This window comes from Desarmillaria tabescens (genome assembly GCF_030435595.1).
Source record: "Desarmillaria tabescens strain CCBAS 213 chromosome Unknown EV420scaffold_30, whole genome shotgun sequence".
NCBI lineage: Eukaryota > Fungi > Basidiomycota > Agaricomycetes > Agaricales > Physalacriaceae > Desarmillaria > Desarmillaria tabescens.
Genome location: NW_026848329.1, coordinates 179,121 through 453,364, shown reverse-complemented (window position 1 = coordinate 453,364; position 274,244 = coordinate 179,121). Strand labels below are relative to the sequence as shown.

Here is a 274,244-nt window from a genome sequence, read left to right as displayed (position 1 = left end):
CCGAATATCGAATTAGCGTGATCTTGCTGACGGGTAGTGGGTCCTCGCGCTCTCGCTTATTTCAGGTAAAAGGCAGTGATTTTCTAGATGAATTCAACGCAGCACCAGCATATTGTCCTCGGTCAACGAGTCTGTCCCCCGTTTCGCCGACCTCAAACCTTTGTAGAATCCGCTCTCGCGCCGCGAAAGTATGGTACTGTATCCGTCCCCCCATCTTAGTCTCAGTCACAACCATCTTACGCTACATTCTGTGATTTTAGGGTACCCTTTACTTTATTCTTTCTGATTGAGGTCAACGAAACCTGAGGTATCAATGAAATGACCCCCGAATTTCCAGTTGCAGGCTGCAGTGCCTCTAGTCATACCCTTCAGACATGCGGAACTCCGTGTACAAATGTTAGGTATTAGCATGGATGATCATCAATTAATATACTTATTCAATCTTGATATCTGACTTTACAGAGAAACGCGAATCTCCCCTTGTCACGTCGTATACCAACCAGCACTTGATCGAAGACCTTATTCAGCACCACGAACAACTGATCAACCTTCCGATTGCTATGGTACTCGAGTCTGCGTCTATTGGGTCAATGGTGATCCGAAAGAAAGAAGCATTTTGTGTTCATTAACAGATACACATTTCGTTGTCATGGAGAATCTACGCGAGGCCCTGGGGTTCCCCTCATTCATCATCATTACACAGCACAGCACCCACATGCTGTCTAACCTTTCGAAACACTCGCGGATCTACGGTCATGAGGTGATGGCAACGCAATACAAAAGTGAACCACTTACGGCAAGGTCATAATTCCTCCATTGTCGCGTCTGATGATAACCATTTGCGTACCCTGTAGCATCTCAGCTGGAAGTACGCTCTTAGAGGATGAAATACTTACATCTGCCATACGGGTAGTGGATTCGACGACGCCTCTAACGAGCTGGCCAGTAGAGTCGTAAAAGAAGACGCGTGAGCCAGCCTGTATGGATAGAGTATGTCGGTGCCAAGCTCAAAGGAGTGTAGGAGACGCACCGGAAACATATTCATAGACAAAATAGTTTGTGGGATAGGGTAGGCTGCAAGACACGTCGATATAAGTACTTTCAGTCTTATTCCCTCGCAGGCCGGAAAATAACACACGCATTGGATTGGCCCCGAAATGATGGAAACTGTACCAGAACCTTGATATCGGGCAGGGTCATTGATAGTACGGATTGAATGCTCCCATGATGCGATATCCATTGCGGTACATAGACCGCTCATCAACAACAGAGATTTCGCTTCAACTATTTGTTAGAGACGCGCGAAAGAGACCCTAAGTGTAGCATTATCGTCATGAATTGCCTTTTCAGGAACCGGTCGGGCTGCGGAAATGGGAGTCGACCATTCGACCAGAATCCTACCAATGCCACCGTCGGAACTAGGATATGTGGTGCGGAGGCTAGTTTGAAAAACATCGTACAGCCAAATACGACCGCCTCGCGACTGTTACTGCCGAGATAGTTCGAGATCAGAAGTATCCTCATTGGACGTCCTACTTCTCGGTGCGCGTTGACACGGTCTATGAAACCACTTCGCGAACGGAAACTAGAAGTTATTATTATGAGTCAGCTAATGTATCCCAGAGCTCGGCCGACATTGTTCAACACCATGTGTAGGCATAAGGGTCATCTAGCTTTCCCAGCAATAATCATATGTGCACAGTGAATGCTGCATGGAATGTCCGAGGGGCGGTACAGAAATGAGGGAAATATTCGTGCGACGAGGCGCTTTGCTCGAGAAAGCCTCCGATTATTAGTCGAAGAGTGACGGTTCGCCATGCCCTGGTAAAAGGAAGATGCATGCCTGGAGAACGATGCGAGTGGGACCTGGATGGGCGAGACTGCACAGAACAGATGCCGTGCGTCGTGGGCGGTTCCGAGTGATAGCGTCGACTGCTGACACCTTCCCTTTGAATTGCAATATGAGTACCGTTAGAAAGTCGTTTTCCCATAAGAGAATAGCAGCAAGCTATACACTAAATGCATCATGTGACAGCTCGCTCGCGATATAGATAGCTCCGTAGAGACTCGAGCGTCTGCAATGTGTACAGCCTCCGCTGCTCTCCGGAAGAAGTGTATGTTGCCGACTTGGGAAAGATAATCAATATGGAGATATTTGCAGAACAGAATAATAGCTCTTACCTTCCACGCGCTTCGCGCTTTTTTTAATGTGAGAGCACATGACGGGGATCAGGGAATGCAGGGGGGCACGGTAACTTCTTTTATTCTCGATGGTGAGGGCGATAGTCTAGGTGCGAGTCATAGTGGGAATCTGGCATATGGATTGCGTCCGAGATACCACTGTCATGCGTGTTCGCCGTGGGGAAGCGTCAAGGTGCGGTGGCTCTTTTGTTAACATGACTGTAGTGAACTGGGACCTTCGATGGCGAATAAGGTTCTAATCGTGCAGACATGACGTTCCAGATGACCGTGTGATGAACGTCTAGATTGCCCCATGCGATGTGGGTACATGCCATCAAATCGACAAGCCAGCAAGTGCACCGTAGACCCTCCTCCAATTGACTTGAGAAACCTTCTTCAATGAGCGCTCGGAAATAGCTTCGCCGACGAGAAAAACAGTCCAGATGTAGATATCCGACCGAGGAGGAGGGTAACTAAGCGTCTAAGGTTGCGGACCATGATGGAGGTATGGTTGTTAGAATCAGGACGAATTGGTACCCCAATATGTTGGAAGGTAAAGTTAATCATCGTCACTCCGTCGGATTTAAGGGGAGGCAGCCAAACGTACGAAAAACCTTTGCATCGACGAGAAAGAGGCCAGCTGCGAGGGTATCTGCAACGCCATCTTTTGGCTGGGATAACAATATAGCATGAACAAGGTTAGTTTAGGAGGATAACAGTTACTCACCTGAACATTTAGCACCACAGCCAGAGCCTTCGATAATAACACGACAGATTCTTCAGTGGCTGGTGCTTCCTATGTTGCTAATTGTTCATTCTGCTATGGGACGCCGCCGACCGGTACTTGTCGAGTTCCACTGGTCACCAAGACAAGTGGGGTGCATACATAATACTTCTAGGGGACATGAACGGGAGAGACTGAGGCCGGAAGCATTGGAAAGCTAGTAAGACCGCATCTTGACAGTCACTACGACGTAATAAAACCGTACCAGCACGCATCAGCTTTTAGAGAATTATTGTTCCCGGCCTAGCTCCCTAGCGTAATTGAGACCGGACAACAAAGGAGAAAGACAAAGGAGAAAACGAGATCCGTACACGCTATCTCCATGGCAATCAATGTATAAAGCAGGGCTGGAAAACTTACTTTCTAAAAGAGTTGAGTCGTAATTTCGATGGGCGGTAAGAGAGGTTGACTGATTATACGATAATATAGTTGCATCAGATGCAAGCAAAACAGCAGATGAAGAAAAGTTCAACAAGCCGCGGAGTTTGAGCGGAAGAGAATATTCGTGGGTGAACCCGGCCCGAGGTTATGCCGCGCCGACTCGGCATCACGGGGTAAGGTTCGGAATTTCCGAACAGCCTACGACAAGCGTACGATGGATAGCTGGTGCTCAGTTGGCGATACCCATGACTGGGCCTTCATAGTTCTCTCGCTAAAAATATCTTTCGGTGCTATATTTTACTTACTTCCTTCGGTCTATGCCGCAGGTATGGGATGAGTTCTAGTATACCAAGTCCTTGGGTCCCGACTCCCAAGGTGCAAAATCCTCGTTCATGCGATGCTTATGTCCAGATAATGAGTGCGAAAACTTAGTGCGTGCTCAGAATGCTTATTTTTTTCTATTCCTGGTGTTCATCTGCTTTCAGAAAAGTCCCATCATTCTCCGATGTCGCCTTCGTCATTCACACCGTATCAGCCATGAGTGTCATTGAGCACAAAGTCTGCTCTGAGATGTATTTTATTCGGAGCCCTTATTGTGTAACCGAATCGTGGGACCACTAAGCCTACCTGGTGACGAGACGTTCGACCGGACAAGCGCCGGCCCGTCCAGGTATGCAAAAGAAGTGTTAGAATTTATACGGGCGTCGACTTCCCAGTTTTAGAGCGAATGTGTACTGACGGCGTCCTCGCTTCCAATCAGGGGATCGGTTGTAGAAGTTTAGCATTGCGGTGGTCTGCGCATCTAGAAATCCAAGTCAAAATACGTTACATCTTATTTGACTCCAGAGGATGTTTCGAAATAACAAAAACTGACCAGGTATCTACAGTATAATCCTTCTGACTTCGCGTTCATGTTTCCTATTGAACTTAACGTGTTAGGTGCCCTTCTCATTGTTATACATAGAGAGTAGCTCTACGTAAATCCTGATTAAGCATCAAATCTGTGTATTATGTGAGTGGAACTCATCAACATCTCTCTCCACATTATTCCTGATTTAACTCGCCGCGAGTGGTTTCTGAAAAAAGCGGAAACAGTCATTTAAAGAGACATCCGACGATACGGTTTCACCGGGTATAAACGACTCGAGAAAAGCACCGTCAACCCAGTTCAGCGCACCTCATGTCGCAGAAGACAGTCAAGACCATATAGCGAAATTTACGTGAGGTATGATCCCCATTGAGGTAGAGACTTCCAAAGCAGCCAGACTCAATAAGGCATTATAAATAATCAAAGGGAAGAATTCTTTCTTTTGACGAGTAACATAGGACTGTAGCATCACGGTAAGGTCCATGCCGAGCGACAATAAGAATGTCAGAGAGGACGCTTGGGAGGAGAGAAATTCGCCGGTGCATTACGGCGGGATATTCGTTGCGTCGGAAATAATTATTACAACGATACAGATGACATATGAGTTGATCACGAGCAAGAAAGGCGGACCTATAGTATTCGAATATCTCTCGATTAAGCCGTTGAACCATTGATATCGTTTGCCCGCAGATCCAACAGGAAAGTCTACACGTCTGAGATCCGGAGTAGGAGCCAACAGTAGGAGCACAATCTTGCACTGGAAGGATACCTCCGATGGAAGCAAGAGAGAATATGGGGAATTGAGTCATAGATTGGTCGTAGACTCGTGGACAATGTAGGCACAAGTAGTTTGGGTATAGCATGGGAGCGTTTATGGATGCATGTAAATTGCCTCCATTAATTGATGATACATTGAAAGAACAGGAGATACGCCTTATATTTCAAGGCTGAGAGATGCATCTTCAACCTTACTGACCAGTCGAATCTTGATGCTAAGTAAAAAGCAAAGCAAAAGGCGATGAAGCGGTGGGCCATCGCAGGGCGTAGCAGATCCGAGTCCTGAAGATAGGGTGCCAGGCTGCCCTGCGTGGGCGGCACAAGATGCATTGAATGGTACCACGGAATAGGGATACTGAGCTTGTACCGACCAACTGAGAAAATTTACGACGATTGTGACAAGGCCAAGAAGATTCCAGGGCGCAAACGAAAAGAGAAAGAGCAGGATCCCCCTGCTCTTCGGAAAAGCTCACAAGTTAACGGATGTCACAGCGGTACATTTGGATTCGAATTGATGGAATAATGGTCTAATGATATATGGTAAAAGACTACTGATCTTTGAATACAGCACCTCAAGTCTGGGCAATGAAGGGTGACGACGTCCAAGGACACCACAACAAATCTATTGATGATGGCGAAGGTGAGAAGTTGAATGGCCTTCGCAATGCCGATTCGTACCCAAGTAACAGGTGGAGCCACAGCGTGCAGTGGAGAAAGCTGCTCCGAGCAGAGACAATATCTGGGATTCAATTCAGTCAGCAGACTGAACTGAGTGAGGGGGCCACATACCCAATTTTCGTTATGGCCTCAAATGGCCAGTCCTCCCAAAAAGGTCCGGCCAGCATACCACATTCACCATCGCCAACTAACCCATCTCAGCCGTTATCCTAACGCTTCCGCAGGGCATCCTTTGTTGGACATCAGGAGGGATACTGATCGAGTTGACAGCACCAGTCCCGGTGACGGTCCGTGCGGGAAAAGTGGCCGAGATTGTCGGTCTTCTAAGACTCTACCTGCGGTTGTGGAATCGCGGTCGAGGTCGAGGTCGAGGAACGAGAAATGGCTGTGAAGCATACAGAGAGATAAGACCGTTTGGACAAATGCCTCCCCAGTAATCAGAGATACGGCGGCTAAAGCAAATGTTAATTCCGTCATAAATGTATTAATCTCAAGTACATACCGAAACGTTGGCGATTTGAATCATGTTCAACGTCGAGGCGAGAAAACAAAAGAAAGCGAAGAAGAACGGAGTCCGAGGTGACGCGAAGAGTATTACTAAGCAGGGAACACGGCATGAGCGGCACGGTCAATTATCGGACTATCACCATCATGCACCGCCACCGAGGTTCGTCGTAAAAGCGGATTCCAAGGGTAGGGAGCTTTTTCGTAGGCCTCGGCGCGTGCGCCGAGTTGGTTTCTGGCTCTGCCACCTTCATCAGAAGCACCGCTTCTTGCCATGGGAGAAGATTTTCGTGCCGAATTTCGGCGGATGCTGAAGCGCTGATTCATGAGAGACATCGGTACGGTGGTCTCACTCTCATCTTCTTCTCCACCCAGTATCCTAAGGTGAGGCGAGCTACGCTCTCTCACTCTTGTCCCAATGTCGGAGATTTGGTATGAGCCTTTTAAGGCAAGTCCCATTAAAAGTCCGCTTTTTTGATTATTTACTTTCCGGTGAGTTTTTAATCGGCAGTGATGTTTCTCAGTGACCTCAGCCAGGTAACCGATAGACCAAACACATACTCTCCAGTCTTAATTCCTACTATAGGACTGTTGTAGACAGACTTAAAACACACCCAAGACTTTCTTTTGTATAGAGTGCGAATGAGGAACCCCTTTTGATATTATTTAAAGGTCAATTAAAAGGCCGACTAAAAACCCGGACTCTTTTCTTTTATGACTCCGCGGCCGATTTCGGCATTATGACCGTTTTAAAAGCCATAAAAGGCTAATGCAGAATGTCCGACACATCCTAATTTACATCCCCAGGCTTCGAGGCGTCGCCTCTCTATTGTATTATCATTGTAATTCTTCTTCCGTGCCTGGTGAGGCTCCGCCTCTTCTTCACTTCTCGGTCGCTTACTCTAGAATAGATTCTGGCTTCGTGGCATCGCCACTTCTGATTTATTAACTATTCAGAACTATTCTGCAGGTAAGCAATGAGCTCATGCCTTCGTGTCATCACTGACAGTTCATATGTTACTGCTGTACATTACTTGTATTATAGCCATTCGCGCACCATAATCAATTGGGGGCTCGGTTTTGAGTTCCCCTTTACGGCTACTGGTTTGTCAGAGTGAGTAGCAGAGGCCTCAGGTTGAATCCTGTATACACAGGACTCGGAATAAAACGGCAGAGATCGGCCCGACGTTATGTAACTCGAAAGTGACAAATTCCCGGACTTTGCCGGTATGTAACTCCTACCTCAACTTGCAACAAATGCAAGTTCCTTTGTTTTTTTGGCGTCTGGTTATCCTCTGCTCCGATCCTCATAGATCTTCTTAATTGCTCTCTGAAGTGATTTCTCAGTGGCATCCTCACTTGCTTGGCTCATCAAACATCGCCGGGAGAGGTTTCTTCCAAGACTCTGCTTATTCTGATATTTGCAGTGCTACCTTGTTCCATACTTACTTACAATCCAGAGAAAGTTATGATAACGCCCTGCCGAGCGTCTGGTCCATACTGTGCATGTCTTTATCTTTGGCTCTATGCTGCAAGATGCTCGTCTGACAGTGTCAAGTGCTTGATACCTCAAGCGGTTCATGTGCAAGACGGATTTTATGCGAAAGACTCAATTCTTCTCGGAATTCGGAGTGATGCTTTGCATGGATTTTTATCTCCCATTCAAGCAGTTGAAATCACAATTCTAGGCAAATCCTTGCGTCATATCCTGTGTGCAACTAGACCTTGGCGCAATGGTTATCTCTCCTCGTTCATTTCATTCTGCATTTGCCGCGGTTTATAGCGCTCTTGCTGACACAACGAGAGATAATTGATATCATCCATGCAGCTGACGTAAAGGTAATACAGCTTTCTCTGAACGAAACATAAAAATCACAATTATCGCTCAGAAGACCTCGACGTTTTCGAGACAAACCCGCAGGCTAGACTTGGCGAAGTCAAAACCAAAGGCGCCAAGTCAATTTCGCACAAGATAGGAGTGTGCTCGCAGCTTGATCAAGACCATGTAATTGCCGAATTAGAATATACACCCTAGTAAGGACCGCATGTTACTAGTTGAACGGTGAACCTTTTACTGATGCTGTCCTACCCCCAGTGAAACCCTCACATTGCGCAAAGTTGACATCTGCTCGCAATTGATGCAACGCGGTATTCAATCCCCTATCGTGGGATGATCTCTTGTCTGTGAATGGAAACACGCCACATGTACCGCGATTCTTCAACTCGTGCCTATACGCGTTGCTACTCTGCACATATCTTTTGTGAGGATAATCCTCTTATGGCACGCAATCTATCGTGATACTTGGATGTGTTTAAAAGCTTCAGTTTTGAGTGGAGAGAAAGACGAGCCTTTCTACGCAATCTGAAATCCTCTTTCGACAATGCTTTCCTTCTTTACGACTACTCTTTCCCTCGTAGCTGCTCTCGCCCCCACGGTATTGGGTGCTCCTCATATCGCGCTTCGTGATGTCCAGACATTTGCTGGGAAGGTCAAGCCGAAAGGATACATTGTCACTCTGAAAGAAGGCGCATCGAAAGATGAACTCCTCGAGGATCTCGGGTCCTCTGTTACTGCTGTGTTCAATCGTACATCCAACTGTTTTGCTGGTAAAATCTCCCGTTCCGCTTAAGTATCCTAGCTGTATTTCGTTAGGTATCCTGGACGACGATGCTCTGAACAGCATCCGGGCTCATCCGGGCAAGTTTTATTCCGTCTTCTATCTCAAATCTATGCTAACCATATTATCATTAGATGTCGGTATGTTCCTCAACGCTAGTACTTGTTCAATGAATCGTGATACTCACTAGTTACGGTCAGAGTCTATCGCCCAGGATGGCATCGTTCCATCACAACCACCCAGTATGCTGTCTTACTGCGATCTTTTTCTCTGGCCCAGTGCTTTACTTTTTGACAGATCCAATGCACCCTGGGGTCTGGCTAGGATCTCCCAAACAAGCTCTCTTGGGAGCTCCGACACCTCGTAAGAACTTCGCTTTCTCATGATTTATTTACCGGCTAATCCCTTCTTTACAAGTGACCTGACCTACAAGTATAACTATGACTCTTCTGGCGGTGCTGGAGTCGATGTCTACGTCGTCGATACCGGTAAGTATCAAGCTCGTATCGAACGAGCAGCCTTCTTATGGGCGTAATAGCGTGCAAAAAATGCGATGAATGCAAGTTATATTTTTTCCAGTCGCAAGTTACTTTTAAGTGCGCAAGTTCATGTCCCCTCCTGCAAGTTAAGTGTTTTCCTATACTGATATACACATCATCAGTTGTTGCCATAGATCCCTGAATAAGATCTGGGGGCGGGTTCTGAGCAAACCGAGATGGCTAGACCGGCCGACATTATTTCGGCGATTAGATATCAAGATTTTTCCTTTGTTGCCGTGATGGGCCAAAATCCTTGGGCATTAAGTTTTGATTTCTTCTACCTTAGCTATTTATTTGACGCCATTTGATGTGATGGAGTCAGATTTTTATTTGTCTTCGATATTTTGATCTCTAAGTTTGATCCTCAGTAGCAAAGCACCTTCAACGATTCGAATTTCGAGTTCAAGGTATGTATGAATGTCTTCTGTGCGATAATTGATTTCTGAACTGGAATGCCTTTCAACCTTGTCCAGACAGTTAACTCTGGATTCAATTGCTCTGCGAGCCAATGATAAACCGAGGTACGATAACCAAATTTCACGGAGTTCCAGGGCTCACAATATGGCCCGCTGAACAGCGTAGGTACCGCATTCGTTCCCAAAAAGTTGACATACGTACGGTGCATCGTCTATAATCAGTTGTCTGGACCACAGCGGGACAACAAATCACAGACTCCTTACAATAGCAAACTTGCTTCAAATGTCCCTTAACTTGGGGGAAAGATTCGAGCGAACTTGCGCACTAATAACCAACTTACGGCCGGAAAAACCTCACTTGCGCGGGCGTGAATTTTTGCACGCTATTACGCCCATACCTTCTTACTCTATAGGTATCTACACTGCACATGTAAGAATAATGCAAGAATTTTCTTAGACATTGCTCACCAAGTTTCAGTCAACCTTTGGCGGTCGTGCGTCGTGGGGGAAAACATTTGGCGGCTATGCGTCTGTCCCTTTTCGCTACCGTTTTACTGTTCATTGAAGATGTATTACTAAAGTAATACTGACGGAAACGGACATGGCACTCATGTTGCGTAGGTTCATTTTTATCTGTATTTATCAAGAGAAACTAAACTCTGACACAAGGGGAACTGTCGGTGGAAGTCAATATGGCGTCGCGAAGGTTTGCTTGTCATAAGGTTTCGCCGCGGCCAACTCAGAATCGTGCATTTCAGGCTGTCAACCTCATTGCCGTCAAAGTTCTCTCTGACTCTGGTTCAGGCTATATTTCCGATATACTATCTGGCTTCGATTGGGTCATTGACGCTGTTGGTTCGTAAACCCTTTATTCCTCCCACAATCTTGGTAATGCATTAATACATTGACACAGAATCCTCTGGTAAACCGTCCATCGTCTCTCTGTCGCTTGGCGGCTCCGTGTCCACTACATTCGATAACGGCGTGGTTACTGTGCATAATTCAACTGTTTCTTTCCTACTATTATTGACATCTTTTACTTTTTTACAGCTCATCAATGCTGGTATCCACGTCGTCGTTGCTGCTGGGAACGGTAAATACTTCCGTGTTGTTCGAATTATTCTTTACTCATTCTTGATTTAAGATGGAACAAACGCATCTGGTACAAGCCCTGCTCCCGTTGCAGCTGCTATCACCGTAGGAGCTACAACTATCGCTGATGCACGTGCATCCTTTTCCAATTACGGGTGAAAAGCATCTCGCTTCCTTCCGCACATGCTCTCTCTGATATTACCACCCAACCCAGCTCTGTTATAGACATATTCGCGCCTGGCCAATATATCACGAGCTCTTGGATCGGGAGAACTACTGCTACGAACAACATCAGCGGAACCAGCATGGTGAGTCAGAAATCAGCCCAAACCACCTTGTCCGGAAATATAATGTCTTATCAATAGGCTACCCCTCACGTCTCTGGTCTCGTCGCATACCTCATTGGGCTCAACGGTAATCAAAGCCCCGCTGCAATGAGTACTCTCATCAAGTCTTTGGGCATATCTGGCGCTTTGACTAGTATTCGTGAGTGTATTTTGGTGTCGATACTTGAATGTATCATCCTGAACCATGATTTAGCTTCTGGCACCTCGAATCTGTTGGTAAACAACGGGTATTAAAGCATATGCAGTACAAATAGTCAAGAATGTCTTACGATTCTCAATGTCATTGTATCCATCGGTAGAAAGGATACCTGTCTTGTCGTTCACCTCTCAACGCCGGCTCTGGCATAACTCTCGTCCACCGTTTCCTTGGGTTTTGACTTTTGTTCGCTATAATTTTGCTTAGTCTTTCCATGGACTCTATCGTTTGTATGTTCGATCTGAATGCACCATTGGCCCTGTAATACTCCCAACCTGACAACGGACTCCTATCGTCTTTTTGGGTATCTGTTCTCTGCAGCCTGTCGTCAAAAGCGGTTCGTATTTTATATCGTTGCAAATCTACAGGCTACCAGGTACCTCGGTACATCATACTGAAGGTAGCCGCCCTCGACTGCATGTTTTCCAACTATTTCACCTTCTTCATTCCAAGAGTCAAGGAATTATGAAACATTTCGACCACAATGCCATCGCAGTGCCAGCGATATTTACTCGGGCAACTTTTTAACTATCGTTGCTTGAATACCTCGGTGCGTTTCCTGAATCGAGAAGCCCTTTCGTCGTCCGGGTCTCGGCCATGAATATTAATGCTGTATATTTAGGGATACTCGTCGCAGAGCCAGAGCCTTCGACGTCTGACAGATGATCGCATTCATCATGGCAAAGAATCGATGAACCCTCTCGCTTGATGTGATACTAGTATCTGCATTGACTATGTTTCGTGATGCAAAAGGAACATCGGATTTTGTTCGCTGCTAGCTGTACTCCGTCAACACAGGAACCCAAACGATGATGCTAGCATATCTTCTCGTCATCACATTCTGAAGCTATTCCTTGAACACACTTGCAGATCTAAGGGCGTTAACGTCAGCAACAGCACTGGTGACTGAAGGAATGGTTTACTTACGGTAAGGTTAAGGTCGCTCCATTGTCGCACTTGATAGTGATCATTTGGGTACCCTGTAGTGCTTCAGTGCCCGAATAATTCATGGAGCCCAACATACTCACATTCGCCGCATGAGTCGTAGATTCTACGACTCCTTTCATGAGGTTACCAGTAGAACTGTAGAAGAAGACACGTGAACCGGACTAGACGAATAGTATATCGCAGTCAAGCTCGAGGCACTGGAAGGTATGCAGAGAGGACCCACTGGAAATTTATTCATAGCAGAGAGTTAGTGGGGTAGCTGTAAAACGGATTTATCGATATAAGTATCCGCCCCACCCTTACGGTCGAGATACTTGAGTACGAAATGAATGAGTCATTTGTGTATTAATCTGGGACGAATCTGGGAAGACAAGCAACTTCGGAATCAGACAGGAACTTGGCATGGATACTCCCATAAACATGCAGCGCATTTATACTTAGACCGTCTTTTTTTCTAGCGGACCGACGTCTTTCATATAATATCAACGGCGAGCGAGAATTTAAGCAAGTGATCGTTGTCTGATGATGCTGCGGGTTCAGGAACAGACTTGTACCCGATCTGTGCCCGGGACTATGGTGCTTTTGTACCAAATTATTGACATTCTGGAAGTAAATGCTTGTTCTAAGGGCGGGGAACATTTCTACGGGCCTGCTATAACCGTCGTCTTGGCCCAGGTGACCTCAACTATCGTTCATTTTGTTTAAAGTTTCAAGTCAGGTGCTTCAATGGGTTGAATCCTCTGGGAGCTATCTTCACCCCGCCTTCCACCAGTGTCAGCGTATCTCCCCATTTGTATCATTTACCCTTTATCTCCCGGGACATCGTTTTTCCTCACTGTGTGCATTGTTATATCCTGTCGTGGGGTTGTTCACGGGCCTGGTCGCTGCAGCCTGCATATCATGTCACCTGTGTATGATTTCTAAATCAATTTGAATACAGTAGGCACGAAAATTTTCACGTTTTTCATGCCGCTTCCTTGGCAATTCACTGTTTTGGCGCTTTCCTGTTTCGATGGGCCTACTGATATCTTCATCCTCCTACTATCGTAAAGCTCTTGCGTGTGACAGAGTCTCTTACAAACTTAGAGGTACAGTACGGCACACAACGCTTCTCGGGCTGTGCGGATTTGGGGTGACGGCGTTTATTTGCCAGCAGTATTAGCCTTCACAATATTGATATACTTTACTAGGTAAACTACGTCTTTACTTGATATAATAGTGTTAGATGCTTTCTCGTTATTTCGTGCCCATGAAGGCTCGCGCTGAAGCCCGTTGAACCCACCTTTGCTTTCAGGACGCTCAGCTGAGAACAGGTTACGCGTAGTGAACGCCGCGACAGAAAGCTGACGGCAATGTGAAATGAAGCCCGCAGGGGCGGTGATGCGTGACCAAATTCCGAGATGCTTATTAGAAGTACACGAGAGCTAGGCCTTTACAGAGGAAAGATGTTAGTTGGTGGAGACAATGCTAGTGATACCCGGATGCAAATATACATTATCACAAGCGGCAAATGGAAAGCGAGTGCGTTATGCTTAACGTACTCCGTGAGTACACATTTCCTCGTTTACAGCGAGCGTTGAAAATGGATTCAGGAGCCCCGAATAAATTTACCCGGCCTTGACTTTTCTCTAGACGGGACTCCGTCTAATCGAATGAGAAGAATTGCGACCAAAGCGATGTATAATAGATACCCTCTTATCGTGCGAATACTACCTCAACGTTTTCCTTTTCTCCCGTCTGAAATTGTGGCGCTTCACCTCAAGCAGCTTATCAACTGTGACGGGGATCAGGAGATTCAAAGAGCGCGGCGTTTCCTTGAATTCTCGATGATCTGATACCGGGAGACACTCGCACGTGTAGAGAAGCGGCGTTTTGGGACAAGCACGTACAAGGTCGATTCCCGGAGATACCGGATCACCTCTGGAAGACTGAGCCATTTCCGTGAACTGAGATTTTCCGTGACAAGATAGGCTCTAGCCTCGTACCTATCGGATGAACCTCGGTGAGTTCAAGGATCCTTAATTCATGGACGTTCTATTTGCAACCGAGATACGTTCTCAAAGTAAGAAACTAGCAGTCATACAGAGAAAGATATTATTACCTGTGCAGCCGATCCGTTACAGCCTCAGCGGTGACCACTGGGTACCCAATATCCAACTTCTACAACATCCTTAGAGTAAGGAGACAGCCTAGGGGAAGACACGGGTGAAGGAAGCATCCAAGGTCGGGTCTACTCTGACGTGTACAATCTACAGGATCCGTACGAATCGCCCCCCAACACCCCGGACGGCCAAGTCGACCCCCCGTCCCCCAGAGATACGAGATAATCCTGCAAGAACAAAAATAAGCTGGAAGGATGGCCGCAGCACATTCGATATTTCAAATCTGTTTAAGGGCTGCGGATAACGGCATGAAGCTTGAATATGCACAGCTTGAAGATCAAGGTACTTTCCTCGGCTCTTCAGTTCCGTGCTAACGAGATTTCTGATTCGTGTTCAAGATAGGGGATGTAGTAAACTTATACTGGTTGCCGAGGAAAGAAGAGCGTACACATAATTTCTGTAAGGGACACGAACCAGAGAGTCGTAGATTGGAAGCCCCCGGGTGACTAGACTGTCGGCAGTTACTACAATACCGCATTGCCCCAGAAACTACCGTGATATATAATTGAATCTTAAGAGGGCAGCCGGAATCGATGTAGGACCCTACTTTTAATGACCAACGAAAACAAATTTGATAGGGTGCTGGCGAGAGCTGTAGAGATGTCGTTGACTCTGATGTGGAACACCGAACACTACCTATCTCACGTTCTCGTTCTCGTCTTCTGGAGCGTGGCAGAGAAGAAATCATGGTGGGAGCAAGAGGATAACGAAGGGAATTATAGACCGGGGAGCCATAGGCTCTGTAACGGTGTCCAATTCATCGAGGAGTAGAGTCACCGCTGGTTAGAGGAAATCTGATAGCATCGGCCAAGCTGGATTGAACTTGGAGAAGTAGAACAGAGTGTTTGAAACTTTCGCGAGACTCTGACGGAGGTGAGCGCAGCCATGAAGGCACGAGAGGTGACGACTACATAGAAGATGAGACATTATTTCCCTTATACCTATTATAGCTGTTAGGCGAAATCTTAGATAACAGGGGATCACATACGAATGTCTCTTTACCATCACTCTTCAAGAAAATATTTGCAGACCTCGTTGAACATGCCTGTCAGCGTTCTGATTGATTCTAAGCTATGCAAGACGTCCTGGCTGATATAATCCTCTAAGGGTTCTAGGATTGTCTGTGCAGATAGCTGATCAGCACTAAGAAGCAACGGGGAAATTTTGATCAGGCAACATCCGAGGGGAAATGATGTACTTACGATCATGAGATTCCTTTATAGCAACGAGAACAGCTGACGGGGTAATGGATGCCACTGTATTCCCTTGCATGAGGAAGAATAACGTCGACTGTGGCTATCATAGCAGGTTTAGGGCAAGAAAATGCGTCATAACTGGTACATCGGCCAATGAATTCATTATCAAACCGTACTCGGTTCCGAGTCCTGTGTATACAGGATTCGGTCTATGCTAACCTGAGCATCTCGGTGGCGGTGCGTGATGGTGGTGGTGGTGGTGTTACCGGCGCCAGGTCCCAATAAGGAACGGCCGGGTCCACAGCCCTGACATGGCGAATCATGCACTGTGGCTGCGAAGGCTCATACCGTTGTAACCACACTGTTGAGTGCGTCTCGCGGAGTAGAGACTCTTCGCAGGGTACACAATTGAATGAAAACAGTTAGCATTGACGTGTACCTCGAAAATCCGGTGCAGTGTATGACTCCTTTGGGAATCACTGCCGTCCAAAGGGAGGAGTATAATGAAACGACTCATGAGACATGTGCGTCAGTAATGACAATGAAAGAACATGTGAACAAATGAGAGAAATACGTAACGGGAAAGTGAGACATGGTACACGGACTATGGGGTGTATGGAAAGTTACAGGTCAGTAGCAATGAGGAGATATCGAGCACAATGGGAGCGTACGAATCATCCACCAAGAAACAAAGAATCACAGACTGCAGGAACGAAACGCAAGCATCAGGTGAGCACAACAAACGAGGTCTGCTATTTCGCAGAACAGCATGCCTGCAGCGATGCTCGAGCCTTAGCCCATGAAAACGATGAAACGGGAACGAAGAACAACGAAACAGGCAAGCTCCTTGGAAAAAGAGACCACCAGCGGACATAACAACCGAAAACATGAACGAGGTCACAAATCCACAAGGCCATGGTGCTGCCGTTTGAGTCTGATGGCGAGGATTGCGCGATTGTAGTAGTGAGGGGGACAGTAGCAGGTAATACGTTGTGTTGGGATATTCTCGGTAAAAGGTACAAATAGGCACCTTGGTGAAAAACGAATGATGGTGGAAGACATGATAGACCGACAATTTGCCGTGCCGTGCATGCCGTGGTCGCCCACGTTAATGTCACATGTCACACTTGTTACGCTCTTCCTCAGGCATCTCTTTTTACCAAACGAGGCTATGTCCTTACCCTCATATCTCGTAGTCCTGACGCCTCTCTCATGAAATCAATACTGCTGGTAGGAGCGCTGCCTTAGCCTTATTCCCCAATCCTCATCTTGTCACGGTTCATAGGCATCAACGTCACTTCCACTCAAATTCAAGTCCGCTGCTGTCTGCTACCAAGGCCTACAATACGAGACACGGTTTCTGGATACCGTTCTTCGATATCACACCCACGGGCATCTGTATCGTAATGTAAACGAAAACTGAAGGCGTTTGCACTCTCGAAAATGATGGGAACTCCAGGCAAATCAAGTCGACGAGAAGGAGAAGAGAGGGCGGTTGATCTCCATGGGAGCTATGGTGTGCGCAAGAGGGAATATCACCACCAATGTTAATGCACTCCTCAGCTGGGAAGCACACTTTGAGGGTGCTGTCAGTCCGTGAAAAGGTTTGGCTAACAGCGTATACTTGTGGGGTAGACCATCGTCAATGGCGGCATCTCGGCCGACTTTTAGTATTACGTCGGACATCGTCTTAACGACATGAGTGGGAACAGAACGAACGTCTTAGGTTGTCTCCGGCAAGTATAGTAGAAGTACCTCAGGTACGTTCTTCTTATCACTGGCGTTGTGGATGGTCCTGACCTGCCTTCGTAGTGTTCCTTCACCTTGTCAAGTAGCCTCGTTCGACTCAGCATCACTCAATGCCCTGTTCAACCTACCACTGACTGCGAAGGTGTGCTCTTTCCTTCTGTATGTTTTGTTTGTGGTTTATGACCTGTTTGTTGTTTTAGGATCCGGAGATGAATTTAGTCTCTGGGGGAGACGGCATACAATCACTACTGTTCTGTTATTTAACTTTATCGTGTTGTCGTTGTGTCGAATATGAACCTTGTGCCACGCCCACGCAGAGCAGCCCACCCCAATTTCAGGGCTCGGATATGCCGCGCCCTGCGATGGCTCACCGCTTATTCATACGCTTTCAAAACGCTGGCTTATATTCGGATAGTACCAAGTGAAAATGCACACCATTGGATCCAGCTTTATCAGAACGAGCAACGCACGAAAGAGAGAAGTTCTTCGATACTGTCAAGCAGAGTTGGCGCTGTTATCAAGGAATCGAAGGTGCCAGTGATGAGTCATGCTTCCGTTTTAAGATACAATGACGTATGTCCGAGATACCTCCCACACAACATTGACCTTTTGCAGCGGCTTGCAAGCTTTCTTTCATCTTTTCCAAGCCTCGAGTCGATATCTACTATCCATTGCAGACTATGTGCACAACGCAAGAAGAATAGATTCTGGACAACATCTATAGTTTTCCGGCTTACTACTTGGCGAAAGCTGCTGCATAATCTCTCGGTACTTATATCAGGAAATCATTGCAGCGTCGCAATAGCGTCGTGCGGTCATTATCCATTTCCGTTTTCTCCTTTAACGCTATTCCCATAATAACATTTTCTATGAATTGGTACAAAGATTTCTTGATTGGCGCCAGTTCTATTCAGGGACGATGATGCCGCTTTGAATGAAATCCCATGCGTGTTTTTTATCACTTCGTCATGGTTAATCATAAAATTAAGAAGGTCTAGAAACCCCCAATTCTGGATCAACATCAAGTTGCTACTCTTCGAATTCCTCATGGAGAATACCGATCTCCATGCAGGTAAAGGCGATCGGTACGACCTGATTCGACCTTTCCCAAGTCTACGTAAGAATTTCTTCTAAAAATTCCTCTTTTCAGCATAGATATACTGCGAACTTTCTGGGAAAAGCTAATGTACCGACTTGTAACTATCATCTGGGCTGGTGCGATACTTGAGGATATTCATACTGAGTGTTCAGGCTGAAAAAGGTACTCGTCTGTTAAGCCGAGGTGATGGCTAGAGGGACTGATGCACATACCCTGTCAATCGACGCTACTTCTGCCTGAGGCGACGTAGTTTTCTGTTGAGAACCACTGTTCTCTGCTGATGCAGATGTCTGAGAGTAAACGAAATAAATTCATAATTCAACCGAGAGCTTACGAACGTTCATTTCCAGTCTGTTGAGGACCATTCTCTGCCTCTATTTCTTGGCCGCGGCGCGTCTCGCCCAAAGTGACAATGGGCAACTCTGACACCGTGTCCGCCGTTGAATCTTCTTTCCTGTCTTGCACCCCTGGAAGATATGGTATCAGCAAATGTGAGCATAAGTAAGTTAAATATGTAAGACCTTCTGGCGCCGGTGTATTAGGACTGGGCTGTGACGACCATAAAACACTCAACTCCGCGCTTCCGGCTACAGCAGGAATGTACTCCGAGTCAAAGTCTAGAAGGTCGAACCTCTCCAATCCCGACATGGGCCTAGGACGTGGCATGGCGAGGTTACAAAGTAGCACAAGGCTAGCTTTGTTATATTTACACCAAGCGTATAAGCCTCTGCTTCGAGGGTCTGTCTTCCCACGAAAAAGGAATGGTCACAATACTCGAGCGCCAGGCAAGACGAGTGACAATATCCACAATTTCGGATCTTGATCCGCATCCTTCTGAAACATTGCCAAACATCTTAAAAGGTACAGGCGCCATGAGATACTCATTTCGTGAGGTCTTGCGGCGATAGAATTGGGCTGGTGGGATGGTGCTTGTTGACGGCGATATCAAGAATGTTCCTGAATAAACACAATATACTCCATGGTGAATGTTTTAAGTAGGTGGAGGCAAGTGACATGTTCCATATCCTCGGAATAAACGAGGACAATGATTGATCGATGGAGACTGTATTTGTGTTTCCTGCCGCCGCGATGGAAATTGCCCTCGAAGCGGTGTAAAAACTGACAGGAAACATTTTATGCCAGGAGCTTCGTACACGATTTTTTCGAAGTACATCCATGTTTTAGAAGATCGATAGCCATAGTTGGATTGTTATTATTTTTTCGCCTCCCTAAGGAACGTCCATTGGATGGCCCTCAGACTTGTAATCGGTACGGAGGTGAAGAATGTTAAGGCGGTGTACATTTACGGCAGAACTCGCATTCATCCTTGCTAGCACGCGGTAACATAGCTTGATACCGGACCACCCGTGATCCTGTTAAGTGAAACCACTTCTATTTGACGCCCTCACTAGGCCACCAGATATCGGCAAAGACTATCTGGGAGACTGGCGAGTTCCAGAAACAGTATCTTCAAAGGACTACCCAGGAAAGGAGAGGCTCGAACATAAAATTTCAGAGGTTCCGCTCATCAGCTTCGTGAAGAACCGTTACAACACATCATCTATTTTTTTCGGGGATCCCATACACAGCTATCCAGCGTGGGGCAACGAGTCTCAACAGGCGGTGCTGCAAAGTAATAGAATATTCCAGAATAAGGGAATCTAATTCCTACCATACATCATGAAGGAGGACCAGATCAGACGGAAACGATCTACCGATAATCCAAGCCTGAATAGATGTCGCAAAGCATTCCATAATGATCCTGGATCGCAGATGCTGTAGACGCAAGCTGTAGACATCAGCTGCTGTGAAATTATGTGTCCGTGACAGGTGGAATCCCTCGTGCTATCGACCTTGATTGTTCACACAGTGCGAAACTTCCTTTTTATTTTTAAGAAATACAACCGCAGCCGAAGAACATCTAACAGTCTCTGGGATCTATCAGTGTCTGAACAGTGGACATCGGACGGTGTGCCATAATGAGATGATCAACTAAATGAAAACGAAGCCATACCAAAGGTCCTAACGTCCGACGAGCAGATCGGACGAATGTTTAGCAACGAACATCAGTCAAATACTCTCCAATGAAGCGGTCGGGGTCTTTTGGACAACTGTATAGCAGCGCTAAGCGCCTGGCTGAAATTCCTGAGAGCGCTTCTGTATAATGTGATGATGAAAACTGACACATGTAGAATAATGAACTTCGCACCTGAAAAGTTTTTTTTCAAGGGGTGGAAACATCCACAGCGTCTAAGGCGGCCCCATAAGGGTTTCTGGAAGATTCAATCAGACCTCGAACAGCAGCGTGCAGAGAGTAGATTAAATCACTGCTCATACTTAAACCGGGTTTACGCTGATTCAGTACATACGACGAAGGAGCGGGAGGAAGGCTGGCAGAGCCTCTGATGAAAGGGTGTCTGCGATCCGACGGTAATGACCGAGCTGTGAGGGGGTCAGTCTTGGCGGGACCAGGTGTAAGTGTCAGAACTCTCGCCAGTAATGAGCGAATACAACGTAATGTAACAGGAATTATAAAATCAGATCCGAATGGACGGAAGAGCCCATGGAACGGAGTGAAAATGCTCTTCTATCTTGTACGGACTGCGATGACGACGGAGGGAGGGGAATGACTGAATTCGGTGTTATTGCTCCTTTTAGTATAACCGTAGCTGTAGCCAATGGTAGAAGAGCAGAATGCGGTTCATTAACAATGGTCCCAATTATTCCCAAGAATGCTGTACAGGTCACGTCAACGATTTCTTACACTGGTTGGACGCTGGAGGGGAAGAGATGCGACGATCAATGAAGTGTCGCACAGCTTAGCGGCGGAGAGCTGTGGGACTGGGGTTACACTATAGATGGAATTTCAATAAAGAAGAAAACACACAGCGTTGTAGTAATAACGAAGGCCGTGCTGCACGTAGAAACTGCTGTTTCATGCCTGGGTGTTGGGGAATCTGAGACTCGAGACGGCAAGCATAAGCGGGTCAACTGGAGGAGCTAGATACGCGACATAACACGTGACGCAACCAGAAGACAGGCCGAAACGTGGACAGGGGAGTCAAGGCTTGTAGCAGATTTTTCAATGAAAAGAGGGCTATCCATGTGACATGCACGTGACGATTGAACAGGAACGCGACCTAACGCGCCTCTAAATCTCGTGCAGGATGTGTGCCAGTTCGTTACAGGTTCATAAGAGGCACACTATTGCACTACCTTGGATTTTTTGAAGACAACAGGCATCGATAGGAAAAATAAAGTTAGTTGCTACTAACACAAAATTTCAATAGTAATAATAGCATATAACGCTTTGATGATCTGATCCATATAATCTCCAAACAAATCACGACTTCATTTATCGCCATAATTTTCACGATCTGGAGCGAAGTCAAACCCAACGCACCTTAGACATGACCTTAGTACATCTGTCTGTCAGTTCCGAAATGCGACATTTCGTGAACATGTTTGCGTCCTTGTGCGGGAATAGTATAAAGCTGCGCAATATTCAACAAGAAACAGGCACGCATCTCACGACCGGTTTCTAGGAAGCCACGATAATCGTGCTATTGGACAGGGATCAGGCCGTGCCGGAGCCTGAAGAAGCACGAGGGAGCCCTGATCATCAAGAGAAAGCTGATGGGTCTAAGAAGCGGCAGAATGAGCATCATATACCTGGGGAAGCCCGAAATTATTCTCCTCGCGCAAGTATGGCATTATAAGGCCATCGTCTTCTGCATGATCGGTAGCCGTTTGAGCTCTAGGGTTGAACGGGATATCCTTGATCTTCCAAAAGCCAAACGTGAAGAAAACGAGAAGACATGAGACAGTTTAAAAAGTGTTTATATTGGAAGGAACCCAGGATTCCTCGGTGAAAGTGCGCTATAGCAAAGAATCGACGGGCAAATATATTGATACGAAAGCTGAAGAGTGTATTTTTCGTCTTGGAATGTCCCTGCATGAATATGTGTTTAAAAGAAAGACCGCTCGAGGTCTTTATCTGTCATTTGGTGGTTATGAGAGGGGTTGACATTTATACTCCTTTGAACGAGGATTGTGGATACAGGCGGTTTCGTATTGCATCTATTTCTTCACGGGATAGCTGCGATGAACCGAGCATTTAGTAAACTGCCCAAGGACGTGGCGTGGAAGCGAACACAAAGCGTCAGGTGCGGTGTCGGACCTAGGTAGAACGTTGATCATAAAAGGGTGGTTGGCATCTTTATAGCGTCGTCAAGGCGATGAAGTATTGAGTTACGATACTAATATCATACCGTATCTCATGCTTCCATTAGCGGGTGCTAGGTCAGGACCGTCCCATCTTCCCAGACAGCAGCGATATCACAACGCGCAAACCTGATAGATTCTAATCAATCGATCAATCAATACATGTACTAGCGCAAGAATGGAACGAATACAAACGGCGTAGCCGGACTAAAGCCATCGAAGGCTAGCGAGTGGATGGTCGCATCGAGTAAACCCGGCAATATCGGCCATGATCTTGAGTTGCCTATGCAACAATATTTTGAATCATGCGGGGCTAAAGACGAAACAAAGTGAAACGTCAGGATTCTTACCCACGAGCAACGACGGCGTCACCTTGGTTGGAACGTAGGGGAGAAGATCTCTAATACGTCTTTTAGGACTAGTATCTCATTGGCTAAAGTGAGTAACACATACTTTCCCCCAAACTTTTCACAAAAGGCGAGGCGACGAGACGAAATGGATTGGTAGCAATCGACATGGTTGCTTGATTATCACTGGTCAAGAACTAGCCAGTGCCACCTCGAAAGACCGATTTAAATGCGATCTAAATTTTCTCCGAATTGAGTGTAACACGTGACCATGGAAATAAATCAAATCGGCCCGTTGAATTCAGCATTCATCGACTAATTTTGCAAATTTCATTATGCGAGTCTATTTCATCCATCTCTGATGTACGATGTACGAAAGGGTGGTTTTAATTGACGTACGTATATCTCTTATTGAATTGGTGGCTGAACAGAATTGCATGCACATGGATGAAGCTTCTCAGAAGCAACCATCTAGCTATCTCAGATTACCACCTGCGCGACCAGGTTTTTCTCCGCGTCTCGTAGCACGCCAAACGATTCCATCTAGATATACTCTACTTATTGCGTAGACAGAGCCTACGACTTTTCTGTTTGTTCCCTTCTTGGGACCGACGAGCTGCTTCCCATCCCGATTTTCTCGTTCACCAAAGCTCCCTCGAACAAGTTTGCAAGGTCATTGTCAAACATCAACCAACTTTAACCTCGTTCTCAAATTCATGAAGGCCGAACTAGATCATTATGTGTTCGTACCGCAGTAATAACTGGGGACTGAGTCAGCTAACCCGCGTATAGTCCACCAGTCCTTCTCGGCTACGAAGTCTGTTTGATTCATCGCCTAGAGCTCTCAGAACTCAGAACTCTCCACATTGGTCACAGGACCTATACATAGATTGCTACTATCCAGGAATGATTATCTCCGTCTACGATATGATTCCAGCATCCTAATGCTTGCTGACTGTTGCTCTAATTCAGTGATAGGCTACTCTTCTCGGAATTCACCCTTATTCTCCACCCATCTCCCTTGCTTGCGGAACCGAAATTAATTATCCAGGGCTTCCGCCTCTCTCCGCCCGGGATCACACGGCTGACCCCCCGCATCGGTCATTGATCCACCTTATCAAAGTAGCTACTACACACATGGTCCCGTGTTGAAGTATTTGTCCGTGAGGATCTAAGATCGCGTTGATGGCGCCACCGTCGGCTTCCACAGTCGATCATCGTTCGATGTTCGAAGTTGCCGGAAGTAGTAGTTGACCATACCGTTCTTCTACTAGAGAATGAAAGACGGTTTTTGATGATTCCGGGCCGGGCGCGGTAAGGCTACAGCAACGCAGGAAAGGAGGCGAAGCGTGACCGGTGACCACTGCTGACCTGGTAGTCCACGATAAGTATAGAAAAATATAGTAATAGTGACAAGAAAGGTAAACATATTATGCATACATAAAATTATAATCGATATAAATAATGCAATGTATATTGGGACCCAGAGGTGCGTGCACCTATGTTTACCCAATAAGTTCTGTATCTTTCTAACATTTGTTCAGGATTGTCGCAACCCATCCCCCTTTCGCTAACGCGCCGAGTCCCATCTCGTTAACGCAGTGTGCCCGTAGGTACGCCCTTTCTCGTATCCCCTCATCCACCACTACTTATGCCGACGGTTCAGATGGCGGGATAAGCATCGATAAGCCCCGATGTCGAGATGCGAGCACGGAGTAGACATGAGACGGAGGTTGGGACACAGTATTGATGGTGCGTATCATTTTACTTTCATGACCTGATCCACCTTTCTCACCCTCCGTCAGGATCATTCCGACGCTTCCCGCTCTCCAATGCACAGATTCACCCTAGGTTCAAGCCGTGCCGATGGTACGTCGTTTATCTCATCCCCCCGTTTCTTTACTGACGCTATCGATAAGGTCGATCAAGGCTTGTTAAGTCGGATTTCGAAGTGCGAGCTGTAAGGTGGGCTTCGATCTCTTTTTTGCTTTGACTTGGTATGTTGACGAGTACTCGCCAGGCTCACGGTCGACTAGAGTGATCGCCGATCGGCAGGTGAGTGATCGACGCGATCGCCATCACGACCCACATGCAGGCACGGGGGAGGAAGAAAAGCACGTACCTGGTCCTCGTATTGTGGTCCTCGACTCATGACATTTCCGTCAGCATGCTCGAATGTTCAATTTTCAATACCGATGCTTGGATGAGAGTAACTAGGTTATCGGTGCGTGCACTAATCTTTGACCGATTTTTCTTTTCTGAACTTTGCTTAGGTTCAAACATTCACCGTTGATGCATCGATGGCTCGGTCACCGAATGCGCGCGCAGTCTCCCCCTCGAACATGTTCCATCAACGATGCGTGATCTTCCCATTCATCATTTCCTCGCTGACGCCATCTGTCCAGAGCGTAGATTGCTGAATCTCATACGCCATCGATGACGACGACCAGCGCCAAATACGCCCAGACTTTACGTGTGTACCCTGGTAATAGTAGTACTTACCTTCGAGCCGTAGTCATCGACAACAGCGATGAGTGTCGAGGAGACGAGTGCGGAGGGCACAGGAGCGAAGTGCGGATACGGATGCGGATGCGCGCACAAATGGGAGCGAGTGCGGTGAGTGTGCCCGGGAGGAGGATGAAGTGTGGAGGGGGGTGCGGACGGTAGAGGGGAGACTCGTTCAGAAGTCGGGGAGGGAGGTGGGCACTTCAACGGGATGGGCTATAATTAGCTTGGGAAGGGATGTGATGGGACTACCCTCGTCGACAAGGGGGATATTCTTAGACAAGAACGGGGTAGGCGTGCTCGTCATGTCGGGCGGAAGTGCATTCCGTGAGTCAGTTTTGTCTCACAGGCCCTTATGAGCTGCAGAATAATTTTATGCTTTATTTGTGAGAGAGGATGAATAAATCTTCCCTCCGTGCTTTGGACTCGAGCTTTGAGCATGTGAACTGCAGGAGTCATCTGATTGCTTTCTATCACCTGACCGTGAAGATTACAAATCTTATTTCAATTTTAAAGTCCACTTTGACTCCACTTATCGCTTCTCGTCGCGAAGACATCTGTAGCTTCGCCTTCCGTGCAGACCATCATTACCAAAGTCTGGAATATTAACCTGGACTTCCTCTAGTATGTTTTCCTTCCAGTGCTCCAGAGCTCAACAGCTAATGCTTGCCGTGTGCAGGTCCCTTCGGTCTTCTCTCGGTTATTCCGCAGAAATTGTTGAACTGTTGTTTCGAGGTCCGGTCTTTTCCTCCCATTCTCTAGCGCCTTTAGATTTCATCCTCTACCTTAGGAAATTGGAAGAACCCAAGTGCACCTTATCATGCCTGCAGGGCGGCTTTATTGCACGTCTTGTACGACTCCGTACAATCTTACCAATATCACCTCAAAATATGGGTCTAGCAAATTCTCCGAGCTGCCTGCTGGCCTTACCCGTCTTCTCCAGACCAATGAACCGCCGCCCTATCAAGACCTTCTCTCTCATCGAACATCCCTAAAACTCGTTCATGACGTACTCTCTGATATCGATGTCGATATCGAACAAATATCCGCGCCCTTAAGGACTTGAAGGCATGGCGTGAGCGTATCGTGCTGAGAGAACAGCAGTATCAGTCGCTCTTATCCCCAGCCCGACGTTTGCCAAACGAAATTCTGCGAGAAATTTTCCTGTGCACCAAAGAGATCGCAGGGGAATATGATCTCTTCGATACATCGGTAGGTCCATGGGTCCTAGGGGCGGTATGCCAGTCATGGAGATATGTTTCAACGACAAAGTGCCCTGAGATTTGGACCGGTTTCGGGATTACCGTGTGGGGGCTTCATAAGAGAGAACCCAGGGCCCCTGTCTCTCTCCTTAAGACTGCCATTGGGCGTACAGGCAATAAGGACATTGACTTTTCATTCGATTGCATTTTGGTAGAGACATGCAATAGCAATGTCTCCAGACTATTCTTCGAAGTCCTACAAGAATCACCACGTTGGGCAGTCGTGAGACTCTTTCTGCACAAGAAGCTCTTATCGCCCCTCCGACAGGTTGTAGAGCCATTTTCCCGCCTATCAGCGCTCGCCTTTGGAATTAAAAATCTGGCCCCCATCGATAACGTGAATCTTGATGTATTCGAGGACTGTCCTAATCTCAGCGTTGTTCATCTTCTCAGCTCTCCCTGCCCTACCCGTCTTTCGATCCCATACTCCCAGCTTACGTCTTTTAGCGATATCGTGACAAAGGGCACTGAGACTCTCCACGCGCATTATCTTGACATCATTCGTCAATCGCCTCATCTCCGAACGATATCGCTGCCGTATAGCATCCCCCCCACGCATCCGTTTGCAACCCCTGCCGAAGACACCCGTATCATTCACAATTCCATTCAAGAGCTTTCCATTGCAGAGAATCTTCTGTTCGTTGCCTTGCAGCTCCCCCAGCTCACAATATTACACGTAGGCACGAGCACTTTTTTTAACCGAGACGGAGGTACGACCCTCACCAATATAGCTGGAATGCTGGAGGCGTCAAAATGCTCACTTACGGAGCTATCCCTGACGAACATACCAATAACGCATAATATTCTTGCCATTCTGCAACTCTCACCTCTCCTCTCCACGTTGAAGTTCTTGTTCACTGATTGGTGTCAGTCATCGGTAGCGGCCCGCCTGAAGTTGGACGATCTTTTGATTAAGCTAGCTCTGTACACGCATGGGAGCGGGTACAATTTTGTTCCGCAGTTGGAGACTTTTGACGTTTCCATTTGCGAAGAGCATGATTTACATGTTGGTTTCATCTCGCCGAAGCTCGTGGACATGGTCTTGTCCAGATGCTTAAAGCATGATGCATCGCCACTAAAGGGGGTGAACGTTAATATCAGTGTGCCAAAGCTCGATGAGGAGTTATGGTACATGAATACAGATCGGATGCAGGAGCTGAGAGAATGCGGAGAAAGGGGGGTTACCATCGACCTTGCGGTCCAGGATAACGAAAAGCAGGTATGGAAATATGTCTGAGTACCTAGTATACAGAGCGGGTCTTATTCGTCCTATATTCATGCCAGTCTTACGGCCTTATGCCTCTATCAATCACACAGTTCTAGCTTTGCGGTCATTGACCTGCTCTATGAGTGTCTGAGGATAATTTGAGCTAATACACGAGTTAATGAATACTTGAGTAAAACTCATGAGCGAGGATGTCCGAAAGCCGAGTTCCAACCATCAAGAAGGATCCGTAAGGGTGCTAATAAGTGCTAGGCGTAGTTAACGAGGGCGTCAGCAAGCGCTAGGCGTAACTGACTGTGTTTCCGAAAAGTGCTAGGCGTAGTCGGGAAGCAATTGATTGGCAAGCGCTTGGCGTAACCGATCAGAGCTCACAATTAAGTGGACTTCGAAGAGGAGTAAAATTAGCTTGAGATTCCAATACAAGGACAAGTACAATATTTATATACCACTAATAAGGGATTGAGTCATGATTATTCTAGTATTCGCAAGAAGAGAGAAAGTAAGAGAAAGCCGAGGTCAAGACCGAGAAGGCCGAGAGTAGGCATGTGTTGACTCATGTACAGACCGGAAAAGACACGAGATCCATAACAGTGTCCTACGCTTTCTCCTTCCTCGTTCTCGGGCCAGCGTGACCCGTCTTTCGAACTTAGCTTTCAGGCTCGGAAAAATGTTCACTATGCATTCAGTACCTCGATTCGTTCAAGAACGATATAGTACTATTGAAACTTGATACACATGAGAAGAAAGTCGCCTTGTGAAAGATAGCCGGACGAATAGTTCTACGAGAAAGAAGGTTTCTATCACTACGAATATTCAAATGAGCTCATCGCATATCGGCAGCATGCCACTCAAAACTGCATACACTCTGCATTGCATTCAAAATAAACGAGTTTAATCTGAATGAACAAGAAATCAGGAACTTTGTATAGGGAATCAAAGGAAGAAATATGCGTTCGAATATAAATAGTGACAATTCACGCTGTCAGGACCCAATCATGAAGCGGCGCATAGAATTCAAAAGTATTAACGTCGGCCAGTGGTAGATTTCACTTCGAAGGGCCATCAGATGGTACTTGGCTTTCTTCGACATCTCCAGTTGCATCTCGAGCTGTATCAAGAGCATCTGAATCCAAAAAATTATCAGAAATGTCCCGCAAATCATAAACTAGGACATTACCAACCGTCGTCACTCTCCACGGCTTTTAGTTTTTTATTCGGCTTCTCTCTCTCATCGTCAGCCTCATATCCACGGCTACGCTTCCCGCCAAAAGGCGACGACGTTGGTAAGTCGCTAGCATGAGAAGCAGGCGCACGCCTAAGACCAGTCTCGCATGCTACCAACGCTCTAGAGGTGCACCACACTGGCATTCTCTTGGCTAAACAACGACAACGCCTTGAACCACCGCTATAGCAGGAATAACAAAACACGTACTGAGAACCTTTTTCTTCTTTCCGACAGGTGGGGATGGTGAAGGAGGTTCCTGGTCAGGAAATCCTCGCTTCACGTCGCGTTTGCAACGGAGGTCGCGCTGGCCGGTACTTGGGAGGCGTAGGAGTTTACGGTCGCCCGGAGTCTTGGGGACCTGCGATAGTGGCGCTACGACGTCCTACGGTGTCGAGGTTCAGTACCAGTGGCTACTCATGATCGGGGGACAAGAGCAACGTACTTGTTCTTCTCTAGTGATGCTTTCACCATCTAGAGCAGTGCCCTAACAGACATTAGAGTGGCAGGAAAGATTTGATTCGAAAAAGGTGTACCTCTTCCTCGACGTCGGTGGCTACCTGATATTACGCCGGTTAGCACACGATCAACTCTAAGGGGCAGAGCCAGTACTAACTTCGGTAGAGACCTCACTCTCTGCATCTGAGTCATCCTTGGGTTGTAGTGCTGAGGGCGATTGACGTTTCTCTCTCAACAGAGGACCGAGCACGAACAACGATGGGTCGGGAGACGCCTCGACAGCAGGTTCTGGCGGAAAGAATACCCGAGGACGGTTGGTAAACATCGTGCTGAATAGTGATATTCGGAGTGGCTTGGTGGCAATTATATACAGTTGAACAAAAAGTCAGGTCTTCCATTTATGAGCTTGAGTTGTCACATGATCCTGATATTTTGAGTGCAGAGGAAGGTATTGTTCAATGTAATTGGTAATAGGGTATAATAACTGCCGCTGCCAGGTGTGGATGCGAAACAGATCATCTAGGCCGGTCTATCAGTAGAGATAACAGATACTTTGGAACCGAAACGTACAGTGGTACCAAGATCCCCGTCCACGCGTCCTTCGTCAGTACTGGAACTTGATGTACCTTGTCGCAGTTGATTTCCCACACCTTTTTCGCTATCATCTCTCCACATATAAAGCCTCATAGGAGTGCCACAGCGAACGCAGTATGTGAAATAGGCTGCTATACGTTTTTTTTCCAAGTGTCACCCAAATGCGGGGAACAACTATACGTGGATGGCTAACATCGAGGATCAGCCGGAGATTTGTACAGGCGAATCAGTAATCGCTAGTGATGTGCCACGAAAGAACCAGCAGACCGCATATATATAACCATGCTTCGTCAAAGTCTCACTCTACCAGTTATGCCTCACGGACATCGGTTGCTGAATATTCTTGTTCCGAAGGACTTGTTACTGGCCATCATGGAAGTTATAGTATCAATGTCTATCAAAAGAAAAATACAGAGGGAAGGATCTCACCATCCGCTCACATATATCCATTCTTTGCTGAAACGTCTGTTCCTGGTATATTGCCCGAGGACAGCGGGGAGGCGCATGCTGAGTAGATTTCAAAATTATTTGGAAGCCTATAAGCTCTTCTTTCCCTTCTTGTTGCCGTTGGTCCGTCACCGTCTCTACTCGCCTAGGAATTTATGACATTTTATTTCCGCCAAGGGAACAAGAAATTCCCCGTGTAATGTAATGTACCCAGACACGTGGATAATTACACCTCCCTTACACGCCGCAGATACATCGCTGGATTTGCTTTTTTTTTGGGGGGGGGAACAGATAACGAAGTCCTAAGAAGAGACCGACGACTTCCTACGCGAGAAGCTCAATAGGACATTGGTTGATAAAATGTATCCAGCCTACTGTTCGTTATAATCTACATGCGTCGAGTCGAAGTTTCGTGTCCAAAGGTCGCAGCTATATATATCCCAAAGACGTGTATATCGGATACAAGTTGATTCGTAGTCATGCCAAAGTCATGCTGAGATGGGAAGCAATGGACCGTGACTGGACATAGCGTTATCGTCGCCTATGAGGGAAGAAAAAAAAACGGAAACAGAGACTGCAACAAGATGACAAAAGAGTTACAGCGTCATGTTCATGAGGAATAGAAGTTGAACATAAGGTTGAATGCCGAATCCAACGGAAGAGCTTGACGTGCCGCGGCAATATCCGCGGCGCTCAATATTGGGGTTCTGCGTGTCAAATCTTGCTCCGTCTAGGCTGCAATGGCTATTCTCTCGTTTTCCTGCGTCGCCGACTTCCCGCGTAAGGTCCCATTCTCTCTTAATACAGCGCATGTATACTACTTCTGGTCTTTCCTTTCCTGCTTCAGGCTCCTTCCTGAGTCCCCATTCAAGTTTCAACTTTCGAGAAGGCTTACCGTGAGTTGTTTCTCTTCAATGTTACTGAATTATTCGTTGGATACTCATCCTACTCTTTTTATTACAGTATCCATAGCATTGCACCCCTTTTCTACTTCTCAAACGTGCATCAGACTGCATCTTTCCCTCCGTCGCCTCAATAAAGGCTGTTCGCTGTCTGCTCACGTAATTTGTACAAGAGTTCCCTTTCTACGAAAAGTGACAGCGTGTAATATTTCCGCTTTTTTCGCTCCTCGGAAGAGTGTCAGCTTGAATATCAATCAACATTCGGCGCTTGTCTCAGGTTCAGCACTTACAGGGAGTACTGATGATGATTAGAAACCAACTGATTTTTTCATCATAGTAGGAGTTTCCGACTGCAGTACTTCAATAATCAACTTCTGCAACAGGGGGCGAAGCCAAGACAGAATATTCAATTTGGTTCATTCGTTTCATTCTTTGGTCGCAAACTTCGCTGATTTATTTTCAGTGTCACAGTATCTGTCTACATGCTACTCAGTACCTCTGTCACTCTGTATCTCCGACCATCATATTATCAAGCATCTTGAGTCACATCGCTCGCGCGCGCAGCATATCAATACCAGGCTATGCTATTTCCCCTTGGACGTGATCGGAACGTCGTCCCCTTCTTCGACTGACTCTTCATAAACTCGTACTAGGACGCAACTGAGTCCTGTGTCCTTGAAATGACTTGCTATACAGAATGTTTTTCTTGATTGAATCCGAATTAATGCCCTGCTTCAAGTGGGCGTTCCGTCCTAATCGACAACATTTTCCCAGAACCGTTAATGCAATGATTTACTCTCAATGTAGTCTATATAAAAGCTGTATTTGCTCACGAGCTTCCTCAGCAACTTCTACGACATGTCCGACGACAACCTCGATCTCATGAAAACCTATACCATCAGTCTCTTCCTGGAGAGCATATTCTTTGGGGTCTACCTCGTCTCCTTCGTACTCTGTATGCGCTACCTCATTTGGGAACGATGTCCAGAATTCAAGCTGAACAAAACGCCCAACTGGAAATTCATCATCATTACTGTTTTATTACAGGTTCTTACGGCTATACACGTCTCGTGTGCCCTCGCAAGAATTCTTCGAGCTCCAGACTCCGAAAGGAACTGGGTAAACATTATCGCGGTGAGTTTTTCTTCACGTTTCCCATCATTTCTGGTGGCTGATGGGCCTACAGTCTACGGGGATCGGTTTAGCTGTAGTTACTATCGATGCAATCCTGGTATCTCCTTACAAGTACTCCTGTCTTTCAAAACTCATTATTATACAGATATACCGTTGCTGGATCATTTACATGAAACAATGGATCATCATAGTCATGCCTGTTCTCTTATGGACTGGTAGTGTAGCGATAACGATCTATTCAATAGTAGAGCAAGTGAGGTATCACCCTCAGGGTCCACCTTCTCGTGATACCACACAGCGACCGGGCTCACACGCTCGACATTGGGTCATTTTTCTTGCCCTGACGATCGTCCAAAATATTCTCACAACTGGTCAGTTAGCCTGGGGTTAAATATGCAGGAGCTGAACGTCTTGTCTAGCTCTCATTGCATGGCGAATCACCATTATCGACCGTGAATCATCGCAGTACCGAATTCTAAGCAGAGTATCCCGATATCAACGTTCTGTCAGGCTAATCATTGAATCGGGTGCTCTATGCACTCTAGCTGCTTGTCTAGCGTTCATCACATTTCTTGCCGGCGGAAAGTTTGGACTCATCGCTGCTGATCTCGTAAGTGCGCTTCTTTGTTTATCTGCCCTCCTTTTATTCATTGTGATTCTGATAGGAAATCCAGCTCGTGTCCATCGCTTTTAACCTCATTATAATCAGATCCGCTAACCGACCTGACGAGTACTGTCTATCCCCAGCTTCTACCGGATCTGTCAGGCTACATGAATTATTCAAGCGATCTCAGCAATCAATACTAGCGACGAGCAGTGCGGCCGAATCAAATATACTGCCAAAACCTGTAGAGGTTTGCATCATAAACGAGGTACTCGAATCACGAGACGGTCAACGTGAAACTATTAAAGCATAGATATAATGATTCTCCTTTACCGCATGTGTTACGAACATTTCAAGGAACACATATAGTTACGCTAATGATTCATGTTCGGAGGCTTCGGCGCACTACATCTAAAGAATAGTTCTAATCATTTATGTCCGTTATCATTAAATATCGATACGAGCTGCGTGTAGTATCGCTAGGTGAGATATCACAACATGCGTAAGTGGAACGTACCATAACAAAGATAGCTAGGATCTTGCTATCTGCCACACGGACACCGCGCTGTAATACAAATATATATCGAATTCCGTGTCAGAAACAAACGAATCTCACACTCATAACATGCGTATTGCGGTACTCTATCCGTTTCACCTTACCGTGCATCCATACCGGAGATCTACGACCGTATCTAGCAACCGTTGTCTCCTCGCCTTGATCATCATATATTAGTCGATGTATACAAGGAAACCTTTTATTAATACACACGGGAAGTAGGAAGTAGGTGGTCTACACATCTGCGACTCGCGAGATCGGAGTTAAGGCCGATGTTGGGCCGATGGCGAAAGAAATTAGGCGCTTGGGACACCAGCGATAGTGGACATGGTCATTCCAATTACCTCAGACACCGGGAACTGTAGGCCGTCTGTCGTCAGTGGCTATATCAGTGGAAGAAGTGACAAATCATTCACTCACGACCATATAATCGTTGCCCTTAGTGATCTAGAGTACTTCGACCGCAATGCTTCCCGAGTGAATGTCAAGTTCTTCCGCCATACACCAAAACGACAGTACGGTAGATCAAGGATAAAACGCGATTTCTATTATGATAAGAATGCAACTGTACCCATCAATTGGCTGCCGCTATTTTTGAGTCTGATGTTGCTAGCGTTACGGTGGGTATTCAGGTCTACGTGTTGGATGTCTCCCAAGACCGTTTGGATTGTCTTGACATCCAGATCATACCCGTTCCCACAGTGACGATAAATAGGTCAAAATGCCAGAGAAAGCCCAAGGCACCATGGACGCAGACGCAGAAAAGACAGTAGTGCGGAGAGAAATAAGAGATGGAGGGCTTTGTTTTGTGTGTTGTGCAGGTAGTGGCAATGTGGTGAGAGATTTTAAAGGTTATATATAGCTATCTGGACGGAAACCTTACGCAGAGGCGGTAGTTACTCTCCTGAAAGCAAGGAGGAGTTGAATAAGCGCCTAGTCAAAAGCCACTACCACTTCAGAGCCTAATAAAAAAAAGTGACGAGTGCACTCTTCTCTTCAAACCGTTCGCACTTTGCAGAGAATGGAATCTCGCTAGAGCTGATCCAAGATGCCCAGAAAGACGGCGAGTCACAGTCATCGGAGTTACACATTTCTTGGGTAGATAACAACGACAGAGGATTGTCAGAAAGATAAGGAGAGATGTCACGGGTGTTGAATGGGGAACAAAACCAAGGCATTTGTCACACTAACAAGTAAAGGTCTCTGGAGAACTTCGGGTAATACGCAAAATAATAATCGTACCCAAAGTCGTGGCGTTGGATAAGGCTCTCCGACGAAAAAGCTTGTAGATTGTATAAGTGGAAGCGGAAAAGGCCTTGATGAAATCACATAGGTATCGTTCGTACAGGATCAAAGGACTTTGTTCAGGATAGAGTGTAGAGCGTAGGAATCCTGAATGTTGACCAGACAAGCAAGGAAAGCTTAAGGCTGCCGAACTTGCCGAAGCAAGCGCAACTGAAACGCCAGACGGGCCGACGGAATACCCGCTCCGGATCTTCCCGGAAGCGCTTCATCTGTTACGACAAAGACGACTTCCCATCTGTAAAAGAAACACTCGAAGCATCCCGAGAGGCGAACATATACGAGCCAAGATACTGTGCCGTTCGTAAACTGGCTTCTCAGGACTTCCCATTGCCGCTATATTGGAATCGCGAGGCTTAGGACAGCGAAATGAGCGAGAGAAAAGTGAGTATATATCCGGTGCAAACGAGATGGTGTATACTATGTGAGTACAGTCTTTTTATATGACAATTCTAACTAAAAGTCGCGGGTATAAGCAACGAATACGTACAACTAATGAGAGAATAATAGCAAGACGTTAACAAGCGGCGACTGGAAAGACGAGCACTTCGGCAGTTAAATGATCAGCGCCGTTACTTGGTGACAATGTGAGCTCGAATATCAAACAGTTATTGTTTTCCTTCAGAAGTTTCAGTCATAAGATACTAAAATGATGACAGGAAAACGCTCGTTGATTCTCTTCTGCAAATACGAACAGGTTCTTGCAACATGGTAGACTGGCATCTTTCGGTGTCTGTTTTCTGGCGGAACGATTCGACTTGACGACGAACGTTCGTATGCCAGTTTGGTATCCGTAGATGCGTACCTTCCGTCAATTCCAAAGCATGCAGGTGGTGATTCTACTTTCCTCTATCATCAACGATGTCCTTTCATCTAACCGCCCTACAGAGACATTTGAGACCTCGATATACTACTCCGGGACTCGCATCTCCATGGGCATAATGTACGCTAATAAGCTGCTCTCGGTGTCTATGTTCTGCTCATGACTCCACCTCTAAGGATCCTGTGATGACGGAGCTCACGGCCTAAGTTACGAGTGCCTTGATTCAACTCAGCCTACACCTTACAGAGATACTAATCTGTGCTGTGTTCATCTACTAAATCTTCGAATCCTGCCACATGTCTGTCTGAGAAAGATAGATATCTGCCTTCTGCAATTCAGGTTGATTCATATCGAATAGTTCGAATCGCTACCGAAGCATTCCAGCGCCAATTGCAGTCCTAATATCATGGTGTGTTCATCCATCGATTCTTTTCCCAAGAGGATTTCAAACATTATCTATCATTCATGATGATGATCCTTCCATGGCCGGTTTCGGATCCAAACAGAGGCATAGATCTATGTGGCACCACTCATACGGAGCGTCTGCTGAAACTTTTCGCTCTTTCATTCCTATTCTGGTCGGAAAATTCCATCCATTGCTACAGGAAGTTGGGTTATGTTCACACTGCTACTTTTGAGACTGAATATCCGAGCAGCGAAAGGCCTTTGCATCACGTTGTAATTTTGTCTCTCTTTATCTGTGTGTTTCATGTTGTGATTTCCCAAGGTACAATTCATTTGCGACGTTGACGTGATAGCATGCTCATATTTATTTCTTCCCGACCTTTGGTCTCCATTGGTCGCAATAGCTGAAGGGACGGCAGGCGCTTAGTATAATTTTAAGCTCCGCGGATTACCATTTGCCGTCTAATTATTTAGATCCTCAGAGGCGCCCGGTAACAGACGGCACCCAAGGCGCTTAACACTTTCCCTGCTCTAATAAAGCCATCAGATATACGACAATCGGGTAAGAATATTCTCCCTATAGACCTCATCGTGCGATGTGGCGCTTATTGTACGGATGTCACGAGGATGTGGTCGGAACTCATCCCGCATGTTACTTAAGGGTCTCGAGTTTAAGCGCCTTCCACTGCCTCGCCTTTCTTACCTTTCACCAAACTTGGGTTTGACCCCACCAGTCTGACGAGGAGCGTGTTCTATTGCAGTTGCTATTATCCTTTAGGTATAAGTATTATCTTTACACATTGCAAAAGACCTCTGTTTCTTAGCGCCTTGATTTGCTAGCGACGACACATATAGGGTTAACACCATAGTCCTTTCTCCGTCGATCTGTTATCCAGCCTGACATTTGTCTCAGCCAACTGTAAGTTCTTTGGTCCCTGCATTGTTTATCTAACACTCAATTCAATTGAACTTAGATAAACCGGTGATACGAACAAAGGTTCTCTCATAATGACTGCAAGCACTCCCGCCTCACGTACCATCATACAAAACATCATTGACAACTTTCGATTTGACTGCATCACCCTCAAATCTTGTTCCCTCGTCTCGCATGCTTTCTCCATATGCACCCGTCCCCATCTATTTCACGTCATACGCGGAATTTCAGTCAAAATCGACTCATGCCCTCTAGACGCCTTGATCTCGATATCCCCGCATGTACGGTCGGTTCGGTTATCAAACGACGACTTGTTTAACGCCACCATGCCCTTTATCATTTCATCGTTTGATCGTCTGGAACACATCTCCATTCTGGGCTACGTGGAATGGTCAATGCTCCCGGAAGTTATGATTAGCGCCTTGACGTACCAACGATCGTTGGTTGCATCTCTGGAAATGAATGCGGTCAGGTTCACGGATGTTCGTATGTTGAATCAGTTTCTCAGACCCTTCCTGGGACTCCGAAGGCTGTGTCTGTCAAAACTCCGGTTTGATGCGAACACGTACTCCGCCGTCAAGATGGACTCATCGGCTGCGAAACCTCGACCCAAGGAGCTATCACTGCATGGAGGGTCTTTGCTCCGCGCCTTCGTCAATCCTGTTTCTCCGATCTCCTTGGATCGATTGAGAAAATTGAACATCACTGTGCTCTTTGTAGAGGATTTCATGAGCTTGGCGTTGGTCATAGATTTGGCACCTAATCTTCGGATATTGCATCTAGGTGGCATGCAGAAAGGTAAGTCATGTATTTTATTGTTAGCGCTTTCGTGGCTAACTTCCAGAAGATTCTCGGTGGTGCAGGCCGAGACCTCTTGATCTCTCGGGTATCGAGGTCGTCTCGTTCAATCTGCACGATGCCGATGAGACATTGGATCAATATCTCTCTCCAAGTCTGATCCTTTCATGGTGGATCGAAAGTTTCAAAAGCGGAGTTGCATTACGATCGATTACTGTGACCATGCAAGTTCATAGTACCACCAACACACTATTTAACGCACACCTGTGGGAGTGGTTTGACGTTACTTTGGGGATGCTGAAGACTATCAAGGAGGTGCGCACAATAATTCGAGGAGAGAAGGGGCACGGGTTGAAAACGGTGATTGCGAATAAATGTAAGCACTTGAACGCGAGAGGGTTGATGGAGATTAGTGTGAATGCACCGCAGAGAAAGAGAAGGACAATTGAGTAGGTGGTACTATACTGATTTTCTCTAACAATGGCTCCAACTTTTGATAAATATGTTCTCGGGCTTCTGGATGAGAGGCTCCGTATGTTGGCTCTATAAGTTCCGCCTACGCGTTCCTACTTTAGGATACAGATCAGAAGTCTAAATTTGACGTCCCCTCTAGTTCAAGTGATTTCTGATACATAATGCCCCTGGTGAGCAAGGCTAGCAAGGAGTTATCCGTACTCCTGGTAGGCGCTAAAGAACGAGATAGATAGCGGAAACCGGGCCGTGTCTGATCATTGTGCAATGGGCTCTGGTATTATATCCCGCTTCATCAACTGAGTTCGGAAACGCCTTGCTGTGATTGTGCCTGCGAAGGTCACATTTTGACCCTGATCTCATTAATGATAGCGAGCGCTTAATTAATGCTCCCACGGGTGAAGATGGATGAAGAATGGCAACGACCTAAAATATAGTAAACATCTTTGGTGAGGCGTTTCCCTTTCGCATCGCAGCACATGTAGTACCATATAAGATCATAACCTTGAGGAAAGAGTTCCCCTGGCCCACGAACAAGGCTCGTTCGGAGTGTAAAAGTCAGAAAGACCGTGGGGTCGTCTTCTCGCCGCACGTGCAGAATGGTGGTGAGACCATTCACCCTGTAAGAATTCCATGTCCTAGCGCTCGATGTCGCAGAGAAGCGCCATATTCATGTGACAACTGACCTTGTGGGGACTAATAGCTGCTGAAAATACCCCTTCTATAGGCGCCCAAACGTGAGGTGCTTCACCAAGGGATTACGATAAAGTCAACATCCTGAGGTCATGTCTAGAATCTGATATAGACGACTGTACCATTCTTGACCCCTAAAAATCGACGCTTACTGGTGGTTCCATATAGTTCTCCGCCGGAGTGTTACTGATAACCCACTTGTTCAGGTCAAGGCCCTTGATCCTTATTCCTTAAGAGAATAACAACCGAACTTGTCATGGAGATAAGTAAAAGTCGGCAACTATGATGTCTTTAAACCACTCACATGGCTCTCCTTGGTTGATAGCGGCGGGGATACCAATTGCGCTAGGTAATGTGACTGTTATGGATATTGGGTATCCGTTGATTCGGTGCATGAGTCAACATATGCCCGTACTCGGCCTTCTCGGTCTTAATACTGACTCACTCGTACTTTCTGTTACTTTCTCTATTCTTCGTATTGATACTAGAATATTATGGAACATTGTAGAATAATAATGACTCGAACCTTTCCTTAGTATATAATCTCGTAGGTAACATTGTATTAGAAAGCTTTGACCAATCTACCACTTTCAGGACACCTTCACTGCGTGAACCATCAGCTATGCTTAGCGCTTGCTGAACAACTCGTTGGATACGCCTAGCGCTTTCTGACACCAACCCGAAGGTTACGCCTAGCGCTTGCCTTCACCCACGGCCCGTAATAGCTTCGCGCTTACAGGCTTTCTATATCGGTAATTGCTCCGTGCTTACCGGCTCTTTCCCTCAGTAATTGCTTCGCGCTTACTGATTTCCTTTATTTCGCAAACCGGACCACTCAGGTCTCCTCACGAACCCTCGCCGGAATCCATTATATTCCCTAACGACGTACATCATTTCTAATTACTCTCACCTCACTTCGATCACCACTCCTCGCCTCGTGCTCGCATCTCCAGATCCATAACAGTGACAGCATATTATGTGAACCTTGTCCCACCGGAATCTCATGGTGGCGACGGAGTTTTCTACAGGGCGGGCTCGAACTCTAATCGGTGTTCAATGTGTTGATATTGGACCTGACCGGCTTCACGAAGTGGCGAGGAACTACAAGTAAGTAGTGCCGCGGTGTACGCCGTACTAGAACAAGCGAGGTATACTTTAGCCTTCTTCTGTAGCGCTGTAGAAGAAGGCTGGAAGCCGGAATAGACGCCTGCAGCTGAGCTCCATCATTTCCATTTTCGAGATGAAAAGATGCCAATGTTGCCAGAACAAATGGCCGTAGAGGGAGCACATGCTGCACTTCGGGAGCACTCGAAATAGTATGCTGAAACAATTTCAAACAAGCAGTAATGACTAAACAGTCGGATGCTGAGAGCGAGGATATTTTTGTGAACACCGCGTCTTACCTTGTCCCGTAATCAAATGTCAGTGCGGAGGCCTATGTCGCAAGTCCAACTCTTGACATCGTGGCCAAGAAGCCCGCAAATTTCTTGAAAGACGCCGGATGACCGGGCCGAAGATCGGCAGTGGCAAACAACGGCTACTTTGTTCTCGCCCTCGACGTTCACTCAGTCACAAAACCAGCATCGTTGCTTATACTGTATGTGAGTGTACAGAGGAAACGGTAACGCATAACGCCGAGGGTGTTTCGTTGCTTAATTTGCCCTGTGTAACGCGTAACGATGGCCTGGTTTCCTAATTTTTTCCGTTACATTAAATAAAAATAAATAATAAATTGACTTAAATTCTCTAAAAAGTTCTACTAGGTCCTATGAGTGTCTTCTAAGTGTCCTACTTGTACAAGGGAAGAAAATAAGACAAGGGAAGTGCACTTCACAACCCATCTTGAAAAATTGTGTTGCCTGTTTAGGCAACGGTAATGCGTAACCCCAGCATCGTTTCCAAGTTTCTTTGGAAACCAAGTGTAATGCTCAAATCAGCGTTTCCTCTGTACACTCACATACAGTAGGCTGAAACTTCTCCGTGCACATTTGTACGCGATTCTTGTGCCTCGGCACCTCCCCTTGAGCTTTATTCCACCAACCGAGCGCCACTCGAGGTCAACCATCAAATTTCCCCGAGTCGCTCCTTGTCTAGAATCAATGTCTTCGCTTAAAGTAAGAGAGGTTCCTATTTCTTTCTGACGTATCCTCATCAAGCGATTGCCAGGTATCCCACATCGCTTTATGCACACAGTGCAGTTATTCTGTCTTGTCCTCTTTCAACGACAACTTTAGCCTGCTGCACAAGGCGCTCGACGAGATGACCCCTACATTGTCCATGCTCCTAGGGACGAATGATTGTCCTAGTTCGCATCAGTATGGAGCTCTGCTCACCTCAAAAGGCAAGGTTGAGGATGCCTTGCACGAAATCGATATGATCATGACACATCTCGAACACGGACGCCGTCAACTTCAGGACATTCATCAAAGTCATCGCAGCGTCATGTCCCCTATTCGCCGCCTTCCTGTTGAGATTCTTGCAAGAATCTTCGCGTTATCCACCTGCTCATTCTACGATGTATTTGATCCTCACCTCAAGGATGGGCCATGGACCTTATCCAAAGTTTGTTCCGGATGGCGTGTGGTGGCAACGAGATGCTGTCCGAAGATGTGGAAGAACATGAACATCGCATGCAAGGTCGCTCCAAGAGATCCCGAAGCATTGCTGCGCTTGGTGTTCTCGCAATGTCGAGATGATCCTCTCCACATCCGAATTGGCGAGATAGGCGAAGCCCTTATCGCTCTTCTTCCTATTATCATGGAAGAATCGCGTCGCTGGAGGACCTTCGAAGTTTCCTATCCAAACCCTAAGCTGGTGGATGTACTTCAGACCGTACAAGGGAAACTAGACATCCTCGAATCTCTGAGACTCCATATGCCTAATGACGCTGGTCAAACGCTCACTAGGACGTTTGAAGTTGCCCCCAAACTGACGAGGGTCGAGTTGATGAATCGGAAGGGGGAAATGCAGATTTCGTTGCCTTTCTCGCAGCTCCTGACCTACATCGATGACAGTTATCCTCGAGTAGCGGGAATGAGTTCCGCTGAGTACTTCCTGAACATTCTTAAAAAGTCTCCTCGTCTCTTCAAATTCCATGCCGGGCGTTATTTATGGTTCCTTGGACAACATACTATCGTCCACCCAGCTGTTGTTCCTCCCATTGTTCACGAATCGCTAGAAGAACTGTCGTCGTATGATCCTGCATTACTTCGGAGTGTTTTGCTACCCAAACTGAAGGTATTGAAGATGGAGACTCCAGACGGGAAATATTCGTTAAGGACACCGCTACTTGCACTATGCGAGCTCATTATCAATTCCAACTGCTCTCTAACCAGTCTGACACTGAGAAATGTTGCACTTGGGGGTTGGAAGGATGTTCTGGTGTTAACTCCATGTCTGACGACGCTGGAAGTGGTTATGCGGCATGCCTTTGGTGCATATACTGCAGGCTTTTTGTCTGGTTTGGTCGGAGGGTTGGCCGAGAGGGGAAAGGACCCAGAAGATTCTTCGCAATATGTTATCGTCCCGCTTCTCAACAACCTGACGATCGAGGTTGCCGATACATCCGGTGACTCGATAATCTACTATGGCTTTTTCAATCGCGACTTTGTGGACATGGTCGCATCGAGGTATCATTCAGCGGCCTTGCAGCACATCCGGGTTGTCGCACAAAGCAATGGTCCTAACGAAGGCATCGACTTTTGGAGGTTTGGATCTGACGAGTTCAGGTGGATGGAGAAGCTACGGAGTGATGGACTCAAGATATCTGTCTTCGAAGAAATTGGGCAGGGTAGGGAGCCGATAAAGCATTTGGTAACCGAAGAATGAAGTGTAGGGAGAGATTGGTGATAAGATGTGGGATCATATTCAGTGTACTTAGCAAGAGTAAAACCCATCAAACTTAATTTGTTCCACTGGAATGGAACCCATCCCCTGCAACGCGAAATTGACAGCTGACTACACGTAATTAACTCGCCGTTTTCAGTCGGGGAGAGTCATGATGACGTCACGCGTCGACGAGTTCATGACGTAGCTTTCCCATCAATAAGGCGCGCCGACGTGTCGATTCCGCCATTTGCGCACGAACCACCCGACGCGTATAAAAGGGCGTCATTCTCTGATCATCCCCCGAAACGCCTCTTTCATTTCTTCCCCCATCATCACTTTCTCTCTCATGCGATCCCATCTACGCGCCCATCAAGTGTCGGAGCAGCCATCCTGACTGAGCTAAGGCTGTACAGTGGGTGCCTTGCATAGAGAACTTCTTGGTCCTATTAGTGCCGACGTGCCTGCCCACCATCATTTACGCTGATGAGGGCCCGGACCACTTGACGCATATAAGAGCGCGACATTCTGTGACCGACTTCCAAAACTTTCTTTCCTTCCACTCCCACCCTTCCCCAGACTTGGTTTCCTCTCGCGTCATCATTTTCTCTCACGCGACTCGATAATCTTCCTCTCCGCCTGCCAGCACGTCCTAACTTATGCGGACATGAACTTGTTTACTAAGCCGGTGCACTAATGCAATTGACTGTGGATGCGCCCGTCACATTACCGTGCCAATACCAGATCGTATACTTGCCGACGATTACTCTAAAATGATGGAAGAATGAATCTTCGTCTATATCACAGCGGTGATTTTCAGCCTCGCCAGTATCCCGTTGGCACAAAGGGCATTCCTACGACCTTTGCCTGCCTTCTTTTGCCTCTCACCTCGACCTCGACCTCGGCGCCCTTCTTATGTTTCCCGCCTTCAACACTAACATACCCCATCGCGATATTCTTACCCAGCGTGGGCGACGGAATCCCAGAAGTAACCTCCCCAAGAAGGGTGTCCGAACCAGGAGCATATATCTTCGCGCCTTGTCTCGCGGGTGCACCCTCTACCACCAACCCGACGCGTCGACGCGTCGGCGTCTTCAGAGCACCCTCAAAACCGATGAACCCTCCAGCAGCTTTCCGCTCCTTCCCAACGACCCATCCCAGACCAGCTTCCAATGGTGTAGTCTCCTCATCCAAATCCTGGCCGTACAGACACATACCGGCTTCCAACCTCAGCGAGTCTCGGGCGCCTAGTCCTGTCAGTTGGACAGGGTCGCGAGTGAGTAAGTCTCTGACGACTTCCTCTGTGCTTTGAGGTGGGATGGAGATTTCGAATCCGTCTTCGCCAGTGTATCCGCCGCGGGCAATGTGCAGGGTGTACCCTCCGTCGATGGGAATCCATGCCGATTTGCCGAATGTCAGGGTACGGAGGTCGAAGGAAGTGAGAGATTGGAGGTATGCGGCCGCGAGAGGACCTATGACAGGTATGAGCTAGAATAGCGGAAAGAAGCAGAAAAACATACCCTGCAAAGCTACCATTCCCCATCCATCCAATATCTCCATCTCCACCGGCCCATCCTTCTTCGCTCTCTCCCCATTGTTCCATTCATCTATCTTTTCCGAAAACCAGCCCAAATCGCGTTCTCTCCTCCCGGCATTGGTGACCACATAGAAAGCGTCCTCCGCGTGTTTGGTTATTATCGTGTCGTCGATGATTCCTCCGTTCTGGTTGAGCAGAACAGAGAGTGTTGAGGAGTATGGCGATAGTGCGCTTAGTGCTGAAGGTGTCAGCCATTCGAGGAATGGCTGAGCAGTGGGACCGCGGAAGTTGGATTGGACCATGTGGCCGACGTCAAACAGGCCGACGCTTTTACGGACATGGTTATGGCTGGCGACTACCGGAACAGGCGGGTTAGATTGACTAACGTTTCCAGTTGACATGGTAAACTCACCCTGCCCTACATCTCCATACGAAAGCGGCATCGAGTATCCCGCGAATGGGACCATTTTCCCGCCATTTTGGACGTGAAAGTCGTACAAAGGCGTTTTTCGTAGCTGGGTAGGGATGAACTGGGTGAGCTTTGATAGTGATAATTTTAACGCACTGGCTCGGTGGCAGACGTCGCGAATCGACGAACGAGCGAGCGGAGAAACATGGAGGAAAAGGAAAAGGGGAATTTGCAAATTGAATGCCAAAGTGGGAAGTTTTATTGTGGCTGTGCGTTATCTGCGCTTATAACATTCCGGATTCCGAACCCACACCCACAGCAGCCTCTTAAGACTTGCACGTCACTGAAATAACTGTAGGATTGTTTTATCATTTTTTCTTCAGTCAGAACTTGATGATTCCAGATTGGCCATCATCAACTACGCCACTCTGTGAATCTAAGATGACTTTTCTCCACCAAACGCTATTGTACACAACATATTATTAAACCATCACATCCAAAACTCATGGTCGTCTGCAGCCTAATCTTCCTTCAACATACTTTTCTGAACTCTGTCAGTTTTCTCCGGTCGAACGGCCCGATTGCCGCAGTGGCTATACGCCTTATTTGCAGCTGCTATTATCGACGATCAGTGTTCCCCTTTGGTCACTCACCTCCTTCGCAACACAACCACCATCATGTCCCGATTCGTCCGAGCCTCAAAATACCGGTGCGCTATCTTTCATATAATCGAATATTGGTAACATCTTTGCAGCCACGTCTTTGAACAATCAGGAAAAAAGGACCAAGGCTTCGAAAATGTCAAAGTGACCGGTAGCGCCTGGGATACCAACGTTATCTCTGCATCTGCGGAGTACATCTCAATCAACTGGAATGCCTCTGGAGGAGGAGCATTTGCTATCCTCCCTCTTCCATCCCCTTTCGTTGCCCACCCTTCTATCCCGTACAAACTCCCCGACTCGCTCCCCCTCGCCCGCTCCCACACGGCCCCCGTCCTAGACACCGAATGGTCCCCCCACGACGACTCCCTCGTGGCCTCTGCAGGCGAAGACGGAAAAGTCATGATATGGAAAGTCTCCCCCGACGTGTTCGAAGGCTGGGGCGCCGAGGGATGGGTACCGAAAGACTTTGATCCCGTATGGAGGATCGATGCCAGTCCCCGCAAAGTAGGCCAGGTCCTCTTCCATCCCACTGCGGAGAACGTGCTCGCGAGCGCGTCGGGTGAGCACCTCGTCAAGCTGTGGGACCTCGCGAGGACAGAGGATCCGCAGCTCGTTCTGTCCGGGCACACGGATACCATCCAGAGCATCGCGTTCAGCCCCACGGGAACCCTACTGGCGACGACGTGCAGGGACCGAAAGCTGAGATTGTTCGACTCTCGGGCGGGCGGTGACGCGATCCACGTCGTAGACGGCCACGGCGGCATCAAGTGCGCCAGAGTTACGTGGATGGGAGATCTAGGCAAGGTGGCTACGACCGGGTTCAGCAAAATGAGTGAGAGGCAGGTCGGTATATGGGATGTTGGCCAGGGTCTTGCGAACGAGACAACGACGGCTCTAGACCAAAGCGCCGGTATCGTTATGCCATTTTGGTCTGATAACAATATCCTGTTCCTTGGTGAGCAACTCTCTCTATTTATTTCCATTCCTCTTCTCATGTCTCCGCAGCTGGTAAAGGAGACGGTAACATCCGTTACTACGAATACGAATCCTCCTCCCTATACGCCCTATCCGAATACAAAACTTCCAACCCCCAGCGAGGCATGTGTTTCCTCCCCCGACGAGCCCTCAACATCAGCGAATGTGAAATCGCACGAGCTTACAAAGTCCACGGATCCTCGATCGAGCCCATCGCGTTCATCGTCCCCCGCAAAGCTGACTCCTTCCAATCCGATATCTACCCCCCAGCCCCAGCCAAAGAACCATCATTGACTGCGGGCGAATACTTTTCCGGGCGAGGGGAGGTGAAAAGGAAGTTAGTCAGCCTGGATTCGGGCAAGACGGTGACGAGTTCGGGAGGCGCGGGTTCGATCCCGACGAAGACGACTTCTGCGCCCATCCCTGCACCGGCATCGATTGCCTCGTCCTTTTCTCAGCCTGCTTCCGCGTCTACTCCGACAGCCCCACCGATGTCGGTGTCGAAGTCGTATTCTCAACCGGAGTCGACCCCAGTGAGGAAAGAGACGACACCGCCTCCTTTAGTAAGGAAAGATTCTGCATCGCCTGCTGCCAAATCTGCATCGCCTGTAGAGGACGTGAGTCATTCTATTGCTCGTCTTTTGTTCCGCAACTGATCTTCTCCACACACAGCCCGAAAATTCCCAGCTCAAAGCTGAGCTCCGTGAGGCGAGGGAGAAGATTCGCAATCTAGAGTTGCAGTTGGAAGCTACGAAAGCGAACGCGAAGAAGGCAGCGGAGGCGTTGTTGAATGTGTAATGGCTTTCGAGTACTTGTAGACACGGTGGATTTTGATATTTATTCTGGTTGACTAATTGAAAAGGTTTAATGATGTAGGAGCAAGGTTTCAGGGATGTACGTTGGAATCGCGGATGGGTATGTAATAGTGATAGGGGGGCTTGCATCTCTCGAATTCCAGCCTACATTTTCCGAGGTTTGATGATGAGAATCAGAACAAGAGGAAGCCTTTACCGCACTACAGGAAACATACTTAGGATTTGGTCCAACTCAGTTTCGAAACGGTTACATTGTTACTAGTATACTAAGCTGCTGGGGAAGGGACGAGTGCAAAACCGTAAGTTACTCCCTCTAAGAGTCTAACACTTGCTGCATAGGGTTGCGCACAAAACTCGGGGTGTCGGACCGCTAAATTACCAGTAGTTACTGGTAACTTACCTCCACTTGCCTCCCGGGTTGGCAATAAACTGTAACTTATCCCCTGTAGGTTTCGTGCGCAACCCTATCTGCCATACGCAACCCTAAGTTATTGGGGAAGAAAAAAATAGCTATAATCCAACGAGTGGCCAACGTGGGGATCGAACCCAAGACCTTCGCGTTAATACTTAAGGCCCAGCTTGTATTAGCACGACGCTCTAACCAACTGAGCTAGTCGGCCAACAGATAGCATAGGTCTACACATAATGCCATGACATACTGTACTATTTCATTCAATTCGTCAGTCACAGGTCACACAGCCAAAAAAACTCCTCACCAAAAATCACCATAAATCGAAATAAAATTTTTGAGCCTCCCGAGTTCAAAAAATGTGACGAATTGAATGGAATAGTACAGTAATGCATTCAAGATCAAGTACAATTCATATTCATCTAAGCGCGGACAACTTGACAGAGTCATGTCCAAGATAACACATATCATCTGGACCATCTTGCCCATTACTACGGAAGCAGGTACGAAACACCACTAAAGCCAAGACTCAAGATGTTCATAGCTCACAAGTCGCTCACCGTCAGCCTGCGCCTTGTTGGGAGGATTTCAGTGAAGTCCCCTTCCTGTCAGCTCACACCATTCTTACTTCCAACCCCATATTTTGTCTTCGATGCCGTCCATCACACTCTATGCCAACTCTCAGTCACGAGGTGCTTTACTGAGGAAAAAATGGTTATCAATCAGTCCGCGCCCTCATCGTCTATACGATTATCTGTTAATATATTACTCATATCGAAACTTAATACACTACTAAAGAATAAACTAACACTCCGTCCTCGGACTAAAATCGAATTTCATCTTCCCCTTAGAATTGTAGATCCCATACCCAGGTTCTTGGTTGTCCGAATAGATGTGAGCAAACCAGCCTACGCCGCCCCCAGCTACGGTCTTGAAGAACTCGCATTTGGAGTCGAGTAGCACATAGTAATCCTACACATGAGGTTAGAAATGGTACGAGAGATAGGTACGGCAGAAGTACGTGTTCATTGGGTATGTCAGATACTGCATAGGGGCTGTTGGGCTGCACGCCTTCGGAAGTGACAGATGGCCATCCGTTCTTTGGCGACGCGTCAATGAAATTTGGACGATTATGGATGGGATAGACAAACCTCGCTCAGGTATATCTTCTTTCCTTCACCATTGTCAATGAACCTAGGAAGGGAGATGAATATAAATCGACGAGGGCAAAGAAGAATGCCTTTACCAGTCCAAGTCAGTGAGAACGATAGGCCACGAGTTGTTGGCTAGTCACCACAATTAGTCAAGCATTTTAGAAATACTGAATAACGAACCTGTCGAAGCCTGCTGTGAGAAGAACGGAAGCATATGTGCGTCGATGAGGTCTATGGCGTCCAAAACAGACTGCGCGCCCCCGCGTTCCTAGACGAAATGTTGTCATTCAACGAACAAAACAGCCATTAAACTATTTCTTACCTGGTACCCATACGCCATATCCGAAACCGTTACTGGAATTCCTAGACTCGACAGATTGGCTTTGGCTTCCCAGACCTGCTCTGCCAGAGCGTCTGGATCAGCGTCCAGTACTCCGTCGTAGAGAGGCTCAGATCCGAATTGGACAACGCGAGTGATAAAGGGCGCTTTGGGGTTGGCATGTAGGGCAGCGAAAAGCGTGTCGCGTCGAGAGATCCAGATATCGGAACCATCGAATCCGAACTGGGAAGAACGTATGAGAGAGGGACTCGGAGGATGAGAACATGGGATACCCAAACAAGAGCGTGAACGCCAAGGTTGGCTTCCCATGCTGCTGTGATAATGTCGTCGCTATGTGTGATCTTAAGTACAAGAGATAAAGAAAGACGCGTGGAAGTGCATACTAGAAGCCCTCTCGATCGCACGCTCCGTACATGCGAACGTACCGACTATTGAATCGCTCGCGTATGTCCTTAAATTCACGTCGGAGTTGCTGAAGACTCTGACCTAGATGAACGATGAGAAGAGGGCGCGAGGGTCGAGGATAAAATCATACATGCGGTGACCTCGTAGCTGAACCCTACGAACGCGTACTCTGATTCGTACGGGCACCACCAGTCATCTGTCGAATCAGGCGTGTCATCTGGCATCTCAAATCCGAGAGCAGGAAAACACGACTGTCCGCGTCCACTCGGTGAATGAACAGGGCTGGCAAGCACTGCAGCGACGAGAGATAGCACAAGAGCGAGTAGTGGAACCATTGCTGGTCGTCCTTTTCTCCCTCGGCATTTTTATAGCGTTTCTGGATCATTTCAGGAGCACTGAAATCAGAACGAAGGAAGTAAGGATCGGGAGACGCGCAAGTAATAGACGCCATAGAGATTCCTTATGGGTGGCTGCGATACCGTGGTGTGCACGTATGGTTAAGGAAAGCCTGTAAACAGACTTGCACGTGAAGAACTGTTGCATGAGGGACATGTCATATGACATGACTTTGAAAGAGACAGCAGTTGGCAAGGCAGAGAACGACTGACAGCTGACTTTGCCCTAAGTAGACAGACCTCAAGAAAGCCAGCAGAGAGAAAGTGCTTGGCACTCGAGTACTGGGCATTTTGACGATAATAGACGGCGTAAAGGTAATGCAGCGATGATCAGGGTTGATCCCGATGTCGCATCGTGCACATGATCAGTCATCGGTGAGATGAAGATGCTGATTTGTTCAATTAAAGTCAAAAATAAACGTCAGAATGGGGAAGATACGGTTTTAAGGAGATATCATATCCGCTCGCCTCAACTCGCTCGGAGAAAAATAGAAGGTTGAGACCTGGAGAGGGGTAGTAAACTAGCTGAAGGAAACTAGAGACGATGTCTGTGGCATGCAGTAGACAATCAAATGGCTTCGAGCAGACGAGTGCAGAGGCAGCGGTCTTAATTTAGCAGGAGAGAACCAGTAAAGCGCCAAGTGAACGCGCTATTCAGTCGAATGAGGCTGTCTGAGGCGAGGTCTCCTGCATTCTTCGCACCAATGTGCAATTGCCAAGTGTCAGGCTTATGAAGGAAATAGCCCTCCAAGAGTCGTCTCTTTGACGTCGGAAGAAGGATAATCACTTGGAATGAGGAGTATCGGCATGTGGGGATCACAAAATTCGTGTAGGACTTGACGGCATAATCCACATGGTGATATCGCGGAAAATAGATTTCTGATAAGGCCGTCAATTCAGTCATGAGAATGTGTTTAGAAGTTATTACGATGTGATGGCGAGCGCTCGGAAATTTGTGATTCCGTCACTCTTCGAGGATCAGTGAGTCGAGGTCACGGTTAAATTTACGTTGAACTGACAACGGCCTTGACAATAGCTACGCGTTCTGCGCAGATCGTATCAACTGAGAGTTCCGTAAGTTTCTGGCTCTCTGTGAGTACCAGTGAGGCGGATACACTCACCGTAACTCACATTATCAACACTACATCCCTGTACGATAGCACCGTCCTGCGCTAGTAGAGCGGCGCCCACAGGGAAGTGAGAATAACGACTATATGCTTTGTCCTTTGCTGAAAATCACTACTTAGAAATGGAGAGCATCAGAAGCGGTTGCAGATACCTTCGAACGCTGCTCGTATCAAATTGTCTCGCTCGGCTGAAGAGAGCGACATTGTAAGGAAGGAGCAAGGTTGCCACGTAGCACCAGTCATCGAAGACAAAATCAAAACTGCGAAGATGACCATCAAAACGTAACAAGGGCTGTTAACAGCTTGGTGGCCTTTAATTATACAATCCCCTCGCCTTTTACTAGGGGATTCCGTGTGGGCCACCATGAAGAGCTGGTAAATAATCTTTGGGCTTCTGTTCTCTTCTGAGAATTCAATTATTATTTTTTTCTGACCCGCTTATATGTTTCTTTCGGGCATCGGTTTTCGTAATATAGCAAAGTAAAAGATAAATGCGAATGGAGATAAACTGAAGTGATAGAAGATTCAGTCAGATAGAAGGACTAGGACCGGATTTCAGAAGTCCGAAACTTACTCCCTTCCTTCCACAAACATTAATATCACGAAGCACCAAACTGAAAGCCACAAGCCGCAAAAATTCCATCTGTTGCCCCCTTCGGACATCATGGTACATTTACTACTTTTCTCAGAAGAAAAGAGGTGTCGTTGTGTTGAGTAGGTCCTTTTGAGTTCTTTATGTGTTTCGTATAAGCCTCAGAGTCAACCTGCATGTAGAACCTTTTCATGGTAATAATTCATGGCCAACATGTCCCATCATAGATGGTACGGGCCTCGTTCCTGTAATCAGGATTCGAGGGGAAGAAGATTTTGGAACACCAGACCAAATATCAAGCACTGAGTAGTAGAATAATTCTGGTAGGGCCTGCTCCAGGGCAACGCCTGCTACTTCAGGTGGAAAACAAGTCTTGAATTGAATCGCTCGCATGTATTCAGAATATCTAAATAATGTGATGACTACCAGTGCAAGTAATAAGATGACTATTACTACTACTGTGTGAACAATATCATACATACGTCATACCGACTGATTTTGGACTTGGTATATTTCATGGTGGTCGCTCTCGCACATGCGATTAATTGAGAATAACAAGCGTCCAGATAGTGCGAATGAAAGTATGACTATACAAGTAGAAGTGTACTCAGTCAGGAATATAATATACTGTTTGGCGTTGTGGATGGGCATGTGAGGGAGATGCCATGATTGCGCACTCACTGAATCCAGCTACGCGCTGTTCCAATGGATGAACCTAGGAAATCGGCACTCAGAAGTGTATACAGGAGTACTATGGACGAAGAACTTGCGCGGTCAGGGTAAGAATGAGCCAGCTTGGCGTGCGGATGTACTTAAGAGTGTTAAGAGTTTTTGAACAGGAAAATGGTGCAGAGCCGGAATCGTCTGTCGTTGCATTGCAAGGTGCATGGTTTTCATGATCGATGGAGGCCATTAATGGGGAGTTTGTAGCCAAAGCATCGGACGTTGGAATGCGAATGCAAGGCTCCATTGTAACCTCTGCAAACGACGAGGCTCAACAACTTCGAAATGGGGAAGTGGACATCGAGCGATGGCTGAACCTCATTTCTGGAGATGACAGGGAGGCCATTTTTCCACACGGGGAAAATTGATCGTGAAGGCAAGCTATTTATGGTCATAGAAAGGTTGCAGGTGATGAACCATCGGTGGATGGAGGGGGCACAGGAGACTTGATGATGTTGTTATCTGAGGACGTCGTGTCAGCATTATTCCGGTGATATGCCTGGTATCAGGCTACCCGTAGATTTTGTGATTTTACATCCGTTTATGCAATCTACAAGTGGTACAGAGAGCTACAGTGGAGGCTTCGTGCTGGTAGCTAAATACTACATAAAGAATGAAAGCACGGCAGTACAGAACGGACTTAGAAACGACGTCTCGAAGAGTCAATTCTACCAGCCGTCAACACGCCAAGCTAAGCCCCACCTAAACAAGACTATTACAGTCAAATCTCAGGGACTCGTCTGTATGGAGTATAAAAACCAAGAAGTTGAAGAATGGAATGAACTAGATGCCTCGTCACCTCGACGAGTAGAAAGAACCTGTCAAGAAAAATTGCTAAGTCGAGAAACAGATCAGCTTTCGAGATCAACTCAGGCTAGGAAAGGCATAACCTTGGAAGAATGAATAGCCACATTGGGTACCGAGATGACCGACCTTGATCACGCAGTGATCAACAGAATATAATCTCGGACCTGCAGTCGATCGCGATCGGTGGTTACATCCTCGAGATCCTGCACACACCGCAGTATTCCATACATACGGCGCATGGCAAGCCTTGCAGATGGAAGAAGGAGCACCCACGGACTAGTAGGGCACTCCTCGGCGACAGAATAACCTGGCGCAGTCGCATCGAACTGAATAGAAACTACAGAATCGCACGATACTTGTAGGATAGTGACTCACCGTTTGTATTAATTCCAAAGCTCGTACCATAATGACTGTAGATACGGGCTCCTATACCTAGAACACAAATCGTATAAATTAGCAGCGACTAGACGCATAACAGCAGGAAAGCATTCCCCCCACGTTTGTGCTAGTAGCCTGTATAGCTACCTAATCAATCACTGGTTTTATTGCATATCCTCGACTGAAGTAAATTAAGTTACCAAAGTCAACCCATAAGGGCGACTACAGTAATCTAGAAGAGTTAAGTAGGAAGTAGAGCCGTCCCCACGTTTGCGCCTTGCTAGTTAATTGAACTGCTCCATGGACAAAGGCCTCGTGTTCTCTCTCTCCGAGATTAGCGATCTAGACATGCTGAGTCGACTTTAAGTCAAAAGACCTCATCTAGTTGAAGTAAAATAAGCCCTAGAATGCTTTAAGTTCGAACAATCGTCGAGTTCAAGGAACTCCAGAGTCTGTGTACTCTTTGCAAGTCTTGTACTTGAAGTCAGAACCTGAGTGTTCTTTGTAGAGTGATTTTGCACTCTTTGTAGACCTCGGAGTCTTTGGTTGTTTGATTATTTGAAGTGTCCGCTAGAAGCTCTTCTAGACAACGTCGAAACGAGCATAACTTGCTCGACTATACCTTACAAAACAAGTTCATATAACCCCGCTATCGCGGACTAGTGTACTTTGTGTAAAACACATCGAAAGAAGAATTGAAGTTGTTTTCAGACAAAACCCCACTAGATTATCTAAATCTAAGTACATCGCGAGTGCTTCTATCGTACTCACCCTCAAACTTATATACATTGGTGATTGTGTGTGTGTGTGTGTGATTTAGTATCTAGATTGATGATCTAGACGCTTGTTTCATTTGCGTGCTGCCTGTTACCAAGCACATCACTGGGACCAAGAATGGCCATCACTGAGGCAGGCCATATATGTCCCTAGAGAAAGCGGCGGTGGTGATATCCACGAAAACCGGGTGCGCCGAGTGGTAACGGAACGTGAACAAGAGCAAATGGTTTCACGACGGAAGGCAGTTTACGTCGGTCATCTTGAAGAGCCTTGCCAAGCCTTGCGAGAGTATCAGGAGGATAGGGAATTGGTTTGGATTGAAGGGGAAGTAGGTGTCTCGAGGGATGGTAGCAGAGTACATGTAGGACCCTACGGAATGGATGAAGAGGTCGAATTGGATGGGGGCATCTATTGCAATGGTTAGTCTTCTCAACTGTTCACTGTACTGTCAATGAACCGCTGGGAGCAGAATACGACCCATCAGCAGTCTTGTATCTTAAAGTTGACAGTGTTGATGGTTGCGATGTTGAACTACTTTGAAGGAGGAAGTGAGCGCAGCTAAAAAATGTGTATAACAATCTTTGCAATCATATTGTTTTCTTGGGATTCTCATGGATACATAAATAAGTCTAATCTGGGCAGAATATGAGTACATATATGAAAATATTCAGAGAAAAGCTCACCTCAATCAAGCCCCTCCATCATTGTCATATCACGTTGGAGTGCAAGTAGCCAACAGTTCGTGGAACATCCTTGATGTCAAGTTCCACCGCGGTGTGATTGTCAATGGATCCATGGTCCTCCCGATACGGGAGCGAACGCAGAACAGATATCTGCCCCCAGATGACATAAAGCCTCTGGTCATGGCATTTTTGAAGAAGTTACAGTCGGCTGGGATGGACGTTCAAGGGGTATGCCGCGATTATTGAGGTTGGACTGTGCATGACATCTGAATATGCTGCCGAGTTGGCAGTGTAATTTGGAATATTGACGTTGTCATTCGAGACAGGGAGAAGAGTCCTGGTTTGCATACAAAGGAGGTATGTGCTAGTAACTGTGAGTGAATGAGAAGAGCCTAGCATCCCCAGCACATCAGCCGTCATCCACCATGACCTCGCTCCTGGCTTAGGGAGTAGAATCTGTAGACATTTGGTACCTTTTGAACCATGCTCGTGGTGTAACATGAGTTGAGGATGAAGTGGCGAAGTGTTCCAGGATCATGTGCAGTAAGAGTGAGTGGTCAGCGATGGGCTATTGATCTAATTTCAGGAGGTGAGTAGTGATCTATCCTCAGCAGAATACCTCATAAGCACTCACAGCTCCTGTTGGCTTGCGAGAGGGGCTGGCTAACAAACGTCGAGGGCAGATGACGAAGAGTCAGAAAGAGTGAAAAAACAGGTTGGTTGGACATTTTACCGCACACGTCATATGCTCGGCTCATGGTGTCCGATAGCTGATGTCGGCTTTTTCAGGATGAGGCACTGCTCATTTGGAATGCTATAGATATCACGCTCAACATCGGCACATTGCTAGGCCAATATATGAATTGTCCCATGTTATAATTGAACCCATAAAACAAACTTATGATTAAATAGAACTAGTAGAACAAAAGTGTTCGAAAGACAATTTGAGATCCTTGCTAAATTTCTCCACCAAGGCGACAATCTCCTTGGTACATTCCTCCCGCTGAGACAGACGATTCTGTTTCCATATATGATATAAAGCCACATCCAATTCACTGACATCATGACCTGAGGCAACGAGAAGCTGCTTCAAGTCTCAACGGTCTGAAGTCAGAGGCAAAGAATCATGATCTTCCTGTATACCGGATGGAGTGGCAAGGCTGTCGTAGGAATGCAACATGGAATCAAGCGTCTCCTGGCGCAATCTGGAATGAGGGGGTTGATCAATCTCTATAGCAGCAACTGGTAAAGAGCGTTTTCGTTTACGCCTTGGAATCGAACTAGTTGACACAGGGGAGGGTAAAATGCATCTCTTTGCTTGTATGTAACATTCCTGGCATTTACTCGTGTCGAGACTGTTAGGCAATTGACATGGCCACTTTCCCCGGCAAGTCTTGCACTTGTTCAATCAGTTTACGATGTCACTCGTGGATGAAGTCATTGGGGACGTACGGAGATACCAGTCTCTTGTGGTAATAAATCCCAATCAGAGACATCAACCTTCCCAACCTTGGTTTTCACAAGTGTTCGAGCATCGGTTTTTCGAATGTTGAGGTATATCAGTTGACACCAACGATTGTCCCCGAGTTCGTGTCTAATGTGAGGCAACGATTTGTCATCCATACGAATCACGATGTCACGAAGTTCGATTAGCCAAGGGAGAGGATCATCACCCATAGATGGTCTCTTGCTCGGATCCCGAAGCACATTGTAAAACTGAAAAGACCGTCTAACGTATGTTCAGGTCAACAACACGATATGCACTTGATTCCACAAAGCATTCTCGTCACCAATCTGACCAACATGAGCTTTGTGAGCACAAATAAGTGATTTATGGCACGTACTGGAGAGTCCGAGACACGTCTTCCTCCACAATCAGAGACGGCCACTAGCAGCATGGCAGCAGTCGGGGCACAGGATGCTTCAAGCTCACGTAGCAGGTAAGAAGTCAATGACTGGGCGGATGTGAACAAAGCTCACCTCAACTTTCAAATGGAGAATCTACACTCCTCTTTGTGAGCGCACACACTTGTTTGTTCTGTGTTAAGAGTAAACAGATGACAGGGGCAAGCGTATGCACGTATACCTGCATTGCACAGAATTAACAGATGGGATATGGAAGGAGGAAACAATGTCGACATTACAGTGATAACGTTGTGATCAAGATTCCAGATGGGAGTTTTAAGAATGAGTCTAATGCTGAGAGCGAGGGGCAGTGGGTGTAGTGATCATGCGTTCAAGGAACCCCACATGTGGTACAGCTGTTATCAAGACCCAAGTATTATGCCCCTAACAATGATAAGAGAACACATTGAGTCACAAATAGTTGCCGCACCGTGGCTACACTCATCATGAATCACTGCTTTTATTGTGAATCACAATGGTAGGACACCAATAGGCAAACCAATGTCACAGTCACTCAGTTGCCATCAAAGAAGCAAACCCTTCCTTCCACAAGATATCAATTCTAACAATAGCGCAAGTACACCAGTAAACTCAACCATGCCAATTCGAATTCTTGATCAATCTTTAACGTCCAACATAAGGTTATTAGTATCATTGTTAAGGCACAACGCTCTCACCTTAGGAGAATGTCATCCACCAGATCTACATCACCGGGTGACATATCACTGACGTCCACCGATGAACAACCATGTTTTATGACCAAAATGTCTCCATTGAATCTTGTCGTCATCATCAACTGATTCAACAGAACATTTGGACACCAATACCATTGAGCTTTCCTCGCAATGAAGAAAAACATCAACGAATGTGCGTTGAGCTTTGATCGTAAATGAGGTTCTATCAATACTGTCTTTCTGCCAATGTTACAGTTGATAACGGGGCCGTAATGGTAAGGAGCACTGATCCAGTATCTTGAGTTCAGGTCGTTGATTGAGCAGGGACATCCGTCACTGACAGTGTCGAGAAATGGGATGAGCACAAGTTCCCTCTGGATGCACTTGCAGCTGTAAAACACTGCCATGCGACCAGGCCGCTTCAAAATATATCAGCGAGTGGGATTTGGTATGAAAAGACAAGAAGGGTACGTTTTCGACAAGTTTTTTCCTTCTATTGAAGCTGATGTTAGTGGTTGTTAAAACCATATGAAGGCAAGCGGCTATGTAATCTCAAGCCACCCTTAGGTTCATATTTCAGGCAATCCTCCTACCTAATAATGATGTTGCAGAGCCGATGGCGTGGTGACAGTCAGAACCAGCTATGAAAAGTGAGGAACAGGACCAATAATCGTAATCGAACTTCCATGGCTCAATCCCCCACTTATTTCTTCAATGTGGAAGAGGTCATCCTCGAGTTTATGGAACATTGCGATATTGCATCCCTCGTAAAATGGGCCCACATCAGCTCCAAATTTCATCGGATCGCACAAGGAATCATTCATTCTAGACTACGCAATATTATCGAGCCTTTTATTCCCGACACACTCTATCTTCAGTTTTTCACTCTTCTACACAAAACCAACAGTCTCATTGCTGGGTCAGCCGCGTTAGCCATCATGACGCCCAAGCTGACCTGGAAGCCCTTCGATCTTAATATCATGATCCCTCGAGGACGTGCTATTCAGTGGCAGAATTTTTTCGAACACCATGGTTTCCAAGGTGGTATTGTGAACAACCACACGAATCACCCTCGATACAGACATAGGCAGAAGATTTCCACCCGAGCTCTTTACATCTATCGTTCACATACGAAGGGGGTAAGTAAACCATGCATTCATTCTATGCCAATTACTCACCTTTTAATTCTCAGGAAGTCGTTCTAATCGAAAGCCGTGACTCACCCTTTTGGCCAATAGTCACCTCGCAAGTTATGTCGCAGATGAATGCGATCTCCAGCAGTCATATCTATTGTTTATACCCTGAACTTACAGTGGGAGCACAAGCGTTCCAAGGCTACCAGGGCGATCCCAACGAAGACCTGATCTTTCCTAGTCCTTTGACTGCTGAGCGGTTTTCCTGTTTATGGACGCAGGGCTTGACTTTGTATGAGGATGGTGGCGATTTCGATTGACTGTGTCATCCATTCACTTGTCCAGAAGTCGAGCGAGCTCTTTCGGGATACCGGGGGATTGGAGTGTTTCAATGGGGAGGATTCCAAAATTCACAACGAGGTCAGGACGAATTATTACCGGATAAATTTTGTCAACTAGTATGGAAATTAGGAGAATGCTGTCTAAACTTACATTGTCATTTTTACGCTAACTTCTATTTGACTTAGATATGCTTGTACATTTTATTTTGTTATGAATATTCTTTTCTTTTTCTTTTCTTTTCCTTTTTCTTTCCTTTTCTTACGTGTTTATGCTTATGCTATACTGCGGTTTCGATCGGACATTCTCACAGTCCTATTTTTAGTGTACACAACGTGTATTTAAGTAGAGCCTTAGCTGGCCTAAACCCCAGCTTCGGCTAAGGTTTAATTCTACCTAACATCGAACTCCGTCTTCGTGACTATTTGTCCCATCGACTTTCATCACCTTTGACTTACTAGAGTGTCGTCTACCGAAGTGCGAGTAGCGACCCTAGTACGATCTAAGTCGATAGAGTTAGTGGCTAACATTTAGCTGAAGCTCGTCCTACGTTGCCCAGCACCCCGTCAGAGAACGAACGCTGCCCAACGATTTTGAAACCTTACCTCTCTTCACCATTCAGCCGATACACTTCGTCGTCGCAGTAGTCCTCTGGGTAATCCCCTTCAACGTACTACTCCGACTCGCAGTACTCGTCTGGATCGTCCACTTCCTACTCAACGACCCCATCCTCGCAGTCTTCACGACTGTGTTCCTCACGTGCATTCTTGTCGGGCTTGGAATATCGACCATAGTACTAGCAGGCCTGCTAGCCGCGTTGTATGGATTATACCCCCGACTCTTCTAAAAACGAATCCTTTTATCCTTACCCTCCAGCTCGCCTCGTTATTAACAACCTTGTTAATAATAATAACGAGCACCGCCGAAAATTGCGAAATCTTGTTGATGAACGGTTCCAACTATGAGACCGACCTCAGCCTGATTATCGCGATCCTCGTCGTCCTCACCATACTTGCTGTCTATCAGCTTGCATGGTCAATCGTCGACTTGCACCAAGGATAGATCCACGAACGGATGCCCTTGCCCGCAAACATTCCAGTCATCTTCGCCACTTTTTCACTCTTTTTATTCGCCATCTTCTTGTACTATACGATCCGCTGTTGCCGACGTCAAGAAAGAGTTCGACCACAACTTCCTGTCCACTACGTGCCCAGCCAGCCCGCATATCCCCCGCAGGTGATCGACATCCCCGCGGCATCCCAACAAACCCTGCCAGAACCCCCTCAGCTAGAGTTAGCATCCCTATATGGAGAGTCCCTCTACGGATCGTCACGACCCAGCTCACGATCCTCAGAGTTGAGCACCGACTCCTACAGAAGCGCTACCGACGAGTCAACCAACTCCATCGACATCGCCGATACCCGGAGCGTATTCCTCCACCGAGGAGACTCGCCCCTACCAGGTCTCTTCGACGTCGATCCAATCGAAGGTGAGCCAAGTCCCCACAGAACAGGAGGACAAGACACCAGGCATCTGGAGCCGTGCGAAGAAAGCCCTGACACTGAGTTTGAAGGGGACGAGCTCACCGAGTGGGAAAGAACCCGGCTCGACAACCTCTACCCGAATACGGAGGAGGATGCAAATTATACCAGAGACAATTGGAGTGGAAGGTCTTCCACAAAGTGGGTTGCCGCAAACTGGGGAGACCCAGACCTTGGAGCAGAGCGAAGGAGGTTTATTCAGAGGCAAAAGGATGACTACGACAGCGATGCCGGAGAGCTTGGCCTCGGAGCCTCCGCAGCTACCACCAGTACAGATGGGCCACACCTTGTTTCAGGGTCCTGGCCAACCGATCGGGGAGAACCGGTCGGCTGGCATCCTAGGACAAGCTGGGTCTACGCCGACCAAAGGGAAGAAACTCCTATGGCCCGAGACGTGACCAGAGGAGAGCCCGACTCGCTCCCTGCGAGGACCGAGACCCCTACGCTCGTCCCCGCCGTCGCCCCGCACGAGCCGACGAGTGGGGAGCTTTGGAGCGAGTTCCCAGACTTCGGCGCCGAGGACCTTAGCACAGTTACTGCCTCTGAGCGACGTGCTGGAGTCACCAACTGGGAGCCGTCAGTTGCGGGAAGAGCATTCGCTGACCCCGTCCCTGAAACCCAGCGTCCTTGGACGCTCCTCTACCACACGCTCGTCGAGTCGCTCGAGCGACCTCGAAATGCCAGGCAGTCCGCAGATTTCGAGGCCAGAATGGACAGAGCAAGAGCGGTGGACCTACGCACTCGCCGCGCCGAGATCGCCGCCCTTCTCGGGCCCAACGCGTTCTACGACCTCCCCCTCGAGCCCGACGCCACACATGTTGAGATCGAGAACCGGCAGCGAACAGCTGCCCTTCGATACGCCAGCCTGGCAGAGCAAGCTGGAACTGACCTCGAGGCCCGAAGAAGAGCCTGGGAGGCCTATGAGTCAGAGATCGACGACCCCGATTCCGACATCGCTAGGCAGAGAAGGAACAGGGAGATCGACCGCATCGCCAGAGAGAGGAAGGAGGCAAAGGATGCCGAATCGGCCACCCAACAGTGCCCTCGAGACGGAGGTGATGACGGCGGTTTGGACCCTCCTGGTCCACCCCCATCAGCCTCGCCCAACGATCTTTAATATTTTACCGTGGCAGGGGTTGTACGAGATTATGATGGAGGACATGGAGAAAGACTCCCAGTGGCTCCTGACGGAGGCGGGAGAAGATTATCGTGACACGAAGCGGTCAGGGGACCTGTACCTGACGAAGAACATCCTGGAGGTAGAAACGTGGCATCGAGCCGCCCTGGTTTGGAACCTGGCAAACCCCGATCATCCCCAGCCAGGGTGTGCGGCATATCGGCGACCGCAGCCAATGCCCAACCCGCTCGAAACTGAAGCATTCTGGGCAGGGGCAGGACCGGACGACGACGAGATGGACGACCCGGGCGTGGGACCTTCAAACAAGGGCAAACAGCCCAAGTTCCCGTCTCAGCCGCCGCCCAGTCAACCGCCCCAGCAACCTGCGTATCCCGGCGGATATCCTCTGCTGGGTGACAACTATCGCCTCAGGTCACTCCCGAGGCCGCCGAACCCGCCAGTACCCCCCACGGTTCCGTCGCCCCCGGATCCCATCCTGCCATGGACGCTCGCCGGGGGGAAGGACAACAACCCCTGGAGCAACGTTAAACCTAAACTCATTACGCAGCCCGAATACTTCACTGGGGAGGCGACCGATATTAATCGGTTCCTTCACCACTGTGAAATGTACTTCCAGGTTTTTCCGCTACACTTCACTATGAACGCCCAGGGGCAGAACCCCTATCGTATTACCTTCGCTCAAGGGTACCTACGGGACAAGGCTAAGGAGTGGTGGGGCGACCAGTACTATCGTTATCGGGACAAAAACGGGCACTGGAGATTCCCCACGTGGGCCGAGTTCTCCGACGATATCACGAGAGAATTCCGGGAGGTCGCGGAGCTGGCAATCTGGAAAGCCGAATGGAAGAAGGTCCGGCAGTCAGACTTCAAATCCGCAGTCGAGTTCTTCGCGAAGTTCGAGCGGCTGGCCCACAAGTGCGGGGAATTCCATGATGAAAAGCAGATGTTCGAAGCGGTAGAAGCAGCAATTCGACAGACGGTGCGAAAGACGGTTATGCATGGGGACAATGAGCGCCCCACAACCTACGCACAATGGAAGGCGCGAGTCCTAAGGATCGACGCCAACTACCGGTACGACTTGGCCCAAGGCCTCGCCAATAAGACCTCCCCGAACCAAGGTGGTTCGGGTCGAGGCAATCAATCAAAGGGACAGGGTTCCAGTGGCGACAAGAAGGACGCCACGGGAACCACATACGGGGGTGCCAGGCAGCCGATGGAGATCGACAAGTTACGATCCGACAAGCGGTGCTTCAAGTGTGGGAACACCGGGTGGACCCCGAAGCATAAATGCCCCGACGATAAGTCAAAGTGGCTCCCGGTTAAACTTCCCCCCCGCAAGAAAAAGCCCAACGCCGCGCGCCTCTGTCAACTACTCACTGAAGCTGAGAAGGAGGAACTCGCGGACACTATGAAGGTCGAAGAAGTGAAGAAGGAGGAGAAGTTGTCAAAAGACGAGCCGGCGTCGAAGTAAGCGATTCGACGGCATCGGCAAAGGACTTAGTTTCATCTGGTGCGCCCCCCTGTACTACTAGTCGGACTTATACTACGTATGTAGGTACTCCGTTCGAACAATATATCAATTTTTTCGCCGCGTTGCCAATAGAAGAAGCTAAGAATGAAGAATCGCAAAACGCCCACGGCGTAGGAGGGGATTCCTGCCACTCCGCGCAGCCTGCGCTCAGTACTGAACCCCTAGGGGCCATCCGAGCTCAGGAACCCCCAGCTCACCGCACAGGGAAAGCCCCTCGAGGGCAGAGCCCCCTAGGTCGAGTCCCGACTGCACCCCAGACGTGGGGAGGTCACCCCGGAGAGGGAGAAAGGTCGACAATCCAGCCCCCTGGGCCTGCGTCCTCGTCTGTGAGGCTGTCTGTTCCAGAGGGAAGCGTCGGAAAAGCAGCTGAGGCTGTGAGCTCAAACGACCACCCTCACCCAGTAGCCCTTACATTGGCAAACAGTGAGGACCGTTTGAAGGAGCCAATATGTGTGCCCCCGCGAAGGGTTACCCGAAGTACCACCGGGTCCAGGAAGAGCTGTAAGGGAACATCCACCGTGGAGGTTACAACACCGCGCACAAGTGCCCGTGGCCAGGGCCGAACAAAGGGCAGCGAGCCCTCCTCCACCACCTCGATTACCAAGGGCGCCCAAGTGCCGCCTCGGGACCTTTCTCGTCCCGGTGACCAAATGCCACTTCGAGGGAAGACTCCCCCGGTTTCAGTAGAAGAAGTAGAAGACGAAGAAGCCTATCTCCGGTCCGACATTCCGGTCCACACGCCACGAAGGGGGTCGTCACCGGCTCCATCTCTTTCCGCCACCCCTAACGATAAAAAGATCATCACGGAGATGTACTATGAACCGCATGGCATTTTATGGACTCGCTGAGCCCTGCGGATCGCACCAGGAGAGGCGGCGGCATGAGCCGTCCTCAACAGGTGGATCCACCCCAGACGGTTGGGAGAAGTTACCGATAAGTTGTGCCACCAACTGGAAGAACAGACAGAGACGGCCGCTCAAGCTAGGGAGAAATGGCAGTGGATGGAGGACCTACAAAAGCCTCCCATGTATATACGAGGATGAAAGGGACGGAATGTATCAATAAAAGTGCAGTTGGAGACCTTGGACACAAGGGAGACCCACGTCGTGAGCGCCCTAGTGGACAGCGGCGCCACGGGGAGTTCGATAGATCGTGCCTGGGCCCAGGACCACGGGCTCAACCTCAAAGCGGCAGCTCGGCCCGTTCCAGTTTATAATGCCGATGGCACCAGGAACAAAGGAGGCGACATCACGGAGTACGCTGAAGTAAGGTTGCGAATTGGGGACCACGTGGAACGAATCGAACTAGCCGTAGTCGATTTAGGGTCTACCCCCCTCTTCTTGGGGCACGACTGGTTACAACGTCATAACCCCTTAATAGACTGGAACACCAGCTCCATTACCTTGGCTCGCTGCACGTGTCGAAAGATCCCGTTCTCCTTACCAGACACAGACCCCTCGGCTCGCTGGGATGAGTACGAAGAAGGGGACACGATTCTTGTAGTGGACTTCGAGGAAGCCTTCCAGGTATGGGCCATGGGCACTAAAGCCAATGAGCTAGCCGCCTGGGCCAATGCCAAAAAGTCTGTCAAAACTTTTGAAGAAATCGTCCCCGAAGAGTATCGCGAGTTCAAGGACGTATTCGACAAAGAGAACTTTGATGAGCTACCGCCACGAAAACCCTGGGACCACGCTATCGAGCTCGTCCCCAACGCCAATGCCAACCTGGACTGCAAAGTCTACCCCCTGAATCCCGCCGAACAGGAGGAGCTAGATAAGTTCTTGGATGAGAACTTATCTACCGGACGTATCCAGGCCTCCAAGTCCCCAATGGCATCGCCGTTTTTCTTTGTTAAAAAGAAGGACGGAAAGCTGCGTCCAGTACAAGACTATCGCAAGCTTAACGAGATGACCATTAAGAATCGCTATCCCTTACCACTGATTGGGGAATTAATGGACCGGCTGAAGAAGGCCAAGTACTTCACCAAATTGGATGTGCGGTGGGGCTATAACAATGTGAGGATCAAAAAGGGAGATGAATGGAAAGTGGCATTTCGAACGAACCGAGGCCTTTACGAGCCGTTGGTCATGTTTTTCGGACTGACCAACTCACCCGCTACGTTCCAATGGATGATGAATGACATATTCAAGGACCTCGTAGCCGCAGGAGAAGTGTCCGTATACCTGGACGACATACTCATTGCTTCGTGCACCAAGGCAGAGCATAAGAGGATAGTTCGAAAGGTGCTTCAGATATTGCGCAAGAACCACCTCTTCCTCAAAGCCGAGAAATGCGAGTTCGAGGTGGAGGAGACCGAATACCTCGGGGTTATCATCAGTGAGGGGAAGATCCGTATGGATCCAGTCAAAATTGCCGGGCTACTCGATTGGCCCGTCCTGCGACGGAAGCAGGAGCTACAATCTTTTCTCAGCTTCTGCAACTTCTACCGACGCTTTATTCGAGACTATAGCAAGCATGTTAAGCCTCTGACCTCGCTCACTGGGAAACAGGAGTGGAAGTGGGGAGAGGCTCAACAGGCTGCGTTCGACCGACTCAAGCAACTATTCCACGAAGACGTAGTGCTAGCCATCCCGCTCGACAAAGGATGCTTTCGGGTGGAGGCAGACTCCAGCGAAGGAGCTGTGGGGGCCGTACTCTCCCAGTGGCAAGACGAGAAATGGCGACCGGTAGCCTTTCTGTCCAAGGCACTCTCCACCACTGAGCGCAACTACGAGATCTACGACAAGGAACTCTTAGCCATCATGATCGCTCTCGAAGAATGGCGCCAGTACCTTATGGGGGCGAGAGAAGACTTTGAGATTTGGACGGACCACTCCAATCTCCAGTATTTCCGTAAACCCCAGAAACTCAACCGACGGCAGGCACGGTGGGTAACAGAGCTGGCAGAATATCAATTTACGTTGCATCACAAGCCCGGAGCCCAGAATCGCAAAGCAGATCTCTTGTCACGGAGAGCGGACCACGATCAAGGAAAGGAGGACAATCGGGATGTTACAGTACTCAAGGCGGAACACTTTAGGGCTCTAATCATGCCCACCGCCGAAGAGCTACACGAACGCATCAAGGTGGTGACCCACAACCCTAATCACTGGGACAGAGGGATCTCGGATTCTCTGAACCATGAGAAAGGGGTTTCCCGCGATCAAGACATGCTGTGGTATGATGGGCGGATCTATGTACCCATAGACCGCGACCTTCGAGGGAGGATCATAGCCCTCAAGCACGACCACGCTACCGCCGGCCACCCGGGCGTTGAGAAGACCAAGGAACTGATACTTCGCGACTACTGGTGGCCGAGAATGAGGCGAGATGTGGAAGCATATGTAAAAGGGTGTGAGGTCTGCCAGCGAACCAAAGCAGATCGACGCCCAAAGAAGGCTCCCTTACACCCCCACGACGTTCCCCTTCGTCCCTGGACTCATATCTCGGTGGATATGATCACTAAATTACCCAATTCGAAAGGGTTTGACTCCATTCTGGTCATCGTTGATCGGTTTTCCAAAACCATCATTCCTATCGCTTGCACTGAAGAGCTCACCTCACTAGGATTCGCCAAGATCCTGAGGGACCACGTCTACGTGCCCTACGGAGTCATGCCTGAGAAAGTCATTTCGGACCGCGGTTCGGTCTTTGTCTCAAAGTTCATGAAAGAGTTTTATACTCTTATCCACGTCGAGGGGAATCCCTCCACCGCGTATCACCCCCAGACGGACGGGCAAACAGAAAGGGTAAACCAGGAGATCGAAAAATACCTGAGGATGTTTGTCAATGATCGACAGGACGACTGGAGTGAATGGCTACCTTTAGCGGCCTTCACCCATAATAATCGTCAGCATTCATCCACGGGATACTCCCCGTACAAGGTGGTCTTTGGAAGGGACGGACAGGTGATTACCATGTCTCGGAGTCTGATGATAGTTCCGGCAGCAATGAAGTTGGTAACGGAGATCGAAAAGGCACAGAAAGAAGTGAAGGCATCCTTAGAAAAGGCCGCCGAGTCAATGAAGAAGGCTTACGACAAGCGCAAGGATCAAGCAACGGAGTACCAGCCGGGGGACAAGGTGTGGCTAGATACAACCAACCTAAACCTTCCTCGCCCTACCAAGAAGCTTGGAGATCGTCACGTCGGCCCCTTCACTATCACCGCGAAGAAAGGAGCCTCGGCCTACGAACTAGCACTCCCTGTTAAATGGAGAATTCACAATCGCTTTAACGAATCGCTCCTAACACCCTATGTAGCTTCCGTTTTCGCGAATCAACCCCGTCCGGAACGACCTCCGCCAGAACTCATCGATGATGAAGAAGAATACGAGATTGAGGAGATCATGGAACAGCGAGATAAAGTTATAGGTCGTGGCCGAACACGTCGTACCATAACCGAATACCTGGTAAAGTGGAAAGGGTACCCGAGGGAGGAGAATTCCTGGGTAAAACGCTCTGACATGGCAAATGCGGAGGAACTGGTGACAGAATACGAAGCCCGCCTCCAGCGGATCCATTGGGAAGTCGACAAGCATGGAAAGACGGTCGGGAGAGACGATAAAATACCCCTAGGCGCAGGGATGATCTACCACGACCCCGATACTCCATGTATCATGGACATCGAAACAGTCTACTCTTCCGAGTGTACGAACCCAAAACACTCGGACTCACAGTCTTATATGGATATTCAAGAAGTCACTGCGGAAGAGGCAGAGGGGACACCCATTATAGAAACCACCTCAGACAATGAAGATTCCGAACTCGACCTCGAAAGCCTACAGCGAGTCACCGAAAATTGGGACAAGAACGAAGATGATGACAACAATGATCGAGATGACCCATTATCGTTGTACACTGAATCCAAAAACTCATCTTCAGGCGATGAGGACGATGATTGGGAATCAGGTGGTTCATCAGGAGTGAGCGAAATATAGAAAATATCAACGGTGTAGAAGGGGATTTCCACCGCTCAATTACAAGCATTGAACCCTTAGGGATCATGGATCCCGACAGACAGCAAGAGGCCTAACCGGCGCAAGGTGGTCCTGGATGCCCACGGACATCAGGATCCAGGTGGCGAGAGAGTCTGAGGCCGAACGCAACGAAGTGACTCTTAATGGCGTAGCGGAGGCTCAATCAAAACCGTTTTAAAGCAGAAGGGAGCCCCTCTTGCTCGACTTGCGGAAGGAAGGGGAAACATTCTCATTCGGGATGAATGAGTCTTAAGGAGGGGGTAATGTTACGAATATTCTTTTCTTTTTCTTTTCTTTTCCTTTTTCTTTCCTTTTCTTACGTGTTTATGCTTATGCTATACTGCGGTTTCGATCGGACATTCTCACAGTCCTATTTTTAGTGTACGCAACGTGTATTTAAGTAGAGCCTTAGCTGGCCTAAACCCCAGCTTCGGCTAAGGTTTAATTCTACCTAACATCAAACTCCGTCTTCGTGACTATTTGTCCCATCGACTTTCATCACCTTTGACTTACTAGAGTGTCGTCTACCGAAGTGCGAGTAGCGACCCTAGTACGATCTAAGTCGATAGAGTTAGTGGCTAACATATTTCCACCCAAGACCATAATCATTATGACTCTGGGTGGGTGCACATCCGTGACATAGATTAAGGAGTATTCGAACAAACTTGAACAATAAGAAAAGGAATAAGGTTGCTGTCACTGGTTAGATATCATGTAATGCTCGAAGTCTATGTTTTCCTCCCAAAATCCTCCTGGAACAATTGCCTTCCCCAGTTTTATTAACGAGCTTCTGAAAAAAATAGGAAGATTAGAAGAGAATTATAACCTTAATAAAACCATAACCACGCACCGAACAGGCACTGTTTTGAACAACATGGACCGCATCACACCTTTCTTCCAACCACAGAAACAAAAGTCGATATCTAAAGCGGCTGAATTCATGATGAAACACTGAAACAAAGACTGCATCATTAGGGTCCCGAGATGGTCTCCAAGTATGTGTGAACACCGGATCCTCCGACAGCAATCTGGGAGGAGGAGAGCAATGGCGTAGAGGAACCACCCACGAAAATTTGTCTCCCACGTGACAGTTTTTTCTAAACTCTCTCCGTTGTAGGCTATCAAGTGGTGGGGAGAGGGTCCAGCCTCACGCAGTGACTTTAGCATAATCAGATAGACCGTGTTCTTCGTTGGTAACGCTGGAAGTAGGAAATGCCACCTGGTCAATAAAAGTAGCTCAGTGGATAAAGTGAAATGGCGTGCACATAACTGATAGCATTTAGCATGCAAGCTAGAACAAACACTCAGTCTTTAAAACAAGGTCAGACTCGGAAGGCATACTCAACAGGAGACCAAGAACCACTCTAAAAGGGTTGAAGGCTGTTGTCTTCAAAACGACAGTTTGACCACCGTTCTTCCGATATGAGAAAACACCAACGACTCCAGGATTTTCATTCTGAAAATCGAGAGTCATATTAGGGTTCGTGCTCCGGAAACAGTGTTCATAATGTCGACAGACTGCGTCGAAAGACAGCCTGTCGACAGTTATGAAGGTATACCCAGCAGTTAGCAAGAATTGGTGAATGTCGAAACCAAAATCGCAGTGAACAACAATGTCAAGTGCCACGTTAAGGTCGGAAGTTCGGTCCAGAAAATGAAGAGCGATATATCTGGTGATCAACATGTCCGTTGAAGCTTGTAGCTCTCTGAAAGACAAATACTGCGCAGCGGTGAAGAATGGAGACAAGAACAGTTCAATCTGATACGCCCGCCGACCAAAATCAGAAACCATACGATAGCCCACTGACCCAGTGGAGGCTATAACGGAAATGTCAGAATGGGAAAGGTCTTGCAGGATGGGATCATCTAAAGGGCTTAGGCTAGAAGTCGGCATCAGTAAGATACAAAGCAGATACATTATTATTTAGCTCACAGAGGCAAAAGGACCATATCCAAACCCATGTTCATTAACCAGTTTGAGAGATTGAGTGAATGTGCGCCATTGTTGCAGACATGTGACCTTATATAATTGGTTCGGACGCGACTGCCTGTTGACACACCATGACTGTCGGCCTGTCTAGAGTCAAGTGGTACTCGTGCAAAATAAAGTATGCATCCAAACCCCAGCCTACCTGCTTACAGGCATTCACCTCAGAATCATGTTGTCTCCATTACCAGCTCACAATAGAATGGAGAAAAAGCCCAAGGTAGGATGGGTCCAAGCAAGTACCCGCACAGTGGCTGCACATCGGCAAGCATTATTGCCTTCAAGTTTCTGTGGTGTTCTTAGAGATGGTGAGTCTGACTAATATCACCGGTGACCGCGATAATGACCGAGTGAGCATGCAGTCAACATGCGCGCGTATCTACAGCATTTCGTATTGTCTAATACACGCGATACCTACAGCTGTTTCCCATATTCATGTGCCTACAGTCATAGTGAGCAAAGAAGAACAGCTTAGACTTATCAAATGGTTACAGTAATTTCAGAAGCCAAAATGGGACGTAGCTCTGTTCTTGCAATTGGAACTGACCTTGGGGACATTCATATTATCTGTGGATCTAACATGTCAACCCCCGACAAGACTTCAGGTATTCGTCAACTATCTTTATACAAAATCGATCTTAATATCTTTATAGTTGAAGTCAAGTCTAGATATTTATCTAACATTGGTCGTGTCCTTGACGTGCGATGGAACAGCATGGATGAACTGCTAGCCATGGGAGGTTATGACAAGACCGTTCGCATCTCAAGTCCATCAAGGGAGCAATGCATACGCGTATTGCGAGGTCACAGTGAAGGCGTCAGAGCAGTTGCCTGGGATCCGATTCAACCAGAATTACTTGCCTCTGGAGGTCGCGATGGTGCCGTTAGAATTTGGGATCTGAGAGTCAGTAACCCACAAAGATCAGTATTGAATATCCAAGGGTCTCAAGAACTATGGCGAGTTGATGCAGACGGGGGACTACACAGTCCTCCCAACAGTGCGAAAAAATCGGTTACGAACCTGTTTTTCAACAACCACGAACTGTGGCACCTGATTACTTCTGGCTCATTTGACGGGTGAGTGCTTTCTCCAGTAATCTACTAGCCACTACTGACCATACCAAGAATTCTACGCTCTTGGGATACTCGGTTTCTAGCATGCCTTGAGTATTTCGACGAGATGAGGACCCTTCCTATACTTGTCATGCAGATAGACTCCACACGAGGTCCAGGCACATGCTGATCTTGGGGAATAATCAGCATTGCCTCAGGCATGCACTCCACAGCAGGCATAATTTTTGTTCTGACTACCGATGGAGTCATACGAACATACTCTCTGAAATCACTCAATCCGATGCGAGACACTTACTCACATCCAGCTTTACGCACACACAATTTCCATGCGGGGATATCTTTATCACCCGACGGAAATTGGTTAGCGTCAGGGAGTGACACATGGGCATCGAATGTCTTCTTGTTCGATGTTCATGGCACAGAACAATGTTCAACGGTTGTTGATATGGAAGCCGTTCAGCTTGCAGGACCACGAACGAATATGGGGAAACTCGATTGGTCAGCATTTGGATTGGCAACGTGCAAGCATGTCTGTGTCAGAATCTGGGAGTCAGACGTAGAAACACATTGCAAGTGTGTTGAAAATCCGGCTCATTATGGCTCAACATGGCATTGGTATCACAGGGGCTTAGACTACGGCCATGGCATTGACAAGTGTATGTATGGAATCTAGCTACTACTGTTTCAGTGCTACCATAGACACGAGTAATAGGTATTACACAGTTAGGTTTTAGCACATAAAGAGCAACACCTGTGTTTGGTAAAGCAATAACTGAGCTAATAATAAGTGCAGTCCGACATGAAATATTAGATTTACTCACCGAAGTGCGACAAGGTCCGCAAGCATGTCTTCGTCCTCTGCCATGTCCTCCACAAGCCCTTCAGGCGAACTCTTCACTATCAGCAGATTCCCGTGCCACAGCACCGCTCCTGACGACAAGACCTCGAGGGCTTTATTCACCCGGACTCGTGCACTGGGGTTCAGCAGAGGCACAAAGAAAATCACGAAAGATGCCTTGGAGATTGAAGCTAACATAGAAGAAGCATCAAAAGTCATTTGGCACTGTTGTGATTGTCGTAGACCGTTGGGTAGACGAAACTCAGGGAACCAACATTTGACGTTTAAATCATTGATCAATCGTACGAGGCCATCGTTTACGGAGGAGAATAGGGGGATTCTAACTCGACATTTCTCTGTGCAAGCAGTACCGTATAAATATCCGTAACGGCATACCTGATGAAGTAGATTCATGCGTAAGGAAACAAAACCAGCAGGTCCACGACACGCACCCTAGCTGCAAAAGTGCGGTTTCTAGTTGATATGATCCAATCATTGGTGGGCTGAGAGAGGCGTCTGGGTAGGGACATGGCCATCGAAAGAATCGCAAGGAGATAAATTGGATAGGATATTGCATAAGGACAAGAACCAATATTTAAATTCTACGGAATGCATGACTTATCTAAGTTAATAAGATTCGATTTGACTCACGTTGCCTGGCTGGGAAAATATAGTACGAGTGGCTGCAGAACCGGGACGTCATTGAATCTCCAACTATTGTGACAATGCTGGTTATGGCATTCGTCGCCCAATCTCCACAAAAACGAGGATGTCGTGACATCAACACTTTCCTGAGGTTGGGATAAAATGTTGTTCATGTTTTCGTAGAAAGTCAGCTTCGCAAACCCGCGTAAATACTTGAATTTGCGGTCAATAGTCAGACAGATATATTGACATGGCTTGTTGAAGCCACCAGTGTTGAGCAGGATTTGCACATTCTTGTCCTCCATATCTAGGACATAGCCTGGATGAACGCCTTCCGGATTTTTGGCTAAAGCTTTATACTGCATGGTCAACACTGGGTAGGGGCAAAATATCAAGGTAGCTGTGACCATGTTCAAATCAGCCGAAGACCTGTAGTCCCAAGCCCGACCCAAAACCGAAGAGTAGTCGCCCTCTGAAATGTGAATTTGTCTCTATACGATAATTTAACCAAAGAACAATCAAGATGAATAAACATACATATCCAGCACCCAAAGTCCAGATCTCTTCTACGAGGGACGTTCCTCTATTAATGGTAGACGGTGTCCATTTCTTCACCTTGGTCTTCTTTTCTGGGCAAGCGGCAAAAAACCGAGACCAACATAAACTGATGAAAAAAGTGAGAGAAAAGTTGACAAGGGCGAAAATCAAACTTACTGCATCGTGGACGGCACAAATAAGTTCAAGTTCATGGGGTTCCAACCTTTCTCCCACATTAACAAGCAGGTCGCAAAAGAGCCTCCAATTGAAGACTGAGTGTAATCCAAGAGTGTGAGGAAAGGTTGGATGTGTTCGGGGGGGAGGAACAAGGAGAGCAACTCCCGCATTCTTCTTCGCATCATCCCTTGCATGCAATCACAACTGTAACGCGACACCTCATGTAGAACTGTGAGGCTGCACAGGTCTGCTCTGTATAAGATCTGCTCCAATAGTTCAGGGCAGAAGAAGACTTGGTATGCACTTGGGCACTCCGAAGTCTTCAGCATGAGTATGTAGCGGTTCACCCTGGGAGCAAGCAGAGGTACATGTTCGACTTGTAGCTTGTCAAATTTACTGAGAAAGTCGTCGAAGTTTCCGGAGTTGAATGAATTGAATAGGTCGGGGGACACAGACAGAATGGGCATGTCGAGCCGACTCTCACCTTCAAACTTGTGATTAGCCCTATTTGAAATCAATAAATACAGAATACTCGGAGGGTATGGACAGAACGTACTTGAGCATGATCTCGGTCACGCTGTCGACCAGGTCAGCTGGGATTGACAACGGTTCACTAGTCAATGCTGAGTGCATGACCATTAAGATGTTGCCCATGCAATATTGTCTAGGGTGGAGTTTGGATATGAGATGATTGTGAGTAGACCCTTCTTTGAAATAGAGCGTGAATGACAGACCGTCATTGGACGAAATGGTTCTACGGTTTATATGGCGATCGGCGACTACAGATTTCTTGCGTCTGACCCAGCTGCTGACATCCAAATGTTTGATGGTGTAAAGGACGCTGTAGTTTCTCAAGAAAACTGGGACCCGATAAGCCTCGTTACATCGAACGCCCCAGAATATGCCGATGACCGATTTCAAGCCGCTGGCGGGATCCTAGAGGAAATTTAAGTCATGTCAGCAAACATGCGATGCAGGACCATACCGATTCCAACATCATGAGTCTCTCGCATTGGTGCAAAACCTCAATGTCGTGGCGGGGTATGATTTGCATAATGATAGGAAAGGCTCGCCATAATTGAGAAGAGTATGCGAATATAAAAGAGCGGTTTGTAGCTAGGGGTCGGTCAGAAAACTACAAGATAACCAATCAGCACCGCCGACAGGCACCGACAAACACAAGTCAACTCTGATCATGTTGTTCGCCAGGAAAATGGCTCCCCCTCACTCCAAGGCTGTCCAGACTCATCCACTTGTCCAACTAGGTTCATATCTGCCAGAAATAAAGTTTTATTTATCCATCTTTATGTTATGTGGAGACAGTCCCTTCAAATCCATATCGCGAGCAATATCATCGAGATTGGATTCCACCCAAGGGCACCAAAATAAGAGGTAAGCGGTGGACTTGAATAAAAATTTAGCGTTGATAAAGAAAAAAAACTGAGACTCTGGAATAATGATTAGACACCAAACCAGCCTGTCACTCAGTTTAGTGGTACTGCCAGGCCGACTCATTCAGACTGGTTCCAATCCAGTTAATGGCAAAGAAATTCATAATGACGGTAGTCGAACGCTGAAGGCCAGTTCATTCCCAAATCTACCCCCACTTCACTCTCCTCATCTGTGCAACCAAAACTTTTTAGCCAGACACTTCTTAACACGATGGACAAATTCTCCATGGATTTATACAGATCTTCATGTCAATGCTTCCTCAGCAAAGTCATCCCAAGCCAACACGTTAATTTCAAGAGGAACGGTACCTTTACTTTCAAAGGAGACGATGTTCTTTCGGAGGAACACGAGTGCATCATTTTTAGGAAATTGGAACCGGGCATGTCGGTAGTAATGCATTTATTGGTGAGTTTCTTCTGATGATGCAGCCACGGATGCTGATGAACATTTAAGCGTCCTGAGTATCACCAAAAAGGATGGTTCAAGGTCACTAACAAGGCTGCGGAAGGCATCGCATCCATCTTATTCGACACCCAAGTACGTGTGTTGCAGGATATCATCCAGCAAGAAAAGGACATTGTATGTGGATATACCCTGGCCATGTGTGCTGCATGGTTGACACCGAAAAACAGAATAGTCGTCATGTACGCTGGTTAACCGGAGAGAAGGACAATGACATCTTGGTATACGTCGACTTTGATACAATTGTGAACCTCTCACTTCGAATAACGATTCATTTTAACTGACGGCACCTGCAGGAGCTGTACTCATGCATAGGAAAGGAAATGGCTCAGTTGTACCATGGAGATTTCAACACCCCAGAGCTCTTGATGCAGCAGATTGCCAATCAGGTCGTTGTCCTTACTCTTGGCTTAGTGCGCTTGTCCAACATTGTGCCCAAAATTGAAGTGAGCGCATTTTCGCTTGTGTCGTAGTCTACTAAGTAATTGACTCACAGGGATTCATTGCGCATGTGATTTGCATAGAGATACATGAAGTTGAATTATGAGCGTTGAGGGTTGTTCTTAGTACTAATTCGTACAGGCAGTACAATCCTCTCAGTAGACATAGTTTTCCAAGTCAATGGTAATATATATAGATGCATGGTGTCTCGATGTTAAACAAACTTAAATACTCGAAGACTAATCATCTACATCCGAACTCGAGAAGAAACAACGGTGGAATACCTGGCTCACATATCTTGAGAAGTAAAGTGAATCTATGTAGTAACTCTTATGAATATACATGAGCGAGGTATTCGGTCAATAGTCAAGAGGGGAACATATGAATTTCTATATCCAAAAGCCACAGGAATCATGTAGCGGGGGCTTGGATCAAATAATCGGAGTCTACGAGACATTCCTCCCATGGACCACCTTCGATGATCTGCCGCATAACACAGAGGATATGTTCATCAGACCTGTATAAATTCTCATAAGGGTGAAGCACTCAAAATTTGCAGAACATACCATATCTGACCCTCGTTGTCCTTGGCTTTACAGTCATCGATCAACGCCTTTGCATAATTTCCTGAGAAGCAGTAACCCTCCTTCGAACCGGGATGCTGAAGGATAGAGCATTCGAGGAGGTACCGTGAGGGGGGGCCGTGAGATAGCCTCCAACTGTTTGCAAACACCATGTCGAGTCGTGGATCCTGGGGAGGTGGTTGCTCGCATCTAAGCGGTATAATCCAAGAAAAATGATCCCCGACTCTTCAGTCTGTGAAATCGGGCCGATTCAATGCAGCATATTGAGGAAGCATCTTCCAGCCTTTTGTCGTTAATTTGGATCGAGTCAAAACATCGGCCTCGCAGTAAGTGGAACTTCAGAAGGCCACGTGTTCGATGAATGTTGTGTGGGGATACAAAGATACTGCATGGGCATATGTTATGATGTTCATAATGCATGCTAACAGAACATTAATATATAAATATTACGATAAAATTCAACTCACTAGCAGGAAAGTTCAAAACGGCCTGGAGAGCACAAAACATCATTGTCCTGACTTCGATCCATGCTCCGTCTGCATTTTGGTAGGGGAAGACGCCTACAATGCCAGGATCTGAGAAACTGGGCGGTCTCCTAGAAGGGAACTCATCCCAAACACTTCGAACCATGTCGGCTAGCATACAATTGACGTCGGCAAAGCCATTGCCCCATCGTGGAGTCAAGACGTATCCGATTTTGGTGAGAAAGTCGTGCACTTGAACCGCAAAACCATGGTGGACATATAATTCGAGCACACAGCCACTAGGTATTTCTCTATCGAAAAATTGAAGGGCAACATCGCCTGAAATTAAGAGTCCAGTATCAGCTTGCAACGCACAAAATTCACTATAATGAGAGGCCATGAAATAAGGCAAAATGTGAACATCTATACGATACGCTCGCTTGCGAAAACTGTCAACTATTGCCAAACCGAGTGAACCAGTCAGGGATAAAGATCGTTCCTCCAGAGGAGATAGATCCCTTAAGAGTGGGTCTTCCATAGTGCGCAAACTGAAATGAGAGCAAGGTAAGCTAAGCTAGCAGGACACAAATCCAGATGCTCACAGGTACATAGCGGTTCGGAAATGTAACGATGAAGATGGGCAGACAGAGCAACTTTGATTAATCCATTTACGTCGGCTGGTTCAGTATTCATCGGTTGTTGGCAGAAACTTAGTCATTTTTACAATGCTAACTCAGTTCGGCACAATTTCCAATGAATGAGTCAGTGAATGCACTGATATCAGCTATTCATTTCAGTGTCTCAGATCTAACAAGAGCAACCTGATAAGTGGACTAGATAGCAGTACAGGAACACATACACTCATCAGAGGGGTGCTTTAGATCAGTAACAAAGGAGATAAGCAATTTGTCCAAAAACTATGTAACCGAAAATGTTACAGAAGCCAGCCCCGATGAATCGCACTGGATTGAAAGGGTCATAAGAAGTAGGGAAATGAAAACAAGCAATGTACACCCGAATGAGGTGATCTGCATCTTCTCTGTCGTTGACGTCTATGTCATCTATAGATTGAGGACCGGCGAGTTTCATGATGAGGATGTCACCCCGGTAGGAAATCGATGGGTCCCAAGCCTTCAAAATAGTATTCTCAGTCCAGATGCAGCTATCTGACTTGAGGACGTAAAAGATGTAGTAGCAGTAGACACGTCTGTTCGCCTGCATGACGGGTGAGAGATCCACGAGTCTTCGGCCTTTGGAACAATCCAAGATGCTGCCTTGGTAAGAAGAAAGGGAGATCCAATGAGTGTGGTTGACATCATCGATAGATCAAGTACAATTGTTATGAACACTGTCCAACAATGGAACAGGCACTAGGACTCTCCTACTGCTTCGGGCTCCGTAGAAGAAGCCCATGCAGAAGAAGACCTGTAGCGCCGGTATCACCAATAGTTGGTTAAATAGTAGAGTGGCCTCACCTTTTCATGAAGTACACTTTTTTGTTCAACTTTTTCATTGGTCGTTCCTAAGAACATGGTGTGCGTATGGAGAGTTGTGGTGCAGAACAAGTGACAAAAAGCCAGACTGGATATGGCACATCAGAGCTGATTATGATCACATGATGTTCAATCAAACACCCCAAAGGCTAAAGCCAGACCGCGACCATTCACCATGATGCACACCTCCCATCATTATGACAATCTGGGCAAACTACTTCCTTTCTAAAGTACCAGCAGCCAAATGGTTTTATCAGGCAGAAGAATTGATTTTGCAAACACTTTGCCATTGTGACATCATACACCTTGTTCGCTGGTCTCATGTTAGTGAAAAGACGTGTAGAATCGCCAAGGGCATCATCCATTCCCGCCTCAAGCATATTGTTGGCCACTTTATCCTGGAAGCCCATTTATTCCAATTTTTTGCGCTTCTTGATAAAACAGATAGCCTCATCATTGGGTCATCAGCTCTAGCTGTTCTTACACCCCATTGCAGTTGGGAACCGGCCAATTTGAACATCTCAATTCCGAGATCTTCATTTCAAGCATGGAGGACTTTTATGACATTTCATGGTTATACCTCATGAAGAGTTGGCGACCTCGGCTATGTTCATCCTCTGTTCCCTGCAAGACAAAACAGTACGATGTGTACCATATACATATACATGCAGAAAGAAACCAAGGTGAAGCCCCGCGATTCCTTTGATTGTTAAGGTTGATAATAATTGTTATCTTTAAGGCAGAGATTATCATAGCCACCAGCATCAATGAATCACTGTTTGTACCACTGTTGGGCAGCCAAGTCACTAGCCAGATGAACGTGTTGTCCAGCAGCCACCTTTACTGCTTCTACCCATCACTGACTTGCCGACGTATGACGTTCAAGGGGTACCAAGGGACACCCACAAGAGGCTCAATGCAAATACCTTCACCTATTACACAGCACAGACGAGCCATACTTCTCAATCAGGAGCTGTCCTTCTTCAATGACGGAAAAGACTACGACCAACCCTGTGGCATCGCCTGTCCTCTCATAGATCGAACATTGTCTATGTACAGAGACATTGGCATATTCCATTGGGACGGATATCTGGGTATGAAAATGTATGATAACGAACTCATCTCAGACGAACATTGTCAATTAGAATGGAGACTAGGTGAATGTTGCAGCAACACATTGTGTCCCAATCACCTCCATAGCCGCCTATGAAGATCCACTTGCTGGTAAGTCATCTCTTATCATCCATTTCTTGGTACTCCATGCTGACATATCGATTAGCTTAACCTCCGTGTGAAGGGGCCAAGAATCATGAGTCAGTATTACTGTGTAATATGTAGTAAGTTGTACACAACATAATCATATTACGCAATATACGGTTCCGTTGAATGCAGATTTATGGTATATCGAAGCTTTGAGCATGGCCCGTATTCAGTCCTCGCTATGTTGACACCATCACAAACACCTGGTTATCATGTAGCGCACTCCATTCGATCTATGAACAAAATATTGGCTCAATGCGATATCCAACAAATAGCTGCTTTGGCTCGAGTCAGTAGACACTTTCGTTACCTGTGTCGTGTTCTTATTCAAGCACGCATCCAAACTTCAATCTGCCCTTTCATTCTTGATTGGCATTTTCTCCAGTTCTTTTCAGTACTTGATAAATCGGACAGTGCAATCATCGGCTCAGCAGCTTTTTTTGCTTTGAATTCATCGCCTCCGTGGTCCTCTCAGGATTTAAACATTGCTGTTCCTCATGGCGGTCTTAAACAGTGGAAATCATTGATGACTAGTAACAGGTACGAGGGAGGAGACATCTCCGATAGGGACGTCATCGCAGACCATCATTACCCTTCCATCCAATCATCTATTGCGAATAGCCTGTGTCTCTACCGTCACCCAGAATTATCACCAGTATGCACCGTCTCCACATCAGAACTCGCCACGCACTGATCTTATTTTCCAGGGTACCATCATCCTCATAGAGAGTAGAACCGAATCATGCATGCTTCCAGTCATCAGTGCTCAAGTGACAAGTCAGATGAACATGATCACAAGCAGCCATGTTTACTGTCTGTACCCTGATGCCACTTCATGTGGGTTAACTTTCAAAGCCTTTCAAGGAGATCCCTTTGACAATGTTGCCCTTAGTCCTACTCCATTGTTGCCAGAACGCCTGCAAAGGCTAAAGGATCAAGCTCTAACCTTGATTGTTGAGGGTAATGGACTCGATCGGCCCTGTGGGCTATCTTGTGGTCAGATCCAGAGAACCCTCACTGGTTGGAGGGGTGTTGGCATTCTTCAATGGGGAGGTTATTTTTTTATGAAAGAGAGTTGTCGACACTTGCTACCATTAGACAGCATGCACTTCACGTGGACTCTCAGTGATTGGTGCAGTAACATATATTGTGAATATCCTCTGACCATGTATTAGAGTACTTAGGAATCGACAAATTTAAACATCCAACATCATGCTCATTCTGTACATTAACTGAGGGATAGCAAGAAAAGTTTCGACTTACATAGTGCTCATGCGAGGGGTCCCCATATATGTTTGAACTCATCTGAAAATTGCAAGCAACGAATACAATAAACTTCTACTGTACTACATTGATTGTTGAGAAACATCTCAGAGAATTATTCCACGTCTAGACAGGCGAGTCAGACACAAATAACATCTCATTTTTAAGTACGTACCTTCTTCGCTATCACTCGTGACAATGATGAAAGGGGGTCCTGCGTGGAGCTGAGCTTTTCCAGGCAGGATTCTAACTTTTCCGCTGGCCAATGCGTTATTGAATACTTGAAGAGCTTGATGCTGAAATTTTCGCATGACCATAGACGCATTCTTGACACCACTGGTAACATCCGTAGCAGAAGCACTACCAAAATCCATTAACGACATGCCAGAAAAGCACGGATAACATGGAACTAACGCATCAAGGAATACACCAACTCTAATGCCATGGGTAACAGCATACCAGCGTTGACTTGCTGCATTGCTTATTGCACTGAGAGGTCCTGGTACATAAGGATACTCTGTACCAATGAACCATGCGGTGCCCCGAGGTGGTTCGGCTGATACACCTACACACGAAGCTGATAAGATTGAGTCTAGCAGTTTAGGTTTGTTAGGTGGCACACATACATTCGACATGAGAATCAGCCAGGATCGAACTTGACACAGGAGCCACTGCTTCGATATCCATTTCAGAAGCTGTATCCTTTCTGAGTTTGCAAGAGGAGAAGAGGTAGATGGAATACATACAGCTGGTGGGTCCACCGAGCAGCGTGGGTGATGGGAGAGCCAAACCGACAGCCGAATCTGGTGGAGAGACATCATGAATGGCGGTGATGTCAGAAGTAATGGTCGCAACCCCAGTGATACTCACCTCTTCAGGAGCTGTTCCAGCAGAAGGAACGTCAATACTTTGATTTAGAGTGCTGCCTGAAATCACTATATCTGTCGATACCATTGGAAGGTCGAGAGTGTTGTTTCGTGCAGTTGCAGACATGCTTAAATGTGCGAGGGACCATTGGTGACTCCTAGTCTTTTAAAGAAAAAAACCGTCGACTCATTATCAGATCGATGATACTGCTTCGGAAGCATGTCAACGTTGAAATGACTGAGAGCAATTTAACACAAGGCTGTGCAGCTACATTTTATCTCCCAAGCTCCAGCTTTCTACTGTCTAACTTTTACTAGCCAATCACATGAGTCATAAATTTAACCCGTAATGATGTAGTCTACAGCACTAATATTATCCCACCAGGATCCATATGGGATCGCAATGGCCATGGCATTAAGAATATGTTCATCAGACCTTGAATGCAATAGATCAGGTTTGTGACTTTCTCAATCATCATTAAATGCTTACCATGTCTCATCAGATGTGTCCTCTTCTTGGAGATACGCATTAAGTATTCGACAGACATACCAATCTCCAGAAAAGCCAATGTCGGTTACGCTTCCACTACGGTTTAACAAGCGCCATTCAAACATACAAGGAGAATCTGGTCTTGAATTATATCTCCACCCATGAGTGAAGACCATATCCAAAGACAGCGCAATGGGAGGAAAGTCTTCATGCCTGAGAGGGAGCACCCAGGAATATTGATCTCCCACACGACGCTCTCTTTGGAACTCTGGGCAGAGGAGAGCTCTCATTTGAGAAATAGAATTCCATCCTCTTTCATTATATTTGATACATTCAGACGTGACAGCGATGTCATAAGATTCTGTTTGACAAGTGACCCGATCCACAAATGTCGCTTTGGGATAGAGAGAGATGGCGTGCACATACGAAATGACATTCATTGTACATACTAACGCCAACCTTGATTCAGAGACACATTTATACAATGAATATCAGGACTTACTATTCAGTAAACCCACAATTGCTTGAAAGGGACTGAACAATGTCATTGTCACATCGATCTTCATACCATCCACGTTGTTGTAACAGAAAACTGTGAGAATCGCAGGGTCACAACAAGGTTGGCGTCGGTAAATTTGTTGGAAACGTGCCCTAATATCTGCCGCAAGAGCGTCTATCTTGAAGTTGTGTTTATGGAAAGCGTTACCATCAGAGGAGAGAAAATTGTATCCGATTTTCACCAGAAATGCATGAACCTGGACATTGAATTGCTGATTTACATATAAATTCAAGTTGGTGCCTGGATATCGAACACGGTCAAGGAATTGAAGGGCCGCAGATCCGGAAATAAGTAGCCCTGTCAATGCTTGAAGAACACGGAAAGTTTTGTATTGTGACATAGTCATGAAAGGACAAAGAAACAATTCAATCTGATACGCATGTCCCTTGAAATCCTGAACTACTTGTCTGCCAATGGATCCAGTGACAGACAAAGCTGAAATCTCTTTGATAGGTAAGTCATGTAGCAAACAGTCGTCCATTGGTCCTAACCTGGTGCAAAGATAAGACGATTAATCCACAGTGAACTACAACATGTACAAGAACCTGTTCATCGCCAGGGTGTAGGTGTTCAAATTGTGAAGAACGTATAAGAGGACCAAATCACCTTTTTCTTGATTAGCCTTTAAATAACGAAAAGATGACTCATACAATGAAAGTGACTCCAAGCCTCCATGATACGGCAAACTTTCACTGGATCTAACAAGAAATTTCTGAATGAAAAATTCATTCTCAATCATAGTACCACAATGAAAATCTATAAAATCGAGCTCTATGTAATAAAGAAATCTATCTATAAGAAAATATATGAAACTGAGTGCTAGGTGATAAAAAGGGAAAGTTTATAAAAAGCCATCAGCTGAGTCGTTGTCACTCTCCGATGGTTTGAAATCTGGCTGTTCAGCCTCCGGTTGATAAGGGACAATGTTTTCCATGCCAAGGGTTGACTCGTCGAGCAGAGACAGATGCCACCCAACAGCAGGAGGATGAGACCAGTCAGTGCCGTGATGCTTGGCGAGAAGGACCGCACTTTGAATATTCAGTCCCATGCGGTAGGAGCCGGACGCCATCTGATACTTCGTGGCAGTGAATATAACCAAGGCAGTCAAGAATTCGGAGAGCTCCCCTGAATTGACAGGGTTCAAATCCCAGTATTCCTTTAATTTGAAACCTTGTTGACCATCAAATGTCGGCACTAAAACTCGTTAGAGTCAATTAAAATGATAACACCAAACGATGTCGTACCCTTTGTTTTCCAAGACAAAACATCAGGCCCATGACTGGAATGCCCAGGTTTCTTCTTAGACACAGGGTGTTAGCGACCAATACAACAAACAAGATCAAACAACTAAGTGTGACTCGCACTTCGGTCAGGCGCTTTGTGTTGTCCACAGGTTTGCGTTAAGGGAGCTATCGCTTAGTTGAGCGAGAGTGAGTTCAGACTAAGTTATCGGGTGAATAAACTTTAGTTCGAGACTGAGGTTTAAGACCTGCAGTCGAGCTACTTAAATACAGTTTGGGTCGTGCTAAATATACTACAAGTGTCTGCAACGGTGCGTTAGACGCACTAGACCCGCATGGGGAATGCGATCAAGTCCGGAAAACTAGCATAGCAGGATTACGATGAAGACGATAAGATAAGATAAGGCATGAAATCGTAATATTACCCCCCTGTTAAGGCAGTCATCCCGACTGCAACATAACTTGGTTTCGGAAGATAGGCTCCTACGAGAGAGGGTGTATTTGGCTTTATCAGGTATTCTTTGATTGCCTGTACCAATGGGTGGTCGGTTTCTGACTCGGTTACCGATTCATGTTCAGACCAAGAATCGGATTCGTCTTCGCTTTCCCACCACTCTGCGGGAGGTCGAGTGATAAATGAGACTTGCTCGAAGTCTTCTATCGCGTCTCTGGCGTTGTCTAGGTCTTGTTCGTCGACCCAGGAGTTTTCCTCTCGGGGATATCCTTTCCACTTGACGAGATATTCAATTCCCGTGCCTCGTCTTCTTCCTCTTCCTCGTGCTCTTTCCCTGTGGTCTACAATTTCTTCCACTTCATACTGTTCTTGTCCGTCTACGAGATCTGGTGGTGGAGGTAATGGCTGTATTTGGATTGGGAACTCCGGTGGGCAGTATGGAGTGAGGAGGTTTTCGTTGAAACGATCATGAATTTTCCACGTGGCGGGAAGTCGTAATTTATATGCCGACGCACCGTGTTTGGAGAGTACTTCAAATGGTCCAACGCGCTTGTCTCCCAACTTCTTCATTGGTCGTGGAAGGGATAGGTTTGTAGAGTCCAACCATACTTGGTCTCCTGGTTGGTACTCTATTGCCGCTCGTTGGTGTTTGTCATACTGTCGTTTCATGGTTTCCGCCGCCCTTTCCAGCGCCTTTGCCGTTTGTTCATGTATTTTCTGTATGTCTGCCACAAATTCCCTGGCGGCCGGATTGGTTCCTTCCTTGATTGTGAGCGGAACGAGATGAGGCTTTTGTCCATGATTGACCTCAAAGGGGGAGTATCCGGTCGCGGAATGCTTTCGGTTGTTATGCTGGAAGGCTGCGAGGGGTAACCACTCACTCCAATCATTTTGTCGGTGGTTGATGAAGATGCGGAGATATTTTTCAATCTCTTGGTTTGCTCGTTCGGTTTGCCCATCGGTTTGGGGATGATACGCCGTGGATGGGTTTCCTTGGATGTGTAGCATCTCGTATAGCTCTTTCATAAATTTGGACACAAATTGCGGTCCTCGATCAGAGATCACCTTCTGGGGCATTCCGTGCTTGGCCCATACGTGATCTCGAAGAATCTTGGCCCACCCTTTGGAGGTTAACTCCGTGGAACAGGGTACCGGGATGACTTCCTTTGAGAAACGGTCCACTATCATTAGGATGGCGTTGTACCCGTTTGAATCGGGCAGTTCGCCTATCATATCTACCGTAATGTGTTCCCATGGTCTGGAAGGTACGGCGTGGGGATGTAGAGGTGCCCTTTGACGTTGAGTGCTTGTCTTGGTTCGTTGACAGGCTTCGCAGCCTTTCACGTACCGTTCTACGTCGTTTTTGAGCTTGGGCCACCAGTACTCTCGCTGTACAAGTTCCTTGGTTTTTTCGATCCCAGGATGCCCGGCTGTGATATGATCATGATGGATTGCGATTAGCTCTCCTCGCAGCTTGGCGTCCCGAGGTACGTATAGCCGTCCGTCGTAGTACATTAGCCCCTCTTTCTGTGTTATTCCTCTGGGATGGTGAAGGGAGGCTTCAATTCCTTTGTCCCACCGGGTACTGTCCCGTAGCGCCGTTCGGAGGCGCTTATGGATTTCTTCTTCTCCCGGCATGATTAATGCCCTGAACGCTTCTGGCTTGAGTACCACTACTTCTTTGTTGTCTTCTCCTCCTTGGTCATGATCCGCTCTCCTGGATAAGAGGTCTGCTTTTCTATTGGCTGTTCCCGGTTTGTGGTGTAGCATGAAATGGTATTCCGCTAACTCGGTTACCCATCGTGCTTGCCTTCGATTGAGTTTCTGGGGTTTGCGGAAGTACTGTAGGTTTTGATGATCTGTCCAGATCTCAAATTCCTGATGGGCGCCCATTAGGTAGTGCCTCCAGTCTTCGAGGGCTAACATGATTGCCAAGAGCTCCTTGTCGTAGATTTCGTAGTTTCGCTCTGTGACCGTTAAGGCTTTGGATAGGAATGCTACTGGTCTCCACTTTCCTTCTTGCTCTTGGGATAGTACTGCCCCTATTGCTCCTTCACTAGCGTCTGCCTCTACGCGGTATTTCCCTGTTCGTGTGGGTATTGCTAACACCACTTCTTCCATCAGCTTCTTCTTGATTTTGTTGAATGCGCGGTCTTGAGTCGCTCCCCATGTCCATTCTGCCTTTCCCGTGAGCTGGGTTAATGGTCGTACGTGTTTGCTATAATCCCGTATGAACCTTCTGTAAAAGTTCGTGAAGCCCAAAAACGATTGTAACTCTCGTTTCTTGGTGGGTTGGGGCCATTCGGCAATGCCCTTGACTTTTACGGGATCCATGTGTATCGACCCTTGACTGATTATTACCCCGAGGTATTCGGTTTCTAGTACCTCGAATTCGCACTTTTCCGCTTTTAGGAATAGGTTGTTGGCGCGTAGAATTGTCAGGACTTCTTGTACCACCGCCCGGTGTTGGTCCCGATCCTTGGTGCAGATCAGGATGTCGTCCAGGTATACTGTGACGTCTCCTCGCGCGATTTGTTCTTTGAACAGGTCATTCATCATCCATTGGAATGTTGCTGGTGAATTGGTGAGTCCGAAGAACATCACCATGGGTTCGAACAGCCCTCTATTGGTTCGGAATGCTGCCTTCCACTCATCTCCTCCTTTGATCCGCACATTGTTGTATCCCCATCGTACGTCCAGCTTTGTGAAATATTTGGCGTCTTTTAGTTGATCCATCAGTTCTCCGATGAGCAGGAGAGGATACCGATTTTTGATGGTCATTTCATTTAGCTTTCGGTAATCTTGTACAGGTCGAAGCTTTCTGTCCTTCTTTTTGACAAAGAAGAATGGGGATGCCATAGGGGATTTGGAGGGTCGGATTCTTCCTGATTCTAGATTTTCGTCCAGGAATTTGTCCAACTCCTCCTGTTCAGTGGGGTTTAAGGGATACACCTTGCAGTCCAAACTTGCATTGGCGTTCAGGATTAGTTCAATGGCATGGTCCCATGGTTTTCATGGTGGTAGCTCGTCAAAGTTTTCCTTTGCAAATACGTCGTGGAATTCCCGGTACGGTTCCGGTACCATTTCTTCGAACGTTTTTGCTTTCTTTGCTTGATTGGCTTTGGTGGCTAATTCATTGGCCTTGCTTCCCATGGCCCGAACGTGAAAGGCTTCTTCGAAGTCTATCACGAGGATGGTATCTCCTTCTTCTATCTCCGTTCCCCATTGCTGTTCGGGGTCTTCATCTGGGAGTAGAAAGGGTATTTTGCGGCAGGAACATCTGGCTAGGGTTACCGTCCCGGTTTTCCAGTCGATGATTGGGTTGTGGCGCTTGAGCCAGTCGTGTCCTAGGAACATGGACACGTTTCCCAGGTCTACGACGGCTAAGTCGATTTTTTCACTGTGGTCTCCAATTGTCATGCGTAGTTCCACTATTTCCGTGATGTCTCCTCCTTTGTTCCTGCTTCCATCGGCGTTGTACACAGCCTGTGCTTTTGGTAGTTGGACTGTGTTCATTTGTTGTTCTTGTACGAACGCTCGATTTATGCAGCTTCCGGTGCATCCACTGTCTACCAGGGCGTCGACTGCTCGTATTTGAGTGGTGTCTAAGGTTTCGAGTTGTACTCGGATGTTGACGCTCCTCCCTTTTCCTCCTCGAATGTATTGCGGGGGTGCACATAGGTCTTCCATGTTTTGTAAACACTGTTCCCGTTGGCGATAGGTCTCCTTAGAGGACCCGAGGAGGTCTACGACAAGACCTTCGTCTACCTCTATCAGATGTCTGGGGTGTACCCACATTTGCAGGGTGGCAAGTTTTCCGTCCATGGTCTTTTCTTGCCTCATTTTTCGCCTTACCCACTCTGCGCTGTGGGGCTTGAGCCACCCTTTGTCCCACTTGTCGTTGTAGTATTCCTCTTCCAGCTCCGTTACTTCGTAGTCCTCTGGGTACTCCTCAGTGTGGATCACTGGGTCTTCCCCTCGTGGTTTGAGGCTTTGTTGATAACTGAAATCGTCTTCCTCATCGGGCACTTCTTCAATAGAAACGTTCTTCTTTTTATTACAAATAGGGAATACACATAATGGTCCCACCGACCCGCCCACCGGGGAACACGAGCCCCCGGTGCCATTATGTGTTAGTGACGAAGGAGGGAGATGCACCGTGATTGGAGGGGGATAAATAATGTCCCCAGTCGTCTTGACTGTTGTTTGTGGGGCGACGGCTTTCTTGATGGGGATTCGCGTTCCCTCTTGCGGCTCCGTCGGGTCGGGGTAGTTGGCCGCATAGGGCAGGTGCGTACGTTCCGCCTTCGGGCAGGGCCCTGCATCGTTCCGCTCCCGCCTGGAGGCATCCCCGCCCACTCCTGGCTCGGCCGCTCTTCCTCCGTTTTCTGCGCCGGTACCTACCCTCCACGGAGCAATGTTGACCTTGATCCCGTAAGTCCTGCCGCCTTGCGCAGCATGCGCTGCTTGTGCTTTTGCACCGGTGGCCAAGGAGCTTGAGTGGGGTTCTTCTTCGAGCACGGTGGTAATCCTCTGTACACCGTTCTTTTTATGCGACTGAGTAATTTCATTTTGTGACTGCGTGAAAGTTGTTCCATTGCCTCGAGATACTACATGCGGTAGATTAGTCCGACCTGCGGGGTTCTGTGATGCACCACTAAATGAAATTGTGTCCTTTGCCGATGCGCATTTGTCGCTTACGCCGCCGGCTCGTCTTTTACCTCCTCGACTTTCGACGTTGAGGCCTCCCCTTCTTCATCCTTTAATACTTGTTGATACATGGCACGAATTTGGGTGCGCGAGAACTTGGGCTGGTGTTTGACGAGCCACGTACTTTCGTCCTTGGGGCATTTGTTGTCTTGCTTCCGATGTCCCTTGTGACCACATTGGAAACATCGACCTTCCTTGCAGAGACGGTCTATCTCCGTCGGTTGGCCTTGGCCCCCGTATGTGGTGCCAGTGCCCGTCTTCCTATCACCCTGGGAATTCCCGGAGCTTCTGGCTTTTCCCGTTCCCTTGTTCTGTTGTCCCTGCACCCCCTGGTTTCTTCCTGCATCTTCGGCTAGTCCCACTTGGTAATTATAGTCCATCTGTTCAACTTGGAACTTCCATTCTGCGTATGTGCGTGGGAGTGCAGTTCCGGTGGCGTGGATTGCGGTTTTTACGTTTTTCCGAATGGCCGGTTTGAGGATTTCGATCATGTATTCCTCATTGTGTCGCTTGCCGGATTCTTTTGCCAGTCGTTCGAAGTCATGGAAAAACTCTTTGGCCGATTTGTACGTATTCTGCCGGAGGCGTTTGAACTCTTGTAATTTGAGTTCTACCTCCGCGTCGGTACGGAATTGGTCTTCGATTACTTGTTTGAATACATGCCATGCGGGGTATCGCAGGTAGCCGCATGTTTCGTCGTAGTATTTGTCCCTTGCGTGATTCCACCAGTGTAGGGCTTTATCCGCAAGTCGGAACGTGCAGAATACTACCCGGTTTGGGCTTTGTCCATGCATGTTCATGGTGAACTGTTGAGGGAATACGTTGAAGTAGTCCTCGCACTGGTTAAGAAATCGGTCCACGTCGCTGGATTCCCCTTTGAATTTCTCGGGTGGATCCACGAGTTGCGGCTTTACTTGCCCCCACGGATTTGTGTTAGCTACTCCGACGATGAATGGTGGTGGTGTGTTTGGGGGTTGTACCGGGTCGGCGGGGATAGGTATCGCTGCCGGGCGTGGTAACGATCGTAAAGCGGGGTTGTGATGTGGGGATATGGGTCCTTGCGGCGCAGGGGATGGGACCGCAGGGACAGCTGCTGCGGCTGCGGTTGCATCCGGGTTTCCTGGGGTTCCTGCCCCTGCAAAGAGTCGGCTAGGGTTAATGTACCCGGTTCTTTGAAGGATAGCCAGGTGTTCTAGATTCACCGTGCTTCCGTTTGACGTTTCCGATGGTACTGGCACCTGATACCTTTCTCCGGGGTCTGTATAATCTTCCGGGTGTACTTGGTTCCATAAAACGTTTGTGTGAAAAACGGTTTCTCGGTAAATCACCTGGGCCCCGATCTGCGATGTTTTCTCTTTTTGGAAGTACCGTCCTTGCGGCGAACTGTTCCATGACAGTTCTCGTGGCAACTTCTTTTCAGTCCATCGCAACATTTCCAGATAAGTCATATTTTCTAGCTCGGCCTCAGTAGGCTCCCGAGCTAGATCCTTCCACGAACTCGGGGATAATATCTTCCTCTCCGTATTCTCCCACCCTATGCTGCTGCTGTAAGTTGAAGTCCGCCCTATTCCAGGGTTCTCGTAGATTTCGCCTTCTTCTAAGTCCGATAGGTCGGACTCGTTCGAAAGGCTCCGTGCTTCCTGTGACGATACGGTTCCAGTTTCGGACGATTCTTGCCCACTCATTGACCCGGAGTATGACTTGATCGAAGTCTGGTCTTCGGGGTCTATCCCATACCCAGGGTGCAACGAAGGGGATGGGGGCTGCGTGGGGGTGTTCTGGTGCAAGGGGATAGATGGCGTAGGGGGCGACGGAGGCAGGGGCCTCGATTCCTTCGTACATGAGCCACGCGTCGGCGTAGTCCTGTATCTGTCTGCATACATTGCAGCTGGCGTCGGCGTCGTAAGTGGGTCCGCAGTTGTCGAGCTCGGTGGTGGCTTCTCCAGCCCGATCATTGACGATGTTTGGGGTGTTCGGGCGGGTGACGAGGTGGAGGTAACTGCCTTCGTCGTCTGAGGAGTCGCTTCGGGCGTAGTAGTTGCCCCACGTTTCTCCTCTGGAGTCCAGCCTTGGCGGGGACCAGTTGTTGCGCGGCCCTGGGAGCTCGTCGCTGTCGTAGTCCTCCTCTGCATCGCTGCATTTGAACTGCTTCCAGTTCCATCTTCAGCCTCTCTTCTTTCTCCCAGATGATATCTAAGCCCTCTTTGATAGAGGCGCTGTCCGTATGAATCATATCCAGGGTTGGCGGCTGAGTTTTCAGTTGAGGTGGGGGAAGGGGCGTCCCATGGGTCACTTCCTTCATCTTCCCCTTCGTTTTCTTCCTCGGTAATGGGAGAGAGAACACGCTGGTCCATCCCTTGTTCGTAGACTCCTCGCTCTTCTTCTTCTTCAACGACTGGGCCTCTTTGTGCGGGCCATCCTTCCATCTCGGTGTCGGACTCACTGGACTCGTTTGTGTCGGAGTCTTCTGTGATCCACTCGTCATCTGTGATGAAAATGAAGTGGATGATGGGGTCAGGTCGGTCGTTGACATAGTCGGGAGGGGGTGTGTGCGCTCGTCTAGCCTCCGGGTTGGGGGCTTCGACGGGGATAGTTTCTTCGGAGACTGGCTCCTGGTTTCATCGGTATTCGTATCCATATAGGAATGCGAGGTAGGCTACGGCAATAAAGCCTTGTAGTCCAAAAAGGTCGGTGAGATATTGTTCGATGGGGTTCATTCGTTACTGTTCGTCAACGTGGTTGTTGATGAAGAGTAGGAAAGTCTCGAACTAATTGTTAGCGACCGATACAACAAACAAGATCAAACAACTAAGTGTGACTCGCACTTCGGTCAGGCGCTTTGTGTTGTCCACAGGTTTGCGTTAAGGGAGCTATCGCTTAGTTGAGCGAGAGTGAGTTCAGACTAAGTTATCGGGTGAATAAACTTTAGTTCGAGACTGAGGTTTAAGACCTGCAGTCGAGCTACTTAAATACAGTTTGGGTCGTGCTAAATATACTACAAGTGTCTGCAACGGTGCGTTAGATGCACTAGACCCGCATGGGGAATGCGATCAAGTCCGGAAAACTAGCATAGCAGGATTACGATGAAGACGATAAGATAAGATAAGGCGTGAAATCGTAATACAGGGAAGTCACTACTCCCTGTGAAAGAATCAGCTGAAAAATACTCAAGGAGGAATAAAGATGCAGACCTTCCCCTGGTTTACGGTATGTAGAAAACAAAAGGCCATTATCCTTGACAGGCAAAATGATGTCCTCGAGCTTTGTAACCGCACCAATGAAGGCAAGGCTGTGCTCCACCGTTTGCTTGAGCGGTTGTACGACCAAAGATTTAGCAGAATCTTCCATGGTCGATGCGCTGTCCATTACCATGCCCACAAAGAAGAACGATGCCATAGGTAAATTGGCTTCCTGCACCACAATTCGACCACCTTTACTTTCTTTCAGAGATCCCTTTGGGAGTTTGACCGTAAAGTTGGCCGGATCGGAAAGAAAAATGTTGTGGAGGTGACTGGTTCCCTTAACAAACATGTAACCAAGCAGTCGCCTGTAACAATGCGTTTAAAGGATGTCTTATGAATGGGTAAAAGGTCATGTACTTCAATTTCGATAGGTTACCTGGACAATGCGTGCGCAAGGTCATACTCGGTATAGGCACCATAACCTTTGAACGGAGGTCGTATCCCTGGTATCTGACACCTTGAAGTGTCGCTACCCAGGCTGGCAGCACAATGCCAGTGACTTCGAGGCCCTCTGCAGCAACAGTCTTCTTCTCCTTGACATTGGATGAGGATCTGGTTGCAATTAGTGAACCGTGAACGTATATTGCACTGTGGATTAGAATGCTTACGGTACATTTTTGGCTTTGAGCTCTGTCGCATTGACTGTCACGAGTTCTGCTCCGATCCTGTAATCGGAATAGTAATCAGTCTACACTGGCGATTGTTAGGGTACACACCGGTCATTTGTCGATGGTGCCATAACATCCGGTAGGGGTTTCGAGGTCTCCGATCCAGGAGACGTGGTCACCATGCTAGATAAATGGACTTTATCAGCGATATCATAAAAAAAGTACCACATGACCAGCTAACCTGGCATCTGTCTCAGCATCATTCGCTGGGTCCCTGAAATTTCCGTAAACATATGACAAGAGACGGCAATTTTTTGAACAAACATTTTCATCTTCTTGGGGGGTATGACACCGGTGACGTTTGTCGGGGGGGATCTAGAATGCTTCTCAGGATTTTTGCGGGGAGGCATGAATGGAACGTCGGAAATGAGGCCTTGATTAACACTGGTTGTTGATAGAGTTTGCTTCTTTTTTTAAAGACGTGAGCCGATAGCGGGTGGAGGGAGCATGACTCACCGCAAGCTCATCAGTATGACTCGACGACAGACGGCTGTGATGACTCTATGTACTGGTGTGAGTCGTCCGACCAACCAACAAGTCAGAATAGACACGCGTACATATGGGCAATAATTGGAAAAAACCTGACTCCACCCCGTGGTACCATGAGCCTCAAGTTTGAAACTGCTAATTGGGAACACATCCAAAGCGTCTTGAATAGTCAGAGTGGTGAGTATGAAACCATGATTGTCGTTAAACTCCCCGTTGACCGAAGATGCAGAAGCCACTCGAAAAATGTACTTCGCTGTGTCAGTCATGATGAATCCACTTGTAGCAGTTCAGTTATCTCGGTTCAGCGATCCTGCTGGAAGTAGAGAAATATTTTATTGTTGATTCTCTTGGTTCACCAGAAAGGAAGTTTCTGTTGTGGAAGGATAGTCAAGAAGAGGTTATCTTGCATTACCAAGGCACTGTGACGCAGGTGTGCATCACACTGTTCAACAATTCCCATGGTCGAACATAAGTAGCCCTGCCTGTACACGATCAAGAACTCACCATTGCCTATTACATAGTCCTCGCCCAGGTTCCATTCGACAATACATTCAAGTAGTGTCGCAAGACCATGACCAAATCTTTGATCAAGCGAGAGCGGGCCTGCATCAAATCCACGATTACATGGCAGACTTCACGTCAAAGCCTCACAGACTTTCTCTCCACGACAGCAACTTCGGAGGCACCAAAGCCATATATGCCGACAGCAAGTTGTTGATGGGAGCTATGGCCACAGGAATTGATGCGATACCGATACCACACCAAGTTGATCCCCAAGGTGTTCTGACAAAGCTGTGCCAACGCACGAACCATAAATACATGGAGGATACTCAGGTTTTCTTTTATGAGTGGGTGCACACAAAGGAGGACACCATAAGGTATGTGGCTGTTGCTCTCCTCTATTCTGTTACACTCATACTATTGTCGGTCTAAGCTTGGAGGCACATGATAGCGGCCGATCCCTAAGACCGGGCCATCTTGTCGATGTCAGTGTCGCCTTCCATCTTGCTCACTCCCGGAAAAATGAGACGCATTTTATAACAAAGCTAGACTCAGTTACCATCGTTGACAGGACTGGTGCACAGGTGAGGGTTCATGTACATGAATAAAGCATCTGACAACTCGTTTATGGTAGATTCTTGAGGAATACGAATGACAGCCGATGGTTCCTATTACCCAGTTGATCCGACCTAAGAGGCAATGCGTAGTACCATGCACAGTCGTTCCAGATATGATATGTAGTTCAGGTTGACGTAACACATGAGTACTTGTTTTCACTACCAAGACCAAATAGAGGCTTTTTAGTGAAATTTTTAAGTCAGGCATCGGCAGTTACACCGCCTCTTCAGTCAGCGAATGTCTACTTGAAGAGTCCAAGGTTTCTGAAGCTGGCGTGGTACACTTTCATCAACGTCCCTCCCTCTCACCCAAGTTTTACTACTTGCTGACATCAAGATATCCGCCAATCAAAGCCTCGGGGCTTAAGATCTCAAATTAAGGGCAGATAAACAGGAATGCATCAATCATATCGCAGCTTAAACACAACCAGTAATGTAATGTAACAAGCCTACTTGATATCATACGCATCTGCTCTAATAGCCTTCTCCCAATGACCCCCCTTTGCCACCAGTTTCATGACACTCAAGAAATAATGATCACTCCTATATACAAACAGTTAGACCAGACAACAGAAAACCACAGCGAGAATGTAACTGACCACACATTGGAAATTGTACCAATCAAGTACTTGCATAACAAGGGACATTCTTCATAGGAACCGAAGCAGTATGCCTCTTGTCTACGAGTGCGGAAGACCAAATGAAAGTTGAACAAATAATCGCAAGGAGGATGAATGCCCAGCTTCCAGCTGTTAGCGAATATCATGTCTAGTTGAGGATCTCTGGGTGACTTCTTTCTGGTACGCAAAGGGATGACCCATGTATGACGGTCCCCAACACGCCGTACAACCCGAAACTCCGGACGACTGAGAACCTGAGTGCAGTCTATCATCGTCCACCCTCAGGCTTTGTACTTGGATATCGCGTTCATGTCCCGCATCCGACCAGATTCGATGTGACACGCTACATGATCGACGAATGTTGCACGGGGGTAGAGAGAAATAGCATGAGCATATGAAATAACGTTCATGACACAAGCTATTGTTCCAGGTTATTCCTTGGTTGATTTCAAAATTGAAGTCGCTTACTACTATGGAATGATAAGATCGCCTGAAGCGGTGTAAAGCGAGTTAATATCACGTCGACTTTCATGTTCGAAGGATTGCGGTATTTGAGGACACATATGATTCCAGGCCCTCCATATTGTTTAGGGAGAGGTGTGGGCATTGGCGCATTCAGTTCGGCCAAGGTGGTTTGCAAGTCCAAAAAAGACCTATCCAGACTAGGCAACTGGAAGATGTACCCGTTCCGACCAGCCATTGGTGCACCTGAATGTTCATGAGACCAGAACGCACAACAAAAAAACAAAAAGCATACACGTCTTGCAAATACGTGGTTCACATAAAGATCTAGATCTGATCCCTTGTAATACGTATGGTCTAGAAATTGAAGTGCAGTAGACCTGGAGATCAGCAGACCTGTGATAGCTTGCAGGCCCCAGAATGAATAATACTGAACTTCTGTGAAGAACGGAGACAAGAAAGCCGCTATGTTGTACGCTCTCTTCTGAAAATCCGTAATGACCCGGTTCGTGATAGAATTAGCTTGAGAGAATGTGATCAAGGGTTCGGGAAGTATGTCCCGGAGAATAAGGTCATCTGCAGGTGATATTCTGTGACAAGTAAGTAAACAGAACATTAATGAATGTAGTCAATGTGAAGTACGTACAGAAGGTCTGATTTTTCCATTTAGATTGGAGGAAGGCCAGGGAGCAAGAGATGTAGTGCTGGTTGCCACTCCCTTTAAGCTGTGCGGGTAAACATACTGATGCAAGGTCGTCATTGTGTTTAATTGAGTCAAGTCAAGTCATGATGTGCTCCCAAGTGTATCAGCCAACAACCCCAAACTACAACTGAAAATTACTCACCATACGTGTGCCTTGCACGTCATGCAGTGCAGGCGCAGAGTGTGAGCTCCGCAATGCTAACAACAGACCAAGAACAAAGACACAAATGGGATAGTGAAAGAACGAAATCAACATTAATGATGTCACGTTACCTTGCACCATTTGGCGGAGTCCGGTATCTTTGTTGCTGGAACCCTCTGACACTTCTTGCATGCTCCACCATGCTTGAAGGTTCGACCCCATTGTTGAGCCTGCTTTTGCAGGAAGTCCAGTCTGCATGGGCTGACATTGAGTGGTCCTGTCTCTCGTTTGTGAGCCTCTGTGAATTCTTCAGCACTTGTATCTTCACAAAGAGTTCATAGTGCGGCCTCAGCCTCGTCCACCTCAGCCGGAGAACCATGTACTGTCTTTGTAACATTCACCAAGACTTCAAGTCAGTCGATTTTCTAGCCGAATCTCTTGGGATGGACGTACATTAATTTTTTCATTGCCAAACCAGTGAGCAATCAGAAGTCCATCCAATGATTTCACTCTGGAGACCATCACATAAGGAGCCTCTAGTCCCAGAACAAGACTCCAAATCTATGATTGCTCGTGTTAATGTTTGTCCCTGGGATTTATGAGCTGTCATCGCGAACCCAGGAGCAATAGGAAGCTGTGTCCGTTTAATCATACATTTCTTCCCAGTAAACTGATTTTTGAAACTCATGTTGACAGTGTCTCATAACGCAACAGCCTGACAAGAATCAAGCCCTGGGAGTGGAGCTGAAGTCATGTCCGTAACCTTCACAACACAGGATACGGCGTGACGTAGTCCTTCTTTGTCTTTGTAAAAGTGAATCTTCTCAAGAGTTCCCAGTACATCCGTTGACAATGCCCCTGCCCACATCGTAGTTCTGAGCAAACATGACAGGCATTCCAATCACCAACGGAATTCTACCTAACCTATGCTGGGTCTGTCCAGAATTCATGGACCACAAATGATTTTGAAGGTTCACAGTCCTCGATAGTATCACCCCTGTGTCTATCCACTGAATAATACCAATGCAGAGGTCAACCTGTATGTCGAGAGAAGGAACGTGCACTATCTTCATTCACAGCGTCCTTGATTGCATTTTCATACACAATCACAGGTGCAGTGTTCCAGTCCAAAGTATTCCAGTCCGGTCTTACTGATTCCACTGTACGGCTCAGAAGAAGTTCATAGTCCTCATTCAGTGCATCTCCCGACTCGGAGACGTGCCAACAAAGAGATGAACTCCTCATTGGCCGATCCTGCTTGCCACATCACCTCATGGAGCTGAACAACAGTATCTACAGAGTACCACAACACTTTTCCAATCATATTCATTTGATGAAGCTGGCCAGTAGAGCGCGTGTTCAAATGTGCATATAACCGAACTTGGCCAACAGGAGGAAGTTGTGCAAAGTCTCCCATGAAAATAATATTGATGCCTCCAAAAGGTTTGTCATTTTCCTTGGCAATCTGAAGGGCCTCACATACATCATACAGTAGCTTGCATCCGATCATAGACACCTCATCAATGAACAAATATTCAACACCTTGCCACATCCCAACGAGATCCGTTGATGTTTTCTTATGCTGATCTTTCCTGGTTCTTTGTCCCAACATGAGCAGTGAATGGAGTGTCACACCAGATATATTTTTGGCCGCCACCCCAGTGAATGAAGCTAGCCGGAAATGACGAGTCTGTCGTCGAGCCGAGAAGAAGAATCTTAAGACATGTATAATGCACGATTTTCCCGTTCCTCCTGCACCGGCAAGAAACATCCTAAGCTGCTCTGGGCAGGACTGCATACTATGCTTGGCAATAATTCGAAACACACGGGCTTGCTCGTGGTTCAACGTGAACTGATTAATTACCTCTTGAACACTAACGTCGACGTCTGGGTCTACAGCCTCAATGTCTTGACGACAATCAGCTTCCATGCTCATATCAATATCGTCTCTGTCTATTGTGTCACGGAAACGATTACTGTCATCAATTTCAACTTCCATGGACTCCGTGGGGGTATCATTTTGTTCTTTTTCTTCCATATACAATTGATTCATCTTGCGCCATGCAGTCCTACGCTCTTCGTACACCTTTTCCCAGAGTGCTTCGTCCACTAAGTCAGAATCTGATTTAATTTCTGAATATGCGTCCTCCTTGCATGCCTCCACATGATTTGAATCAGATTCAGAAACAGTGAACATGCCACTTGCCTTGAGTGACTGGAGTACTGCAGCAACACCTTTCACTCGGCGGCTTGTCTGCTGGGATTTTTGATCTTGTATCAACTCCAAGTGATCCAAAATGTCTTGTGGTACGTCCGTATCACCATTGAAATCATCGTTGACCTCCTTAGACCCTGCACCAAATGTACTAACGTCAGGACCGAGTCTCCATCTCCTATGTTCAAAATGGTTGTCTCTGCTATCTCGGCATTCATGCAAAATTTGCATGTTGTCTAAATGTTGTTGCCACCGAGGATTATTGTTGAAAAATATCTTAAAGGCAGCTGACCATGTTTCTCCTTTTGTTCTCAAATCCGTGGCCGAGTACCAAGGTTTGAAAAAAATCAGCATTAGCCGACAATACCTTTCGTACAAGTGACTTCTGTCACGACGAGGAATTGATGGACCAAGGGGAACCGGAATCACCCTACCCTCCTCTGTACGGATCCGCTGGAAGTGAGTATGGTACTCTGGATGATGACTATCAAAAGCCACATGAGATTCAATAAGGAAAAAACTACTGTCTGCCTGTTTGACCATCATCACCATCCTCAAATTCATCTGATCTAAGATGTTTTTTAGACCCCCGTCTACCAACCATAGTCTTAGGAACTTTTATGACGCCACTGACATACTCCCAAACTGAATGGTTTGCGAATTGGGGTCCACGGTACATGTAATCTTCTACTAAATTTCCTCTTGGACATACCTGTCCTGATTCATTTGATGTTAAATAGACTTCCTCTTGTTCTGCATGAAGTGCATCTGGGACAGGTTCCATAGGCTCCTCCGGTTCATCTACCGAGTCAGTGGGTTGTTGAGCAGATGCTGTTTCAACAGAAGAACCAGTTATCTCAGTCTTGGCAGCCAGGCCTTCAGTCACATTGCACTTGGGAGACAGGATCCATGACATCGATGACATGTTCCAAACTCGTCCAAAACATGGGACGGAAAGCATGACTAGTAAAATGGTCTTTCGTATTCCTGCAAGTACGTAGCCACCTCCTGCCCTGACAGTTCTTGCTTGGTCATCATGGCATATGAACATTTCTGTAGTAACCGCTTCGCACGAACGGTAATATCGTCTTCTTGTGGATCGTATTCTCCTAATTTCCTCACAGATAACTCTAACGCTGCGTACACGACATTCGCTTTCAATCTAGACTTGGTGATGTAATCGGTAATATAATAAAGGACTGCTTTTGCCGAAGCCCCTGAACCGATGAATTGGATGTCCATATTGCATCGCACCACCCTGATTATGGTTTCATTGAAATGATTGACCATTCCATCGAGGCATTGTAAGCATAACTCCCCTGTATCTGGATCGAAGGACGACTTTTCCCTGGAAATTCTTTTCGTCGAGGTCAAACCGACAGGTCCTAGGTTCAGGTGACTTCCAGTATTTGTAACATGTTCCCGAATGTTTATGAATTTGTGATTTAGATATCAAGTTTTGAAGGTCTGCTTCTATCGCTTGCTGATTGGGAATGTCTTTCGTGTATAGATCCTGTATACTGCAAACTGACGATGGATGGGAACGAGAAGAAGGGACTTCTGGCTGTATCTCGGAGGGTTTTGGTACGCAGGTCGAGATGGTGTCATCCAGAAACGCTAATAATCTATCGCAGAATTCCTGGTCACCTTTCTGAAGAATTTGATCCTTGATCTCATTAGGATTCAAACCGCCTTCGAGCCATACAAGCATATGACAATGAAGCATCCCTCTGCCTTGGGCCTCAACACAGCCATAATATGCTTTTACCTTGCCAAGCGCCCCCACCTTCTTGCTCGATATCTACATCTCCACTATCGACCCCAAGCACAACGGAAATAAAAGCCTTCATATATATGTTAAAAAATCTGGCTGCCAAAAATGGATTCTTTGCGACAAGGTATTTCTGCCGAATATAGCCAAAGATATCATCAGGCAGTAAGTGATCTATATCAATGTCATCACCCACAAGAAACCTGATCAAAGGGTTGAAGGTATCCGCAGGATTGATTGTGATATAAAAGCTGGGCAATCCTTGATCTATCATCAGACCCCTGATTTCATTGCGCATGACTGTTTTTGAAGACGCGGAACCTGTGACATGTGAAGATACAGCTCTCACTTCAGACATTAGCTTGAGAACCTGGTGCTCCTCAGCAGAATTGGCAGTTTGGTAATCCCCTCGTGAGACGCGTTCACTGACTACATGCACAGCCTCTGGGGAAACTTTTGCAAATCGGGTGGCAACAGAGGCAAACGACTGTCTCTTAACCTTCAAACCTGTACGAAGAAGTAGCTCTCGACACTGGAGCATATTGAATGCCGAGAAGAGAAATGAGTAATGCTCTTCGAAACGACAGTCTTGGAGGCAGAAAAAATGTCTGATGTTTCATTTAAATGCTAACGGGGATGAACGTTCTGGATCTTCGGGCCCACCGATACCATAGGGGAAAAGGGTTGGATACATCATGGGCAATAGGGCTGGATTGTTAAATTCGTTCGAAGGTGACACATCATGAGGAACACCAATGTAACCTCCTCCGTTCTTCTTGATGTGATTCCATGCAGCAGCTTTGAGATCTGCATATGAGGCATCACCTTCGACATCTGTAATGACAACGTTCTGAAAGGGAACTTCATCATCGACACCCACCGTGAATTCTTTGTCCGGGTCATCATATCGAGCGGTAGCTGAGTCTGTCGCACCAGAAGGAACAACGTGCTGTATATGGAAAGGTAAAACTGGATCGACATCTAAAGCATCGAGCATGTCCTCGTTGATTTCAATATCTCAATATAAAGGATTGTTCTTCTTAAGCCATTGAAGGGCACGTCTGACCTTGATCCCATGGACCTGCTAAAGGTTTAGCTTTTTTTCTCAACCATTCCTCAGTGGGCAGAGTCAAACCAATAAAAATTACACAGAGTGGTGATGTAATTTCTTCTATTGAGGGTGGTAACTTATGTGCAACAGCTCCTGGTCACTGTGGATATACAATGACGTGGCCTATCATTCCCCTCTGGTATATACCAGAACCTTTCTCGTCTGTCAGCTGGAGAACCCAACATTTCGAATGGCAGAGAGCAATCATCGCCTCTTCTACAACAGTGAGTTCTTTCAGCTCCGACGGAACAGAACCTAAGTAGTTGTTGTTGGCTAGAGAAAGTGGTGGGACAACTCCCCTAACAAGAGCAGAGTGACAAGACCTACAAAGTTGTAGCTTGGGATTACCGCTCTCCACTTCAAACATACCATCGACATCGAGGAGCATGCGTCCCACACAATGAGGTCCAGGAGCCGGAATAGCTTCATACCGCAAGTCAGTTGGTGTGAGCAATGTACTATCAACGTCAGCCAAAGCCATCACCTTTCTTTCACGACATAAACTTCTTTCCGAGCATGCTGCACATGTAAATTCCTCAAGAGCACGAGATCCAGTATGATCATGAAAAAGTTTGACAATCTTATCCTTGAGACTCTGAGATGGCACACGTGGCCATTGTTCACAAGTTCTCCTGACATTCTCATCAATTTCTTGACGTGGGGGTTCGAATGTTGGGAGGACACCTACAGAACTTCGTGTGTTGGACCGAACCCATGCACGAATCGATGTTTTATCCTTTTTTGAGTTGTTTAATGTAATCTTTCAAAATTTGACGAAGGCAGGGAAACAGAATCAGATGTCTCGAAAGTCAATGAGAACGACGTAAGTATATGCTGTAAGAGTTTACAAGGTGCTCTTTTCTCTAAAGACTCTAACAGTCTGACCTTGTAACATACATCGGTCTCAGTGACATATTGTTCATCAAATACCTGTTGTAATCTGTGAGTACAATTACCAGACACAAGATGCTCTATCGTCTGCTGTCTTAGATCTTCTACCTGCATGGTGGCTGACACTCTCAGTTGATGGCTTTCACAAAATGCAAGCAATGCTGGCTTAGATGTCTGTTCGCATTCCAACATGAACCTCAACATACCTTCTGATAATGCTGACTGTCGCCACTGCAAAAAACATCTCAGGACAACCTCATAGTGCGGAAGATCTTCCATGAAGACAACATCAAAACCTACACTCTCGAGGAGGAAGACCAACTGTTTCTCTGGAAAGACAGATAACTGAACAGCTTCACTGAGCACAAGATCTATGAAATCGATGACATATGCCTCCAGCTTAGTATACACGCCTGTTACAACCCTACAAGCCATATAATTTTTCTCCTTGATGACCGTACATTGAGGCGAAGACACACATGCACCAGTCATTAAATGTGCAGCATAAATTTGTCAACACAGAGACTCATCGTATCCCGCACTATCGATACCATGTAAGGCAAGCACACCCTGCAACTTAGAGCGCAAAGACATGAAAAGACTAGATCTGATTACTTCATGTGAGTATGTGAACAAAACATCTTGTGCAACACTCAGAGCTTCTGTGAATGGTCAACATGAACTTAAGTTCTGGGAAAATTCATATGCATAGCAAGTAGTGACATCCGCTGGTAAATCTGGATGATCCTCAAGGGAGAACTTTTTTGAAGGCACTACTGACTGACTTGGGTTGCTATGTGAAGTGTACACGTGCCTGGAGACATAAGTCCCCAAGGGATGATAAACGTGCCCAGAGGCGTCTGTTCCCGAGGGATGATAAACATGCCCAGAGGCGTCTGTCCCTGAGGGATGATAAACACACCTGAAGGCATGTGTCTCCAGCCTAGACTGGGAGCCGGGACTTTGAGAACTGGCATATGTTGAATGTGGAGGTGCTGCAAAAATTACATTTATATATTCTCAAAATTCCAGTCAAACAAGTACCTGAAGTCGTAGATGTTGGCTGAAAAAGTTGCAAAAATGATGACAACTCTGGTAGTATATTAGATTGGGACTGCAAAATACGGGGAGAAACACCTACCTGGTGTCAAGGCTCCACCCGGGTTCAGAACATGGAAGAATGACAACCAATTGTATCTGAGTGCAATTTCGGTTTGCATTGACCCCACCACGTTAAATTCCACCATTGAAGAGCCGTAATTGATGTCAGCATCATAAACAGTGACCAAATGAAGGATTTTGCGGCCAGGAGGATAACCTCCAGCAAATGGAGACGATGAAGACAGGAGCGAACAAGATTGTAAGGTAGGAGAGATAGAATTCACAGGTATTCCATTCAGAGTGATCAACATTTCTGCAGGAGTTACGGTTGCAACGATGTTGATGTGTTATGCTGGGACGATGTGATGGCGTACAAGAGGGGCTGGCTAACAAACGTCGAGGGCGGATGATGAAGAGTCAGAAAGATTCCTGCTACTGGGTCCAACGCAACGGATGCATGGCAAACTCGGACCGTACTACTGAATTGCCGGCTATGGCATGCCCTCATGCCGCTAATGCCGATCTTCTGAAGGGGGGGTAAGCCCCTGATCTAGTGTTGCCAACGACTCGGCTTCGAGTCACCGAGTCGCCGAGCCGAGTCGGAAATGCTATGAGCCGAGTCACCGGCAATGACTCAGGCCTAGGATGGCTCGGCTCAGCTATGACTCAGCTTTTCGCGGCTTGAGCAGACCCAAGTCGCTGACTCGTTCCACTTTTGGACTTCACTCTCACTGATCTTCTCCATCATCGAAAATGTGGTGGCCTCTCACTCTATTCATCTTGCCAACATTCTGAAGGACTAAGAACTTGATAGATGGGGTAACTTATGTTATTTCTCCTGAATTATGGCTGCATTTCTGTCAGTAGGCTGTTCACTCACGGCTTGCAGCTATCTGATTCCATCTGATAAGCTGTATGTTGTTAATGGACTGTTCAGGAGTTCGCATGTGTGGAATGTGCAGATATTAAATTGAAGGTAGGTGACTCTTTTGTATATGCTGGTCATATCTGAGTTCAAGCCTTAGAACATCCAGCTGTCATGGCTTCAAGCAGGTCTCCATTGATGTCGCACCATCATGAAACCATTCTTCTTGATCCTGGCATTCCTTCGTGGTGTTCTTGTGGCCAACGCCTTCTCCGAGTGATATAGTGGGACCCGATGATGGTGTAGGATGCATACGCAGTCATGCATGTAATTGCAGAGGTACGTTTATTGGTCTTACTACTATTATCCATCCTTATCGAATAATAGACAGCTCTTATGTATCAACTTTCACTAGATGTTATGTTTTACGCACAGTATAATGTTATAACCTCTTCAAGATACCGCATTGAAGGTTTCCGAGGCACTATGTCATCTGAGGACATGTCACCAGGTGGCAGTCATACATGTGCATGCAATTTTTTCCGTTTCTGTCTCAATTGCTCATTCTTCTCTGGTGGCGGTAGGACATGGCTGATTATATTCTAGGGTACCTGTGGCCTTGTTGTCCGCTTAGTATGCTCCGCTGTTAATGATGGTTGGGATTTATTACATGATACTGGCTGTTGGCTTAATCGCTGACATGTATGTGCTTCCTGACTGCCTGCATTCCCCATCCTAACATTTGTTTGTCCAGCCTTTCCGTGCATTGCTTGGAACGAGAAGGTACTACGTCATCGTTTTTCACGTATATAAACCATTCAAAGTAGTAAGTACATTATTCATTGCACATCCATGGCTCCTGCTGGCAGAAAGCGAGGCGGACGAAAAGCTGATGGCAGCAGTATGGCTAATGCTGATCATACAGACTCCCATGTCGAGCCCGTACCAGATACCACTGTGCCACCAACTACTCATTCTCGTTCTCGTGCCAGTGCTCCCATGCGTTCCAGGTCCAATGCAGGTTCCAGTCTGGCATCTAATGGGCCAACACAAGTGTTGCCTCCTACAGAGGCCATTCCAGTTCCCGGTGTTCAAACAATGTTCCGCATTCATGGCAAGTACTTATATATTGAGTCTTATCTATAGTTCTGATATTTGTCATTAGGCTATAACCACCGTCAACCTACTCCATCAGAGACAATGGCTGTCCCCTTTTCAGATCCATCGATGCAGGTGGCACAGGCTTCCGGCAGTATGGTGCCATCACAACCCATTATCTCTCCATCCCCCACTCATCAGCCCAGGGAGACGGTGCCAGGTGCAGTGCCGGTGCCGGTACCACGCTCCTGACGTGCGCATTTTGTTGACGATCCAGAGAGTTCAGATGGAGAGTTCCTTGAGCTGTCTCCTCTATCATCTCTGTCCGACGATTCCGCTGTTCATAGCGAAACACCTTGGCGACCATCAGATTCTGATCATACAGCTCAAGCTCCACATACTCCTCATCGTAACCCATTCCCTATACCCCACCGATTGTCCAGAACACCAGGAACACCTCGACGACTTTCCCATGCTGCTGCTGGTCATACTGTCAAAAAAGGCCGTAATACTGCCTGTGATGTCTGGTCATTCTTTATAAAGTCCGAGAACTGCCATCATTGCGCTTTCTGCACGTGCGTCTTCAAAGTTGTCTATCTAAGTCTCTGAATTCTGATCTTTATTTTAATCACCATGCGAAGGATTTCGAGAAGGATAATGAGCTTCCTGGAGCATCAGACTTTGGCTCAAAAACAAGTACCGATATCTTACAGCACCACTTGCTTGATTACCACACCACTTCATGGCTGACGAAGTGTGACAATCAGGGTATACAGGTGCGCTCTACTCAAAAGCGATATCAAGATGCGATCCACAAATTTCACCTTGACCAAGGGAAGCAATCTTCCATATTTAACAGTACTGGACATCGTGCATTCTCGCATGAAGCGTTCATTGATTCGCTAGTTGCATGGGTTGTTGCTGATGACCAGGCTTGTACTATTCATATTTGATCCAAATTTGCATGTGTTAATGAAATTTCAGTCAATCAATGCCATTGAGAGTCCGCATCTATGGTCTATATTCTTGATGCTTAGAGAAAGCTTGAAAGACTCTGACATACCCCATCGATCATCATTACATGCTCATATCCTTGAGATGTGGGACAAATACATGGATGACCTCACTTCAGAATTAAAGGTTAGCGCTATTTATTATATAAGAGTTCTCATGAACGTAGCAATCTAGGCTTCTATGGGACGCATTTCATTCACTGAGGATCTCTGGACAGACCTGAATATGCATCCCTTCATAGCTGTTACCTGTCATTGGATCAAGAACCGGATTGTTGATGGTCATGCAACACTGCATCTGCATTCAGATCTCATTGGCTTCCATTGCGTTCCTGGACATCATACAGAGGAGCACTTAGTGGAAGTGTTCATCTACATCCTTGACCGCTTGCAAATTACGGGAAAAGTGCGTATGTCTTTTGTTTGGGGGTAACATATTACCAATGTTTCTATGCTAGGTGGGATGGATTACTTGTGACAATGCGACAAATAATGACATGATGATGGAACATCTCGAAAGGTTATTAAGACTGCGATATCCAGACATGTGTTTTGATCGGGTAGACAACCGAATTCGGTGCATGAGTCTGACCTCTCCTGTAGTTCCTTATTCATTAAATGCGTAGATGCTTTCCTCATATTGTAAATCTTGCATGCCATGAGGCTGAGAAGGCAATTGGTGAGATATAATACAATGGTGTGGGTAATGAAGGAGCCTTAGCCTATATTACTCGGGATCCCATTTCCACACTACGTTCTCTTGTTAGATCGGTAAGTGGATAGCCTTTTTGTGGGTTCCCAAGTTGCTTATGGCATCTGTAGATAAGATCATCATCGCTTCGCCGTCAGGCATTTTCTGAGAAAGTTGCTCAAGCTGGATTGGGTTCTCTACAGCTACTCCATAATGTAGATGTCCGGTGGTCCTCAACAGATATTATGATTGAGAGGGCAATTGTTTTACGCCAGGTATGTTGTTCTCTTCTATAATAATTTGCTTTGCCTTCTCTTTGTTAACAAAATCTGGACACAGCCAATCCAGACATTCCTTCAGTGCTGAGAGCAGCGCAAACTTCAAAAACATCAATTAAGTGATGACAAATGGACTGTTCTCCAACTTTTTCATGAAATCCTAAGTGTGAGTACCAAGCTTATACAAGCAACTCATTCTAATGGCTATCATTAATATTAGATTCCACATGCTTTTCAACAACGACTTTCAGCAGAGAAGACTCCCACACTTTGTGATGCTCTTCCATCTTTCTCAGCATTGATTATTCGGTGGCGTTTACTGAAGGAGAAAATGCCGGAAATGCGAGACGTAATAACAGCCGGCCTCGAGAAGCTGGAAGACTACTATGGCCGTGTTATGTATATCCTGGCATATATATTTTCTATGAGTTTCGTTTCATTTCATTTCCTCCATATAATTCATTTCTAAAACCTATTTCAGTCTTAAATCCTACCATGAAGCTGAAATGGTATGAGCAGCATGACCCGACAAAGATTGGGTGGGTCAAGAATATATTTATGCAGGAGGTAATCTCATAACTATAACTGATTTTATTATATTGCATGACTCATAATACTTCACAGCTCCAAAGCTATTCTACGATGACTTTAGTGTCAAATCCCGCACCTCTGCATACTCGCAACTGGGCGGATGAAGTACTCGGTCTTGATATGCCTGCCATCAGCTCAACAGTACGACAGACCCTTGCTGAAGAGTTTGATGCATATCTTCTTGATCGTCAATCCTTATCTAGTAGTTTGTTATTCTGGCAGGTATGTGGTTTTCTAAGATATCCCCTTCTCTCTGACACATTTTCATAGGAAAATCGTACACGCTATCCAACTCTATTTTTAATGGCTATGGATATCCTTCTGATCCAAGGGTCATCTGTACCTTGTGAATGAGTCTTCTCATCTGGCAAGCAGACAATCACAGATCGCCGTTCCCGGATTACACCCGAGCTGATGGAAGCGCTGCAGATACTGAAGTTTCACTTGAAGAAGGGTGCTACGTTAAATTTTACACAGCACTATGACAAGGCCACACATACAGCTTCACTTGAGGGTCTAATGGATGAGGAATCAGAAGTCCCTTCTGGAATGGATGATTTTCTGCGCTTTTTAGACACTTTCGAGGCAGTAATTGATGTAGAGTAGGCTATATGAATTACATTGCCTAATTTAGAGTGAAGCCGATGACTCGGCTGGAAATCAGTGGCTTTGAGCCAAGCCGAGTCAAAGCCAATGACACAATTTGACTTTGGAGTCAGTCCGAAGCCGAGTCGGTGATAAGTCGAGCCAAGCTAAGTGCAGCTGAGCCGTGGCAACACTACCCTGATCGAAGGGGGTCTTTGCGCTAGACCTTATAAGGAGCGCTTTTCGCCTTATAAAGAAGGACCCTTTACGCTATTAGGAAGGTGTACCGTTGTTTCGTGCAGATCGACATCGGGCTGCCAAAAATCAAAAATCAAAGGTCACACCATAAAACCTACTACTAAAGTAGCAGGAATTTTAAATTTATCTTGTTCACTTCCCAACCAAACATTAGTTTTACAAGTTTTCGCAGAAATTCCTCTTCCACATGCTAAACTGCCACCGGATCCAGTCGTTTCTCCTGCCCCCCTACAGTTATCTATCCTGCCTGTCTGCAGGGTAAACATATCACAAGCAAAACGGAGAACCGAAGCTATAATCGGAATCTTTTCCAACACGCTTTGAAGACGAGCTTCGTTCGCTTCCCAGATTTATACCGTCAGGTGAGAATTAGTATCTTATCATGTACGGACTCTTACAACTGTTCTGCCTGTACTTGGTAGCAATCTCCCTCTCCCAAGGCCTCAAACGAACATGGGTTCAGAAGGAACTCCGTGATTCTCCTGAGTCTGAACCCAGCGAAAATAATGCACGTTTTATTGAGGTGCGACGTCACCTGTGGTCTTATCGCGCCTCTCTAACAACAATATTATGCCCAGGTTCCACTCGACCACTTTGGGAGCGACAACTCGTCGACATTTCTGAACCGCTACTGGGTTAATGCTTCTTACTACGTTCCCGGAGGGCCGGTTCTCTGTACGCTGATCCGATACATGAGAGTCCTTATCAATACTGACTCAATAACTCAATACAGTATTCGATTCTGGAGAACAAAACGCTGCTCCTCTTCTTCCATATTACCTTCAAGTACTCGATTATTATAATCTGGCAACCTGGTTTCGAACTAATCGTGAAAATTTCAACCACAGGAATATCATGGTCTCTCAGCTACAATGCGCCTCGCCAAGCGATATGGTGGACTAGCAATACTATGGGAGCATCGATATTATGGCGACTCGCAGCCGTTTCCTGTTAATGTATGTCGGTACGATGTAATATCTACCTGTCGCATCTCTAACAAACGGAACAGGAAAATACAACTGCATCAGAATGGAAATTCCTCACTACTGAGCAGGCTCTCGAAGATGTCGTGTTCTTCGCGAATTCTTTCAGCTCTTCTGGCGTCAATGCAACGCTGGATGATCCTCTGTCTCTCCCATTACATCCTAGCGTCGCACCATGGGTGTTTCTGGGCGGTTCATACCCCGGCGTACGAGGCGCTCTCCTCCGAATTCGAAATCCAGAGACCATATTTGCTACGTGGGCGTCGTCTGCTCCTGTTCATGCTCAAGTCGATATGGCTAGCTACTATAAGGCGGCAGAGCGTAGCCTCACCAGAAATTGCTCCGCTGATTGGGTCGCTGTTACTCGGTACTCTTTTTCCTTGTTCCTGTTGAATGTATGCTGAGCAAGATTCAGATATGTTGACGACGTCCTCAAGGGAGACAACATAGGACTGAAAGAAGACGTCAAATTCCGTCTCGTGAAAGCTCGCCTCAGTGGTCCGGGAGGTAACACTACAGGCGCGGTTGGTCTTACCAAGGCGCAAGCCAATGCGCGATCAGACGTATCTGTCGCGTCAATCCTCATGGACCCTTTGGATTTCTACCAGGTCAGTTCCCGCTTCTTCCTCCTTTCTGGGCCTAACAACATCCACAGTATTACGGTTTCGCAGCATCCCTCCTGCCCTTCTGCAACCTTCTTGAGACCAGGAATTTTACTCAAGCACCGGAAGAAGGCGGGATTTTTTCGGTCGATGGTATCTCTTCGGCGTTCGATGCCTATCTTGTAGCATTGAGCGAACTTGATTACGATGAGATTCCTGGGAGTCCTGACGACCCAGCCACAGATCTGGCGTGGATGAGGCAGTATTGCTCTGAGTACGGTACGTCTGTTGCTTTTCATATAACTACTCTATAACTTCAGCGTCAGGGTTTTACCAACGAGGCGACGCATCGAACCCTCTGTCCATAGAGACGTCGCTCTTGTCGCTTGACCTGTTCCAGCGGCAATGTGACGAGACCTTCCCGGATAGTCTGCCAAGCTGGCCGGAGGTCGGTAATATCAACAAGTACGGAGGGTGGGATATGAAGCCATCAAATGTTATGTTCACGAACGGGGAATGTAGGCATCTTTGCACTTCTTTTCTCTTCCGCTCTGGTTCACGTCATTGTCAGTTGATCCCTGGCGAACCATGGGTCTAGCGTCAATTGAAGATAATGCTCCTATGCGCACTCCATCGCCTATTGTACCCGCTTGAGTGTCAATATGATTGAACCTTTCGTTTCGTCTAACACCTTATCAGGTGCAATACACCTGCCGAAGGAAACTCATTTTTCGGACTCACCTACGCGAACATGGTTCACGTTTCCGACATGCGAGTGCTTCTTGTACCGGACAGCAACCATTCAGATTTCAAAACTATCGGATTTTACAGCCCAATTTCCCAAGAGCAGTTTTTCACTGGATTGGGATTATTTCAGCTGGCTTTGGATGAATGGTTGCCTTGTTTTAACGGAAGCAGGTGAAAGAAATGCTTGCGGTCCGAGTGTGTATTCTTGAGTGCCATTTAAAATCAATGCTTAACCACTTTCTTGCCGGATGTAAATCCTATACGAAGATATCATCTACCTATTACCTCGTCGCAACACATCTACAGAACCTAATGCCTATCAAGCAACTAGTTGTGTATGAAGTGTATTAACTAAATGCGTGGATATTGCGACCGAACTACTAGTAAACACTTCATATACTCATCAGGCCATAGTATGATACAACTTGCATACTGACTAGTAGTGTACTAAATAAATAAAAAGAAAGCATATTCTAAGCCTACACCGGAATAACAGTCTCTTGCATTTCAATTTTCATCTTCAAACCTCAGAATCTGCGCATCCTCATCAACAGGAATATTCCTATAGCCTCTCCGCGTACGGAGGCTAGCACCCGCCGACTCGACATGCGAGACGATCCACTCCCATGCGATCCCCGCAACACCAATGACGAACCAGGGAACAGACGCGAGGGTTTCCATAACGCCCCCGTTGCTCCCACCGTAATACGGTCCGCCATCTCCAGGAAGTCGGATGTGTCTACAAAACCCCCAGAGTAAGCAATCAGACAATAGAAGAGGAAAGGATGAACACACCCTCTCGCCATCCCGCTTCGTCGGTAGTACCAGTATCCAACAAGTGCGGTGAACATGAACGGAATCAGGATGACGAACCACCAGAAGAGAGGTCCATGTGCTCTGAACCCAGGACATGAATGCCTCGTTCCGCGATCCGGTCTGATCCCATTCTCACAGCTCGAGTAAGGAATCTTCCGGTACGCAGTCCTTTCATACCAAAACTCCTCGTCATTTTTGCACGAGTCATCGTCAGGGAGAGGCGTCGTTCCGGGCACCAATACACATTCATCGTTGACATTCTTGGCGTAGTTGAATTCACTACGCAGGGCATGAGAAAAGCATAGAGAGATGGGAATATATAACTGACCACTCGAAATCAGCCTGCGTGCACGGACAGTTGTTGACCACCCGAACGGCGGCCTTGGGCTGATCACCCACTACACAGTTTGTCTCGCGTACTCTGCGGTGGTACAGTGTCTGACAGAATCGTCATCAGCAGTTCTAAAAGCAAGAGCAAGATTCTTTCCTACCTGACGACCGAACAAGCACCTCTCTGACCTTTCTTGGCTTGGGCTCCAGAGCTCAAAGTCATCGTGCCCTGGATCCTCGACGCTCAGTTCACCTAAAAGTCACGTTAGTCACTACCATATTAATAAGTAGAAAAACTTACAAGGCTTCCTCGTCAACGCACTGAAGTCAAGATGCACTGCAACCGAATTCAACGAGCGCGGATACTGCGCCAAGAGAATGAACCTTCGACTCGTATCGGCAGGAACAGTAACAATCGACGTCACTCTCATCTTATCCTGCGTGAACCGGTACTCCCTCCAGTTCTTGCCCTCGTCAGTACTGAACAACACATGATCCGTAGGCTCCTCGTCATTTGCCATAATCAGAATAGACCCAGAATCGCCAAACTCCCAGAGATGCGCATCCTTGTGAACCTCCTCCCAACTGAATCCGGCATCCCGACTGAGGAAGGTGTCACTCTGGGTATATGGTGCGAGCAATTCTCCAACGTTGCCAACCGCCATGATTAGTCCTACAATGGAAGGGCTGCTGTACGTCGCCCGTGGATCTCTGCGTTCCGTATACCCGTGCACATGAAGAGCGCAATTCTAGATCAGTGTATGAGCGACAATAAAAACACCGAACAAGAGAAACAAATATACGGTCGTGTCACATCCGTATTTATTTCCTTGCGAATCCAACGGCGGAGGAGGCAGTGGTTTCCAGGTGCTCCCTACAACGAGCACCGTGAGCGATTACACCGTCATGTTGCCACCATCACGTACCATCGTTATGAGTGATCCTCGACTGTAGCTCCTTCCTGCCATGGACAGTCGCATCCCCTGGGTTGGACACCACATTGACGAGGGCAATCCCATCGAGACCAATCATCTTTTCGAAATCGACGAATCCACGATCATCGCGGTTCACATTTTCCAGAGCGATTCCAAAGTATGTTCCATTAGAGTTGGATTTCAGGATAGTACCCCAGTACGGACTAGGGGGCTCGGACATCGTCATGTGCAGGAAGAGAGATCCGGTCGAGGATTCCAGGACAGTGTAAGCCTAGATCAAAGGTTAGCAATAAGAAAAATGGTACTCGCTAATGTGCACGTACATGCGCCTCCGGGTGCATACTCGGTGGGAACAGCCCGGTGGCAAAGTTGACACCATCAAGAGATACTTGAAGATCCAAGGAATGCCGAGCAGGTAACAACTACAGGATGATCAGTCTAAATCATCGCAAAACATCGCTTCGAAGGGCTTACCTCAGCTACGACCAAGAACTCTGAAAACTTAGCAAACCCTACGACCTCGTTAAACAGTTTCTTCTTCTTCTTGAAGTACTGCTGCCCCTCAACCAACTCTAGAGGGTTATCATTCTGGAAAAACCTCTGCGATCCTCCCTTCTTCTGGTAGGACTCGCAGAGAATCTCCGTCGGGTCAGCATTAAGCTTCGTATCAATCGCCCAGGCGCAGTTGACAACATAGTTCTCCACGAAATACCAGTTACGTCCGTTATCACGAGTATATTGTGCTTCGGCATGACAGTCGTCGAAGATGTTGTCGCAGTTCTTGTTCCCAATCCAGATGAGTTTGTCTGAATCAGGGTGGAAACGGAGGACCTGGGCACGGAAGGTATTGGGTGGTGTCGGTGCAGAGAGAGGGTTCCAAGTCCGTCCTGTATCGGTAGTAGTGTAGTATTTAGTACCGCTTGTGATAAGATAAGCGCGATCTGAGCTGTATGGGTGGTGGTAGAACGCCAAGAATGACTCCTCAGGAAACAAATGATTCCATGTGTAGCCCTCGTTGCTTGACTGCCAGATTGAGTTATCTTCCAGCCTTACGAGGATCGTCTGCGGAAGCAAATGAGTAGCTGCATGGAAAATAGCTGGAGCCTACATACCGTAGAGTCTTTGAAGTACGAGTGTTGGACGATGGCTGCAGGGAATTCAAACTGAACATTCATGAGTAAAGATCAGACCCGCGATGCAAAAGGAGACGTACTGTCTGATGGATGACTTCACCCTCCTGGGGTTGAGCTATATCATATTGCACTCAGCGACGTCCAGAGAAATAGTAGAGGATTGCATACCAGAAGAACATGGTTTATCAATCGGGGCATCCTTCGTACCGCCTGTACACGTATTTCCGGGGATCTTCCTCCAACCAGACGAACCCTTGTACGTCATGTTTGGTCTAGGACAAGTACCGGCAGAAATAGGTTCAGGACCCGTCGGCACGCATTGGTCGCCATTGCGCACAAAATTGAAGTCGCTGAACCAGATATGAGTTGGGCCTAGCTAACGATAGCAAGTAAGAAACCGCGTACCACTCGTAATCGGCATCCACACAAGCGCAGTCCTCCTCATGTTCGACGGGATCCGTGAACTTCTCCCCGACATAACAGTCCGCATCCATCTTTCTCCGCTTGTACCATTGCTATGACCAGACATCAATCGACGAGGGCTTTGAAAGCGATACGAGATAATCATACCTTGTGTCCCATCAGGCACTCGCTTTGTGCAGGCCTAGCATACCACTCTTCGAAGTCACCCGCCTCGCACTTTCTCAAACGTGTATTTGCAAAGTCAAGGAAGACAACCACGAATCGACCGATACTCTGACTCTGGTCCTTCCTCGCAACTTGACCGACAAGAAGGAACTTTTGTGAGGTCGAATCCGGAACAGTCGTCAGCGCGCGCGCCCGAAGTCGAACACCAAAGTTGTACTCCTTCCTGCATGGTGATATGATCACAGTGCAACAACAAACGACGGGCCGCTTACCAAGTCTGTCCGAAATCAGTAGAATAAGAAACTGAATCTATCCCATCTTCGTCGTTTACGGCAACTATTACGCTTCCGGAATCACCGAACTCGTATTTTTGGGCGTCGTGACGAACCATCTTCCAGTTCACACCGGCATCTGTGCTGATGAAGGTGTCACAGTCCTCATAGTCCTTCAGCGTCTCTCCAATGCTTCCAACACCCATCATGAGTCCTGGCGCAGGAGATGAGAAGATGCGACCAAAGTTGTGAGGGGTAGTGACGGAGTGCAGGTGAAGCGAGCATCTACCGGTATCACCCGTATTGCAACTAACACTTTGACCATCGACATTGGTCGATGGAGCTCGAACGGGGGCCCACGAACGGCCGTCGTCAAATGTGATAAGCGTCTTGAGCAACTTCTTCGCACCGCTGCCCTCCACGACGTCTGCATTGGAGACAATGTTGGCAAGACCAACACCTTCAACACCGTACAGCCGCTCATAATCGACGAATCCCGCCTCGTTCCGGTTCGTGTCCTTCAAGCTCTCTACAAAGAATGTTCCGTTTGAGTTGCTCACGAAGAGCGTCCCGATTCTTCCTTGATCCTGCAATACAACATCAATCGCCAGAGAATGTGTCGTAGACTCAACGATCGTGTATGCGTTTTCCCTCAGTTGTGCTGATGACGCATGCGGGAACTGCGCTTTTGCCCACGTCTTGGTATCCACGGTGACGTACAGCAGCATGTCCCCGTTGCTTCCAGAAGAAAGGTCTTTAAGAGCCACAACCGCGAACTTGGACACGATGGCAAACGCAATGACACCCTTGGCATTCTTGCCGATGCCCATCTCCTCTACGCGTATGTCGTCCTTGAAAAAGTCGGTACTTGAGAAGAGTCTACTGGAGGAGAGTGTATGGGAGCCACTGAGAGATGAAGAATCGAACGCTACGCAGTAGATGAGGTCGGGGGGGGCTTCGTGCTTGAAATCGGCGGTGCTGTGGGCAAACTGGCATCGGGAAGTCTCGATAAGTAAGAGCTTTGGCTCATCACTGAAGGCCTCTTTTGTATAATAAGTCTGTATAGCAGTTAATAAACCATCAAAACAAAGCAAAAATTGCATACCTCGTCATGACAAACGTTCCCCCACCCTATCCTTTCGCAGGAAGTTCCTTGGTACAAAATATATCCGTATTTCTTGGGATCAGAATGGAAGGAAAGCGGCTTATAGACAAGCGCTGGCGGAATGGGCATATCAAAGGCTCGCCATGTCTTGCCTCTGTCTTCCGTACGGTAGTGTCGCGTCCCGCGAGTCAATACGAAGGCCTTCACGCAACGTGAGCAAATTTTCCTTCGCTACCGATATAGCAATGTAATTATACTTACATATTGGTTGTCAAAAGGGTGCTCGATGACCATTGTCGCATCTCCCTTGGGTATGTCGCTGGCTATATGCCACGACTTGCCTTCGTCCTGTGTAACGTACACATTTCCGTCCACCGGGTCGAAATATATTGCAGTCTATACAAAATAACGCTTATCGTCAGTCGCCATCCTCGCGCCACGAGACTGCATACATACCTCAGTATCATCGAAGAAAAACAGTCGTCCTGGGAGGTTTTGGAAGGAGGTTATCGAATGTGTTGGGTCGGCAGCTAGCACAGAGAGCGCAAGAAGCGCAAATAAGGAGAGAAAAAGGTATGCGACCGGCTGTCGCAGAATCATGGTGGTGGAAGGAAAGGTGAACGGAAAAGGCAGGAGACGCTGCGCTGCGTAACACGCAGGCAATTTGGGTCACGTGGACGGGACCTGGCACCTCGTACAGCCACCGGGCGCTTTTCCAATTTCTGACCAGTGATTGATGGTAGCCTACAACGACATTGCACGAACACTTCCCCTACGTTAAAATCGCAGTACTCTTTCAGTCCTAACTCTTGCCGAAATCAAGTTCGTACATGTAAAGACTCATACTTAGTGCCTCTGACTACCGGGCAAGCTACTGCTATCGAGACGCCTTGAATTTGGATCGAGACCGTCTGATTCGAGGGTGATGTCTTTTCGGTATACACAGGAATGTAGCATAGACATCACCTGATGCCCCGCTCTTTAAACATATTGGTTTCCTTGGAATATGGCTCCCGGCATCAAGTAGCATCCCCTGTGTACGTGCTACACAGCAGGTAATTGATAGAAATCTGCTCTATCTCAACTTGTTTGTTCACTACGCTGATTGATATATCTCTGTCACATTGTATGAACCAATGATACTGATCCGCAAAGGAAACCCGCAAAACAAGTTCATCCTGCCGCGATGACCAGTGATGGGAATGCTTGCGTCCGCGATATCGCTAGCGCTCCATCAACTTTCTATGCCGTTTGCAGGGAAACGGTGATTTTTTTAAAAACAACCGATAGTCATCTCTCTTCGCGGAAATCATACCATCCATCATGTTCACTATACTTTCGCTGCTGCGCGCCTCAGGTTCCCAATAGTTCTACCACCCTCCAACTGCCAGTTTCGACACGGGAAATACAATTACGATAATGAAGTACAATTTTCCTCCAACATCGTCATCCACCGTCCATGACGACGATAACTACTCCGATGACTCCCCATCCCCATCAAATACACATCCTCAGTATATTTCACGATATCTCCCGAGAGTTTATGGGGTCTGATGCGACGGCCCGCTCTCGCGAAATCTTGCGGAACCTCACGAGACCTCTGAATATAATCTAGGCGTACCTAGCTTGGCAGCTCGATAGATACTTGCGGTATTCGTGACTTGTGTGCAATACCTAACCGGGCCAAGAATTGCAAATTCTACATATGACGCGTCATAATCTAAGTATGACGTCCTTCAGAGGTTAATTAGACAGAAAAAAGAGTGATTGTATTAGTTCTGCGGTCGGCACGCCATATAACAGGACTTAAAATATTCTGTGTAAGAACCTGTCCCAAAGGCGAAAACGGGCGATCATAGGTTACACTCATAGAAGTCCAGTAAATCAGACCTGAATATAACGAAATCTAAAAAAAATCGAGTGAGATACAATCTAAGGAGCAGGAAAGTAATAAGGAGAAGTTTGCGACACGCAATGAACGTCGTGCGATTTATCAATATGTTTTTTGAGGCTTTCTGGGCGATCGTAGGCTCTTGAACAGCCGAGACACAAAAGCTTCTCCATGAAACCTTTATGTTTTGAGCTCCTGACATGAGAATACAAATGCGGCAGATTGTCCGTCGTGAACGAGCACGTCTTAAGCGGGCAGACAAGTCCACTCAAAAACCTCGCATGCGTCGCTGCGTGGGCTACTCCTTCCTTTACCGTGTCAAAATACATATCACACTGACAACATGAACACCTGAAGGGACGGCTAGGGTCAGTCGACATTGTAGGGAACCTGAAGAATCAATAAGGTTTGTGTCGAGGGCAGAAGGAACACGGGGACATACTTAGATTTATCTTCAGGTTTTGGTATGTTACCGATAGTCATCCTGTACCCACCTGCAATTGGATCTACCATCGTTTGTTTCGTCTTTTTAGTGCGTGCTGGACCCGGACCAGCCGTTGTTTTCGTCTATAAAGCACCATAAGTCGTATGAACGACAGAGAAACGCTGAGTGGAAATTATACATACATTTTTGTTACTTGTCGACGGCATCTTGCAATTCTAAGCTGGGGTTAGTGTTTCCTGAACAGAGAGAAGATTAACCTGAGTAGAAAATAAATGGAAAACTCAATGAAGAGATGTCACTGGAGCTGCACAGCAACACGTAGTAGAGTGAGGTGTAGGTTAAAGATGAACAGTCCGTGCGCAACGACAAATTTTATATTACACGAAATCTGTATGCCTGACACACGTGATCGCGATTGTACTCTGTAAATGCCACGCCGATCGACTGATTTTAATTGTCTGTCTTGTCTCAGGTCCGTCCTTCGTTACTATTGGAAATATTGGACCATTATCCAGTGACTGAGAGACAGTGCATTAATGATCATGGACAAATCTTGAATGTTGGTGGTGGTGGTGGCGGTGTGAAATTACCATCCAGATGCCATCGAACCAAGACACTGAGGACGCAACGGATTATAAAATTGCTCTAGAAGCAATGGACGAGAAGGCGATCAGGCACGTCCTACAATAACCGATCCTTGAAATTATTTCCGATGCGAATTGAAACCTTGAGCAGCTAGACGAGAGAGATGCGACGAGAAGGTCGCCGACTCGGTGGCATGACTGTGGTGTGCTAGAAACCGTTTATTTCGGGTTATTTATGACAGGGATCACTAATAAAGTGGCATAGTCATAGCTATGCAGATATCGCAATGACGAAAGATGTTGATCGCTTCAAATGTGATAGTAGCCTGTAGTTTCTTACGCTTGTTACCCGGAGCTTATCCACCCAATACCAGATCCAAACTCTATTGACAGAGGGGCTCTATTCCCCCACCTTTGGCTCTCGCTCTGTATTTGATACTACAACGAAGTGAAGACTGAAAAGAATGTATTCGCAATGTGTATATTATAACAACCATTAAACTACGATACCAACAGGAAAACCATAAAAACAACAGTTGCAACAAATCTAAATGTCCTCTCCAGGCTTCATACTCCAAATCTCCATTACCGTCTTCCCCGCCCTACGGCACATAACCGCAAGGGTCTCCCTATCCCTCCCATACGCCACCTTCCACACACTCTCACTAGCCTCAGTCAAATCCCTCACATGGAGCCCCGTATCAGTCTCAAACAACTTCACCCTCCCGTCGTTTCCACCTGTCACCAACCACCGCCCATCAAACTGCAAACTTGTCACGCTAGAGTCGTGCGCAGCGATACGGTGCAGAACGTTGTATGATGACAGTGAAAAAGTAATCACTCGTCCGTCAGACCCACCCGTTGCGAGGATCGTAGGCGACAGCTGGAGCTGGCAGACAAGCGCCGTGTGTCCTTGAAGCATAGCAATGCAGACGCTGGAGGGAATATATCAGTCATTGTCAATCGACGTGCGGTGAACGTACCCAGTCTCGGCATCCCAAACTCGAACAGTGGTATCTAGACCCCCAGAGGCTATACGTACCCCGTCAAACGCGACGGAATATATCTGATGATAGTGTCCTCGCAAGACATGGATGCACCGGCCCGTATCGACATTCCATACCTAGATATCCATCAGAACAAGCACAATAAAGAGAGGCCGAACGAACCCGGCAAGTATGATCATAGCTCCCACTGACGGCCCTATTCCCATAGACATCCAGACACCTCACGCTATCATGATGCCCACCCAACACTCTCAGCATCTTCCCCCTCTGCACATCCCACACACGCAGCGTCGAATCCCGAGATCCACTCACTGCAATCGGTCGATTCTGCAGCATCTTGATGCACCGAATCGTCGATGTATGACCATGCAAGACGTATATGCAGTATCCCGACTTTGCATCCCAGACCCGTATCACTTTGTCGCAGCCCCCGCTGACGACGAGCGAATTCGGCTGGCCCCATCCTTCCGACGCACCACAGACCCCAAAGTGCGGGTTCTCAGTGTCGTCGTCATCATCTTCGTCCTCGTCTAAACCTTCTAAACCGAGGGCGACTCGTAGCGAATGAGGAATATTCCACTCCTCACCATCCTCCTCCATAGCCATGCTTCCCGATTCCTTCTTCCTCCTTTTCCCTCCGCAACTGACGAGACATACTCCCCAGACGCCGGATTCGTGGCCCACAAGCGTCCGAGCCAAGACACCCGTACGGGCGCTAAAAACGTGTATTCGCGAATTTGCAAGTCCCACCACCACCCAATCATCATCCAAAGCGATGGAGGTGATAACGCCATTCGTTGGGTTGACTACCGGCACACGGTGGGCACGAAGCAGACGGCCGCTGTAGCGCCAATTCATCACTGGAACATTTGTTAGCAATTGTGGCAGACATGGAGAGGAACGAGCTCACTAGTCGAGTACGAGTGCTTGAAATGCGATCTGTAGGAAAGAAAATAGGCGAAGGAGGAAGACGACGATGCGCTGGAATGGTGTCTGTGCTTTCTCTTTCCCTGCCTCCAAAATTCCTCCTCCTCATCCCCAACATCCCGTATCACTCTCTGCACCGGGGAACCAAACTCCCAAAGCCTACACATCCTCCTCCACACACCCTCGTCCTCCACCAGCTTCCTCCAATGCCGGCTCACTTGCGAAGCCCTTGCCAGCGTCTTGGGGTCGTCCACCCAGCTCAAGATATGTAGCGCTAGCTCCGTTGGGAGGGAATAGAGGAAATCGCGTTTGAGCAAAGGCGCTATCGTCGTGGAGATATACAGTAGTTCTGTCGGGGTGCAAGTAGAAAGGAGCGCAGATATGTACTGACGGCGGAGAGTCGGCGTTTGTGGAAATGGTGACAAGGACATTGCAACGTTCGGTGGTCCAGGCGATGGTGCTGGTGTCGGCGGCGACGCTATAGGCATGTACAACGTCGCCCTCGTAGGTTGGTTCTCCATGAATCCCGAGTAAGCTGGCCCTGAATCGTAGGCGTCTTCCATGCCAAACAATATAAACAATCCTGTAGCTCTAATCAGCTATTCGATCCCGAAATCGCAGTTAAAGTAAAAACGCACGAAAAAAGGTCCGTGGCAATTAAATCCGAGTCCGTCTGCAGCTGCCGGTTATAATAAGATGGATTCCTTCCACGTTCGTCGCGATTAGACGACAACGGATGGCGGTACCCTGTAACTGACGACGGGAGTGGTATCCGCTTGGTCTACTGGGTTGATATATAAATATTACGAGATCCGTGGGCAATTAGATAGTGTGTAAACGCCCCCCCAAAACGATAGAGGCCAGCAGGACAGGGAAGCAACCTATATAGGGCAACATCAGCCTGAGTACCGCCGCCGTAGACGTTTATCTTACCAAGAAAGCTATTATACACCACCTTTGGCCCACCGAAGGCAATGAGAAGAGGGGGGAAAGGAAAGTGCCTGCTGACGATGATGAGAGTTTGAAATGAAATGTAAGCTCTGGAACTGGGGTTAGGGTTCGGAATTCGGAACAGAGTTTGATCAAATCGATATTATTGGCTACCAGATCTTCTTCCTGACGTAGCTTCAACGTCAACGGAGAATTGAAAGTCGCAAATGGACCAAGAATCAAATGCTGCCGCACCCTGTTTCATGGAAAATTTGAATCATCTCTTACGATCCTCTCCTCATGACTCTGAGAGTCGAGACTCGAGAGTGATCTTCTGTCAGAATCCTTGTCGATACAACGACAGGCATCCACTTGAGTCCTGTCGGAAGGGGCTAGGCTCAAGCCCATGAAAATCTAAGTTGATAAGCAACCCCAGATTTCCAAAAGGGTATCGATAGCGGACGCAAACAATCATAAGATCATCAAGAAGATTAAGTTGGGTGATGCGTTAGACTGCAAGAAGCTAAGGATAAATAATACTCCGACCTCTACTCATTACACAAAAAAAACCTCAGTTCTTTCCAAACCTATAGGCCGGGCTTTCCTTCTCTAAAAATGCCCACATCAACTTCTCCTTCCACCCCTTCTCCTTCCAATCATTCATGCTTTCAGGGAACTCATCAATGACGCCGGGTGCCGTACAGTCATGCGCAATCAAAACCAGAATATCTGGGCTCGCGTCAAGCTTGCCTAGTTTGGTGATTGTTTCACTGGCAGTCTCCGGATCAGCATAGGCCGATTTTCCAGACGGAACAGAGAGGAGAGGAGTGGTACGCGAGGAGACAGAAGCGTCTCCTAGGGACTCGAGAATACGCCCAGGGCAGAGGAAGTCCTTATGGAGGTAAGCTGTAGGGCGGAGCTGGCCGGGATGGTGGCAAGAATCACCACCTAGTAGCACGAATGACGTCGGAGTGACTCGGGCGAGGGCAGCAATGTGTCCGGGTTGATGCTTTGATCCATGATAAGTACTTCCCAGATCACGTTCTTGAAAGCACTCACCCCCGGAGAATTGAGAATGTACAAACTGCCATCGGAGAAGTAATCGAAGGCTTCGTATTCCCCGATAGTAAGCGCGAAATCTTTAACCGCGAGTTGTGTCACTTTGCGGCCTCTATAGTGAGGTGGTCGTTATTCGTCATATACAACATGCAGAAATAAGTATACTGACGCAAAATCCGTCTCGAGGAGGGGAGACTCTGGAGTGGTAGGGAAAGTATGAGTATCCAGGCCAGGACCAATGACAAGTTCCGTGGTGCTCGGAAACTTCGACATGTCGCCTGTGAATTCTGTTAACTGATGAGCTTTGGTGATCAAGTTAAACGACAATACCAGTGTGATCCAGATGACTATGGCTGAGAAAATTGAACGAGAATGAGCTATACTCGCAGTCAAACAACAAAGACATTTACCTCCAAATGACTGTATTGATAGTCGCTGGGTCGATCCCGCCCTCCTGAAGTTTCTGGAAAACGTCCATATCAACAGACATCCCAAAGCCGTGAGTTTTCCACAACGTCAGCAATTGCTGAATCGCAGGGGGGAAACTCTCCTGGTCTTTGCGCAATCCCAAATCGAACATGAGACGTTTCCCCGTAGCCTTATGCTCAATAAAGCAAGCGTAGATAGGCGCCGTCATTGTTTCGTAACCCGGAAGAACTGGCTCGAGGAAATGGGCTGCAGGGAGGATCGTTGAAGGAGCACCAACGTTCATGGCTTTGACAGTCACGATTGACTGAGAAAATGGAATACCGAGATCGACATATGAAGACATGGCGGTGTGATATTAGAGGACCCTTCGATGTGTCGGCCTTTTATTCATAGTAGTTATTCAGTCACGAATATAGCTGTGGGACCTGAAACTCCGTCACCCCGAGTATGCGTATGGCATCGGCAGGTGGAATAGGCACCAGAGCTTCTTTAGTCAGGCATGGGTCACTTGTTGCGACTGACAGTCGTCGTGGAACAGTGAGGCCAACGCGGGACGATGCGAAATGCGAAATAAAGCACCATCTCATTGGTCAATGTGATCGTGTAGAACCGGCGCATTAATCAGGCGAGCGTTCCTATTATTCACGCATTATTAATAGATGACAATTGCCGCGACGTTGATCGCGTAGGTGCGAAAGACACGCAGGCGGTCGGCCCGAATGCACCCGAAGAACCGAATGAAAGATCGAAACAAGTCGACTTCGCGAGTTTTGAACGACCAGTAATGCATGCGCATCCCTTTGATATCTCAGACACAATCCCCAACGCCACTGCGTGTTGATTCTCATGGCGTACGCAGAACTAAGAGTTGAATTTCCGAGAACCGCCTGGACAAGGGAATCGTGTAAACACTGATGAACGTCGAGTATTCATCTTCGAAGAGCCAGATGAGAGCACTGGCATACACCTGACCAGACTTGGTGTGACGAATTGAGAGCAGGTTTTTAGGATGTTCAGATCCAAAATGCCAGAAGAAAGGGCAGACGACATTGCTTGTGCGTACTGAGCTTTGTATCAGACGTATGTTCTTCATTCAACGACCCGCCTTCGCTGGAAGGAATAAGACTTCCCGACGGTGCTGGGGCAGGCTGGTGGGCTGTCATGGTTTCGATGCCGCCAGTCGCTATAAGGGGAGTTGTGAACAGCAGCTAACCTGCTTTTGTACCAATCATGTTCGCCTCGTACGCACTCCAGCTCCTTCATTTGATTGTATCCCGAGAGTTGTTTCTCAATGAGCTTCTAGAGCTAGGAGTTTTGGGTGATAAAGTATTACGTTCATTCAACGACTGTTCTAGTGTAGCGAGTCCCGGATCAGAGGCCACGGAACGCTGGGCCAGGAAAGTGTCAACAGTAACTACACCAGGAGCAGGTGGGAGCGTATTAGTTGAGGAAGACTGGAGTAGCAGTGTATCTTCCGGAGCCACGTTGTCGAGCCTTCACTCCGGTTGAAGTCGCCTGGACAACACTCCACACAGATCGACGACCTTCAATGGATGTATCAACGACTGCTGGCGCATCGAGGCTAGCAGGTCCACTCGCATCTGTGGATCCTGAGCGAACTGCAAGTCCATTCTATGCAGTGGGAATAATTTCTCGGAATTTGGTGTTTCCTGGTTTGGTATTGCTCATAGTGAATGACAGCACCACTTGAGCTTCACCGGAGCCATCTGTAGCATTTTGTACCGGAGTTCGATCTGAAATGAAGCAAGTCGAGTGTGGTCGTCGCCGGCAGCGATGAGTAACAGGCACAGTAGCGAAAAGAATGGAGGAAGGAAAGTCAACCCTATGCTCGCGCGATGGCTGATAGGTGTGAGATCGATGGTAGAAGGAAGGGAGGAACCGATTTGGGGGGTTTCAGGAGATGGTACCCTTTTATACTCATCGGGTGGTCCGTGCGCGGACAATGGGCGGGGGATTGGCACTTTGGCGCGTGATTAGCAGGTACAATACGTCATGGATTCGTCATACAGTCGCCATCGTGTGGATGACACCGTCGGCCCTTTCAGGCACCTTTGTCGCGGTCTGCACGAGCAAGACGCTAACAGCGACGATGATGAGGAATAAATCGTTGTTGCAGAACCCTTGCCACGGAAAAATGGACAGAGAAAAGGCTAGTGACAGCATTCTTTATCTTCTGCACGAAAAATGAAGTACATGTATCGAGAGACAGAAAGCGACGTACGTTTTTGCGTCACTCAAGACGTTGAGTCGAACATGGCGAAAGCGTTGCTAATATATGCTCCCCACCATCCGAATCTTGAGTATATATGGCCTCCACTGCCTTCAATCTCCTCGAAGAATAGTGACCAGGATTCCTAAGAGACGAATGAGCATGTCGCGTAGAGGCAAGACACGAAGAAACCCGGGGCTCAATACTTATCGACGAAGATCTGTGTTGGCGCTTATTTGCTCGCTCGGTTAACTCGGCCCGACTTTCTTCTGACTACTATTTTCTCTTACTTCAGCCTCTGCCTGTATACTTTATTTAATCTGGGCAGCTGCAAGCTTAGTTCTGTTAAATCATCTGTGTACTGTAAAGAAAGAGTCCGGCTTTCTTCCTCCGAAGTGATCATCCTATTGACAGTCTCATGCTTGCCGCATATTGTGAGCACTCGTAAATAGCGTACCTTCGTCGCTTTCCACATCTCTATAACTGGCATTACTCTTGAAACTATGGTTTCGGGAAAGACCAAGTACGCCGTATCACTGTTCTTTCGTGACGACTTTCACCGGCATTCTTTCCACCAATCATGCGTCTTCATCGGTAATTCCAACTAGGATTTCCTATAAGTACTGCACGTAAGAAACATTTGCTCGTACTATAGGGCTATGAGATCACTGCACTGCGTCATAAATACAACTACTGCTGGGCCGTCGATCGAGTCATACGATATCGTATAAGATACAAACTCCTTGAAACAAATATCCACCTTTCTCGGTACCCTGAGCGGTTCAAGGGGCCGTCTGCATCGGAAGCGCATTCTGACCGGACTGGTACCGATCTCGACACACGGAGATGAATTGGCAGGTCATGTACTGGAGGCAGTCATTGCATATACTTGGAAGTCAGAGCATGGCAGTACGCGTCTTGACTTCCTTCTCTTTCCTATATATACTGATACGTGGATTGGCCTCAGTTTCCAGCAGCACAGCCCAGGTTTCTGATGCGACAGCTTCAACGCCGATCCTTTCGACGATGCTGTGCTACCTAGCCGTCTCGATACCCACCGTGCCCGTATTATCAGCCTAACTGTGCACTCCAAACACGAAATACCCCCTGAGTATCTGGATTTCTTTGGGTTGCGCGCTGTTGCTATGCAAGTCCGTTGCCTTATATATGCAAGACGCAGTGCCTCTGCTCATCCGCAATGTATCAGCTGCCGACTTGAAACCGTTGCACTCAAACTGATGCCGGCATGCATAGTAACAAGTCTTTGTGGGTCCTCATGAAATATTCCGTTCTTGTGGACATGTGTACTTGCTAAATTGCTAATCCCTGCATTTACAGGTGTATCAGTCCCCAGAATGGTGGTATCCTTTCAGATCATTTGCGTCTACGTTGTTTATATCAAAATAGCTCTGACAGTCGAGGCGCTCGTCCTAATACAGTAACGGAATAAGCGAATGTATTGTTGTCCTGTCTGCTCCACCACCTGACCCATCTCCGTGATGCCCATGGTCACTAAGTGGGTATCAACCCCGCATTTAACGCTTAGCTTTCGTCCGGTCGTTTTAAGATGTTTATGATGGTCATCTGGCAGCTCTCTACGAGTCCGACACCTATTCAAAAAGGCGGCATGGTTCAAGAAAGTGCTCTGCCTGTTGTACTCAAGATGACTTATATCGCAACACTGACCGCCGCGCCCCGTGGTTTTCTTATTGTCCAACTAATGACCATGTTCCAATCATTATTAGTGAGTTGTTACTGTTAAGCCGACTATTGTTCTCATCGTGATACTTTTAAAAGCTCACGATACGGCGTGTTACTACCCCGGAAGACATCGTCAAGTCGCTATTACCGATTTCAAACCGCATTCTCACTCTTATATCCCTGCTTGGGTGCCCAAGGTCATATACAGACAACTCCTGTATCCAAGTGCATGTACCGTCTTCATCTTAAAGATAGCTATCGCTTACTTCTCGTTTCAGATCCCTTAAAATTGTCAAAGAAAAAATGCTAGCTGCAAAGCGAGACTTCGGTGGATATAGACAGTTTACCAAACGCGGGGCCTTTCGAACTTACCTCCGTGAGATGACCGATGAAATCAAGGATATGATAGCTTCTTTCCTAGCAGCAAGACTTCCACTCTCCCCTTAAGTCGCGTCGAACTGATGTTCAAGTTTGTAGGCATGGACCCGTCATCCTAACGAATGCACCCTATCAAGGATATGTCTTGAGGAGACGACAATACACAGCCGTGTATGGGAGCTGATGAAAGATTGCGCCGTCTCTGAACCAAGAAAGCGGCATTCGGCATTTATTTTAGAACAGTTCTCAAATGCTCTGCTTCGTAAACAGGGCTACGAGGCACTGGCTGGATAGATAACATGTCTAATTGAAATAATAGACACAACATACTATTGAGCGAAGCCCCTTCGAGCGATCTTCAATGTGACTGTTCGGGAGCCGACGCGAAAACGAGACAAGTAGCCCAGGTGTCCTAACCAAATCTAAATGCCGGGCTGTCCTTCTCCAAAAAGGCCCACATCAATTTATCCTTCCACCCTTTCGCCTTCCAGTCATTCATACTCGTCGGAAACTCATCAATTACACCGGGAGCGGTGGAATCGTGTGCGATCAATACCAAGACATCCGGATTAGCGTCAAACCTGCTGAGTTTGGAGATTGTCGCGAGAGAAGTCTCCCGATCAGCATATACTGGTGATCCAGACGGAACAGAGAGGAGAGGGGTGGTACGCGAGGAGATGGAAATGTCTCCCAGGGACTCGAGGATACGCCCAGGGCAGGGGAAGTACTTGTGGTGGTCAGCTGTAGGCCGGAGCTCTCCAGGGTGATGGCAAGAATCACCACCTAATAATACGAACGACGTCGGAGTGACGCGGGCGAGGGCAGTGATATGTCCTGGCTGATGCTATTTTATGATGTGAGTAAGCTCCCCCTTTCTACAGGTTATGGCAAAAAGGGCTCACCCCTGGGGAATTAAGTATATAGAAACTACCATCAGAAAAGTAGTCAAAAGCTTCGTAGTCCCCGATGGTAACCTCGAAGTCAGTGAGGTTCAATTCCGTTACTTTTCGTCCGCTGAAAATAGGCCAATGTTAGTAGTATGCAAAACGTTAATCAGCACTAAAACACTTACGCGAAGTCGGATTCGAGGAGGGAAGAGTCAAGTGTACTGGGAAAGGTGCGCGTATCCATGCCGGGACCAATCACAAGTTCGGTGCTGCTAGGAAATTTCGACATATCACCTATGGATATTATTAGTACCAAACAGCGACCAAATTATGGATCCTAGCAAGATACCACAATGATCCAAATGGCTATGACTAGAACGACACATTTTCATTAGCTCAGCTCGATTTTCAAAGACAGGCAATTTACCTCCAAATAACAGCATTGATAGTCTCTGAGTCGACCCCGCCTTCCTGCAGTTTCTCGGAAACACTCTTATCAGCAGATATCTCGAACCCTTGCGACTTCCACAACTTCAGCATTTGCTGGATCGCAGGGGAGAAACCCTCCTGGTCTGTGCGCATCCCCAAGTCGAACATGAGACGCTTTCCTGTGGGTTCGTGTTCAATGAGAAAAGCGTAAATTGGCACGCTGAACGTTTCGTATCCTGGAAGTACAGGATCTATGAAGGCTTCCGCGGGTAGACATGTCGATGATGCGCCGACATCCATGGCTTTGACGGTAACGGTGGATTGTGAAGAAGAAATACCGAGGTCTTTGAATGTAGACATGTTGGTTTTTAGCACCGTAGAAACACTCCTTCCACGTCCTTTATACCCACAATTACACTCGGCCGCGGCCGAATGAGTCATCTACGATATATACGTGCTGTGTAATGCTGATGATGGCATTGGTAAGAAGAACAAACACCGGGCCGCTGCTACGCGTCAGAGAGTACACACGCAAGGCAGCGTCGTTTCCTTTGGACGAAAAATAAGTACAAATACGAGCACCAGAATGAACGTTCGGAGCTCATACAACGTTCAGCAAGTCGTAAAGAAGAGCCTGAACAGCTAAAATACTATTCCATAGCTTGTAAACCTCGGTGGAATCGGATCTAGTCTCTTGCAAGACTAAGGATTCGGCTCATAGAACCCTCCTCGAATCTCTCGGACTACCATTGTGTCTCAGTAAGTCTGTTATAGGATGACATAGTAGCGGAACTCACTTACAATGCTGTTCCTTGACCTGTAGAATACCCCTCTGCCGCAACCTGGGCATCTGCGTTCGAATCCGCTCAGCTCGATTCAGATGCCTAGGGGAGCAAGCTTTACAATGAGAAGGCCACGAACAACGCAATTCCTGACACAGATGTACAAAAATCTCGACACTCTGCAAAGACTGTGATGTTTGCGCATCATTCAAGTACTCGTCCCACATTCTCCTCATCGCGCTCACGATACTGGATATCCAAGCGCACGTGCTTGACTATGGACCTGAATGGGAAATGCTTGTACCATCCATCCACCGGAAAGACATATGCGACAGTGTCGACACGCGAAAGGTGCGAGTTTATACTGACGTCCAGCCGCGCATCATCTAAAAATCAAACACGTTTAATGAACGTCAAAGCAAGATATTGCGACTCACAGCGTCTATTCCAGGTGTCAACAAAGATTGTTAGATGCTCAAGATTTTTGCCAATTTGATTGACAGCCTTCTGAATTTGTAGGAGATCATCAAGTTCTATCCAATGAAACAGTAGAGATAAATGTCGGACCGTGGTTAAATCGAAAGGCGAGCGCTCCCCAAGGAACGGTTGGATGACATAACGACTCATATTGCCCGCCCACGAAGTCAACCGAAGGTTCTCGAGTTCTATGAGCGGATATTCTGGGATTTCACCGGTGTGAAAATCATTCGTAAAGATGGGGTAATCAATGGACAGATGTTTTATGTGAGAGTTTTCTCTGCGAAGAAGGGAGAAAAGTTCCATCACGTCAAGATATTAAACGGGTCTATCTCAACTGTAGATACACTCTGCAGGGAGACAATATTTGACAAGGCAATTGCCACCGCTGGATGGGTAACATGCCAGGAGGTTTGTTCGATCGGAAAGCAGTTGATAGTAACTTGCCGCACTTAGCCAAGGCGGCAAAAGATACGGGGAAGGATGGGTTCCATGCCAGAGTCGTTGTTTGTCCAATGTAGTTGTGAGGATATATCATCGGAAGTGCGAGTATGTCGGTCGTCATAAATACATAAGACCTTGACGAAAGATGAAAGATGGGGGGAATTTTCGAGGAGGGACGAGAATCTGGTGCATGTGTAGACTCTTCCGTTAAGGGGTTCGAATGTCTTCAAGTTTTTCATGTCACTTCGAACTAAAGCGACCGCGTGAAAGATGTAGCTTTGACTGCTGGGCAGAAACGAATGAGTTACCAATGAGCAGGCTCTCAGCACATACATATCGTCATGATTGAAGCTGATTATGTACTCTAGCAGTTCCTGGTAAAGAACAGGCTTCATCTGGTTGGCGCACATGAAATGACAAGAGGAAGAACCGACAATGTAATCGATTGCTTAGTCATCTCAAAAACCGGCCTGTTCCGAGTCGGGCCCTCGAAGTCCGCAATAGCTACATTGCCAAGGCTGATGATCGCTTTTATCACCGGTATAAGAAAGGCCGTTGATGCAAGGTATTCATTACAGTAATGAAAACACAGACGGCGCGACTACTGGATGTATCAATCACTTTTTTCCAAGATATTTATGTTGGCTGAACTGCTGAAATGCTCCTTTTGGATTTCATGCTCCGCTTTCGCCGACCTTCGACGGCCCATTATTTTCTCAAATCTCGGTGTATTGATCATATTGCCCAGAGTTTGGGGAGACTACCTGTAGGAAGATCAACAACGGCTCAAACAGAAGCGTTATGACAGTCGTGCTCTGAGCATGAGGCACAGTTGCCGTGGAATACCACCACAGGCCGCTACATTTTACGTTTGTGCCAGATATAAGGGTCGAGATTTGACACGAAACTGGTGCCCAGAGCCCCAGCAGGAGTGTTGGCACAGAATTATGATCACGGCGGGTCGAAACGGAAAGGCGCGTCGTCCAAAAATGGAAATATGGGACGCGTCGAACACAATCTGTTGTATGATAAGTATGCTTGTTATAAACTTAAAGTAATTACAGCCTGGGATACCTTCAGGGGCAGAAAGAACTCAGAAAGATTGAAGATATTCTGAAATCATAATTTGGAAATCTTGACAAGCTTAAGCCGGTCGTTGAACATCGACCGGTCGCCACCTAGCCCTGTCAGTGCTCTGCTTGATTTAGAATTCACTACAAGTCGATAACGCACCATCGTCAATTTCATACGATGCCAATAAAGAAGCACTGGCGGACTGCAAGATGAATTAATAAGCAGAGCAGACAGTTTCTGAATACCGACACGAACAATAAATTTGTGGCGAATCAACGCCCTATGTCAACTGAATCAACCGTCGAATCGTATGGGTCATTAACGACCGTCAACGGGTCCATGAGCCCAAAATGTAAACGAAACAGACGCGCCTCTATCTTATCCACGTCTCTTTCCGGCGTATTGTTTCAACCACACCTGGCGAGAGAACATTCCCGTCTACGAATTTAAACAGAGTCTTAATGCGATCCGAAAAACCCTCACTAAATGGCACACAACCTTATGTGGTGCTTCATCCAGCTTCCAAGCCCGTCACTGGCACTGTTCTGAGCAATACGAGACACGCTTACACGCACCCGACTTGTGGGTAGTATGGATGAAGCCGGTACATAAGTGGATTATTTTTGGGACAAGTGCATGTTTCCATAATGCTCTGTAGAGTACGGACTTTATCTTCTGTTCTTGGCGTCACAAGGAACAGCAAGCATGTTTTCAATGGGTCTTGACGAGATGCTGGCAGATCCGCCAAAGTGTGTAAATTCCTGAGACGGACGAGAGAAGTGTAGAACACGATGCAGTATGATTGGCGGGTGAGACCAGAGAGAAAATCAATGAAGAAGTCAACGATAGCGTCGAGCTTGTATGAAGTTCTATCCGGAAATATGATTTCACAGGGTGACATTGCGGTATTCACTGTTTTACACATTATTTGCTTCGGAATATTTTGAAAAAACGATGTTCACTCACATGAGATATATGAACTAGACGAAGATAAAGGAAGTACGTCGACTCCGCGTGATTTCGTAGTACGAGCGCAAGACAGGTTTGACAGCGAAACCCGAAGATCTGCGCCATAGTCAATAGGCATCGTCACCCCGCGGTCCATTTAGCTCAGTTTGGATACTGTGGGTAATAAGGAGAATGTTCGATGGCTGGCCGGCATATAATTACGTTTACACAGCATATAGTACTGAATTGACCGAGTGCACCAAGGAAAGAGGACTGCGGTTATTGATATCTTGTTGATATCGCAAAGACTCTTCAGTTGACGAAGGTAATTATTTAATGAAATCTCACCTTCTACAGAGGCACTGAAGAAGAAAAGACTTGGGTTCCGATCCGCGCTGTGGTGGTGACGTTTATCAAATCATAAAAAAACGTTATCCCATAATGAAAAACGACGTCTGAATGATCAGGTAGGCAGTCAGTGATCGCCTTGCAATCGCACAACGACAGCAGCTCTTTTTACCGGAATGTTCAAGAAAAAATGTTGCATTTCAGTAATACACGTAACACCAAAAACTTTGAGACTTAGCGATACTATAAGGTCCTGCCACCATTCTGCTTTGCGGACACGAGTAGCTCCGCTAGCGAGATGAAATGGGCGTGAATCATATACGCCTCATCCTTTGTCACACCCTCCTTCAAACATATTGCATCGACCTCCTCATCCCGGACAATTTTCGCGCTTGTCGCCAAGGAAATGCTTGCAGGAAGCTGAAGCTTGTCTGCAAACGTCGCAAGGGCAGAGCAAACCATCCTATGCGGTGCCTCGGGGAGCTTCCAAGCATGACGCTGACATACCTCAGAGCAATACGACACGCGCTTGCACCCACCGCAACCCTGGAACCTCCTCCCTAGACTCGTAAACGTCTCTGAGCATCCAGGCGACTGACACCGGTCACTGTTAGAAACCCGAATAACGGCGTCGCACGCAAGTCGGAACACGCTCTTCCCGCCCTCCTGCTCTTTTATCCTACGCGAATTATCGACGACGACCCAGTGGTAAACCTCCTTATCGTACGGAAGATGGAAGGTGTGGTGTAGCTGGGCGGTTATCTGCTTGATCCGGCTCAGGTTCATGTACACGGAATCGTTAAGCACCAGCGGAATGCCCCAAGTGGCATCGAACACCTTGCAGAGCACCTTAAGGAGAGTATGTGAATCTTTCCCCCAATGACTCTGCACACGACTCATATCCCCCTGGCGTATCATGATCAACGTGGTCATGTACACAGCATCGACCCCTCGTTCGAGAATATCCAGATACTTTTGCGCCTCAGGCGACTTCCAGTAGGGAACAGCCTTGAACAAATCGACATTCTTGTCGATTATCTCCATTGCTTGGGCGTTAAAGGAAGGGATAGAGTAAACGGAGCCGTTCAGAGTGCTGCCGGCTGTATTGTACAAGAGCGTGAATAAGAAGAACGACGGGATCGACTGGTACATGTATATCCACTGCCAGATCATTTGGACAGCCGTGTCCTGTCCGACCGTAGAATAGAGGGTATCGCGAGTGGTAGGCCACATGGGCTTGGTACCAGTGCGTTTCTCCCGGCGAACGCGTCTAGGGGTGTCATGATAGTAAGTGCTCTTCCCGGCCTGACCAGGATTACTGATGGCCAGCGTGATGATACAGGTCATGAGAAAAACGACCTCGGAGAAGCGGAATCGATCCTCAGGGCGGTCCTGATAGTTTGGAAGATTCCCTGCGTGAAAGCGAAAGGCGAGGTCGTGATGAGCGCATGAGGGCGTACAACACTGAAAGGACTTTTCGAGTGACCGAATTTCACTATGAGTTCGAGGGGTCATAAGGAATCGGAGGATAGGTGTCGAAGAGTGCGTGGTGTGAAGTACGAAGGTTCTTGATGGTGGGGACGTTGTTGATTGTACCGAGAGCACCGGTGTAGGTGACGGTACAGTATGTCGGGTGATGTGGATCAGTGAGGGAGTTGATGATGAAGTCGGCGACTGTATCTATAGAGTAGCGAGTACCGTCTTGGAAGAATATTTCGGTAGGTCATTATACTGTCAACGAGTCAGGGTTAGATTTGGAATGCCACAATTGCAATGATGATACTGACAGTTAGAGCTAAAGGGCTTCACTATATCTGTCGTATGGTTAAGGAAGCGATTGCGAGATATTGAGGTCGTGACGAGTTCCTCTAGTAGATATAGGAAATAGGCAAGGCTGATTCGGCATAACACGAGGCCTATCGGCCAAAAAGAAGAGAGAAAACGAGGCGCGAAGGTTTCTCGTATCGAGGCGGATCATCGACGTGACACCGACGAGACGTAAAAGGATTGCCACGTCTTTCTTCAGCTTCTATTGAAACTTTTTTTGAAAGTTCCCAGAGGAAACAGTAGAGAGAAAGCTTCCTGAAAAATTCGAATGTGACATCCGCCACGGAAGGGGTGTCCAAATTACCATGTTGATTCTTACACACACTTCCACAAGAGCAATGTTCCGCCTAGGGGTAATTCGTAAACTTAAATCAAGCCCGACTAGAATTGGTAACGCTATTGAGGCGAAGTATGACAGTACTTAGCCTAAGGTTTCGGTTAAGACTGCGAAATCTGGTGAGGAGAGGCAGAGCATACCGTTATCATTCTCGATGGGCTTCGACCCATGTAGAAGATGGAAGCATATAGGCTATTTCACTCGTGCAAGTCTTCTTTTTCTAGAAGGTTGTCAGCATCACTTTCCTCCCAAAGTACGAATCGGACACAAACCTTGGAGATAGACCCTGCTTGCTCGAGTCAGCCATCCCCCGCATACTGATTTCCGTCTGCCACATTTCTATGACTATAGAAGGAATACTGAGTATTCCAGCCATATGGACATTGTCGGATTTCTCCGCTCCTTAGCTTTTTGGACATCGCCAAAGCTTCTATCCTATCGATATCGTTTGTGAATCGCGATTGCCTACGATTGGAATGATGTGTCGGTCGATGCCATGATTGGCGATTCCCCGACGAAACTAGGCATATATAGGGAATATGGGGATGGGCGGAGGCATCGACCCAGATCAGATGCTAGCGAGGTGCACATGGCAGGAAAAAAGCGAATTATTCCGCGACCTGGACACGATCGGGTTAAGAATCTTTGTAAAAAGTGTATCTCAAAGGCCCTGATGACACGGAACTCTGCGTAGAAGCCGGTACAAGGACCGTCGAATCAAATCCCAGGGCTCTTGTTTTCACATCCACGGTAGTAGGGAGGCGTCCTACAGTATCGAGTCTTCCAGGAGTAGTCCAACGCATGCGCGGCCTCTTCTGTCCAGCAGAATCCCATCGACAAATGCCTTCTTCGCGATGCAAAAACAAAGTCTGATGGAAGTTAAGAATAAGCATGCGAATAGTGAAAGGCGGTCGTGATGGACTCACCTTTGATAGCGTTCGGGTGCAGCCTGGAGTGAAAGGGCGGTGATCGTTTGATATACGCATAAATCACCAATCATTTCTGATGAACAAAGATATCAGGTTTCGAGTAGCTACTGGTGTAAAGTCGCAACACACCTTAAAGAGTGCAGCTTGAGGGCGATGTGCTAGTTGCGCGGTACCACCCCATCCAACTGACCCATGGCATTTGCAGAAGAAGAGCAAAGATGATAGTAGACGGGATGAAAGATGCGATTGAAAGACTAGCCGAAGCATGGCGCCCTTTGGCACTCAATGGTTGATCCGTACGTGTATCAGCAAGCCAAGGGCGGGGGTACGACAAATGAGGGCTACATCTGATAAATTATTTACTTTCAGAGGGCAGATCATCGGCTACGAAGGTCAGGTTAGTTCTTGAAGCACATATAGTCAGGGCAGTACACCCGTACCGTGACTACAACCCAGTTGTATGTGCCCTATACTCCACAGTATCATCGGCTAACCCAGAAAAACATCACCCTGTCATGTTTACCCACAAAATAAAGGACTAGGAAGACCATTAGACCATGCTTTCCGATATATACTTAGGGGAAAGTGGTTACCTGGCATTCAACATACAACAGACGAGGACCAGCAGCCTAGATTATACCACAGCGTTGATAGCGACAGAAAGGGATACTAAGACGGTCAAAACTGAATGTCATAATATCAGAATTCCGTACGATTATCGTGTCAAGGAAGAAACACACCATTGCGCCTCAGCATTTTCTTCGCGAAACAATTATCCCGCGTCCTATACAGTCAAGTGACTCCATTTAGATCGAATTTAGCTGTATTTTAAAATTGCGATTCCTCGGTGACTCGAGGCCATCGCAAACGGAGGTGCATTGGAATGAGTGAACGGTCTCATCGACATGATGAAGGAACAAAAGCAACCTGCGGTAACTAAAAGAAGCATTTGATAGCCGGTGCCATAATCGGTCCGAAGAAATTTGGACCCAAATTCGGCGGATCCGGATTATTTGGATTCTTGGAGAAATAATAGGAAATAGTAACGTTAGCGACTAATGACAAAGAGAAATCGTTGAAGACCGAATCATTATCCGGGTATTGGATTATCTACTTGGAAATGCATCTGATCTCAATGAGCGACAATCTACAGGTAGGTGCAAACCTTTAAATTACCAAAGTGATTATCCATAGAGATTGAACTTCTACATATTACTCCCTCGCCGTACCAGTGAGGAGATTGTGATCTCACTCCTGCATCTCAACATAATTCGCGGGGAATAAACCCACGTCGCCTCCAGGTCCCTTTCCATTCCACCAGTCTTCTGACGCAGGCTCGATCTCAGTAATCCTATCGCCCTCCTTAAAAGTGAGCTCATTGTCCTCTGCGGCATCATAATCGTATAAAGCAATGGCTGTGATTCCTTCGTCCGCCGCAGGAGGCGGGGGAGGGCGCGGTGGTGGAGAGGGAGCGGTCACAGGCGCAGCCTCCTGTTCTACGATCTGAACGTAATTTGCGGGGAACATCCCCTGTCTTGCCTCCCGGTCCAACACCAGCTCCACCAACCTTCGTCAAGCTCTTCGATTTGTTCGATGAGCTCTCCCTCGAGGAGAGTCATTTCGTTGTCTTCAGTCGCCTGGTGAAAGTATTAATTATTATGGAAGCTCGAAGAAGGTAAGTCCATACCTCATACTCGTACAGTACGACGGCACATATACCCTGGCCTTGTGCGGCAGCTGCTTCGGGTTCAGGGTTCAGGTTCAGGCTCCGGTTCGGATACAGCGAGGGATTGCATCTAGCGACAATTAGGAATTTCTTTCGGAAAAGTAGAGACAACTTACTTGTGCCACTGGTGGAGGCGGAGGTGGAGGCGGCGGTGGGGGTGGAGGTGGTGGCGCTGCTGTTTCTTCAATGCTTTGCATAGGTGCTGGCGGTGGAGGGGGTGGAGGAGGAGAGGGAGGCTGCATAACATGAAATCAACGAAAAGACCACAGTAGCAGAACAAAGCAACGTGCAGGTGGAGGCGGGGCAGTTTCTTCCTCTTCCACTGCTGCCGCTACCATCGGAGGCGGAGGCGGTGGCGGTGGTGGTGGTGGTGGAGGAGGAGGTGCCTAGGAAATCGATCATGTCAGCAACGAAAAGTAATACGGAGGGACTGGGAGTATACCGCTGCTTCTTCCGGCTCTGGTTCGGATTCAGGTTCGGGTTCGCGGGCAGCTACGGCAGCAGCGGCACCTAAACCAATGGCAGCGCCTCCCACAGTGGCGGCAGCAGGTTCCAACACCAAACCTCCGGGCTGGTGAAGGGGAGGGAATATTAGCTTGAGCAGCCAAACTTCTGCTCTCTTCCTCCTCCCTCTGTTTCTTCGCTAGAGCCTGTCTCTCCGACCATGTCAATCCCTTTTTCACTGGCGTAACTCTCTGCGGTTCTTCCTGCTGCTGGAACCGGCCTTCGAACGGGTTCTTCAGCTTCCTGGGTGCGGGTAGGGAGACCGGTGTATAAGCCGTTCCAACAGGTGCAATGAGATCGTCTTCCGTAGGTTTGGTAGGAGTTATTGAAACCGGAACGGAAGCAGTGGAGGGTGTCGGGCGTGGTGCGGTTGGTAGGACCGGTGGACGCGACGCTGCAGGTGGTGGTGGTGGCGGCGACGGCGCTGCTGCAACAGGGGTTTCTTCAGGCCATGCGTCTGCCGGAGCTGGTCCTTTGCTAGCAGGTGCCGTACGTCCGTAGAGCGACGCTGCAGAGGCAGTTGCCGGTTTTGACGCGCCAAATACCGGTCTAGTAGCAGTAGGAAGAGACGGTCTTGAAGTAGCAGCAGAAGGCGATGGTGCAGGTTTCGTCGCCTTGAGTGCAGCAATATCGACCTTTCCTACCGGGGTATAACTGGACCCCACCGGCGCTATCGGCTCGTACTTCCTAGGAGCTTCCTTCTGAGCAGTGTACCTTGCACCTGAGGCCGCCTCGACGCGTTTCATGATAAGTTCTGGAGTCACGTCTTCCTGTATTTTTCGTGAGTATCAGGTCGCTTCTGAGAACAGCGTGTACGCACCTCATTCCGAGCGCTTAGTACAACATGAGCACCATGCAGCAATTGCCGCCCTACGGCACTCGAATGGGTATGGAAAAGCCCCTTCTTCGCCTCTGGAACACCATCACCGCACCAGTTTATCTGAACGTACTTGGGAAGATTGCTCTACAGACGTTCACCAGTCAGCTTCAATCAAAATGAAGGGAGAATCGCAAGCGTACGTTGGGATCCTACTACCCGGGCAAAGGCGTACTGTATTCTCCCATCACTGAACTCTTCCTCGAGCTCTTCAAGTCCACCATCGCCTGTGGCCTGCACCTTGAGGTCATTCGAACCAGCCTCGTACGTGTATATTACCCAGTCTTTGTTGGGCCCGTTAAGGACATCCAGATAAGCGGTCTTGAGAGCTCCGCTTGATAGGTTAATTTGCAAGCGACATCGCTGCCTAGCCGCGTCGTGCTCGAAGGGCTGCTGCGATTGTGATGGATGATGTCGGAAAGGGCTGAATGTGGCAGTGCCACCTTTGTTTCTTGTCATACGGCAGATGCCGATCCTTCCTTTTCCGGAACTCACCTCCAGCGGAAATTTGGCGGAAATACAACATGGTTAGCATCTAGGGTCCTTCGTCAAAGATTTTCTGAACTAAATTCTGCCATACATAATTCCCTGACATATTTGTACTCGCAACCTCGACCATGCTTCATGATCTCTGGAGGAAGGCAAAATAATCCAGGATTCTTGGACCATGCCTCAGGCCCGTAGAGCGACTAACTCCCCCATCATTCATTGGGTATCATCTTATCTTGGATTGTCTGTACTCATTTACTCCTACAGGCGCTGTCTTCTGACATTGGTCTCATGGAGAATATCTATTGGACTCCCAACTTGAATGGGCGAATTAAGTCATTGACAATGCATTCGGAACTACCTATCTCTATCTGACTCTAACTATGTTATCCTTCTTCTTATCCATTCTCATTTAAATGGGTATGCTTTCTTGCACAACAAAATCCCGCTTCTGGTTTGACTGGATCTTTCCTTTATTTCACAGTCAGCACACCTCATTAAAGCTGCCATCTTTTCCTAACTATCGCAAGTTCCTAAAATGAAATCATCGATATCGTGGCTTCGAGACCTTCTGCTCTCCCCCCTTTGAATAACAGCTCAAATCTGATTACACCAGAGACAAGTGTGGGCTTCTCCTTGTCTGGCAGACGTCGTACGCTCTGCCAGTTACTATCTTTCCCTTGAGATTCTCTTCTGTATTGTCTGTGGAACCATTGACACCACCAACTACGACATCCTAGGCGACCTAGGTCATATGTAACCTAGAGAAAACGGCTGCAAGCATACCACCGCCATGCAACTAATCCAGTAACTTCCTTGTTGCTTCTCAGCCTCTCGCCTACTTACGGCTCAAGTCTCATCGAAACTGCAATTAATACAAAGATCCATAATCGTCTGCTGTACCCAATTATCGCTGATGGTGCAGATCACTCGCTGTCCATTAATTCTAGACCCATTTGATGACACTTGTCGCATCTTTAGTGTCATAGTTCGGTGGTACTGGCATCTAGATGGAAATGTCAAGCCACCATTCAAGATCATCTATGCATATCCAATCAATTTAATGACTGATCGCTACCAATGGCACAGACGACACCCATTGTTTTGAGCAATTTGATAATTTGCTGCATCCTCAGTGTCTTAGTTCGGTGGCATCTGGATGGCAAATTCAAATCACCATTCAAAAACATCAATGAACCGACCAATGATCATTAATATTTTCCACAATAGGGTAGAATCAGCCTGAGACAAGAAAGATAATAGAAACTTGTTCTGCTGCCTCGATTGGGGTGGCATTTACAGAGTATTGTTACGATCACATGCACCACAGATGTAGACTCACCATGATATAAAAATTGTTCGACCTCATGGATATTCCAATAAGCCACTCTCTGACCTTCTCTCACGTACTGCTGTGCAGTTCCAAATATCTATTCATTGAGTTTCCAGTTCATTTCCCACCCAGGCTGATTTTCTCTCCATTCAGGAAGGCCAAGTCTAGAATCACTAAGATGCAGGTATTTGGCAGCAATGTAGGCAGTCTTCACACTCTGTATTTTCCAGTCACTCATGTGTAGGATTGTTTGTAGATGCACGAGGTGTCTGGACCAATGTGCCGGAAGAGAAATCAAACGATCGTAGATCCAAATGTAGGTGGCCAAATGTTCATGTTCGGTAACGTGCCAAGGCCCGAGTGTAGTTCTAGGTTAGTCCCTTCATCCTCCACATTAACACAAGTCTGATATCATTGATCACCTCAAGATTCCAATTTCCCATCAATGTCAACTGATCCTAGACTTCGTTTTAGATGTGCATATCTTAGGTATGACAAGCATTTCAAAAAGACAAGGGAAGGCGTATCCCATGCTGCGATGCATGCATGATACTTCGATGGGCTTGTCTGCCCACTCAAGATGTGCAAGTTTACAGCAGCAGACATGCCACATTTGTATTCACATGTGAAAAGCTCGGAACATAAAGACTTTGAGAGCATGTTCATGTGTCCCGGCTGCTTCAGAATCTATTATTGTAAAGAAAGCCTCGATTCTCATTTGGGAAGGTGTCGTTTCATGGAGCGGCCTTCTCCTTATTACTCTTCTGCTTAGGGATGCGTGCCATCACCGTATTGTATGGTTTTCGGTAACCGTTATATGGAATACGGACCGAAGCTGAATGCATCCCAGTGGCCATTTGTACGGTACAGCGTACGGTTGTTCCATCACCATCAAGACCTCTCACAGACGGCCGTACAACGTTGTAATACAGCTTATATTTTAACTTACTTTTGACTCAGCCAAGAGCCTTTTTTAGGGCAACTCTATGACACAAAATAGCCATCATTCAATTTCATAGCTTTACTAACTCACTCTTTTAGCTGTCTTATCAGTTTTTCATACACAATCAAGACAATATGTGTGACTTTATTTTAATTCCTGGATATTTCTAGCCCTGCTCAATGCGGCATAGCTGATTATGAGACCAGGTGCATTTTACAGATTTTTGGCAGTCTTAAAGGCATCTGACTCACTTCTTTATGAGCAAATCAATTTCATACTCAGGTGCACAGTCGTCAATGACTGTAGACGGCTGTAAGGTACCCGTACCAACGCCGACAAGGCATTCAAACAGACCATACAACACGGTATATGGATAGTTCCATGACTGTCTGGGACAATGGCTTTACGGCCGTATACTGTATACAGTACGGTGCGCATCCTTACTTCTGCTGCTTAGATTGTTTCTCACCTGTTTTTTTAGATACCATGATATTCATGCCTGATTTAATGTATTTTTTCTTTCTAGTGTTTCCTGTTATGATTACCCCCAATTTTATGTCTGATTATCCTCTGGAAGGAATCTTTACTTGATTAGGACATGTCGCACATCTTACTGCTGAGTAAATAATAACTAAGTAAGGCTGGCAAGCAGCAAGACCCGCTACCTTGTCACAGACAGACAGAAACGGCCGATAAGTCAAGATAGTAGTGAATTTCATAGTTCAATAGTACATACAGATTCAATATATAATTTTTTTTACTGCCAGTGATGGCAATTGCTTACTGAATGACACTGCACAACATCAGTGGAGGGTACATGTTGAATATGAAGAGACTCACATAGCATCCAAGAACGTGTTCATGTTGGGATTGAAGTGAACCTTGTAACTGGGCTGGATGCCATGTACAAGGTGATCTAGTATGTGTTTGAGCCTTTTCTCTCGGTGGTTGGGAGAGAAGCAAGCACTTTTGGGGTGGAGAGGATCATAGTGGAGGGCACCCAAGTGGTTGTTGTATGAATTGTACACACGTACGGTAACGTTTGGGTGATTGGGAGAGGGTGTTTTTCTATTCAATTTACATGTTAGTATCATAATACAATGAATAGAAACAGAAACTCACGTGATAGTGCAAGTCATCATCTGAAATCCTTCGCCCTCCAAAGCCTGCTGCTTGCGACTCAGAGCATCGATCAAACCATCCAGCCCTCCACGCATGAAGGGGACCTCGGCACTCCACTGGTTGTAGACATAAGCCAAGAGCAACATTTGAGCTAGAGAAGGTGTAAATACAAGTTATTGAAGGTGAAGGCAGGTACTGTACCAAGGTGATGATTGTAAAGAAGAAGGCTTGATCAGGTATGCTTAGTCATCACTGAGCTGTTCTGAGAGACCGGAAGACTCGGTGCAAGTAATATGAGGCAACCAAGCAGCTCACTGCAGAACATAGAATGAAGGAAAGTATGCACAAATGTTAGCTGCATGTAAACATGATCAACAGGTCATTACCTGAATATTACACACGGGGATTCTCTGAAGTACTGTAATGAGGGACGTCAGTTTCTGAAGGAGGGGGACATTGGATGATCAGAAATATATGCACCTCTAAGGGAACAGCGTGTTAGCAGTTGAGGTCAGATATCAGGACCTTCGAACGGCCCATGATAAAACCAAGGGAGCACCATCCTGCCGGAGGAAAGCAGAAGGCAAGGTCGACATCGTTAGCACGAACATGATCGACATGGACACATTCGCTTAACCATAAGATGCAAATGTTGTGTATTGGTTTTCCTGCTAAATACACAATGGGAGCACTCACAGGGGCGGCTTGCGACTGATACAAGCAATGGTCTCCGAGGTATGTTCAAAATGCACGTGAACAGAAAAGTGAAAGCGACAAAAGTATTTCCATAGTGCAAGACTATCAATATATACACAACCTAACAAATGTATAAGCATTGGACAGAACGGATAATAAGAAAGGGTACTCATGCACACACTATATAAAGGACACACTCAGACCGGTCTTCAGCAAGGATTCCCAGCTGGGTGTTACAGGGGAATGAACCTTCAAGGGATTGGAGCGGTGTAAGGTCAGCTTGGAAATTGTTGCACACCCGAGAGCTCGACATCGGGACTTCGACATATGGCATATATACACGATATCCACATCTTTCTGAAGATCCCAGCATAAGAACGTGATATCAACCAACCGCAGAAGAAACTTGGGATTGGATTGTAGCTCGCCAAATAGGCAAGTGCAGAAGAATGGGAGAGTGAGATGAAGTGACTCAACATTAGGAAGATGGCGTAGTAGTCCAATTGACACATTATCATGGAAATCAAAATTATGCACAGAGTCGGTATAGGAAATTTCAAATGTCATAATACCATAATTCGGTCACGATATGTGAATTATTATGGTTTTACCCCTATTTTCCTTATCTTATCTTATCCTTATCCCTTGGAACCCCAGACCTGCCTATCTTATCTTTCGGACCCATGATACTCCACTGGCACACTCTTTTACCCGTTTACCCGGATGCCATCACCCCAGTTCACAGCTGCCACCCCCAGATGACCAGCGACCCGCATGTGCCATCATGCTTCTCTCGATGGCATCATGCTTCTTAGTAGTTGGACGAGAGTCGACCGCCAGTCAAGGGCGGTCTACGGGATGCAGCCTATTCAGATGGAGTCCCACGCAGATGCAGGTGATATGCACTCTTTACTCTCATTCGTTGGGAGCACACTTCTTTTAGTGTCCTCCCTCCTCATTCGTTGAAAGATGCACTTCTCATTGCACATGCCCTTGTAGATACTATTCTTAGTACGAGACTAACATGTATTTAAGCTAGCCTATGCTGTGGCCTTAGACCCCAGCTTTGGCTAAGGTTATATACTCCTAACTCTTACAAGCTCCTTGCTTTCACTATAAAGTGATGCCTAATTTCTTGCAATCTACCAACACCTCTCTAACACTGAATCACCGAACACGAGTGACAGGATAGAGACCAGCCTTGGTTCAGATTAGAGTTAGTGCTTAACAATTAGCCAAAGCTTGCCCTTACTACCCTTACCGTTGTCAATGGTAACTGTACCGCTTCAAGGCAGTCACTGTTATACTTCCAAAGAAAAGAAACCTTCAGCCCGTTATTTAAAATGGCACCCATCGTACCCCAAGATCATAAACACTCGTTGTGGTACAATGAACTTTATGCCGCTCACCCCCTCAGACCGCACTGCCATTATCTTCGGAAGTATCTTCAGTATCTTGACACTAGTAACTGCAGTCACAGTTCTTCATATCCTCTGACCAACCCGATGCCAAAGAGCACTGACCCCTGGAAGAGGGAGAGTACACGGACTCAATGGCTCATCAACAGGAACCTCACAAACAACAAGCACCGTCTGGCTCCGGTCCCTCACACCATGGCCAAGGGGGGAGCGAGATGCACTTTGACACCCCTTACCCAACAGAGAAGAGCAAGCCCCCATGCTTGAGCTTCAGGGCGAGGATCACCGAGATGGTGAAGGCAAAGAATCCTTTCAGGAAGAAGAGCTTGGACGACTCGGCATCCCTCCAGATGATGGAGACAACTGAGTCGACCCCAGATTTACCACCGGGTACTGGACCAACACGGATGGATCCTGGGATGACACGACATGGGGCGACAACAATGACTCCAGGGAGCCATCCATCACCTCTACAGAGTTATCCGCAGCTGTCCCAGGGTTCGACGATGATGGAGAGCGTCTCTACCAGAGAGGAACGAGTGGATTCTACAATGACATATTCAATCGAATCGTCCATGGATGAACCAGGTGAAGAACCACCTTTGAAGAAGGTGAAAACCCATTCCTCCCTACCCGGGGACCAGGAGACATACGGGGAGTGGACGACGCAGGAGGACATCGAAGAGATGAATCTCCGGAGCCAGAGTGGCATGATGCCCCAACCTCCCTCTCGTCATACACCCCTGATGGAACTTACAGAGTTGAAGGACCCCCTTCATGGTGGGACAACAACTCTGTCCATGAGTCAGACTTCATTTGGCCCTCCCCCCAACCTGAATCTGAGGTCCTCCCTAGGACCATCATCACCATTGCCGACCTCAGAGATTTTGCCGAGCCACGCTTTGCCCACATCTCAGAGACTTCCACCAATGACGCCATCAAAGACGGACCTGATGACATCATACTCAGATGAGCCAAGGACATCGTATTCACCGAGTACTCTGACAGTAATAATGAGGAGCTCCCAGAATACTACACCCACCCAGGATCCCTGTTTAGTCAGGGACAGTGGGTTATCTTCCCAGGAGACACCCCTGAGGGAGACAGAATCCTCGACTGGTTTGCTGGAGACCAACCCTTTCTGGACCCTATCATCCTCCCGAACTGCATCCCGAGGGAGCTTGACCAGACCCCCCATCCATACCCCTACTGCAACTGTTCCATCTGCCAATGTCTCAGGACCTTGGCCACCGATGAGTATGAGGGAGCAGAACCCCCCATCAAGCTCGAGCCCTTCCTTGCTCCAGAAGGAGGGTTCCTACCTGATGGATACTATGGCTTTCTCCCACTCCGAGGCCTATGGCCCTGGGTCTGGAGATGTGAAGATGCCCTGGAGATCTGGGATGAGTACTACAGATATGCCAGGGGTGTTTGGGACTGGAACGATGACTGGGATGCAGGATATGGGATATTCTCCCAATACCAGATCATTGGTTTTCCACCCGACCATGACAACAGGTCAGACCCCTGGACCTGAACCAGAATGGTCATCGACCAGCGGCTCGAGGAGGATGGGGCCAGCTGCCCCCCCAGTAGAAGCCTCTCCTATGACCCACCCAAGTTCATCCAAGGCTCAAGCACAGGGGCTCACGGACTGACAAATATATGATCTAACATGGCAGCAAATGTTAGAATGGACCAGCAGACGATTGCGGTACAATGTAGATTGGACCACGTCTGACCAAGGTCAAGCATATAAAGCTGCAGAATTGGGTTCCACACTGGAAGACGGGATACTTCGTACCAAAACCTGGTATCATGCCACCATTGACTGGAACCAAATACACCCCGACCAACCCATAGCACCAGGACGGCACTACGGTGAAGAGTCATTCCCTGACCTAGGGATAGTAGGCCCAGAAAACCTGATCCCTGACATGGCCTGGTCACCATCCAACACCTTGGGGATAACTGCTGCAGGAGCAGGGGGAAAGTTCCATGCCCGAAGTATGGGTGGAGACCCCTTGCAATCAGTGCCAACAGGAGAAACAGGTGGACCAGCACCTGCTGCTCCTGGAGGAGGTGGTGGTGGTCCAGGAGGACCAGGAGGAGGTGGAGGAGGACCTCCACCCATACCACCTCAACCCCCAGCACAACCGCTGTCACCCCATAGTGATCAAAACCTTCGATCACTACCCTGACCTGTTAACCCTCTGCTACCACCTGATCTGCTGAATGGATGGGTTATTCCTGATGGACAACCCAACCCCTGGGGAAACATGAAATGAACGCTGATAGAGGTCCCTGACAAATTCCATGGGAAGGCCAGTGACCTGGATCGCTTCTTTAATCACTGCGAATACTACTTCGAGGTCTTTGCCCAATACTTTGCACTTAATGAAGCGTATGGGTATGGCCCAAGCCGAGTAGTTTTCGCAGCCCACCAGTTTGGTGGGGAAGTGATGACCTGGTGGGTCCACCAGCAACGACACTACAAGGACCTACACAGCAGGAGGCATTGCCTCCCCTCCTGGGAAACCTTCCAGAAAAATGTCCGAACACGTTTCCGAGAGGTAGCAGAGGTTCAGATCAAGAGGATGCAATGGAAGAAACTGCAGCAATCACAGTTCAAGACGGCCATCGAATTCTTCGAGAGGTTCGAACAACTGGCCGTGGAAGCTGAACGCTTCCACAATGACGAGGAAATGGAGGAAGTCGTCACCCTTGCAATCCGGCCCAATATCAAGCAGATTATTATGGGCGGAGACAATATGCAGCCTACCACCTACTGGGAGTGGAGGCACAGGGTCCTACAAATGGACGAGAACTATCGAGTTGATCTCACCCAAGGTGGGAAGTATCCCAGTGGGACTGCTGGTTCCAAGCCCAGAACAGCAGGGGGCTCTTCGAGTGGCTCGAAGAGCAGAAGGGACGCCACTGGATTCACCTACAGCAGTGAAGGCAAACCTATGGACATCGATCGTCTCAAAAGAGAAAAGCGATGTTTCCGGTGCAGACACACTGGAAACCAGGGGTGGGACAATAAGTGCCCACCTGACAAGTCGAAGTGGCTGAAGTTTCCGAAGAAAAAGCCATTGACTTTTGCAACCTGTCTCCGAGCCATTCTAGCAGAAATAGAGGAAGAAGACCTCACTAGCTCAACAGAGATTGAGGAAATAAAAGAGACGCCAGTGTAGGACTCTGCGATTCTACTTCGTCGGCTAGGGTTTATCATGGTGTGCCTTATGACATGAATATTCATGCTTATGCTGTATCTGTAGATACTTGTAACAATACATCGCATTCATCTCGCACTATGAAGGAATTGCAAACCAAGAACAGTGTATCAGGGGATTACCACCATCCAACAGGCAATGAACCCCAAGGGTCGGGCACGAAAGAGTCGGACCCGACTAGCAGCTCGAGACCATACCAGTGCGGGACGGATCTTGATCAGTCGATTGAGGATCCAGAAGCAACTCTCGATCATTCGATCAAGAACCTGGAACGAATTCTCGATCAATGGATCAAGAGTCCAGGCATGACCAGGAACGAAGCCCAGGATCGACAGGGCTCCTTGTGCCTGTCCCCTCTGCCCAATGCTTGCATAAAAGTGGGAGGGGGACCCTTGAGTTTGCCCCTTAACAGCATACACAGGATTTCCGCTGCTTTAACTAGCAATGAACCCCACCAGCCAAGTCCTAGTGCTGGTGGTACCTGCTGTGTCCAAGCCACTGCAAATACCCCTTTGAGGTGCACGTACGATGCAGAGGAGCCTACCGGTTCAACAGGTGACCAAGGGTGGAACCTTGGGGGTGTGACATCATTGTTCCCTGCAGGTGACATCCACCATACGGGAGGTCAAAACAAGGACTATGTAGTCCAACTCCCGGAAAAGTCATGAATAGTGACAGTGGATCCAGACGATGGTGAACTGGCATCTCCTCTGTGCATCAAGGTTCCCCAACGACAGACCACTTCGGTGATGGTGAGGTCAGGGAGTCCAGGCGAGCCTAGGGATGAAGCCCAGGGCTGGTGGAGCCCAGCGGACCCAATGGCGGACTGTTGTAAAGCCTCTGGAGATAACCCAGCACCACACGTGGACCCAAGTAGAAAGGATAACCCAGGAATGGCCACCTCTATCATAGAGGACACTAGCCGAAAAAGCTCAATTGCCCACAAGGAACAAGTGGGTTGAACAGGGAAGAGAGACTCCCCCTTTCAGGTACATCTCCCCTTCAAGGATAGCACTGATGGCAGGGAAAATCCTAGTTATTTAAAGAGTTTATGGAACTCTCCAAAATACAGTGAAGTCCCAACTAACCCAAGTGGGTGTCTGCACTGAGGCGAAAGGGAACTGACCGGTTGCACGGTCATAGGAGCAGGGCCTTTGCAGCCTATGAACTGCGATGATGAGAGGAAGACCCCGATACCGCCAGCATCGGTGGAGTACTCTCTGGACTCCCAATGGCTGAAGCCCTTCGGAGCCGCCTGGACTCAGCGAGCTATGCGACTCACCAAGACTCTGGGAGAGAAGATGTCACTTCTCAAACAGTGGGTCCACCCTCGATGACAAACGGAGGTGGATGAGCCACTAGCTACTGACTTGGAACACCAAGTTGGGGAATCCTATCTGGACGAATACCGAAAGCTGGAACACATGGACCAGCTTATCAAACCACCCCAATATGTCCGAGGAATGAAGGGGCAAAATATCACAATCACCCTACAACTGGAAACCTTTGATACTGTGGCCCATCACTCCGTGAAGGCCCTGATTGACAGTGGCTGTACCAGAAGTGCTATTGACCAACAGTGGACCCGTGATCATGGTATTATCACACATAAAGCGGCTCACCCCACTCCAGTCTATAACACAGATGGTACTCACAACAAAGGTGGCAACATCACCGAATTCGCTGAAGTCCAACTCAAAATCAGAGACCACAGCGAGCGTATTGAATTAGCAGTCATTGACCTAGGAACCACACCCATCTTCCTAGGACATGACTGGCTACAAAGGCACAACCCACTTATTGACTGGAACATGGGCTTAGTAACTTTAGCATGCTGTGATTGCCGCAAAATACCATTCCATCTCCCAGACGAAGATCCAGAACAGCAGTGGGGAACTGAAGTCGAGGATGGAGATACCATCCTCATCATAGACTTTGAGGAAGCCTTTCACATACAAGTGGTGGGACATAAAGCCAATGACTTAGCAGCCAAGGCCAATGAGGGCAAAAAGATAAAATTGTTCAAGGAGATTGTCCCTGAACATTATCGAGACTTCATCGATGTCTTCACCAAGGAAAACTTTGATGAACTCCCCCCTCGCAAGCCTTGGGATCATGCCATTGAGCTGATTCCCAATGCCAATGCCAGCTTGGACTGCAAGATATACCCCTTGAACCCAAGGGAGCAAGAGGAGCTGGACAAATTCCTGGATGAGAACCTAGCCACTGGCTGAATTCGACCCTCCAAGTCCCCAATGGCATCTCCCTTTTTCTTTGTTAAGAAAAAGGATGGAAAGTTGCAGCCCGTACAAGACTACCACAAGCTTAATGAAATAACCATCAAAAACCGCTATCCTTTACCGCTTATCTCTGATCTTATGGATAAGCTCAAGGACGTGAGGTATTTCACTAAGCTGGATGTCCGCTGGGGATACAATAACGTTCGAATCAAAAAAGGGGACGAGTTCAAAGCTGCATTCCACACTAACTGGGGGCTCTATGAACCGATGGTTATGTTCTTTGGATTAACCAATTCACCAGCCACATTCCAATGGATGATGAATGATATCTTTAAAGATCTCATTACTCAGGGAAAAGTCACCATTTATTTGGATGACATCCTCATCTTCACCAAGGACAAGGTGGAACACCAAAGAATTGTGTGGAAAGTCCTAAAGATTCTGCGAAAGAACAAACTGTTCTTGAAGGCAGAAAAATGCGAATTTGAGGTACTCAAGACCGAGTACCTTGGAGTCATCATCAGCGAGGGATCCATTAGAATGGACCCAATTAAAATTGCTGGTATCATGGACTGGCCAACGCCCTCCAAGAAGCAGGAACTACAGTCATTCCTAGAGTTCACCAATTTCTATCGACAATTTATCTGGCATTATAGCGCAATCGTCAAACCAACGACGAAACTTACAGGGAAGGTCCCCTGGACATGGGGAAAGGAACAACAAGAGGCGTTGGAGGAACTCAAATGCCAATTCGCAACAGGAGTCATTTTGGCAATGCCAAACGACTACAACAAGTTTCGCATGGAGGCGGACTCCAGTGAAGGAGCAATCAGGGCCATCCTGTCTCAGGAACAGGAAGGAAAATGGTGCCCGATCACATTCCTATCAAAATCTCTTTCCGTGATGGAACGGAACTACAAGATTTATGATAAGGAATTGCTAGCAATAATGATCGCCTTGGAAGAATGGCGACATTACCTTATGGGTGCCCATCAAGATTTCGAAATCTGGATGGATCACTCAAACCTGCAATACTTCCGCAAACCCCAAAAACTCAACCGCAGACAAGCGCGGTGGGTTACTGAACTAGCAGAATACCATTTCACACTCAACCACAAGCCAGGAGCATCCAATAGGAAGGCCGACCTTCTAAGCTGGTGGGCCGACCATGACCAGGGCAAGAAGGACAATGACGATATTGTCCTCTTGAAGCCAGAATTCTTCCATGCCTTAATAGTGCCAGCAGAGGAGGAAATTCATGGCAAAATTCGAAGAGCGACAAGCGATCACCAATGGTGGGACCGAGGGATTGCTTTGAGCCTCAACCACGAGAAGAGGGTCATTGAGAAAGACAACCTGCTATTCTACGATGGACGTATCTATGTTCCCCATGACCACACCCTACGGGGAGAACTCATCTCCCATCACCATGACCATGTCTCCGCAGGACACCCGGGCATCGAAAAAACCAGAGCATTAGTCTTAAGGGACTACTGGTGGCCCAAAATGCGAATGGACGTGGAAACTTACATCCAAGGATGCGAGGCGTGTCAAAGGACGAAAACTGATATGCAGCAGAAAGCAGCTCTGCTACATCCCAATGCTGTACCATCTCAACCCTGGGAACACATCTCAGTCGACATGATTACTGGATTTCCTGAATCCAAAGGCTACGACGTGGTATTAGTCGTTGTAGACCGATTCTCGAAATACATTGTGCTAATTCCATGCACAAAGGAACTCTCATCAAGTGGATGGGCCAAAATCCTACGTGACGAGATCATTTGCTGATTTGGAGTCACCCCCTCCAAAGTCATCTCCGACCGAGGACCCCAATTCATGTCGAAATTCATCACTGAGCTATACGCAATGATGAATATTCAAGGAAATCCATCAATGGCCTATCACCCTCAGACAGATGGACAAATGGAGCGGGTTAACCAAGAACTCAAAAAATACCTTCAAGTCTTCGTTAACCACAAACAGGACAACTGGAGCGAATGGCTGCAATGGACAGCATTCGCTCACAACAACCGCCAACACTCTGCAATGGGCTTTTCCCCCATCAAAATCGTCTTTAGATGAGATGGGGACATTCGTCCAACCACGGTGAGGCAGTCGGAAACACCATCGGTAACTGACTTCATCGAAAGCCTCCAGAGAGTATGCAAGCAAGCGGAAGACTCTCTGAATAAAGCCGTCAGAGTTATGAGAAAGGCTTATGACAAACACACTCGCCCTGCACAGGAGTACCAACCAGGAGATAAAGTCTGGTTGGACTCAACCAACCTTCACCTCCCCCAACCAGCAAAAAAGCTAGGCAACAAACATGTCGGCCCCTTTGAAGTAGTTTCCAAAAAGGGGCCCTCCACATACGAACTAAAGCTGCTGCCAGGATGGAAGATCCACAACAAGTTCAATGAACGATACCTAACTCTGTATGTCCCCCCGGAGTTTTCCAACCAGGAAAAACCTCCGCCACCCAAACCGGAGCTCGTGGAAGGCGAAGAAGAATATGAAGTAGAGGAACTACTTCAGGACCGCAACCGTGTCGTCGGTCAAGGACATAGCTGGAGGACCATAACAGAATATTTGGTCAAATGGAAGGGATACCCAGTGGAGGAAGCTACCTGGGTCAAGAGGAGCAATCTCGCCCATGCCAAAGAACTCATCAAACAATACGAGGACAAGGAAGACCGCATAGAGGATCACAATTTGCGACACTTGGGGAAGGAAGGGGGATGTATAACCATATCATCTCCTGGCCCTTCGACCGAGAGCTCAACACTCTTTCCAGTCAGGAATCATACCGATCCATTATCCTCCAACGAGCAGGGCTTTTATTCATCGGACATGGATGAAGACGTCTTTGAAGACGAGTGTTCTGAGTCTCCTCTAATGACTCAGACCAACTCCAGCTTCCCTCAAGAAGAACGGGGCATGTCTACTTGGGAACAAACCAAGAACTACAAATGGGATAGGGAATCTACTAACTCCCTCGACTCAAGGAGTAAGTACATCTAAAGGACTGTCGGGATGACAGTCTTAGTCAGGGGGTATTATTATGGTTTTACCCCTATTTTCCTTATCTTATCTTATCCTTATCTCTCGGAACCCCGGACCTGCCTATCTTATCTCTCAGACCCATGATATTCCACCAGCACACTCCTTACCCACTTACCCGGTTGCTGTCACCCCAGTTCATCACTGCTGCTCCCAGGTGACCAATGACCCACATGCGCCATCATGCTTCTCTTGATGGCATCATGCTTCTTAGTAGTTGAACGAGAGTCGACCGCCAGTCAAGGGCGGTCTACGGGATGCAGCCTATTCAGATGGAGTCCTGCACAGATGCAGGTGATATGTGCTCTTTACTCTCATTCATCAGGAGTACACTTCTTTTAGTGTCCTCACTCCTCATTCATTGAAAGATGCACTTCTCATGGCATGTGCCCTTGTAGACACTATTCTTAGTATGAGCCTAACATGTATTTAAGCTAGCCTATGCTGTGGCCTTAGACCCCAGCTTCAGCTAAGGTTATATACTCCTAACTCTTACAAGCTCCTTGCTTTTGCTATAAAGTGATGCCTAACTTCTTGCAATCTACCAACGCCTCTCTAACACTGAATCACCGAATGCGAGTGACAGGATAGAGACCAGCTTTGGTTCAGATTAGAGTTAGTGCTTAACAGCGTCTCACCGGAAACACTGTGGCACAATTAGTTTACCATATAATTCTGTAGGCGGACACTCATGTCTTATTGCCATTATCTTTCGTCCACTCTTGGAAAAGTACCACGTTATCATCCATATACATGTGCATACCCTTCCTGATCGTAGCACGCAATACTCCATTCGCATCCACCTCTTGAGACGGGTCAATAGCTGCATCACTACAGAAGTGTCTGGGAACAAGCAGACGATTCTCTGCATGGATGGCACTAAGGTCTCCTATGAAGGTTGGAGCCATCGGATGGTCCATGGGAGAGGAATGCCTCATCATAAAGTTCTCGATGTTATCAATAGCATGTAATGCAGAGGCAAACTGCTTGTCGTCCTCAAGAGCAACGATCTTCATGGATTGATATGCTTTGGTCAGGGATTTCCTGTTGCATGTAAGCAGTTGAAGATATACCTTTGAAAATAGCTTACATCTCTGCAGTGGTAATGGGGGGTATGTACACTTCTGCTAACACACCTTGGATGTTGAGAACGGCCTCTTCCTGGCTGTTGGCCCACAGCAAATAATGGGTATGCGTCGAGCTGAGAGAGTCCACAGTTAGGCTGTTTCCGAGTTTCCCAATGTCATCGAACTGGGCCAGCTGTGAGGACTTCATCTGCAGGTGCTTGATCATGGCCTTGTTGGACTGCAAGAGGTCTGAATGAAAGCGTTATGAGGTTACATGACAGTCGCGGATTATATGACAAATAAGGTGTGCACATACCCAGTTGCATGGGGCATACTAACTTCTTGATATTGTCCCAGTTGCAGCCTAGATATGAAAGCAACATTGTTGTAGTTCGGATTGGAAAAGTAAATCACTCCTCTTTACGCATCCCTCAAGTTTTGGGATCAGGTCATTGTGTCTCGTACCATCATGCCTCCTGAACACGGAATTCCCTAGCAAACCTCGTTGTGGAAAGAAGTACATGTTATCTTGCTGGTTCCTGATCTACTTCAACCTTTTCACTACCCACACCTGGACGGAGCGGGATGCATGGATGGAGATGTTCAGACGGCAACAGTATTTAATTATTTTTCGTTATTTATCACTGATCAATGGGAATATGTCATGTATTTAATGCTAGCCGATTTCGACCAGATGCCCATCAACACCATGCCTTCCCCCAGCAACAACCATTGAAGTGGGCAAGTTTTTGTTGAAATTACATGTATTTCCATCTGACCATTCTCCTTATTTTAGAGTCATCAGGCATCACAGAGAATTACCTGATGATACATCAGATGATTCAAAGCCTGTGAAGCATCTGAAGATCATCAGCCTGACTAAGTGCTTCCTTTGTCTTCCTCTTGATATGCATATTAAATCTTCTTATAGGTCTGGCAATAAACCATCCCAAAGGTGTGCTTGACTCATGTAACCCCGGTATTTGTATTGACTCCTATAGTTCAGCCTTGTCTCTTCCTGTGACTGGGCTGGCTCAGAAGGATTCGTGAGTCATTCATTGCTTCATAACGTGCTGTGTGAATAACTAAGTTGGTATAGAACTGATTCGGAAGGTACCATCTCTAATGAGAGTAGTCCCGAACGACTGGATGCGGTACATATGGGTCTGACTGTACCTATCACTGACAATGTGTCCGATGGCATAGATAAGGTCATTCCATTTTGCATGTGTCATCTTTGTATGCTTATCTGTTATACAGGTGAAGGTGCCCAAAGCACCTGTTCCTGATGTCGTAGTGATTAAGACTGGAATAGTCGCCGTTGATGGGCCCATTAAGGATGACCTCTTGTCAGTGTCCTTACCCATTGAACAGGCTAAAGTTGTTGTTGTGTCTGAGCCTGGCACCGTGTTGAAGGGACCCAAGTTGGTAGTAGGAGCTTCCAAGCATGTCATGTCCATACTCCCTTGCATTGAAGAATTAACTTTGGTGTTCAGGCGTGATGATGTATTGACCATTGTTCCCTTCTATTTGGAGGATCATCTCCAAGGAAACCGAACCTTAGCCAAGTAGGTCTGCTTGCATGTTGACCGATGCCTGTCTCACTTATATATATTCTTTTAGGCATATATACAACTTTGCATTACATATGGAAGGCCACAATATGGTTAATCTGTTCACTGCAGATCCTCGTGCATATCATGTCACCTATTTTGGTGAAAATCGGCGTGTTGTGGACAAGAAGGACATCGAGTGCAGCTTCTTTACGGTCAGGCACGTCACTTATTCCAGTCTGACCGAGGGTATGTGGGCTCGTGAGGTGAACATCCAACCTCTAGCTAGGACATGGCCTCGGCAGCATGCTGTTCTTTCTCAGATTCTCCAGTACAATAATGTCATCATTTCTTCCTACAAGTCTGGTATACAATTCTCTACCGCTAGAAAGCCCAGTGGTGGTACATGCATCTGTGAAATTTGGACCCATGCTAACGCTCAAATCAGGTGCTAAGGAAGTTCAGCCAAAGAACATTCCTATGGATGGATTGACTCATGGACCCCATACGTGGTTGACGTCCATGTTGTACATGATGACGTACTAATGCATCTGTTTTTTTAGCCATCCGCCCTTGGAATGTTGACGGTGAGTGCTCGTATGTCTTTCTGGTTATTCCCGTGCTGACTATGACTTTATAGTGCCCTTATTTCGCAGTGTGCAGCCTTTCCGGCTTACAGAGTACACTAAACTACCTATGGACTTCAAAGATCTGTCTCCTGGCAAATTCGTCCTGTTGGTTTTCATGGTATCTGGTTATAAGAATAAGAAGGGTTTCAATGTCACCTCTTTGAATGTGCAATTCAGTATTCGCTTGTCCAATTTCAGCTCATATGATGAGGATGAAGGAGAAGAGCCTCTACCTGCCTATCTGTGTGATGAGACACCCCTCGGTGTAGACAAGACTACTCTTATGATGGCAGTTGATGACGAGTTGGTGTTTGATCGAGACATTGAGGTTCCTGGTTCTGAAGATGGGCCATTGTTTTAGAATGTGCGAATAGAGGTGTATTTATTGAAAAGCAAATATGTTGTTTAAACCCCTGTCACCTTCATATCCTTTTGATATAATGTTTATTGCATGCCAACTCGTATTGGTCGACAATTGACCTTCAATCACCTGCGTGAACTGCATCCAGTTTTGGTCTGTGTGGTTCATTGCATATAAGATCATTTTTAATAGTCCACCAGGTTGGGTTTGTGTACGTACCGCTGCGTCGACTACATCTGAGACCTCGGTATGCACGTATACGCCAAAATGTAACTCGAGCGTTTCCAGATCCTTTGGCATTTTATGGACAACACTGCATGTCAACTTGGGATGGTAGCTGTCTGTGTTGATGCTCATTATATGCAGTTGTTTTAGCTCTCCCACAGATGCTGGAAAATCAACGGTGTCCGTCTTCTGTGATGCCTCATCTGTCCAAGTGGTGAGATGACATGTTGTTTGTATATGCGATGCTCTCTCCTACCTAGAACAATCCAACAACGAAGCTCTTGTAACGTGCTTGCAACAGCAATCATCACTTCCTCCATCCAGCGCATGGTATTCATGGACAAGTCTATCTCTAGTGATTCCAGTCTTTGCATGGATGAGAAGCAGCTCACTGATGGATTACTGAAATCATCATGAAAGTACGTGTTGAATGTCCTTTGTCTGATAGCGATCAACCGGACATTGCTGAATGATGCTGTGATGGGCAAGGAATTCCATTGCACTATGGTATCATTCTCTGCATCATGCAGGTACAAGGAGTAGTGCAGCTGTTGCCTGCTTAACATATTGGCCAATGCGGTCTCGGTGTAACTCCCCCCTGCAAGTGTAACCTGACTGAACATGCCAACACAAGACCTGAGTAAGGTGCTGTCAAGCATTGCCAGGTCCATATCATGCAGTACTACCCCCAAGGCACTCTTGGAGACTATCCCAGTCAATACTGCATCTGCGTTGGATGGCCAACAGGTTCCTGAAAGGTCTGAAAAATGTAGATGTTTTATGGCGAGTTTGATAGAAGGATTCTGCCACAGGATGGTTGTACATGTCATGCTGTCATGCCTCCTTGTAATGAATGCATCTTCAAATAAGTGTTCTAAGCAGAGCTGTCGGAAGGCTTGAGATGTGCATGATAAAGTTAGTAGCATCGCCCTGCTTGCGTAGCTGTGGACGATTTCTCTTTGAAGTTCTAACAGTAGTTCATCGTACTCTGACTGACAGTTAACATGATCACTGCAACGTTCGCATCTCACTTACTCATTGTTGAGAACACTCTGAGAAGAATGTTGTCTGAAACTTGTCTAAGAAATTTGCATTAATTTTATGTAAGACCATTCACATGTGATTACTGAGCAAAGTCGAACCCTGCAATCTCTACATTGTCACGGATAATATTGTATCATATAAACTTTCATTGTTCCTGAAAAGATCCAAGATTAGTGACATGCAATGTATGTGTTAAAGTTCAAACGTACCATAATGACCCATCTGAGCAGACTGTCACCATAAGTGTGCTGCTGATGCAGTAACTCTCATCTAAGTAACCCGAACGTAACATGCTGCAATCCATCCAAAATGCTCCGCATGCTGTACTATCGACCAGTCACCACATATTGGCCATTTCGGGATGGAATAGGTCCCCATCTTCTTCCTTCTCCATATTCAGGCTAACAGTCAAAGTGAATTTATCCCCCACTCGTCGACATTTGTATGGCTGGAACATCACCTCATAATCTTCTCCAGTTGGGATATAAGTAAAGCCGTGTTCCTTGTACTTCACAATAGCCAGGTGATCTCCTATCAACCTTTTGGTGAAGAAGGAGTTCACGGCAAATTTGCGCTGTAGAGTAGCAAGTGGATATAGCGAATATGCGTGGGTACTCATAATAAAGTTCATGACGCATGCTACGGTTAAGTCAGCTTAAGCCTAATGTGAAAGGGGTGGCTTACTGGAATGGAACTGTAACACACAGTATATCGGTGTGCCTCTAGTCAACATGATTTGAACCTTCCTCTCACTCCCTGGACAGACGAAGTCTAGCATGGCAATGATTGTCTGTCCCTTGTAGTCTCCAGCAGAGCTAAAGGTGACCTTTGGTGGATTCATGATCGTCATATCACCTTTGTCTATGATATCCTCTAGAGACGGATTCTGCTTCAGTCGTGGCATGTAAATATAGCCTGCCTGGAGCATGAACTCGAATACCGGTATCCTTCTACCGAACTCAATGTACAAGTCCAAGTCTGCCTCTTCAAATATTATCTCCATAAAGAAGGAGAGTGCCATAGAACCAGAGATGATAAAGCCAATCAGACATTGTATTTGAATGAACAGTAACTGTTCGCAGGCAGAAAAGAAGGGGGATAGTATGTTCTGCAATGACCACAGCATGATTGCAGGTGATTGTGATGCAGCAGAGCAATATATTACCAACCGATGTCCCTTTTCCAACGCATTAAATCCTGATGGCTGACTTGAGATCACCTGTGAATGGGGTTCCAAGGGTCCCCCTGCTGCCTTGCATTCCCCTGTATGCAAGATTTCCCACCGATAAGCGACAGCCCCTACTCGAGTTGTATACCCTCACGTCCATTTCACCCGCTCTTGCCTGCCACCTCTGTTAATTCCATTCTTTGTTGGTACACCAATGGAGCCTATATTAGATGGGTCTATGTCTGCTAGGCTACAACTGTTTCCGATTGAGTATGATGAGGTATGCACCTTGTCTAATGGTTAGGAGTGGGATAATTAGCTTCTCTTTTTAGCTGTGGTTATTGTACACAAAGGTGAAGGCAGCATTCTGGACATCTGCCGAGATCGACTTGACAAAGGACCTGCCTGATTGGGATAACCAGCTCACCAATAATGACAGACACGTTGTATCCACCGTCCTCGCTTTTTTCACGTCTTCAGATGCGATTGTCAATGAGAACCTCATCACAAGGTTCTGTATGGAAGTGCAGATACCTGAAGCGCATTATTTCTATATGTACCAGGCAATGATGGAAAACATACATTCAGAAGTCTATGGGCTACTCATCGACACCTATATTCATGATGTGGGGGAGTGCACTGCTCTTTTTCGTGCCATCGATGAACATCTGACTGTGAAAGCCAAGGCAGAATGGGCTCTGCATTGGATCACAGATACTTCATCTTTTGCTACTTGTCTCGTAGCATTTGCCACTGTTGAGGGCATTTTCTTTTCCGGATCCTTTGCAGTGATTTTCTGGTTGAAGAAATGAGGTCTGATGCCTGGACTGTCATTCTCCAATGAGCTCATTGCTCATGATGAAGGTTTACACACTCTTTTTGCCATAACTCTATATCGCACCTTGAAGTTTCCTTTGCCTGGAAATGTCATTGTGGAAATCATTCACAGTGCAGTAGATATTGAAAAGGCTTTCTGGGATGGTATGTATACTGTCTACCCTGTTTCGTATGGTCCTTATTATGTGCAAACAGGCGCATTCAAGTTGCCTTGTCTCAGATTGGATGCCGAGAACATGAAGAAATATATCGAATTTGTGGCCAATTACTTGCTTGTGGGGCTTTCCTTACTGAAGGAGTTCAATGTGGTGAATCCCTTTGATTTCATGGAGCTCATATCCCTCGAAGGAAAGACCAATTTCTTTGAGAGATGGGTGGGAGAGTATAGCCATGCGTTCCTGTCTCATAATAATGTTGTTCAGAGTTTGTGAGTATGCCATGACGGTGTCTCTCTGTGGATATACTGAAGCTTTTTTCAGCAGTACAGAGGAGGACTTTTGACATATGATTGACATGATGTCATATGTTATTCTATGTTATGTAATGATCATTAATTGTAACCCCTTTTTCGAGTACATCTCTCCCTTCATGACTTCCAACACAACAATGGTGTCCATTGGTCCCCCTGAGATGGCACTGGTTGTCACGACTCAAAAGCTGTTATCTCCTCTTTTGCTCAATATTATGAATTTGCATGTGAATGCTCTTGCGTGTTCCATTCAAGATGATGCGAGTGACGTGTATATAACGTATCTTTGAGTGTGTACCCACTTTCACCCCCCGCTGCGGTCGGCTCATATTGACCTTAGATGAAGCTTGCTGAGATGATCAGCAGCGAAGGTGGGACGTGGTCTGCATGTGAGCTATTAGACCATCATGGTTCCGTGGCATCCTCTGATGATTCTTGTGTCGAAAAGGCGAGGTATACTGGTATACTTCTTCCTATGCTAATTCTCCCTCTCTCAGGTTATGCGTCTCATCATTGATGGTCATCACGTCATCCCTAAGGACCCGGATGAATGGGCCAAACCCATACTACACATAGCAGCCGACATGACCCCCTCTGAAATGGATGAGCTGAAAGCACAGTGCAGCACAAGTGTATGGGCAGCACTTGTCTTTGCCAGCGTACGACGAACACCTGTGAGGACATTAAATAATATTAGCATTGGCAAGATCAAGAATTGTGATTGGGACCTGTTTCCAGTTCCGATGGATTTGCCTGTGGGAATTTAATTTTCTTTCACATGTTTGTTATTGTTGACTCTTGGTTCTCATAGTGTGGTAATTGTCTATGAAAAGGGCACCCTTGTCAACTGCAATATGTGGGGAACTCGAAGTGTCACGAGTGTGCCTTGTTCCAGCTTTCCTGTCCAAAAGGCGGGCTGATCAGGAGACTGTCTTGCTCGGTAGGGACCCGCCACGATTACCCCTGCAAGGATAACATCGAAGCTGCTGTTGCTGCTTCCCCGCAAAGGAAGCAAAAATGCATTAATGACATAGATGATATTAAGATCCTTAAAGAGGAGATTGCTGCATTGCATTGTGCGGTAGAAGATAACACTAGTATGGTGTTACAAACTAGGGCAGCATTTGTGAAAGCAGTTGATCTGCTCCATGAGTACAGTGTCAAATTCATATGTGACTGATATTCTGTACCTTGCCCCTGTTTATTGTATCTCTGTCAACGACCGCTGCCTGCCTGCCGTCTGTCATGTCTTCACCGCTTCTGCTGTACGATATCCTCGCACGTATCTTATCCGACTCTACTCTTGCACACAGTGACTTATATACATGTCTAACCATATGTCAAGGCTGGTACGATGCCAGTGTAAGAGTTTTGCTACAGGAGATACATGTCAGCAGGTGCAGAGACTGTGGATATTGGTCCGATTATCTGCAGTTCCATTCAGTGTTAGCACCATGTGTGCAAGTGATACATATTGATGGTTGAGGGATGCCCTTGACATCTTTCTTTCTCAATGATATCCTAGCCCTTTGCCATGGAATACACGTATTCATTGCCTTTCGGATTGACCTGGCTCAGTTTCACACCCCTATCCTCTTCCATGCAGGTGTAGACATTAGGTTGGAGAACTGTTATGTCTGTAGCATGGGTGCTTTATACCTGTTCTACTTTTCCCATATCATGAGCGTCACTGTCATCTGTCCTGCTTTCCATCCAGTGGATACACCTGGAGTGTCATACCATGGTCCTGTAATGAGCATGCCGATGGAAACCTGACTTCCACTCAACCCAACAAACCACAGCCCAGAAACCTACGGATTCCGATTCCCAGTTTCTATTTCATATTCCATTTCATATTCCTTTTATATTTCACTTCTCCATATTAATTTATCAATAGCCTGACATCAGTAGCGAACATGTCATTGGACCCCATCAGCTACCAACTGGTAGAATACATCCTCTGACAACCCTAGAATGTAGACCACTCCGAGTAGGAACTAGATCGGACTCCTAACTAGTATATAAGCCTTAGAATTACACTGTAGATACTCAGTTCGAATATCAACTTGGTTCAGCCCAATCTCTCTCTCTGACTCTTAAGTCACACTCTCGTTCTCCAGTCCGTGGAACTCTGATCCATTGGACTTATCTTTTACCTCATCTCTGCCACCCCATGGACTTCTATCCGTATCCATCTTAGGGCTTCGGCTCAGGGGTGACGTTGCTAATAGCTTTGCCTATGCCCGATGCATCCTGCGGCATTCCACTACGTGCACTTATTGCTGCAATCCTATTGGCACGATCCTAACAGGTCCTCCTCGCATAGTAGGAAAGCTAGAAGTCTACCACACATCCATGCACAACACTATTTGATTGTTTGATTGTCTTATGTCATGGATAGCATTCGAAATGGTCTTCATTGGTTTGGCTCATTTGCATGCAGTCGCCCCTCCACCAAATACAGAAGTGGCTGTCATGTTGACTTTTAATAATGGGATCAAACGCTTATTGGTAAACCTTAATGGTGAGTTTGTGAGCATGACCCATCAACCACTTGACTGATCGTTTGTACAGACACGTCGGTGGGGTCCCCATATGCCCTCATTTTGTCTCATGCCCATTCAATCGAATGGCTGGCTATTTTTTCAGAACATAATGAGCAAAACGCGATTCTCGAAACCCTGCACACTGTACCCAAGGATGCCCTGCTTCAACATATCACTCTCAGTGCACACTTCAGAGATCAAAGTTGGTCACTGGTTGCATCTGCATTGCGCTCTCTCCCTCACTACAGAGAATTGTGCCTAGCCTATCAATCCATCCCCCCTAATAGAGATTGCTTAAATGATCCTCCTCGATCTTATCCATTCACCGTAACTTATCAAGACTTTAACAGGTTGCTTCATAAGTGTGTTTGATTTCTGCCAAGTGTTCTTTACTTCTTCGTCTTATGCTGCTTCTAGGTTAAGACGTTTGCAATAATATTGCCTATTGATCTTTATGCCATTCATATTCAAGTATGTTTTTCTACTGCACAACCGTATCGGGAAGTCGATCATGCTGAATCTGAAACCGCTTCAATTACAGAATCTGGGTGGTAGGCTAGCTTCATTGGTGGAGTTTTCGTAGCAACAGGAGTAACTAGAAAATTTGTCCTCTGTATCAGATTCAGTCACCGAATCATCATCAATCATCTATCGCAACTATACGTTCCGTTTATTTTCAATAGGTCACATTCTATGAATGAACACGAACATGAATGAATGAACATGAACATGGCATCGAATTTTTAGTTACTGTCTGTATATCTCCACATTTTTAAACACACCTTCATGTCACCCAATAGACCCATTGGTTCTTGACCCCTCTTGTAATCATGCAATGCCATGTGAGCATGTATTACATCCGGCGTGCCTCAACAAGTCGATTGTGCGTACTGCTATGATGGTCCACAAAAGGTTACCCAGTGGTAACCCCTTTATTGGCATATCTTCATCCTACTTCTACATCACCTAAAGACTCTGAACGTCAGCGAGTCACTTACAGCTTCATTCCTCCAATTAACTAATGTTGTATGATTTCGACAGTATGGCTGACAAGGCATCCCTCCCGGTGGCATTTCCTTCGAGCATGCATACCATTGATGTGTCCAATTGGAACTGACTGGTTTCTTCCAATGATGCACCTAATTCCCTGCAACTGCTTTTGCTCAAAGCAGCACTCACCCATTGTACTTCCGACATTGCTGTACTATACAAAACACTCGAGCAGTGCAAAGATTTGCACCTCAAGATACAACAAGAACTTGTAATTGCAAAAAATGACGTCCGCTTAATCAAAACTGTGATGCATCCCACACATATGTTTCCACCCGAACTGTTAAGAGAAATATTCATGTATGGAAGGAAGGGTGGCTTCAATGCTTGTGTCTCTGTAATGGACAATTTATGGCGATGGGCACAGGTTTGCCATCAATGGAGATACATCTGTCTTGAGTCTCCTTCTTTGTGGTCAGCTGTATCTTTGGACTTCCTCTCCGATGCCAACCTGCAGCTTTCAAGCTCACTTTCGTCATGCTACACCTTACATGTGTTGGACAAATGCTTGTCCAGGTGTTTGGCTCTTCTGTTCAATATAACTATCATTGTGCCTCGGTTGCATATCGAAGGCAATCCTCTTGTCGACTGCCTTATCTGCAGGTGTAGCCAATGGCAAAGTCTTTCGATGGATGCTCCCATGGATGTATGGCGTGCATTGGATATCTGTACAGGGTCTTTAGGAGCATTAAAGACGCTTGCTATAAATGATTCTCACCACACATCTATGGCAAGTACTGGTCATCCTACATACACCAACATTATACTCTCGTCATTATCGTTCACACCAGACCTCCAGTCATTGTCCATATTTGATGTCCCCCTCCATGCCTTGATGATACCACCCGCTGTTTTACAGCACTTGGAGGAATTCCGATTTCAGCTGTACAACCAAGCATCCGCCATGTTGGACCTTCTGCCCCTCATGGACAACCTGTGCAGACTAGACATCACGTGTGATGCAGACGTCGAGCAGTTTGAACGTATCATTGAGCTACCCACAGTTGCAAGTCTTACCCTTCGAGATGGCGAGTCCTTCAATGCACTACCATTGGTGTGGTCCCTCCTCCATCTTGATAACTTGCGTATGTTGTCCCTGTCATACGAAGGCAATATACTCGACCCTGCTTGGCCTTGCTGTTAAGCACTAACTCTAATCTGAACCAAGGCTGGTCTCTATCCTGTCACTTGCATTCAGTGATTCAGTGTTAGAGAGGTGTTGGTAGATTGCAAGAAGTTAGGCATCACTTTATAGTGAAAGCAAGGAGCTTGTAAGAGTTAGGAGTATATAACCTTAGCCGAAGCTGGGGTCTAAGGCCACAGCATAGGCTAGCTTAAATACATGTTAGTCTCGTACTAAGAATAGTATCTACAAGGGCACGTGCAATGAGAAGTGCGTCTTTCAACGAATGAGGAGGGAGGACACTAAAAGAAGTGTGCTCCTGACGAATGAGAGTAAAGAGTGCATATCACCTGCATCTGCATGGGACTCCATCTGAATAGGCTGCATCCAGTAGACCACCCTTGACTGGCGGTCGACTCTCGTCCAACTACTAAGAAGCATGATGCCATCGAGAGAAGCATGATGGCGCATGTGGGTCATTGGTCACCTGGGAGCAGCAGTGATGAACTGGGGTGACAGCAACCGGGTAAGTGGGTAAGGAGTGTGCTGGTGGAATATCATGGGTCTGAGAGATAAGATAGGCAGGTCCGGGGTTCCGAGAGATAAGGATAAGATAAGATAAGGAAAATAGGGGTAAAACCATAATAATACCCCCTGACTAAGACTGTCATCCCGACAGTCCTTTAGATGTACTTACTCCTTGAGTCGAGGGAGTTAGTAGATTCCCTATCCCATTTGTAGTTCTTGGTTTGTTCCCAAGTAGACATGCCCCGTTCTTCTTGAGGGAAGCTGGAGTTGGTCTGAGTCATTAGAGGAGACTCAGAACACTCGTCTTCAAAGACGTCTTCATCCATGTCCGATGAATAAAAGCCCTGCTCGTTGGAGGATAATGGATCGGTATGATTCCTGACTGGAAAGAGTGTTGAGCTCTCGGTCGAAGGGCCAGGAGATGATATGGTTATACATCCCCCTTCCTTCCCCAAGTGTCGCAAATTGTGATCCTCTATGCGGTCTTCCTTGTCCTCGTATTGTTTGATGAGTTCTTTGGCATGGGCGAGATTGCTCCTCTTGACCCAGGTAGCTTCCTCCACTGGGTATCCCTTCCATTTGACCAAATATTCTGTTATGGTCCTCCAGCTATGTCCTTGACCGACGACACGGTTGCGGTCCTGAAGTAGTTCCTCTACTTCATATTCTTCTTCGCCTTCCACGAGCTCCGGTTTGGGTGGCGGAGGTTTTTCCTGGTTGGAAAACTCCGGGGGGACATACAGAGTTAGGTATCGTTCATTGAACTTGTTGTGGATCTTCCATCCTGGCAGCAGCTTTAGTTCGTATGTGGAGGGCCCCTTTTTGGAAACTACTTCAAAGGGGCCGACATGTTTGTTGCCTAGCTTTTTTGCTGGTTGGGGGAGGTGAAGGTTGGTTGAGTCCAACCAGACTTTATCTCCTGGTTGGTACTCCTGTGCAGGGCGAGTGTGTTTGTCATAAGCCTTTCTCATAACTCTGACGGCTTTATTCAGAGAGTCTTCCGCTTGCTTGCATACTCTCTGGAGGCTTTCGATGAAGTCAGTTACCGATGGTGTTTCCGACTGCCTCACCGTGGTTGGACGAATGTCCCCATCTCATCTAAAGACGATTTTGATGGGGGAAAAGCCCATTGCAGAGTGTTGGCGGTTGTTGTGAGCGAATGCTGTCCATTGCAGCCATTCGCTCCAGTTGTCCTGTTTGTGGTTAACGAAGACTTGAAGGTATTTTTTGAGTTCTTGGTTAACCCGCTCCATTTGTCCATCTGTCTGAGGGTGATAGGCCATTGATGGATTTCCTTGAATATTCATCATTGCGTATAGCTCAGTGATGAATTTCGACATGAATTGGGGTCCTCGGTCGGAGATGACTTTGGAGGGGGTGACTCCAAATCAGCAAATGATCTCGTCACGTAGGATTTTGGCCCATCCACTTGATGAGAGTTCCTTTGTGCATGGAATTAGCACAATGTATTTCGAGAATCGGTCTACAACGACTAATACCACGTCGTAGCCTTTGGATTCAGGAAATCCAGTAATCATGTCGACTGAGATGTGTTCCCAGGGTTGAGATGGTACAGCATTGGGATGTAGCAGAGCTGCTTTCTGCTGCATATCAGTTTTCGTCCTTTGACACGCCTCGCATCCTTGGATGTAAGTTTCCACGTCCATTCGCATTTTGGGCCACCAGTAGTCCCTTAAGACTAATGCTCTGGTTTTTTCGATGCCCGGGTGTCCTGCGGAGACATGGTCATGGTGATGGGAGATGAGTTCTCCCCGTAGGGTGTGGTCATGGGGAACATAGATACGTCCATCGTAGAATAGCAGGTTGTCTTTCTCAATGACCCTCTTCTCGTGGTTGAGGCTCAAAGCAATCCCTCGGTCCCACCATTGGTGATCGCTTGTCGCTCTTCGAATTTTGCCATGAATTTCCTCCTCTGCTGGCACTATTAAGGCATGGAAGAATTCTGGCTTCAAGAGGACAATATCGTCATTGTCCTTCTTGCCCTGGTCATGGTCGGCCCACCAGCTTAGAAGGTCGGCCTTCCTATTGGATGCTCCTGGCTTGTGGTTGAGTGTGAAATGGTATTCTGCTAGTTCAGTAACCCACCGCGCTTGTCTGCGGTTGAGTTTTTGGGGTTTGCGGAAGTATTGCAGGTTTGAGTGATCCATCCAGATTTCGAAATCTTGATGGGCACCCATAAGGTAATGTCGCCATTCTTCCAAGGCGATCATTATTGCTAGCAATTCCTTATCATAAATCTTGTAGTTCCGTTCCATCACGGAAAGAGATTTTGATAGGAATGTGATCGGGCACCATTTTCCTTCCTGTTCCTGAGACAGGATGGCCCTGATTGCTCCTTCACTGGAGTCCGCCTCCATGCGAAACTTGTTGTAGTCGTTTGGCATTGCCAAAATGACTCCTGTTGCGAATTGGCATTTGAGTTCCTCCAACGCCTCTTGTTGTTCCTTTCCCCATGTCCAGGGGACCTTCCCTGTAAGTTTCGTCGTTGGTTTGACGATTGCGCTATAATGCCAGATAAATTGTCGATAGAAATTGGTGAACTCTAGGAATGACTGTAGTTCCTGCTTCTTGGAGGGCGTTGGCCAGTCCATGATACCAGCAATTTTAATTGGGTCCATTCTAATGGATCCCTCGCTGATGATGACTCCAAGGTACTCGGTCTTGAGTACCTCAAATTCGCATTTTTCTGCCTTCAAGAACAGTTTGTTCTTTCGCAGAATCTTTAGGACTTTCCACACAATTCTTTGGTGTTCCACCTTGTCCTTGGTGAAGATGAGGATGTCATCCAAATAAATGGTGACTTTTCCCTGAGTAATGAGATCTTTAAAGATATCATTCATCATCCATTGGAATGTGGCTGGTGAATTGGTTAATCCAAAGAACATAACCATCGGTTCATAGAGCCCCCAGTTAGTGTGGAATGCAGCTTTGAACTCGTCCCCTTTTTTGATTCGAACGTTATTGTATCCCCAGCGGACATCCAGCTTAGTGAAATACCTCACGTCCTTGAGCTTATCCATAAGATCAGAGATAAGCGGTAAAGGATAGCGGTTTTTGATGGTTATTTCATTAAGCTTGTGGTAGTCTTGTACGGGCTGCAACTTTCCATCCTTTTTCTTAACAAAGAAAAAGGGAGATGCCATTGGGGACTTGGAGGGTCGAATTCAGCCAGTGGCTAGGTTCTCATCCAGGAATTTGTCCAGCTCCTCTTGCTCCCTTGGGTTCAAGGGGTATATCTTGCAGTCCAAGCTGGCATTGGCATTGGGAATCAGCTCAATGGCATGATCCCAAGGCTTGCGAGGGGGGAGTTCATCAAAGTTTTCCTTGGTGAAGACATCGATGAAGTCTCGATAATGTTCAGGGACAATCTCCTTGAACAATTTTATCTTTTTGCCCTCATTGGCCTTGGCTGCTAAGTCATTGGCTTTATGTCCCACCACTTGTATGTGAAAGGCTTCCTCAAAGTCTATGATGAGGATGGTATCTCCATCCTCGACTTCGGTTCCCCACTGTTGCTCTGGATCCTCATCTGGGAGATGGAACGGTACTTTGTGGCAGTCGCAGCATGCTAAAGTTACTGAACCTGTGTTCCAGTTGATAAGTGGGTTATGCCTCTGTAACCAGTCATGTCCTAGGAAGATAGGTGTGGTTCCTAGGTCGACGACTGCTAATTTGATACGTTCACTGTGATCTCCGATTTTGAGTCAAACTTCAGCAAATTCAGTGATGTCGCCACCTTTGTTGCAGGTACCATCTGTGTTGTAGACCGGAGTGGGGTGAGCCACTTTATGCGTGGTAATACCATGATCATGGGTCCACTGCCAGTCGATAGTGCTTCCAGTACAGCCACTGTCGATCAGGGCCTTTGCAGAGTGATGGGCCATAGTATCAAAGGTCTCCAATTGTAGGGTGATTGTGATATTTTGCCCTTTCGCTCCGCAGACGTACTGGGGTGGTTTGGTAAGCTGATCCATATATTCCAGCTTTTGGTACTCGTCCAGATAGGATTCCCTGACTTGGTTCTCCAAGTTGGTTACCAGTGGCTCATCCACCTCCATTTGTCATCGGGGGTGGACCCACTGTTTGAGAAGTGATACCTTCTCTCCTGGGGTCTTGGTGAGTCGCATAGCTCACCAAGTCCAGGCAGCTCCGAAGGGCTTCAGCCATTGGGAGCCCTGAGAGTACTCCACCGATGCTGGTGGTATTGGGGTCTTCCTCTCATCGTCACAGTTCATAGGCTGCAAAGGCCCTGCTCCTATGACCGTGCGACTGGTCAGTTCCCTTTCGCCTCGGTGCAGACACCCACTCGGGTTAGTTGGGACTTCACTGTATTTTGGAGAGTTCCATAAACTCTTTAAATAACTAGGATTTTCCCTGCCATCAGTGCTATCCTTGAAGGGGAGATGTACCTGAAAGGGGGAGTCTCTCTCCCCTGTTCGACCCGCTTGTTCCTTGTGGGCAATTGAGCTTTTTCGGCTGGTGTCCTCTATGATAGAGGTGGCCATTCCTGGGTTATCCTTTCTACTTGGGTCCACGTGTGGTGCTGGGTTATCTCCAGAGGCTTTACAACAGTCCGCCATTGGGTCCGCTGGGCTCCACCGGCCCTCGGCTTCGTCCCTAGGCTCGCCTGGATTCCCTGACCTCACCATCACCGAAGTGGTCTGTCGTTGGGGAACCTTGATACACAGAGGAGATGCCAGTTCACCATCATCTGGACCCACTGCCACGATATGCAACTTTCCCATGAGTTGGACTATATAGTCCTCGCTTTGACCTCCCATATGGTGGACGTCACCTGCAGGGAACAATGACGTCGCACCCCCAAGGTTCCACCCTTGGTTGCCTGTCGAACCGGTGATGTGCTCGGTAACGGGCAGCGCGCAAATGAAACAAGTGTCTAGATCGTCAATCTAGATACTAAATCACACACACACACACACAATCACCAATGTATATAAGTTCGAGGGTGAGTACGATAGAAGCACTCGTGATGTACTTAGATTTAGATAATCTAGTGGGGTTTTGCCTGAAAACCACTTCAATTCTTCTTTCGATGTGTTTTACACAAAGTACACTAGTCCGCGATAGCGGGGTTTTATGAACTTGTTTTGTAAGGTATAGTCGAGCAAGTTATGCTCGTTTCGATGTCGTCTAGAAGAACTTCTAGCGGACACTTCAAATAATCAAACAACCAAAGACTCCAAGGTCTACAAAGAGTGCAAAATCACTCTACAAAGAACGCTCAGGTTCTGACTTCAAGTACAAGACTTGCAAAGAGTACACAGACTCTGGAGTTCCTTGAACTCGATGATTGTTCGAACTTAAAGCGTTCTAGGGCTTATTTTACTTCAACTAGATGAGGTCTTTTGATTTAAAGTCGACTCAGCACGTCTAGATCGCTAATCTCGGAGAGAGAGAACACGAGGCCTTTGTCCATGGAGCAGTTCAATTAACTAGCAAGGCGCAAACGTGGGGACGGCTCTACTTCCTACTTAACTCTTCTAGATTACTGTAGTCACCCTTATGGGTTGACTTTGGTAACTTAATTCACTTCAGTCGAGGATATGCAATAAAAACCAGTGATTGATTAGGTAGCTATACAGGCTACTAGCACAAACGTGGGGGGAATGCTTTCCTGCCGTTATGCGTCTAGTCGCTGCTAATTTATATGATTCGTGTTTTAGGTATAGGAGCCCGTATCTACAGTAATTATGGTACGAGCTTTGGAATTAATACAAATGGTGAGTCACTATCCTACAAGTATTGCACCATTCCGTAGTTTCTATTCAGTTCGACACGACTGTGCCGGGTTATTCTGTCACCGAGGAGTGCCCTACTAGTCCATGGGTGCTCCTTCTTCCATCTGCAAGGCCTGCCGCGCGCCGTATGTATTGAATACTGCGGTATGCGCAGGATCTCAAGGATGTAACCACCGATTGCGATTGACTGCAGGTCCGAGATTGTATTCTGTTGATCACTGCGCGATCAAGGTCAGTCATCTCGGTACCCAACGCGGCTATTCATTCTTCCAAGGTTATTCCTTTCCTAGCCTGAGTTGATCTCGAAAGCTGATCTGTTTCTCGACTTAGCAATTTTTCCTGACAGGTTCTTTCTACTCGTCGAGGCGACGAGGCATCTAGTTCATTCCATTCTTCAACTTCTTGGTTTTTATACTCCATACAGACAAGTCCCCGAGATTTGACTGTAATAGTCTTGTTTAGGTAGGGCTTAGCTTGGCGTGTTGACAGCTGGTAGAATTGACTCTTCGAGATGTCGTTTCTAAGTCCGTTCTGTACTACCATGCTTTCATTCTTTATGTAGTATTTAGCTACCAGCGTGAAGCCTCCACTGTAGCCCTCTGTACCGCTTGTAGATTGCATAAACTGATGTAAAATCGCAAAATCTACAGGTAGCCTGATACCAGGCGTATCACCGGTAGGCTCCTCTGCATTGTACGTGTGCCCCAAAGGGGTATTTGCAGTGGCTTGGACACAGCAGGTACTGCCAGCACTAGGACTTGGCTGGTGGGGTTCATTGCTAGTTAAAGCAGTGGAAATCCCATGTACGCTGTTAAGGGGCAAGTTCAAGGGTCCCCCTCCTGCTTTTATGCAAGCGTTGGGCGGAGGGGACAGGCACGAGTAGCCCCATCGATCCTGGGCTTCATTCCTGGTCGTGCCTGGACTCTTGATCCATTGATCGAGAATTTGTTCCAGGTTCTTGATCGAATGATCGAGAGTTGCTTCTGGATCCTTGATCGTCTGATCGAGATCCGTCCCGCACTGGTACAGCCTCGAGCTGCTAGTTGGGTCCAACTCTTTCATGCCTGACCCTCGGGGTTCATTGCCCGACAGGCGGTGGTAATCCCCTGATACACCATTCTTGGTTTGCGATTCCTTCATAGTGCGAGATGAATGTGATATATTGTTACAAGTATCTACAGATACAGCATAAGTGTGAATATTCATGTTGTAAGGTGCACCATGATAAACCCCAGCCGATGAAGTAGAATCGCAGAGTCCTACATCGGTGTCTCTTTTATCTCCTCAATCTCTGTTGAGCTAGTGAGGTCTTCTTCCTCTATTTCTGCTAGGACAGCTCGGAGACGGGTTGCAAAAGTCGATGGCTTCTTCTTTGGGAATTTCAGCCACTTTGACTTGTCAGGCAGGCACTTATTGTCCCACCCCTGGTGTCCGGTGTGTCCACACCGGAAACATCACTTTTCTCTTTTGAGACGATTGATGTCCATAGGTTCACCTTCACCACCGTAGGTGAATCCAGTGGCATCCCTCCTGTTCTTCAAGCCACTCGAAGAGCCCCCTGCTATTCTGGGCTTGGAACCAGCAGTCCTGCTGGGATACTTCCCGCCTTGGGTGAGATCAACTCGATAGTTCTCGTCCATTTGTAGGACCCTGTGCCTCCACTCCCAGTAGGTGGTAGGCTGCATATTGTCTCCGCCCATAATAATCTGTTTAATATTGGGCCAGATTGCGAGGGCGACAATTTCCTCCATTTCCTCGTCATTGTGGAAGCGCTTGGCTTCCACAGCCAGTTGTTCGAATCTCTCGAAGAATTCGATGGCTGTCTTAAACTGCGCTTGTTGCAGTTTCTTCCATTGCATCCACTTGATTTGAACCTCCGCTACCTCCCTGAAATGTGTTCAGATGTTTTCCTGGAAGGTTTCCCAGGAGGGAAGGTGATGTCTCCCACTGTGTGGGTCCTTGTAGTGTCATTGCTGGTGGACCCACCAGGTCATCGCTTCCCCACCAAAACGGTGGGCTGCAAAGACTACTCGACTCAGGCCATACCCATATGCTTCATTGAGGGCAAAGTATTGGGCAAAGACCTTGAAGTAGTATTCGCAGTGATTAAAGAAGCGATCTAAGTCGCTGGCCTTCCCATGGAATTTATTGGAGACTTCTATCAGCGTTGGTTTTACGTTTCCCCAAGGGTTGGGTTGTCCATCGGGAATAACCCAACTGTCTGGCGGATCAGGGGGTAGTGGGAGATTGGTGGATCACAGTAGTGATCAGAGAGTTTGATCACTACGCGGTGACGGTGGTTGTGCTGGAGGTCGAGGTGGTACTAGTGGAGGTCCTCCTCCGCCTCCTGGTCCTCCCGGGCCACTGCCACCTCCTCCGGGAGCAGCGGGTGCTGGTCCACCTGCCTTTCCTGTTGGCACAGTTTGTGAGGCTTTGCTGGCCATGCTACGGGCATGGAAGGTGCCTCCTGCTGCCTCAAGTCCTAGGGTGTTGGAGGGTGCCCAGACGGTATCCGAAATCGGGTTTTCTGGGCCTACTATTCCCAGGTCAGGGAATGACTCTTCACCATAGTGCCTTCCTGGTGCTATGGGACAGTCAGGGTGTATTCTGTTCCAGTCAAGCGCAGCATGATACCAGGTCTCGGTTTGAAGTATCTTGTCTTCCAACTCAGAACCTAGTTCTGCAGCATTATATGCTTGTCCTTGGTCAGACGTGGTCCAATCTACATTGTACCGTAGTCATCTGCTAGTCCATTCTAACATTTGCTGCCATGTTAGATCATATATTTGTCGATCCATAAGCCCCTGTGCTTGAGTTTTGGACGAACTCGGGTGGGTCATAGGAGGGGCTTCTACTGGGAGGGTTGCTGGGCTCATCCTCCTGGAGCCATTGTTCGATGACCATCCCGGTTCTGGTCCAGGGATCTGCCCTGTTGTCGTGATTGGGCAGGTAGCCGATGATCTGGTATCTGGAGAATATTGTATATCCTGCATACCAGTCATCGTTCCACTGCCATACGCCCCAGAAGTATCGGCAGTACTCATCACAGATCTCCAGGGCATCTTCACATCTCCAGATCCAGGGCCATAGTCCTCTGGGAGGGAGGAACCCTCCATCATATCCATTGGGTAAGAACCCTCCTTCAGGGGCAAGGAAGGGTTCAAGCTCGTCAGGGGGTTTTGCTCCCTCATACTCGATTGTGGCCAGGGCTCTGAGACGGCGACAGATGGGGCAGTTGCAGTAGGGGTATGGATGGGGAGGGGTCTGTTCAAGCTCCCTCGGGACACGGTTCGGGAGGATGACAGGGTCTGGAAAGGGTTGGTCTCCGGCAAACCAATCGAGAATCCTGTCCCCCTCGGGGGTGTCTCCTGGAAAGATGACCCACTGACCCTCATTAATCGGGGATCCTGGGTGGGTGTAGTACTCTGGGAGCTTGTCATTATTACTGTAGGAGTACTCTGTGAATATGACGTCATTGGTTCCATCTCCAGCGGCGTCGTTAGTGTACATTTCTGAGATATGGGCAAAGCGAGGCTCTGCAAAATCTCTGAGGTCGGCGATGGTGATAATCATTCAGGGTAGGATTTCGGACTCAGGGTGGGGGGAAGGCCAAACAAAGTCTGACTCATGGACGGACTTGTCGTCCCACCAGGACAGGGGTCCTTCAACTCTGTAGGTTCCATCGGGGGTGTATGACGTGGGAGAGGTTGGAGCGTCATACCACTCCGGCTTGGGAGATTCATCTCTTCAATGTCCTCCTGTGTCAGGTACTCCCCATACTTCCCCTCATTCCCGGGCAGGGAGGAACAGGTTTTCACCTTCTTCAAAGGTGGTTCTTCGCCTGGTTCATCCATGGATGATTTGGTTGAATGTGTCAATGTAGAACCCACTCATTCCCCTTCGATAGAGATGCTCTCCATCGTCATCGAACCCTGGGATGGCTGCTGATAACTCTGTGGAGGAGATTGCTGACTCCCAGGAGTCATTGTCGTCACCCCAGGTCATGGCATCCCAGGACCCATCTGTATTGGTCCAATACTCGGTGGTGAACCTTGGGTCGACTCGGTCGTCTCCATCGTCTGGAGGGATGCTGAGTCGTCCGAGGTCTTCTTCCTGAAGGGATTCTTTGCCTTCACCATCTCGCTGATCCTCACCCTGAAGCTTGAGTGTGGGGGCTCAGTCTTCTCTGTTGGGTAAGGGGTGTCGAAGTGTGTCTCACTCCCCCCTTGGCTGTGGTGTGAGGGACTGGAGCCAGATGGTGCTTGTTGTTCATGAGGTTCCTGTTGATGAGCCATTGAGTCCATGTACTGTCCCTCTTCTGGGGGTTGGTGCTCTTTGGCATTGGGTTGGTCAGAGGATATGGAGAACTGCGACTGCAGTTACTAGTGTCAAAATACTGAAGGTACTTCCGAAGATAATGGCGGTGCGGTCTGAGGGGATGAGCAGCATAAAGTTTGTTGTATCACAACGAATGTTTATGATCTCAGGGTATGGTGGGTGCCATTTTAAATAACGGGCTGAAGGTTTCTTTTTTCTTTGGAAGTATAACAGTGACTGCCTTGAAACGGTACAGTTACCATTGACAATGGTAAGGGTAGTAAGGGCAAGCTTCGGCTAATTGTTAAGCACTAACTCGAACCTTCGCCAAAGCTGATCTCTATCCTGTCACTCGCATTCAGTGATTCAGTGTTAGAGAGGCATTGGTAGATTGCAAGAAGTTAGGCGTCACTTTATAGCAAAAGCAAGGAGCTTGTAAGAGTTAGGAGTATATAACCTTAGCCGAAGCTGGGGTCTAAGGCCACAGTGTAGGCTAGCTTAAATACATGTTAGGCTCATACTAAGAGTAGTGTCTACAAGGGCGCATGCCATGAGAAGTGCATCTTTCAATGAATGAGGAGTGAGGACACTAAAAGAAGTGTACTCCTGACGAATGAGAGTAAAGGGCACATATCACCTGTATCTGCACAGGACTCCGTCTGAATGGGCTGCATCCCACAGACCACCCTTGACTGGCGGTCGACTCTTGTCCAACTACTAAGAAGCATGATGCCATCAAGAGAAGCATGATGGCACATGTGGGTCGTTGGTCACCTGAGGGCAGCAGTGATGAACTGGGGTGACGACAACTGGGTAAGCAGGTAAGGAATGTGCTGGCGGAATATCATGGGTCTGAGAGATAAGATAGGCAGGTCCGGGGTTCCAAGGGATAAGGATAAGATAAGATAAGGAAAATAGGGGTAAAGTCATAATAGATGCACCTGGGTACATTGAAAGTTGGAGACTTCGTAAACATGGGAATTTCTTTCCGCATCGTCCATTTTAATGGGAAAGGCCAGGTTCAACTTTGTCTTGATTCTGTTGCCATAATTGACTGACGAAGCAGTGAGGTAGGTCTTAACGTGAAACTCATCTACTTCAGCTCACTCTTCTGCAGGCAATGAATACCATTGTTCGTGAACAAGGTCATGGTCGACTTAAGGATGGACATCCTCCCAAGAAACGCAGGATGTCCTTAGAACTAGATGTAAATGAGGACCTTGACATATAAGTACATATGGATCCATTACCTTATTGAATCACATCTATTGAAGAAGCGGACCATGCATTGAAAGTCACCCAGATATGTTCGCATTCATCTGTTATGATTGCAGAACCGTTAGTATCACCGGAAGGAAAGAACGGACTGTTACAGTCAGATCCTGATATGGTGGACCATGTCTATTCTAATTATGATACGATCAGAACATTCAGAGAGAAACTACCCTCACTTACTGTCGGCACTCGGTTGTCAATTGGTATGAAACAGATATCATGTGTGTTCAGACCTTGGATGAGATACTCAACAGGTTAAAGAATGGCTGCAGTACTTCGAAAATATGTGAACGAACAGCCTCACACTGCGGGCCACTTGACAAGCCTGAACAGTGATACGGTGTAAAAATGGCATCTATCATGGGTAGAAGGATTTTAACCATAACGCTGTGAGAAACTTTAACATCCTATCCATCCTGATCACGAATGCACGCACCCCTCTGTTGCGACAAGCGACCCTATATGCTGTTGGTTGATCATATGCATATTCATTTGCCTGTTGCTGGCTGACAATAAGTGACCCTATATGTCAGCGGTTGATTGTATGCGTATTCAATAGCTTGATGCTGCCCAACCCGCAGATAACCAATGCCAAATTGAACAGATGGATAAAGGTGGTCAAGCGGGAGATGGAATGGTTACCACCTGAGATGCCAACTGAAGCCCGCCTGGTTTTGACTTCTGAGGGTATAGGTCATCTGTGTTCAATGATTGTTAAAGACAGTCTGGTGAGTACCCTGTGGATACCCATATTACGATATGCTAATACCATGATGCCTTCCAAGTGGACCCGATGCATCAAGACCAGTTTGTTCTACAGCAAATCAGCCACAGAGCCTCACACCATACCTGTTGCATTGTCAAAGTGCAAAAACAGATCTGTCATCACCGATGATTTCAACACTCGCCAATGGGTGCGAGATGCCCACCAGAACACATACAAGCGGGCGCTCAGTCACGCTACCATCTCGTACACAGACCAGTCAGACGAAGCATTGGAGCTGTTCTTTTGTCCATTGCAGCAGGTCAGGAACTTACAGGATTTTAATAACATGAAAAATCCTCACCTGTCTGCGCTCGTTGAACTGGAGGACACATGGTACAGAAACATGTTGGTCTTGAAGACGGTCAAGGATAAGGTTGTGGACTTGGAACCAGACGCGAAAGAGATGAAACTTTTTGAAGAGGTGATAAGCAAGTAAGCCAGCTGATACTCGTAAAGAAGCCGTACTGATGATTCAATGTCAGGTTCTGTCTGGATTACATCGCGAGATGGAAATCGAACAAGGTGCGAAGCTGATGACTGCAGATGACACATACAGGCTAACCAATTTAGGGAGGGTCTGACTATAACCTTGTAAAGCTTCAATATATCAACTTTTTCTTATCATTATATCGCCGAAAGGAGAACTAGGCGTAGTCTTAACAGAATAGCATAATGTAGTCAAATTTATCACTATACCTGAAATGCGATGTGTAGCCCACAACGGATCTTGACATAACGATCTAATGTTACACCTCAAGTTAAATGTACAGCAGACACAACATTCAAGTGTGTAAACGAAGCGGAATCTGGTGTTGCCTGACAAGCCACTTTGTTGATACTCACATGTAAGTCCAGCCGCACCATGCCTCAAATTCACATGTATCACAGACACCGGATCAATCAGTGTGGCATGTATTTGCAGCAGAACTTGCCGCCTTTCGGCTATCCTAATTACTTTTATGCATTGCGCATCCCTAACCCTGAGCATCAAAACCTCCAAGGTAAGATCAGAATTCTCCTTAATTCTGTGATAATTTGCAATACTGTATGAGGGACGACATAGGATCATGACCACTAATATCATGCCTTAGCAGTGACATACATGTCTACCAAATCGAAAATTTTCCTCACAAATGCATGGCAATTTGTCAGTTACATGGAATCTCTGGAAAAGGTATTGCTCTTTACACTCTACTGTATTCCGATGCTTATCACCTCAAAGAGAGTAATTGCAGCAGAATGAAAGGTGGAGAGCATAGAGGGCAAGCTTGATCTTGCGATGTTGATGTATAGTCAGGTGAGCCCTTACACAATCACAGACACCATAACAATGGTCCTTATCATAATTCATTTGCAGGTTTTGGCTCAGTATGAGCAGGCCGAGCAGTCCTTGGAGCAAACGCAGTCTGATCTGTTCCAAGCCAAAGTCGAACTTCATCGCGCATACCGCACTATGAACAGTTTACAAGTCAAGCTCAACGATTCGTTCAATATAAATCTGGTCATGTCGGACCTGGAGAATGAGCTTAAGTGCAGGATATGCAATAAATTTCTGCATAGAGCGTACAGGTATGTAGAGAGAAAACACCTATGACTGCATGCACTGCGACTGACAATCAGGGTACTAGTCTCTCATGTGGAGACACTTTCCACCCTTCCTGCCTGTGGTGCTTGTTCAAAGGTAGTACCCAGGAAGATAAAATCCTTGCCACAGACATCACACAAGATAGGGGACTTCAGGTTTCTGCGTTGACTTGTCCTGCATGCTCGACAGAGATCACTCGGAAACCCGAACGTAATTGCAAGATAGAAAAGCTCAGTCAGAGAGTTAGCAAGGAGACCAATGAATCGGATGGAGCAGATTATCGGTGGGATTTATTGTTTGCATCCGCACAAACTTAGGGACTTCTTCGCCTATGCTTCGTACCAATGGTTGTCATATAGGATGTGCTCAGTGAAGCCAGGAACAATTTCAACAGACAGTCAGTTTATACAGGAAAATTGTTTACATCAAGGACAAATGGGTATGGGTCGACCAATCAAAATGACACAAAACTCATACACAGACAGGTTCTACCATTTGCGTTACCATATACTTGTATTGTCACCCATCCTGGATAGGTAACGAATGTCTTTATTGCCCCACCAACAACCGGAGATTCTCCTCGACTGATTACATCTGCATCCAACATGGTGAACATATTAATACGCATGTGGTGCTGATCGGCAACCATGGCTTCTATCTTATCTCAGAGAGAATGCCAATGACTACCATCGAATATTGTAGATGTAATATAGAGATTGACAAGTATGGACGTGAGCTTGGCATTGGAACGCAAACTCGCCAATACCATCAACACGTCGTCCAATCGCAATGTAACTTTCAAATCAGTGAGACTGCGACACGTTGACAGTATCAGTTTCGTGTCTTCTTCACAATGGTGGTCTAACACATAGCAGTGAGATAGTGCTATATGGTGTAGTAAAGACCTAAGACATGCACCATACACGTAACACAGATCAAGATAAGTCATACTACGTCCTACCTCTGACAACAGGCACAGAGCGGACTCATGAGATTGTGGCTGGATGTAAAGACAAACCTGATGTAGGTCAAGAAATCTAGATGATACAATCTCCATAACCTGGGCATTGTCAATAAGTGGTGTAAACATCTTAACAGTGCCCTTGTCAGTGTCATCGTAGGGAGGAGCAGTTTGCTGGTATGGCGAATCATAGTAATATGTAAAGGAGGTGAGGGAAGAGCTCTCCTCTGAGAGGGGTACCAGTGACCGCAGCACATCCACAATATCGGGATGTTGGATACAGTGGTAGGACATCACTCGTTCTCCAATGTGCAACATCTTCAACTTTGGAGAACAATTTAAGAGTGCTGGTATCCACACATCATCATATTTGCAAGTGCATATTATGATATGATGGAAGCGTTCCACGAGTCGGCACAGTACAAGTGCGAGAGACGAGCATAGATCGAGGTTGCTGATGATGAGGGTACTCAGGTTGAAATTAGAGTGAAAAAGACAAAGAAGGTCGGGCAAACAATCCACGTCATCCATGTTAATGGCATCCAGTTCGAATGTTCGAGCATATGGATGAAGATGAGGATGTTTCAGATATATCTTGATGCTGAAACCGGCCCTCCACCCTCTGCGAACTGAAATGCGGTGATATAAGCTATGAAGAGCCATGGTATGGAGTGCTTTATTGACCAGGGATAATCATTTCGCATCGAGGGCAGTGATACAAGACAGAAGAGCGATATGTTCCTGTACTTCATTGGGAAACTGACATTTGAATTGCGCAATTTCTGCATATTAATAAGTATATGTGCAGACAATAGAGACAGAACACATACCTTCATGCAGTGGAGCAGCCATAGAAAGCAAACAGTGCCTGAAAGCGAATGGAAGGGGATGATTAGACCGCCTCACATGCACCCTATCCCTCAATGCCCCTTTTATAAGAAATGGTACCCCTTAGCATTAACTGATCATGCTGGGTAGACAGAATATACCCTATGAGCGATGATATATATTTAAAAGAACGGCCTGTAATTTTAGCGTATAATCATATTGTCAACATAACATCATAAGTATGGTTCGAACATAAAAAGGATATAGGGATGAAGAAACACTAAAGGAAACAGAAGATAAAGGTGCAAAGAAGGCATCATCATAAGATGACACCCCACTTAATCAAACCGATGCATTCCCAACCTATGAGCCACCTTGATGGGAAAACCAATCTCTGGCACCTTGAAAATCTTCCAGATGTACACCACCAGTTCAATGACATCAGGCTCGGACACATGCCTAGCCGTATATGCAAAGACATCTATGTTCAACTTTTCGAGCTTGGTGAACCATGGATGATCCATGAAGACTGCAAAGAGTCGCCTCCAAGCAGCATTGGACTGATAACCATACTTCAACTGTATCATGAGTGTTAAGTCACGCAAAGTCGACGGGTTCCTATAGGACAATAGCGCATCGATAAGCAATGCAAGATGAGGGGAGTCCTGCCCCAATGTCAGCAACTCAAGCACAGAGTGTCCACTGAGATCAAGACTCATAGATGCAGCAAGGGGGGGCCCTACACTAGGATAAGCGAAACTAGTCCAACAGCGAACGGGTCAGACTCACAATTATTGGTCACAATATCCACAGATTGCAAAGTACTTCCTGAATGATCGACTAGGTCCTGCACATACTGGAATGATTTATGATCCACACGAATGTATAGATCGTGAAGACAACGGGTCATCAAGGCCACAAGGGATCTGAAGCATGGACTTTCAAATAGGTAATTAACACCATATTCTGTGACATAATAGAAAGTGCAGAGCAAGTGAGACTCCAACATGCTGCCAACAGCAGAAGACAACATGTCTGTGGTTGGTACTGACCCCTTGCTGAGGTTTGTAAATATGCAGCGATCAGGCACACCAACTTCCAACATGTCCAACCATGAAGACGAACGAAGAAGATGCAACAACATATCGTCATCATAAGAACATCCCTCCAAGTGAAGTCGACAAAACAGGGCAACTATAGGCGAGAGCGTGAGGACATGCTTGTTATTGAAGTGGATGGAGTGTATCGAGATAGTGAGGAGAGAGTAACCATGATCAACCAAAGAGATAAACATCGGCAGAGTACTCGAATCGCTCTCCATCCATCCCAGCAACTCAACGTGATGAACGGCCTTGAAAAGCTCATCATTCATGGACAAAATGTCACACCAAAGCTCTATGGGTCATGTCTTCCAGAGAATGGCTCAGTGGTAGAGAGACAGCTGTGGCACCTATCAGAAACATCGTGCCAACATAGAAAGGCGCTTCATGGTCAATCACATGGATACGCAGTATGTGTCACCAGGTTCGAGACTGCCCATGCATGCAAAAGCTGCGATGCAATCAATAATCTCCTGAGGGAAAGGTAGTTGTTGACTAGCACATCCATGTCAGTCAGGATTAAGGAGCGATAATAGGAAGACAACCTGTTGTGGATAATAGTCTCAGTATACACTGTAGTTCTAATCGGGCCATATGTTTTACCTAGGACACATATAAACATTAAGATTAAAAAACGAAGTGCAAAGGTTACTCATGGGATAGAACAGCCTCAAGATCGCAATCCCTACAGCAAGAATAGTGTCAGCTCCACCCGATTCAAAAGTTAAAGTCACCCTCACGAATCATCACTATCATTGCCATCCATAGACAAGACATAGATCACATCAAACAGCGTGAATGGACTCATCAAGGAAGGACGAGGGGGACCTCGATTCCTGAATTTCTCACTGCTTGATTCGGACTCTGACTCCAGTTCCAATACCAAGGACTCTGACTCATCCTTGGAGTGCCATTCGTCACTGGAAGACACGTCCCAAGAGGGCAACGCTAATTTGGGTACTGTCACTGTCGCAGTCGTATTAGTAGAGATGAGTATACTGGTCGTTGTGAAACCAAAATCTGTCAACAAAGCCTGGGATCCAGCAACTGCTGCTGCAGGCTCAGCGATGTTCATGAGTTAACTGTACTCAAGTAGCAATTAATATCACACAATGAGATGAAATAGATAGTGTACATATGAAGACAAAAGAGCCAGATGACTCGAGCAGCGAGAAATAGCTCAGGTGGTAGGGAGGGGGAGAGGGGGAGGCAAGGAGGGTGCCCCCATCATTAGCACACAGCATATAAAAGCAGTTGCTCATTGTCCGATCCGACATGACAGGGCTTCCATCTTCAATCCCAGCTTCAGGAGGTGCGGACTCAAGGCCAGTTACATGACAGGGGACAGAAAGACATCAGGTTGCGAATGCATACGAAATGATAATGGACACGATCAGCCAAAACCTTAACCCCATTAATACGATCACAGCCGATTGTGGTAATTTCAATCACTCACTTGTGATTTCTTTCTTTGGTGATCTGCCTTCGAGACTGCTTATGTTCTGCAGCAATGTCAAGAGCATTCTTCTTTTGAGGAGGTTCATTGTTTCGAACATTGTGTCACCTCATATCGGTTAACTTCATCTTTTTAGCAGACGCCGATGCAATCGCCATGCCAGATTGGGCCTGTTTTCTCTTACTCAATTGGGAGTGTGGGGATGCACTGCTATCGGCATTATTGTATGTTTCATACATCGTGTCAACAGCACCTAGAACGACGTCAAGTTCTGTAGTGCCTCCATTAACCACCATGCTACCATCTGGAATGTACAGTGCCAATGGATCTACATTCTTACATATTCGATTTAACTCTGCTTCTGCTGCCTTGCTCTCACAAGTAGTACCGATACATTTTACGGTCAGTAGATGCAAGATGTTCAACCATCTGTCTTCTTTTCTATAGTCTTCAGACTGTTGAGTACTCAACCGAGAAAACTTATAGTCTCTCAATATAATCAAACCGTCTAATGTTTTGACCCTCGAGATCATTACATAGGGTGCCTCAGTACCCTGACAGTTCTCGAGATTGACCACGATGTTCTCAAGCATCTGCCCTTGAGCTTTATGAGCTGTCATCATGAACACAGGCATCACAGGCACTTGACGACACTTAATTTGCAAACATTTATGTGAGTGGGGATGCCTGAATTGTAAATTGACCGTGTCTTGCAAAGCGACTGCTTGCGATTCTTGTAGCCCAGATAAAGGCTCCCCAGTCATTGATGGAATCTTGATTATGCAAGACAACACAATATGTCTTCCATCGTCATCTAAATGATAACGCACTTTTTCTAGTATGCGAGTTGCACCGTTCACAATACCACCCTCTACATCAAAATTCTGCATAATCATTACAGGCATTCCAATGACTAGTGGCAAAGCACCGAGACACCGACTAGTGGTTCCTGAAGTCAAGTCCTGAAGGTGAGTGCACAGGTCGCCATCGCCAATGCTTCTGCCTCAATGCATGTCATCTGCATAATAATAATGAAGCTTCCTTCCTGTTCTAGCTGCAAAAGCCTCTGTAGCTCTTCGATTAAATGCATCCTTCACTGCATTTTCTGATACAATCAGCGGTGAAGCCAACCATTCTTTGCTTGTCCAATCAGGTCGAACCCTATCCGCTATTCTACTATTCAGCATTTGAAAATCGCTCATAGTGCACTGGCCCACTCTTAGTCAATTTAGTAACTCTACAAAACTTGCATTTTTATCACCTTCTTGCCTCATGACCTGGTGAAGAATGATGACAGTATCTACGGACAACCACAAGAGTCGACCCTGTATCATTGTCAGTGCACTATCTGTACCTCTAGTACGATCCACTTGAGCAAACAACTTACTATCTCTGACAGGAGGAAGCTGCGCAAAATTGCCAGCAAATATTATGTTTATGCCTCCGAAAGCAGATGAATCTTCTTTGGCCACGCACAGAGCATTCAAGATTTGGACTAACAGCTTCGTACCCACCATCGATACCTTGTCAACAAATAAATAGTCAATGCCCTGCCACATGGACAGCAAGTCGCATTTAGACTTCGACTGGTTACATCATCAACCACGTTGATTTAGCAGCAGAGTGGAATGCAACGTCATATCCAAAATATTCCTGGCAGCAACTCCAGTGTAGGACAACAGCCTGAATCTTCACTCCTGATTGCGACACTGAAAGAAGTCATGCAGTGCACTAATGACATGCAATTTGCCCGTACCGCCCGGCCCACCTAAAAACATGTGAAGGGGCTTTCCACTGGGTTTTAACAAATGTTCTGCAATGATACGAAAAGCGCGACTCTGTTTGGCATTCAAAGTCCAGTTCTCAATCGCCGCATTGATGTTCACGGACTTCTCAATAACCGCAGCTGGTATGTCTTGTCTCAGAGACAGTGTGTAAGTAATTCCTGAAACAAACGCTTCTCTAAATGCTGTTCCATCGTTAATGGTAGCCTTTTTAGCCTTACCAGCAGTAGACTTGTTCTTTTGCTTGCTTCCAGACTCACCATCCATGGTCGCTTTTTTCGACTCCATTCATCTATCTTCGTATTCTTGAAACCACAGAGATTCCATCTGGTCAGATTCGTCAGTCACCATTATCTCAGACTGAGTCGATGTTTCACACTTATGCATGCCAGGCTTAACAGCAAACATCCCTAACCCCTCTGCCTGTTCCATACACCTAGAAACATTGCCATTAGAATACAATACTTTGTCTGACCACGCCTGTTCTAAGCTCTGTAAATGGTGAAGAATCGCTTCCTCAGTGTCTCTGTCACCTCCAAAGTCATCATCATCTCGTGAAGATTCCCCTTGGCTGAATGCAGATGCAGAAGACTTTCTCAGGTGACAAGCGGCGAAGTGATCATCTCTGCTGTCCTTACATTCATGCATTATTTGCATATTATTTATCACCTTCAATACCTCTGGACCTGCCATCTTAATAAATTCAGAGAATGCAGTTTCCCAGGTCTGACCGACATCATGCAAATCCCCGGCAGAAACCCAAGGCTTAAACAATAACAGCATTAGCCTGCAGTACCTCGGATACAAATCCTTTCGATCCCAATGGGGTATGGCAGGACCCAATGGAATGGGCACATGATGCTTACCAGGTTGGCACACCAACTGGAAATGCATGCTGCAGTCATTGTGCCCACGCACAAATTTGAACTTCGGCCGTTTTATGTGTCTATCCTGTAACATGATCTCTGCAGAAGTCCAATCACCATCCGTGATTGATTCTAGTGGTATGTTTCCATCATTGCCATCATCTGATTCAGCATCACTATCATCATCTTCTTCAATGACAGGCCTACATTGTATCCTAGATATGTGCTCTTTCCTCACTCGAGCCATGTAATCCCATACACTTACATCCTTTAAAGCAGGCCCTTGCATCACATAGTCAGAAACATGAGATCCTCGTGCCATGAGCCATCCAAAGTCATCTAACTCTACAAGAACCTCCTCGTCTGCCAGAACAACATCATCGACTTGGACAGCATTGTTATAGTCCTCCTCTGTGTCAGTATCATCATTTTCATGGTCTGGCATCAAATCATCTTCACCTTCTTCTCCTGTAACACTCTGGTTCAACATGCTGTGGACAGCCTGCATACCAGTATTTGAATCAGGTACACCTCACTGAGACGTACCAACCAATTCCTCAGGGCCAGCATCTACAGCATCGCCTGGTTCCTCTACTGCCGGATGATCTTTTGCAATTGGAGATACACCCTTTAAAGGCTTGCATTCTGGGGAGGGCATCTGTTTTTTGATATACGACTCGAAACTCGTCCAATACAACCCCTGAAATTCATGACTGGTGAAGTGATCCTCGTATTCCATAAGGTATGATGAAACCTGCTGTGCAGACAGTTCCTGATGCGACAACATTGCATAGGCACATCTCTGAAGCAACCGTTTTGCTCTGACGGTTATCTCATCTTCAAGCAGGTCATATTCACCAAGTTTCTTAACGGACAGCTCTAATGCAGCATACGTGACATGTGTCTTCAGTTGAGACTTGGTAATGTAATTGGTGACATAATACAGAACAGCTTTAGCAGAAGCTCTGGAACCAATAAATTTTATGTCCATGTTACATTGAACTGCACAAAGAATGGTCTCGTTGAAATTATTGACCAGCCCGTCCAAGCACCACAGGCAGAGCTCACCCTTTTCATAATCGAAATAAGTTTCCAGGTTAATGTTATCTGCATCAAGGTCGAATCGACATACTTTTGGGAGCGGGTAAGGACAATACTTATAGCACGTCTTAGCATGTTTGTGCACTTGACAATCAATGACAAGATTATGAAGATCTTGCTGAACCAGAGGCAGATCAGGTTTACCATCCATGATTCCAACATCATCTCTGCATACAGATGCAGCATGGAATCCATCTGACAATACGGTGTCACATTCCATAGGCAAATCCGGTATATAGTTACTCAAACTATCATCCAGATAACGGAACAATCGATCCTTAAATTCATCGTCGCCCGCCTCCAATATTCGCTCCTTGATCTCATTAGGATCAAGTCCTCCTACCAGCCACACCAGCATATGGCAATGCAATGTTCCATGACCCTGCACCTCAACACACCCATAGTATGCTTTTGTGATCCCTAACACACCCTCTTTGAGATGAAACTCATCCGGCGAATATCCCAAAATACACTTTATGAATGCCTTCATGTACAGATTGAAGAATCGGGTGGCAATAGCAGGATTCTTGGCCACCAAAATACTCTGATCCTGAAATTGAGGTATATCCCCAGGCAACAAACAATTTACATCAATGTCCTCTCCCCCAAGAAATTTAACAATGGGATTATAAACATCAGCTGGATTTATCGTGATATAAAAACTAGGTGGACCTTGGTCCATCATCAAACCATGAATCTCATTATGCATGACAGTTCGAGATGAACTAGAACCGGTGACATAAGTGGTGACTGCTCAGATCTCCTTCATCAATTCAAGAGCCTGTTGTTCATCATCACTGTTGGCTGTAGTGAGATCGCCTCTGGATACCTGTTCCATGACCACATGCAAAGCAGCTGCTGAAACCTGAGCAAAATGGTGAGCTACTGATGGGAAACTCGACTTTTTTACTTTAAGACTTGTGTGTAGTAACATAGACCGGTGCTGGAGCATGGTGAATGCAGAGAATTGGAAGGAATGATGGCGCTGGAACCGTGTATCGTTCAATAAGAAATAATGTTTTACATGAGCCTTTAACAATATCAGCTTAACACGAGAATGATCCTCCATCCCCCCTCTGCCATACAGAAAAAGCGTCAGATACATCATAGGAAACAAAACTGGATTATAAAACTCTTCAGCTGGTACCAGATCATGAGGAAGTTCAATGTACCCACCACCTTTCCTCTTTATATGATGCACAGCCACTGCCCGAAGGTTGTTAGAAGACACACCACCATCCACATCCGTTATGACAATGTTCTCGAAAGGCACATTGTCTGATGGCATTGGACTGGTATCTGATATTCAATCAGAACCCATAGGTGCTTCATATCTTGATGTCAATGAATCTCCTGCAATGGACAGTAAGACATGCTGAATAGATATAGGAAGAATGGGATTCTCATCTAATTCACGTAGTACATCCTCATTGAACATGATGTCCGAATAAAGAGGATTGTGCTGTTTCAGCCACTTTAATGCACATCTAACTCGTGCTCCACTCACTGCAAGCAGTTTAGCATGATCTCTTAGCCATGAATCGCTCAGCTTCTCAGAACCGACAAACAAGATGCAAATCAGTGATGAGCCTAAACTTCCGTGGCAATGGCAAAAACCAAAACTCTAGAGGAGTTCATGGCAAATGGCGCGTAGCGGCAATAAAGGCTTTGTTGTTGTGCAAGTGTTTCAGTGCACCTCCATGTGATGAATTCCTCAAGAATGCAAGTATACACTGCGACTTTTCAGTCAGCGAAGTAGTACCCTTAATGATTGAGTACTAGAAAATGTTGGCTGTAAGCTGGGAAGGGTCTCGATAGACGAGAAGGAACAGAATCCGGTATAACTGGGAATACTGGCAAACCATGAACGAAGTGATGGCAATTTAACTAGTAAAAGCCATGGGCGATGTTGATGGAATTAGAGAAAATGCTGTCAAAGAGAAATACCGTTGGCAAGATAACAAATACCGTGATGGCAATAAACAAAGACTGTAGTCGAGAAATGAGAAACTGGCGGTAAAACAAAGATAAGATGAACTGGCGATGATATGAGGGGGAACTAGTGACGGCAAAATGATGGCTGGGACTGGGCTGGACTGATACTGAAACTATACTGAGGTTAACGATGGCAAAATGAAACTAATACTAATCCTGAGTCTACACGGAGACTATCCTATACTGAAACTGACGGCAAGATACCAAATACCATGACTGATGATCCTATACTGAAGCTGTTGACCGAAATTCCATGACAGATGCTACTGGTGGCAATAACGATCCTAATCTGAGTCCACATGGGGACGTAACGATCCTGAACTGAGCTGGGTAAAACGATGGTGACGTAGAAGGTGAAAACTGATGAAAATGATCCTGGCTGGTGAAAGTGAAATGATACTGGCAGATTAAAAGATAAAAGCGAGTTGTGGACACCAAATTCCATGTATTGGCACAATATGAGCATACACCAATACCGTTAGAAGAAAAGCCGTGACAGAGAGTATAACTTGGAGTGACTATGTTGTTATTGTCTATCTCCTAGCAAGTACAAGTGATAATGGTGGTCGATAATGTGGATGATAGCTAGTGTCCAGTAACTTCTGTCTAGCAACTCCCTATTTTCCGTGGTGTATACTAGCTTTTATACTACAAGTCCAGAATAAATTTAGAATACTTGAAGCGAGTCCTTAGTAAGTCCGTAGTACATAGATTAGTAAGAAATGATACCAAACACATGTTCCCAAGGTTCTAAAGTAACAGCATCCATATGGTTTTACTGTGTACTGTGGTTCGAAAGTAACAGCACCCATATGGCTTTACCGCATATAGATGAAGTGATTAGCAAGAATGCCACTGATCTCCGGAATTTTGAGCTGCTGTGTTGCTGCGGCAAAGTACATTGAAGCAAGTGTACTGAAGTAGATGCTTGTGGCAATCTCTTGGTGGTATAACAGCCTTAGTAAAGACTGAGGAAAGGTCACAGCATTAGAGCTGATGCCATGGAATTGCTATTTGTGCTGCGGAATTGTGGCTGTGCTGCGGAATTGCGGCTGTGCTAGGCAATCAGATGAGATTCTAATTCCATGAGATCAACAATCAGGTGCCTGGCGGAATTAATGAAAGAAGACTGGTGGACTTAATGAAAGGGGTGCGTAATTGATGTGGGGTACAAGTGGGGAAGGATAATTGGCAGCATTAAGCAATATTGCCAGGATTGAAATAGTAGGTTTGTGTGGTGGCTGGGGAATTAGCTATCTGGTAAAATCCACGAATTCTGAGCGTACAGAGCCTGGAGGCTCATCATCAGTGAAGTTATTTCTTCTATGGAAGGTGGAAGACTTGTAGCAATGTGTGACAGTCATTGAGGGTATACGATCACATGTCCTTTTACTCCCTTCTGTAAATCGGCGGATTCAATGTCCAGGTCATCAGCCTTCAACTGGAAGATATAGCATTTCGATCGACACAGTGCTATCATACTCTCTTCAATAATTGTCAAATCACTAAGCTCAGGAGGAATTTCTCCAATAAATAATTTGTTGGCAAGGCTGAATTTTGGTACTTCCTTACATTTCACCTACTTATGACAACCTGAACAGATAGATAGACAAAGACACATCTCCATTTTCCGCAATTTGAATTCCATGACGATCTAGCTGTAGACCAGCAAGAGGACCGTGTTGAAAAGGGAGTGGCACAGAAGTGCCAGACCATGTTAGGACATCCCCTGCTCTTGAATTGTCCGACACACTTAAACAACTTAAGTCATGCTCATCTGCCCACACATCTTTAATTTCCTGTACCGGTCGATTCTCTGCACATACCGCACATGTACGACAACGAAGTGCTTCACTCCCGGTTTCTTCCATGAACTCATGAAGAATCTTCTCTTTAACATCAGATGACATGATCTGTGGCCACACATTCCATATATTTTCCACCTTGTTATTAAACTCATCAAGTTCAGTAGCATGTTGTTCTAAGCGCTTGGCAGCACAGGCCCTGATGTATTCTTCCTGCCACTTACCTTTTCTCAAAGTGGTGATATATCCATGTATTATCTTCCGACATCCGTGGCGAGTATCGACCTTTCCAGAAAGTCCATGTGAGCTGATCAACCACTTACAAGCACGATGGCTCATCCGATCCACCAGCATGTCAATCGACAGTAAGTACTCGTCCATCCATTTAACCCTGGTCCTATTATGTGTGCCAACATCTATTGCTTCATGAGCACCAACAGCATTCAACATGCACACACCTTCTCTGAAATGCTCCTGCACTTTAGCCTTTAAGACCTTGGTGGTGTCTGACTTTGACATAGGAATTGCATGCATTCTTGCCACTGCAAGCACATAGGGCCCCAGCAAATCCTTTACTATGTCCAGATGTGACAGAGAATGTTTGATTCTACTCATGAAATCGTTTAAAAACTCAACTACATGCTGACAGGATGATGCACCTGTGTACCCGATCGACCATACAATATGCATGAAAATTTCCGTTGGCAGATGAGCAACCCTAGTAGAATACAACTGTACAAATCGGAGGCATTCTAAAGATAGGGACTTCGGGGAAGTACATGATGCAGAAAGGCGATGGCACTGTATTTCTACATGGGGCACCCTTGAGCCGTGAATGTGCTGCACATGCTTGGAATGGTGAAGAGGCTCTGTGCATGCCAAGCTAGAAATGCACTAGCGTATATAACACTAACACACCCACACTCACACTCACACACACACAAACCCTCAGTAGTTCGGGGGTGATGTACGATACAAGCACACAATAGCAGTAGTATTGAAATAATCCTTGCACGTTACAATATAATATAGTGCGCTTAGCAATATAATAATCTTCTAAGTCCAAATGCTTTTGGAACAGGAGGTGAGCGACAGAATCGCTCGGCCTCAAGGCAAAAGTATTATTTCGCAAGCCTCCAAATGTTCTACAAGAACGTATAACCCTCAAAATACGTCGCGCGCAACACACAAGTGTCCACAACATTTCACAATACACTTAACACGACTTAAAGCCTTGCACTCCAAGCAGAAAACACTTCAAAACCCGTTCGTAGATCCACAGGGTTCTAACCTATGCGATCCAGAGATACACAAACACAGAAAACACATCCACAAGCCACAGGGTTTGAACCTATGCCACTTGGGAATGAACCAAAAAAACCTCAGAGATTACTGACAAGCCAAAGGGTTCGAACCTCTGCCACTTGCAATAACTCGGAATTCACAAACAAGTTCCAAAAAAAACACAAATGCACATTCAAGTTATCACAATACAATATTCTCTAAGTAGAGCGCAATCAATTACTGTACTTTACTTGAACAAATCAAGCGTGCTCGAGCAAGGTGTGCCTCGCGAGCTCTCAAAGTGTTCAAAATAATTCTAAGTTCAATAATACTCTCTCACTCGAAGCTTCAAATAAAATCCTTTCATCGTACACTAAGCACGCTGCTTCATAGTACAACTGCGGGGGTCTGAAAACTTGCTAACTACCTGTAACTACCACTCTTATATTTACCATTAACTATATGAAATGTAAATACTGAAAATAGACAATGCTCCACCTCGGACTCCCTTCTCTTGTGTGCCGCGTCAGCCATAGTGATAGTAATCATTATTTTACTCAGCACTCCGTGTCGGTGCGCATGCTACCGCTGTTTTCTCCACTTGGCAAGACCTAGCCTCGTCGTGCCATGTGGCATGTGTCTTCTTATTGGCTCTGTGGATTTAATTACAGTGCCATGCAACTTATCTAGTGAGCGAGTTTTATTTTATTGGTTGCCGCGCAACCATTTCTAGTTTAATATTTCATATGGGCAGCGGGTTTTATTTCTCTCTGGCCGAGAACTCCTTAGAGTATCCGGACTTGTTGATTCTTCGTTCAGGATGACGTTTCTCGGTGATTGCCAGATCAGCAGGGTTCGCGCGTCATAGATCAATGTAGCACAAAGCACCTTCAATATATTATCTTCAGTGAATTTAATTGAGTGATACACTGCAGAGGAGGGCACAGTGTGTGTGTATAAGCACTGAGACTGCACACTTAAATGACACAAGTGTGCCGTTCTAAGTCTAAGCCATGCACTCTACTCATATTATTTTTATTATAGTGCTTTCTGCCTCAGTGTGTAGCACTCTATGCCTTACATGCACTCTAATATTATTCACGGGGCACACACATGTTTGCATTCCTAGAATTCGCAAAATTACATGTGTGAATGCGTTGCACGCGTGTCAACGGAAGCAATCGCCCAGCAAAAGGTGTCGTAGAATCATCAAACGGATAGCATCCAAACCATCTTTAGCACGAACAGACAGTCCATGCTCTCGGGCTATATCATATAATCGAGCTGGATCACAATCAAACAAAGATACAGCTGACCCCTGACCCATGTGACCAAGTAACAGAACACTGAGTTCATTGACCGCTGGCATAGACGAGTCACCCGATGTGCCTGAGACGACATGCTCTGAATCCTCCTGAGTGGTGGTATCGACGTTATTGCATAAGCCTGTGCCATCGGCCATACATGAAGCAGTATTATGTCTGTCGACAGGATCATCTGCTGGGGATACAGAAGGTTCCCCAATGACACGATCCATCAAGGACATGATAGGATCGCCCTGAGCTGATCCTACACATGTGCCAGCCTTGTTGCGATGTTCCTGCTCATCACAACCTGACTCGACAAGGATGGAGCAAGGAGTGCTCTGTTCCATCTCAAGATCTGGGTGCGACCTGTCTTCTGTTGTGGGAGTTCACACAGACCCTTCAACACACAAATCGTTTGAGCCAGGAACATCGGAATCAAGCAATGCACTCACCTCCTCCAGAATGGGTATTAAATATATCCTCATATGCCCTGACAATATCGTCACCAACCAACAGATCCCATTCAGCTGTTTCCACTATATCCAAATCAACCACTAGAGTAGCAAATCCATGCGCACCATTAACCAGGATGCTTGACTGGTACACTGCCATTTCCTGTGGTTTGATAGAAGCCAAGAGCCGAGAAGCAATCACTGAATGAGATTCTTTGCAATAAGAGACTCAAGTGATGGAAAGACCGGTCAGAGAAACAAATTCCATATCTGATGTGCTGAACAAACATGCAAGACCCTACGGAAGGATCACTATCTCAGGACATCGGAGCATCAAATTATTAAACCTCAGCCGATCCAAAGCCGATTATGACCAATGGAAACTACTGCTCAGGAGTATATTCATAATATCGCTGATTTCCTATGCTGATATACTATCTATGTTTGTTGTTCTAACATTATATTCATGCTACAGCGACCAATAGTTCAATACCACACATGTAAAGCATCCTTCTGTCAACCTTCACTCAAGACCGATAATATCAGCAATACAATCTGTTTCCGATTCTGCATCGATGGTAGTGCAGCCTGCCAATAACACCGATAAGAGTTCACAACAGACCCCCCCAAACAGTTCAAAAACATACCAGATCTGTGACTACGCTCGTCATCCGTACATCCGATGCTGCTCGCAACGATGGACATCCCCTCTTATTGAATCAGTCAATAATGCCATCGCAACGATCGAGGAGAAACACACTGTCTTGAATGCCAAAGAAGGGCGTGAACACGTTAAAACTTGATGAAGGACAAGGTGGCATAACAGACAATTTGCGAATGGTCTTCTTCATCTGCTGACGTGGAACTAACACACGGATAGATTCCAGCAAAGTGCTAAACGACTCCCTCTGAACAGAAGCGACAAAGTAATGTATCACCTTTTAAATTGAACAGCTAATTGATGCGAACAGTAAAATCACATACCTTGAATGATACTAGACACAAAGAACCACCCACTGTATCCTCCGCAAGGGAACCCATGACGACCGACCGCCCAGTATATGACCTGATATCAATAGGGTCAAGAGCATATCATCTGGTCGTCATGATGTACTCCTGTCAATGCTCTGCAGGCATGATGTAATTCCTAGTAGCAGCATCCATGTCAGAAGTCGACTGAAAATAATCAGACATGATAAAAATCAAAAACTAAATTAGGACTCACCTTTGGCTTGAACATCCGTGATGTCGTTCTCAGCTCCGCAGCCCCTGATTCACAAATAATAATCATATCATTGGGAACACCAGAAGTCTTAAGATGCTGCACATGCTGAAGCACCGAAATCCCAACGTCCCAGTCCTCTTGAAAAGGCGTACCTCGAGGACAAGTGAAATGCAGTACCCATTTCAGTTTGGCCAACAGCTTGGGATTAGCCACGTGATAATCACCAACACCTGACAACTTGTTGAGCCGAGCAGCGCTACTCGCAACCACAACAAAAGTGAATACACCTGGAGTGGGCAAATTCAGCCTACGTCCACCACTATCCTGAGGGTCCTGCAAAGATGGATAGTCAACATTGTCAATACGTTGCCATACCAGGACATCTTTCAGTCAGTTACATCTGACATAAGCATCGGTATGAAGAAGAGCATCTCATTGAAAGCCCAAACCAAAGGTATCAGTCATGATGGAAAGACAAGAAAGAGAGCGCACGCAAAGAATAGATAAGCGAGCCAATCCAGTAGACAGACAGGGGGAGGGGGAAAAACATGGAGGTCATCGACCTAGTCCCAAGATTGCTGCAAACTGTAATCATACATAACTCTGCATAAATTATACAGCGTAACCTATGAATCGCGATGAGGGTAGTAAAACTCGGCCAGAAAATCAAGACAACTGAGGGGTACATCAGAAACGAGTGTATCAACCCAAGATAAACAGTGTCCAAAAAACAAATGCTCCACAACAGAACTCCTGTACTCCTCAGGCCCGTCTCCATCAGACATCTCGAGGCAATGAGCTTTCGCAATGTCCACCAGCTCAGCCAAGGGCATCCTCTCAAACTCGGCATTCACTATCCTGAGCAAGTAAGATGGCTCGTCAGTGAAGGACACATAATGCAGGCGGTCAAGTCAGTGCTGAGCTCCCACAACAGTCGATCATCTCTTGTTGCGATTGACGTGAGGAGCAAATACACATGAATAACAGGACAATGCAGAAGGGCTAACCTGCTCTATGACACCTGAAGAGACAACGGACGCAACACAGAACACATGAGGAAAAACCCGTGAGCTCTTGCAGACCTGCACATAGTCACGGCAAAGCGTGCCTCTTCCTCCTGCGCAGAGTCCTGCCAGTATATGCTCCATGATCTGCTCATGATACAGTTCATGACCTGCACATGTGGTGTTAATGACCAACCCATGGCCAAACAGATTGTGGACCATGACATCATTGGATGCAAGCGGAATGAACTGAGCTGACACAGGGTTACAAAGGCTATGGTATATATCCATTAACCTATGTAAACGTGTTCGATGCCCAGAGGCATCTAGGAAAGACAGCTTGAGGTAATAAAAGAAAACGATTGAAACAAACATACAAGAATGGTCGGTGGCATACGACGCCAGCTGAGAAAACCAATCAAAACCAAGAACAATATCTGTTGACAGATCCTCCTCAATTACGAATGAAAGTGAACACTGATGAACGAAGAGTTCCGTATTGACGGTGACAGAAATTGGCATACGACCAGGAACATGCACAATGGGAGAATGCCAAGAGATGGGTGACTGAAGACATATCAAATAGGGGTATCACTCCTGTTCGATGATGCAGGTGGGGTTCGCCATAAACAGGAGTACAGGCATTGCACCCATCACCAAAACCTGAGCCATGTGATCTTGGTCAGACCGATACCATTGCCTGTGATCAAGTCGCCCTGACCTGATCTGGGCAATCTTTATGGATCTTGGCCACCAACCACAGGTGTCCCAGACCTTTGACCCCCATATCGTCTGTTCTGGGTACAATCAGAGTGCAATCAGGGCACTTCTGTGGTGTTCTATGCATTCTGCTACGGTCTCGATCGGTATTGCGAGGCTTACTCGCTCGAGTAAGAAAGGCCAGATCTGATAGGAACTGACAGCTCACAGATGGGTAGACATATTGCCGCACACCCTCAGGTTCTCTTGCAGTTGACGTCGCCAATGTATTAGAAAGTAATTTATTAACACAGCGAAATTTTAGACAGTACACTGAGTTATGAGCAGAGAAAGATGAAAGCATCAGATAAGCATACAGGTAAGCAGCAAGCAGAGCAAGAGCGTTAAAGGGAGCAAACGAGTCATACAGCAGTCCATGCACCAGTGAGAGAAGCAAAGTCGGACAGAAACAGGGCCAAGTACCATAGTTGAAGCTAAGTAGAGTCGGAGATTAGCACAATGTCACTAGACTATACGAGCACAACTCACCTCTGAACCATCAAGGCATCACATTGGATTCGTTATCGCCAAGTTCTTCATCAGCAGCTGCAGCCACAGCCACTCGTTCTTTGATGCGTGCTTCGTGGTTCCTCTTCATTATCGATTCATCATCATCATCATCAACTTCTTCTTGGTCCTCATCAGTCTTGGGTTTCAAGATCTCGCTATAAAGAGACAATGTTGTAAACCAGAATTGATGAAGGAGTGGAGACGTACATAGTGTAGAATTCAACAGTTTCTTGTGCCCATGTATCGCCATTTTCATTGATCGAATCCAGGAAAACTCTTGATAACTTGTGGTTATACTGTTCGAGGTTGAAGCCGTCACTCTGATCCCCCCATGTAGTGCAAGACGATAATGCGAATCATGCCTAGCATAGCGAATGAGGATCATATTGATAACAGATCAAAAATGTACCTGTACAGCAGCATATACAATCATTTCCTCCGACGCGGTCTTGAGGTTCAGCTTTCCTTTGACAGTGCTGTGTAAGTCAGATGCGTCGTGTTCTGCATTCCCTAGAAAAATTGCACGGAATGACTAGAAAGGCTTTAGTACCAGTTACAAATTAAGTGAGGAGCTCAAACCCGAATGCAAGTATGGCCTCGAAAGAGACCCTTACGAGGATCAGAAGGATCGACAAGCCCTGAATCATACAGATACGATGGAAGGTATCGTGTTGTTACCTTGGTCTGCAGCTTAACCATCATTGCACTATTATCAAGGGTAGAGTCAGGGTCATTAAGCAATGAGAAGGAACGAAATCGATACTGAGGATCTTCATCAAACTGATCTAACCAACGCTGAGGGCATAGAAGGCGAGCCATGTGGATGTGGTTGAATCCACGTTGGTATTTCTTGAGAGTTGGGAGCAGTGTCTCATCGGTAAGGTCCTTGGTTGAAAGACGCATGATGTTATCACTGATTTTTGTCGTATCATCTGAGCGACCACTACGGGCTCCTGCGTTTATCTATCAACAGTCAGCTAGTGTACTTTAGAGGAAAAGACAAATACCGCTGCAAAAATCTCAAAGACTGCCCTCAATAGATCGTCTGACCCCAGGTCCTCTAGTTGACTGATGTGCACCTCGAAACACGGGAAGAGGAATGTCATGATGTGCATATAGGAGTGCATAAATCGGAAATTTCTACACGGTTGTCAGTAATTTATATCAATATATGCACTTGGTACTCACTCTGGCATCTCAGGTTCCTTTGTCTCACTGTCGCTATCGTCCTCAGCCTTTTCCTCCTCATCTTCAGCAAGCGATTCAAGAATCCCCTTAACCATAAATCTGTGGAGTACGATTCCCTGTACATTGGCCCAGGGATGGATAAATCGAGGAATGTTTCTTGATGTGAGCCAGTAGTACTTCTTGAGGGCGGAAAAATTCCTGTATTTTTCGTCAAAGCCAGAACAATGTAGAGAGGAAGGATGACTACTTCACTGATTTAGGAGGAGACAGACCATGAATTGTTGGTGACCTCTTCCTCTTGCCTAGCCTCAGCGAATCCGCATCTTGAATCTCCACATCCTGTTCATCCTCGCTGTCATTCTCATCCTCATCCTCGGATACTTGTTGTTGGTGGCGGGTGTCAACAGGGTCCTCATTGTCAGAGGACACAACCTTGTGAGAACGGTTGGTCTTGTGCACAGGCTGCCATGGTGGTGGTGTTGCTATCCTCGGCTGCTTGATAGGCTTTTTCGATTTTTTTTTGTTGGAAGATGTTGCAGGAGGTGGGTGAGTTGTTGTCTTGGCCTTTTTTGCCTTCAGAGGTGCCAGGAGAGGAGCAGGCTTCATGGTTGACTTTGAAGGAGGATGAAGTAAAAGGCAAGAAGGACAAGCATGACAGTATGTAATGTGTCATGACACGATTCTTGTAACACGTGATCTCCACCACCACCGCCATCACAGCGCCGACTCGCTCTCAGCTGTGGAGTCCAGTTACCTCTCGTGTTTCTCTCTCTTCCTGCATCTCTCCCTCTATTTCTCATTTTCACTGGGTAACACAACTTTTTATTTGTGGAAATTTAACTAAATCTGTTTTAGGCTATTATGGGAAGATGCTCTTTCTGCAACGCCTCCTTTCACAATGCTGTGGCCTGCAAAAACCACGAGCAAAGGTGCCCAAGGTGAAAGAATGTCCATATTCAGTCTCGAAAGCATGTCACATCCCCATCCGATGTGGAGGAGAATCCAAACTCGGAGATGGTGCCAATTTCTGCTGGGACAAGACTGCAGGCAATTCGTGAGCATCTTTTGCCCAAGAGGCATCATATCAACCTTAGCAGAGACAATGCACCTGTATGTAATGCCTATGATGTTTGTTGTACATCTCCCGGTCTAAATTTTGTTCTAGATACATGAAATTGATGCAACCATGAATGAAACAGCAAGGACCTTGCCGCATACTCCAACTGCAGGACTGTCTAGTTATGCCGCCATTCCAGATGAAGATGAGCAAGTTGCCAGCCCTCCTCCCATCCCTGTCATTTCAGAAGGCCGCCCGAAGCGAAATATCATCCTTCCAAAGCGCCTGCACGATCTATTACCATCTAAACCTACTGGATTTCACCTATTTGCATCACTGGAGCAAAAACCACCTCTCCCACCTGCCATGCCTCAGCTGTCACCATCCAGGTCGCCTTCTCCATCAGCCTCACCACCACCCGAACCCATATATCTCGAGACAGCTCCAAATGAGATGGGTCTTTATCAGTGTTATAAGGAGTGGCCGACTGTTGACCCTACCATGGGAGGTGGTCTCGATGAAGTCTCTGATGCTTCAACATTCACTTCTCATGCCGACTGCCTCACAAATGCACCTGAGAGCAGTACTGATCCATTTTATCCCTTCCCAAATGCGACTATCTTCCACCTTTTTTCGTGGTTCTATCAGTCAACATCTAAATCTTTGTCAGATGTCACCTCCCTTGTCCAAACTGTTCTACGGGCACCAGATTTTGATCCTGAGCATCTTACCGATAACTTTGATGCTGTGAAGGAGATCAAGGTGCTCGATACTATTGGCAAACAACAAAATTGTCTTCCATTTTCTTTATCTGATGGCTGGCATGAGACTTTGGTAACCATCAAGCTGCCTCAAACTGGTGTTGAACACATCTCTGAGGAGTCTGCTTCCGAGTTCGAAGTCACAGGCGTTTACCACCAGAACCTTTTGGACGTGATTGTATCTGCCTTCCAGAGCACTGCTTTCCTTGACTTTCATCTGAAAGGTTTCAAGGAAATGTGGGATCCTGGAAACAATGACCAGCCGGAACGAGTATATGGGGAGGTATATAGTTCAGATATCTTTCTTGAAATGGAAGACGAAGTTCACCTGACACCTGACCCAAACAGATTGGAAACTGTTATTGTGCCATGCATGCTGTACTCGGATTCAACGCATCTTACTAATTTCGGGACAGCCGCACTCTGGCCCATCTACCTGTTGTTCAGCCTACTCTCCAAGTATGTGCGGGCTCGACCAACGTCAAGAGCATCACATCATATTGTGTACATGCCTACCGTTTGTTTTTACCTCGTCTTCTGCATTTAAAATACTGATTATATTGAATTATATCAATCAGATTCTGGATAAAATTCAAGATGCCTATCTGAAATACTTTGGATGGCGTGCATCCCCTGCAATCCTAACTTTTCTGAAACAGGAGCTTGTTCATGCTATCTGGGCAAAGCTTATTTCACCAGAATTCATGGATGCATATATAAATGGGGTTGTAATCTTCTGCGCTGATAATATTTACCACCGTGTATACCCTTGCTTTTTTCTATACTCAGCTGACTACCCTGAAAAGTACGTTAATATTAGTTTCTATTATTACATTCTAATTCATCTATTTTACAGAGTCCTACTCGCAAGTATTAAGTCAATGGCTGAATTTCTATGCCCACGCTGCTTAGTAACCAAGGAAACAGCATCGGAAATGGGTACCATCAATGACATGAAGCGCCATGTAAAAAAAGCTAGAGTGGATACAACACAACAGCAAAGCTGGATTGAGAAAGTTCACAGCTGGATTTATGAGGATGGCAATGTTGTTGATGGCAAGGCAGTGAGTGATGTACTGAACCGCCAGTCTCTATCACCAACATGAGTAAGTCAATAGTGGTCTCATCAGGATAATGCCATGCTAATGTTCTATTAGAATGCATTCTCCTCAGTGTTTATTTCACTCTTCAACTTCTACCAGATGTTTGTCATTGATCCTCTGCATGAGATTGAACTCGGAACATGGAAGGCGCTCTTTATTCATCTTCTACGGCTTTGTCAGTTTTACAGAGTGAAAGGTACTAACTATGCTAAGGAAGGCGAAGTGCTACACACACACACACACCCTAACACACTCAATAATTGCGGTTCAAAGGGGTAAGTTACACCAGGTCGATGCTTGTACTATGGATACTAGTTCCGGGTTGATAATGAATATAATTTGTTTGATTGCAATATTCTGAAACAACACAAATCTGAACTTTCTGTGTTACCGAACACAATCTGATACCAACGGGCTGCCTGGTGCAGTGTCTGAACTGATACTGTCTGCCTGGTTGCAGTTTTACTGGTACTAACATGGATTCTGGACTGTACTTCTGACTGTCTGTCTGTATCTTTCTGAACTGACTGCTTTCTGAATGGTTCTTGCACACAAAACGTGACCAGGTCACTAAATACTATTCCAGGTGAGTCTAGGACTCGAAGCTCTTAACCAAAACCCATACTAATTTGCTTGGTAGCGTTCCGGGGGCCAGAAACCTGACCTCCCGCTAGTTTACATGGACAGTATTTATACTATTCTACCCTATCTATATTTCCAATCTTTCCAGGTACTATTACTGCGCTCGCTGACTGAGCCGGGTGGATATGAGCTCACTTCCTGACAGATATGAGCTCATATCCCGGCTCCCAGGTGAGCCCGATCATGATCTTGTGCTGCAACCTGGTGTCCTGGCTCATGATACTAAGTTTTACCTGTACCGGGGCAGAGCCCCTGGTGTTACGGTTCTTGTTTCTCATCTACCCAGCGAGCCAACCGTCTGCCTGAGAGACTAGGAAAGCTGCCAGGTAAGTAAAGCCATACGTGATCGTTCTTTGTTTTGTTATTCTTACTTTCGGACCGATGCCATCAGGCGGCCATCAGTGCTGGGATGCCGGTTCAGCTGCAGCCATGTGCTTTCGACCTGCCTGGACCTTTGGTCACTCGGGCTGAGTCATCGGATCACTGGTCTGTTGCCCGAGCCCTTAGGCTTGTCACGGCTAAGTCTTTACTGACGCAGTGGGGTTTAACACTTCTTGCTGTGTACCTTGCAGGTTCTTTCTTACTCGCACCGCTACAAACGTAGTTTGTAGGATAATAAAATTAGATTTATACGCGTTTTCCAAGGGTAGACGCCAGGCAGGTGTATCAGGAGGCGATATTATACAGGAATTAAATAGAAGGTATGTCTCTTTAGATGTTTCTAGTCATATCACTGTCTTTAATTCTGCTTGTAGGTTCCGAATGATGCCTACATTTGGACAAGGAACTATACAAAGGTTCAAGAATAATGTATCTGACCTTAAAAACTTTGCCGCTTGTGATTTCGAAGATATTCTTCAGGTATATAGCTTATTATTCTAACATATCTCAGTGCTGACTCTGGATCTATCACTTGTAGTGCGCCATGCCATGCTTTGAAGGACTCTTTCCTCCGAAATTGGACAGGCTTGTCCTTGACTTGCTATTCTTGTTTGCTTGCTGGCATGCGAATGCTAAACTTCAGATGCATACTGAGTCATCACTCCGAGTGTTCGAACGTCTAACGTGGCTTTTCGGGTCCTTCATGAGAAAATTCAAGCGGGAGGTTGATAAAATTGATACACATGAGATTCCAAAGGAACGCGAAGCTAGGGCACGGCGCGATATCAATAACATGAAGAAGAAAGGGAACAGCATGTCAAAAGGTAAAATTTCAACAGCGAAATTACAGAAAAGATTTAATCTTTCAACATATAAATATCATGCCATGGGTGATTATCCTGGAGTGATTTGTGCATTTGGAACCACAGATTCATATAGTACTCAGCTGGTAAGCCTCCAAATTTTCTATGCCACGCTAAGCTCATTTTATTTCAGGGAGAGCTTGAGCATCGGCAAGTCAAGCGTTTCTATGGGCGGACCAACAAGAACAAGACCTTTGCAAAGCAGATATCACATCATGTTCAACGCCAAGAACGCCTCTGAGAAATGCAACGAAAAATCGATCTCAAGGACCAAAAACACCGAAGTCGCCCTATGCCTGCAAGGGATGGTTCTGAGGTGCTCCCGTACACAGATCCAAGTCACCACCATCATATATCACCATCTACAAGTTCAAAAATATATCTGGCTCCATGGCTTCATGAGAATGGCAGCGACATTGCATGTAATGTGAGCTATCTAATCCTGGATCATCTAAACTCCCTGTAATAATGATCTGACATCACTTCTAGGGTTTTATTCGAAAGCTCAAGGACCATTTACTCTCTCGAATTCTCAATAGTAATGATGAATTCACGGATCTTCATCGCCAGAACCTCATCATTGTCGACAACCGCCTCTACTCACATCAAATTCTTCGTATCAATTATACTACCTACAATGCTCGTCGAAATCAAGATTCTATCAACCCTTGTACTCATTCCGATATTATGGCCCTTTCTCCTTCTACGCAGACTGATTTGGATAGCGATAACAATTCTCATCCTTATCTATATGCCAGAGTTATCGGTATCTTTCATGCGACGGTCCGTCATGTTGGCCTGCAGTCTGTTGATCACACCGCAAAGAACCTTCAGTTTCTATGGGTCTGATGGTATGCATTTGATAGGAGCATCCCTTCTGGGTTTAGGGCAAAGCGCTTGCCATGCATTGGTTTTCTCCCAGGTGATGATCCTCAGGCGTTTGGGTTTGTAGATCCTAATGATGTTCTTCATGCATCACATATTATGCCTGCCTATGTCTATGGTCAAACGTCGGACATCCTTCCACCCTCAATTTGTAGGAGATTCAATGAGAATGACATGGATTGGGCACGCTATTATGTGGATATGTAAGTCCATCCTCGAATTCTATCATTCTGTATCTATGATCTGACTGGAAATCGGAGAGCAGATTTGCTGATCGTGACATGTTCATGCGGTATTGCGGCAATGGCGTCGGCCACAGCAATACACGAGAGTATACACGGGGATTGTGGGAAGAGCTTCTCGATGCTTTGGGGATCACTACATCGGAGAATACTTCTGAAGTCGCTGAATCGGATGCTGAAGAAGAAGAGGATGACGCTGAACCTGGCGCCAATACTTCGGAATTGGGTCATGCGCCAGCAGACTTAGCAGACTCGGATACTTCTGATGCTGAAATCGATGGTAGCATTGAGGATGAAGACAGTGACAGCTCATGGCATTCAGATGACTATGTCGAGCTAAATGAGCCTGAAGAAGACGACGAGTTTGATGATGATGGGCTTTTCGGATATTCCGCTCTGTAATTCTTACTAGACTGAAATTAAATTAACATAATTATAATTGATAAGGCTGATGCGACACAATTTGAGAGCCATTGACTGACTACTTCGGATCTCTTCTGGTTCAGGCCTCTTCTATGTAGGTCTATCTCCCCTCGAGTAGACCACACAGATCCTATCGAGGTCTGGAGTATTCTGATCAGACCAGCCCTGATCTGATCGTATCAGACAGGGCACTTCAGATCATTGTTGGCTGGTACCGCTGCCCAGATAAGGCCGACCTGGACCAGAACACATGGCTGAGGTTTTGGTGATGCCACAGGAAAAGCGTATACCAAATAAGAAAACAATCTCCACGCCACAAAAAAAATAGGGGGCACAGGAGCTGGCTGGCACCTTTTTACCGCCAAACGGAAGCACAATAGGGACATACCCATAACCCACTACCAAGGTAGCGGGAATAATGAGACACGCCTTATAGGAATTAGCTCATGGCTACTTGATTAAAGCGACTTCCAAGCCCATGAAGATGTCCTACACAACGCATGTAGGTCGAAGAATACAGGGAGAGAACGGGGCGGAAATATTCAGTCAGTTACGAGAACCAAATCAGAGAGTCTGTGATCGGCGGGCCACGACCGATCTATGCCAGTTTGGCCCAGCCTTCCGGATCGAATAATCCCGAACAGGACCGTTAGTAGACAGATTCAACACCAGCCAATCCCTGCCTCTGCCCTTGACCTCGTCCACCAATGTTGTGTACCACCGTGCTACCTTAGGTTTTACTCGATGCATATCTTCCTACAGGTCATCTGACAAGACGAGCAATGAAATTTCCGTTCTCAGATGCGGCATCAGATTCGATTACATTTTCATTCGCGCCTTTCAGTTCAAGTTTTTCCGTCCGCCTCAGATCCTTTTCTTCCATTCCAAGAGAAATTTTTTCTTATCATGGAGAATCGTTAGCCTGTGCGCAGGGGTAGGGTTAAGGGTGCAATACAACCGCGAAAGTACTGACATTTTTCGCTTAAGCAGGGAACTAACTGCTGGCGCTTTGAACTGGATGGATATCAGACAGATTACTCAGTTTCACCTGATGCACTGAGAGTTCCGTTTTACATTGTCTTCCGGAATATCTATGTGATCGCTTTGATTTCCTATCACCCGCGACGACTTCTGATTGTACGTAAAACTCCTTGCTTTGCTTCAATGTCTTAACATATTTCTCTAGTAATCATCTCGTCCCTTTTCTTCTGCTTTGAGTGGTTTTTATTATCACTTTTCCTTCTCAGCCGAAAGGTGAGAAACCCATCTATGTCATGGCATTTAATTGATGAACGGGGTCAGGGCTGATGTAACGGGGTCGACATTCATGCGATGATACGACAGTGCCCCCCATCACGACCAATGCCATGGACATCTGCATATCATGTACACACGGCCTATACATGAACACAGGCGCCTCTACGTTTGATAATTCAGAGATGCCTGTCCTGTCATATCCGACTTAACCATCGCTATCTTTCGCACCTGAAGACATTACCAGCCCCTTGGGCTGAAAGATTTGATTCGTGCCCATCGGATTCTGGATCCCTGCCGACAATCAAAGCTGGTGTGATTTTGCTGACTACTATATCCCGACTGCATATAGCTCTCCAAGATGGGCAAGTACAGCCCTATTAGGTGATCCGCTCCCGAGCCCTTAGTCTGTCAGATGGAACGCCAAACCCGTCCTATCCTCAGCTACGATATTCATCGATTTTCCGTTCTATGGATCATCAGTAGGAGTCTCCGTCAAGCCTTCTGACGTGGGAATTCCTTGGTATTTCTACATGACTTTTGACAATGATGCAGGTCGTCTTCCCCCGTGGACTCGTCTGAGCTTTCACAGAGACTCGGGGTAGAGGATGTCCTCATATATCATTTGATGGCTAGCTTCCGTCTATCGTACCAGCTTTACGACTCGGATACCATGTGGTCTAACTTTGTTGTCTGTCGCATTTCCCGACCCTTGGGTTGTTTATGTGATGAGACGCCATCATGAAGTGACGCTCGTGGTCCAAGCCCGGATACGGCGGAACTCGATGCATCATATCGTTTCCTTTCCTGATCAACACTCCCTTCCTAGCGACCGTCATCTTATTAAAGATGTTCCACGCTCTTCCTCGGTTGAAACGTCACCTTGACCTCGAAATGATCTGTCCTGCACGGAAAAACCTACGGATCTGCTTAGTACACTGCAATGGTTATCAATGTGGGGCTTTTTGGACCAATCCAGCCATAAAATGAGGTACTTGATGTCGAAGGTAGGCACCCATCAGCGATGTTTCCTTTGCGTCAAAATGTAATGGTGCTTTTGTCCATCAGCTGCGTCGGTGGCTCTGTATCTGGTTTCAATGTCAATTATTAATCATAAGGATGGATGTACGATCACTATCAAAAAGGCCAGGCGATTCGCTTCATGAAGAGCAAGTCTTTTCTTTCTTTCATCCCTAGTGGATTTGGTCTTTTCTCCGTGTCTCGATGTTGACATCTACTCTCCTTTTTGTCTTTCTTTTTCAGCTCTTCGCAGCAGTTAGGACAGCACCGGTACCATTTGATTTCGGTGGTCACCTCAATAATATCTTCGGTGGCGAAGACGATAATTCTAGCACTAATGACGAGGACTCAAGTGGGTTCTTTGACGGGCTTCTCGACAAGGCCGAGGATGCGGTCTCGGAAGACGCGAGCGACTTACTCAAAGGTATCCTCGGAGACGATGACTCCGCCTCTTCCAACACGACGACAAGCACTGTCAGCGTCAGCTCAACAGATTTAACAGCTGCCTTTTCTCGTCCGGCCTTCTTCAGTCGTATAGCTTATTGCTCCAGTGCTTCCGTAGAGAGTTTCAGCTGCGGCGCACCTTGCGATGCTCTTGAAGCGGAATCGGTCGATATCTTGGCAACTGGTGGTGACGGCGGTACAATACCAAAGTGTATGTCCCATGTTCTCTTTATTAATTCTCTCTGACGCTATGTAGTTGTCATCGCGCATGACAAGTCGACCAACTCGATTGTCGTAGCACATCAAGGCACAGACCCGGAAAATATGTACTCCCTACATGTTTTCTCTACCAAGTAGTAAACTGACGTATCTTCAGACTCTCTATCCTCAATGATGCTGATTTAGTTCTCACCCCGATCGACACTGAATCTTTCCCTTCGGCGGCTGGGAGTATGTACCCTTTCTCTCTCTATTGTTTAATGCTGACATTTTCGTCCAGAAGGTATAGAAGTCCATTCGGGCTTCCTGGAAACATTCTCGAGAACTGCATCAACCATCCTTTCCACCGTAAAATCCGCACTGTCCAGCACCGGAGCAGATAGTGTAGTTCTCACAGGCCATTCTCTTGGCAGTGCATTGGCCATGCTTGACGCGCTCATGTTTAACGATGCCCTAGCCAACGTATCCATCCAAACCACCACATTCGGGTCCCCGCGCGTGGGTAACCAAGCTTTCGCAGATTTTGCCGACACTTCTCTCTCAAGTGGGGTTTTTGCGAGAATGACCAACAAGGCTGACCCCGTTCCGCATTTGCCGCCGATCGTGTTGGATTTCGTACATCCACAGGGAGAGGTGCATCTCGGGGATGCTGGAGCTGTGCTGTGCGAGAGACAGGAGAATAAGTCGGAAGCTTGTGCAGATGGGGAGGGGCTGTTAGCTATTACAGATGGGGTGGGAGATCATCTAGGTGAGTTCGTCCCATTTTGAGTGAAATAGGGTACTGATCTGGAAATAGGGCCGTACTTTGATGGGATATCCTTTGGGCTGGGCGAATGTTCGGCATAACGGTCCGCTTTTTATATTTGCTTCTCTCGTTAGCCGTGTTCTTGAAGCTTGAAGGGTTGCTGCCATGTATTTATTCTATATAGGATAGCTCAATATTGATCACGTACCGACTTCTATTTATTGAAATCATATATGAATTTGGGACAAATTCGAGGAATCATCGCATCGAGAAGTACTATCTCATGCTCACATGACTCGGCGCTGATCTTTCGCTGTCAAACGACGGATTTCTCTCCGGTCCCTCATCGACCCATCTTTCAAGTTTTTATATTTCCAGAAGTTGGTGTGCAATTTCTTCTTCAGACTGCATTCTGACGTAAGATATCAGTTTAGGGAGCGATAAATCAAGCACCGCAATGGGGCCGCCCCGTCTAATCAGATTTCCAAATGGGACCTCATTCGCTCTAGACGCTGCCATCGATTTGTTTGTAGAGTCTCTATCGGATCCTATTCGTCCATCCCATTGTGTCCTATTCTATGCTTCCTCCTCTCCTCCATTTCTGGAATTTTAACGCCTTGGCGGAGCTACGAGCGTCTCGCCACGATCTACTTAAAACGTCTTTAACATTTCTGACGGCTCCACGGTCGCAGGATGAGGTACACGCTCTCCAGAGCGCCATGGAAACATGTTCTTGTCCAAAAGATAACCCACTTTCAAACGGACTACACAAATACTGCCCATCCATTAAACACCGCCCTGGTCAACCACACTCTCTTTGCTGAAATCATTCGCATCATGTCCACCATGCTTGTATCATGCATTCTCAGCCCTAACGAATCCACAAAGGACATGCTACACCACGGTATCCATAAACGTGCCCTAAGGGAGGAGAAGCGCGGGAAAGCACCGATGTGGCCAGGTTACCCCCAATGAGTTCTATTCGACGTTCGGTGCGGAGACGGCTGTCAAGATGCTTTGGCAGTGGGCATATATGTACCAGCTTCAGCCATCCTTTTTACTCTTTAGCAGCGTTATCGTCATGGCCGGGACGACTCTCAGCGTCATGATCTTTATCATGCCCTCTTTCGCTCCTCAGCTCATCGAGATCATAAACAAGGACGTAGATTCTCTGGAAAAAATAGGTTCTCTTGCTGACCGCGATTTCACAGTCTTGCAGCAGGCGGAGACTATTGCGCTAATAACGACCACGGAGATGATAGCCAAGGGTGAAGGGAGACGCGTCAATACCTATTGGCAGAACCACAAGGAGGCGCTTCTTCAAGCGCTCAGCCGGGTCGTGAGCATTACAACCGGTGCTCCGTTTCATGAAGAACTCCTCAAAAGGGTCTGTATCATCCACGATGCTCTCAGTGTTCCCCACGATCCAGCCAAGTACCATCCTCTCATCCTCGAAGGCTCTCGCGCCCTACGCGAAGAGCATAAGAAGGAGAACGACTTCTGGAGGGCATACAGAGCCATTCGCCAGGCTACCGTCAGTGATCGATGCTATTCTCCGGGATGCTTGGAGACGTTCACGAGTATGGGGAGGAAATTCCAATTCTGCAGCGGATGCGTGCGCGTGCCGTATTGCTCGAGGCAATGTCAGCGGCAGGCTTGGAAGACAGGACAAGCGCCGCATAGGATTATATGCCAGATGGTAAAGAGCTTTTCGGATTGGATCGAGCTGCAATATAAATTCAAGATAGAGGATTATCTCGAACCGGATGTGGTTGAACGCATGTGTCGGGAGAAAGGCGTGGAGGAAAATGATGCGTATGCTATTGACCGATATTTCGACGTGCTGGATAAATTGCTCATCATAAAGAACCCGTACGATTCACGTGTTGGAGAGGGTCATTGATATTCGCTCTTTGCCTTAGTCTGCGGCTACGATCTCATTTCGCACGTATTTCTGTACTTTTCCGATAAAATCCATTGTAAGAAGACCAATGCCTATCCACCAGAATACGCAACCTATCTTAACAGCAAAACGTCTGCCATGGCTTACATTAACATCGAACGGCAAGACTCAGACTCGAAAATACTGCTTTATGGGATAAACACGGAGTCACTGACAATGATGCGGTGTATTTGGAAGAGGGAGACAGCACAAATTTAGTCCGTCGACATGCAAGCTTCACAAAAGAAGGAGGGTCAAGTACGATACTGCCAGTATTATGTATAATAACATAAGAAGACTCTTGTCACAGAGCTCTAAGCTTGCAGGGGTCCTGATCAAAATTATCTTCCTGTTAGATGTGCTATAATTCAGCTGCGTAGCTGAGTTACTGTGTGTACTTAGACCAACGACAACCAAATGACGGTTGATAAATTTAAAATCGCACTTTCCCTGCGGCCCGGATCTGCCGCTGCATCCCACTTTGGAATCTTTCGGACCAAAACTCTAATACGCGGACCGATTTAGACCGAATGGTTCGGCACCGTGTCCCGATCAAAGTTCAAACCGCACGACGATGTTGCCCTCGCTTCGTCATTCCTTTCAAACTGGTACAAAATTCGGCTTGTAAGGACGGCAGTAAGTATACGAGTAGCTGTACCCTACTTTTGGTTTGTGCTTACGGACTAATCAACTGCAGTATAGTGTCGTCGCAGCAATTTTTACATCTAAAAGCAACTCTATTGGCCCTATGCTTGTCTCGTTAAGGATCGCACCCCATATGGACGACAACAGCTGCCTGAATACCTATGATACAAAATCTTTTGTCAAGGGTGCAATGGTGTGTTTATATCTACGATAACGATAGCCATGAGAATTCTGACATCCATTGGTCTTCAGCTTTAATCGTCATCACATTTCCAATATAATATTACCTCACCGTTTTGTCTCCTGTACAGGGACGAAGCCTGCCAAAAGATTTGCCTATGGGAGACCACAAAAGTTGTGCCCGAGGTAGTTCCTTGCCTTTCTACTTTGGAAGTTCAATCTCATAGATCTGTTAGTGCTTTATTTCATTCGTATCAATGTTGTACTCGACGGATCGCGGCTGATTCCTCAAGCTCAAGGTTGACTTTCCATCCTGACTCTCAACCAAACGTTGCAGGGTGACGGATTTCTGGGCTGGCCACCGATACTATGGCGCATGAGCCCGAGGTTTGATAAATATCGAGACGCATACAACCTGTGTCTTGATGCGTAATCATTGATATATATGTGCTGCTTTGACTATATGCGCCCGCTAGTGTCTAACGTGCCCTTGCTATTGATAGCCACGTTTTGCATTCCGAAACAATGAAGCCGGATGTAGCCTTGGTCCTGTCCAAACGCTTGCTACGTCCACAGAATGGATCTCTCTCAGCCTCCACTTGAACGCTTCAACAATTGTTCCTACAAACATTCCGCCTTCCTAAAATTAAGATGGAATCTCGTATTACCCCAACAGTGTTACTTGCTCCCTTGCGATCTCTCGATTATGCCATCCACCTACCGAGGAGTATTCTCGCCCTCTTACTCAGGTTTTGTCTGCAGGACGTGTTTGGAGTACGTACATCGAAATTCCCTTGGCTTCTACCACCCTTCAGTATATGTTTGCATTCTTTCATGAAAATAAAAGGTAAGTTACCCTGAGATCTGTCAAACCTTGACTAACGGGCATTTACTAGATGCATCCCTCGTCATTACTACCACCTTTTTGGACGCTGCGACTTCAACATTATCTACAGCACTAAAGTGAAGACCGGCCCAGGGTGCCATTTCCACTAAGTATGTCGTGTCAATGACATATTCTGTACCATGACGTATCGCGTTCCTGCTTCGGACGCCGAAATGCCGACTTCTTACCATCGTCCCACCCGATGACCATAAGCAGGCGCAAAACTTGGGCCATTCCCATGATTCCATTTACATCTTCGTCATCAGCTTACCCTTACCTCCGTAAATTTCCCAGTTTACTACGTCGACAGCATAGGCCTCTTGGCCATTTCCGAATCACACCGGTCCCTGATCTGGATGCAATAGCGAATCCTTGTAGCGTTTATTCTTGCCTTGTGCTTCTAATTCGTCCTTGCGCCAGCAGGACGACGACACTGCATGGCTGTATTTTCTGATGCCAGAACATCACCCAATGTGATGTCAAGTTCGTATCTGCCACTATCGGAAGATCGGTGTCAGGATGCAAGGGATCGTCATTCGAAGCATTCAGCACATGGGTTACCTTGACTTGTTCCATGAGTACTAGTTTCGGTGGTGTCATGGATTCCCCCTTCTCTGTCAGATGCACCATCACGGTCCGCGTGAGGACCAACGCTTTCGGTTCGCCAGTTTTGCTCAACCTATGTATCCCCATCCTTCATCCGTTCACTTTCTGGGCAGGGTATTGTGATTGAACAAACCATGGCCCCGATGTGGATCTGCGATACCCTGATCTAGGTTTCGTATAGCGGCCCAAAATATCTATCCCGTTTCCTGCAGATAGACTAGTTGCTGGGCCGCTTCAAGTGATTTGTATGGCACAGTTGGAACTCAGGATGAAAGCGCGCGCTTGGTCACATCAGTTCTTCACAACAAATTCAAATTCATTCGGTGACTTCTAAGAACCGTCCTCCCTTCCTCCGATTTCTTCACTAAACGTCAATCCACTAATATCGATGAAGAAGCGCCAACTTCAAGAAAAGAAAGCAGTAGCATCCCATAACGATCAAAAGACGAGAGTCCTACCCGTCGAGTGATACAGGCGTTCCTTTCCTTGTTCTCCTCGTGCACTTTGCCATTGTCGCTTTCAATGTTAACGTCCACCTTCCTTTTCTCCCTTCTTTCTCAGCTTTTCCTCACTGTCGGGGCGGCGCCTACGCCATTGGACATTGGCGATCTTCTTAGCAAGGCTGTAAACCTTCCCAACAAAGCGGTCGAGGTCATTACTGCTGGGGCGAAGGGTGCTTTTGATGATATCTTGGGAGCCACGGGGTCCAATGTGACAACCAGCGTTAGCCCTTCAGATTTGACGGCTGCCTTCTCTCGTCCTGCTTTCTTCAGCCGTGTCGTGTACTGCGCTAGCGCTGCTGTTCTTGCTTTCAGCTGTGGCGCACCGTGCGATGCTCTTGGTGCAGATTCAGTCGAGATTCTGGGCACTGGTGGTGATGGAGGGTACATACCACGATGTACGTTGCTTTTTCTTTCCTTTTGTTATTGTGCCCTAACCAACATTGGCGTAGTTGTAATTGCTCATGATAAATTGACTAACTCGATTTTCGTGGCGCACCAAGGCACTGACCCGAACAGTATGTGCGTATATCTACTATCTCTCTTCAACGGTATTGTACTGACGGCGCACCATCAGAATTTCCATCGCCAACGACGTCAATTTCCCTCTCATCCCAATCGACACTAAAGTTTTCCCTTCGGCGGCGCAAAGTATGCGTTTTACTATGTCGATTCTTCGGCACTGACTTTTTATCACAGAAAACATCCTTGTCCATTTCGGCTTCCTCGACACATTCTTACGAACCGCTCCGATTGTCCTCTCCATCGTCAAATACGGGATTTCCAGCACTGGAGCAACCACCGTAGTCCTTACAGGACATTCCCTTGGCGCCACGCTAGCGACGCTCGATGCGCTCATGCTCAATGACGCGCTCACCAGCGTATCTATCCGAACCACCACCTTTGGATCTCCCCGTATCGGCAACCAAGCTTTCGCCGATTTTGTCGACGCTTCATTCTCCAATGGAAGCTACGCGAGGATTACAAACAAGGAGGACCCTGTGCCGCATGTGCCGTTAACTTTAATGGGTTTTGTCCATGCACAGGGAGAGGTACATCTCGGAGAGGGAGGCGCCAGGGCGTGCAAGGGGCAGGAGAATGGGTCGGCGGGGTGTGCGGATGGGGTGGGGCTGTTAGCTACTGCCAATGTAGATGGGATAAACGATCATTCTGGTACGTCCGAAGGTTGGTTCCTTTGAAAAGGGAAAGTACTGATTCGGATGTAGGACCGTACTTTGATGGGATATCGTTTGGTCAGGACCAGTGCCTCGCTTGATTTTCTATTTCTTCTTTTTCTCCGGTGGTATAAAGGTTTTGTGTCTATCGTTTTGCAGACAGCTAATACTTTCATCTCCATCCAGGGCTTCGCTTTTAGATCGTATTTGTGCAACGGTGATTGCCTCAATGTTAAAAATTAATCATACCCAAGGCCGTGAACGTGTTCGTTCCTTCCCCGTCGATACAGCTGCTTACCTCTTGTATTCTCGTATATGGCCGGTTTCGCAGAGGTTACGGCCACTACGCCTCGACCTACACGTCTAGATAAAGTCTCGGCCAAATCATGAGACAGCCGTTTGTCATCGCTGATTGAGCTTCAACACGCGGAGCTTTTTCCATCCCTTCGTCACGTTTGGGGAACTGATGAACATGGGGTTAGTAGATATTATACTCGCAGCATTTGTCGTTTTGATCGTTTCTTTTCTGCACTAGTTGTTCCTTTGAAGGTTTCTTTGTCGCTTTAGCTCTGATGGCTTCTACCTTGTAAACCATGAATTGTCTCGACCGTAAGCAATTGTTTTGTCAGGCGTATTGGTCGAAAAGAATGTTCGTTCGAACTATCTGCTATCCGTTTTGGTGAACGCGGGGTCTGGGAGCATGCACTCCGTCCGCCTATCATTGTCCATAATCACGGACCTGAAAAGCATAGCTTTGTCAATCACTTGGCTTGAGTCTGATGGGTTTCCGCAGATCCGAGTCGGCCAGTTGACTCCCCCATGAAATTAGATTCCTCGAAAACCCGACCTAAACCAACAATTAATTACCTCCGCTTCGCAGATACCGTATCAAACCTTCACTCTTCCGCTGGGTTTTAGACCTTTTCTATCATTGAATCTTATTGATTTGCTCACCCAAAGAGCAAATGGCCCATATTCACGTCACTGACGGCGTTTAGTCATGATCCATCATGATAACGTGATCGTCTCTCTTGCTTTGCAATTTATCGGACGCAACGTGGAAAGATATCACAGCTGTCTATAAAGACTGGCCTATCGTTTCCCCATCATCCGCCACCTTCATTCTTACATTCCCTCCCAGAAGTGTGGCTGTTTTGTTAGAAAATGCCCGTAGAACCTCTCGACTCATATGAAGACTTCCAGAAAGCAGTACGCTTCCTTAATCGATGCACGTCTAGCCTGGTGCTGACCGAGCTTTTTCCACATCTTCCCAGATCAAACGTGATAAAATCGCTGTGGTTGATTTCTGGGCCTCGTGGTGCGGACCCTGCACAATGATCTCTCCGATCTTCCAGCAGCTCTCCGAGATTGATGACTTGGCAGTGATCGACTTTTATAAAGTTGATGTAGACAAGCAGACGAGGATTGCTGAAGAGATGGAGATACGTGCCGTAGGTTTGGTTTGACGTCATTGGGATCCGCCGTCTGATGGTCCTCCCTAGATGCCCACATTTATTGCCTTCAAAGATGGTAAGAAGATCCAGGAGATGGTGGGTGCTGACCCGAGGAGTCTCATGGTGCGTTTACTCTTGCATACCGCATTAACGACTCTATTAACTATTAACTATTAGTTGATGTTGCAATCGGTACTTCCTTAAACTCGATAGTTCACCTGATGTTTTGCATTGTACAATAGTAAATTTGTGCTGTGTGCAATTGTATCATACATATTTAAAATTTCTCCTTCAAGGACCTCTAGCGCTAAATCCCCTTGTCTTTTACCACCTTCTCGAATGGAACTTCCTGTGTTAGACGTACTGACTGTTCAGATGCAACACGCCTTCGAACCGGTGAAGACGGAAATCACCTTAAAGTTACCACGCATATAGTAGGGTCATCATCTTTATTCACCATGTGACACAAAGCCTCTGGGTTTTATTGACAGCTTCGTATTCCCCTGGACATAGAGAACTCGGGACAAAATGGACGAAACTTGCAAGTAGAAGGCTCCCAATTTCCCCAGGACAAGGCAACATCATTAGCTGGGATTAAACTGTATTCACGTCAGATGCGCGTTAAGCTCACAGCCGGGTACTTGATTTCCCACTTCAAGCCCAGCGGCGTACTATACGACACCAACCGAGACCTCAGAATTTTCATGACACCGAAAATTTTTTCGGGAAGTCCAAACATCCCGCGTCATGAGACAAGGAATCCTCCATCCTGAGCCTAGGTGACTTCAGTTTCGCACTCACTTCCGCGTTTTGATGTTTTCTAAAACACATTGATTAGGCTTCTCAGCTTCTTTGTTCTGGCTGTCATACCACGAGTTGTCGTCTACTCCTTCTGGAAATGAGTAGTTCATACAGCATTCGCTTGTTACATTCTGATTAACGCGATTCAATACTATGACATTAGCTACTAGCAAATAACTCAGAGTTTTGTGTCTGATTGACTATCATTAACACCAATACCGTCGATGCGTAGATGAGTGAACAGCTTGAGCATATAGCAATGATTCCCGATCATCATTCATCACGTCTTCGCTTAGTGCGAACAACTGATTGTTCGAAGGCGCTTGTCGGACCTTCGATGCATCCTGTTCAGAGTGTAGCGCGCTCACGGGAACAAGCCACGACGTTATGACACGGTTGAGCGCATACCGTCTCTGAGTATAAAACACGACCTAAGCATCGTAAATGAGCATCCGTCAACAGGATTTCCTCTCTTTTACAGCATGCTCGCCTACGGTAGGCATTCCCTTGGCTAACGTTGTTGCTCATCTGACGGAGCATTCATAGCTCTTTCCTTGCTCCCAATCCTGCTTTCCGCAGTCACGACGGCTTTGCCGACGTCGGAACGAGGTAGGGCTCTGTGGCTCATCCCAACTACGCATTTCTAAACCGTGTGTTTAGGCCTTACTGTCAATGGAACGGCTGCCGTGACTACCTCCCTCGTAGCCCGGGCCCAAGATCAGCCCCTCACTTTCGACAACTCCAACTGGATCTGGACTGGAGAAACCGCGAGTCCAGGTGGTGCCGCCCCCAACGGTCCTCGTCCATTCCGCAAGACAATTCCTCACACCAATACCAAGTGCCCCGTATGTGCGACTGTCATAATCATCGCGTAAGTTTCTCTTCGTCAAAAAAAGTCGGCGGTTTACCTACCTGTTTGTCTAGTGATAATCGCTACACGCTCTATGCCAACGGTGCTGAGATCGGTTCTGGCATAGCCTACGAAGGCAGCGGCTCTACATCCCAGGTATACACCGTCGGTCTCAACCCCGAAGTCGACAATGTTATCGCTATCAATGCCACCAACACCGGTGGTCCCGCCGGACTCATCGCCACAATTCATGTCGACTACCTCGACGGAACCAGCGAGACGTTTGTCACGGACGCGTCTTGGAAGACTCTCCGAGCGCCCACTACGGCCGGCTTCGAAAACCCCAGCTTGGACGACTCCGCCTGGATTGCAGCGAACGTTCAGGGTAAGGCCGGGATGGCACCATGGGGAGCTATCGCCCTTCCGCCCGCCCTGGATTTGACGCAGAGCAACTGGATTTGGACGAAAGAATCTGCTAACGCAGCAGTAACCGCACCTGTTGGAAACAGGGCCTTCAGAAAGACCATCCAATCGCCATACGGAAAGGGAGCTGTCTGTGCGAAGGTGGTGTTGACCACGTATGTCGATTCTACTCAGCGCTTCATTGGAAAAATGCTGACGGTAACCATCACAGAGACAATGGCTACACCCTTTACGCTAACGGCCAAGACCTTGGTTCAGGAAGCGACTACACTGCCGCTCAAGCGTACTCCGTGCCCCAATTGAACCCTGATGAGAATGTGTTCGCCGTGAATGGCGTTAACACAGGAGGTCCCGCTGGTGTGATTGGCACCATCCTAGTGGCATACAATGACGGTACATCGGTGTCCTACATTACAGATAACACCTGGAAATCGTTCGTTGGAGTTCCAAGCGGGTTCGAGCTCCCGGCGACAAACGACGACGCTTGGGATGATGCCACGATTTCGGGGAAGTACGGGGTCTCTCCGTGGGGTGCTATAACCGTGCCAAGGGCTTGATTAGTGTGGTGCCCAAGAACAGAACGTTCTTCAAGTTCGTCCGTATATCCTTGTGCAATTCTTGACATTCTTTTGCCTATCTTCTCTTCATAGCCTCTTCCTAATATAAAAAGTACAGTCATTGCGTGATTCAAAGACGGGCTGGATAGGGCCTACCCTAAGCACAGCAGTTATGCTCCAGCTAGCTATACCATTGGTGTAACATCCTCGTGGACAATCGCACAGAGCAACGCTCTTATGTGTTATGAGGATAACTAGAGCGCTAATCAGTCAGGTATTCTATTAGAATAGCGAGAAAAGTACAAACGACGAGGGTCATTTCACATCGATAGCGATCATTGATATAAATTCCGTCGCCAGATCTACGGGCTAGGTAGGCACACGCTCGTTGAATTCGGAAGGATCTCCCTGGATGAGCGTATACGACGGTGGTGAAGGTGAAATGAGGATCCAGCAGCAATACTTGTCGCTCCAAGTTCGTGTAAATTAACGGCCCTCAGGATACAGCTGCAGAGCTCCATCTGACCTGGTCACGCCGATGTTGGCGACTGCAGGTAAAAATTTAGATCATAACTGACCACCGAAATTCAATGACCATACCAAAGCACCAGCAGTTCGCGCGCCCTTGCATCCATGGGACGATCTAAGTGTCATTCAGACACATGGTATGAAACATATCTTCGTGACGTACCACAAGCCTGCTGTGTCTGAGCTATTCGCTGACCATGCTGTATGTTATCGTCATGTCAACGGATGGTTTTTTCTATCTGGCATAGATTTTCCTTCCAGGTTCAGGTACTGACAGCTGAGCCAGTTGTTTACGTTTCAAACGCGGCCCGCGCATCGAAAGCTGCATGAGCGTATGGAAATGATTGAAAACTGTTTGTTTTCTGGCCCCAATGAAATGACTCGGTGATAAACACGCGACCTGGAGCCTAGTTCAAATTCAAAAGTCTGTATAGTTGACGAAGGTCGACGAACTGCTGCAACGTACCACCAGCCTACGACGCCTCGAACATATAAGCTTCATGAGATGCACGCCCTTTTGAATTCATCGGGAGAGACATCATGCCTCGCGAGGTCGAAACAATGGCACTCAAAGCGATTCTTGCTGGGAAGCAGTGACGCAGGCATTTGCATGACTAAAATTGTTCGATGAAAAGGTAGAGAGTAGGAGAAAACGTAGAATATTTGACATCTCTGGGGCGAGGGGATTAATTCGATGGCAGTGAGAGTAGGAAGAAACAGAGGTTGGACAGTATTTGCCTTCAACAGGTCCTACAAACATCCTGCCGGTCCGGTGAGCCGGTTCACCGCAGTAAGCTTGACTCGGGGGGTCCTTCAAGTTGACTTCTTGGCTTGTTTATTAAATTGGAATAAATAACAGCTTCGAGGGAAATGTATTAAGGAACGTCTGAATTTTCACTGCAGACAAAGAAGTCAACTCGTGTGGCGTTGTTCATCTTTCATAAAAGATTGGTCAAACATGAAATTAAGAAATGCCGGACTTGCTACAGCATCAGATAGGCAAAAATCCATGACGGAAACACGATGAGATGCCCACAAGGTACCCCAGGTTCTTTGTATCCTGTATGCTTGGTGCGGGAGTTTCATCACAAGAGGGGGCTGATAAATGAAATCATGAAGGATGAATCTGGATGATCATGAGAAACGAAGACAGAAACATGATAAATTTTGGGGTTGGCGTAAAATTATCGCCATTCGGTCATACCAGATTGCGAGAGAAAATGATACCTGAGTCTGGCAACGTGATAAAATTTGACGAAGAATTGGCAGATGAAATAGATACTGGTGTCTGATCTCCAACGCGGACAATGACCCATACAAGGTAGCTGAAACACAGTCGACGCAAGGCAGAGGAAATATAGTGCGGAATTCAAGGGCTATAAGCTTAGTTTGCATGCTCTCTAACACAGAGAATAGTCACCCTTGAACTAATTAGCAGAATGAGAACTTGCTTGAAGTTGTGGTCCGCAGAAGCAATGAGGTGCGAGATCTCAGATTAGGCACATAGTAGATGTTGAGCAGAGAAGTTTACAACATAAGAGATGGGATAGACATGAAGCCATATTTCAAGAAGCTGAAAGCGAAGCGATGGTGATGCATTACCGTGGCCGGTTCAAGTTTCCTCCCTTACGGGCTGGCCTAGGCCATAAGACTTTACTTATCCAGTTTTCCAGTTATCTTCGTTTTATCTTGGATTTTTTTTCCGAAGAGACATTCAAGGATTTCAGAGTATGTAAGCCTGTATATCTCGTAGTCAGTCCCCATAACAACATTTCCACAGATGCAAGCCACTTTTGTTCCCTACTAACTTCAAGGTTGTCTGGGTTCAACGGCAACACTTCGTATATCATTTTTGGGTCAGAAAAGAAAATCCAGTACTTCTGATCATGTCTACGTGACCAATGTTCATGCCAAATGTCTCCATCTACAACGATGTCACCTCATTTGTGGTAGCTCTGAATGTAGTCTGGCTGGGGTCCGGTTCGGTCCAGGTTCAGGCAAATTTGCCTGAACCTCGAACCTGAACCTCGAGGTTCACTCCCCACTCCCTTGAACCTCGAACCTGGACCTGAGGTTCAGGTCCAAGAGGTCCGGTTCAGGTCCGGTCCAGGTTCAGACCGGGTTCAGTAAAATTTTCGCTGTATATATTGGGTACCAGTAGAACTCACCAACTACGCTAAATATCTGAATCCACATCATCAAAGCAAGGTTGAATATCCATTCAAGCTTCATTCTGGGCACTCATGCAACCATCCCAATAAGCCTCCTTCAAGCGTTGCATGGTACCAGACTTCTCAGTGCCAAGGTTTCATCAATGAGGGTCAGAATCAGTATGGCTTACATGTGAGAAAGCACATTCTGATGGTGCAGATCATCCTGGGACAGCGAGATAGTTGCATGCCATAGCAGATAGCACCAGATACTCATCTTGATGAAGTGAAAATAGTTCGAGGTTCAGCGGGTTCGGACCGGGTCCGAACCGGGTCCAGAATTTTTAAACAGGTCGAACCTTGAACCTGGACCCAGATGGCTGTGCCGGACCTGAACCTGGACCGGACCCAGACCTGCAGGTTTGGTTCAGGTTCAGACCGGGTCCACACAGTTCTGAACCAGACCACAGCCAGACTATCTGAATGTCGTCAATTCCACCCCTTGGGAATATTGAACAATGGAATCGGAAAGAGCCTGCTTCTGAAGACCGAGAAGCATATGATTCATTGTAACACTCATAATTGTTAGGCCCAAGTGGGGATCCTGGATCCCAAGGGAGTCATCAAAGCTTGTTGATTGGGAAAAGTATGTTGACATACCAGAAACGACATAACTGGGACGGAGCAGAGTATGCTGAAAACAACCAACACTAAACATGTAAGAGTAAAGGTAATAAAGGATGATGCTCACGTTATAAAGTATAGAACTGTACCTTGGAAGAGTAGACACATAATAGGCCTAGGGCCATATGCCAACAGGACCATATGTCCTAACAAGAGTGACCTTATGCCTCCTAATTCTTTGATTCCATAATACGCTGCAGAGATGAAGATGATAGTCTCATATATGAGGGTCAGTATCCTGGAGGACAGTTAAAAGGGAGATTATTATGTAGGAAAACACCTACCCATATACCAAGCAGCCTGTGCCAGTGGCAAAGTATAGAGAAATCACAATAGATGTGCTTGTGCTGCAGGCAAGCAAGCCAAAGAAAGTCCACAAGATCCACCGCTGCTTCCCCATTATTGCCCATATTCGGAGGACAAGGATACTTTCAATGATAAATAGCTGCAATGTCACTAGATGTAGATGTAAGCCACAGAAGTGTTAGTCATATAATAAATGGAAGTGGCACCATGTACCATATATAAGGGACTCGGAAAAAGTACCCAGATAACAGAGCTTAAACAGCGACAAGTTGTTGCTGACTACAGAAAAAAGTGGTGTGCATTGTAAGCCCTTGACGACTTGTACACAAAGAAGTTTAGATACTGACCATTTATGCATCTATGCTTGATGCTTAGCAAATAAGTCAGATTAGCTGGACTGAAGCAATGTTTAGATCCCAGCCCAGCTTACATTGGTCAATGAGGGATGAGACAATTTCAAAGCCTTAAGCATGACTCACCGTATTTACAAGCACTTCATCTAATAGGACATAAATCCAGTAGCCGGAGATAATAGCATCGGACAGGATGCACAGATGATATCCAAAATCCGAAGAATGAGTCCCAGATAGTGATTCTGAAACATTTACCTTGACAACTTGCATCTGCCGCCTGACAACAACTTACTGTAAAGAATAAAAACTTGATCCACAATCTTCTTGAAAACTGTCGACCCGTTTGTCATGTGCCATACATAAATAAAGCCTTGCTAGAATGAAGGCGTACCCAGAATAGTGTGATCTTCAAGCTGATCAATGGAAAGTTCACTATGAGGATTGAGGGACAACACACCTCATCGTCAAAGGTTATGAGATAGTCCCATGAGATCAAAGACCATGTCATATCTGGAATTTTGTTCAAAGACATCTGGGAGCAATAAAATACTACCCACATTGTGCAACCTCAGTGATGGGCACAGTCCCTGACATCTTGTAGTCGATAAGCAGATGCAGGTCCATAGACACGGTCTTTATATTGTAGCTTCCAGGATGTACGAAGAGCACGAGAAGATGATCAGCACAGCCATGGTTTCTGGGTGCCTTCGAATCATCATTGATCAATGACAGATATACAACCAATATAATTCGTTTGTATGCTGTATATCTTGTATCGATAACTACAAAATTGATTTTCAGTGTCAATTGAAAAGGATATAAGGGAGCTCTAGGTTCTCCTTGAGGCAAGAACTGAGATGGCATGATTGAAAACTTCTATGCAGTGCTGTAACAATCACCAGAGCCAGATCGAAGTAGATGAGTCAATATCAAACACTTCAGAGCTCACCTTGTGTTTGTGAGCTTGATGTTTGGATGGACCAAGCTAACACAGAAATAGAAGAAGATTGAGTGCCAGAGGGATCCAATCGTAAGACGGTAGACAAAGGGTATCTATCAATCTCTGATCAGCAGCAGTGAAAATTCCGTTGAGATGGTTGTGGCCACATAAGTACAAGAAGCACATAGCTGTGCTTTGAACTCCAAGCCTACACACTCAGAACATCCAAGAATACTAGAGTAGAATTGCCCTGAATCCAATGAGTCACTGAAACCAAACTGAAATGCACCCAAGTTCATGAGCATAAACTACATTGGCACTGCTGCACAAATTCAAATTGGCAAGTTGGCTAGATTGGCCCTCCGTTACTGTGATGTGACCCCCTGAAAAGGAAGTCACTTACACCGAGTGAGGCAAAACCTTTGAGAATCCAGCCTTTGTCATTCTGTGCTCACTCGAAAGTGGCATCCTCAAGCACTACATGCTGCTATACTCATCAATTAATATTGTTGGACCTGGCATCTCCATATCCAGATGGTATCAATAAGCTTCGGTCTCTTGACTTTGTCAGACTCGACATCTGTCTTGTGCTGGCAATCCTTTGGAATTAGCAACGTACTTTGACCTTACTACATGGGAAAAGGTCTTTCATTGATACATCCTAATTCAACAAAACATAAGTGCAGTATAAGATATATAAATGTAAACCAGTGAAATCACATGAAAAGGTGGAGCACTTTGCATACCAGGCCAACATGTGGTGCAAATAGGATCACATAATTTTTCAAAATCGGAATTCCACATAATTATGAAAACTGCTGTAATGAACTGGTTCGCGAGTGCTAAGTGAAGTCCTGGGTGGCATCCAAGAGAAATTTTAATAAGTCCCTTCAGAGCTTACAGTAATTTTTTTCTTTTTCAGTTAGTAACAATAGTTTTATATACATGCAAACACCACAACTAAGAAGATGTTACAATGACACTACAAGTCTACAACTACTAGAACTAAGAATAAGCAGATAAATATACTTATATTCTCTCATGAGCTAAACCTTGGTCCCAGAGCAATGCCATGGCCCACTAATACTATGGGTGATCACAATGTGCAAATGGATTGCGATGTGCAAATTTTGGTTTGCAGCACATTCTAGGTTGTTGTTGGCTTTGGTTTTTTTTCTGATGGCCCATTGAAAGTATATAACCCATAGTACACAGTAGTTTTTTTTGTAGGCCTTGAGGAAGCCTTGCAAGGCAGCAATCACCATCAGAAAATGGCCTGTGTAAGGACTGGCTACTTCCAGTTTCTCACCAATAGCCTTTGGTACAGTTGTGGACAATCAAAGACAACAAAAAATCTGACCCATTTTTAGAAGGACCCTGGTCAGGTAAACAGCTGGGTTTTTTTGCATAAAAGTGAAGATATAGACTTAATAAAGATATTTGCACAAGCCAATTTTGCAGAATGTGAGTTTTGACCGAAAATTATCCCAAAAATTTGGTGTACCCCCAAAAAGTCATGGGAAAAACTTCAGAGATAGCACAATCGACTCCTTTTCAAAATCCACATCCGATGGTGTCAAGATCATTAAATTTTATCAAGCCATTTGCCCACAAACCAGCCATCATGAAAGGCAGGGGCAAGCCTTCAAAGCTTCAAAATAGGCAGGTCATAATATAAATAGGCTCAGAAATCATGCTGCTGAGTTGATGTCTGAGAATTGAAGGATCAGGTATTTGCCTGGCCCAGATCCGAGGGACTAAGAGTGAGGAAGAACTTAGCAACCAGAAGTCACAAACTCTTAATAGCATTTATCTAGAAACATACTCCAAAGCAATCCAGATCTTCTGTTATCCATCAATATAAGTGCTACCTGAGTGACCTGTAACACTCAGCAGCATTCAAGTGAAGGGCCCAGGCACAGGGCTGGTGTAATTAATATCACTGCATGCTTGCCGAGTAAATGGGATCTTTGGAGATTCAATTTGTCATTGGCTGATGAGCATACAGGGATGTCTGAAAGGTAGCAGAATCAGTGCTGTGTGGTTTCCAGCCATGGATATTTCTGATAGAGTTGAATGACTGAGTGATGTCTGCTGGTGAGGCCAAAAGGGGTACACACAATTTGATTTTTTAGTCCAAAATTTTGGCACTGCAAAAATGTCATGGGAAAAACTTCGGAGGGTGTTTTTTAGATGTTTTCGGCCTCTGGCTTTCTGAATCTGAACTTATTTTTGCCCCAGAAAATCTGGTTTAGCTGGAAATCAAATTGTCGTCTTTGATTGTCCATAACTGTAGGCCTGAAATAACTTGTGGGCATGAATAGGGCATACTTTAAGAGTTCAAAACAAAAGGATCCAGACCTATTGCCTGAAGGATGCATGAAAAATGAGAGAAACATTGATTTCAGTGGTAGAGAATGTGACAGTTTCAAAGTCAGCTCTGCCGTTGTTGCGACTGCAGCCTATTTACATGTGTAATTTTGCAATCTAGAGTGTTTTACATGCATACTGAGATATAGTGAGCGAGCGGACTAAAACTACGTGTCGACACTAATGCTACGTGGTGCAATGATATGGAATATAACTTATGGCATAAGAAGCAATGGATTCTAAACAGGACTTAGTCACAGCACTGTACCTGACGGGCATGTGTGATGAGAAGGCCAAACCCTATACCCAATGCCTTAGGCTCTAACTTACAAGCACGCTCGCAGGAGCTAGATAAAACCTTGAAGATTGCAGTGACACTGAGAGTACTTAGCACGCTCACTAACTGTGACACGTCGTACCTGAAAATCTGGGGAAATCCTTAAGCGAGATGACAGATATCACCGGCATGAACTTGGGCAATGGGCTTCGGCTGAAGTCCGTGAGCCCGTGTCCCATTGTTAGAAGACTCACTTGTTGCTGTGTCTATGAGAAGCCTCTGTGAATCCAAGAAAGAAGTCTTGAATGACATATGCCAGGACTGATAGTTCTGGGCACCTAGACCTGTCGGTCGCTAGAGAACAAGCCCACGGGTGTCGGGAGAGCACCTCTTGGCATGCATTTAGCAAGCTCACTATAGAAATGAGACTAAAACTGGGAAGTCCGACTCGGATGCTCAGTAAGGCGGTGGTGGCAATGTGCTACGCATGTAGGAGTCTGGGTACTGCACAATGTTTGTAATTCTAATTCCCCTGTAGTACAAGTAGGCTGGTTACAGTAGGTAGAGGCCAAGTTTCGAGCCCCCGAGTTCCCGTGCACGCATTGAAGGCAGTACTGTAACAAAGGATCAGTTTGTGACTTCGAGCTTTGCATAGAATTAGTGAGCTCACTCAGAGAAATACGAGATACCCTTTTGATAAGACCTTTGAGAACTTAGTCAGAGTGAATACGAATCAGTGACACTGTTTCTGTTCTGTTAAGTGTGATAAGTCTGTTCAGAGAATGTGTTGAAGTGGAAATCTGAGTTCTGTTCTGTTCTGTTCTGTTCTGTTTCAGTCTGTTCCATGTCAGTTCTGTTCAAAGTTCCGTTTCTGAATCTGTTTCCGAGCACTTCTGAAGTGTTCTTGAGTTGAGATAACCTGCTGGAGTTAGTTGGAGAACCCCTACATACAGTTGTGTAGCGAGCAGGCTAAGTCAGTGCTTGCCTGTGGTGTTCTTTTAGTGAGCTCACTAAAGTTTCAGCATGTATTGCCTTTGTTTCTGTCAGGATCAGTGTCCCTTGTGTATTATAACTCAAATCTGCCTTGAAGGTTGCATCATGCCAGTGAACGACCTTCCTGTAAAAAGTTCCTAGACTTGGGAATTCATTAGAGAAAGCTTAGCTTCGCTAAGAGCACTGAGAATAAGAGAAACTCTTCGAGATATTGAAGTATAGTTGGATCGCATTAGAAATAATCACTCCCCCTAGAACTTACAAGGGTGATTGTAGTTTGTGTAGTTGTGTGAGTGTGTGTGTGGGTTTTTGAGGTTCGCCTTTTAGCCCACTCACTATTCCACAGGTGCCCACAGCCAGCCTCTTCACCGTGTCTCGGTTACGTCAATAAAATGTCCTGTGACAAGTCCAACATTTCGCTGCATGGCAATGGCAGACTTCCAATTTGACTGTGACATTTGTTGTGATGGGATTTTGCACATAGCGATTTTTTCACCCTTCCACCTCAGTCACTGCCTGACAACTGTTCTACTCTACAGATTGCCCCTTAATATTTATCAAAGCATCGAAGAATACCTAGAAATATACTCATAAAATTTTAAAGGATATGGATGGCAGGTAAGAGCTACAGAAAATCATTCATCAAAATTTTGCACATAGCGACTACTCATAGTAGTATGATATGTCAATCATGAATAGATTGGCTCCATCTAAGCGATAATCGTGCCCCCACTGATAGCCTGATTCTGGGCTTCTTGAGTTGTGATGTGCAAGGTTGGTGGTTGAACTTGTGGGGTAACATAGTGGCAGCAGGAGTGGGAAGTAGCTGATGGGAGATGACAGCAGCGGTGCATGACATTGTCATCGTCAGTGATGGCAAAGGGGATCATGGGAGAGAGATGGTGGCAGCAGGTGGCACATTGAGCAAGTTGAGCTGACCCATGGTTGTGCACCAGCTTGCCAAATGACTTCCTCTTTAGGACTCATGTGGCAGCTGTGCTGGAGGGCAAATTTTCAAAAACTGTGGGCTAGATCTAACCACATGCTGATGTGATTTCAACTTACACTTTTCCTTCTACCACCATTCCCGTGAGTCTCATCATTGATCAGAATAAAAACCCCTCCTCATCACTGTTGCCTTGCTCCTAGATCCCATGTCCTCACAGGATATAACTACTTGCTGTCAGTTCTTCCTGTTATTAGTCTGTTACTAGAAAACTGACGTGATGTGATATACATATTATATAAAACTGCTGTGCAAGGTGGATCTAGGTGTCTTGTTTTGACAGGCTCAGCATGGATATACCCTTGTAAATCTCATTTGAGCAGTAGGATATCTGTATACCTTCAGGGTGTGCCTTATTGTGCTCTTGTATGCTTTTTTCGATATTTAGATTGTGTACAATCTTTGCTCCATACCTCATCTAGGTGACATTTTAGATGTGATCATGGTAAGTTCTGTTCCATATGTGTGTGTGTATATATGGGCCTACCCAATCCAATTCATACAGGTCGCACTTGCCACCATATAACATTTTCTAGGACTGTACAACTAGCTTCGCATCAGACATCACGGATGAAGCATCTGACCAGGAAAGGTGCTACTCTTAGCATAGTACCAATTAGATTTCATGTATATTCATAGCACTTCAGTACACTATCGTGATGTTGCCTCAATCCCTCGTCAGACTGGAGGCTGGGCAGCTTTGTGGAATCACTGTTCTGGACTCTGGAAGTTTTGGCATCAAGCAGCTTCTATTCAAACTCATCCTTGTTATTGTCATCAGGCAATGACAGGAACAAATTATTTGGCCCCATATAAGGTGGAGCTCTACATGTCACCGATGGTACCTGAACTTATACTCTTTCACCCTGTCTCATTCAAAAGGGTCAAACCAATATGTAGCTATGAATTCAACTTTGATTGCTTATATGGCCCTCATATCTCCTTCATATGAATCATCCTAGCTTGAGTCGATGGTATGTGGTATCAATGTCCTTTTTGGTCTCAGTGACGAGTTAGCGCCACTGTCAGTCTGAACATCCTCCTTGCTTGTGTTAAGCCAATGTCATGGAGTGCTGACAGGAGGTATGAAAGGCTGAATGGAGAATGTCCTCAAAAGAAAGCTGGAGAACATTTGGTCTTCTCATATTACTATGGTAGTACATCGTCTTTTCAACGGTGCATCTGAAGGACTGCTCCAGTATTACAGTTTTACCCCTATTTTCCTTATCTTATCTTATCCTTATCCATCAGAACCCTGGACCTGCCTATCTTATCTCTCAGACCCATGATATTCTGCCAGCACACTCTTTACCTGGTTACTGGGTTGCCATCACCCCAGTTCACGCTGCTGCCCCTCAGGTGACCAGCAACCCGCATGTGCCATCACACTTCTCTTGATGGCATCATGCTTCTTAGTAGTTGGACAAGAGTCGACTGCCAGTCGAGGGCGGTCTATGGGATGCAGCCTATTCAGATGGAGTCCCATGCAGATGCAGGTGATATGCGCTCTTTACTCTCATTTGTTGGGAGCATACTTCTTTTAGTGTCCTCCCTCCTCATTCGTTGAAAGATGCACTTCTCATTGCATGCACCCTTGTAGATACTATTCTTAGTACGAGTTTAACATGTATTTAAGCTAGCCTATGCTGTGGCCTCAGACCCCAGCTTTGGCTAAGGTTATATACTCCTAACTCTTACAAGCTCCTTGCTTTTGCTATAAAGTGATGCCTAACTTCTCACAATCAACCAACACCTCTCTAACACTGAATCACCGAACGCGAGTGACAGGATAGAGATCAGCCTTGGTTCTGATTAGAGTTAGTGCTTAACAATTAGCCGAAGCTTGCCCTTACTACCCTTACCGTTGTCAACGGTAACTGTACCGCTTCAAGGCAGACACTGTTATACTTCCAAAAGAAAAAGAAACCTTCAGCCCGTTATTTAAAATGGCACCCACCGCACCCCCAGACCATAAACATTCATTGTGGTACAACGAGCTTTATGCCGCTCACCCCCTCAGACTGCACTGCCATTATCTTCGGAAGTACCTTCAGTATCTTGACACTATTAACTGCAGTCGCAGTTATCCACATCACCCAACCAACCCGACGCCAAAGAGCACCAACCCCCGGAAGAGGGAGAGTACATGGACTCAATGGCTCATCAACAGGAACCTCACGAACAACCAGCACCATCCGGCTCTGGTCCCTCACACCCCAGCCAGGGGGGGAGCGAGACACACTTCAACACCCCCTACCCAACAGAGAAGAGTGACCCCCCATGCTTGAGTTTCAGGGCACAGATCAGCAAGACGGTGAAGGTGAAGAATCCCTTCGGGAAGAAGACCTCAGACGACTTGGCATCCCTCCAGATGACGGAGACGACTGAGTCGACCCAAGGTTCACCACCGAGTATTGGACCAATACAGATGGGTCCTGGGATGCCACGACCTGGGGCAATGACAATGACTCCTGGGAGTCAGCAATCCCCTCCACAGAGTTATCAGCAGCCATCCCAGGGTTTGATGACGATGGAGAGCGTCTCTATCGAAGGGGAACGAGTGGGTTCTACATCGACACATTCAACCAAATCATCCATGGACGAACCAGGCGAAGAACCACCTTTGAAGAAGGTGAAAACCTGTTCCTCCCTGCCCGGGAATGAGGGGAAGTATGGGGAGTACCTGACACAGGAGGACATTGAAGAGATGAATCTCCCAAGCCGGAGTGGTATGACGCTCCAACCTCTCCCACGTCATACACCCCCGATGGAACCTACAGAGTTGAAGGACCCCTGTCCTGGTGGGACAATGAGTCCATCCATGAGTCAGACTTTGTTTGGCCTTCCCCCCGCCCCGAGTCCGAGATCTTACCCCGAACGATTATCACCATCACCGACCTCAGAGATTTTGCAGAGCCCCGCTTTGCCCATATCTCAGAGGCCTCCATTAACGACACCGCTGGAGACGGAACCAACGATGTCATATTCACAGAGTACTCTGACAGTAATAATGATGAGCTCCCAGAGTACTACACCCACCCAGGATCCCCGATTAATGAGGGTCAGTGGGTCATCTTTCCAGGGGACACCTCCGAAGGGGACAGGATCCTCGACTGGTTTGCTGGAGACCAACCCTTTCCGGACCCTGTCGTCCTCCTGAACTGTGTCCCGAGGGAGCTTGAACAGACCCCTCCCCATCCATACCCCTACTGCAATTGCCCCATCTGTCGCCATCTCAGAGCCCTGGCCACAGTCGAGTATGAGGGAGCAAAACCCCCCAACAAGCTCGAACCCTTCCTTGCCCCTGAAGGAGGGTTCTTACCCGATGGATACAATGGAGGTTTCCTCCCTCCCCGAGGGCTATGGCCCTGGATGTGGAGATGTGAAGATGCCCTGGAGATCTGGGATGAGTACTGCCGATACTTCTGGGGCATATGGCAGTGGAATGATGACTGGAATGCAGGAGATATGATATTCTCCTGATACCAGGTCATCAGCTATCCACCTGATCATGACAACAGGGCAGATCCCTGGACCAGAGCTGGGATGGTCATCGAACAATGGCTCCAGGAGGATGAGCTCAACAGCCCTCCCAGTAGAAGCCCCTCCTATGACCCACCCAAGTTCGTCCAAGGCTCAAGCACAGGAGCTTATGGATCGACAAATATATGATCTAACATGGCAGCAAATGTTAGAATGGACTAGCAGACAACTACGGTACAATGTAAATTGGACCGTGTCTGACCAAGGACAAGCATATAATGCTGCAGAACTAGGTTCCGAACTAGAGGACAGGATACTGCATACCGAAACGTGGTATCATGCCACCATTGATTGGAACAAGATACACCCCGACCAGCCTGTAGCACCAGGGAGGCGCTACGGAGAGGAATCATTCCCTAACCTGGGAATCGTAGGCCCAGAAAACCCCATTCCGGACATCACTTGGGCACCTTCCAGCACCTTAGGACTGGAAGCAGCAGGAGGAGGCACCTTCCATGCTCATAGCATGGCCGGAGAAGCCTCCCAGTCAGCGCCAACAGGAAACGCAGGTGAACCAGCACCTGCAGCCCCTGGCGGAGGCGGCAGTGGTCCAGGAGGACCAGGAGGGGGCAGTGGAGGAGGACCTCCACCCATACCACCTCGACCTCCAGCACAACCACCATCACCCCATAGTGACCAGAATCTCAGGTCACTACCACAACCTACCAATTCCCCTCTACCACCTGATCTGCCAAATGGATGGGTTATCCCTGATGGACAACCCAACCCTTGGGGAAACATGAAACCGACATTAATAGAGGTCCCCAACAAATTCCATGGGAAGGCCAGTGACTTAGATCGCTTCTTTAGTCACTGCGAATACTACTTCGAGGTCTTTGCCCAATACTTCACGCTTAATGAAGCATATGGGTATGGCCCAAGTCGAGTGGTCTTCACAGCCCACCAACTTGGTGGGGAAGCGATGACCTGGTGGGTCCACCAGCAATGACACTACAAAGACCCACACAGTGGGAGACATCGCCTTCCCTCCTGGGAGACCTTTCAGGAAAACATCTGAACACGTTTCAGGGAGGTAGCAGAGGTTCAGATCAAACGAATGCAATGGAAGAAACTGCAACAAGCACAGTTCAAGATGGCCATCGAATTCTTTGAGAGATTCGAACAACTGGCTGTGGAAGCCAAGCGCTTCCATAACAACGAGGAAATGGAGGAAGTCGTTGCCCTTGCAATCCGGCCCAATATCAAGCAGACTATTATGGGCAGAGACAATATGCGGCCTACCACCTACTGGGAGTGGAGGCGCAGGGTCCTACAAATGGATGAGAACTACTGAGTTCATCTCACCCAAGGCAGGAAGTATCCCAGCAGGACCGCTGGTTCCAAGCCCGGAACAGTGGGGGGCTCTTTGAGTGGCTCAAAGGGTAGAAGGGACGCCACTGGATTCACCTACGGCAGTGAAGGTGAACCTATGGACATTGATTGTCTCAAAAGAGAAAAGCGATGTTTCCAGTGCGGACACACCGGACACCAGGGGTGGGACAATAAGTGTCTGCCTGACAAGTCGAAGTGGCTGAAATTCCCAAAGAAGAAGCCATCGACTTTTGCAACCCATCTCCAAGCCGTCCTAGCAGAAATAGAGGAAGAAGACCTCACTAGCTCAACAGAGATTGAGGAGATAAAAGAGATGCCAGCATAGGACTTTGCGATTCTACTTCGCTGGCTGGGGTTTATCATGGTGCGCCTTATGACACAAATATCCATACTTATGTTGTATCTGTAGATACTTGTAACAATACATCGTATTCATCTCGCACTATGAAGGAATCACAAAACAGTAACGGTGTATCAGGGGATTACCACTGCCCGTCGGGCAATGAACCCTGAGGGTCGGGCACAAAAGAGCCAGACCTGACTAGCAGCTCGAGGCCATACCAGTGCGGGATGGATCTCGATCAGATGATCGAGAATCCAGAAGCAACTCTCGATCGTTCGATCAAGAACCCGGAACGAGTTCTCGATCAACAGATCAAGAGTCCAGGCATGACCAGGAACGAAGCCCAGGATCAACAGGGCTCCTCACGCCTGTCCCCTCTGCCCAACGCTTGCATAAAAGCAGGAGGGGGACCCTCAAGCCTGCCCATTAACAGCATACACAGGATTTCCACTGCTTTCACTAGCAATGAGCCTCCTCAGCCAAGTCCTAGTGCTGACAGTACCTGCTGTGTCCAAGCCACTGCAAATACCCCTTTGGGGCATATGTATGATGCAGAGGAGCCTACTGGTTCGACAGGCAACCAAGGGTGGAACCTTGGGGGTGCGACGTCATTGTTCCTTGCGGGCGATGTCCGCCATATGGGAGGTCAAAACGAGGACTACATAGTCCAACTCCTGGGAAAGTTGCATACAGCGGCAATGGATCCAGATGATGGTGAACTGGCATCTCCTCTGTGCACCAAGATTCCCCGACGACAGACCACTTCAGTGATGGTGAGGTCAGGGAGTCCAGGCAAGCCTAGGGATGAAGCCGAAGGCCGGTGGAGCCTAGCAGACCCGATAGCGGACTGTTGTAAAGCCTCTGGAGATAACCCAGTACCACACATGGAACCAAGTAGAAAGGATAACTATGGAATACAAGACTGGTACGCTCCGGTTATGACAATAACCAGTATTTGTATCTATTTGTATCTACTATACATAGTAATAGGACCTCAGACACACTAGTTGTGCTCTTTTAATACATATACAGAACAATTATTATAAATGCTAATCACTAAAATTTGGATGAATGTATTTTTAACAAATATATTATTGATATAGATCTGTATACACCTTATAAATAAAGTTTGCAGCTTCAGTAAACATTAGAAAACACTATAAAATAGCTGTGATATTATTTTAACAATCTACTTTATTGAGAGATGTTGGAGTATGCTTGTTGAGATAAGCGGTAATTCTCCAGCCGCTCACCCGGATATAGCAGGGAACCCTCGCAAACAGGCGAGGGTCATCGTCGTTCGTCTACCTATTTATCTACATGCCGTGTACACTAATAGAAGCAATATGATGTAATAAGGAAAGCCGAGGAGGAGAACAGATGAACGGTGCTTCCTACTGAAGATCCCGACGTCGACTGCACCATGATGCGTGACACTTGACATTCCAACACACCCCCGCAAGTTCGTGCATCAATACCAAGAAAAGAAGAGAAAAATGAGAGGAGAAAACATACAATGTACACCCCCGGAAGGTGAACACCGTGGTGGGAAAGAGTAACCTAGAAAGTGACATCGGAGTCACTCTCATAAGCCAACCCAGCGAAGTCCGCCGCCACAGTCTTCCCTTTCTTCGACTTCCGCCACTTCGCCCTCTCCTCACAATCCGCCTTCAAATGCCCGGCCTTATCGCAGAAAAAGCAAGTGAGCTCGACTTGACTGTTTCCCTTCAGGCCCCTGGATGCCTTGCCACCGCGAAAGGCGACTGCCGCAACTTCATCATCATCACCTATCCCATCCTTATCCTTCTCCGAACGTTCAGGAGCAAGCGACGCTTGGCGCGTTTCTTCGTTCAGCAAGCGAATAATCACGTTCGAGAGTGTGAGCTGGTCGGGAGGGGTCGCATCAAAGTTGATAATGACATTTTCGTAGGAAGGGGGGAGTCCCATGGTGAGTGCGAGGATTAGATCTTGGTCGCTGACGTCGATACCGGCTAGTTCCATCGCCTTCGCCATTCGCCTGATCTTTCCAACCCAAGCCTCCATGCCCTGGCCCTCAAGCATCTTCGCCGTCAAGAACTTCCTTCGCAAAGACAAGCTCGTTGCAAAGCCCTGTGCACGATGCACAGTCTGCAAGTTCCCCCAAATCTCCCGTGGGTCCTTCGAGTCCATGTGCGCCAGCTGCCTGACATCCACCCTCAAAATCATCTCGGCCCTAGCCTCGGCCATCTTCTGCTTATCCCGTGCCTTCAACTTCGTCGTGATCTCCACCAAGATCTCTGACTCCGACTTCCCATCTCCATCAACCTCAATCTCGACAATGTCGGTCCAGAGCTTCCGACGCGTGAGCTCGGCCTCCATCATCACTCGCCATTCCGCAAAGTTTCCGACCGATAACTTGGGAAAACGCGCACCAAACAACTCGTCCGACATTTTGCTCTATAGGCGATCTCGACGCGGCAAACAACGAATGTGGAGAGCAAAAAACGAACAACTGGACCGTCTCGTGGACCAGAAAAGCGAACAGCCAGACCGTCTCGTGGACCAGCAAAGCGAACGACCAGACCGTCTCGTGGTCTAGCAAGTGACAAAGGTGATCTCGACACCAGTGTCGGGGTGGCGGTGTAGCGATAGTCTCGAGAGTCAGCACAGAGAACGAGAGCGACAAGGACTGTGGGTTATGCTGCCTGTTTGTGTTGAGATAAGCGGTAATTCTCCAGCCGCTCACCCGGATATAGCAGGGAACCCTCGCAAACAGGCGAGGGTCATCGTCGTTCGTCTACCTATTTATCTACATGCCGTGTACACTAATAGAAGCAATATGATGTAATAAGGAAAGCCGAGGAGGAGAACAGATGAACGGTGCTTCCTACTGAAGATCCCGACGTCGACTGCACCATGATGCGTGACACTTGACATTCCAACAATGCTAAGTACAAATAGCTTGAGTTGGTGACTAGTGGGGACTCTGAGATAAGCAGAGAACCTCACAAACATGTAAGGAGCTCAATTGCAAGGTACACTACCATATATACTACTAAAAATAGAATTATACTATAGAAAGGGATGAAACAATAAGTAACGGCCATTGGAAGTGCAGCATATTTGATATCTCGACAAGAGATACTAGAAATCTCCCAAGTACTACAATAATATTATCTGAGCATTCTAGTCTAATATTAAACAAGTAAATGATTATAAAATTTAATATTTTAGGCTACAATGCTAAATTCTCTATGCAGTAACAGTTTAAATAGCTTTAAATAGCTATAACAACTTAGACAAAACTTTGATTATAAACACAATCATATCTCAAACTGTTATAACAAGTATAGTAAACTGAGATATAAAGTTGAATTTTTTTAATTGAATTTCAATAAGGTGTGATGTGACACAGCCCATCCAGCTGGATGAACTTTGTCACATCACACCTCATTGAGCTGGATGGCCATAGTGTGACATATGTCACATTGAGCAGAGTTTCTTGTCACAAATTTTACAAGATAATAAGTGTAGCCAGATATTTAGTATATAAACACTGCATATAAGAATAGCCACTGTATCTGTATATATAGCAGATATGAATACCATATATATGAGCCTGTACCATACTGTTGAAGGCTTGGAATATAAATTTTGTTGTCATATTTATACCAGTTCTGATCTTTTATAATCCTATATATGAGACATGATATGAATACAGTATAGTATATGTATTAATGAATTCTAGAGACAAAAAAGTTCAAAAAGACCTCATTGTATGTCATGTGAATATCTGATTGAAATAGTATAATGTTTTCTAATAATATACATGCTTTCTTTTCAATCTTACTGTATTTTAATCAATATTCTTCATCTTATATTCATATATCCAGATTTTGGTATATTCCTAATACTATTGGACCTTCAAAGAATATATGAGGCACAAGTAAGGTCTTAGAACAGGGTTTGTGTACAAGATAGTGACTGAGTGATGTAATGATTTTCTTCCATTACCTTATCTTGCTTCAATGCCTCAAAGATTTGAAGCACAGACTGAATGACTGAATGCTTGATAAGCTTAGTTTTTGCTACCCACCCATCCTACACCTTGATACCACTATTGACACTATTGTTTGACATACTTGATTACAGGGAAATCTGAATGCAAAAAATCCCTGCAGATCATGCAAGTATTCTAGCAGTGCAGTGTCATGTTATGCATGTTAACTATATTTAGATATACAAAGAGGTATCTTAAAATAGTAATATTGATTACATATAAAAAATATATCTCTATATGAAGTAATATAGAGGTATCCAGGGTATTAAGGTATCAATCTCATTTGAAATTGAGCGTACCAGTCTTGTATTCCATAGATAACTCAGGAGCGGCCACCTCTATCACAGAGGACACTGGCCGAAAAAGCTCAATCACCCACAAGGATCAAGCGGGTCAAACAGGGGAGAGAGACTCCCCCTTTCAGGTACATCTCCCCTTTAAGGATTGTGCTAACGGTGAAAGCAATCCTAGTTATTTAAAGAGTTTATGAAACTCTTCAAAATCCAGTGAAGTCCCAACTAACCCAAGTGGGTGTCTGCACTGAGGTGAAAGGGAACTGACTGGTCGCACAGTCATGGGAGCAGGGCCTTTGTGGCCTATGGACTGCGATGATGAGAGGAAGACCCCGATACCGCCAGCATCGGTGGAGTACTCTCAAGACTCTGAATGGCTGAAACCCTTCAGAGCCGCCTGGACTTGGCGAGCTATGCGATTCGCCAAGACCCCAGGAGAGAAGGTATCACTTCTCAAACAGTGGGTCCACCCTCGGCGACTACCTGAGGTGGATGAGCCACTAGCCACCGACTTGGAACACCAAGTCGGAGAGTCCTATCTGGACAAATACCAAAAGCTGGAACATATGGACCAGCTTACCAAACCACCCCAATATGTCTGCGGAGCGAAAGGGCAAAATATCATGATCACCCTACAATTGGAGACCTTTGATACTATGGCCCATCACTCCACGAAGGCCCTGATTGACAGTGGCTGTACCAGAAGTGCTATTGACTGACAGTGGACCCATGATCATGGTATTACCATGCATAAAGCAGCTCACCCCACTCCAGTCTACAATGCAGATGGTACCTGCAACAAAGGTGGCAACATCACCAAATTCGCTGAAGTCCGACTCAAAATCGGAGACCACAGCGAACGTATCAAATTAGCAGTCGTTGACCTAGGAACCACACCTATCTTCCTAGGACACGACTGGTACAGAGGCATAACCCACTCATCGACTGGAACACAGGCTCAGTAACTTTGGCATGCTGTGATTGTCACAAAGTACTGTTCCGTCTCCCAGACGAAGATCCAGAACAGCAGTGGGGAACCAAAGTCAAGGATGGGGATACCATCCTCATCATAGACTTTGAGGAAGCCTTTCACATATGAGTGGTGGGGCATAAAGCCAATGACTTAGCAGCCAAGGCCAACGAGGGAAAGAAAATAAAATCATTCGAGGAAATCGTTCCCAAACATTATCAGGACTTCGTCAATGTCTTCGCTAAGGAAAACTTCGATGAACTTCCCCCTCGCAAACCTTGGGATCATGCCATTGAGCTGATTCCCAATGCCAATGCCAGTCTGGATAGCAAGATATACCCTTTAAACCCAAGGGAACAAGAAGAACTGGACAAATTCCTCGATGAAAACCTGGCTACCGGCTGAATTCAACCCTCCAAATCCCCAATGGCATCTCCCTTTTTCTTTGTCAAGAACAAGGATGGAAAACTGCAGCCAGTGCAGGACTACTGCAAACTTAATGAAATAACCATCAAAAACCGCTATCCTCTACCGCTTATCTCTGACCTTATGGATAAGCTAAAGGATGCAAAGTATTTCACTAAGCTAGATGTCTGTTGGGGATACAACAATGTTTGAATCAAAAAAGGGGACAAATTCAAAGCCGCATTCCGCACTAACCGAGGGCTCTATGAGCCCATGGTTATGTTCTTCAGGTTAACCAATTCACCGGCCACATTCCAGTGGATGATGAATGATATCTTTAAAGATCTCATTGCTCAAGGAAAGGTCACCATTTATTTGGATGACATCCTCATCTTCACCAAGGACAAAGCCAAACACCGAAGAATTGTGCAGGAAGTCCTAAAGATTCTGTGAAAGAACAAACTGTTCTTGAAGGCAGAAAAATGCGAATTTGAGGTGCTCGAGACCGAGTACCTTGGAGTCATCATCAGCAAGGGATCCATTAAAATGAACCCAATTAAAATTGCTGGTATCATGGACTGGCCGGCACCCTCCAAGAAGCAGGAACTGCAGTCATTCCTAGGATTCACCAATTTCTATCAGCGATTTATCTGGCACTACAGCACAATTGTCAAACCAATGACAAAACTCATGGGAAAGGTCCCCTGGACCTGGGGAAAGGAACAACAAGAAGTGTTTGAGGAACTCAAACGTCAATTCACAATGGGAGTTGTTTTGGTGATGCCAAATGACTACAACAAATTTTGCATGGAGGCGGACTCCAGCAAAGGGGCGATCAGTGCCGTCCTGTCACAGGAACAGGAAGGGAAATGGCGTCCGATCGCATTCCTATCAAAATCTCTTTCCATGACGGAACAGAACTACGAGATTTATGATAAGGAATTGCTAGCAATAATGATTGCCTTGGAAGAGTGGCAACATTACCTTATGGGTGCCCATCAAGATTTCGAAATCTGGACAGATCATTCAAATCTGCAATACTTCCACAAACCCCAGAAACTCAACCGCAGACAAGCATGGTGGGTTACTGAATTAGCGGAATACCACTTCACACTCAACCACAAACCAGGAGCATCCAATAGGAAGGCCGACCTTCTAAGTCGGCAGGCTGACCACGACCAAGGCAAGAAGGACAATGACAATATTGTCCTCTTGAAGCCAGAATTCTTCTGTGCCTTGATAATGCCAATGGAGGAAGAAATTCATGGCAAAATTCAGAGAGCAACAAGCAATCACCAACGGTGGGACCAAGGGATCACTTCGAGCCTCAACCACGAGAAGGGGGTCATTGAAAAAGACCACCTTCTATTTTATGATGGATGAATCTACATCCCCCACGACCACACCCTACGGGGAGAACTCATCTCCCATTACCACGATCATGTCTCCACAGGACACCTGGGCATCGAAAAAACCAGAGAATTAGTCTTAAGAGACTACTGGTGGCCCAAAATGCGAAGAGACATGGAAACTTATGTCCGAGGATGCGAGGCGTGTCAAAGGATGAAAACGGATACGCAGCGGAAAGCAGCTCTGCTACATCCCAACGCTATACCATCTCAACCTTGGGAACACATCTCAGTCGACATGATTACTGGATTTCCAGAATCCAAGGGCTACGATGCAGTGCTAGTCATCGTAGACCGATTCTCGAAATACATCATGCTGATTCCATGCACGAAGGAACTCTCATCGAGCGGATGGGCCAAAATCTTACATGACAAGATCATTTGTCGATTTGGGGTGACCCCCTCCAAAGTCATCTCTGACCGGTGATGAGCCTCAAGGCTCTGTACGCTCAGAATTCGCGGATTTTAAGCATTATAATAAATGCCTTGTCCACTTAGCGGACTTTCACTAAGTCAATGATTGCAATCATGGCAATACCCACTTTTACCGCCAACTATCCATCCCAACTCGTATTCCACATCAATATGCGCCACTTTATTATTGCCACCAGGCACTTGATTGCAGATCTCACAGAATTAGGACCATCATTGATCGCTCAGCATAGCCATCGCTGACATCAGCATCAAGCGTCACTTAATAGAATGCCGCTGCCAAAGTACCTATTCCATGGCAAAAGACTTAATACCGTGACCTTTCCACCAGCTTTACTAAGGCTGTTACAATGCCAAGACAATGTCGCATGCATCTACTTCAGTGAACTACCTTCAGTGTACTTTGCCACAGCAACACAGCAGCCCAAGAATCCGTATGTCAGTGGAATTCTTTCTGATCACTAAGTCTATACGCGGTAAAACCGTGTGGGTGCTGTTACTTTAGAACTCTGGGAGCATGCGTTTTGTATCATTTCTTACCAATCGATGTACTAAGGACTTACTAAGGACTCGTTTCAAGTATTCTAATTTTATTCCGGACCTGTAGTATAAAAGCTAGTGTAGTAGTAGTTGCTAGACAGAAGTTACTGGACACTAGCCATCATCCATGTTATCGACCACCGTTATCGCTTGTACTCGCTAGGAGATAGACAATAACAACATAGTCACTCCAAGTTATACTCTCTGTCACGGCTTTTCTTCTAACGGTATTGGTGTATGCTCATATTGTGCCAATACATGGAATTTGGTGTCCACAACTCGCTTTTATCTTTTAATCTGCCAGCATCGTTTCACTTTCACCAGCCAGGATCGTTTTCATCAGTTTTCACCTTCTACGTCGCCATCGTTTTACCCAGCTCAGTTCAGGATCGTTAAGTCCCCGTGTGGACTCAGATTAGGATTGTTATTGCTGCCAGTAGCATCTGTCATGGAATTTCGGTCAACAGCTTCAGTATAGGATCATCAGTCATGGTATTTGGTATCTTGCCGTCAGTTTCAGTATAGGATAGTCTCCGTGTAGACTCAGGATTAGTATCAGTTTTGTTTTGCCATAGTTAACCTCAGTATAGTTTCAGTTTCAGTCCAGCCCAGTCCCAGCCATCGTTTTGCCATCACTAGTTCCCCCTCATATCATCGCCAGTTCGTCTTATCTTCGTTTTACCGCCAGTTTCTCGTTTCTCGACTACAGTCTTCGTCTCTTGCCATCACGGTATTTGTTATCTTGCCAACGGTATTTCTCTTTGACAGCATTTTCTCTAATTCCATCAACATCGCCCATGGCTTTTACTAGTTAAATTGCTGTCACTTCGTTCATGGTTTGCCGGTATTCCCAGTTATACTGGATTCCATTCCTTCTTGTCTATCGAGACCCCTTCCTGCTTACAGCCAACGTTTTCTAGTACTCAATCGTTAAGGGTACTACTTCGCTGACTGAAAAGTCGCAGTGTATACTTGCGTTCTTGAGGAATTCATCGCATGGAGGTGCACTGAAACACTCGCACAACAACAAAGCCTTTATTGCTGCTACGCGCCATTTGCCATGAACTCCTCTAGAGTTTTGGTTTTTGCCATTGCCACGGAAGTTTAGGCTCATCACTGGGGGCCCCAATTCATATCAAAATTCATCACTGAGCTATATGCAATGATGAATATTCAAGGAAACCCGTCGACGGCCTATCACCCTCAGACAGATGGACAAATGGAGTGGTGATACGCCTGGTATCAGGCTACCCGTAGATTTTGCGATTTTACATCAGTTTATGCAATCTACAAGCGGTACAGAGGGCTACAGTGGAGGCTTCGTGCTGGTAGCTAAATACTACATAAAGAATGAAAGCACGGCAGTACAGAACGGACTTAGAAACGACATCTCGAAGAGTCAATTCTACCAGCCGTCAGCATGCCAAGCTAAGCCCTACCTAAACAAGACTATTACAGTCAAATCTCGGGGACTTGTCTGTATGGAGTATAAAAACCAAGAAGTTGAAGAATGGAATGAACTAGATGCCTCGTCGCCTCGACGAGTAGAAAGAACCTGTCAGGAAAAATTGCTAAGTCGAGAAACAGATCAGCTTTTGAGATCAACTCAGGCTAGGAAAGGAATAACCTTGGAAGAATGAATAGCCGCGTTGGGTACCGAGATGACTGACCTTGATTGCGCAGTGATCAACAGAATACAATCTCGGACCTGCAGTCAATCGCAATCGGTGGTTACATCCTCGAGATCCTGCGCATACCGCAGTATTCAATACATACGGCGCACGGCAGGCCTTGCAGACGGAAGAAGGAGCACCCATGGACTAGTAGGGCACTCCTCAGCAACAGAATAACCCAGCGCAGTCACGTCGAACTGAATAGAAACTACGGAATGGCGTGATACTTGTAGGATAGTGACTCACCGTTTGTATTAATTCCAAAGCTCGTACCATAATTACTGTAGATACAGGCTCCTATACCTAAAACACGAATCGTATAAATTAGCAGCGACTAGACGCATAACAGCAGGAAAGCATTCCCCCCGCATTTGTGCTAGTAGCCTGTATAGCTACCTAATCAATCACTGGTTTTTATTGCATATCCTCGACTGAAGTGAATTAAGTTACCAAAGTCAACCCATAAGGGTGACTACAGTAATCTAGAAGAGTTAAGTAGGAAGTAGAGCCGTCCCCGCATTTGTGCCTTGCTAGTTAATTGAACTGCTCCGTGGACAAAGGCCTCGTGTTCTCTCTCTCCGAGATTAGCGATCTAGACGTGCTGAGTCGACTTTAAATCAAAAGACCTCATCTAGTTGAAGTAAAATAAGCCCTAGAACGCTTTAAGTTCGAACAATCGTCAAGTTCAAGGAACTCCAGAGTCTGTGTACTCTTTGCAAGTCTTGTACTTGAAGTCAGAACCTGAGCATTCTTTGTAGAGTGATTTTGCACTCTTTGTAGACCTTGGAGTCTTTGGTTGTTTGATTATTTGAAGTGTCCGCTAGAAGTTCTTCTAGACGACGTCGAAACGAGCATAACTTGCTCGACTATACCTTACAAAACAAGTTCATAAAACCCCGCTATTGCGGACTAGTGTACTTTGTGTAAAACACATCGAAAGAAGAATTGAAGTTGTTTTCAGGCAAAACCCCACTAGATTATCTAAATCTAAGTACATCGCGAGTGCTTCTATCGTACTCACCCTCGAAATTATATACATTGGTGATTGTGTGTGTGTGTGTGTGATTTAGTATCTAGATTGACGATCTAGATGCTTGTTTCATTTGCGCGCTGCCCGTTACCGAGCACATCAGCGGGTTAACCAAGAACTCAAAAAGTACCTTCGAGTCTTCGTTAACCACAAACAGGACAACTGGAGTGAATGGCTGCAGTGGGCAGCATTTGCTCACAACAACCGCCAACATTCTGCAATGGGCTTTTCTCCCATCAAAGTAGTCTACGGACAAGATGGGGAAATTTGCCCAACCACGGTGAGGCAGTCGGAAACACCATCAGTAACTGACTTCATCGAAAGCCTCCAGAGAGTGCGCAAGCAAGCGGAAGACTCTCTGAATAAAGCTGCTGAGGTTATGAGAAAGGCTTATGACAAACACACTCGCCCTACACAGGAGTACCGACCAGGAGATAAAGTCTGGTTGGACTCAACCAACCTTCACCTCCCCCGACCGGCAAAAAAGCTAGATGACAAACGCATCGGCCCCTTTGAAGTAGTTTCCAAAAAGGGGCCCTCCGCATATGAACTAAAGCTACCGCCAGGATGGAAGATCCATAACAAGTTCAATGAACAATACTTAACTCCGTATGTCCCCCCAGAGTTTTCCAACCAAGAAAAACTTCCGCCACCTGAGCTGGAACTCGTGGAAGGTGAGGAAGAATATGAAGTAGAGGAACTACTTCAGGACTGTGACCACGTCGTCGGTCGAGGGCACAGCTGGAGGACCATAATGGAATATTTGGTCAAATGGAAGGGATACCCAGTGGAGGAAGCTACCTGGGTCAAGAGGAGCAATCTCACCCATGCCGAAGAACTTGTCAAACAATACGAGAACAAGGAAGACCGTGTAGAGGATCATGATTTGCAACACTTGGGAAACAGAGGAAGATGCATAACCATATCATCTCCTGGCTCTTCAACAACCAAGAGCTCAACACTCTTTCCAGTCTCAAATCAGAATCATACCGATCCATTATCCTTCAATGAGCAGAGCTTTTATTCATCGGACATGGATGAAGACGTCTTCAAAGACGAGCGTTCCATGCCTCCTCTAACGACTCAGACCAACCCTAGCTTCCTTCTAGAAGAACAGGGCATGTCTGCTTGGGAACAAACCAAGGATTATGAATGGGATATGGAATCTACTAACTCCCTTGACTCAGGGAGTGAATACATCTAAAGGACTGTCAGGACAACAGTCTTAGTTGGGGGGTATTATTATGGTTTTACCCCTATTTTCCTTATCTTATCTTATCCTTATCCATCGGAACCCCAGACCTGCCTATCTTATCTCTCGGATCCATGATATTCTGTCGGCACACTCTTTACCCGGTTACCAGGTTGCCATCACCCCAGTTCATGCTGCTGCCCCCCAGGTGACCAGCAACCCACATGCACCATCACACTTCTCTTGATGGCATCATGCTTCTTAGTAGTTGGACAAGAGTCGACTGCCAGTCGAGGGCGGTCTATGGGATGCAGCCTATTCAGATGGAGTCCCATGCAGATGCAGGTGATATGCGCTCTTTACTCTCATTTGTTGGGAGCATACTTCTTTTAGTGTCCTCCCTCCTCATTCGTTGAAAGATGCACTTCTCATTGCATGCACCCTTGTAGATACTATTCTTAGTACGAGTTTAACATGTATTTAAGCTAGCCTATGCTGTGGCCTCAGACCCCAGCTTTGGCTAAGGTTATATACTCCTAACTCTTACAAGCTCCTTGCTTTTGCTATAAAGTGATGCCTAACTTCTCACAATCAACCAACACCTCTCTAACACTGAATCACCGAACGCGAGTGACAGGATAGAGATCAGCCTTGGTTCTGATTAGAGTTAGTGCTTAACATCCAGTCAAATGAGCTCGAGATGCCTATCTCAACCTTTGTCTCTGAGGACTCAAACACTGCTGATTGGGTACGTTGTAGGTCCTTCTCTCACAATTTCACCTTTTTGAGGTTTCCCTCTAGCTTATCATAGAACAAGAAGGGCTAGTTAAATTCCAGAACAAAAGAACCAAGGGTTTCATAGTACTCAGGTCGATGGTAATTCATCTCAAACGCTAGAAACGAACATTGCTCATAGCTATCCTAGAATGAGCTCTTGACTACTGGGTTCCCATCCGAAGCCACTCGATTCGTATTTGATAAAATTGAGGAAGATAATTTGACATGCCAAGTATGAATCCGCCTCGAAGACTCGGATCTCTGCTGGCAACCCGAGAATGGCGAGGACAGGGGAAATGTATGTTATTCGACTATACTTTAATGACAGCAGCTGACGGTGTTGTAGACCATCTTGAGAGTAAGTCGAGATGATCCTGAGAAAGAGGTCAAGTCTCCAGTCGCAGAGCAGCTGTGGTTCATTACAAAGTAGAAGCATACTGGCGTAATAGAAGGGATGAATGATATCATTTGAAGTGTCCTCCTGTTATCCAGGAATCATGATGCGTACATCGTCAGAATCTCAATAATCTATTGAAGCGATGAATGTGAGACACCAGGCACAAAGAACAAAAGGTGTAAATACATTGGAAAACTTATTACGATCTGGCGGTGAAAAGGGCAAAGATTCTCATTTCTGCACTGACAAGCAGTACCCCGCCCAATCTGAATGTGTAACCCCAGAGTGATACAAAAGTCAAAGCATGATGATATCACCTTTTTGCTAAGCATCTAGCCATGTCCAGCTGTGAGGGCTCATGTTCACAGATCATGGATGAGAGGCAAGAGGACCTTGCCATTCTCAGCCCTATCATACCACTGATAGCCATACATGAGAAAAAATGCCATGCATTTGGTCTCCTAACTGATAATTGGAGGGTTAGGTAGGTAGGTAGTATTACATGGCACGGTCCACCGGGGGACACATAAGGTAATTCATCTTCCATGAAGACCCTGATATCAATCCAATGGTCGATCTGGCAGTCACGTACCCAGTCCCGCAACTTATCAAAAATTCTGGCAGGTATGGGCCTGTGAGCTGTATCCAACAACAAGAGAGAGATCGTCGCTCCATCGACAGACATTCACTGATGTATCAGTGCTGCACCTATCAAAGGTGTGAATTTATCGCTTGGACTCATATAACGCAAGTCTTACATTAAGGATTGGCGGATCGCATCTATACAATGAGATACATGGTCTGCATCGGCATTTGGGTCGTTGTAATGTTCTTTATAGACAGCATGCTGGATAATATCTGTTGGAGATATCGGTGAGAAGCCACGAGAAGATGATAGAAGGTTCAAGCCAGCATGATGCCAGGTAAGCTTTAATCAGATAGTTACTGTTTACGGACATTTTTGGTAGAACTTTCTAGATACTTTCGTAGTATAAATACTGGCTCTGTAGGAGCCAGAGAATCAAGTTCATTAGTCTGGCTTTACCAGCCACTAGTCTACCCACTGCGAAACCTCAGGATTCCGACAATATCCTATGCATCATATCAGAAAACCTCCAAGAGAAAGTAAAGAGTAACTGACAAAGCAATGGAGCTGGTGGAAAACGTCGAACCCTGCAAGGTAGTATCCCTGGTCATAGTGGATCGGATAGGTCTTATTTGGGAGCAAAGCGGCCTGGTTCTTTGGTAGCTTGAAGATTGTATCTATGACCTGATGTATGAGTGATTTGAACTGCGCGTAGTTTGTACGTACTCAAATAAACTTGGTCTCCCTAGGCCTCATCAGACTCGGCAGTAAAGTCTTGATATATCGTCCTAGTCCCCGGGTCTTCATGGCCGAGGGTGAATACTTTGACTTCGTATTCTAAGATCTCTTGTGCCGATGCTACAGGGCAAGATCAATCGACTAGTAGCCTGCATGCAAGAGCGCTTACAGTATAGCAAAGGACGATCAGAATAGAAAATGGTCGGTCTCCCATTGACTCGTCTGCTTGGTGAGCAGTGAATGTCAAGTATGCCTAAACAGCTACAATAACAGTTCGACTAGCATTTGGGTTCGAGATGTCGAGGTCAATCATTCCGTTCATTGTTCTCCTGTAACTGGACAACCTTACTTTTTCAAATGTAGGCCTAAGAAGTAACCCTGTTAGCAGTAATTTCCTGGGGTACTTTCGCCATGTACTAATCTGAACCCTGGTCCAGATGGAGATTCTCACAAACAGAAATATGGATACGATAGAATGTATCACTGGCGCAAAGAGCTAAATATTTTCATTGATAGATGACACTACCAAGACGAAAATTTCCTTATGTCTGTATCCAATTAATCGAAACTGCCTCATATATAAAGACATCGAATGAAGGGGTGACCCTCGAAAAATTAACTGACTCGAATGGTATTCGAACAAGTACGTCAACCTGAATCAAGTCAAGTTCTCGAATTTCGCCCTGATATACGACGATCAGCACGTCAATATTGAATTCTCCTACGGACACCCTTCTCAGCCGATTAGCTTGGTGGCCGGTGCAATGCTTCCGGGCAGGATTCTCGAAAGCGAATCCGGATTCGCAAAAGGTCATCAGTTTCATCGGTATCTCTGATGTCGACGAGGTAAGGTCATTATTGTAATACTTTTTCTCTTGAGGATCTCTGGATACTGGTGTACGGTGGATATCTCGGTCTCACGTACGGTGCCGATATCTCGCCAAGTCATCTAGAGATTGACGTTCATTAAATTTCTTCCCTTTCGTATCACGACGGAGGATTATTCTAAATAATTTTCAAGAATCGAAATTCCAGTGATTACAGATATCTTTCTACATGTCTAATCATGTCCTGAAAACCCGATTAATACAAGTGCAAAGCGTGTAATTTGTACGGTAGTACCCACCACAAGGTCTCGTAGCGTCCCCTTCCGAGTCAATAAAGACTATTCATGCGTCAGAAACGACGGATGTTTCTTCCGGATGCGCAACTCGGAAGGATTTCAACTCCATGTCTTGAGAAAGAGGCATGTTCAAATCCGCCTTGGCACGCTTGCGCAGCCTGAGAAGCATACGCGTTATTGTAACGTTCATGAGACTGAGGCCCAACCTATCGTCCTGTACGGTAGTAAGTATGAGGAGTTGACATGATAGACGATGACTACACACCACGAGTATCAGGATAGGGACGCAGCAGAGGACGCTAAACAGCCGTTAACGTGGTCAGACATACTTAGTAGCAAAAGAGTTAGCCTGGTGTACATCACGAAGTAAAAGACACTGTCTCTGAGTAGCAGGTTCATCATTGGTTTCGGACCAAAGTTTTGTCGCATTTGCGCCAGAATCTTGGTGGCTTTGACTCCTCTGACTCCATAAATTGCAGCCGTTAGAAATATGATGAGTTCGAATAAAAACGTGGGGAGCCTGAAGTAACCGTGGTGACCGTATCAGCCGCAGAACTTGATATGCAACCAACAGTGTACCTTATCAGTTGAAGAGCGACATTATGTACGTTGAAAGGGAAATGTTGGCAAGGTAAAGGTTAAGACTGAGAGTTGCAGCCACGTTCAAGAAAAGAAGAACGGAGAAAGACACGAGCACGCTTCTCTTTCTGCCTAAGATAGCCCAGACACGCAGAATGAGAATGATCTCCATGACTAGGATCTGTATAGTAACTGTCGCTCTTAAAGTCAGCACGCCATAATAGTAGTAGACATCAAGACTAAGGTAGCAGGTAAAAGAACGTACCGTACATAACGCTATCGGACTTCACGGCCAAAATGCAGAGGCATCTTAGTGGATACGATGTTACACGTCCACAAGTCGTAGTAGATTTGTAATAAGCATCTGTCAATGGAAACAAACGGAAAGGGTTACATTGGGTTATGGCTGCACGACTCACCTGGTATGAATGCAGGTAGGCCCAGGTCTATAGCCCTGACGTCAACGAACTCGCCTATATTCATCGTATCAGTTAATGAAGTCGTGCGCGGAGACGAAACAAACACTTCGATTGGATTAATCCAGAGCTCTATGTCGATCTGCCTTCGACCTTCAACAGAACGCTTGTCGTTCAACTTCAATGCCGTTGGTGACGTTGATCGTGGGACAAACTGGAGTGTTCATTGGCCGCGGCATGTCAAATATTAACCGAATAAGCGGCGGTCCGTCGAGATAAGATCGGCCGAAATCTATCATCCTGCCTTCCATGACTCATTCACAGATTACTTACAAGGCAAATTCTCTCCCTTGCTCTTCCTCTTCCAGCTTGGAATCGAAATGGGCCCTCCTCTTCCTCCTCCCTCCTCCCTGGAGTCTTTGGTCCTCCCAGCGCAGCGGCCGGCGTTCGGGCATCAGATGAAGGAGTATTTTCATTTTGATCCCGAATACGTGAACTTGAATCACGGTGAGCCCTTGGATCGTCGTGATGAAACAACATGATGCTCAATGTGTGATTATCGAAGGCTCCTACGGATCTCTTCCTCGACCGGTCAGCGCGTGGTGCGGTGCTCTATCCGACAAGATCGAAAGGAATCCGGATCTGTTCATGCGATTAACCTATCAGCCTATGCTCGTCGCTGTTCGCGAAAAGGTCGCCAGTTTCATCGGAGTCAGTAACGTAGACGAGGTGGTATTGGTCCCGAATGCTTCTCACGGAGTTAATACGGTCCTGAAGAATTTTATCTGGGAAAAGGGGGATGTTATTATTACCTGTGAGATTTTTGTTTCCTTCGAGGATCAGCATTAGTAAAAGTGCAACTCAGGCAACACGACCTATGGATCCATTTCCCGGACGGCGCAATACATTTCTGACATCCCGCCGCATCCGGAGGTTGCGCAATTCACTCTTCTCTTCCAACGACAAAGGAAGATATCGTTTCTCGGTGGAGAGACCATTTAAAATCGGTCCGGGAACGCATCGGAAAGAATGCTAAAATTGTTGCTGTTATCGACGCGATTATCTCTAACCCCGGAGCTCTTCTTCCTTGGGAGGTCATGACAGATATTTGCCGCGAGTTCGACATGTATGGAGCGTTGTCGATGCAGCGCATGCGATTGGACAGGCAGCCAGGACATCAAATTGGATGAAGTCAAGCCAGATTTCTGGATAAGCGTAAGTGGCCAATACATCGAAGCGTCGAAGAAGCTTCTGACTAACAATGCGTCAGAATTGTCACAAGTGGCTGTTCGCAAAGAGGGGTGCTGCGGTGTTGTATGTTCCTAAGAGGTGGGTGACGCGATCGTACAGCTGTTAATTTGTATCCACTGATCGACCGTCGGCATAGGAACCAACATATTGTCAAGTCGAGCTTTCCGACGTCGTCTACTTACGTCTCGCCCAAAGATCGTACAGGACCAAATTTTGTAGAGCAGTTCGAATGTAGGGCCCCCCTGTTCGGTATCAAATGTCTTTCTCATTCATCCTTAGGGAATGGGACCATTGACTGGGCGCCCTACCTGAGTATCGCTGCGGCGCTTGAATTCCGCAAGTGGCTGGGCGGTGAAACCGTGATCAACGAGCATTGCCATAACCTAGCGATTGAGGGGGGTAAAACTCTCGCGAAGGTTTTGAACACGAAAGTCATGGATGAAGACGGACAATTTACTGCGCATATGGTGCATTTGGTCCTCCCCTTTGAAGCTGCTGCTGATTTCGGCACTTGTAGGTTAACGTAGTCATGCCCCTTTCAGGTGACCTCAAGCCGACATTGGAATTAGACCAGATGCTCAAGAATAAGCTGCTCGTCAAACACAATGTGTACGCCGCTCCTTATTATCATAATGGGATGTGGTGGGTAAGGTGTAGTGCGCAGATTTGGAATGAGGTATTTTTCGTTTGTCTCACGATGCCCCTTATTAAATTTCCGGAAGGTCGAGGATTTCAAGAAGCTCGGGACCGCTCTCCCTGCTGTGTGCGGCGAGATCGAGAAGGAATATAAAGCAAATTGAATGCCGATAATAAGGGCGAGCAGGTAGTATCCCTAAGAATGGATGTATTATGAATTCATAGTTGTCTAGACGGTGCGTTACACTAAATGCAGGCCCCCGGATGCCTCATTTATTGGCTCTTGTGGAAGTGGACAGAAAGCAAAACGTCAAGGTAATATTGCATTCGTGCAACGCAAGTCTTACAGTAGTAATCATCGATACAATGCCGTCACTCTAATAAAGGTATGATGTATCGTGGTCGCCCGGTCTGGGAACACCACAGCTAGTAAGCAATGGTCCGTTTATAGTTCACCGCTGCGACTGATATCAAAGAAAACGGAAGCTAAGGTGATTGAGAAAGCCCGCTTCCAGGTTCAAAAAGTCGGTCCTCAGAGCCAGTCTAGTGTATGATGATTATTCAATGAGTTATATTTTAGTCGCCTTGTGCAGTCAACCTTAAGCATAAGTTCCCTCCTCGATTGGCTTCCTCATCTTTTTAGGACTCGAAAACAGGTCCCGCATTACTTGGGACCCCTGATATTAATCCTTGTCTGACTTCCAAATTGACGGCGCGTCTTTCATCGCGGAGTAATCTGCCAGTTGTAAGAGGATCTCCCAAATGGAAACCTGGGAAGCGATAGACGTCCTCAAACTTCCAGGATGTGAACTTACTTACCCCGTCATATACGCATGAATTATTACCACTAGTCTATCAGGTGATCCCGCGAGATATAATACTTGTTGTATCGTCTGCAATGTTTGTGTCTACTCTACCTAAAATTCCTCATTTCCTCGCTCTCAACAACCCTCAAACGTGGGTGGTAAGGGATCCTTCTGTTATCGAGTTCGCAATTCGGAGAGTCTCCAATTCTATATCCTGAGTGGCTGGAATGTTTAAGTCCTCTGCAGCACGCTTGCGTAACCTGAGGAGCATGCGCGTTATGGGAATGCTCGTGAGAGCCAGGCCCATCTCAGAGTTCTGTCAATCATTCAGATCAGCTGCTTGTTTACACTATGAAGATGGGGTTCCTACAAGCCATACGTAGACGGGATAACAGCCAGCGACACTAAGAACTGGTTGTCAGCATACCGTTAGTGCAAGCAAATATTTCGACGTACACCACGAAGTAAAAGACACTGTCTCTGAGGAGCAGACCCATGATCGGCTTGGGTCCGAAATTGTGGCGTGAGCGGGCGAGAATCTGGGTGACTTTCATCCCTTGTAATCCATAACCTACTGCGGTTGTGAATAGAATTATTTCGAAAACGAGCATCGGAATCCTAAATAACCATTATGCATTAGAACTCGGCGAGAAACGAAGAATTAAACGTTACCAATAGACCCTCTGATCCCAAGATGTGGCGCCATACCGGAGATACAGAAATAGAGATACACCAAAATTCAGCAAGAGAGCGACGGGAAAAAAGTATAGAACACTTTTTCTCCTGCCTGACATAGCCCAAACGCGTAGTATGAGAATGCTCTCGATGACTATGAGACGTCCTATTACTCCTACGACTGAGAAACTGTATATCAGACACGCCTATGTCGAAATCTATAAACTTACCGTATACAGTTGACCACGAGAACAAAAATACCTGCAAGTTCAAGCCGGACCGGGCTAGCTCATCATAAAGGTTATCGCTATCCATCAGGATTTTTGGGACGATGTCCCAGACTCCCAATATCATAGGAAGATAACGAGTCTGAGAAAGTCAGCTATCACAAGGGGTATGAGACACTCCGGTCCCATCATACCATGAAAAATAAGCACTGAATTGAAGATATTTTGGGAACCTGTCCCATTATGAATGAGAAATTTGAAAGCAAACGATCATATATGCCCAAACCCAGAAAAAAGTCATCTGAGCAACACAGTGAGATATCGAGAACCACAGTGGGGAGATCGATCACAAACGAACTTCATCGTCCAAGGTTATGCAGTATTCCCAAGCTAGTAGAGCGGGCGTTGCATCTGGTTATTGGTAAGATATCGCCTGGCATCTACGTGAACTTGTACTGAAGAACGTACACCGGGAGAATTTTTCACAGCTGTAATAGAGAGACATTCTTGGCTGTTGTAGTGGACAAAGACAAGTGGGAAGGGACATCATCTCCAGCACAGACGCACTGGGCTTATATAGGCAACATTACCGACCTCATTTCTGTATTCTCCAGATTGCAAGGAACTTGTTAGGATCAGGCGAGGACTTAACCGAAAACTCTCAGGAAAAACGTAAGTCAGAGAAGAATGTCAGGCGCTTACCATTGGCATCCATTGTTATCACCGAGCGCCTGAGTATACCAGCTCGTCGTTCTGCACATTTTAGTGACAAGGCCGAAGACAGTATGGGGTTCATATCTGAGACGGACACAGGTTGCAGCGGCCTAGAATTTGCGCAACATGTATACCGAAAGCCTAGGGACATAGATTGTGGAATACCCCATAAAGACGCGGCAAATCACGGACTGGCGGCACGAACAGAATCATAATGATAATAAGATGGCACCGCAATGCATTACTGACTCACGCGGTCATGCCAAGATACAGAGTTCGTAACGAACAAGAAGGATCGTTATTGTATCATGATAAGGACCCGCTAAGAGGGTTCGAAAGAATTGGTCACCGTAGAATCGAGATAATTGGGCAGGATGCTGGATGATGTCGAACGATCGTCGACGTACCCGCCTGCGTCAGTTGTCGGCGGCGGTGTTCTTCCAGATTTTTGTTGATTTGTAGACATAGGATTTCATTAGGAGAGCGTTTGTTATTCAGTTTTGTTGGCAATGCCGTAGCCGCTGTATGCGATGAGTGGGAGAGCGGGCCGAGCATGCGCAGCATCGTTAAGAATCCGTGATGGGATGCGCGTGACAACGGAACGGGAGAGATCTAAGTTGGAGATACTACACGAACAGCTTGAAGACTGAGTTCTTGCAGGCGACTTTCGGCTGTTCCTGGTGGTAATCACTAGGTAGCCGCGCCTTATCAGATACGAGTTCCGCAACATATAATAAAGACGCCTTGCCAGGCTGGGCGCACGCTACGAAGTCATACCAAGTCACAAGGACGTGCTTGGCCTGGCGTTCCATGTGCCCGGAGCAACTTTGTCTTTTTCTTCAGATTCCCATGATCACCGTGGTCACCCCACCCGCTCATTCGCATCGCTCTCGGTGTCTGTACATGTCGTCTCTGTGATGTGTTCGTTTGTGAGAAATTCGTGCTCGAGCTCTTCTTTTTTCTCACCTGAACACCTCAATTACGATGAAACACCTGTCTGGAAACCTTGTTTGCATTCCAAAGGCATCTTCTCTTAGCCCATGACACCCAAACGCACAATAGCTAATGCGACAAATCAGCAGCCTGCTGACGTCACATTTCGCGCATCCTCCAAATTCAGGTTCACTCAGGGAATACAGCTATAGCGGGATAACGTATTTTTCGCCTACATCTCGTCTGATGTCCCCGATTAGATTTCCGGAAGGTCGAAGATTTCCATAAGCTCAGGACCATCTCACGGTATATGATGAGATCAAGGGATGGATGCAGAGCAGATTGAACACAGATATCAAGGGCTTGTAGTCTAGATATCCCTAGAGAAGATGTCTTCTGAGTCCGTCACAGTCTGGGAGGGGTGCGGTACGGCACGCCGTGGCAAGCGCAGGCTCTCCGACAAAAGTCGTACGAGGACGAAGGCAGAAAGGAGGTCGCCCAGATCGATCTTTCCTGGTTCTCAGCCTGGCCATTTTCCATTCGCCTAGGTGGGACTAAGTTCCTGAGAGCCTAATATTTAGGCAAGAAAAAGCGCTCGTAATTTTCTCCAGTGCTTATAAGCCCTGCGTGGCGCGTCCTGTTTCATGTCATTCCATGCGGTGCTTCACTGCCATGTCTCTACGCAGCAAGAAGTAGAGAAAATGATTTTTGCCAAAGCAAAGCCATCCTGAGCATGAAGATAAGTTTCTTCGAGGACCAGGCGGGAGTCGGCGAGAGTGCGACTCGAGTTCTCGAATCACGATTGGATGGGTTTTTTTTTTTACGAATATCGGACATGGAACCCGAAGCCCGACAGGGGTGTTGCCAAAAACAGATTTATAATATTTGTCGTTGCTATGGCTTATGTACGTGTTGTTATGGCAGTGGCGCTGTTCATATTTGCAACCGTGCTATACTTCATCCTCAACCATCACTTTTACCGTGCCCGCCATCCTCCACCTACCCTTCGACATCGACCATGACAGCGTACTCTGCATTCTTTTCTTCTGGTCTTCTTGCTCCTCGTCACATCTTCACGGCCAACCTCAATGTCAACTCCTTTATAGACTCACCCTCTTCACCTCTCTTTGACGATGCCAGTGACATCGAGGTCGACGACGGCCGAGGTCATACGCTGGTAACGGAGACGACTGCTACCACCAATTCAGCCTTACGACCACGCCTTCGCAAGCGTCGGTCGAGTCTGAGCATCGGAACGTCCATCAATGCTCTCAAGTCGCCTTCGCGTAATGCGAGCACCGCCTTACAGTTCCAAATCCACCTACAGGCGTCACCCTCACGTTCCAGGAGTGGTAGTCTTAGCTCAGTCATGGGCACTCTGGTAGAGAACCAATTCCAGCCCAACGTTGCCAGTGAAGGGACGAGCCTTGTAGGGCGAATGAGGAGCGGCAGCGTCGGTACTTCTCTTCGGTACGTTTCCTTGGCTTCTGCCTTCTTTGACATTGCTGACGTGTTCTTTGCTGTCAGTCCTCGTAGACCTGTACGAAGGACGCAACCGCCCGCTCCCTCCTTGCCTCCACCCACTGCTCCTTTACCCGAACTACCGCCCTGTGCAACTGACAAGCCCAAAAATACATGGCCTTCACACAGACCATTCTCTCCTGATCATGCGAGGCAGCCGCTTGTGCAGAGCCTCCAGCCAACCTGTGCAACTCAGCCGCAGCCCTTCCGCGGGGAGCTCAGAGGGGCTATCGATGAGGAGATGAAAGAAAATTAGGCTCCCGCTCCGCGCTGCCTTGCCAAAATTGTCGTCTTGTCTTTGTCGAATCGATCATCTATCCAACATATATCCTAATCTTTATTCCCATACGTCATTTAATCGGCATTACTTCCCCGACGGCTACTTTCTTCTACTTTGGTCCTGGCGGCCACATTCGGTTTATCTATGGATATGGTTTGCATAATCACTATTTTTGTTTATTTAATACCAGGTCACTATCCGGAATCTTAGCCAAGCCATTGTCCTACTATGTTTTTCTATGTTGTATCATTGCTATGCCGTATACTCTTGCATTACTTTTACCCACATCATTTCTTACGACCTGAACGACTTTGTACCATTAGAGTAATAGATTCGTGTTGCGCCTTGTTCGCGTAAAGTAGTTGGCTGAGCTGGTTTTTCGCCGGCTGGTTTGATTAGGTTAGTTTCCTTGTGCTGCATCGTAGTTCGATACTAATCGGTTTCCAGGTACGCTTTCTACTGGAACGTGTCTTCGTTCGAACCACAGTATCCGTTCTAGATGTATCAATACGATTGAATTAAAGGCACGTATCATCAGTTTCAAGAGCTTCTGCTCGCTAGCATCGACCTGTGAGATTCGCACTCACACTGTCGTCGTTGCTATGGGCGGTCATCTTCCAATCCGATTCAGTGCTCGCAGGCTGATTTTAGGAACTGGTGTGATTCGAGCTTGCTTTCATGGATGCTATCCTCATTTTACGCTTCTGGACTATCCTTGGAAGGAAGGAGGTCGAAGTTCGGCTTTCTCTTCTGTCTCCTCATATATACGGTGGGAGAATCCATTCTTCTGTCCACAACCATCGCCAACGAACATTTGGGAACCAGGGAAATGAGAAATTGTAGGATTCTAAACCAAGCACTTGCGATGTACATTCCTTCCCAACTCGGGGACGGACCAAAACCTTGCGCTATGTCTTCAGCGTTCTTGGCTACGCACCCATCACCTAGTTGGCGGTGCGAAATAGTCTGTGTTTGTAAGCGTTCATACTAATGATTTTGGATGAAGTAGCGTGGTGAGCTTTGCTATCTTGAATGCTTCTTAGGTCGCGTATGCGAGCTAGAGATGACCTAGGCGCGATGGAGTTGACACTGCTTCGGCCGGCGAGAGCAGTCGGAAAGGGATCAGACTTGGCATAGCAATCTATATACATCGCAGGGTCCGTAGCTAACACCTCGTAGTGTACACAGCCCGGGCTACGCTTCGATGTCGGGTATCTCGTTCTTCCACTGCACACCTGAGGTGCGAGCAACGTCGAGGGCAATCTGACGCACGGCTTTGACCTCATCCAAGGTCGCGCCGTTCCTCAACGACCCCTTGAGATGCCAGTCAACCTGTCGTGGGGTATCATTCGCTATGAGCGCTGCCACCATCGTAAATGAAGTTTCCGCAGTTGAGAGCGCGCCAAAATAGCCATAGGTATATCCATACCCGAAGGTTGTTGAAAAGAATTCTAGTATATCTTGTTAGACGCGACCTCTCGCGTTTGAATGCGGAGAGAGCTCACCGAAAGTCAGGATATAGCTCCTTGAGAAAAGGCTGAATGGTCGCTGTCCGTGTCTCCGTATGTACGATCGAAATATTCTTGTCCGAATTTTGGTCCACGCCTTCGGTCGGCAAAGATAGATCGCTATACGAGCAAAGCGAATCAAGTCACTGATTCCAGACCTATGAAGTAAGGAATACCGAAGGGGTTTCGTATCGCGCAATTCAAGAGGGAATGACAGGATGGAGCTGAGAAAGAGGCATTGATAGCCTATCACCGCGTATCAGATCAGTCGGTTAAGCATGTAATGTCCATAGTAGGACGCGCCTTAGGATACCCAGACAACAGTCCCCGACTTGAACAAAGCGTCCTTCAACTTCCTAACCAATACCTGCCGTTCATCATGCGTGTTTACGCCCTCAAGAGCGTATTTGAACACTTCTGGGACAGCTTCTGGGAGATTGCTGGAGCTGAATGCTGTTGCTGCGACGAGAGACCATGGACTGACGACACCCCGGGCCTGCCTGGGGTAGAGAGCTTCCAGACTAGAGAGGAATTCACGAGTGGCGATGGCGGCCATAACGACGCTGGTCAGACGAGTGGAAAAGAAGCTTACTGAGTATAATGCCCGGTTCGGTTATTTAGCACACGTACAGCCAAGCTCAAATCTGGTTTGAGTGATCGGTTAGCTAACTTGGTCCCAACGTCAAGTGGACAACAGTTAAGCCGCTGGCGGGTATGAGTTCGATCCCTAGTGGAGCCATTATGTATGTCAAAACTTTATCCTTTTTTTCAATTTTATGCATGCCGTCTGAAGGAACTCCCAAGTTCAAAGTTCAAACCATGTCCATTGCTAATCGAAGGAACCTCTGGGGAATCCAACTTGGAGTTTTGTACCGCGTTCATTTTCGATCAGTGATACAGAGGGTGCAGAGAGCTTTGCTGTGACTTGCGGTACGACAAATCCTGATCCTTTCGTTCTGTGAACCCTTTCTTTCTAGTCAATGACTTAATATACAAAGATACATAGAAGAAAATCGAGTTAGAACAAAGGTACATGAATAAAACCGTCCTTCCTGCAGGCCTAGTTAAGCACCGAGGACTTAAATCGTACCACACGGCGTGTCACCATATTCTCCCTCAATTGAGGCATCGTTCCAAACATCGTCGGTCGTCACCAGAAGCTCAAATCCACTTGGAACCGCAATGAACGATTTCCAGGTGTTGTCTGCGAAAAACCGTTGTCGTACGCTGCAAGAAAGTAAGTAGCATAGTCGCTGCTAGTCCCTGTGACTAGGCTATTCATTGGCGTAGAGGGTGGGAATGTTTTTTCTACACGCGGTCCTCATCAGTACCATAGAGATCAAGTTGCAAATGTTGCTCTACGCTGTCAACACCACTTTGGCACAGACGACACCCTTCCTGTAGAACGAAAGGATCGTTTTTTGAAAGCCCTATTTGATTGCTTTCGCGGAGTCATCTCGACTTGTTCTCAAGACAATCTACAACATTATCATCAGCTGTGGTCATCGAAGTATAGCTGAATATCACACATTATTACCGTTCTCGCCATTCTCGGGTTTCCAGTGCGCAGAGATTCGAGTCCTTGAGGCCGATGCGTACTTGGGGTGGTGAACTATCTTCCTATGATCATATCGAAGACGAATCGAATTGCTTCGGAAGAGAACCCGGTGACGGTCAAGAGTTCTTTCGATCATAGATGTAAGCAACGTTCATTGATAATAGTTACCGTGGAACTTAGCGTTATGAAACCTTTGGTTCTTTGGCTCTGGAATATAATCAGTCCTTCCTGTGCCTTTTGTTCGACGATAAACTAGAAGAGGTAATGAAAATGCGAAATTGTGTCGAAGGCGTAGACAACTTACCCAGTCGGCAGTGTTCGAGTCCTCCGAGACAAAGGTTGAGGATGGGCGTCTCGAGCTTATTTGATTGGAGAGTCCTTCGGATGCATCATTGAAAAGGCGATGTAGCGCCATAGTGCAGTATGTCAGTTTTAGGAGGGGAAGATCTACAGCCTCATTTTGAGGGCCGGTTTTCCGCTTAATCTAGCATACATCCTGCCGGTGCCGTACGATGTTGACCTAATACAAGAGGTGTTCAAATTGAAAGCGATGCCTAGTAGCTCGTCACTGGGATCAGAAAGAGGTCACTGACACCACATGCTGCCGAAGGCTCGAGCCTGGATGGCGATATCAGATATGATGGGGTTGCATGTGTGCATCCATAACGGCTTGTTTGAGCCTTTAACGAGAAATGTACTGGCGATGCATGGAAATCGAGCCGAGTAGTAATCCTTTCCTCTCATTGTCCTGATTTTAGAGAACCGACTCGACAAAGCAGCGGAGTGTTCAGAATGACAAGAGTCTTTGTGGTATAATTACGACGGCTATAGCACTATCAATCAGAGGGTTAACTGAGTGAAACGTTGGAACAGACTGCGACTGAGTACCGATCATCGAAGATAGATAGATACCCGCTGGACGTTGAAAAAGTTGGATCAAGCCAGTGACGTAAGCTACTTTCGGCCGCTGTGCACGTGCATGACGCGTCGCCGCTTTTGCCAGTTTGTCCGCTGCAAGCTGCCTTTCCAATACGACTAGACCCCTCCCCCCTTCTCCTGCAGTCTTGTCTCGTGAAGTGTCATGTATACCCAGTGTCTAGAGCTCTGTTCTCTCTAATTCTACCAAGTCGACAATCCTAGGTTGAGTCTGAGAACTTTGTTCGCTCAGGACATGTCCATGCCGGAAGATCCACCTAGCTCCACTCCAGTGATTGTTACAATACAGTTCATCGAAAGATAGAATTACTCCATCCCATTCCTCGTCTCAAGATGCCCCACCGGTGATTCCCTTGCACCCCCTTCTTGGGGGTGCAGCGTCAACCTTATAGTACTAGTCAGCGTTACGAGACATATGGGATGAGAATTTCTTGGCTAGATTCGATACATGCTGTGCAACATTAATTAATCATACGGTATTTGTTCCTCCGGGTTCCCAGGGTTGAACGTCGAACCACTGTGGCCATGTTCATTGTTGATCATGCCTACGATGGTCCATAAAGAGCGTGTCAGTGAGCTCGCATTTGCTTTATCGACGACAAAATGGGTTCAAACGTATCTACACTGAAGTTCTAAATCGTGGGTAGTATATTTTCTTCTTCAGATTTCTCTGACCAAAGCGCAGGTATAACATGCGCTACGTAGGAGAAAACCGGCAACTTACTACTTCCCCGACGATGATCAAGTCGAACGACCACCAACACCGTGATTACTTCACTCTTGGCTTTTTCAAATACGGATTGCTGCTTATTCCGCCTCTTGTATGTTGTGAAAAATTCAGCTCTACGGCCGCTATATATTCCTTAGAGCCGAATTCCAAACATACTTGCTCCCACGGACCACTGCTGCCAGCGAGTTCTCGTATTTCGATAGCTAGTTGAAGGGTGATCATTGTCCATGTTCGAGAACATGCAGATCAAGCTCACAGCCCGGCTTGTATTCTGCACTGTCCTTCGGACTTCCCCCCACCTTGTGTCGACCGTGTCTCAGCTCCCTTGAACATGCCGTTATGGCGGTTGGAAATCAGACACCAGCATCTATCCCATCTGCCCACACTTCGTGAAATCTTATTGCGCTACTATAATCAGCCCTCATTCTCCCTTGTACTCCAGTAAGACCAAATGGATACAGGCATACAGCTTTAGGTCGCATCGCAAAATGATTCTTTCCGGTCGTCGTTTCTCCTGAATCATGATCAACAAAATGATCTTTCTTGATGCTCATCATGAAACTCCCACAGCACCTAGAAGAAAACATATAAAGACCCTGTGGGTGTCTCGTCGTGTTTGCATCATTCAATATGTACTATTCATACTCGTCCGAGGCTGCGAGATGTACAGTTCGGCACTTCTTTATGGGATATTTCTCTAATGATACGCAGATGTAGCACGGTCGCTCATCCTATGGGATTACCTGATCAGTATTGATGACGAGGTTTGGCAGTCCCTGACAGTCGTCATGCGCATTACCACTGACAAGTCTTAAGGTCGATTTGTTCTGGGCACGTATTGATTTCAGAATACTAACATGAACTTCTAAATCCTAACGCCGGGAACAGTTCGCAAGAAGTTCGTGGGTTAAACTTCTGTTCTTTGTGGTGAGTCTGTCGTTAGGCATCGCGATAAATCATAAGAGGATGAGCTGTTGATCACAACATCATTAGAATCGCTATCTTGGACTTTTCCTCCGACTTTGGGATGTTATTGGTATGTCGCCCCAAAGCTTTAGGCTTCCCCATACCTAATTCTTGGCTTCTAAAGGAAAAGAATATGAGGTGAGTCATCCAGTGATGATCAAAGTACTCGCTGATTTCTTTCTAAGCTGAATTACTTCATGTATATTTCTGTCAATCCCGCTTCTTGGACCTGACACTGACCGACACTGAGACTTAGATGCGGAACAGGTGCGTCTTGGTTTTTGTACATGAGTGCCACAGCGTGATGCTGTGTGATAGCTCTTTCCTCTACAGCCGGACCATCGAAAGAATTCCGTTGTCTGCTCGTTCACCCCGAATCGATTATATATGGTACGTGTCTACTCACCTTCATTTGTGATTGTTATTACTTCTCATACGCCTAAATTCAGTGGCGATACAGCTCGTTGTTATAGGAATCATATTGGTCCTTCGCGTCTGGGTAATTACCGGTAATCAGCGCTGCATTTTGTGGTCCTTCTTTGGCTTGCTTTTTTGCACTACGAGTGCTTCTGTGGCGCTCTTCTTCGTTCCAAATTTTGGAGGTGTGGGGACAATAGTGGTTCACTTGTGAGTACCATACAATGCAGGTCGTGTCTGCATCATCGAAATCACATTTTCAGTGCACTATCCCTACTGTTTGAGGGCGCCATTTTCATTGTTGCGGCACATCATGCGATTAAATATTTTCGAAATTGGGGGTCGCTGTTATCATCAAGCGGAAACACGTTACAGCTCAACCCAAAGCCAATAATGCGACTGATGTTCCAAGATTCAATTATTTATTTCCTGACGTGAGCTGCTTCAGTTTTGTTTCTAAATTTTGTGCAACTGATGTTGAAATTTGGTCAGTGCTCTTTTAGCTCTCCCTATTACTTGGTTTTTGGTACCGTGTCAGCTTAGCAATGCTCCGCTCGAGTTAACGTTACGTTCTGTGCAGGATATCCAGCTGGGATTGACGATTATGAGTGTCACAGTCACTCGCTTGCTGCTTCGGCTCCGGAGGCAGGCGCTCTCAGACTAAGTTCTGGGAAGGTTTCTGTCGAGGAAGACCCACTGACGACGTTCAGAGTCGCCACAGGAAGGAATTTGCGGGAGAATGAGGTAGAAGGAATATATCTTTGACCGTTGAGTTCAACTTGACGATGGAGATTTGAAGACAATGACTTGGCTGCTTCCGTACTGCTAGTCCAATTGAGCAGCAAAGGGTGTTTGTCTGAGCTACCAGTATTAATTTTCTTTCTATCTAGTATTGGAGCCATTTCCTTGCTCTCATGGCCAGAAAGTGGAGGTCGCCCATGCTATCCCCTACAGGCCATGCTCTCCACTTTTTATCGAATGATTTTCGCTATATGAATGCATCTAGAAAGCAGCATGTCATCGAGAATTCGGCATGTACTAAGCATCGTTCGGATATCATAATCAATCGCTCAGAACTGAGTCCAATACGGAAGAGACGCGTAACCTAATGCAGCTGTGCTGACCTGGGTTGACTTCGAGGTACAGATCGCCATCCATTCGATGGTCCGATTGCCACGGTCATCGCTTCCCGTGGTCGAAGCCAACCGTTCGAAATTGGCATAAGTTGAAGTTTGAAGTACGGCACTAACAAACCTGATCGTTTCTATTCCTATGACGGCCAGAATTATACACCGAAGGTTCTCGCATCTAAGAGGGGTACTTAATGAGTTGAAACCATTTTCGAATTTTGGAAGTCTAGCCAAGACAGAATGGTTTCGAAATTGTAGTCTGATTGCGCTAATAAACGAGAGCCAGTTTCATCGTGCTTGCTTTCAGATTCGTTTATGACTCCACCAGCCCCGCTCATGTCAGGGATTCCCATTATCGCAGCGTGAAGATGAAGGTATGCAGAATTTGGGAGAGGGATCGGCAGATCCAAGTTGCTGTAATCCTTAAAAACAACACGATACTCGCGACCTCCCACAGGCGGCTACGGAAAAGCGAATTTGAATGGAGGACGATGGAGCTGTATCGTGTATTCGTCCGGTGCCTACGGTAGATCAGCAATCACGCTATGTTTAGATCAACCGAGATACATACCTCCATCGCACGTAGAGAGAACAAGGCAACGAAACTAATACGACAATAGTGCTCAAAACCAATCCCATTGCTTGGGTCATTGAGTGCCGGAACAATTGCTTCCAACTCTTCGTCGGTCAAGGCCATGTAGTTTCGGGCTACATCCCACGTTGTCATAGAATGTCTGTTAGACTAAGAAACGGGTAAACGAATGGCACTATGTCAGTAGAAATTAAATCACTCGCGTCTTTAGATGCTTCGGCTGGTAACCATTTGGATATGTAAGAATTTTCTAGATCCGCATAAGCGAGGTTAGGATCATCGGAAGGATGTCTGGCGAAACGGGACCTGTCCCCAAACCCAGTAATAGGACAGACATGTTGTTGCCGCCTCAAGACCTAAAAAGAGTGAGAATAGGTGTACCAAGTTTTACTACAGATTCTGACCTTCGTCGCCATTATCGAGTTGCGGTGACCGATTTCATCAAAATTCACGAATCCTAATGTTTCTACGAATGTCGGAGTCGCTGGCCCAAATTGATCGGCTTCGTTTACAGCTGTTTGCATACAGCTTGACAGTCAGGGGCATTTTCGTGGATGATGAAAGAAGGCTCGGACTTGGTCATAAACCGTGTTTTGGGTCGGACTTCAAGCGCGCAAAAGGACCTCCGAGATTGCCGAAATAGCCATAAACCAGCCATAAACGCGTCTTCAAGTCCATAAACCATGGTTTATGACCAAGTCCAAATTACTCTCTTCTCTCGTGCAAAACACATGCTACTGTCAAGCTGTATGCAAACCGCTGTAAGTATTTCTTGTAGGAGCTATGCATGCGGACTAAGATGCACCGACGATTAGTCAAACAATCACCGAAAGCATGGAAAATCGCAAATCCCAGGAAAATGTGCAAACCACGTCAGTGCGAGCGCGCTGAGTGCATTTGCGGTCTCTTCTTAATTCAAGTCGCAGTTCCCGGCAAGAGCAAATGACAGCAGCAGCATATCCCATGCTAGTGTGTGCACGTTCCCCACCACTTATAGGTGTGAAATCAAGCATGGCCGTAAGGACAAGGTCGAGCTTGAATTTTTCCTGTTGGAGGTTGAACTTAGTCAGCCACGCAGGTATGCTTTGGTGGCATTCCCTAAGTCAGCATTTTCCACAAGATTCTCAGTTCCCGTCCATCAATCGCTTCACGCAGTCCATATCGGGGCGGCTTCGAAGAGACTGCTGTCGATACTTGCAGAAAAATGGCGCTGAATTCTTTGTCTTGAGGTGCCACTACAATTAGTACGTGAATGACTGCTCAGTTGAGTGCAACTGCATAGCGAATCATGGCCGCCAGTGACATCCTCAGTGAAGGTGAAAAGAACAAGACTTCTAGTGTCGGCGAGGTATTCAAAAGGAGAGCATGGCCTTAGAGACATTCCAGCAAAGGCAGAGCTCGTATTGGTTTAATGGCTGTAGCAAATGAGTGACCTGTGGTTGATGGTGAAAGGTAAAGCAGGCTGTCGCTTGCACGTGGGCAACCCCGATTACTTGCCGGCGGCAATGTCGGAGACGGGTTCCGCACCAACCTTGGTCCTTGATCCAGGTCAACGTGTGTATCTTTACAAGTCCGGAAAAAACCTAACCGACAATCAACTTGAATCACAATTCGGACAGATATCCAGCTGTTTACGAGCCTTTAGGTGGGGCGTCCCCTTGAGGACCCCCAACCACGGGGTGGGCACCTCGACATCGCAATTTGCGTATGTTCCCAGCTGGGATCAACTAGGAATCAGACACTACTTCTGGACCATCCGCCAAATTTTCATTAAATGCTATCACTTTCCGATTGCTAGAGCCAGGTCCTTGCACTCGAGTCTGACCGAATAGAGTCGATCTTTATTGACAGGCTAACTCCCGTAATGTTTCTTGACCTTTCCGATTGTCGTTTCTCATCATCAACAATACACTTTTCGTGATGTGATCTATCGGCCCCCTCATCATGAGACTCCCCGGGTCCGGCAGCACATATCAAAAATGATATAAAAACCCAGAGGGACTGCCATGGGCGTCTCATCGTGTTTAGTACATCACCCGATATGGGTTCGTACTCATCTGAGGTTGCGATATGTACGGTCCCGACCCTTCTTTATCTCGCGTTTCCCTAATGAAGCACAGTCATAACAAGGTCATTTATCCTATGGGACTACGTGATAAGCTTTGATGATGAGGTCAGTACTTCTTGACGTCCTCGCGTGCACGCGTCACTGACATGCATTAAAGGTCAACCTGTTCTGGGCACGTTTTGATTTCAGGATACGAGTATAAGCTTCCGAACCCAAATCGCGAACAGTCCTCAAGACGATCATGGATTAAATTTCTGTTCTTCGTGGTGAGCGGTGAATCTATATTCCAGTATCACAATAAGTGACAGAATGAGTTGTTGGTTACGACGTTATCAGAATCGCTACCTTGGGCTCATCCTTCGACTTTGGGATGCTTTGAGTACGTTGCTTCAGGCTTCAAGGTTTGGTAAAGACTGACTTTTGGGTTGTAAAGGCGAACGATATGAGGCAAGTTGATTTGGTCGTCCAGCGATGATCAAAGCATTCACTAATTCCTTTCTAAGCTGAACTATTCCACGTACATTTTCTGATTCCTCTCTTTGGACCTTCCCCTGACTGATGTTGTGAGTTAGATGCGGAGCAGGTGCGGGCTGGATTTTGTTATTTGAGTCTCGTGGCGTGATGCTGTGTGGACTTCCTTTACCCAGCGGCTCGGAGATCATCTAAAGAAATCCTCTGTGTATTCGTTGACCCTGAGTCAATTATATACGGTACGTGCCGTTCACCTTCATTTGCTATTAATATTACTTCTCATATGCTCAACTTGTTCAGTGACGATACAGCTCGTTGTCATAGGAATCATATTGATCCTTCGTGTCTGGGTAATTACCGGTAATCAGCGCTGGATCTTGTGGTCCTTCTTTGGTTTGCTTGCCTGCACTGCGAGCGTTTCTGTGGTGCTCTTCGTTTTAAATCTTAGAAGCACAGAGGCAACTGTAATCCACTTGTGAGTATCGTGCCGTTACAAGTCGCATTGCTATTGTACGTCATCGTAACCATATTTTCAGCGTACTGTCCCTGGTGTTTGAGGGCACCATTTTTACTGCTGCAGCATATCACGGGATTAAAGATTGGCGAAATCGGAGGTCATTGCTATCATCAGGCGGGGACACGTTGCAGCCCAGCCCAGAGCCAATAATGCAACTGATGTTCCAAGATTCAGTTATCTACTTCCTAACGTGAGCTGCTTTAGTCTTTGTTCTAAAGTTCGTGTATCGGATGTTTAAATTTGACCAGTGCACTTTTAGCTCTCCCTCAAGGGGTTACCGGACCGTCAAGCCGGTACACCCGGTCGGTCGGTCGGTTGCCTTCGAGAGGCCTTAAAAAAAAATTCTATATCAATTTTTTTCTGCACTAATCAGCTCAAAAGTGCCATGAGGAAGCAATAATTGATGAAGAATAAAGATCTCACTGAGGATGTTGGCTGTGTGATTCTGTTAAGCATCTTCTCAGTGATAGAGATGATGAAGGAATAGTCCTGCCAGCTTGCTGATGAGGCGGATTTGGGGATTCCGGCAACGTCTAGACGGGAGAGATCGGTTACTACCGGTAACTGCTTCTAACCGGGTGGCAGTGTGCTTACCAATACCGCATGTTATGCCTTCATTAGGTATGTTATTCCCACGGCGGTCGGTCGGTCGGATCGACCAGGCCTTAAAAAAATATCGAGTGGATGTAATTATTTGACATCCTCGTAACCCCTTGCTCTCCCTATTGGGTGGTTTTTGGTACCGTTTTACCATAGCAATAGTTGACTCGAGTTGACGTCATCTTCTGTGCAGGAAATCCAGTTGGGTTTGACCATCATGAGCGTCACAGTCACTCGCATGCTGCTTCGACTCCGGAAGCATGCGCTCCCGGATTCCTATGTGCACAGTTCTTTCCAGGAAGAGCTGACAACGTTCAGAGCCATGTCGGGAGGAATGGATTCGTCAGAAGAAGACGTGGCAGGACGGGTCTTTGCTACTGATAATCAATATTTAGTACCATCTATTTAGAGACAGCGAACAAACACAGCGTCGTCTAAGAAGACCTGCTTGACGACCGACCGGCCGTACCGGGAAAAGGACGAATGACTACCGAGTCAGGGAACCAAAAGGTATGTAACGGTACAGCACTACAGACTGGCGACAGTGTTTATCGTTCGATAAGAGCTGACACAATAAAATGCGACTCATTAGATGAGCACCTACGTTAGCAGAACTTATGGGTGTAAGAACAGAGTAATAAAAAGCGAAGTCTTGAATGCGATATTTTAGATCGATTAGACAGCGTATCTGGAGACGCATCAATACGAGCCCGTTTGATTGAGTATTGAGCCGGCCAAAACTACAATTATGTCATCAAGAACTAACAGCAATACAAGCATAAGACTATTCACTTTTGGGATGCCCTGACGGCCACTACTATACATATATGAAAGATAAAAGGAAAGAAAAGGCGTAAAGCGTAAAGATAGGCAGCAAAAATGACGGTAACGCATGGAAATGAACGTGAAACGGAATACAAGAAGATTCGTCGTCAACCCTAAGCCACCTCAACCATCTCCCGAAATGTACAGCTCGCTTTAGAGCTTGAGTTCTTTCGTTGTCGTCAGCCAGATGCGCGAGAATAGGTCGAGAGATGACATACATCCGGCGACCCGTCCTCCGTAGGCTGGCCGGCTAGCACAACGTTATGGTCCACATCACTTGTAAACTCCTTGGTCGTATCAATTTTGATGGATATGTTCGGTCCCCGACGCGAGCAGTAGGCGGAGGCTTTGGAGATGTCCTTCAGCGAGAAGCTGATTTCGCTAGAACTGTTGATACCTTCGGCAGCGGTGCGGATGCGCTTGCGCGCGTTCAGCGTGGCGAGGAGGGAGTTTGAGTATACTACAGAGAAGTGTCAATATTGGACTAGTCGGTTCAGGAAGAAACTCACGTCGTCCCATGCAGAAGAAAAAAGTGATGTATATGAACGTGTTGGGAGCCGTCAATATCTAGGCATAATCAGCATCTATACGAAAAGGAAAAGAGGACACTACTAACGGAGATCAAGGATGCAACAGCACAAAGACTTGTGAGAAGACCAGTGTTGACCGCGAAAAGGATCTAGTCGCCCGTGAGTACCTTTGTAAAAGCAAGGTGAAAGGTACACACGAGTTTATTGATCATGGTGTCACTCTTTTGGAATCCAGTCCTAGAATGGTGGAGGAGCAGACAGAGGGTGCCGGCGATGAGGACGTCTCCGGCCGCAGCGAGGGTATTCACGCTGATGGAGAGGTACTTCAAAGAAGCGAGCTCGGCAAAGTTGTGCACGTTGATCAAGCTTATGATAAGAGTTAGCTAACGAGCAGCGGAATGGTAACAATGCATACGCTAGAGTTCCAAATGCTGGAAATAGACGGAGATGAGACCCTGCCTTGATGAAAGATTATATTAACGTACCGACGACACAGCCTACAAAGAAGGATCAGCAATTCCCAGAGCGCAATGTGAAACTGCCTTACCAAATTCTGCAACGACCAATAATGTAACGATGGCCGTGACATAATGATTTCTGTTGCTCACTAGGATCTCGGTCAGCTCAACAAGGAGACGAAGAGCGAATATAAACGACGTACAACGCCAGACACGCAAAGTGAGGAAGCTAACGGTAGTTCAGAAAACTGGAACAGTCAGAGACCAAGAAACGTACCTCTGAACGAGGAAGGCCGTGAACCCGTTGAACAAAACCTCGGCCAGGAGACTCCTACGGATTCGTTAACAAGAACAGAAACATAATAGGGGCAGCTAGGCTAGCTCACCAAACAGTCTTTTGAAGTTCAGCGGCATCGCCATAGTGAGTGACAAGATAGGTATAGACTACACGCAGTTGGTTCAGCTTGGCACCACTGGCGTCGGAGCATATAAAACACCTTACCGGTATGAGATATAAGCGCCTGATGCACCGTATCGAATACCATAACGGCCGCTACCTAGCGCATATGGTTAGCAAGAATCGAGGAAACGAGCAATGGATGTACGATCGACTTGAGCGGCCACCTGTCATGTTGGTGCGTAAAATAATACCAGGCTTGGACACACGAGACTAAGGCATTATCTTGAGAAACGAGTTCGAGGCCTATGCGAAAAACGACGCGTACCACCATGCAGACTGTCCAAGAAAAAATGCAAAAAATTAACCGCGGAACGAAGGGAGCAAGTGACAGAGACATGACATACATTGCCGCAACGACGACACCGATGAATGCCGCGCCCATCCTGTGCGAAGAAAGATATCTTCAGCCGAACATCAGTCGAAACAATGGTAACCGTCACTCACGTCGTATCAAGTGAAAAATCAGGTATCATTTTTTCAGCAGAGGGAAGGGACGTGAGTGACAGTGAACGGGTAGAGGGTCGAGAGGAAGAGGCAGGTATCCAAGATCGAGCGTTAAAACAGGAACGCGGGCCTTTTCTAGTTTTAAGCTTTCTGGGGTTATTGCAACGAGGCACGGGTAGGAACACTTCGAATTCCGGAACCTAGTTCGACAGGGGATCCGCGATTCGGTAGGTTAAAGGTATCCTTGGGGAGAGCCTGTCAATAGTAAAGGAAAAGAGGCTGTGAAAGTCGAGGTGATATCTATCTAAGAAGTATGAACATCTGTGAGCGAGTAAGGGGAGGGGAAAACATTCGTTCACCTAAAGAAAGAGGAAAAGCAAGACAAGGACATGCCCCGGCCTCAGATCCACCCAAATAGGCGTTGGACAGCGGGCTTCTTGACAGCCACGACTTTGCGGTTGCGCCCACAAATGGAAAAACCTGACGTCAAGTATGCCGCGGCAATTATTCAGAACAGGCGGATACCACACAGTACATCCTCTGTCGACCGAGGTTTACGTTCAAGAAACATTCTGGGAACATTTTTTCCGTGTCAGGAGCTTCAGTTGTAACATTTGAAGCAAGCAACATACCGGTATCATTGTACTCAATCCGATGGCTTCGAAAAAAGATGGAAGGATCGTCGTTGCGGCACCGGTACAAAGACCCAGGCCGCGAAATGGAGTTGCATGGCAATTGC

At 46.7% G+C, this 274,244-nt stretch overlaps 73 protein-coding genes and 1 non-coding gene across 74 annotated transcripts; 29 read left to right on the top strand and 45 right to left on the bottom strand.

Annotated features, from left to right (window-relative positions):
- Positions 1-710: 710 nt before the first annotated feature.
- Positions 711-1,237, bottom strand: EV420DRAFT_682847 (uncharacterized protein). The gene is made up of 4 exons (XM_060483075.1): positions 1,139-1,237; positions 1,031-1,074; positions 897-977; positions 711-848 (listed from the first exon to the last, which is right to left on the bottom strand). Exons 1-4 carry the CDS (start codon positions 1,140-1,142, stop codon positions 792-794), a joined length of 186 nt encoding a protein of 61 aa, XP_060328168.1. The 5' UTR covers positions 1,143-1,237; the 3' UTR covers positions 711-791.
- A 3,459-nt stretch (positions 1,238-4,696) lies between these two features.
- On the top strand, positions 4,697-6,106 carry EV420DRAFT_1482126 (uncharacterized protein; the record flags this gene model as incomplete). The annotated part of the gene is made up of 4 exons (XM_060469862.1): positions 4,697-4,849; positions 5,395-5,485; positions 5,560-5,823; positions 5,940-6,106. 4 exons carry the CDS (start codon positions 4,697-4,699, stop codon positions 6,104-6,106), a joined length of 675 nt encoding a protein of 224 aa, XP_060328167.1.
- A 2,448-nt stretch (positions 6,107-8,554) lies between these two features.
- EV420DRAFT_1700909 (serine protease) lies at positions 8,555-11,479 on the top strand (the record flags this gene model as incomplete). Its single annotated transcript, XM_060479495.1, has 15 exons — positions 8,555-8,759; positions 8,827-8,931; positions 8,992-9,154; positions 9,209-9,279; positions 10,160-10,176; positions 10,225-10,274; positions 10,328-10,363; positions 10,416-10,452; positions 10,505-10,601; positions 10,660-10,739; positions 10,797-10,839; positions 10,891-10,993; positions 11,053-11,146; positions 11,204-11,324; positions 11,379-11,479. The coding sequence occupies 15 exons, from the start codon at positions 8,555-8,557 to the stop codon at positions 11,417-11,419; spliced, it is 1,263 nt and encodes a 420-aa protein (XP_060328166.1). The 3' UTR covers positions 11,420-11,479.
- A 741-nt stretch (positions 11,480-12,220) lies between these two features.
- On the bottom strand, positions 12,221-12,639 carry EV420DRAFT_682784 (uncharacterized protein). The gene is made up of 4 exons (XM_060483074.1): positions 12,553-12,639; positions 12,410-12,490; positions 12,309-12,361; positions 12,221-12,253 (listed from the first exon to the last, which is right to left on the bottom strand). The coding sequence occupies exons 1-4, from the start codon at positions 12,565-12,567 to the stop codon at positions 12,229-12,231; spliced, it is 174 nt and encodes a 57-aa protein (XP_060328165.1). The 5' UTR covers positions 12,568-12,639; the 3' UTR covers positions 12,221-12,228.
- Positions 12,640-26,094: 13,455 nt separating this feature from the next.
- Positions 26,095-28,204, top strand: EV420DRAFT_1558511 (uncharacterized protein). Its single transcript, XM_060473742.1, has 4 exons — positions 26,095-26,235; positions 26,291-26,346; positions 26,402-26,638; positions 26,671-28,204. Exons 3-4 carry the CDS (start codon positions 26,432-26,434, stop codon positions 28,108-28,110), a joined length of 1,647 nt encoding a protein of 548 aa, XP_060328164.1. The 5' UTR covers positions 26,095-26,235; positions 26,291-26,346; positions 26,402-26,431; the 3' UTR covers positions 28,111-28,204.
- Positions 28,205-28,811: 607 nt separating this feature from the next.
- EV420DRAFT_1749864 (uncharacterized protein) lies at positions 28,812-30,104 on the bottom strand (the record flags this gene model as incomplete). Its single annotated transcript, XM_060480302.1, has 6 exons — positions 28,812-29,221; positions 29,280-29,474; positions 29,531-29,705; positions 29,766-29,807; positions 29,857-29,880; positions 29,937-30,104. The coding sequence occupies 6 exons, from the start codon at positions 30,102-30,104 to the stop codon at positions 29,145-29,147; spliced, it is 681 nt and encodes a 226-aa protein (XP_060328163.1). The 3' UTR covers positions 28,812-29,144.
- Positions 30,105-32,580: 2,476 nt separating this feature from the next.
- On the top strand, positions 32,581-33,773 carry EV420DRAFT_1749863 (uncharacterized protein; the record flags this gene model as incomplete). Its single annotated transcript, XM_060480301.1, has 5 exons — positions 32,581-32,856; positions 32,909-32,953; positions 33,002-33,227; positions 33,276-33,466; positions 33,522-33,773. The coding sequence occupies 5 exons, from the start codon at positions 32,581-32,583 to the stop codon at positions 33,771-33,773; spliced, it is 990 nt and encodes a 329-aa protein (XP_060328162.1).
- Positions 33,774-37,806: 4,033 nt separating this feature from the next.
- On the top strand, positions 37,807-38,731 carry EV420DRAFT_1482119 (uncharacterized protein; the record flags this gene model as incomplete). Its single annotated transcript, XM_060469861.1, has 2 exons — positions 37,807-38,278; positions 38,325-38,731. 2 exons carry the CDS (start codon positions 37,807-37,809, stop codon positions 38,729-38,731), a joined length of 879 nt encoding a protein of 292 aa, XP_060328161.1.
- A 2,970-nt stretch (positions 38,732-41,701) lies between these two features.
- EV420DRAFT_1482117 (uncharacterized protein) lies at positions 41,702-43,270 on the top strand (the record flags this gene model as incomplete). Its single annotated transcript, XM_060469860.1, has 1 exon — positions 41,702-43,270. The coding sequence occupies one exon, from the start codon at positions 41,702-41,704 to the stop codon at positions 43,268-43,270; it is 1,569 nt and encodes a 522-aa protein (XP_060328160.1).
- Positions 43,271-44,083: 813 nt separating this feature from the next.
- EV420DRAFT_1482116 (glycine cleavage system T protein) lies at positions 44,084-45,420 on the bottom strand (the record flags this gene model as incomplete). The annotated part of the gene is made up of 4 exons (XM_060469859.1): positions 44,084-44,739; positions 44,788-45,159; positions 45,217-45,343; positions 45,370-45,420. 4 exons carry the CDS (start codon positions 45,418-45,420, stop codon positions 44,084-44,086), a joined length of 1,206 nt encoding a protein of 401 aa, XP_060328159.1.
- Positions 45,421-45,840: 420 nt separating this feature from the next.
- EV420DRAFT_1558479 (uncharacterized protein) lies at positions 45,841-47,892 on the top strand. The gene is made up of 4 exons (XM_060473740.1): positions 45,841-45,922; positions 45,968-46,830; positions 46,881-47,467; positions 47,523-47,892. The coding sequence occupies exons 1-4, from the start codon at positions 45,891-45,893 to the stop codon at positions 47,646-47,648; spliced, it is 1,608 nt and encodes a 535-aa protein (XP_060328158.1). The 5' UTR covers positions 45,841-45,890; the 3' UTR covers positions 47,649-47,892.
- A 298-nt stretch (positions 47,893-48,190) lies between these two features.
- EV420DRAFT_t177 lies at positions 48,191-48,285 on the bottom strand. The gene has a single exon. It is a non-coding gene; the product is annotated as a tRNA-Ile (tRNA).
- A 471-nt stretch (positions 48,286-48,756) lies between these two features.
- EV420DRAFT_1558476 (glycoside hydrolase superfamily) lies at positions 48,757-50,324 on the bottom strand. The gene is made up of 9 exons (XM_060473739.1): positions 50,104-50,324; positions 49,952-50,054; positions 49,841-49,898; positions 49,551-49,790; positions 49,409-49,496; positions 49,321-49,360; positions 49,226-49,268; positions 49,096-49,173; positions 48,757-49,046 (listed from the first exon to the last, which is right to left on the bottom strand). Exons 1-9 carry the CDS (start codon positions 50,306-50,308, stop codon positions 48,879-48,881), a joined length of 1,023 nt encoding a protein of 340 aa, XP_060328157.1. The 5' UTR covers positions 50,309-50,324; the 3' UTR covers positions 48,757-48,878.
- Positions 50,325-51,096: 772 nt separating this feature from the next.
- EV420DRAFT_1621679 (cytidine deaminase-like protein) lies at positions 51,097-51,699 on the bottom strand (the record flags this gene model as incomplete). The annotated part of the gene is made up of 5 exons (XM_060475728.1): positions 51,097-51,247; positions 51,297-51,337; positions 51,388-51,431; positions 51,490-51,597; positions 51,648-51,699. The coding sequence occupies 5 exons, from the start codon at positions 51,697-51,699 to the stop codon at positions 51,097-51,099; spliced, it is 396 nt and encodes a 131-aa protein (XP_060328156.1).
- A 3,296-nt stretch (positions 51,700-54,995) lies between these two features.
- EV420DRAFT_1482113 (uncharacterized protein) lies at positions 54,996-56,334 on the top strand (the record flags this gene model as incomplete). Its single annotated transcript, XM_060469858.1, has 6 exons — positions 54,996-55,191; positions 55,282-55,320; positions 55,415-55,683; positions 55,782-55,812; positions 56,139-56,170; positions 56,245-56,334. 6 exons carry the CDS (start codon positions 54,996-54,998, stop codon positions 56,332-56,334), a joined length of 657 nt encoding a protein of 218 aa, XP_060328155.1.
- Positions 56,335-56,892: 558 nt separating this feature from the next.
- On the bottom strand, positions 56,893-57,353 carry EV420DRAFT_1482112 (uncharacterized protein; the record flags this gene model as incomplete). The annotated part of the gene is made up of 2 exons (XM_060469857.1): positions 56,893-57,171; positions 57,300-57,353. The coding sequence occupies 2 exons, from the start codon at positions 57,351-57,353 to the stop codon at positions 56,893-56,895; spliced, it is 333 nt and encodes a 110-aa protein (XP_060328154.1).
- A 1,367-nt stretch (positions 57,354-58,720) lies between these two features.
- Positions 58,721-59,487, top strand: EV420DRAFT_1645672 (uncharacterized protein; the record flags this gene model as incomplete). Its single annotated transcript, XM_060477814.1, has 2 exons — positions 58,721-59,173; positions 59,227-59,487. 2 exons carry the CDS (start codon positions 58,721-58,723, stop codon positions 59,485-59,487), a joined length of 714 nt encoding a protein of 237 aa, XP_060328153.1.
- A 10,754-nt stretch (positions 59,488-70,241) lies between these two features.
- Positions 70,242-70,556, bottom strand: EV420DRAFT_1221530 (uncharacterized protein; the record flags this gene model as incomplete). Its single annotated transcript, XM_060466462.1, has 1 exon — positions 70,242-70,556. A coding segment is annotated over one exon (315 nt), but the record flags the coding sequence as incomplete, so codon positions are not given.
- A 703-nt stretch (positions 70,557-71,259) lies between these two features.
- EV420DRAFT_1645668 (WD40-repeat-containing domain protein) lies at positions 71,260-71,922 on the top strand (the record flags this gene model as incomplete). The annotated part of the gene is made up of 2 exons (XM_060477813.1): positions 71,260-71,756; positions 71,805-71,922. 2 exons carry the CDS (start codon positions 71,260-71,262, stop codon positions 71,920-71,922), a joined length of 615 nt encoding a protein of 204 aa, XP_060328151.1.
- Positions 71,923-73,238: 1,316 nt separating this feature from the next.
- EV420DRAFT_1645667 (uncharacterized protein) lies at positions 73,239-75,004 on the bottom strand (the record flags this gene model as incomplete). The annotated part of the gene is made up of 5 exons (XM_060477812.1): positions 73,239-73,727; positions 73,774-73,900; positions 73,951-74,454; positions 74,483-74,886; positions 74,936-75,004. 5 exons carry the CDS (start codon positions 75,002-75,004, stop codon positions 73,239-73,241), a joined length of 1,593 nt encoding a protein of 530 aa, XP_060328150.1.
- Positions 75,005-75,612: 608 nt separating this feature from the next.
- Positions 75,613-76,411, top strand: EV420DRAFT_1645666 (uncharacterized protein; the record flags this gene model as incomplete). Its single annotated transcript, XM_060477811.1, has 5 exons — positions 75,613-75,807; positions 75,856-75,981; positions 76,035-76,109; positions 76,161-76,310; positions 76,361-76,411. The coding sequence occupies 5 exons, from the start codon at positions 75,613-75,615 to the stop codon at positions 76,409-76,411; spliced, it is 597 nt and encodes a 198-aa protein (XP_060328149.1).
- An 816-nt stretch (positions 76,412-77,227) lies between these two features.
- On the bottom strand, positions 77,228-77,891 carry EV420DRAFT_1645665 (uncharacterized protein; the record flags this gene model as incomplete). The annotated part of the gene is made up of 3 exons (XM_060477810.1): positions 77,228-77,310; positions 77,357-77,692; positions 77,729-77,891. 3 exons carry the CDS (start codon positions 77,889-77,891, stop codon positions 77,228-77,230), a joined length of 582 nt encoding a protein of 193 aa, XP_060328148.1.
- Positions 77,892-81,484: 3,593 nt separating this feature from the next.
- EV420DRAFT_1645664 (uncharacterized protein) lies at positions 81,485-82,362 on the bottom strand (the record flags this gene model as incomplete). Its single annotated transcript, XM_060477809.1, has 5 exons — positions 81,485-81,495; positions 81,545-81,729; positions 81,784-81,934; positions 81,996-82,064; positions 82,116-82,362. 5 exons carry the CDS (start codon positions 82,360-82,362, stop codon positions 81,485-81,487), a joined length of 663 nt encoding a protein of 220 aa, XP_060328147.1.
- Positions 82,363-82,721: 359 nt separating this feature from the next.
- On the bottom strand, positions 82,722-83,765 carry EV420DRAFT_1273618 (uncharacterized protein; the record flags this gene model as incomplete). The annotated part of the gene is made up of 2 exons (XM_060467776.1): positions 82,722-83,173; positions 83,228-83,765. 2 exons carry the CDS (start codon positions 83,763-83,765, stop codon positions 82,722-82,724), a joined length of 990 nt encoding a protein of 329 aa, XP_060328146.1.
- Positions 83,766-94,496: 10,731 nt separating this feature from the next.
- On the bottom strand, positions 94,497-94,909 carry EV420DRAFT_1482104 (uncharacterized protein; the record flags this gene model as incomplete). The annotated part of the gene is made up of 3 exons (XM_060469856.1): positions 94,497-94,570; positions 94,593-94,691; positions 94,744-94,909. 3 exons carry the CDS (start codon positions 94,907-94,909, stop codon positions 94,497-94,499), a joined length of 339 nt encoding a protein of 112 aa, XP_060328145.1.
- A 1,198-nt stretch (positions 94,910-96,107) lies between these two features.
- Positions 96,108-96,904, bottom strand: EV420DRAFT_1273743 (uncharacterized protein; the record flags this gene model as incomplete). The annotated part of the gene is made up of 3 exons (XM_060467783.1): positions 96,108-96,244; positions 96,295-96,488; positions 96,552-96,904. The coding sequence occupies 3 exons, from the start codon at positions 96,902-96,904 to the stop codon at positions 96,108-96,110; spliced, it is 684 nt and encodes a 227-aa protein (XP_060328144.1).
- Positions 96,905-98,165: 1,261 nt separating this feature from the next.
- Positions 98,166-98,643, bottom strand: EV420DRAFT_1621676 (uncharacterized protein; the record flags this gene model as incomplete). The annotated part of the gene is made up of 2 exons (XM_060475726.1): positions 98,166-98,293; positions 98,352-98,643. 2 exons carry the CDS (start codon positions 98,641-98,643, stop codon positions 98,166-98,168), a joined length of 420 nt encoding a protein of 139 aa, XP_060328143.1.
- An 87-nt stretch (positions 98,644-98,730) lies between these two features.
- EV420DRAFT_1219476 (uncharacterized protein) lies at positions 98,731-98,979 on the bottom strand (the record flags this gene model as incomplete). The annotated part of the gene is made up of 1 exon (XM_060466442.1): positions 98,731-98,979. A coding segment is annotated over one exon (249 nt), but the record flags the coding sequence as incomplete, so codon positions are not given.
- A 543-nt stretch (positions 98,980-99,522) lies between these two features.
- EV420DRAFT_1273617 (uncharacterized protein) lies at positions 99,523-99,891 on the bottom strand (the record flags this gene model as incomplete). The annotated part of the gene is made up of 1 exon (XM_060467775.1): positions 99,523-99,891. A coding segment is annotated over one exon (369 nt), but the record flags the coding sequence as incomplete, so codon positions are not given.
- Positions 99,892-100,226: 335 nt separating this feature from the next.
- EV420DRAFT_1621675 (uncharacterized protein) lies at positions 100,227-101,198 on the bottom strand (the record flags this gene model as incomplete). The annotated part of the gene is given in 4 exon segments (XM_060475725.1): positions 100,227-100,311; positions 100,346-100,696; positions 100,725-101,134; positions 101,154-101,198. 4 exon segments carry the CDS (start codon positions 101,196-101,198, stop codon positions 100,227-100,229), a joined length of 891 nt encoding a protein of 296 aa, XP_060328140.1.
- Positions 101,199-101,324: 126 nt separating this feature from the next.
- On the bottom strand, positions 101,325-101,657 carry EV420DRAFT_1223566 (uncharacterized protein; the record flags this gene model as incomplete). Its single annotated transcript, XM_060466485.1, has 1 exon — positions 101,325-101,657. A coding segment is annotated over one exon (333 nt), but the record flags the coding sequence as incomplete, so codon positions are not given.
- Positions 101,658-101,735: 78 nt separating this feature from the next.
- On the bottom strand, positions 101,736-102,438 carry EV420DRAFT_1621677 (uncharacterized protein; the record flags this gene model as incomplete). Its single annotated transcript, XM_060475727.1, has 3 exons — positions 101,736-102,136; positions 102,201-102,306; positions 102,343-102,438. 3 exons carry the CDS (start codon positions 102,436-102,438, stop codon positions 101,736-101,738), a joined length of 603 nt encoding a protein of 200 aa, XP_060328138.1.
- A 4,185-nt stretch (positions 102,439-106,623) lies between these two features.
- Positions 106,624-107,138, top strand: EV420DRAFT_1273696 (uncharacterized protein; the record flags this gene model as incomplete). Its single annotated transcript, XM_060467779.1, has 2 exons — positions 106,624-106,773; positions 106,839-107,138. Coding segments are annotated over 2 exons (450 nt in total), but the record flags the coding sequence as incomplete, so codon positions are not given.
- A 2,845-nt stretch (positions 107,139-109,983) lies between these two features.
- Positions 109,984-112,108, top strand: EV420DRAFT_1621672 (peptidase S28; the record flags this gene model as incomplete). Its single annotated transcript, XM_060475724.1, has 9 exons — positions 109,984-110,124; positions 110,180-110,269; positions 110,450-110,557; positions 110,611-110,951; positions 111,000-111,192; positions 111,240-111,465; positions 111,513-111,704; positions 111,758-111,785; positions 111,886-112,108. The coding sequence occupies 9 exons, from the start codon at positions 109,984-109,986 to the stop codon at positions 112,106-112,108; spliced, it is 1,542 nt and encodes a 513-aa protein (XP_060328136.1).
- Positions 112,109-112,291: 183 nt separating this feature from the next.
- Positions 112,292-117,713, bottom strand: EV420DRAFT_682279 (vacuolar protein sorting/targeting protein 10; the record flags this gene model as incomplete). Its single annotated transcript, XM_060483073.1, has 18 exons — positions 112,292-112,672; positions 112,729-113,028; positions 113,078-113,187; positions 113,241-113,332; positions 113,381-113,828; positions 113,883-113,953; positions 114,006-114,285; positions 114,338-114,436; positions 114,489-115,076; positions 115,127-115,177; positions 115,228-115,262; positions 115,316-115,497; positions 115,553-115,662; positions 115,718-115,958; positions 116,008-117,065; positions 117,113-117,313; positions 117,374-117,508; positions 117,569-117,713. Coding segments are annotated over 18 exons (4,378 nt in total), but the record flags the coding sequence as incomplete, so codon positions are not given.
- Positions 117,714-120,480: 2,767 nt separating this feature from the next.
- Positions 120,481-123,004, bottom strand: EV420DRAFT_1558459 (WD40 repeat-like protein). The gene is made up of 6 exons (XM_060473738.1): positions 122,900-123,004; positions 122,605-122,847; positions 121,950-122,549; positions 121,202-121,899; positions 121,016-121,155; positions 120,481-120,967 (listed from the first exon to the last, which is right to left on the bottom strand). Exons 3-6 carry the CDS (start codon positions 122,527-122,529, stop codon positions 120,580-120,582), a joined length of 1,806 nt encoding a protein of 601 aa, XP_060328134.1. The 5' UTR covers positions 122,530-122,549; positions 122,605-122,847; positions 122,900-123,004; the 3' UTR covers positions 120,481-120,579.
- Positions 123,005-123,341: 337 nt separating this feature from the next.
- Positions 123,342-124,874, bottom strand: EV420DRAFT_682202 (beta-lactamase-like protein). Its single transcript, XM_060483072.1, has 5 exons — positions 124,366-124,874; positions 124,286-124,308; positions 124,125-124,233; positions 123,956-124,067; positions 123,342-123,905 (listed from the first exon to the last, which is right to left on the bottom strand). Exons 1-5 carry the CDS (start codon positions 124,725-124,727, stop codon positions 123,468-123,470), a joined length of 1,044 nt encoding a protein of 347 aa, XP_060328133.1. The 5' UTR covers positions 124,728-124,874; the 3' UTR covers positions 123,342-123,467.
- A 4,231-nt stretch (positions 124,875-129,105) lies between these two features.
- EV420DRAFT_1700875 (beta-lactamase-like protein) lies at positions 129,106-130,647 on the bottom strand (the record flags this gene model as incomplete). The annotated part of the gene is given in 5 exon segments (XM_060479494.1): positions 129,106-129,537; positions 129,596-129,707; positions 129,766-129,874; positions 129,894-129,952; positions 130,008-130,647. The coding sequence occupies 5 exon segments, from the start codon at positions 130,448-130,450 to the stop codon at positions 129,106-129,108; spliced, it is 1,155 nt and encodes a 384-aa protein (XP_060328132.1). The 5' UTR covers positions 130,451-130,647.
- A 3,678-nt stretch (positions 130,648-134,325) lies between these two features.
- EV420DRAFT_1482094 (uncharacterized protein) lies at positions 134,326-136,622 on the bottom strand (the record flags this gene model as incomplete). The annotated part of the gene is made up of 5 exons (XM_060469855.1): positions 134,326-135,494; positions 135,643-135,783; positions 135,870-135,976; positions 136,233-136,256; positions 136,519-136,622. The coding sequence occupies 5 exons, from the start codon at positions 136,620-136,622 to the stop codon at positions 134,326-134,328; spliced, it is 1,545 nt and encodes a 514-aa protein (XP_060328131.1).
- A 1,801-nt stretch (positions 136,623-138,423) lies between these two features.
- On the bottom strand, positions 138,424-140,808 carry EV420DRAFT_1645651 (uncharacterized protein; the record flags this gene model as incomplete). The annotated part of the gene is made up of 10 exons (XM_060477808.1): positions 138,424-138,671; positions 138,743-138,812; positions 138,863-138,991; positions 139,018-139,137; positions 139,180-139,287; positions 139,344-139,411; positions 139,461-140,175; positions 140,226-140,369; positions 140,439-140,725; positions 140,778-140,808. The coding sequence occupies 10 exons, from the start codon at positions 140,806-140,808 to the stop codon at positions 138,424-138,426; spliced, it is 1,920 nt and encodes a 639-aa protein (XP_060328130.1).
- Positions 140,809-143,827: 3,019 nt separating this feature from the next.
- On the bottom strand, positions 143,828-144,765 carry EV420DRAFT_1482092 (uncharacterized protein; the record flags this gene model as incomplete). The annotated part of the gene is made up of 6 exons (XM_060469854.1): positions 143,828-143,840; positions 143,888-143,940; positions 144,082-144,115; positions 144,170-144,320; positions 144,571-144,587; positions 144,695-144,765. 6 exons carry the CDS (start codon positions 144,763-144,765, stop codon positions 143,828-143,830), a joined length of 339 nt encoding a protein of 112 aa, XP_060328129.1.
- A 10,746-nt stretch (positions 144,766-155,511) lies between these two features.
- EV420DRAFT_1482091 (uncharacterized protein) lies at positions 155,512-156,412 on the bottom strand (the record flags this gene model as incomplete). Its single annotated transcript, XM_060469853.1, has 4 exons — positions 155,512-155,866; positions 155,913-156,138; positions 156,206-156,253; positions 156,355-156,412. 4 exons carry the CDS (start codon positions 156,410-156,412, stop codon positions 155,512-155,514), a joined length of 687 nt encoding a protein of 228 aa, XP_060328128.1.
- Positions 156,413-156,540: 128 nt separating this feature from the next.
- Positions 156,541-158,432, top strand: EV420DRAFT_1645643 (uncharacterized protein; the record flags this gene model as incomplete). Its single annotated transcript, XM_060477807.1, has 9 exons — positions 156,541-156,626; positions 156,686-156,772; positions 156,821-156,844; positions 156,891-156,935; positions 156,989-157,100; positions 157,150-157,457; positions 157,513-157,844; positions 158,006-158,029; positions 158,083-158,432. The coding sequence occupies 9 exons, from the start codon at positions 156,541-156,543 to the stop codon at positions 158,430-158,432; spliced, it is 1,368 nt and encodes a 455-aa protein (XP_060328127.1).
- Positions 158,433-160,038: 1,606 nt separating this feature from the next.
- On the bottom strand, positions 160,039-160,827 carry EV420DRAFT_1273623 (uncharacterized protein; the record flags this gene model as incomplete). Its single annotated transcript, XM_060467777.1, has 2 exons — positions 160,039-160,340; positions 160,386-160,827. The coding sequence occupies 2 exons, from the start codon at positions 160,825-160,827 to the stop codon at positions 160,039-160,041; spliced, it is 744 nt and encodes a 247-aa protein (XP_060328126.1).
- Positions 160,828-161,083: 256 nt separating this feature from the next.
- Positions 161,084-162,207, top strand: EV420DRAFT_1645641 (beta subunit of ribonucleoside-diphosphate reductase; the record flags this gene model as incomplete). The annotated part of the gene is made up of 5 exons (XM_060477806.1): positions 161,084-161,149; positions 161,202-161,657; positions 161,715-161,850; positions 161,902-162,133; positions 162,186-162,207. 5 exons carry the CDS (start codon positions 161,084-161,086, stop codon positions 162,205-162,207), a joined length of 912 nt encoding a protein of 303 aa, XP_060328125.1.
- A 375-nt stretch (positions 162,208-162,582) lies between these two features.
- On the top strand, positions 162,583-163,355 carry EV420DRAFT_1482087 (uncharacterized protein; the record flags this gene model as incomplete). Its single annotated transcript, XM_060469852.1, has 4 exons — positions 162,583-162,636; positions 162,673-162,905; positions 162,987-163,054; positions 163,120-163,355. 4 exons carry the CDS (start codon positions 162,583-162,585, stop codon positions 163,353-163,355), a joined length of 591 nt encoding a protein of 196 aa, XP_060328124.1.
- Positions 163,356-166,411: 3,056 nt separating this feature from the next.
- EV420DRAFT_1645640 (uncharacterized protein) lies at positions 166,412-166,915 on the top strand (the record flags this gene model as incomplete). Its single annotated transcript, XM_060477805.1, has 1 exon — positions 166,412-166,915. The coding sequence occupies one exon, from the start codon at positions 166,412-166,414 to the stop codon at positions 166,913-166,915; it is 504 nt and encodes a 167-aa protein (XP_060328123.1).
- Positions 166,916-171,573: 4,658 nt separating this feature from the next.
- EV420DRAFT_1645636 (uncharacterized protein) lies at positions 171,574-174,342 on the bottom strand (the record flags this gene model as incomplete). The annotated part of the gene is made up of 2 exons (XM_060477804.1): positions 171,574-172,353; positions 173,776-174,342. The coding sequence occupies 2 exons, from the start codon at positions 174,340-174,342 to the stop codon at positions 171,574-171,576; spliced, it is 1,347 nt and encodes a 448-aa protein (XP_060328122.1).
- A 5,015-nt stretch (positions 174,343-179,357) lies between these two features.
- On the top strand, positions 179,358-181,462 carry EV420DRAFT_1482086 (uncharacterized protein; the record flags this gene model as incomplete). Its single annotated transcript, XM_060469851.1, has 8 exons — positions 179,358-179,522; positions 179,580-179,992; positions 180,043-180,082; positions 180,465-180,561; positions 180,655-180,734; positions 180,807-180,857; positions 180,918-181,129; positions 181,189-181,462. 8 exons carry the CDS (start codon positions 179,358-179,360, stop codon positions 181,460-181,462), a joined length of 1,332 nt encoding a protein of 443 aa, XP_060328121.1.
- A 1,810-nt stretch (positions 181,463-183,272) lies between these two features.
- EV420DRAFT_1645633 (uncharacterized protein) lies at positions 183,273-184,306 on the bottom strand (the record flags this gene model as incomplete). The annotated part of the gene is made up of 2 exons (XM_060477803.1): positions 183,273-183,673; positions 183,724-184,306. The coding sequence occupies 2 exons, from the start codon at positions 184,304-184,306 to the stop codon at positions 183,273-183,275; spliced, it is 984 nt and encodes a 327-aa protein (XP_060328120.1).
- Positions 184,307-185,888: 1,582 nt separating this feature from the next.
- On the bottom strand, positions 185,889-186,110 carry EV420DRAFT_1237176 (uncharacterized protein; the record flags this gene model as incomplete). The annotated part of the gene is made up of 1 exon (XM_060466596.1): positions 185,889-186,110. A coding segment is annotated over one exon (222 nt), but the record flags the coding sequence as incomplete, so codon positions are not given.
- Positions 186,111-186,173: 63 nt separating this feature from the next.
- EV420DRAFT_1242221 (uncharacterized protein) lies at positions 186,174-186,422 on the bottom strand (the record flags this gene model as incomplete). Its single annotated transcript, XM_060466646.1, has 1 exon — positions 186,174-186,422. A coding segment is annotated over one exon (249 nt), but the record flags the coding sequence as incomplete, so codon positions are not given.
- A 72-nt stretch (positions 186,423-186,494) lies between these two features.
- EV420DRAFT_1273710 (uncharacterized protein) lies at positions 186,495-187,007 on the bottom strand (the record flags this gene model as incomplete). Its single annotated transcript, XM_060467780.1, has 2 exons — positions 186,495-186,663; positions 186,727-187,007. 2 exons carry the CDS (start codon positions 187,005-187,007, stop codon positions 186,495-186,497), a joined length of 450 nt encoding a protein of 149 aa, XP_060328117.1.
- A 195-nt stretch (positions 187,008-187,202) lies between these two features.
- On the bottom strand, positions 187,203-187,370 carry EV420DRAFT_1239330 (uncharacterized protein; the record flags this gene model as incomplete). Its single annotated transcript, XM_060466617.1, has 1 exon — positions 187,203-187,370. A coding segment is annotated over one exon (168 nt), but the record flags the coding sequence as incomplete, so codon positions are not given.
- Positions 187,371-187,892: 522 nt separating this feature from the next.
- Positions 187,893-188,114, bottom strand: EV420DRAFT_1244913 (uncharacterized protein; the record flags this gene model as incomplete). The annotated part of the gene is made up of 1 exon (XM_060466674.1): positions 187,893-188,114. A coding segment is annotated over one exon (222 nt), but the record flags the coding sequence as incomplete, so codon positions are not given.
- Positions 188,115-188,402: 288 nt separating this feature from the next.
- EV420DRAFT_1246074 (uncharacterized protein) lies at positions 188,403-189,731 on the bottom strand (the record flags this gene model as incomplete). The annotated part of the gene is made up of 2 exons (XM_060466691.1): positions 188,403-188,602; positions 188,768-189,731. Coding segments are annotated over 2 exons (1,164 nt in total), but the record flags the coding sequence as incomplete, so codon positions are not given.
- A 525-nt stretch (positions 189,732-190,256) lies between these two features.
- On the bottom strand, positions 190,257-190,820 carry EV420DRAFT_1244352 (uncharacterized protein; the record flags this gene model as incomplete). The annotated part of the gene is given in 2 exon segments (XM_060466666.1): positions 190,257-190,540; positions 190,559-190,820. Coding segments are annotated over 2 exon segments (546 nt in total), but the record flags the coding sequence as incomplete, so codon positions are not given.
- Positions 190,821-192,596: 1,776 nt separating this feature from the next.
- On the bottom strand, positions 192,597-193,560 carry EV420DRAFT_1482083 (uncharacterized protein; the record flags this gene model as incomplete). The annotated part of the gene is made up of 5 exons (XM_060469850.1): positions 192,597-192,815; positions 193,063-193,240; positions 193,266-193,326; positions 193,365-193,457; positions 193,500-193,560. The coding sequence occupies 5 exons, from the start codon at positions 193,558-193,560 to the stop codon at positions 192,597-192,599; spliced, it is 612 nt and encodes a 203-aa protein (XP_060328112.1).
- A 1,933-nt stretch (positions 193,561-195,493) lies between these two features.
- On the bottom strand, positions 195,494-198,540 carry EV420DRAFT_1482082 (uncharacterized protein; the record flags this gene model as incomplete). The annotated part of the gene is made up of 10 exons (XM_060469849.1): positions 195,494-196,005; positions 196,085-196,186; positions 196,211-196,285; positions 196,732-196,794; positions 196,845-196,949; positions 197,069-197,150; positions 197,310-197,353; positions 197,462-197,642; positions 197,996-198,167; positions 198,392-198,540. The coding sequence occupies 10 exons, from the start codon at positions 198,538-198,540 to the stop codon at positions 195,494-195,496; spliced, it is 1,485 nt and encodes a 494-aa protein (XP_060328111.1).
- A 3,416-nt stretch (positions 198,541-201,956) lies between these two features.
- On the top strand, positions 201,957-207,106 carry EV420DRAFT_1700868 (uncharacterized protein; the record flags this gene model as incomplete). Its single annotated transcript, XM_060479493.1, has 12 exons — positions 201,957-203,105; positions 203,167-203,393; positions 203,445-203,652; positions 204,725-204,905; positions 204,959-205,034; positions 205,089-205,194; positions 205,253-205,663; positions 205,711-205,794; positions 205,846-206,004; positions 206,067-206,380; positions 206,444-206,665; positions 206,728-207,106. The coding sequence occupies 12 exons, from the start codon at positions 201,957-201,959 to the stop codon at positions 207,104-207,106; spliced, it is 3,516 nt and encodes a 1,171-aa protein (XP_060328110.1).
- A 2,499-nt stretch (positions 207,107-209,605) lies between these two features.
- EV420DRAFT_1482081 (alpha/beta-hydrolase) lies at positions 209,606-210,910 on the top strand (the record flags this gene model as incomplete). Its single annotated transcript, XM_060469848.1, has 5 exons — positions 209,606-210,056; positions 210,102-210,171; positions 210,222-210,295; positions 210,345-210,812; positions 210,861-210,910. The coding sequence occupies 5 exons, from the start codon at positions 209,606-209,608 to the stop codon at positions 210,908-210,910; spliced, it is 1,113 nt and encodes a 370-aa protein (XP_060328109.1).
- Positions 210,911-211,142: 232 nt separating this feature from the next.
- Positions 211,143-212,777, top strand: EV420DRAFT_1558415 (uncharacterized protein). Its single transcript, XM_060473737.1, has 4 exons — positions 211,143-211,189; positions 211,239-211,377; positions 211,436-211,610; positions 211,736-212,777. Exons 2-4 carry the CDS (start codon positions 211,267-211,269, stop codon positions 212,710-212,712), a joined length of 1,263 nt encoding a protein of 420 aa, XP_060328108.1. The 5' UTR covers positions 211,143-211,189; positions 211,239-211,266; the 3' UTR covers positions 212,713-212,777.
- A 2,122-nt stretch (positions 212,778-214,899) lies between these two features.
- Positions 214,900-215,424, top strand: EV420DRAFT_1558412 (uncharacterized protein; the record flags this gene model as incomplete). The annotated part of the gene is made up of 2 exons (XM_060473736.1): positions 214,900-214,905; positions 214,989-215,424. The coding sequence occupies 2 exons, from the start codon at positions 214,900-214,902 to the stop codon at positions 215,193-215,195; spliced, it is 213 nt and encodes a 70-aa protein (XP_060328107.1). The 3' UTR covers positions 215,196-215,424.
- EV420DRAFT_681990 (alpha/beta-hydrolase) lies at positions 215,374-216,981 on the top strand. The gene is made up of 5 exons (XM_060483071.1): positions 215,374-215,966; positions 216,021-216,090; positions 216,146-216,219; positions 216,268-216,741; positions 216,795-216,981. The coding sequence occupies exons 1-5, from the start codon at positions 215,591-215,593 to the stop codon at positions 216,842-216,844; spliced, it is 1,044 nt and encodes a 347-aa protein (XP_060328106.1). The 5' UTR covers positions 215,374-215,590; the 3' UTR covers positions 216,845-216,981.
- A 597-nt stretch (positions 216,982-217,578) lies between these two features.
- Positions 217,579-218,583, top strand: EV420DRAFT_1558408 (thioredoxin-like protein). The gene is made up of 4 exons (XM_060473735.1): positions 217,579-217,952; positions 218,018-218,194; positions 218,246-218,320; positions 218,375-218,583. Exons 1-4 carry the CDS (start codon positions 217,908-217,910, stop codon positions 218,399-218,401), a joined length of 324 nt encoding a protein of 107 aa, XP_060328105.1. The 5' UTR covers positions 217,579-217,907; the 3' UTR covers positions 218,402-218,583.
- Positions 218,584-219,208: 625 nt separating this feature from the next.
- Positions 219,209-220,828, top strand: EV420DRAFT_1700862 (lectin; the record flags this gene model as incomplete). The annotated part of the gene is made up of 5 exons (XM_060479492.1): positions 219,209-219,493; positions 219,545-219,607; positions 219,659-219,869; positions 219,923-220,426; positions 220,483-220,828. Exons 1-5 carry the CDS (start codon positions 219,481-219,483, stop codon positions 220,826-220,828), a joined length of 1,137 nt encoding a protein of 378 aa, XP_060328104.1. The 5' UTR covers positions 219,209-219,480.
- A 3,153-nt stretch (positions 220,829-223,981) lies between these two features.
- On the bottom strand, positions 223,982-225,443 carry EV420DRAFT_1482076 (uncharacterized protein; the record flags this gene model as incomplete). Its single annotated transcript, XM_060469847.1, has 10 exons — positions 223,982-224,110; positions 224,167-224,216; positions 224,280-224,428; positions 224,475-224,646; positions 224,710-224,749; positions 224,976-225,091; positions 225,142-225,180; positions 225,241-225,262; positions 225,307-225,359; positions 225,407-225,443. The coding sequence occupies 10 exons, from the start codon at positions 225,441-225,443 to the stop codon at positions 223,982-223,984; spliced, it is 807 nt and encodes a 268-aa protein (XP_060328103.1).
- Positions 225,444-252,632: 27,189 nt separating this feature from the next.
- On the top strand, positions 252,633-254,303 carry EV420DRAFT_1621664 (pyridoxal phosphate-dependent transferase; the record flags this gene model as incomplete). Its single annotated transcript, XM_060475723.1, has 10 exons — positions 252,633-252,759; positions 252,818-253,066; positions 253,118-253,185; positions 253,221-253,378; positions 253,422-253,467; positions 253,523-253,581; positions 253,640-253,734; positions 253,783-253,970; positions 254,021-254,179; positions 254,226-254,303. 10 exons carry the CDS (start codon positions 252,633-252,635, stop codon positions 254,301-254,303), a joined length of 1,227 nt encoding a protein of 408 aa, XP_060328102.1.
- Positions 254,304-255,090: 787 nt separating this feature from the next.
- EV420DRAFT_1645612 (uncharacterized protein) lies at positions 255,091-256,352 on the bottom strand (the record flags this gene model as incomplete). The annotated part of the gene is made up of 9 exons (XM_060477802.1): positions 255,091-255,261; positions 255,316-255,349; positions 255,402-255,563; positions 255,618-255,801; positions 255,851-255,989; positions 256,042-256,080; positions 256,134-256,148; positions 256,206-256,258; positions 256,316-256,352. 9 exons carry the CDS (start codon positions 256,350-256,352, stop codon positions 255,091-255,093), a joined length of 834 nt encoding a protein of 277 aa, XP_060328101.1.
- A 2,160-nt stretch (positions 256,353-258,512) lies between these two features.
- Positions 258,513-259,271, top strand: EV420DRAFT_1482072 (uncharacterized protein; the record flags this gene model as incomplete). Its single annotated transcript, XM_060469846.1, has 2 exons — positions 258,513-258,964; positions 259,031-259,271. 2 exons carry the CDS (start codon positions 258,513-258,515, stop codon positions 259,269-259,271), a joined length of 693 nt encoding a protein of 230 aa, XP_060328100.1.
- Positions 259,272-260,489: 1,218 nt separating this feature from the next.
- Positions 260,490-261,359, bottom strand: EV420DRAFT_1766118 (uncharacterized protein; the record flags this gene model as incomplete). Its single annotated transcript, XM_060480865.1, has 4 exons — positions 260,490-260,746; positions 260,801-260,923; positions 260,980-261,049; positions 261,117-261,359. 4 exons carry the CDS (start codon positions 261,357-261,359, stop codon positions 260,490-260,492), a joined length of 693 nt encoding a protein of 230 aa, XP_060328099.1.
- A 3,298-nt stretch (positions 261,360-264,657) lies between these two features.
- EV420DRAFT_1482070 (uncharacterized protein) lies at positions 264,658-265,624 on the top strand (the record flags this gene model as incomplete). The annotated part of the gene is made up of 7 exons (XM_060469845.1): positions 264,658-264,691; positions 264,739-264,835; positions 265,021-265,063; positions 265,118-265,131; positions 265,250-265,260; positions 265,327-265,383; positions 265,443-265,624. The coding sequence occupies 7 exons, from the start codon at positions 264,658-264,660 to the stop codon at positions 265,622-265,624; spliced, it is 438 nt and encodes a 145-aa protein (XP_060328098.1).
- A 3,459-nt stretch (positions 265,625-269,083) lies between these two features.
- Positions 269,084-270,603, top strand: EV420DRAFT_681684 (uncharacterized protein). The gene is made up of 12 exons (XM_060483070.1): positions 269,084-269,204; positions 269,263-269,305; positions 269,358-269,372; positions 269,428-269,466; positions 269,537-269,579; positions 269,634-269,647; positions 269,704-269,717; positions 269,773-269,783; positions 269,848-269,910; positions 269,972-270,146; positions 270,208-270,378; positions 270,437-270,603. Coding segments are annotated over exons 1-12 (711 nt in total). The 5' UTR covers positions 269,084-269,202; the 3' UTR covers positions 270,558-270,603.
- Positions 270,604-271,479: 876 nt separating this feature from the next.
- EV420DRAFT_681551 (uncharacterized protein) lies at positions 271,480-273,684 on the bottom strand. The gene is made up of 15 exons (XM_060483069.1): positions 273,506-273,684; positions 273,406-273,444; positions 273,327-273,337; positions 273,207-273,271; positions 273,104-273,158; positions 272,988-273,045; positions 272,879-272,932; positions 272,805-272,830; positions 272,691-272,750; positions 272,629-272,640; positions 272,559-272,574; positions 272,341-272,509; positions 272,230-272,292; positions 272,123-272,180; positions 271,480-272,073 (listed from the first exon to the last, which is right to left on the bottom strand). The coding sequence occupies exons 1-15, from the start codon at positions 273,532-273,534 to the stop codon at positions 271,793-271,795; spliced, it is 996 nt and encodes a 331-aa protein (XP_060328096.1). The 5' UTR covers positions 273,535-273,684; the 3' UTR covers positions 271,480-271,792.
- Between the last annotated feature and the right edge of the window lie 560 nt (positions 273,685-274,244).

Bases quoted from the DNA above. Each gene is read 5' to 3' on its own strand.
- EV420DRAFT_682847 (XM_060483075.1), bottom strand. The intron at 978-1,030 runs GTGCGTCTCCTA...CTATCCATACAG, and splicing joins TGTCTATGAATATGTTTCCG to GCTGGCTCACGCGTCTTCTT. The intron at 849-896 runs GTAAGTATTTCA...GAGATGCTACAG, and splicing joins CCACTACCCGTATGGCAGAT to GGTACGCAAATGGTTATCAT.
- EV420DRAFT_682784 (XM_060483074.1), bottom strand. The intron at 12,362-12,409 runs GTGAGTATGTTG...GAAGCACTACAG, and splicing joins CTACGACTCATGCGGCGAAT to GGTACCCAAATGATCACTAT. The intron at 12,254-12,308 runs GTAAGTAAACCA...TAACGCCCTTAG, and splicing joins GGAGCGACCTTAACCTTACC to ATCTGCAAGTGTGTTCAAGG.
- EV420DRAFT_1558511 (XM_060473742.1), top strand. From the start codon at position 26,432: ATGCCTGCAGGGCGGCTTTATTGCACGTCTTGTACGACTCCGTACAAT. The intron at 26,639-26,670 runs GTCGATATCGAA...CGCGCCCTTAAG, and splicing joins ACGTACTCTCTGATATCGAT to GACTTGAAGGCATGGCGTGA.
- EV420DRAFT_1558479 (XM_060473740.1), top strand. From the start codon at position 45,891: ATGTCCCGATTCGTCCGAGCCTCAAAATACCG. The intron at 46,831-46,880 runs GTGAGCAACTCT...ATGTCTCCGCAG, and splicing joins TAACAATATCCTGTTCCTTG to CTGGTAAAGGAGACGGTAAC. The intron at 47,468-47,522 runs GTGAGTCATTCT...CTCCACACACAG, and splicing joins CTGCATCGCCTGTAGAGGAC to CCCGAAAATTCCCAGCTCAA.
- EV420DRAFT_1558476 (XM_060473739.1), bottom strand. From the start codon at position 50,308: ATGGTTCCACTACTCGCTCTTGTGCTATCTCTCGTCGCTGCAGTGCTT. The intron at 49,269-49,320 runs GTAAAGGCATTC...CTCCCTTCCTAG, and splicing joins GTTCTCACTGACTTGGACTG to GTTCATTGACAATGGTGAAG. The intron at 49,047-49,095 runs GTACTTCTGCCG...CCTCATGTGTAG, and splicing joins CTGACATACCCAATGAACAC to GATTACTATGTGCTACTCGA.
- EV420DRAFT_1558459 (XM_060473738.1), bottom strand. From the start codon at position 122,529: ATGGAAGACGCCTACGATTCAGGGCCAGCTTACTCGGGATTCATGGAG. The intron at 121,156-121,201 runs GTTCGTTCGGCC...ATGGATATCTAG, and splicing joins GCTATGATCATACTTGCCGG to GTATGGAATGTCGATACGGG. The intron at 120,968-121,015 runs GTACGTTCACCG...TATTCCCTCCAG, and splicing joins GTTTGGGATGCCGAGACTGG to CGTCTGCATTGCTATGCTTC.
- EV420DRAFT_682202 (XM_060483072.1), bottom strand. From the start codon at position 124,727: ATGTCTTCATATGTCGATCTCGGTATTCCATTTTCTCAGTCAATCGTG. The intron at 124,068-124,124 runs GTCAGTATACTT...ACCTCACTATAG, and splicing joins CTCCTCGAGACGGATTTTGC to AGGCCGCAAAGTGACACAAC. The intron at 123,906-123,955 runs GTGAGTGCTTTC...CATGGATCAAAG, and splicing joins ACATTCTCAATTCTCCGGGG to CATCAACCCGGACACATTGC.
- EV420DRAFT_1558415 (XM_060473737.1), top strand. From the start codon at position 211,267: ATGGGGCCGCCCCGTCTAATCAGATTTCCAAATGGGACCTCATTCGCT. The intron at 211,378-211,435 runs GTCCTATTCTAT...GCCTTGGCGGAG, and splicing joins CTATTCGTCCATCCCATTGT to CTACGAGCGTCTCGCCACGA. The intron at 211,611-211,735 runs GTCAACCACACT...ACGTGCCCTAAG, and splicing joins ATCCATTAAACACCGCCCTG to GGAGGAGAAGCGCGGGAAAG.
- EV420DRAFT_681990 (XM_060483071.1), top strand. From the start codon at position 215,591: ATGTTAACGTCCACCTTCCTTTTCTCCCTTCTTTCTCAGCTTTTCCTC. The intron at 215,967-216,020 runs GTACGTTGCTTT...ACATTGGCGTAG, and splicing joins TGGAGGGTACATACCACGAT to TTGTAATTGCTCATGATAAA. The intron at 216,220-216,267 runs GTATGCGTTTTA...TTTTTATCACAG, and splicing joins TTTCCCTTCGGCGGCGCAAA to AAAACATCCTTGTCCATTTC.
- EV420DRAFT_1558408 (XM_060473735.1), top strand. From the start codon at position 217,908: ATGCCCGTAGAACCTCTCGACTCATATGAAGACTTCCAGAAAGCA. The intron at 217,953-218,017 runs GTACGCTTCCTT...ACATCTTCCCAG, and splicing joins ATGAAGACTTCCAGAAAGCA to ATCAAACGTGATAAAATCGC. The intron at 218,321-218,374 runs GTGCGTTTACTC...ATTAACTATTAG, and splicing joins CTGACCCGAGGAGTCTCATG to TTGATGTTGCAATCGGTACT.
- EV420DRAFT_681684 (XM_060483070.1), top strand. The intron at 270,147-270,207 runs GTGAGTATCGTG...CCATATTTTCAG, and splicing joins GAGGCAACTGTAATCCACTT to CGTACTGTCCCTGGTGTTTG. The intron at 270,379-270,436 runs GTGAGCTGCTTT...AAATTTGACCAG, and splicing joins TCAGTTATCTACTTCCTAAC to TGCACTTTTAGCTCTCCCTC.
- EV420DRAFT_681551 (XM_060483069.1), bottom strand. From the start codon at position 273,534: ATGATACCTGATTTTTCACTTGATACGAC. The intron at 273,159-273,206 runs GTACATCCATTG...CATATGCGCTAG, and splicing joins GGTGGCCGCTCAAGTCGATC to GTAGCGGCCGTTATGGTATT. The intron at 272,181-272,229 runs GTTAGTAGTGTC...GATTATGCCTAG, and splicing joins CTGTTGCATCCTTGATCTCC to ATATTGACGGCTCCCAACAC.